General features: G+C 37.8%; 4 protein-coding genes, 1 non-coding gene and 1 pseudogene across 8 annotated transcripts; 2 read left to right on the top strand and 4 right to left on the bottom strand.

Moving 5' to 3' along the window:
• Positions 1 to 19,265: 19,265 nt before the first annotated feature.
• LOC149837614 (small nucleolar RNA R71) lies at positions 19,266 to 19,368 on the bottom strand. Its single transcript, XR_016432298.1, has one exon. It is a non-coding gene; the product is annotated as a small nucleolar RNA R71 (small nucleolar RNA).
• Positions 19,369 to 81,181: 61,813 nt separating this feature from the next.
• On the bottom strand, positions 81,182 to 212,655 carry LOC149837611 (uncharacterized). 3 transcript variants are annotated; one of them, XM_090006145.1, is made up of 12 exons: positions 212,437 to 212,655; positions 212,178 to 212,300; positions 211,840 to 211,922; positions 211,569 to 211,653; positions 211,373 to 211,459; positions 203,129 to 203,190; positions 202,780 to 202,973; positions 202,642 to 202,702; positions 202,360 to 202,537; positions 83,629 to 84,013; positions 82,009 to 82,127; positions 81,182 to 81,537 (listed from the first exon to the last, which is right to left on the bottom strand). In XM_090006145.1, exons 1-10 carry the CDS (start codon positions 212,506 to 212,508, stop codon positions 83,948 to 83,950), a joined length of 1,011 nt encoding a protein of 336 aa, XP_089862271.1. In that variant the 5' UTR covers positions 212,509 to 212,655; the 3' UTR covers positions 81,182 to 81,537; positions 82,009 to 82,127; positions 83,629 to 83,947. The 3 variants fall into 3 exon arrangements, with proteins under 3 accessions (XP_089862271.1, XP_089862272.1, XP_089862270.1); XM_090006146.1 differs by lacking the exons at positions 81,182 to 81,537; positions 82,009 to 82,127; positions 83,629 to 84,013 and adding an exon at positions 184,063 to 184,269; XM_090006144.1 differs by lacking the exons at positions 81,182 to 81,537; positions 82,009 to 82,127; positions 83,629 to 84,013 and having other exon boundaries at positions 202,150 to 202,537.
• LOC149837613 (pollen-specific protein C13-like) lies at positions 87,111 to 88,039 on the top strand. Its single transcript, XM_090007441.1, has 2 exons — positions 87,111 to 87,347; positions 87,440 to 88,039. Exons 1-2 carry the CDS (start codon positions 87,185 to 87,187, stop codon positions 87,769 to 87,771), a joined length of 495 nt encoding a protein of 164 aa, XP_089863567.1. The 5' UTR covers positions 87,111 to 87,184; the 3' UTR covers positions 87,772 to 88,039.
• On the bottom strand, positions 133,313 to 152,011 carry LOC149837612 (uncharacterized). The gene is made up of 5 exons (XM_090006147.1): positions 151,955 to 152,011; positions 149,858 to 149,929; positions 133,852 to 133,925; positions 133,703 to 133,771; positions 133,313 to 133,614 (listed from the first exon to the last, which is right to left on the bottom strand). The coding sequence occupies exons 1-5, from the start codon at positions 152,001 to 152,003 to the stop codon at positions 133,555 to 133,557; spliced, it is 324 nt and encodes a 107-aa protein (XP_089862273.1). The 5' UTR covers positions 152,004 to 152,011; the 3' UTR covers positions 133,313 to 133,554.
• Positions 212,656 to 230,162: 17,507 nt separating the features above from the next.
• Positions 230,163 to 233,855, top strand: LOC149837610 (uncharacterized). The gene is made up of 2 exons (XM_090007440.1): positions 230,163 to 230,796; positions 233,481 to 233,855. The coding sequence occupies exons 1-2, from the start codon at positions 230,284 to 230,286 to the stop codon at positions 233,571 to 233,573; spliced, it is 606 nt and encodes a 201-aa protein (XP_089863566.1). The 5' UTR covers positions 230,163 to 230,283; the 3' UTR covers positions 233,574 to 233,855.
• An 18,110-nt stretch (positions 233,856 to 251,965) lies between these two features.
• On the bottom strand, positions 251,966 to 254,018 carry LOC149837609 (putative xyloglucan 6-xylosyltransferase 5 pseudogene; annotated as a pseudogene). The gene is made up of 2 exons (XR_016431914.1): positions 253,816 to 254,018; positions 251,966 to 253,731 (listed from the first exon to the last, which is right to left on the bottom strand). The product of XR_016431914.1 is annotated as a putative xyloglucan 6-xylosyltransferase 5 pseudogene (transcript).
• Positions 254,019 to 288,358: the final 34,340 nt, after the last annotated feature.

Genomic DNA, 288,358 nt, shown 5'->3' with positions numbered 1-288,358 from the left:
GATACCAAATGAAAGTGCACTAGGATCGAGGCAACGAGCACTAGAGGCGGGGGGGGAATAGTGCTTTTAAAAATTGTCTGCGGAATATTGAAGGATTTTGCAAATCGAAAAGCAAACACACAAAGAACACAAGATTTTATCTTGGTTCGGTCTAACCCGACCTACATCCAGTCCCCAAGCAAAACCCGCTTGAGATTTTCAGTATCAACCTTGTTAACTACAAGATCACACAGACCAAAACTGATCTCACTTTCAGTAACAACCCTACTGAAAGCAAACAACTCCTTTACACCAAGGAGTCCTTCTTTTTACAGAAAATAAGTAACAACTTACAATACAACCTATGAGCCTTTCTTTTGAATGCAAATGAGATGCAATTGGCTTTTGAGGTTGTTGAAATACTCTACTCACGAATTCACTATCTCTCAAAGTGATTTGAGTGAAAAACTGAAGTGAAAATATCAAGTGAGTGAGAAAACAAATACTTGAATGAATAGGAGTGAAAAACAATAAGTAAATGATTCAAATCGATTGAATTCTTGTTGTTTTGAGTGTAAAATGCACTCATATTTATAGTTAAAGTTTTCCATATGTTGAGAGTATGAAAGGGTGTCAAAACTGTCCATTTTGAACGATCAAAACGCTTGAAAAATGAAAAGACACGCCTTTTTAAAGTTTCAGGAAAACGACAAAATTAGTCGACTGAAACATCAGTTGGTCGACTAATAGTTAGTTATTAGTAGACTGACAGTTATCGTCAGTCGACTGATCTGTTAATCGAGCCATTTGAAAATCTGAATTTTTGAAAACAAGTCGACTAGAGAAAAATTAGTCGACTGATAATATCATCAGTAGACTGAAAAACCTTTCAGTCGACTGCTGCTAAAATCTTCTGAAAAACAAACATTCTGTTCGGTCGACTGATAAAAGCATTAGTCGACTGCTGCTAATTTTTCAGAAAACACATGTTCTGTTCAGTCGACTGATAAAACCATTAGTCGACTGTTGCTAATTTTCCAGAAAACAGACATTCTGTCCAGTCGACTGATAAAACCTTCGGTCGACTAATTTGACAAAAATGACTTTTTAGAAAATATGGCGCGAAAGGATTAGTCGACTGGTAAGTCGATTGGTCGACTAATAAACATGAAAATTTAAGAAAAGAGTTTTCTAAAAAGATTTTAAAGAGTGTTTCTTTTAGAAAAGTTTTTCTAAAGACTTTTAAGGTGAAATGCAACCTAAATATGCACTCTAAGTAAGGCTCTTACAAGAATCTAAGACTTTTAATGAATTAAACATTTGCACACTAGTCTTCAAAGATTCTTCATTGAATTCTTCAATTTCTTCATAGCCTTAGCTGAAATGCAGTTGATTCCACTTGCTCATCATCAAAACCTTGTACTTGAAGTATCATGTATGGCTTCATTGAATTCTGCAAAGATGTATGCTTTTTTAGAAGAATAATGTAAATTTTTTGGATTTTTCCAAGTGATTGTAAAATAAATTTGAAAATATTTGAAGGAAAAATGATTTACAAAGTTGAAATCGATTTGGAAAAGTTAGATTTTGAATCTAACTTAAAACTTAAAATAGATTTGGTAAAAGAGACATGAAAATCTTGAGTTTTTGAAAATAATCAAAGGTTGAGATAGATCTTGTATTGAAAATAAAAATGAATCTAGAATTTGAAATTGAATTTTTAGACTTTAAAATAAAATTCAAAAACTGAACTTGGGAATAGAATTTGAATTTGGAAATGAATCTTGAATTCGAGATTGAATTTAAAATCTGAAATTGAATTTGAATTTCAAAGAAGGAATTGAAATCTGTGAAGAAAGTGGATTTTGGAAATAGAATTGAAATTGAAAATCCGAAATTCAAAATGGAATTGGTTTTTGTAAACACCCAAAATTTTCATTCACCTCTCCAACATTTCCACTAAGCATCAACATCCAGCCTCTGAAATCGCCGGAGGGCAAAATGGTCATTTTCTGAGCCTGGACCTTGCAAAAGTCTAAATTTCATCTGCAACTCTCAAAATTTCTCTATTTTTAGCTCAGATGTTCAAAATTTTATTCCTGACAGAAGACAAGAATCTCCAAGTCTTGGTTCAAGATTATATTGCATAAGACATAGCATTGCATATCATTGCATGAGCATCTCATATCACTGCACTGCACAACATGTCATTTCGAAGTCCAGAACTCTTGATTTCAAAATTTTCAATCCAGATTAAAATTTCAACTCTTTTCAAAATCGATTTTAATCAAAATTATCAATTCTTCCCATTCTACCCCCAGGACTCTGAATTTCAAAATATTTCCTCAGGAAAACGATCTGGATAGTTTTCAATATGGATTTCAACCACTTCACCTCATATTTTGCCCTTTTGTCAAACTATTTCAACTATCATTCTTTTACAAAACCGCCCTACAGGGGCCAACTCTTTTCAAAAATTTCTGTTTTACCAATTAGTCCAGATTTTGTGAAAATTCCAAAAAGAGGTTTTGTTGTCTTGTCCTTATTTCAATAAAGAAGCAATGTGGGACCCACACTAAGGTGGTGTCATATAGGCTTTTCTTTTGAAAAACCCAAAAATATAGGAGCCTTGTCCCCTGGATTGGCGCCACTTGTCTTTTCTCTCTCCTCCTATTTACCTACCATGTGTCAGCATAGGGTTCACCTAGAGGTGGCGCCACATGTCACCTTCTCTCTTCTGCCATCCTTTGACACGTGTCAGTGTGGGGCTACCTTAAGAAGCCACCACATGTCATTAGACATCCTCTTCATTTCATGCCACGTGTCAGTGCCCACCATCTTCACCCTGTGCCATGTGTCATTCCAAAGTCACCATGAGATGCCAAATGTCATATGTTGTCCTGTTCAGAAAAAGTAAAGTTTGTCTCCCCTGAGATGGCGCCATTTGAAGTGTGTCTTCTGCAGAGGACACATGTCAATCTCTCATTTCCTCAGAAAAAGCAAATGACACATGTCATTTCCTGCTCTCCTCAGAAAAAGCTAGAATTCAAACATTCAAATCCTTCCAGAGGTGGCGCGAATCCTGAACTTCACCTTTTCTATTTTGTCTGAGATGACACCACATGTACTTGGCCCTCCTTCTCTTCCCTCTGCCACGTGTCAATCTCTGCTTCTTTCAGAAAAAGCAGGATGACACATGTCTCCCTCTACTTTTCTCAGAAAAGTAGGTGACACATGTCATTTCCAGCTTCCTTCAGAAAAAGTAGAGGACACATGTCACTCTTGGCCTTCTTCAGAAAAAGCTATAATTTAAACAAGGTCTAGGTGGCACAAATCCTGAATTCTGCCTTTCCCATCTGGTCTATGAAGGCGCCACGTGTCCCTTTTCCTCCTCCCTCTTGCCACATGGCACTGTAGGAGCCACCCTGAGGTAGTGCCACATGTCCACCCTCCATTCCTCCAAAGCCAACCCCATTTGAATTTCAAATCTTCCTCTGAGGTGGCGCCATTTGAGAAGACTCCTCCAGCCAGCTGACACTTGTCAAAAACAGAATCATCCTGAACTGCCACATGTCCAGACCTCCCTGCATAAGAAAAAGTAGAAACAACTCCCCCCTGAGGTGGCACATTCTACTTCTTCCATTCCTGTTCTCTTGCCACATGGCAGTGTAAAGCCACCCTGAGGTGGCACCACATGTCAGCCTCTGCTCTCTTCAAAAAAAGCATAAATTTGAACATTTAAACTCCCCAGAGGTGGCGCCACATGGCATGCTCCTACTGATTCGAACTTTAAACCTCAAACTCCGTTTTGAGGTGGCGCCATTCCAGAACCCCACTTGGCTCCATTTTTTTTATTTTTTTTTATTTATTTTATAAAAGTAGCCCCCTGAGGTGGCGCCATAGGAGGACCTTCAGAAAAATAGAAGTTTGAATTTCAAACTCCAAGAGAGCACCCCCTGAGGTGGCGCAATTTGAGAGCCTCCTGCAGAGAAAATTAAGCCACCATTTTAAAAATTTTCAAACTCCCCTGCTGAGGTGTCTCACTCACAAAATTTGTATTTTGTTTATTTCAAAATTCCAAATGGCATGCCCTGAGATGACGCCACATGGAGGGCTCAGATTGAGCCTGTTTGAAATTCAAAGTTTTCAAAAGAAGGCTACAAGTACAAGGACTCACGCCCAGCTTAAGGGACTCCAATTTTGGATTTTGAACTTCAGCCTAGCTCCTCTTTAGAACTCAAGTGTGTTTCTCTGAATTCACGCCCCCCCCTCCTTTGGGCTCAGTGGAGAAGGTGCAGTGAAGCACCCACCTTGCTCGTGCCGTGGCCAATTTGATCTAAACGTGGGTCGATTTTCGTGAACCACCTGAAGCCCGGATCGAAGGACGAAAAGAGCCGTTGGTAGCCGTCCATTTTGAGAGTTTCAAAGCTGCATAAAAATGCAAGGTGCACCTCCCTTCCTCTTGATTTCATAATATCATGATTTGATGCGTGTTGTCGTTTGAAGAAAAAGCTCATCCGAGGGATGAATTGAGCTATTCTCATAAAACGACGTATATCAAAAAAATATAATTATGCTTCCTTGATGATTTCTAGCATTCATGCATTTAGTTAAATTTAATTTGTATTTTATTTCATTAATTTAGCATGTTTTATAAGTTAATTAGGTTTAATTCGGTATTTATTTCAATTCTGCTCAGTTTCAGTAACTCTTTGTTTTTGTCAGTCAGTCCACGCATCATTTCATGCATTTATGTTTCGTTAAAAATTCTAAAAAAATCATGGAATGCGCCCTTAAGTGTTCCTAAAAATATGCCAAAAATTAGGAAGGCTTTGAATTTGTTTACTGCGGTAAACATGCAAAATGGTAAGTCGAGTTTTGTTACCCGGGATGCGTTTTAAAAACTCATTTCCGACTTGTAAAATCGAGATCTCTCTTATATGAGGTCCGATTTTCGATCCGAAAAATGTTCTGAACTCAGAGTAATGTCTAGTTTTGAACATGAGTTTCTCAGATTTTTATAATTTTTTGTGATGTCTGACAAAAATCTGAGAGTTCGGGACACGTGTGAGAGCCTGATTTGGGCCTCTGAGATTTTGGATCGACTTAAGGAGATGAGTTATCTTTGGGTATTGCTCCAAATCCAAATCTATAAAAAGTGAATGTCATGTTCGGGATGTACTTTGTATGCATCTGAAAGCTTCTGATTTTTAGAACAGTTTTAAGATCTGTTTCAGATTTTTCTTGTCAGTCTTCTGTTTTGTCATATTTGTCTGTTCTGTTGCTTTAGGCATGAAAAGTTGTATTTTTATCTATGTTTCTGTTGATCAAATGCCAAAGTCATAAACATAAAAGTTGTTCCTGTATGTGTCTTGAGTAGCTCAGTTAAATATCAGAAATGTCCATAGTCAGTTTTTATTTTTTTAGCATTTTATATTAGATTAAGTCGATTTTACCTCCGACAGAACCAAATGCCCGTTACCGAACTCACCGTAGTTCAAATCCCGAGGCTGTAAAAACCAAAAGTGTTCAATTTTGAGCCCTTTAGCAGTCTGAAAAATATCAGAGGTTTTTATGGTGTAATTTTTTGCATTATCATATCAAGCATTGTATTTGGTTCGGGTCCGTAGGCGAAATTCGTCCATTTTAGGATTTTCTTTAAATTTTAGTATCTAAACCATGTCATTTCATGCGTTTTAGCATTCTAGGCTGTTTGTCAGGATAGGTAGATGCTCCATACCAAATTTGATAGCATTCGAAATTCATTTGAGGCTTGGTTTAGCCATAATATCAAAATAGGGCCCCGCGGGACCCGATCCAAGCGAAAATCAAACGAAATTCGTTATTTTTAACGAATGGTAAAATGTCAAATTCTAATTTTACAGTCTTAATGTGTTTAGCAGCATGTCATCATGCCTCATACTGCATTTCACCATCATTTGTTTCAATTCGAATTTCAAAATCTCAATTTTTTGCCAAAATTTCCTTTAAAAACCCTGATTTTAAAGGTATAACTTTAATATTAGGGGTATTTTGGTCATTTTGACCCCAATTTCGAATTTCAAACTATTTTCTACTGAATTTCTTGCATTTTCATCATTTCAAATATCAAGGAAGCATGAGAATAGAGTTTATATCCAATTAAGTCCAATAATTTTATAATATTATTGGAAAATCTTGGAAAAACTCACATATTTGAGTTAACCTTGTTTCAAGATTGGCAGGGACATTCAAAGGAAGGGGTTGAAGTCTGCGATTTTTTTTTATTTCATTTAATTAGTGATGTAATAATGTAAATTTTGGAATAAGAGATTGAATTTTCTGCTTAGACTAGGATGCATATCATATAGTTTAAATTCCTGCAATATCCTGTTTATGTGATTCATGCATTTTATTTCAAAAGCACTATGGATGTACACAAATGGCACATGCACCAACTCTTAGGGAGTTGATAAACTCGGTGGAGTCCATATTTACGGCCCTAGTCGGAATATGGACGAGACCCAGATCCATCATCTCTCTACTAGTCACATTGAGCCTACACTCTTAGGCTATCTTAAAATGCACATCATATTTCCATTTTTTTTTCTTCAAAATATTGTGAATTAACTCAAATAAATTCTGAACATATTCATGGCCACAGTCAGAATATGTGAAGGATTTATTTTGACTTAATACACATTTTCCAACAGATTTCTTAGAAAATCTTTCAAAGTGCATTCATTCACTCATATCATTTGCATCATGAAATCATTGGTTTTCCCATGATTTTCTTAAGAAAATTTCATTCTCAAGAAATCGATTTCTCAAGAAACTTTGAGAATTTTTCAAAATCGATTTTCCCAAGTCAAAATTTTCCACAGTTTTCCATGGAAAAGGTTATTTTCTCAAGATTTTTAAAAGAAGTCTCTCACCTTTCTCAAAGACCAAAATCAATTTCCAAGTGTTTCAAGGCTAAGATTCTCAGGATTTCAGTTTCCCGAGTTTCAATTTTCCTTCCCCAAAAAATTTTCCAATGAATTTCAATCATTTTCCAAAGAAAGCTTTCAAAACTTGAAGCTTTTCCTGACAAGTATTTTCCCTTCAAATGTTCGTCCTTTTCCTAAGAACTACTTACATTTTCTCAGGATTTTCAAACTATTCATGATTTTCCCATATCTTTATGAACTTTTTCGAGATTTTCAATCCTTTCCATCTGAGTTTTCCTGAGAAATTGATTTTCATCATTTGCCTTAGAACTATTTCCAACTCCAAAGCATTTTCCAAGCATACATCATATTTTCCAACTGGCATTTTCCAAAATCTCATAGCACATGCCTGAATTCTCTGTGCATTTAAGATAGAACACAATTTTGATAATTTCACTAAGTCAAGCACAATTTTGGTCCTTGGTTTGATTACCCCTGTTAAAGGCGGCAGGAACGGTCGAACCTCGTACCGACAGGTCGAGCCCCAATCCATGGATTTTCCAGCAATTTTCAAAACGGAGGTGAGTATTTCAAAACAATTTCCAAAATCCGGTCAAGTTTGAATCGCGAAAGCGTTTCCCTCTCTCTTCCGCAAAGAAGGGAAGACGAGAAAATTTTTGCGACGATAACAATTTTGAAGTCTGAAATTCAAGATAGAATTGGTTTTTGAAATCTGAAATTCAAGATGGAATTGGTTTTGAAATCTGAAATTCAAGATGAAATTGGTTTTTGAAAAATGAAATTCAAGATGGAATTGGTTTTTGAAATCTGAAATTCAAGATGGAATTGGATTTAGAATTGGATTTGAGAAATCCAGATGGAATTTGAAAATGGAATTGAACTTGGAATTTTGAGAAATAAAGAATAAAACTTGAATTCAGACTTGAATTTTTGAAATCGAAAGATAATTTGGAATTTTTGGATTGAATTTCAAACTTGATTTTGGATTCTAAAGAGAGTTTTGATTTAAAATTTGATTTGAAATTCAAGACTGGAAATGAATTTTGAAAATAAAGATGGAAATAAAGAATTTGAATGAAAAATTTAGAATTATGAATTTCAGAAATGAGAATTTAAGATAGAATTTGAAAGAAATGAATTTGAATTGAGAAATAAAAGTTGAAAAGGATTTGAAAAGGTATTTTGAAAATTTATCTCAAAATCACTTGGATTGTTGAAAATAACTTGAAATAATTTGAAAATGTGATGTAATTCTATCCCAAATGATGAATGAGTTAAAAAGAATTTGAAATTGGGTTTTGAAAAGCATATTTCATTCTTTAAGAGAATTGAAATAAGATTAAAGTTATAATACATTTACAACTATGGTCACAGATGTATTATAAAGTAATCTGTATTTAAATTCAGATAAAGAATAAAATATATTTTGGTACCTTTATAGGGTTTGAAATGAAATTAACTTTCAATATATCCTGATTATGGCCATGAATATATATTTTAAGTTAATTTACAAGTCAAACTCTGATAAAGGAAGAAAATTTCAAAAAATATGGTGATTTTTGAAAAGAGACCCAAGTGTGGATCCAATGTTATTCCATAAAAGATAAAAATCCTAAGTATTGTTCACATTTTGACTATGGCCATAAATGCAAATCATTTACTTAGGATTAATTACCTCTTATTAGAATGATGCACGTGTCATTCGTGTTTCACCATGGTGGATTTTTGAGGAATAAGATAAAAATGAGATGAAACTCATGATTTCTGGGATTTACATGCTCATACATTTTATTCTAGTATTGAAAAGTAGAGAATTCTCATTATCATCTAGCTATTACAAGTTTTTGGCTTGAATTGAAATTCAAATTCCTAAATTAAGAAGAAAAATAACCTTCTCTACCTAATTTCTGCAAAATTCAAGTTAGCACAAAGCAAATATGACATATGGAAGAAGAACTGAAAATGCTGTATCAAGGCTAAGGATATACATGGAAATGTCTATCCTAATGGAGGAATGAATATATCAAATGCAATGCTTAAACTAAATGGAACATACATATGGCATACCCTATGCTTAATGGAAAAAGTACATATGATGTGATAAAATGGAATAGAAAGGGTATATGAGATGCAAGAGATTTACAGAAATTATATTACACATGTGAAAAGGGTGACATGTAAATGGTTTGATGTGCTTAAGTGTAATATGGCTGAACAACCTATAGAATCCACTTATGTTATGTAAAGCAATATGCAGGTAAAGAGAGGAAGAGATGATGTAAGGGTATGCTGAAACCCAACAAGGTGAAGAGGCTACAATAGGAGGGGGGGGGGGGGGGGGGGGGGGGGTGCAGCAAGGGATGATGGAGGCTATGTGTACTAATGCAAGGTAAAACAGTGGTGAAACGTGAATATTAAGTGCAGTGGCTGGAGGTGCAGCGAGCCACAGTGGTTAAAGAAAAATGGGTATGCAGAGGGGGAAACTAGAATGTAAAGCAATGACAGTGGAGTGGGCAGGCCTGTATAAACCTGAAATTCAGGTGGATGGGATGGGATGGATGTGCAGAGTATGGCTGAAAGGTATATGGGAAGGATAGGCGACTACTGAGAATATGTAGAGAATGGTAATATGAATGGAGGAGCGACTGGTAATGCTACAGGGGATAGATGGATGTCTATATTGGTGGTGTGGCTATGCAAGTGGAGTGGTAATAGTAAGGTGCTGAAATGGGTATGGAGTTGTAGCTGCTGAAGCTGAAGGGATATGCTATGGAGGTGGATATACCGATGTAGGGGCTGTGAGGTTATAGCAGGTGGTGCTGAATGTGGTAGTGTGATGCTAAGGGGCAGTTGGTGAGGTAGTGTAGGTGGTGACATGGGTGAATAGTGTCATTTGCAGGTGGTGAAGTGTGTGAAGGCAGTGAGTGATGAGATGAAAATGGCAGGTAAGTGGGTGTTGTGGGTTATGCTAATATAAGTAGCTGGAGCTAGTTGCAGGTGCGGCAGTGTTGGAATGGAGTGGGTGCATTGGGTATAGCAGCAACCCTTTGCAGGTGGTGAAGTAGCTGTGAAAGTGTGACGACTATTGCTGTAGCTATATCAGGTGAAAGGAGGCATAAGGCATGAGGATGGTGCAGGAAATGTAAAAATGGAATGGCTGGGAATGTAATATAGATGAGGTGGTGGAGATGCAGGAAAAACCTTAACAACAAGCAAGTTGTTTAGTGGTGGTGTGCAGGTAGAAGTGCAGATATAGCATGGAATGAATGTAATAAAGAGGGCTAATATATAGATGCTGGGAATGAGAACTAAAATGAAGATTAAAATAAACCTATGAAAATGAAATGTGAAAATGGGAACTAAGATAAAGATGAAATGGTGTACAAATGCAGCATGCATAGAAAGTAAGAAGAGGTGTTGTCGTGCATGGGTGACATTGTGTAAGTGCAACAAATGCAGCAGTGATGAAGAAGATGATGGTGCTATACAATGAATGCAGGTGGCATGGATAATGAAGAGGTATAGAAGAGCTGGTTGTTGTTGGTGACAGGGTAGCGTAGGGTACGAAGGCAATGTGTGCAGAAATGCTGAAAGTGAAAGTGTAGTGGAGGCTTGTGAGGGATGTAACAGTGAAGGTGCTGGGCACTGTGAACTTACAGGGTGGTAAGATGGAAGTGGATAGTGATATTACAACAGTGAGGCGTTGTATCATGGAGATGGCAACAATAAAATAGTAGTGAATACAACAAGGTGGGTGAGTTGTTACATCATTAGCCGAAGCACTTTGCACAGAGTCAACAACATGCTTAGAGAGCTTTCTATGACAAGAATAGCACTTATCTGGGTCTGACCCATGCAATGGGTGACCAAAAGCTTTAAAGAGGTAATTCCTTACATTTCCCGGCATTGCAGCCAGAGTATGCCTCTCAATAGCAGAAATAGTGCATGGTCTAGAGATTCTAGACCCACTAGAATTAACCTGAATATCACATGGTTCCTTTGAATTGTCAGATGCTGTAGTCAGTGACACAGTAGCTAAGTTAGCATACCGATAGCTATTACCCTGTGGAAGACCAGAGGGTTGGGAATGTGTTTATTTCCACAAAATCCATGGGTTTGAATTTACAGCTTCCCCCATACCAATGCTAGAATGAATAGTGTCACTTCTGCTAGAAATCAAACCAGAAGAAACTTCAGGTGGAAGAGACAATCTGCTCTCATTAAATTTATGAAAAAGATTGAAAAGTCCAATAGAGACACCCTATCAAAAATTCTCTGAGATGCAATACCTGGGATAACCTGTTGCTCCCAAGGTATTTACACTGCTATATGATGTATCTGATCTCATGGAAGAGATTGAGCTTGCTGTTGGAGCTCCTCCTGCTCACATGGTCTCCAGTTGAACTCTGGGTGATAAGTTGAGGTTCACTGATGGGAGAGCTTCTTGCCAAAGCAAGTCCCCAAAAGCTTTTGTCTGGAGTTAATCTTCAAATATTGCTAACTGACTAGGCCTCCAAAACTGGGACTAAGAGTGTCATTTTTCTTCAGATGGATCTGACGTTTTACCCAACCTAAAATACAGAAAGAATTCTCCGACATTCTTACATCAATATACATCATTCTTCAACCTGTGGTTTTCCTTTTAATGGGGATACATGGCATATGGTATATGGAAGAAAATGAAGATGGGCTGACAATATGTATTAAGATAAAATGTGAAAGGCATCGAGATACATGAACAAATGTACGCAGAGGTAAATCCTCACCACTACCAAATAAAATCAGAGAATCAACATCAAAACACAATGTTAATGAAAGGGGATACCAAGTGATTCTAATAATGCATATCAGACAGAAAATAAAAAAAATGCAAAAGAAATATGATGGACCAATGTTGCAGAAACCAGACGGTGGTATGAAATGGAATCAATACATCAAAACAAAGAACAAACTATGCGATACGTTGTAGAGATTAGGTGATGCATTAAAATAAAGAAGAAAACATGGATCTAAATGCTATTGAAATAAATGTTGTGGGTAAAAAAAAGGAAAAGAAAAAGGGAAAATATTGAAGCAGAGGATAATCAGTGAACTAAGTATGGAAAATGAATATAATGAACAATCTAATATAATGAAATTCAAGGCAAGAATGAAATACAGTAGACTGGAATGAAAGAAATGCAATCCGATGTTAATAAAATGAGAAATCAAATGCGAAAGACAAAAAAAGAACAGGAGATTAGATGTTGGAATGGTTCATTCCTTTTGCTATTGCAGCACGTGGACCGATTCTGCTATATGCTGGTCGATCTCACCTGCGGTGCCTCTTGATGAAACGAAAATGAGAAAAATAGAATTAAAGCGATAAGATAGCTTCTGCAAAACAAAAATAAAAATAAAAGGGGAAAAGTAAAATAAACATAGATATAAAATTGAAATTTAAAACCTAGATGAATCAGCGATGTCATTGCGAGGCATCGTCGGTTATCAGTACGTAAGGAAAGGTATTAAACGAAAACCGAAAATCCACTGTGAATTTGAAACAGAAATAAACATGAGAAATTAAAATGCAGATGAAGAATTATATGTAAACAGATAATGAAGGCGGAAATAGAAGAAATCGAACTTTAAACATGCGTTAAAACTCTATGAAAATCAAAGAAACTCAGGGATAAATGATGAAAGGGAGGAGTTCTTACCTTGCTTGTAGGGATTTTGAAGGAGGGAGGAGGGCTTTCTTCAGTAGCTCAAAGGGGAAGAGATCCGAGGGAAAGGGGATGAGTTGATCGTGTTTGGCGCTAATGGATGGAGAGGTCGAAGATGGATGGAGAATTCAATCCCCTGCGGTTTTCTTTTATAAGAGAAAATCGTTGGGGATTTTACAAATCATGTCCAAAAGCTTTTTGAAAAATTTCAGAAGGGTGGCTCCTTTCAAAGGTTTTTTTTCTAAAAAGTGGTTCTCACTAAAAACAATTTTTAAAAAGGGCTTTTAAAACCATTTTTTCGCATTTTCTTTTCTATTTTAATTTTTTGTTCTTTTTCTTTATATTTTCTACATTTTTTTGAGTTTTTGAAATAAAAACTTTAAAACTATGGGAAAATGAGGGATTTTAAACTATTTTTATAAAAATTTAAAATATTCACAAAAGAAGGGTTTTCTGAGAATCCGGGGTTAATCTTCGAGAATTTCTTTAGAAAACGGGTTTGGATCCGGAGTTTTGAAAAAATGTTTGAGTTTTGGATCTCGAATTGAGAAATATAGAATAGTGGATCCAAATGGATACCGCATGGACTGTCTGAGCCATTCAAAAACTATTTTTGGTATTTTTATAATTTTGAATTGAAAATTAGATAACAGAGCTCAGGATGTTATTTTGATACTGGATCCGGATCTGAAATTGAGTCAGATATAAAAAATGGATTTTGATTCTAGTGAATCCAAGAAATAACTGGAATTTTGCTCAAAATTGACTCAATTATTCGGAAAATGGGGACCAGGGGCAAAAAGGAAATTTTTACAAAAATTTTGAAAATTTTGGTGTGTTCACATCTGTGAAACGACGTTTCCATCATATAAGAATGACACAACACACACGTATTGGATGGTGTGATTATCCTCTGCTTCGTGAATGAGGAACATACAAACTGACAGTTCCTTTATAAACCTCGTGTTTGTGAATCGAACATATAACCAACTTCATTGCGAATGAGGTATCAATATCGATAGAGACGAGGAAGGAGACGACAATAGTTACATGACCAACGATGGCGATTGATGATGCATGAAATGCACATCATGTAAACAAGTTTTTCATGCATTTTGTATCAAGTTTAAGGTTTTAAACCCATGTTTAGATGAGTTTTGATAGTAAGGGGCTATGGTTCGAATTTCAAAAAAATCAGAGTTAAAATGAGAGAGTTATGGCTATTTCAGTGTTTGGGCACGAATTTTGAGGTGGATCAGATCCATATCCGACCCAATTAGGTTAATTGGACCTTGGATCAACTCTTTAAAAGTCCAAAACCCAACCCACACGCCTATCCAGATCCATTTCAAAAAGTTTTTCTGAAAACCCCCCAGAAAGAGGCGCCTAGAAAATATATTTTTTATAACATTGTTTTTGCAAATTCCAAAAAGTATAAATATACTTTTTAGAGAATCCCTAGGCGTCTTTGGCTGTGTTTGGACGCCCCCTACAATGACTCTACAGCAGCAGCTCCTTCCTCTCCATCTTCCCCACGTGTTGGCCATTGAAGACCGATCTATGCTTGATTATCAAGCATATTTTCAAGCTTTCTTTGGTTTCTTTTCATTTCTTTCTTATTCCTTGCTGTCTTTTCACCATTTTTCTGTATTTTTGCAGGTGTAGCAGAAGTGGAGACCATTAACCTTGGGCGGGAGTGCGCAACACACCACCAAGGTGAGCCGGCTTTACCTCCATCCGGCTTTCTACACCCTCCGATTGCGAATCGGCTCACATTCCATCGTCGGTGGATCTCCAACGTGTAGCAGCTGCAATAGGTGCCGTTTTTGGTGAAGTACAGCATCCTCGAACTGTAGAGGACGTCCATCTCCAGCCACGGTCCGCTCTTCTTCATCCCCCCGGTCGTCGGATCTTCCAAAAGGTAGGTCTTCTTCTTTCTTCTCTTCTAGATAAAACCGATTTGTGTGTGGATTTTCTTTTATTATTTCTGTGTGTTTCCTGCATTTTTCTTATTTCAGCCCTAGTATAGAGTTGTGCACAGACCAGCACGAGAGATTAGGTTCGATTTCATTATTTTTTAGTTCGATTCGGGTTTTTCCATCGTTTTCATCTAAAAAGTACAAATCGGCAAGAGGTTCTTCTAGTCGATTTGAGCTTTTGCTCCCAACGTGTTTCATTGTGGAGATGTTACAGAAAATCCAATAAGAAGATTTCAATTTGAGTCATTTTAATTGTTTGATTATGTGTTATTTCTTTGTGTTCAATTATAAAAACAAAATCCAAAAATCGACTAGATTTATTCTAGCCGATTCTTGATTTTCAAAAAAAAAAAAATAATTTTCTGTTTTGATATTTTTGTTTTGTTCAGCATGTGTACTGTGTTGTGTTGCTGAAAATTTCATTAGGAAATTTCATTTTAGTTTATTCTAAGTCGTGGGTTGTGCTTGTGTTTCGTTTTGAATTCATTTTTGAAAAAGAAAAAAAAAATCGGCTAGAGATATTCTAGCCGATCTTTACATTTTTGTTAAAAGGGTGTTTAGAGTGGTAAGTCGTGTTGCTTGCTGTGTATTTAGTGTGTTAACATTAGCATAAAGCGGTGTTAGTCATTCCATTGTTTTAGGATTGATTTACTTAATTGTTTTAATCATTTTGCGTTTTTGTGTTTGAGTGTATTATTGAAAATTATAAAAATCAAGTTTTCTTTATTTTTTTTATGATTTTAATTCCAGCATAGTGATGTTATTGTTAGCCTTTGTGTAATTAGGAGTCATTTTTAGTATTTTCTAACTTAGTTTTATCAAAATAGTAGTTACTTAGTTTTATTGCTTTTCGTTAGTTTATAATTTTATTTTTTTATTTTCGTGTAGTTCTTCTTCTTCCCTAAGGTGGGGCGGCAGCCATTAGAGCTCTCCTTGAGCTCTTGGTCGATTTTTAGAAAGTCTTAATGGTCATTAGTTGAGTTAGGAAGGTGTCTAGGTTCAATGTATTAGGTCTTTCTTTTTTAGCCGTTTTTAGAGGTTAATTAAGTAGGTTTTGAGAATTAGGTTAGCATTAAACTCTTAGGAAATCGTTTTTCTCTTTAATTCCTTTTATTCCCTAGGTAGATTTACTACTTTTTAGAAAGTGTAGCCATTTTTAGAGTTGACGATTTTTGAGAGGAGAAGCAATTAATGCATTGAAATGTGGAAAGTTTTTGGAAAAAGATAAGTTTCAAAAATCGTGTGGACTATTTGAAGAAAGATTTAATTCTTGATTGCCTATTAATAGGGAGTTACAAATTGAGATTTGAAAAGCCAATTTGAAAATCAATTAAATTTCCAAAGTAGGTGTATGAATTCAAGAAAGAAGTAATTGCACCTAAATTCTTGGTTGGAAAGCTAAGATCGTGTGATTATCTAGGTTGGACGATTTGGCTTCTCAAAAAGGAATTAATTGCAATTAAAGGCTTTCCCTCACCTTGGTTTTGGAAATAGCATTACTCCTTGTTTCCCAAGGGGATTTAAAAGCTCTTTAAGGTTGTAACTCCCCATTAAAAAGGACGATTTTTGGACTTCTCCATTTCCAAAATTATCTTTGATTTTTTTATAGGGTGCCTATCCTTCTAACCGACCCCAGTCAACCTAGTCCAAGACCTAGACCTAACCCAAACCGAGCCTAGGTCGAGGCAAACCTAGTTCAACCTACTTGAGTCTAGTCAAGCCAACCTTAGTTTGAGTCAACCGACCCTACCTATTGAACCTAATCTAACCTAGTCAATTAGATTGACTTGGTTAGGTGCGCCTTGTGTCAAAGTCAACTTGAACCCTAACCCAAGTCAAATACAACTCGAACCTTAGTCAAGCTTAGTGAAGTCAACCCTAACCTAAGTTTAGGTTAACCTAGTCAAACCGAGCCTAGGTCGAGTCAACTCTAGTCTAGTCAAACCTAACCTAAGTTAAACCAAGTTGAGTCAACCTTAGCCAAGTCCAAGACCAACCCTAACCAAGTCTAGTCAAAGTCAAAACCTAACTTTAGTTCGAGTCCAAGACCTAGACCTAACCATAGCCAAATCAATCCAACCTTAGCTAAACCTAAACCGAGTCCACCTAAGTCAACCGAACCTAGTTGACTAAGGTAACTCAAACCCGAACCCATTTAGCTAAGTCAAATCTAGACCGAGTCCACCTAAGTCCAAGTCGAACCTAAACCCAACTTTAGCCTAGTCAAACCAAACCGAGCCCATCCAAGCCAACCCGAACCTAGCTAAGTTAAGATAGAGCCTAGTTGAGTCAACCATAGTCCTATTCCAAAGGCTGCACCCCATGGTTCTTTAGTGGTCTCTTCTCCTATAGATTTCAGTCATATTGTCTTTAGAACAGTTAGTTTAGTTATTTATGTAATCATTTTAGTTAGATTTTATCATTGGTTGATTGAATGTGTGATTGTTAATGTCTTTTTACTATTAATAGTTTAGTTAGCATAGTTATATCTAGTTTATGTGTATTGCATGTCTTATGCATATAGCTACTTGCATGCATTAGTACTTTAGGGACATTTACATCATTAGCTCATTCAGGGCAAAGTCATGAAATGCATATCATTTGTTATTTAGATCTCATTTAGTTTTATCATATTAAATATCAGCATATACTCTGTCATATAGGATTATTTAAGTCTGCATTATAGTTAGATTACGTTCATAATGTTTAAAATAGATTCATATAGTGAATAGTGCATTGAAAGAAAAACCAGATTTTTGCCCCATCGCATTGTCGTGATTTCATGTGCAAAAATTCCGAGTTTTTAGAAAATTCTTTTTTTATTCACTTTATCAACGTGTTAGATAACTGCAGACCAAATTTCAGCTCAATCCGAGTTGGTTTGGTCTGATTTTTAAGCGTTTTGTGAAAACCGCTTTTTCTGGTTTTTAAATTACAGGACCTTTGATATCCTGATTTTTCCCAGATTTGAAACGCTTATATCTGGAGTTCCAGATATTGTTTTTCAATTCTGTAAAAACTGTCAGATTGTTTAATCTGTCAGTTGCAGAACAGAACAAATTTCGGAAAAATCGGACTTCGTTTGCCCTGTCAAACAGTGGTTTTCCGATAACCTGTCAGAATGCTATTTTACACTAGTTAGGGGCAGTTTCGTAATTTTCGTAGTTTCGGTAATTTAGACTTGTTTTCCATAATTTCTGCATTTTAGGATTTGCATCATCATCATACAGCATTAGTAGAGTTAAATTGGTTAATTTTAGAATTAATTTAGTATTTTATTTAATTTTTGTTTGATAAATAACATTTGTTTTGTAATTCTCGTACAATTAGAAATAGTTTTAGTTATTATTTTAATTGTTAGAATAGAAAATAACTTTGTATTTTTCTACATTTTTAGGTTGAAAAGCATATTTAGTGTCCAGGGTTATTGACCAAGTGAGAAGCTTCTCTACGTGGCGAAAAGACGGAAATACCCTTGGCGTGGAGCAGAAGACTGATTGCTTGATTACTTTTCTTTTAGTGATTATTTATAGTTGTATTAACTTTATAATTGTAGGTTGACATTTGTCATTAATAAATTAAATTTTATAGAAATATTGTGTTTAATTCCTGTTCCCTGAGGATTCGACCCGTACTTACCACTTTGTGGAAAGTCGGTTTTTAAATTTTTGGTTGACGATTTTCCAAAGTTTTATTGAAAATAATTGTTTTAAAAAGAGCATTCCAAAATATCAATCAAATTTTGGCGCCGTTGCCGGGGAACGACGAATTAATTACTTTATTTCTTAGAGTTTGATTTATTAATTTGTTTAGTTAGCTAATTAGTTGTTTTATTTTTAGTTAGTACGATTAGTAAGTGAATATAGGATTAACATAGTTAGTAAATATAGGATTCACGTTCTGTCTTTCTAGGATTCATTGGAAATTCATTCTGCAAGGAGCGATTAGACAGGTGAGTTTTAGAAAAACTTAGTTTGTGATTTCCTGTATTTATCTTTTCAGTACTTTAGAGTAGTTTAATTTGTTATTTCATTTACTTAGTTAGATCATTCTAACATAATTAGTTTAGCATATTTGTTTAGTAGTTGTTTATTTTGTGTTATTTTTATTTAGTACCTGTGTTAGTTAATTTTTTTTAGATTTAGGTCGTTTTGCTTACATCTGGTCTTAGTACCAGTGTATGCAGGGTCGACGAGGTCTAGGAACCCCATTACACCCATTTGTTGACAACCCAGAGAGAATTTTACATTCTCATCGAAGTTCGGCAACAATGGCTGACATGGATCCTCCACCTCCACCCCCAGTTCTTTCACGCCCTCTGCGGGAATACTTTATTCCCACAGACTATGTTCAGGCATCCTGCATTCGGAGACCCGATGTAGGAGCGCCGCATTATGAGATTAAGGCCAGCATTATTCAGATGCTTCCATCCTTTTATGGTCTTAGTCATGAGGATCCCTACCGACACTTAGATGAGATCCTCGAAATCTGTTCTACTGTTAAGATACAGAATTTCGATGATGATGCTTTAAGGTTGACTCTATTCCCCTTTTCATTGAAGGACAAAGCCAAGTATTGGCTAAAGTCCTTAGATTCTGTAGAAATAGAGTCATGGGATCGATTGCAGCAGGAGTTTCTTCGGAAATATTTTCCCATTGGTCGTACGAACCAATATCGTAGAGCCATCACTAGCTTTTCAGAGCTAGATGGTGAGCGCTTTCATGAGACCTGGGAGAGAATGAAGGATCTCCTCAGAAAATGTCCCCATCATCAGGTGCCGAAATGGCAACTGGTGCAGAGCTTCTACGATGGATTGTCTGACAAGAATCGTCAGATGATCGACTCTTCATGTGGAGGGACATTCATGCTGAAGAGCGAGGATGAAGCATGGAGGTTATTTGATACATTGGTCGAGAATTCTCTCCACCATGCTTCGAGCTCTCATTATGATAGAGCCACACCTAGCATTCAGAAGAAAGCTGGTGTTCTTGAAGTTGGTCCATCTACTGCACTACAGTGCAAGGTAGACATGATTGCTCAGAAGCTGGACCAGCTTCTCTCAGGACCATCCACTACACAGCAGGTGTGTACTCTTTGTGCCAGTCCGGCACACGAGATCACTGAGTGCCCTTCGGCAGCTCAATACCCTGAATTTGTTCAAGAACAAGTTCAGGCAGCTCAGGGTTACGTCAGACCGCCGAATAACCCATTTTCATCAACATACAATCCGAGTTGGCGTAACCATCCCAATTTTTCATGGAAGAATCCACAACCTTCCATGCAGATGCCTACATCCTCTCAGCCAGTTCGGCAGCCATCTTTTACTCAGTCATTTCAAAGACCGAACTATGCTCAGTCTTCTTCTTCTTCTGTTACTCCCCCGATTCAGCAGGAGTCTGCCCTGCAGACATCTTTTGAGGAGAGACTTCTCCAGGCATTCCAAGAGGTGAAAACCTCTAATCAGAATGCCTTCGAGAAGTGTAGCCAGATTTTGAGCTCGCATACGCAGTCCATTGCGAAATTAGAGTCGCAAATGGGACAGTTAGCTGAGGCTATTAGTAGGAGACCCGAAGGTACATTGCCGAGTCAAGCTGTCATGAACCCGAAGGGCAAGGACCAGATGACTGGAGGCCTATTTCATACTGAGACACAGCAGCAGGCCAAATCGGTTATGGCCCTGAGGAGTGGACGTGAGTATCACGTCGAGAGCAGAGAGCGAGAGAGTAGAGAGAGGATAGAGGAGCCAGAGACCATTGTTTCACCTACGTCGACTCAATCATCATCCCCATCCCCATCATCACCTTCACCATCTTCATCCTCAGAGAAGAAGAAGAAGGATAGGAGTGAGCCTTCCCACAAAGAGGAGGAGCCAGCAGAGTATATTCCCCCACCACCCTATCCCAAAGCATTAGAGTCTCCTGGATATAGAGGAAAGCAAGGTGCGAAGATCCAGGACATGCTTGACATCTTCAAGCATGTGCAGATCAACCTACCTTTGCTCGATGCTATTCAGCAGGTGCCGGCATATGCCAAATTCCTGAAGAAACTATGTACGCAGAAGCGTAAATCTAGAGAGCGAGTTCCTAACAGGGTCCATCTGACTGAGCAGGTGAGTTCAGTACTTCAGCATCAGACACCACCAAAGCTCAAGGACCCTGGAGCCCCTATCATTGCTTGTACTATAGGGAACATCCGGATAGAACGCGCATTGCTCGATCTTGGAGCAAGTGTGAACATTCTGCCTGGGTATTTCTTTGATTCTTTCGGGCTAGGAGAGATGAGATCGACTCCGATTACGCTTCAACTGGCAGATCGTTCTGTCAAGGTACCGAGAGGTGTCTTGGAGGACGTGCTAGTTAAGGTGGATGACTTTTATTTTCCAGTCGATTTCATTATTCTTGATATGGAAGGAGTGGATAGCCAGCACCAGACTCCGATTATTTTAGGTAGACCATTCTTGGCAACTGCCAATGCGTGTATCAATTGCAGAACCGGAGCCATGGATCTCTCATTCGGCAATCGAAACGTCAAGCTGAATATTTTCAATGCCGCAATGGGGCCAGCAGGAGACATGGACTCCTTTCATGTAGACATTGCATAGGAGTTAGTGGAGGAGCAGCCCGAGTTGTACATTACTGAGGATTCTTTAGATTTGTACCATATAGAGAAGAATAGCGGTGTAGATAGTGTAGATGTGTCTAGAGTGTCGTCAGAGAGACCACCTTGGGGAGCGGTCAGGGAGCCTCTTCCACCACTTGCGGAGACCCCCGCCAAATCGTCGATCGAGTCACCTCCGAAACTTGAGTTGAAACCCTTACCGGATTCACTCAAGTATGCATACCTCAGAGATGATGAGACTCTGCCTGTGATCATCTCATCCTTGCTCACTGAGGAGCAGGAACAGAGATTGCTGACTCTTCTTCGAGAGCACAAGGCAGCGATTGGCTGGGGAGTTGCTGATCTAAAGGGGATTGATCCTTCATTCTGCATGCATAGAATCCATTGTAATGAGGAAGTCAAGCCATTTAGGGATATACAGAGAAGGCTAAATCCCAACATGAAGGAAGTGGTGAAGAAAGAGGTGGTGAAGTGGTTGGATGCCGGAATCATTTACCTTATTTCCGATAGCCAGTGGGTCAGTCCGATTCAGGTTGTGCCGAAGAAGTCAGGACTCACTGTGGTTGAGAACGAGAAGGGTGAGAGAATTCCGATAAAGACCACTACAGGATGGCGAGTCTGCATCGATTATAGGAAACTAAATATGGCAACTAGGAAAGATCATTTCCCATTGCCATTCATTGATCAGATCTTAGAGAGACTCGCAGAGCAGAGCTACTACTGCTTTCTAGATGGATATTCAGGATACAATCAGGTAGCTGTCCATCCTGACGACCAGGAGAAGACCACGTTTACATGTCCTTATGGCACCTTCGCGTTTAGACGTATGCCGTTCGGGCTCTGTAATGCCCCGGCTACTTTTCAGAGGTGCATGCTTGCTATCTTCTCGGACATGATTGATGATGTGATGGAAGTTTTTATGGATGACTTTTCAGTGTATGGCTCTTCTTTTGAAGATTGCCTCCAAAAACTTGCTCGAGTACTGAGTAGGTGTGTGGAGACCAATCTCGTCCTGAGTTGGGAAAAGAGCCATTTTATGTTCCAGGAGGGGATTGTGCTAGGACACATTGTGTCCAAGCGTGGTATTGAGGTTGACAGAGCGAAGGTGGAATCCATTTCCCGTTTGACTCCACCCACCTCTGTGAGGCAGATTCGATCATTTTTAGGGCATGCGGGTTTTTACAGGCGGTTCATCAAAGATTTCAGCAAAATCTCTCGACTGCTTTGCACGTTATTGGAGAAAGATCAGCCCTTTGTTTTCGGTGAGGATTGTATGAAGGCCTTTGAGATTCTCAAAGAGGCCTTGATTACTGCACCTATTTTGAGACCTCCAGATTGGACTCTCCCATTTGAGATTATGTGCGATGCATCTGATTATGCTATGGGGGCTATTTTAGGACAACGCGTTGATAGGAAGCCCTATGTGATCTACTATGCGAGTAGAACTCTGTCTGATGCCCAGATGAATTATACTACGACAGAGAAGGAACTACTTGCGGTAGTTTTCGCATTGGATAAATTTAGGTCCTATTTACTCGGTTCGAAGGTGGTTGTCTATTCTGACCATTCTGCATTGAAATATTTGTTGAATAAGAAAGACACCAAACCGAGATTGATTCGGTGGGTACTACTACTACAGGAGTTTGATCTCGAGATTCGAGATAAGAAGGGAAGTGAGAATGTAGTAGCAGACCATCTTTCCCGACTGATCGTGGAGACCACGCAGGATCAGAAGCCGATCAACGATTCTTTCCCCGACGAGCAGATCATGTCAGTTAGTACATCGCAGTTACCCTGGTTTGCAGATATTGTGAACTATCTGGTTTCGAGGCAGATACCTGAGCATTGGAACAAGAATGAGCGTGAGAGATTCCTATCTCAGGTGAGGCACTATTATTGGGATGAACCAGAGTTGTTCAAATACTGTGCAGATCAGATCATTAGGAGATGTGTTTCGGAGGAGGAGTACCAGTCCATTTTGAATTTTTCCCATTCGTTAGCTTGTGGAGGGCATTTTAGTAGTAGGAAGACAGCTGCAAAGGTTTTGCAGTCAGGATTTTATTGGCCACACTCCACAGGGACGCGCATGAGTTCTGTAGGCGATGCCTGCGATGTCAGCAGATTGGGAATATGTCCAAGAGGGACATGATGCCCTTGCTTCCGATTTTGATAGTTGAGATTTTTGATGTTTGGGGCATTGATTTCATGGGACCATTTCCGCCTTCATTCAGAAATTTATACATTCTGGTGGCGGTTGATTATGTGTCCAAGTGGGTCGAGGCTGTGGCAACCAAGACCAATGATCATAGAGTAGTGCTTAAGTTCATTAAGCACAACATTTTCAGTCATTTTGGGGTGCCATGTGCGATGATTAGCGATGGTGGCAAGCATTTTAGGAATATACAGATAGCTTCTCTGTTGAGAAGATATTCTGTCAATCATAGATTCACCACTCCATATCATCCGCAGACTAGTGGACAGGTTGAAGTGTCCAATAGGGAGATTAAGCGAATTTTAGAGAAGACAGTTCTTCCGGACCGCAAGGATTGGTCCCAGCGCTTAGATGATGCACTTTGGGCATATAGAACTGCATTTAAGACTCCCATTGGCATGTCCCCGTATCGCCTTGTATTCGGGAAAGCATGCCATCTTCCTGTCGAGCTAGAGCATAGAGCGTATTGGGCTATCAAGAAATTGAATTTTGACCTCACCTAGGCTGGCAAAGAGAGAGCACTGCAGCTCTCAGAATTAGAAGAACTCAGGAATGATGCATATGAGAATGCCAAATTATACAAAGCTCGCACAAAAGCATTTCATGATAAGCATATTGTCAGAAAAGTGTTTGAGCCAGATTAGAAAGTGTGGCTATACAATTCTCGTTTACATTTATTCCCAGGGAAGTTAAGATCGAGATGGACAGGTCCTTACATCGTGAAAGAAGTATTTCCCCATGGAGCAGTGACATTATTTGATCCTATGACCCAAGGTACATTCAAGGTAAATGGGCAAAGACTGAAGCCCTTCATTTCAGATGCCTTGCAGGATGGTGAGTGTGAGATAGTGCATCTCACGAAGGTATGAGGATTCGACCAGAGGGATGTATCATATGTACATTAATTTATTTTTCATTGTAGTGTTTTCTTTATTCAGTATTTCATTTCAAATATGCTAACTTGTGTTTTGATGTATGCAGGATGAATTTAACATTTAGTGTATCAATTACCAGGTACAGAGAAGAGCTTTCAAAGAATTCAAGGATCAGATGAAAATCAACTTCAGAAGCTCAGAACAAATCAGGTTGTATCTATCCTTTCTCTCATATTTTTGTTAGTGTCTCTTAGTGTGCATTTGCATTACATTTTGATTCATTGTGTATGCCACTAGGGACAGTGTCATTCAAGCATGGGGGGGGGGGGGGTGGTTTAGATGCATGCACACAAAAATTTCAAATTTTTTTGTATGACTGGTAATCAAAGTAGGCATTTGAGAACAAAGTGTAGCATATATGATTGTTTTTGGCATAATCTAACAGTTTATAAATTTTTAAGCCCCATAAAAATTTTATTTTCGGAACTGAGTCAAATAGAGTAGTTATTCATGAGAAAATTCAAAGAAAAGAGAGTATTTGATTGTTAGAAAATTTTGAATCACTTTAGTATAAGTATGCACAGTATGTTTTCTGAAAGAAATAAGCAATGGAAAGATGTGTTTGAAAAATGAGTTTAAAAGAATAGAGTTACGTTTAGTTGTTGATGTCTTCGTGAATCCTAGTAGTAGAACGCAGACACGAGATGAAGTGTTTGAGTATCTTAACGAAAAGGATAACGAAGGAGATCATCTTCTTGTCTAAGTCGATATCTGTGGCCTTTGTAGTTCAAGTAAGTAGAATCTGAAGGGTGTTTTACACCTGGTGCCCCAAAGCCAACTGGTTTGGGAGCCACTGGTTTGAAAGCTTGTTACATGGACTGCATAGAAAGCCTAAGAGATAGAGACATTGCACAGGACGAGAGGAAGACTATACGTAAAATATTAGAATAGAAGGTCTAGTGACTCGAGCAATTAAGTCCGAGGGATACTCTGTATCTAGTGCCCTAAGGTCGTCCGACTTGGGAGTCACTGACCCAAAGCTCGCTACACGGGTCACGAAAACTGACTATTCGAAATAGTGCTCATATGAGAAGAATGCGCAAGAGATCAAAAAAAAAAAAAGAGTGAAAATGAAAGAAAAGAATGTGCTGAAGGAGAAAATTTTCATTGCTTAGGCATATATGTGTATTACTGTGCAGAAAATATACAAGTGAGAATAAATGAGTAAAACATGAGAATACTTGACTTTCAGAGAAAAATCATGAACTAGCTACAATATTAGAAAAGTGAAGAAAAAGAATTTTTACTGTGGCGGCATGAGATTTTAAACTTGTTTTGAGAATGTCAATTACATGAAATATTTGTTCCAACTGCATTCTTAAGAGCCTCATATTTTTGAAAAATCATCATCGTATTTCATTGATGTTTGTGGGTAGCATCTCTGCAAACCCTCACGAGACCTTACTCGTCCACTAGTGTAAGCTAGGGGTTTAAAGGGCTTGTTGCATACGCTAAATGCAACCGTGATTCCTACGAAAGTGAGTAAGTATTATGCATTCATGCTTAGCAATTCTTGTCTTCAGTGCATATCATGATTAGGGTTTGTTAAGGGACTAACAAACATTCAAGCATGGGGGTATTTGATGATGCATGAAATGCACATCATGTAAACAAGTTTTTCATGCATTTTGTATCAATTTTAAGGTTTTAAACCCATGTTTAGATGAGTTTTGATAGTAAGGGGCTATGGTTCGAATTTCAGAAAAATCGGAGTTAAAATGAGAGAGTTATGGCTATTTCAGTGTTTGGGCACATATTTCGAGGTGGATCGGATCCATATCCGACCCAATTAGGTTAATTGGACCTTGGATCAACTCTTTAAAAGTCCAAAACCCAACCCACACGCCTATCCAGATCCATTTCAAAAAGTTTTTCTGAAAACCCCCCAGAAAGAGGCGCCTAGAAAATATATTTTTTATAACATTGTTTTTGCAAATTCCAAAAAGTATAAATATACTTTTTAGAGAAGCCCTAGGCGTCTTTGGCTGTGTTTGGACGCCCCCTACAGTGACTCTACAGCAGCAGCTCCTTCCTCTCCATCTTCCCCACGTGTTGGCCATTGAAGACCGATCTATGCTTGATTATCAAGCATATTTTCAAGCTTTCTTTGGTTTCTTTTCATTTCTTTCTTATTCCTTGCTGTCTTTTCACCATTTTTCTGTATTTTTGCAGGTGTAGCAGAGGTGGACACCATTAACCTTGGGCGGGAGTGCGCAACACACCACCAAGGTGAGCCGGCCCTACCTCCATCCGGCTTTCTACACCCTCCAATCGCGAATCGGCTCACATTCCATCGTCGGTGGATCTCCAACGTGTAGCAGCTGCAATAGGTGCCATTTTTGGTGAAGTACAGCATCCTCGAACTGTAGAGGACGTCCATCTCCAGCCACGGTCCGCTCTTCTTCATCCCCCCGGTCGTCGGATCTTCCAAAAGGTAGGTCTTCTTCTTTCTTCTCTTCTAGATAAAACCGATTTGTGTGTGGATTTTCTTTTATTATTTCTGTGTGTTTCCTGCATTTTTCTTATTTCAGCCCTAGTATAGAGTTGTGCACAGACAGCACGAGAGATTAGGTTCGATTTCATTATTTTTTAGTTCGATTCGGGTTTTTCCATCGTTTTCATATAAAAAGTACAAATCGGCAAGAGGTTCTTCTAGCCGATTTGAGCTTTTGCTCCCAACGTGTTTCATTGTGGAGATGTTACAGAAAATCCAATAAGAAGATTTCAATTTGAGTCATTTTAATTGTTTGATTATGTGTTATTTCTTTGTGTTCAATTATAAAAACAAAATCCAAAAATCGGCTAGATTTATTCTAGCCGATTCTTGATTTTCAAAAAAAAAAAATATAATTTTCTGTTTTGATATTTTTGTTTTGTTCAGCATGTGTACTGTGTTGTGTTGCTGAAAATTTCATTAGGAAATTTCATTTTAGTTTATTCTAAGTCGTGGGTTGTGCTTGTGTTTCGTTTTGAATTCATTTTTGAAAAAGAAAAAAAAATCGGCTAGAGATATTCTAGCCGATCTTTACATTTTTGTTAAAAGGGTGTTTAGAGTGGTAAGTCGTGTTGCTTGCTGTGTATTTAGTGTGTTAACATTAGCATAAAGCGGTGTTAGTCATTCCATTATTTTAGGATTGATTTACTTAATTGTTTTAATCATTTTGCGTTTTTGTGTTTGAGTGTATTATTGAAAATTATAAAAATCAAGTTTTCTTTATTTTTTTTATGATTTTAATTCCAGCATAGTGATGTTATTGTTAGCCTTTGTGTAATTAGGAGTCATTTTTAGTATTTTCTAACTTAGTTTTATCAAAATAGTAGTTACTTAGTTTTATTGCTTTTCGTTAGTTTATAATTTTATTTTTTTATTTTCGTGTAGTTCTTCTTCTTCCCTAAGGTGGGGCGGCAGCCATTAGAGCTCTCCTTGAGCTCTTGGTCGATTTTTAGAAAGTCTTAATGGTCATTAGTTGAGTTAGGAAGGTGTCTAGGTTCAATGTATTAGGTCTTTCTTTTCTAGCCGTTTTTAGAGGTTAATTAAGTAGGTTTTGAGAATTAGGTTAGCATTAAACTCTTAGGAAATCGTTTTTCTCTTTAATTCCTTTTATTCCCTAGGTAGATTTACTACTTTTTAGAAAGTGTAGCCATTTTTAGAGTTGACGATTTTTGAGAGGAGAAGCAATTAATGCATTGAAATGTGGAAAGTTTTTGGAAAAAGATAAGTTTCAAAAATCGTGTGGACTATTTGAAGAAAGATTTAATTCTTGATTGCCTATTAATAGGGAGTTACAAATTGAGATTTGAAAAGCCAATTTGAAAATCAATTAAATTTCCAAAGTAGGTGTATGAATTCAAGAAAGAAGTAATTGCACCTAAATTCTTGGTTGGAAAGCTAAGATCGTGTGATTATCTAGGTTGGACGATTTGGCTTCTCAAAAAGGAATTAATTGCAATTAAAGGCTTTCCCTCACCTTGGTTTTGGAAATAGCATTACTCCTTGTTTCCCAAGGGGATTTAAAAGCTCTTTAAGGTTATAACTCCCCATTAAAAAGGACGATTTTTGGACTTCTCCATTTCCAAAATTATCTTTGATTTTTTTATTGGGTGCCTATCCTTCTAACCGACCCCAGTCAACCTAGTCCAAGACCTAGACCTAACCCAAACCGAGCCTAGGTCGAGGCAAACCTAGTTCAACCTACTTGAGTCTAGTCAAGCCAACCTTAGTTTGAGTCAACCGACCCTACCTATTGAACCTAATCTAACCTAGTCAATTAGATTGACTTGGTTAGGTGCGCCTTGTGTCAAAGTCAACTTGAACCCTAACCCAAGTCAAATACAACTCGAACCTTAGTCAAGCTTAGTGAAGTCAACCCTAACCTAAGTTTAGGTTAACCTAGTCAAACCGAGCCTAGGTCGAGTCAACTCTAGTCTAGTCAAACCTAACCTAAGTTAAACCAAGTTGAGTCAACCTTAGCCAAGTCCAAGACCAACCCTAACCAAGTCTAGTCAAAGTCAAAACCTAACTTTAGTTCGAGTCCAAGACCTAGACCTAACCATAGCCAAATCAATCCAACCTTATTTAAACCTAAACCGAGTCCACCTAAGTCAACCGAACCTAGTTGACTAAGGTAACTCAAACCCGAACCCATTTAGCTAAGTCAAATCTAGACCGAGTCCACCTAAGTCCAAGTCGAACCTAAACCCAACTTTAGCCTAGTCAAACCAAACCGAGCCCATCCAAGCCAACCCGAACCTAGCTAAGTTAAGATAGAGCCTAGTTGAGTCAACCATAGTCCTATTCCAAAGGCTGCACCCCATGGTTCTTTAGTGGTCTCTTCTCCTATAGATTTCAGTCATATTGTTTTTAGAATAGTTAGTTTAGTTATTTATGTAATCATTTTAGTTAGATTTTATCATTGGTTGATTGAATGTGTGATTGTTAATGTCTTTTTACTATTAATAGTTTAGTTAGCATAGTTGTATCTAGTTTATGTGTATTGCATGTCTTATGCATATAGCTACTTGCATGCATTAGTACTTTAGGGACATTTACATCATTAGCTCATTCAGGGCAAAGTCATGAAATGCATATCATTTGTTATTTAGATCTCATTTAGTTTTATCATATTAAATATCAGCATATACTCTGTCATATAGGATTATTTAAGTCTGCATTATAGTTAGATTACGTTCATAATGTTTAAAATAGATTCATATAGTGAATAGTGCATTGAAAGAAAAACCAGATTTTTTCCCCATCGCATTGTCGTGATTTCATGTGCAAAAATTCCGAGTTTTTAGAAAATTCTTTTTCTATTCACTTTATCAAAGTGTTAGCTAACTGCAGACCAAATTTCAGCTCAATCCGAGTTGGTTTGGTCTGATTTTTAAGCGTTTTGTGAAAACCGCTTTTTCTGGTTTTTAAATTACAGGACCTTTGATATCCTGATTTTTTCCAGATTTGAAACGCTTATATCTGGAGTTCCAGATACTGTTTTTCAATTCTGTAAAAACTGTCAGATTGTTTAATCTGTCAGTTGCAGAACAGAACAAATTTCGAAAAAATCGGACTTTGTTTGCTCTGTCAAACAGTGGTTTTTGATAACCTGTCAGAATGCTATTTTACACTAGTTAGGGGCAGTTTCGTAATTTTCGTAGTTTCGGTAATTTAGACTTGTTTTCCATAATTTCTGCATTTTAGGATTTGCATCATCATCATACAGCATTAGTAGAGTTAAATTGGTTAATTTTAGAATTAATTTAGTATTTTATTTAATTTTTGTTTGATAAATAGCATTTGTTTTGTAATTCTCGTATAATTAGAAATAGTTTTAGTTATTGTTTTAATTGTTAGAATAGAAAATAAATTTGTATTTTTCTACATTTTTAGGTTGAAAAGCATATTTAGTGTCCAGGGTTATTGACCAAGTGAGAAGCTTCTCTATGTGGCGAAAAGACGGAAATACCCTTGGCGTGGAGCAGAAGACTGATTGCTTGATTACTTTTCTTTTAGTGATTATTTGTAGTTGTATTAACTTTATAATTGTAGGTTGACATTTGTCATTAATAAATTAAATTTTAATGAAATATTGTGTTTAATTCCTGTTCCCTGAGGATTCGACCCGTACTTACCACTTTGTGGAAAGTCGGTTTTTAAATTTTTGGTTGACGATTTTCCAAAGTTTTATTGAAAATAATTGTTTTAAAAAGAGCATTCCAAAATATCAATCAACGATTCAGGCGTATATTATCTAAACATCGTATCCATTTTCTTCAAAATTTGTCTCTTTTATACTGTTCATGCGATTTATGTTGTGTAATGTATAATGGAATTTCAATATCGTTCATCAAAAATTCTGCTAATGTCAGTGGAACATCCACCAAAGAAGTTGGGCAAAAACTCAGCAAATCACTACAAGACAACATCAATCGGCTGCAAGATGAATTCATAGAAGGGAACATGATCAGTAATTTTGTTCGTATGAAACAACTATCAGTTATCTATTTACATATGCCATGGGTATGTACGTTAACAAGTTCATATTTGTTACAAACAGACTATATCTGATTTCGTCAAGTATATTAGAAGCAACACCACAAGCAAAACTAGAAGCATCGTCATCCCTTATTTCATGGTATATCAGTTCTCTTTTATGTTTATTTTGGTTTTTGATTTACTCTTGTCGCTTCATGTTTTAATATTGCTATTATCACTGATTCGGTCAACAAAGTATCGTACGTCGATTGCCATACTCCATTGGATTTCAAGATGGACTACCATACTGGGTTAACGATGATCATTGTAGAGACCTTTGGTCAAGTGAAAAAGTAAGTGAACCAACCACTTGTGCAAGGTTACGACATAACAATCCTAACACCATTTGTACGATCGATTTGCAGATATTGATTCCTACACTCTGACAATCTGAAAAGAATTGGGTCTTATACGTGATGGATTTACATGAAAAACAACTATGGTGTTATAATTCGTTAGACTTACACAATGGTTTACAAATTGACATTTTGCATTTCGTAAGATTCTATCTATAAGGGTATCGTATCATGTACGGTGGTCAAGAATTTACTTTCTTCTGCATTAATCACATGTCGGTTTCGTCAAAGACATTTTGGGAGTCGACGTTAGCGAGTGGATCTATTGCTTTGCACACCATGCTCCTTTACAAAATAATGGCATTGATTGTGGCATATTTGTAATGAAGTATATCGAAGCGATATACAATGTTTGAGAACCTTATTTTGATGTTGTATGCTCTTTATTACCCTCTGTTATTGGGGACTCAATATATATATATATATATATATATATATATATATATATATATATATATATATATATATATATATATATATATATATATATATATATATATATATATATATATATATATATTGGTGCCACATTACATTTTTGTTGCAGGTTGATATGCCTGGATTCCGCACAGAACTATACGAAAAATTGATGGCATTTTTAATTGCGGAAGAGAAAATAACTCAGCCGACAATAAGAACTAAAAGGCAATGAATGACGGGACCACCCACGCATGAGTAATTTGATGTGCATCGACTTCTAGTAGATCTTATAGACTATACAACCAAGTTTTGTATAAACAATTCTTGTAGACTATGTATACAAATTATGTAAATATCACTAGGTTTAAATAAATAAAATTTCAATTTCACTAAATATGCCAATAATATGCATTGTTATATAGTAAAATCAAATTGTTATGTTCGCCCCTCGTAACTAAGAATAGTTCAAGCGAATCACGTTGTGTAAACTGGAAATGATCTTTTTTTTTTAACGTGATTTTATATAAGTGTACAAACATTATTTGCAAAAATATTAATAAACGGTGAAATTGATTTGCACAAGCAATCACAGTGCACCTTTACCACGATTTGTGCTCATGAACAGAGCGATAGCCATCCACTTGTGATCGACATAGATGTGAATCCGTAAATCGTTATACCATAGCGATTTACAAAATGACGTCTGTCTTTTAGACAACGAGCTTTGTCTAAGTGAATGATAAGTACCATCACAATTTACATAATGACCTATGAAGGCTACATGGTGTAGCGATTTGCTAGTACGAGCAATGTCTATGTCATCAATTTTTTCTAATCGCTTTTATAGACGATTGGGAAAGATGGTTTAAGGATTTTGGGTTTTGCTTCAGCGATAAAAAATGAGTTAGATTCTTGAATGCAAACGATTTCGTTCAGAAATAAAAAAAAAGACATCATTGTCATCGTAACTTCATAACTACAAATCCACATGAATTACATAATTTACTACCACTTTCGTATATAAAAAAGATTAGCAGTTGGTTACAATGTCTATGAGCAGCTGAGGATACATCCTCTCCAATGTAAAAAAGCTCAGTAGTAATGGCATCCCACTGTAACCTATTTCTCAGTAAACGAGCTTTGCTGTTTTGTTAAACTCGTAACAAATCCGACAATGTGGAAATTGGGTCATGCAAAGAGGCATGACAACTAACTTGATGGTAATACTTAAAAATAGTTCACACGCAATTCCTGTGTCCCATAGCTCGCTTTTGAATTGATCTGAGTCTGTCATGAAACATAAAATGTAAGACACTGCATTAAGTTTCATAAGAAATGCAAACCTCCTTCCAACATTGATTACATACCAAAAGACTTGTAAAACTAAAACTATCGTTCTGGGAAATCTGGTCAGAAGGATGGAAGGTTACAACATTGGAAATTACGTATGTAGGGTATTACTGCATGTTGGAAATTACATAAGTTAGATATTGATAAGCTTCACGTAATGCAATTTACATAGGAAGCAATATAATGTCTTACATACCTGTTCATGAGAAGGGCTTTGTTGCTTTTGATTAGAGGTTGGTTGTTTTTTAGACCTTTTCTTGCCAACCAATTCTAGTGTACCCTTTGCCCTCCGACGACTGCGATCAGAGGCAAGTTTTTTTTTTATACCCTTTGCTTGGTGATTATTTCCATCATAATCAATAATGTTCACTATTGACTTGTTGAAGATAATGTTACGCTTCAGCGCAACTTCTCAGGAGTATCAAGAGAAGCATGATTTTTACCTACGTTGTTCGATCCCATTATCTTGGAATGATATTCATGAGTTGCAACAGATTGAAGGTAAATTAACTGCATATTTTCAAGTAACTCCCTTAACACTTTTCTCATGCATACATAGTCTTCTTGACTTTTTGATGTCAAATCTGCAACATGCATAAATGACCTACACAGTTGTTGGTAACGGGAGGCTATGCGACACTTCTCATCAACACCAGATTGACTAACATTATCCATATCCAGCAGTTCAATCTTTGCTTGTCTCCTCCATCTTCGCATTAAATATGACTAAGGTATTTCTTGTATCTTCTTTTGATTAAGTGCCTTTAATACATGATGACATAAAATACCTTTGAATTCATACATTTTGCACATACATTCAACTTTTTTGTTGTCAACATTGTACGTGACATGTGCTTCTTGCCTTTTATGATGCTCTTCGCCCTCCCATAAAATATGGTATTTGTGCATATTCTAAGTTTGCACGAGTCCTTCTATGTTGTAATTCATGACATGTATAACCTCTTTCTTAATCCATTCAAATACAGTTAGTGTATATAGATCTGCAGGTCTCATCAATATTTTAATGCATAAAGTTGCAGAGCATGTATTGAAGCATTTCACATCTTGTTCAAGCTCATTCTGTCTAAGACCGTGTACAAATAATTTATATTGTTTCATGAAGCGAAACATTGTTAAACATGAATACAAGGTTTTCTTCAACGTGGCATGCATAGATTAAACTCTTTGTGTGCTTATCATACCTGCACAAAAGTATTGTCTTCCATATGCCAATGCCCACTTATCTTTTTCTGCATATAAATTTTGTAATAACAGACAATCTTTAAGGTCGTATATCTTAATCATTTCCTCCCAATCTGACATAAAGGTGACCTCGTCTACGCTCTCAAGTACACACCTTGTAAACTTTTTGTCAAACCCTGTCTTTTGATTAAATGTGTCCTATGTTCTTTGCTGCATTTTGAAAGATATGCCATAAATATAGGCGATGATGTGCATCTGGCCACACATGAAGCACTGCAGCCGCAATTGCGTGATCACCATCTGTAAGTACAACTTCATGTTGCTTCCTGTTCATTGCCTGTGTAAATACTCTGAACAACCACTTAAAGTTTTCCTTGGTCTGGTCATACAAAAAAAGCGCCATCTAATATACAACTCTATGAGTGATGGTTCACTCCGACAAACTGCGTAAATGACCACTGTTCAATATTAATCTTCACTGTCGTATAAAAAATAAGCACATCATTGAAGCATTCATAATCTACTCTTAACTTTGAATCTGCCCAAAACATATTCACAACATATCCATCTTTATTCAGTTGCATTGCACTAAAGAAACCAGGGTCAATACTTGATTTCTTCTGTAAGTAATCAACCAAAGAACATATTTCTCTATTCTTCATGTTATTTGTCCTTTTCCTTCTCAAGTGGTTTCTTAGATCCATTGGTGTGAATGGCATATTCTCACGACCACCGTCTATGTGGGCAAACAAATTGTATGTCTTGTTGCAATGCCGGCGCTATCAGCTATTTCAGCCATTGCAGCATGCGCTATAGTTACTTTACGATGTGACCTTAACATAAGAGTCATAAATGAAGCAGAGAAATAATAGTTATGATCACTGATTAAAGTACGAACCAAGGTTGTTAAATGGGCTGAGGCGAAGCGAGGCGTTAAGCATGTTACGAAGCGAGGCGTTGGAGCGTACACTTCATGATCAATCGGGTCTAATTGATCCCGATCCATTTTCACCCCCCGAGACCCGGACCCCTAGGGCATCCTCATCCGTCTCTCTCTCTCTCTCTCTCTCTCTCTCTCTCTCTCTCTCTCTCTCTCTCTCTCTCTCTCTCTCTCTCTCTCGGTCTCGAGGTCTTCGGCACCGTCCGCTCCCTCGCCCAGTTCTGCCTCACCGGCTCCCAGAAGGACCGCAACCGATTCTCCGGCCAAATACCCTAGGAGATCGGCTCGTTGCAGGGGCCATCTATCCTGGATCTGAGATTCTGAGCCACAACGAACTCAACGGCGGCATCCCCATGTCGCTCGCCTCCCTGTCGTCCCTAAACAGTCTGGACCTCGCGGGTGAGATACCGTCGGAGCTCGGCAGACTGAAGCCGACCTTCCGCAACTTCTCCGGCAATGCCCTCACCAAAAAGATCCCCAACGCCTTCGACACCACGACGTTCGACCAGAGCTTCCTCCAGAACCCCCAACTCTGCGCGTCCGACCCTTCCCTAACCTAAACACTCCGGCGGCGCAAGTGCAAGGGAGGTTTCCCCGGCGGTTCTCATCGCGATCCTTGTCATCGTGGGGATCCTTGCCCTCTTCGCCATCGGCTTCGCGGTGCCAACCTGCTCGTCAATGTCCTCGGCGACAGATTTTGGCAGAAAAGGGGCAGTTTGTAGGGACTACACAGATGCGTACGCTTTAGAAGCGAAGCGCGTTTCGACTTGAGGCGTGCGCTTCACATGAGTGAAGCGTGCATTTCAAGCCTGAAACGCCTCAATGCAACGCCTCAATACCTTGAGCGTGCGCTTCGCCTATGAGGCGTACGCTTCAGGTATTGAGGCGTACACCTCTCACAACACTGGTACGAACTACATATTTCCCATTCGGAAGTCTTCCTAATACAATTCTCGTTGGACATCCACATCTTGATTCTGGCATGCTCCTTGTTAGATTTTCAATTGATTTCTTTTAACCTTCCTTAGAACAAACATATGTCTTTCTCACGACGACACCCTATGCATTTTTTGACCAAGAATACCTTCTAACACTGAAGCCAAGTTTTAAGATATAATCATTGTAAAATTTATATGCAACTTTCTCATTATTAAACTGCATTCCTTCTGCGGGAACATAGTCAAGTGTACTATCGTGTATATTCCCAGTGTCTACACTTTTATTAAGTGTATTGTTATGAACGTCTACCTCATTATCGAATTGCATTTCTTCTACTGGAACATTCAAGTAAAAAGTGAATATAATGTTTGCACCATTCTTATCATGTGCATCATTAGTGCACATGTTCACTTCTTCAGGTGCATCATTAGTATACAAGTTTACTTCTTCATATCTTTCAAATGATTGAGATAGATCTTCATTAGAACTAGATGATAAGCTCACCATTGTTATAGATGATAAGCTCACCACTGTTATAAGCAAGATATCAATTTACGTTAGCAAGCACATACGTTTACTGTGATTTATTCATGATGCATATAACAATAGATACTGATAAGATTAAGCAAATCAAAGAAATGATTTAATAAATCACAGTATAAAAGCAACTGCGGTTTGTTATTTACTTATACTAAGCATTGAGTTGTTACTTACCATGCCAATAAAAGAAACGACATGTCGTACATGTGTGTTGATGATAACACTTTCATTATATCTACGAGGCTGTGGAGCAAGTTCAATAGAAATCGCCAAATGAGCAGCGATTTGAATACGAAAATCACCACCACAAACGCGTAATAATGTATTTCTACATGCACATGTTTTAAAAGTCTTTCTACAAATATCTTACAAATATATACTACAAAACACATAATATCTTACAAATCGATATACATATCACATAATATATTGCAAATCGATACAACAATTCAACATAATACCTTACAAATCGACACTACAAAACACATAATATCTTATAAATCGATAAATATATCGCAAAATATATTACAAATTGATACAAAAATTCAGCATAATAGCAAACGAATCGATAATTAAAAACAAAACAATATCTCACAAATCGGTAGTATGTTGCTAAAACTATGAGTTGAGATACAATGCATATACTAAGTGAATGGAGGATACCGGATGGGGTAGAAGCCCTTCCTCGCATTTCTAAACAAGCATTCTTGTCAACAGGTTCCAGCGTCTTACAAATATCGATAAGTTTCCAACCATCAAAAGGAAAAGAGCCACCTGCAATAACAAAACAATGCTTTAATGGCACTCAAGATGACATACGTTCTTCAACGATAGCATGATGACATGGAAAGCTACTCACGATGCCTTAATGACACTAGTTGGAATGTTTGTGTGTCATTTCTTTCTTCCATAATGTCTAACGACAACGAAAAAGAAGAGAAGACTGTAAAAAGAGATGGCCGAAAAATTCGCCTATGACGCCCACCAATGATCAAACCAGTCGATCGCGAACATGGGAATGTTTTGTAACACAAAGCAAAAATGAGAAGGCGACAATGTGTTATAAAATAGGCTAAAAAACAAGGCGGGAACCTCGACGGGAGACAATGGCAAAGTTTGCATTGTCAAATGGAGCTTCTGTTACAGCAGATGGCACAAAAGTTTACTACTTAGGGCAAAAACGGAACATTTGGACTTTGAAGAGTTAACATCATACTTTCTGGATGGACTTTTTTTGTCCTTTTTTCGAACCATCGTTTCCCTTCTTTTCAATGGAGGATATTTTTATAATTTTCTCGAATCGTCATTTCATGGCGAGCATAGCAAGAAAGGGTACATGTTTAATTTATCATATACCAAGTCAATAACACATACATGTATGAATTGAGTTAACAAACATATGCAAAATAATCACGAATTTGTTTGCATGAGAATATTCTGTAAAGCAGTTATCCAGTCACTGTAAACTTCGTAGCCAAACCGTCTTGAAAAAAATGGGCCTATAAAAAAATAAACTCATTATTAAATAAGTAATGTTATCGTGACATATCTTCAACGTTTTGATCAGAAATATTTGTAAACCCTATAAAATTTTACAACCTAAACTCCTTTGCATTCATATATATTTTTTCAAAAACCCAATGATAATTATCCTAGTTGACAGTAATCAATATTTGCAACATAAATCAAGTTTAAAGTCCTTGTTCAATTAAAAATTTATGTTATGTAAATGTAAATGTTAAGCATGCCTTGTCACATTCACAAAATGGGTGCAACAATTGGTCGGTCTCCAAGCAATTGTGAGCCCCTTCTCGATGTTTTTGTATTTAGTGTATTTGTTGTGAATGTCAATGTTTATCAATTATTTTCTATTAGATAGTAGAAAACAATAGAAACATTGCTTTCAAGAGTCACTGAAAATACAAAGTATAATAAATGGTCTTTGACAGTCTGTGTCAAGCTTGCATTTGCTCCATGTGGTACTTTTGGAGTCTCTTTATGAATATTTATAGGTATTGCATTATCAAAACATATGATACATGTATGTTGGATTTAAATGAGTCAACATACAAACATAACAACCAAACAACATGTGATTTACTCACTTCACTAACCAACAATGTTTCTTCTCCAAAAAGAAACACTTCACTATATTTTGATTGTTCCATACCTTCTTCATTCTCATCACCATGTTTTCATTACCAATTAAAATTGAATATCAACATGTACATGTAAGTATCATTGGTTGTATATTCACATAACTTGGGACGTTAATAATTATACCTTAGCTACTTCAATTGTGTCCTTCCTTGGGGTGGGTATTAGAATGGCGTTAGTCCAATGCCAGTGACATGAGATTGCAGGCCTTTTTTGTATCACATCTATATATAATACCTTTTGCGAGATACTTATGATATACACAACAAACACTGGAATAGTTCACTGAAAACACTATATAAATTACAAAGAGGCAATTCATTAAAAACCATTAGATAAATATTTTCCTAAAGTATGAGAAGTTGCAAGACAGGGAATGGTCAGCATGGTAAAAAATCCTAAAGAATGCGGCAATGAAAGGGAAAGTCATTACAAAAACAACTCAAATGGATGTCTATCATCGAGTATTAGAAGCCGTTAAAGGAAGGAATCTAAGGGGGAAGTTGTTTATATATTTGGTACACACTTTATGCAGTTTTAATAGGGTTAACATTATAGATAGACAATGTAAAGCTCACTTTTTGGTTAAAAACCTAGCATATTTAGTGAGAGGGGGAATAACCAAGATTTGTAAAGATCAACCCTCAATTTGTTACTCATTGACAGAAGGGTGATTTTTTTTTTATATAAATCACAACAAGTATTGGATAAATTAACATGTAGGGGTCTGCCTAAGCCCAACTTGAGTATTATATATATATATATATATATATATATATATATATATATATATATATATATATATATATATGCAAAAAAATCTTAAACATAATAAACCCTAAATGATAAATTGGTGTTATTAAATAAAATATAGGGTTACATAAATAAAACATCCACAATAAGGAAACATACATAATGCATCTACAACAACAACCAAACAAAAAAACTACAATGTTATCAAGTGCTCATATCTATAAAAAAAGGAAAAAGTTCAAAAACAACGATAATCACTGAAACGGAGGAAAAAAAGTAACCAAAAAATTCGACGAGCATTACAATAGAGCGAAAAAACTTTCACAGAATCGCCACAAGGGTACATGGAAAAGGGTTACCACTCTTTCCACATATAAATGGAAAAAGAAAAAAAAATAAATACAAATGCTTATGTATATAGGTAAATTCACACGTTAAAACAGAATATTGTATTGCTTAAAGTCGACAGCATGCGAAAGTCCATGAATACTGCAAACTTTTTATGAATTATGCCTCAAAAGTAGACTTTCACAACAACCAATGCAAAAATCTTGATGAAATTTACACTCTAATCACCTATATATACACATAAATTTGTATGCTAAAATAAAATTTTGCATCGCTATATGTCGACAACATGCAAAAGTACATGAATTCTCCAAACTTTTTATGAATTTCACATCAAAATTCTAACTTTCACAACCACCAATTAAATCTCTTGATGAAATTTGCAAGTAATCAATTTTTGCAAGCAATGTCGCAATATTCGTACTATTTATGCAAAATTCATGGTTTCTGCATAAATATCGTGCAAATTTTATTTTTAGTGAAATTTAGCAAGACAGAAGAGTCTTGTGACATAACGCACAAAATTGAGAGATATTTGCACGTGATAAGGGTAAAAAGGTCCTAAAAAATTAGAAACCTGCAAAATCAGACATCACACAAATTTTGAAATTTATGAGGCATTTAGGAAAAAGGTCAAATTTGTCATATAGTACATGTATTTTTTGCTTTTTGAATGAATATATGTATGAGCATGCTCATTTTTGAATGACTAAAATGAATGAATATATATATATATATATATATATATATATATATATATATATATATATATATATATATATATATATATGAGAAGGTTCATTTTTTAATAAATGAAATTAATATATGTATGACCACATTTAGTTTGAATGACAATGAAGTTGTATGAACATGTAATTTTCATGTGGATGTCGCAAGTTTTGAGAGATTTTAGTTTTAGAAAGTTCGCTAATTTGGTTGTGCAAACTTTACACTATATATGCGAAGTTTTGACCATAAAGGAAATCACAAATATTAAGCCGGCTTTGAATTATATATGTGATTTTAGTGTAGTACTTGTGAAGTTTCTACGGTTTCAGTTACTAGAAGTATGCATATTTGGTTAGTTTAACTTTGCAAATATTTTTATACGAACTTCGTGAGGTATATAAAGATTATTTTGGATATTTGCAAGGTTACGAATTTCAGTTTAACAGAAAGTTCACACATTTTTTATGTAAATTTTGTATTATATATGTGAACTTAGTCAAATATTTGTGAAGTTTTGAAGTTTGAGTTTAACAAGATGTTCACAAATATGATTATGCAAACTTCATGATGTCTGCAAAAAAAAAATGTGTGGACCTCCTTTTAAGTGGAAGTTTGTGATACCTGATGAGTTGAGCGAAATATCACACGGACTTGGTGTGTTTCACACATGCGAAAGGTAAAAAGATCTTAACGAGGTTGGCTATTTACGATTTTGTACATCGGGTGGATTTCAAAAATTGTAGGGCATTTCAAAAAACACATCATTTTTGTCATACGGTACGATCATTTCTGATATATATATATATATATATATATATATATATATATATATATATATACACACACACACACACATCGTGCAACCACAGAAAGGTGCAACATCTATGACCAATGATGATCAGATAGCTCACCTTCTTTGGTGTTTGAGCATTTCATCAATAAACCTTTATATATTTGCTTGTTACAATGTATTTAATAAGAAATATGCTTTACAAGAAGATTTTACAACATCTAGACATGTTTTTTGAAACATAAAAATTTGATGGTTTACAGCTGTACAATGCAAAGTATTGTCGGCCATCGATTTTTTACACTTTAAAAAATACATTTAAATATAAAAAACTCATAATTTAAAATATGTTGCTTAATAAATGATAAAAATACAATATGTATAGCCAGGTTGATAAAAAACTTGATCATTAAAAAAAATGCCATTGATCATCGTTGGTTATAGATGTTACAGAGTCATATACATAATATATATAATTCAATCTAAGTATATTTGAAACTTTATTTCAATAAAGTGTCTCTTGTTATATACAAAAATCAATATTCAATTCAAACACATTTCAAACTTGATTTTAATACAGTTATTTGTTACATATACAATTCAATCTTCATTTCAAACTTCAATTCAACAAAGTGTCACATGTTATATATACAATTCAATTTTCATTTCAAACACATGCATTTACAATTCAAACTAGTTAAACAATAATTTAATTATAATTTCATTTACAATAATACACATAACAAAGTTTAATATTGTTTTTATTTTACAAAACAAAAAATATGCAACCACTGCTCATATTGCTTAATGCACGACAATAACTCTTTGTTGACCTTATCCATGTTTTTGATAAGGCCAACTTGACTTTGTAGCATGACATTTTTTGCTTTAAGAAACTCTCTTAGCATGCCACCTTTTTCCCTTTAAAGGGCCACCTCTATATGCGCTTCGGTAGCACTTTTTCTTGCATGCTTCAGGCTCCTTGCCCCAACTTTCTCCTCCATTGATGAGTTGTCGATGTCTTCCCAACAATCGTACCAATCTTCAAGTTTGAATTTAAACAACATCAGGTAATCATTCTTCTGATATTTGAATGTGTTATGAATGGTTTTGCTTACTACACCAGGGTGACGAGATGGTTGTTGAACCAAACCAAATTGCCATACCACTTGGTTGGCTAGTTGGCACTCAACTTCATTCATGTTGTGCAACTAAATATCCCTCCTCGCGAGGCCCTTCACTACCACAACTACATCATATTTATCCTTATCAACTACGTCTATACAGGGGCATCACATTACTTACGATAACATTTCATTCATGGTTGGTCGTATATCACATTATAGCAAAAAAACTATTTCAAGAATACTTACATGTGTCGTGGTCATGTTGCACAATTTTGCAACACAAGCTTCCCTACTGATATGAGGACCCAACTATCTTCAATCATATCATTGTTCTGTGATTTTATCCACATTACAATACAAGAAAAATACGGACAAATGTCATGTCTTAGGGGCCTTCCATTGGATATGTGCTCCCATATCCAGACATGCAAGGATCAATACAAAGATTAATACAAATTAACACACAATATAGTACATAAATATTTTTTTACATAATGTTTGAGTATAAATCAAAAGTTGAGGAAAATAAATTGTTGCGGAAGAAATGAAGGCACCGAACCCTAGGTAGAGAGAGATAGAGGGAAAGAGAGAGAGAGAGAGACGAGAGAGAGAGAGAGAGACGGCTGCAAGTAATAGAACTTCTTAATCGTTATTAGGGCTTCTCTCTATATTAAATAGAGAGAGGCTGAAAAGAGTAGTTACATTTAAGCCTACTATAAAATAAAAAATTCAAATAGCCTCTAATATATAAAACGACTTAACTTAAAACCACCTTTTTACTTAAAACCACCTATTCTCAACACTCCCCCTCAAGCTGGAGCATAGATATCAATCATGCTCAGCTTGTCACAACATTTTGAGAAATTTGGTCTAGCAAGAGGTTTTGTAAACATATCTGCAACTTGGTCTCCAGACTTTAGGTATTTGGTAGTGATATGAACAGCTTGAACCATATCTCTTACATAGTGGCAATCAACCTCAATGTGCTTTGTTCTCTCATGAAATACAGGATTGTTCGCTATATATGTTGCCGCTTTATTATCACACATCATGTTCATGGGAGAAGAAACTTTCACCTGAAGATCATTAAGAATAGTACGAACCCATATCAATTCAGCAGCTGTTTGGGCCATAGCCCGATATTCAGATTCTGCACTTGACCTAGAAACAACATTTTGTTTCTTACTTTTCCAAGAGATCAAGTTGTCTCCCAGAAACACACAGAAACCTGTGGTAGATTTTCTATCCACTACAGATCCTGCATAGTCAGCATCAGAATAGGCCACTATCTCCAAATTTCCACTTTTTCTGAACAATAACCCCTTTCCAGGAGAAGATTTTAGGTATCTGAGAATCATAATAGCTGCATTCTAGTGTACCTCAGTTGGTTTGTCCATAAACTGACTAACTTTGCTTACAGCTAAAGCAATATCCGGCCTAGTCACAGTTACATACAGTAGCTTCCCTACTAGGGAACGATAGCTCTTGCTATCAACCAGTTTTGACCCTTCTTCAAACAACTGAACTTTATGGTCCATGGGAATATTTGCTGGTTTAGCTCCCAACATTCCCGTTTCCTTTAATAAGTCAAGAACATACTTCCGTTGAGACAAAACCATCCTTTCACGGCTCCTGGCAACTTCTATACCCAGAAAATAGCTGAGTGAACCAAGGTCTTTTGTAACAAAGTGTTTTTGAAGATGAGCCTTTGTGGCTTCAATAGCTTTCACATCATTTCCTGTAAGAATGATGTCATCCACATATACCACCATAACAACTATGCCAGAGCTAGTTTTCTTTATAAAAAGTGTATGATCTGCTGCTGATCTATTAAAGCCAAAACGTGACATCACTTCAAACAATTTTGAAACCATGCACGAGGACTTTGTTTCAGGCCATAAATCGCCTTTCTCAATCTACACACCTTCTGACACTCCCCCTCAACCTCGAATCCTGGAGGTTGTTGCATGTAAACGGTCTCAGATAGATCCCCATATAGAAATGCATTTTTCACATCTAATTGGTACAAGCTCCAACCATGCTGAACAGCTACTGAGAGAACAAGACGGATGGTACCCATCCGTGCAACAGGAGAAAAAGTTTCAAAGAAGTCAATTCCATATGTCTGAGTATACCCTTTCGCGACTAATCTGGCCTTGTACCTTTCAATAGAACCATCAACTTTGTACTTTATTGTATATACCCATTTACATCCAACAATGTCAGCACCTGCTGGGGAATCGACTAGATCCCAGGTATGCTGAGATACTAAAGCTGTCATTTCTTCTTGCATAGCCTGCTTCCAGCGAGTATCAAGTTCGGCCTGTTGATAGTTCAGAGGAATAGTTTCAGCAGATAAGGCTGAAATAAAAGACTTCATCTGATGTCCAATTCTGGCATGGGAGACAAAATGAGATATGGGATATAAGGTACATTGTCTTGTCCCCTTTCGTAGAGCAATAGGCATGTTATCATCATCCTGAAGATCACGATTGTCAGTAGAACTTACCTCAGAAGAAGCAGAAGATGAAGGCTCTTGCGGAAGTGGAGCTCTACGCACATATACCAATGGAGGATTATTAAATCTGGAGGAGGATAAAGTTTGGTTTGGTAATGAGGGCACAAATTCCAAAGGAAAAGGAGGTATAGGTAATGGAAAAGACTTAGTTGGATCAACCTGCAGCGGAGAACCAGAAATAGAGTAATATGGAGAGGATTCCAGGAAAGATACATCCACACTGACATACTCTCGGCGAGAAATGGGATCATAACATCGATAGCCCTTTTGATTTTTTGGATAACCGATAAATATACATTTTGTAGCTTGAGCGGCTAATTTATCATGGTCAGGGCCAAGTTTGTGTACAAAACAAACACATCCAAATATTTTTGGTGATAAAGAAAAAAGTGGAGCATTAGGATTTAGGATATGTAATGGAATGTGATCACCCACAGAAGACAAAGGCATGCGGTTGATCAGATAGCAAGCAGTGGTAATCGCATCACCCCAATATAACGCAAGAACATTGGATTGAATCATAATGGTCCTGGCAACATCAAGTAGGTGCCGATGTTTTCGCTCAGCCACCCCATTTTGTTGAGATGAATAGGCACAGGAAGTTTGGGGTTGGATGCCATGATCTTGGTAAAATTGTAACAGACCTTTTGATTTAAACTCGAGAGCATTATCAGTGCAAACAATCTTGACAATAGAGTCAAACTGAGTTCTTATTTCAAGAATTAGGGATTTAATAATACTTGGAACTTCAGATCGTTCTTTTATTAAAAATACCCATGACAACTTAGAGAGATCATCAACAATAACAAGATAATAACGACACTGAGTCCTAGTAGGAATCTTACTAGGACCCCATACATCTGCATGAAGAAGTTCAAAAACTTTATTACTAGACTGACTCTGACTCGAAGGGAAGGAACTTCGATGATGCTTGCCCAATTGACATGCTTCACACTGAAGCGATGTGGTGGAAGGAATCTGAGGAAAGACCAACTGAAGCTTTGACAATGAGGGATGACCAAGACGACGATGCCACTGAATAGGACTGAATGAATGTTCCACTGCAGCATGAACAATACCCATTGGATGATGTAGGTAGTAAATTCCATTTTCTTCATAGCCTCCACCAATCTTCTTCCCCGTCAGCAAATCCTGAAAATGGCAACCCATTGGATCAAATATTACTCTACAGTTTTTTTCTTTTATAAGGCAACTAACAGAGAGTAAACTTTGAGGAAATTTTGGAGCATGAAGAGCATTTTTCAACTGTAATGAGGAGGATATAGAAATATTTCCCTGACCAACAACCGGGGAGGAGCTCCCATCGGCTAAGGAGACTCCAAGTTGAGCCTTGATATCCTTTAGATCTGAAAAAACACATGAATTTCCACACAAATGTCTGGATGCACCAGAGTCAATAACCCACTTACTATTAGTCGGATGAAGATGATTTCCGGTTGAATATGCAACACCAGCTACAGGAGGAGTGGAACTCAAAGGTCGAAGAGCTATCAGCTCATCACATTCCGCATGACTAAGGGTGATACTACTTTCATTGTCAGCGATATTCTTTTGTACATTTGTTGTCTCGGTAGTAGTCACATTTGCTTTAGGAGAATATAACTTTGATGAAGAAGAGGTTGGCCGACCATGCTTATCCCAGCTGCGATCTTCTAAATGTCCAGATTTTCCACAGAATGTGCATTGAAGCTTTCCTCTGCCTCCCATACCACGTCCACGACCTCGCCCTCTGATATTCTGAATATTTTCACGCCCATAACCGGATGAGACAACAAGGGCAGATGACTGAGTCACAGGCTGAGATTATGGAAGAGAGATCGCTAGTCTACTCAGACGATTGTATGCATCAGCAAGAGTAGGAACATCTGATCCAGTCAACATTTGAACTTTTACAACAGAAAAATCTGAAGAGAGACCGGTAAGAAAACGAGCAACCATGGTTTGTTCTTGATGATCCTTCTGCTTCGAGCAACACAGAGGCCTGTGAGCATTAAGTCTTTCAAACACAGCTTTGACAGAGGCATAGTACTGAGCTAAGGTCTGATCTCCCTGCTGCAAGTTATATATCTCCTGTTCGACTTGTAGGACACGACTTACATTCGTTTCTTGTGAGTATGTATCACGAAGGTTGTCCCACATTAGTTTGGCTGTATTATAGTAAATCAATCCATCTGCAATATGGGGTTCAACACTATTCATGATCCATGACATAACTATGTCATTATCTTCATCCCAAGTAACATATTTTCCCAATTTTTCAGTGGGTCCATCTTCCAACAAAATATGTTTTTGACGATGGCCAGATACCGACATCATAAACGTTCTGGACCATCTGGCATAGTTGGTTTCATTCAATCTTATAGAAGACCCGTACAAAAAAGGATTGGAAAATGCTTTATATTCTCCAATATGTTCCAATTTGGAATCACATTTTGAAGTTTCAGCCATACCAAAAAAAATATACTTCTGTTCAGCAGGGACAAATTTCAATAACTTGTGTTCCACTCACACAACAACCCAGCAGCTGTTAAAAAAAAACAAGCCAACGACAACAAGGTACAGCAGGCCACAAGAAGAGTATTTTCCCAGTACAGCAGGGAGTCAAGCCTGCAATTTCTGCTACAGTAATGGACAGCAGCCCACACACATGAATATTGAAAACTGCACACACATATGAGTCAATCACGCATCAGCCAGAACCGACGACCAGCATCTATCCTCCACACAGACTCCCTCGACAACAACAAAACTGATACTTTTCATCACAGTAGATAAAACAAACTTGCTGTTTCCACTGATCACGACAGCAAAAAAAATAAAGATAGATGCTGTAGTCACGCCAACAGTGCAATCACGACAGTAAATAGATTAACGACAGCCTGAAGAATCACAACAATCACGACAACCATGACAATCACGACAGCATGCTATAAATCACGACTGCTAACAAACAGGAAGTTCATTTCTTCAAAGGACAAACAACCATACGAAGGTAATCAAATCACGACAGGGGCACGATAGCCATACGAAGGTAAACAATGTTATCAACTGCTAAATCCAAAAAAAAATTAGCAGATCTCGATCAAGAGAAGGGGGTTACGACTGCCAGACCTGAAGATCACTCCCACGTTGGTCATTAGATCTGATAACAGATCTGGTCTAGATCTGTCATCAGATCTAAAATAAATAAATCCACACCTGGTTTGAGATCGTTGCAGCAGATCACGCTCCTGATGTAGGTCACGCTCCTGGTGTAGATCACGCTCCTAGGATCGTAGGCTTTGATACCATGTTGCGGAAGAAATGAAGGCACCAAACCCTAGGTAGAGAGAGATAGAGGGAAAGAGAGAGAGAGAGAGAGAGAGAGAGAGAGAGAGAGAGAGAGAGAGAGAGAGAGAGAGAGACGACTGCAAGTAATAGAACTTCTTAATCGTTATTAGGGCTTCTCTCTATATTAAATAAAGAGAGGCTGAAAAGAGTAGTTACATTTAAGCCTAATATAAAATCAAAAATTCAAATAGCCTCTAATATATAAAATGACTTAACTTAAAACCACCTATTCTCAACATAAATGAATACCTCCAACAATACCAACATTTTGATGATGTTTTCTTGTCATTCCTACACTCATTCAAACTTGCATATAGATGTGCAAGTGTGACAACTCTTCATGCGTACTCATCAACATGATCCAGTGTACAATATTTCTAAGTATTATCCATGGATCATCTTTTCACTAGTATCGATGAATAAACATGTGCCAAAAAAGTAGAGTAAGAATGCTCTGACCTCCGTGTCCAGACTATAAATGACATTCTCTTCAAAACTGGGTAGCTTCGCACTCAAATTTTGAAAAACAGTAGGGTCATAGTGTCTCTTCAACCATCCTAACTTGAGTTTGTCACCTTTGAATGCACCCTCCCGCGCTTCTATGAACACTTGACCCAAGTGCTTGAAATCTCTCCACTGATGTCCAATTCGAGGCTCCCCATGGCATTTAAATATGATGATTTGTGTAACATCCTTCAAGGTAATGGTCATCTCAATGCTTATGAACTGAAATATTTTTGTTGACTGATTCCAGAACTGGACAACAAACTCTAGGAGACTGTGATCATTGTTCAACGTTATGATCTCAAAAACTTTTCAAAAATGCATCTGATCTAATCAATCCTTCACATTCTTTGTCAGTGCTTGGAACCACAAGTGTGCTCAAAACTAGTAGAATTGGTCCATGCAAGATGTCAAATCCTCTGAATCTTCTCTATGTGGATCTTGCGTACACAAACCAATAGAACATTTTAAATACTAAAATAAAAGATTCAATCTACTTCTCCATAACATAAAAGCATGCTTACACACACAAATAGAAGAAAGTATTTATAGATGAGCATCAAACATTGTTGGCCACTGGAACCTCTTCCTCGGTGCATGCACTATCTGCAATTCCTGGAGAGGAAGAACCACCTATGCACTCTCCAGCCCAACCTCACTTCCCTCCACTTCCTGCAGACCTTCCATAACTGCCTCAACTTTTTGGGCCCTCACTATCTTTACTTATGGTCCCTTACTCTCCTCTACTCTCCAACCCACCCTTGCATCCTCAACTTTACATGATGTTTCTCCTCTATTTTTCATCTTGCCACCACTACATGTAGAAGCATCTTGAGCTTTATCTAGTTGGGGATTAAGGTTAGCAATAACCTCAGGGTGAGCCAATGGCTCAAACTTCTTCACCAATGGGTCCCCCTCCTTCGATGATTCCAGGATGAGAACCAATATTTGACCGCAATCTCATTAGCCTTTTTTGCAACTTCAGTCACATCTTTAGGTCATTCTGAAACTGCTAGCTATTATTTTGTTGGAAGTGCTAGCAACTATTGAGTTGAGCAAATATTTTTACAGTATAGCTTGGCGAGGGTGTCTTTTTTATGCATTACATTTGACACCAAGATTTTTGGCCAAGGAGCAGTCTCCCTCTCTACCCAGTGGGCAAGCTTATTGTATGTTTTAATATAGAAAATATGACCCACTACAAAAGAATTATCAAGTACTTCAGGTTATGGGTTTGAAGTACTTTTACTTTTCTTTGGTAAGCATATTGTACGTTGTGTGCCTTTTCTCTTCTTTGGTGTCATATTGCAATACTCAGAATAAGAAATTCTTGCAATAATAAAAATGTAGAATAGTCTACTAAAAATGCATGACAAACAATATTCAAACTTTTGACAATGCAGAAAAAAACTTGACACTCACGTGCAAATGCAAGAAAGAAAGTGACAAATAAATGATGTTTTCAAGTATAACTAAATCGAGGGTAGAGGCATAGTGAAAAATGGACACTCACATGCAATGTGAGAAACAAATGAAAATAATAGATTGTAATGGATAACATACATGAAAAGATAACTTGAAATTGTACAAAGTAATTGACTCAAACCAATGTTTTATCATGTTTTTATGCGCTCTTTGTATCTCTCTCACACACTCCATACACATACACAATTTTAGCGATTGTGAATGAAACACTAAGTGGCACAACAATTCTTTAATAAAAAAATAAACAATTAGAAAAACAAATTTTTTCATCCATTCTTTAACCTATGTGTGGAAAATAACCTTACCAGAAGTTAAAAAAAATGATTCACCCATGGAAAGTGACCTTACTGAAAAAACTCGAAGGATTGGCTAAAATAGTAATTGATAAAGTGCCACCGATGTGTGCTTCACCAAAAATATTTGTCAAAAATAGTCACCAAAGATTTTTCTAGGGAGGAAGATGTTTGGGGACCATATGAACCCTAGGTTATGTGAAAAAAGCCCTAGGTTGCACATAAAAGGTTTTAAGAAACAAAACGTTGCTTTTAATGCTTGCGGATATCTCTCACTGAAAAGGAATTTTAAATCACCTCATGTGAAACTTTGCAATTTCTGCAAACCTTTCAGAAATTCTGCAAATATTTTTTTGCAACCACCAATGCGAAACTCTTGACGAAATTTGCACTATAAACGCCTATATATACAGGTAAATTCACAAGAAAAACAAAATCTTGCATCACTTAAAGTCGACATCATGCAAAAGTTTTTGAATACCATAAACTTTTTATGATTTCGCATTGAAAGTAGGCTTTCACAACAACCAACATGAAACTCTTGACAAAATTCGTACTTTAATCGCTTATATATACACGTAAATTCACACACTAAATTAGAATTTTGCATCGCTATAACTATAAGTTGACACCATGCGAAAGTTCATGATTTCTGCAAACTTTTTATGAATTCTGCATTGAAAGGAAGACTTTTGTAACCACCAACGCAAAACTCTTGATGAAATTTGCAAGTAACAAATTTTTGCAAGCAGCGTCGCAATATTCATACTATTTGTGCAGAATTCATGATTGCTGCGAAAATATCATGAAATTTTATTTTTTAGTGAGATTTAGCAAGACAAAAAAGCTTTGTGACATAACGTGAAAAAATTGAGACATTCACAATTGCTAAGGGTAAAAAGGTCTTAAAAAATTAGAAACTTGCAAAATTGAATATCTGGTGAATTTCAAAATTTATGGGGCATTTGGGAAAATGCATCAAATTTGTCCTATAGTACGACCATTTCTATTAAAAATGTACATGTTACAAACATTCATAATACATAACTCAACATTATAGGGATCTATATTTGACTTCTTAATGTCAGTTGGGTTATTGTTTTTGTTCTCAAACCCTCTCTTCTCTCGAGCAAATGATTGAGGCAAAACCACCTCCTCTACAATCTAATTCTTGAGCCTACAAATCATGCAATCTGACCCGTAGCATGCACTTGTTCCTCTAAGGGCTCATTTTCAATCAGACATAACTTCACATCGAAGGTTCGATCTTTGGCTTCTTAATGCCAGCTAGATTATTATTTTTGTCCGTAGACCCTCTTTTCTTTCGAGCAAATGATTGAGGTGAAACCACCTCCTCTGCACACTCTCCATAACCGGAAACTTCTTCTTTTGCTAAGGACCATCAACGTCATTCACCACCTCAGCATATCCACCTTCTATCATCTCGAAAATCTTCTTCACCTCAGCCATGGCATCCTTCCATTATTGTTCCAAAATCTTCTCCATTGTCGCTTTTTGAAGACAGAAACAAAGTCTAAAATATGAACCATCATTTTTTATACTATCAAAGCATCATTTTAAATATTGAGGCATCACAATTAATGCTAGTAGGGACATTCCCAAAAATATTGAGAGGTTCACATTTAATCCATTAGTAAATTTGTGAATCTCATGTACAATATTTATGAAGTTAAAATGACCAAGATTTTCAAGGATAAAGAAGTTTGCAAAAAGTTTTTGCTAAAAATGAATAAAAATGATTTTATATATGATTCAATAAAGCATGTGAATGTCGTGATGTTCACATATTTAAGAGGATATGTATGCAAATTTAGTCATGTATCTGCGAAGTTTTGAGGTTTGTGTTTAGCAGGATTTTTGCAAATATCATATGTGAACTTCATGATGTCCGCAAAAAAAAATATGAGGACCACATTTTAAGTGGGAGTTTGTGATGCCTGATAAGCAGAGTAATATCTCGTGCAAACTTCATGAAAAAGGTCCTAATAAAGTTTGCTATTTTTTTATTTTGGACATCCGATGAATTTAAAAAATTATAGAGAATTTTGGAAAATGTCATTTTTTCATACAGTACGGTCATTTATATATATATAGTTGCCTACCACTTTTCCAGCCTACTAGACTTTGGAAGGGTTTTTTCCATTTTTTTTTAAAATTTGACCTTACATGCTTAATTTTTATAGGAATTGACTCTTGGATCGTTCGATTTCGACACACATGTAGGTTTTTATAAGAATTAAAAATCAATGGTCTACAATTTTCAAAATATTCAATGCTTTAAAAATCATGTTTTATTAGAAAAACATGATTCAAATGTCATTTACAAACAAATCGACCATGCAGAACACATATGCAGGGTCAGATTTGGGAAAAACTCAGAATCACCTATTTATTGGTAGTAGGTTGGTGGTAGGTTGAAAAAGTGGTAGATGTTTACCACTTTTTTGACCTACGAACGATATCTAATTCTATAGATGTGTTTAACATGGTCAATTTGCTAGGAAACAACACTTAGATCATGTTTTTTAATAAAAACCATGATGTTTTAAGTTTTTAATATTTATAAAACATTTATAAAGTTGATTTTTTTAACCTTATAGAAACCTATTTGCGTGTTGGAATTGAATGATGCTAGAGATGATTCTTATAAAATCAAACATGTAGAACACATCTATATGGTTATATTTAATGAAAACATAAAAAGAAAACCTTTAAAAAACCGGTAGGCTGGTGGTAGGGAACTGCCATACTCTCTCTATTTATATATTGTGGACACTCAAGATGAGGATGGAGATCCTGATCCACTTCTAGGTTTTTGTTTTGGAAATTCTTTGAAAACATCAACTTGAACTTGCCTCTGTTTTGAAAAGTAATGGGATCCTGCACGTACGATCTGCGGACATTCCAACAAGACTTAGGCTTTTTGTATTGGATTTGGATCTTCCTTTTTATGTAACACGTACCTTGAACTTTGAACACCTAGGCAAGCCTCGATGTTGTAAATCACACCATCGTTGCTAAAAAATGATGAAACATAGAGGAATGCAAACAATTAGTTATCTAGAATTTGAAGAAGATCGAGTAAAGAAATGTTAAGAACACATTACTAAACAAGAAAGGAAAAAATTATTCAAGAACTTAAATAAACTTAGTGTCCTAAACAAGAATTTTAGAAAATCCTTTAGGGCATTTTGGGAGGATTTGAAGAAATGTTAAGAACACAAAAAATTTGGGATAGGCAAATCTTAAGAGGTCTTACGGCTTTTAAAGAAAAGAAAATGTTAGGAAATGGAGAGGGGTCCCTAAATTATAGTAGGGGAAAGTGAAAACTTTGAAAGATCCTAAATTAAAATTCAGAAAGTTGAAAATGCTAAGGGCCTGGAAAAAATGTGAGGTTATGATTTTAGAAATTTATAGACTTATAAAAGCCACATGAAAATCATGGGGAAAAGGAAGAAAGATTACAAAAAAAATCTAAAAACTAGTGCTTTTGGAAAATCCTAAGTCATGGTTTTATTTTTTTAGAAAAAGGGAGACTTTTGTGGAAATTCGGGAAGTTATGAAATTGACAAGAAGGTTAGGAACTTTATTAGAAATTAGAGGCAAAACCTAAAGAAGATCTAAAGTATTCTAAGATAGAACTTAGAAGAATCTACATAACAAAGAGAATATGCAGAAACTATCGATAAAAAAATTAAAGAAGAAGATGAAGGTAATAAGACTCACCATGGGGTTTTGGTAGCCCTGGGTTGGTATTGACAATGAGAACACTTCGAACCGGCAGAGCTCCAAGACTTTAAGCAACATCGAGATCCAAGGCAATAAAACTGGGGAACTTGCATGACCTTTTGGGATTTTAAAAGAGTTCAAGATCAAGGAACACAAGAAAACCTTCATATACAAGCTTCACTTTGCATTTGATACTAATATGACCATACTTGTTCTTGCGTACCAAGAGTGCTTGCTAAGGTATATTTGCAAAAGGTCCAGAAGAAGGAACCCTTACCCTCTAGAACCCATTGAAGTGGCTTCACATATATGTGGATCTCAAGGAGACCTAAAAAGCCTTGTTTTTGAAAATTGGATGTGTCTTGATTGCTCTTGTTTGTTTTTAGAACCCAAACCAAATTGCCATAGATTCTAAGAAGGATAGCCAATTGGATCCTTCTAAGAACTTTGGATTATCCAAAATGAATTCAGAATTTGCCAATATGGGTTTGAAATCCAAGCCTAAAACCAATATTTAGGGTTCGAATCGAACTACAACTGGGGGGTTTAAAAACATTTAGGGACAACATATCCCTCGAGTTGCAAGGCAATATGGAAAACCAAGGGTTGGAAATGTTCCAACTCAAAGTGGAAGATCCATAGAATCAGATGGGCAATCTTGAGATAGAGGGAGAGGAAGAAGATATTGAGATCCAGTTAATCCCTCATGTTCTAGATAAGGGAAAGAAAGTTTCACAAGTAACCACTATTATATCCCCAAAGGGGGTTGGCGTAGTGGGGGTGGGGCCTTGGTTGCTAGACGAGCAGTCAAAGTTCAATTCCCATAGATGTCGCTCCTCTGCGTAAGACAACACATAGAATTGGCCCTGGGACAGACATCCTAGCCTCAGAGTTTTACATTGTCGGCACAATGATTGTAAGTATGGCAGGTTGGGCCAACTCGATTACCAGGTGCATTTTTTTCCAGGTTAGAAATAAATAAATAACCACTATCATATCCACATATTAGGACCTAGAGAATCAAAATGCCGCCTTGAGAGTCATGATTTAGAAGATACTGTAATAACCATAATTTTTAATATGAATTTTTGGAATTAATTACTTAAGATTTGCGTAAGCTTGGATCTAGTAGTGATCCAAACCCACAAAATTCAGTCTAAACCTAGAGATAAAGTAATGCAAGCTCCAGAAAAATGATCTAAACTAAATTTGGATCTATAGGGACTCTAGAAGGTCTGTTTTAACTGAAAGTGGGACGGATACATAGTGAGTTTGGATAGAGATCTAGAAAACTCGAAGCTCAAAGGAGCAACTACGAGGAAATTTCCTGAAGGAGGGGCATTTTGGAAACTCTCCATGGAAGGGACCTCTCACTCTATGGGGAGTCGCCATGTGGCACCCCCTCTCTCCTCCCTTTCTTTCTCTCTTCTTCCTCTCTCTCCCTCTCCTCTTTTTTTTTTTTATTTCCCTATCCTCCACTTTCCTCTCTTTTTGCTTTCTCTCTTCTCACTCGACCCATATCTCTCTCTCTCCTCCCCACATTCTATGCATCTTCCTCCCCTCTCATTCTCTCTCCTCTCTTTCACCTCCCTACACTATACCCCCTCTCTCTTGTTGTGTTGCATGACCACCACCCTCGTTTGTCGACAACCTCCCCTATCATCTAGCCAGCCATCCCTTGCTGACCACACTTCCTCTCAATCGAGCCCATGTTCACCAAGGTTTCCTCCCCAACCGAGGCCACCCCCACTGTTTGTCGACCACCCCTGTTCGTTGGGGTTTCCTCCCAGTTGAGGATACCTGACGATCATTGGGGCCTCCTTCTAGCCAAGGCCACCCTCTGCCGGCCACCACTTCGCTGATCTCCTCCTATCGACTTCCGACCACCAACTGTTACTCTCTCTCTTTTCCTCCCTTCAGTTCAACCATGAAGGGGAAGAAAAGAAGAAGAAGAGAAGAAGAGGATGAAAGGAAGGAGAAGAAAAGGGAAGAGCAGATCGTATCCCAACTACTACCCTCCATGCGCAGCCACCATTGTCGCACCTTCAGAGCCACTATCATCATCTTGTTGGGCCACTCGTGCCACTATTGTGCCTTTCATGCTTGTTGTTGTGTACAACATTGCAAACACCGTGTTGCAGTTGTTACACATCCCACACATGGTCGATACTACACCAGAGTGCATGCCGAGTTTGAGAAGTTCATGAAGTCCTTGAATGAAGGACATACAATTTCTCGTGTTCTTACTGTGTCTTAGGATAATCACATATGAAGATAGAGCAAGTTCTGTCTTGTCTTTCAACGAGATATGTAGACTGTGAAAAAGCCTTTTTGGGGTTCATAAATGTTTAATTATTGCTTATGCACTAACCAAAGTTTGAATTGGCGGACGAGAGATTAAAATTGTAGAACCGGGTGATTCAAAATATTTGAAGTGTTTATTTTGCAAGATGATTATTAAATATTAAAAGATAAAAATTAGTATATAAAACTATATAATTGTACGCATATACGATTAAGGCATACACATAAACATATATAATGTGACATCTATGTATGCAATTACGACATACATACAGAAAATCTGTTGTTATTTGTGTGCATGTGTCGGAACGACATACAAATGAATGTTTACTTGTACACGTATGCAATGAAGGCATACACATGATCATATGTATTATGATGCATAGGTATGCAATTATAATATACATACAAGAATTATGTTATGTGCATGTACCCAGGTGTATATTTTTGTTGCACTTATTTTTAGGAGTCGAGTCCTTGTCTGGTCCATTCCCTTCACTAACTAGTTCTTAGTGGGCTAATATACATTCGCTCTTGTGCTCAGGCGGGTCCCCTAGTGCTTAGTTCAGTTGGAGCGTTGCCATTGATCATGCCTCGTATCGTTGGAAAAATAGAGTGGACAGTAATATTCAAGATGTACATGTTCTTGGGTGGTTTGTATAATACTAGATATCGATGTGTGATACATGTGTATGTAACTGATGCACATGTGTGAATGTTTGTGTTATTTATGTTCGTCATTGTGAAAAGATTGAACTGAAATTAGGTAACATTGACATGCTAATATGTCATGCGTTAATGATGAATGTTGACCTTGTGATACATCTATTCTAGCTTGGCATATCATTATTGGTTAGAGTTGTGCTATCAAGCAAACATGTGACCTTAGACTGTTTAGGAGCATGTTTGAAACATGACAGATTGAATGAGTGCATGCATTAGAATTTAACTGCATAGGGCAGATTACACACGTTAGAAGATATGTGATTATGATAGGAAATGTAGAGATGGGTGTATGTATACTTGTAAACACAATGTATTTGTTATGTTGTGAATTTATGGGCATTTACCACTAATAATCCCTACGAATGTGAGGTTTTACCATTCATGTCTGACATTTGCGAATGTGATAAATGATGGGTCATAAATATGATGTGTGTATCTTTGTACACTTTTGAATGTAGAAGTGATGGACAAGGACCTAAATGAGTTCTTGAATATGAGGTTTCACTATTCATATTTGATATTCTCAAGTTTAATAAATAGTCTGTGATATGAATAAGATACATGATTGGTTAATATGAAATGTATGAGTATTAACCTGAGTGTGATTGTTGATGTGATAATATCTGAGCGTGTGTATTCTTTGTGAAATAACATGCATAGAGGAAAAAGTTCTTATAAGATAAGATAAGTTGCACAAACTAGGTCAGGTTTTAATCGTGTGATACCTTAACATTGACTCGTACTATTGAGGTTGAGCAAGTAGGTCATATGTGAACCTGCACTATACTGACCCCGAAAGAATGAGTGAATGTAGACAAAAGTCGTTCCTGTCAGGTCAGATGTTAACCTTTCCCCTACCCCGGTGCTTTAAGGGGCTTTGTACTTCAATATGCTTGGCAAAGTTTGAGCTATAGTTATATACTTTTGCAGTATTATGAAGTTTCTAATCAAGGGTCGATGTAATGACGTATCCCAAACTCTAGTACAAGTTCTCTTGTGCTCCCTAGTGTTAAAATATGAAAAAATACATATATGTTGAATGAACACCTTTTGTGAGGCATGAATTCCCTACCAGAAGTGGTCATTCGAGAAGATAGGGTGGAATAAATGTGTATAATGGTATGCATAGGTTTCTAAGTGAGCAGGATTATTTACCAACATAACTTATACGTGTAATTGTATGCATCAGTTATTTGTGAGTCTAGTGATAAACTCAAGTGGAATGATTGATAAATGTATGCATGAATTGTATGAGAGTGTAAGTGTACACTCTAATGACTTGTATGCATAAGGAAATACGTTAGTAACAAGTATTTATATTTATATGTTTGAATTTTCTGTGTATAAAAGTATACACTACTTGTTTATTTAATTACACATAGAGGTATGCGTAAGTTGTTTGTTTTTGTGAACATAAAGGATGCATACGTTGTGTGATTATCCACACATATGAGTATGCATGATTCATATTTTTCTACATCAGCTAAGAATGATGTAAATGTTACATAGTTAATCGTAACCATTGTGTTGTAATTGTTTGAAAGACCTAGTAAGGGTCTAAGGTATCGTGTTGAAATGTGATGTTTCTCACACTTTGTACTTTATGTTTTTCAAATCCACGCATGTAGATGGATGGATGTTGAGGTACCCAAGGATTTCGAGTTTTTGGGATGGACTAGACTGAACTCTTCCACTATTTTTGCCTTTTTGGATTGTAAACGTTGAATTTCATTTATGAAATTATTTTGGTTTTAATTGAATTACAATGGTTTGATTCTAAATTGTGATGCGCTCAAGTTTTTGAGGTAGTTTCAAAAAGTCTTCTATTGTGTTAAAAAAAAAACCCCTAGGTTTAAAAGGCGAGATGTTACAAATACAACACAAAATGCTAGAGAATAAGATTCAAGCTAAGACTGCCTAGTATCAGGAACACAAGCTGAATAACTAGAAAACTAGAACATGTCTGCCAGACAAGGTCAATATAATTATCGACAAAAGGTTCTTGTTCCTCAGGTCAGAAACTACAGTCTTCCTCAAAATTATATGGAGGATTGGGTTCATGTGCTAAAAGAAGAATTAAGTAGCGCCAATCGTTAGACCAGAAATGTCAAGGGTGAGAAAAGACCCTATGAGATTCAAGATTCTCTCTTGAGTGAAGGTAATGAGATTGTGAGCATTTTCCTGTTGAAATTTGTTAAGTTTAGTGGGGTTGAGAACCTTGAAACCCATGTTTCCCTCTTCCTAAATGTCTGTGAGGATCATCAGAGCAACGATTGAATCCTGATTAGGTGGTTACCAAGAATTCTTAAAGAAGATGTTTTGGTTTGGTTCTCCACCCTCAATATCTACAAGAACAAGGAATTCAGACCCTAATGAATCTATTCATTGAGCGATTTTGATATAAGATTGACGCCTTGTCCACCATTAGTCAACTATATAACTTAAAGCAGAAGAAGTACGAGGATGTCCAAGACTTTATAAATTGATGGATTGCGATTTATCATAAAATGAAGGACCTGATACATGAATCTCACATGCTCACCACCATTCTGGACAACTTTAACCAACCATTGAAGGGTCTCCTGACAAACCATAAGTGTAAACCTTCATGAACCTAATTGATATAGCCTCTTGGATAGAAAGCAACCTTAAAAGAGGCACTTATTATTTATTTATGGTTAATACTGGGTTTGAAAAGGATACATTCAAAAAGGAAAAATTCATTCAGGAGACAGATCAATTTGGCTACTTCTCAAAAAGCAAAAGGCAAGTCTCCTAAGAGCAACTCTGAGTCTCCTTAACAAACCAAGGGCTTATATAATCTTATAAATGTCCTAGAAATAGAGTGTTCATCGAGATCCAACATACCTGATATCAAGTCTTGGATGTTCGGTTGCAGAGTTGTGACCACAACTTGCCTAAAGCCTCAAATATTCTTCATATGAAAAGCAATGATCAAACAAAGTATTGAAGAAATCACCAAGCATTAGATCATGACACCAAAGAGTGTATTCTCTTGAGGCACACAATTCAAGACTACATCGACAGAGGTAAACTGGTGGTGAAACATAAGGAAGCCTAAGATGCACAAAGTTGTATCCAAAGTGAGGTAGTCAACAAGATTAGCAAAGTTGGACCAATATTGACAAATTTTGTTATAATCCCAAAGGCTGATATTGGTTCTGATCATCAAGAGGAAGTCTCACAATTATCAAAATCACCGAAGTTGGCTCACACCTAGGTCCATCAATGTGAGCCTCAAATAAAAAATTCTGAAAGTTTTGCTAAAATTCTAGAAAAGAAAGTTCCTACAACACTTGAATCAACCACTGACACTCCCATCTTGAAAAAAAAGGAGGAAGGTCTTGCCCAGGTTATGGAAGAAGAGACTCTGACTAGCTCTCTCATTTTAAAGAAAGAGGAGTTTGAAATTTCTATTGAAATGGAAGATACTGAATATGTTGATGCAATGGAAAACTTTGGTTCATCCACTTTGCCTAAGGAAGAGAACCATGTTGATATAAATTGTCTAGATCATGTTATGGAGAATTCAAAAGATGAAATTCCTCGCAACTCTTTTGGGAAAAAAAAGTTCTCTTGGTAAAGGCTCATAGTTTGCCAAATAAAGATATATCCTTATCATTTTCAAGCACATGATTTTGGTAGTTGTCAACCTTCTAATCTCGGCTTGGACTTTGAGTAGAACCAATGAAAAGACCAAGTTCTTCACATACTCAAATCGAGCTTCTACTTCTTTTGTTCAATATGGTGAAGGAGTCCTTTGCAATTTGCATTATACAGAGCAAATTTATGCTGAGACAAGTGAACCAAAAGGCTATCAAAATCTCTCCATCATATGAGAAATCAACATCATCTGCCAATTCACAGAGCCACATCTAGGGCAACATCAAATAAAAGTCTAAATCTCAATCTCTTGAAAGACCGAATTTCAAATGGAGGAGGACAAATTTAAAATATGTGTTGTATTCTACCACAAGAGAAAAATGTCATAGACATATCCTCACGACATTTGAAGTCCATTGCTAGGGCATATTCAAAGCTCACCTTGTTTTCCACGTTGGGTCAGAAGGTCCTTTTAAGTGCAGAGAAGATCATAGGAGGTAAAACTCTACCAACTAGACCGAGTTTGCTTTCAACTTCTTGCAGTTCAAAGTTGTTTATTCATCATTCTCAAATATTTTGGGAATGTGAGTGATTTGTTTTGATCATCTTTTGTAAATAGTTATTTGAAAAATAAAAAAATCCAAAAAATTGTTTTTTTTTTAAATTGCCCTTTTGATTAAAAAATTTTTCATGTGAAGGGATTTTGCCAAGAATTCTTGCATTTATGAGAAGTTCACATGCACTTCATCTCTCTTTATATTATTACCAATAATCAGTTTCTTTTCATTGTTGTAAAAAGGAAGCTTAAAAGTAAAACTCTTTATGAGAAGGAAACGTAAAATAAACAAGTTTGTAGTGAAATAACATGATGAATCTCTTGATGAAGTCTGAAAATAGTAAATGATGAATCATACAAGGGTATGTCTGAGTCTCATGTTTTAGGGTTTAAGTCCATGATGATCTACTTAGATAAAAAACTCTTGAAACTGAAGGATGAAAAGACTATCTCATCTTCTCCTTTGGACGATCATGTGGATTTATCTATCCTATACAAAAATATCTTTTGCTCATAAGTCTTTGTTTTCAATATCCTTGGAAAGGACTAAGTTGATCATTCCATTGCATAAAACAAAACCTACCCATTATAGCCTTATCTTGGGGCACATTTTTTTGCCTTTTGAAGAAGAGTATCAAGAAAAAAAAGTTCTCATAAAAACACTACAAAAAAGATTTTTTTTTAAAAAAAGGTGCATGGTTAAAACAAGAGATAGCCCAACTAAGAAAAAGGGAAGTGAGAAATTGAAGCTCCAACAGTTTTAATGTTTCCTCTACAATTGAAGTCTCGAGCAAGATGTGCCCAGAATTCCTTCCTCTTTTGGTGTCGATTCGAGCCTCATGTTTAAGAATGTTGTATCCAACCTTAAAAAAAAGGAGCTATTTACCCATAAAAAAGAAAAAAATCCTTTGGCATTACTATCTCACCCACTATCATTACCATTTTATTCTCTTTATTTTTCAAGTCCAATGACCTATGTCCTATTGTTTCTTCAAAGTCTTTGGAAAATGATTGGCCTTTTAGAAATATTCAATATAGATAAGTTTGGTGCTAGCTTTATAGTGAAGAGGTTAAAGTGCATCAAAATGGAAAGTCCTATGCTTCTATGTGCTTGGAGGTCTCATTTTCGTGACTTTGATGGCCAAAAAGTCTTGCTTATTTGAAAGTTTATAGAGTTTGTGAGATTTGATGGGCAGCTACCGAAGCCCGAGTTTATACATGCGCTTTTATGACTAGTTGATTTGAAGTTTTAGGATCAAATAAAGGATTTATCCTACTAAAAAATGGCAAGCCTGTCTATTTTATGGAGACTTCAATTAGGGAGAAAAAATTGAAAAGTGAGTCGGATCAACATTGACAAAGAATAAGAGTGGCTAAGTAACGCGAGTTGTACACACTCATTTTGTACTCACACTTCTAATTTTCACAACATTTTCCAAGGCAAATATCTAGTTAGGTGATGAAAATTGTCATTCTCCAAATTCATTTCCAAAAATTAGCGAGGGTAGTTTCTTTTTTTTTAAAGGTCATTTGAAACATCATTTTTAGATTTGAATCATAGTTCACATTGCATTTCATAATACCCACTATGCCACTTAGCATTATGTTATGCATATTTATCATTTATAAATGTCATCTTTGTCTTGTTATGAATTTCTTTAGCATCAAGTTTTGATTATCTTTTCAATAGAATTTTTATTGCATTCAATCATACATGTTGTCTTATTCAACCCCATTAAGGTCTACAAGTTGATCCTGCAACATATTTATTTTGACAAAATTTATCCAAATTGAGTTTTTTACAATGCATGGATCAATGTCATAGGTTTTGCAAGAACTGTCATTTTTAGTTAAAATTTTAAATTGTGTTGTTGTCCTACTGCATTTTGTCATGTTTCTTTCGTCTTGAGACTGATGGTTGGTTGACGAAAAGACCTCCCATCTTAAACAACTGTTTATCAAGCTGAGGAAATCTTCATGTAACACAGGGTTCCTGGTTTGCCTTGAAACCGATGGTTGGTCATCGGTAAGACCCTCCCACCTTGAACGATTCATTATAGAGTCAGAGAGTGAGAAGTGTTTGGCAATGCATTTTGTCAACTGTCATTTTCTCATTAAAGATGTAAATATTGGCTTCAAGTAGGCTAAGATCAAGTATCTTCTACATTGTTTTCTCAAAAAATTGATCTTTCACGAGCTAAAAAAATTATCTTAAGAACTTGCTTCGTGATCACCTTGGTCAGAAGGGGTCAAATCAAAGCATTTCATCATGCGTTAACATGTCATGTCATATGCATTTTTTTGCATGTTATTAACGAGCTTTCTTTGCAGTTGACATAGTCTTATAAACCCAATTGTTCTATTAGGAAAAACCTACCCAATCCTATCTTAGGATCTTCTTAACTTAAATAGTTGGACATTACGTCTATAGGTTGTTTCACAGTTTGATGGAGCAGTCTGCTACCCAATCGACGAGCATAATCACTCATATAATCATTTCTCAAGTGAGTCTCACACCTCAGTCACTTTTAGTCAAAAGTTCAAACATTTTTTAAAGTTTCGCTCTGACACCATCTTTTTTAAAAGAAGTCTTTATCTTTCAAAATCTTGTCTACCATCTATCTGTATAATCTTATGCGATAAGACACTTATTTTATTTTTTCTTGACTTCGTTTGACAAAGACTTCTCACTTGTCTAAGGGAAAGCCCTCGTGTAAAGCAAGGTAATAACTTCGTCCTTAGCCTAGTCTCCTTAAGCTAAGACCTCTCTACTCATATGAAAGAGCATCATAAAGAGACACTCATGTGTGGCTATATACATGTCTTAAGCTATAGAGAGCATGCTTGTCATTATGTCTTGTCCTTTTAAAAGACTTTTTTGAAAAAACTTTATGTTAGTGTCAACCATTGTCTTTTGATATTGGTGTGTCTACTTCTTTGTCATTTCAAGTCTAAAACAGGATAAATTTAACTTGCAACATGATTTTGACCTAGAAGATGACATTGTTGACCTTTTACCAAAATGTTCAAATATTCTAGAATGTCTTACCTTTCAAATAAAATAAATTTATGTCAAAATTAATGATCTATGAGGGATTTATGGTCAAAACAGTTGTATGTACAAGGTTGACTTTGATTTTCAGTTGAGCCCCACTTAGAACACATTTTTAACCTATCAAATTACATTTTTGGGCTTTGAGATTAAAACAAAAGTTATAGATAAATGTTCTATCTATCAAATAAAATAAAAATCATATTAATACCAATTATATTTTAGAAGATATGATAACAACAAAAAGAGCAGTTCAAAACATGATATTTCAAACATATTTTGCCTAGGAAAATGTGTCCTAATCCAAACCAACTTACATAAATCATGAATTTTCAAGTTTAGGCTTTCCAAAAACTTAGAATAAGCCTAGTAATCTTACTAAAATCATTTTCCTTCTTATCTAAGCAAACTCCTTAGGATAAGCCATGCAGTCCCAACCAATCATGGTATGCCATCTCACTTTTTCACCCAATTAGAAACAAAGCAGTTGAATCTGGATATCTTGATCCAAAATCTTGTTTGTCTAAGTCTAAAATCCATTTAGAACTTTATAAATAGGTGTCTCTCTCCATATTCCAGTCATCTAGAACTAGAGTAAGGAGCCAATGTTGCACTATGAGCCCATCTCAGCCTATGTCAATCCTACTCTGTTGTAGGTCAACCTACTTAGCCCATTGGGTCAACTTTACCGGCGTTCCATAGTCTCAGCCTTGCAAAAGCTCTGCCTGATTCACCCCACGCTCGCCAAGTCGTCTAGGAGGGCTGCATAATCCCATGGTGAGCTCCCTCTTCCTTTATTTATTTTTCTCATTTAACTTGGTTATTGTTTTAAGTTTCGTTTTGTACTATGTGTTCTACTTCATTTGTATTTTTGTGTTTTTCATGAGCTTCAATGGTGTCTATTTTCAGAAAGTTGAAAAAAGGTACGAAACACCATATACACAAAGAACCAAACAACAAAGTAGAGGCCTCGTTGGAGCTGATCTCTGGTCACTTAAGGAGAAAAAATGATCAACTTGCAGGCTGAGCACCCATGTTTTTCAAAAGTTTGTTTTTTAAAACCTTGTTTAAAAAAAAAAATTGGTACGATATCCAACATATTCACACTTTCGCTTATTTTTTACTTGACAAAAATGTCATCGACATAAACTTCTATGCAGTCATAGATCCGATCATGAAAAATCAAACCATGGCTCTTTGGTAAGTTGTCTATGCCCCAAGGTATAGTGAATGTTGTTGTGGGCTGATCGGTTGTGGCTCTTTGGTAAGGTATAGTGAATGTTGTTGTGGGCTGATCGGTTATTGACCACGGGCAGTGAGAGCTGTCTTTTGTCAACCAGGTCCACTTGATGGCGATTGCAAACTATCCCGAGCTCATAGGGATCATACTCATTAGCCAGGAATATGTCCCACACATGCTTGATTAAGGGTTGGTAGGCTTAGGCCTTAGTTGCGCTGAATTTGACCCATGCAACTTTCTTATCGAGGCTCACAACATGCAACCGTGACAGTCAATTCATTAAGCAAAGCTGCCAACCCTTCATACTCTTTGTCAGAACCATCATCAGTCACCAATTTTTAAAGCACAAAAAGCAAGTGAAGTGTTGGAACTTAGTCCTCTTTAAAGAGCAAGGTGTATGCTTCGAAGCATAAAAAAAAAAGAGTATGCTTCACTAAAATTATTCAAAAAAATTAAAAATTTCTTTTAAAAAAAGAAAATTGTGACATTTGAATATATTGCCAATATTAAATAGCAAACAATCGCATCATCATAAAGATGAATAAAAAGAACACCACCAGTTTCATGCTTTCAATGAAAAAAGCAAAGGTTCAAAACTAGGGTCTAGAACGAAACCTTAGAGGGAAAAAGAACAAACAGCTGTATCCAATCTGAGCAGCTCATCCAGAATCTGCCTCCATCCGAAAAATTAGTAGGAAGACTCAAAAGGACATTCCTTATTATGTTGCCCTCAAAAGCCCAACCCACTTCACTGGAATCTGGCCTCCCTCTTCCGGTGGCTAGATGACAATGGAGTCCTCACTCCTCGTTCCATAATCTTGCATTATAGCAATGAAAGGTAAACAAAAAAGTAATCTACAACCCTACAAATTTGACAAAAAAAAAAGGGTTTTACATACAGTTCATGGCAATCACTGTTCACAGCACAAAAAATCTATGAAAATGGCCCAAAAAATGAAGCTATGCTGCCTCAATCCTGCATCAGACCAGCTCTTAGTTGAGTGCCAAAAACGTACCAGACAAAACTCCTAAATGCGATGTAAAAAACCCAACAACGAGGAATAAAAAAAATCTTTACTTGCAGTTTGTGGCTTGGTGCATTCACCCAGGTGTCAAGGGGTCGGGTTTGGTTGCGAAACCAGACTTGGACCATATTTTCGGGTATGGGATCCACTATAAGAAAAATCATACTTGGACCCGATAAGAACTATATGAACCAAACCCGGACCATACTCTATAAAATCATATTTTTTTTATCATTTTTACATTGAAAAATTACAGGTCTTAATTGAAACTTGGGTCGGGTCTGGGTCTGATATAAAATTTCAAAAACTCTACCCCGAGTCCATGTATTAATCGGACTTACTGGTCGGGACTCGAGTCTTCTTATTTATCACCATACCCGGACCGTATAGGGTTTGGTTCTGGTCGGGTCAGGGTAAACTCTTGGGTATAATGCTAGGGAGTATATTCATACCTCCTCCATTAACAAGGCAGTTTGGTAGTGTGAGGAAACACAAGTATGAAGGTATCTTCTTAAAAAAAAAATGATAAGACATTTGACTCTCACTTGTGAAAGTTCTAAGGTGAAGATGTTAGCCATCAATTTAGACAAGTGGGTTTTTATGTCATATTTGCCTTTATTATTTTCCCCAGGCTGCTTGTCTGATGGTTGTGTTGGGATCCCTGCTTTAGTCACTTGTGGTTTTCTGTGGGATGAGGTGGAGGGACTCCTTTGTAAAGGTTCTCAAGTTTGTGAGCACGGCCGGATTGTGTGATATTCCTACTCTTTAAGGGGGATGGGGTTAGAAGGGTTATATTGGTTTGGGGAAGTTTGGCTAATTTTTCCTGTAGTTTGGTTTAGCTAGTTGACATTTACCACTGACACCCTGGGAAGACTACTATTTGGGTTGATGGTTGAGATTTCGACACGTGGTTTGGCTTTGGGAATCAAACGGTATCACAATGACCTTGGATGGGGTATTTTCAGGCTGTGGGGAGACTCTTTTGACCAATTTTGTGTTTCTTCAACTGCTCCTACACTCTCATTTTGCAGGTGATCAGAAAAAGTGTTTTAATAGATCCCAAGGTCCTCGTTGCTTGTTGGCTCCCCCATTCTCTACAAGGACCAGCAAACCTTTTTTCAAGTTATCCTGGATGATATGCTTGAGGGCGATGCACTGCTCAGTGTCATGGCTCGCTGTCCTATGAAACTTGTAATATTTTGACGAGTCTTTTCCCTTAAGTTGAAGAGGATTAAGGACTGCTGGCAACTTTACAGTGCATGGTTGAAGGAGTGTGTCAAGGACTTCTGAAAGGGATTGCCGAATTTTGGTGAACTTCCTATCTTTTGTCCAATTGTGATTTCACTTCCCTTGTCCTTGGTTGTTTTACAGCGTTAGGCTTATCTGACATTTTCTGGACCGTGGGCTTTTGCTGGTTTTTCTGACTTCTGAGATTAACAATGTTGACTTGGGTTCTCATTTTGCTCAATCTTTTTTACACTACTCTCCTTTGCTGGATTGTTCTTGGTGATGATGCCCTCATAGAGCCCCCTCGTAATGCTCATTTCTATCCAAGTGGCCTTATTTATCAATTCAACGGTCCTCTCTCTCTCTCTCTCTCTCAAATTCATAAGCGACCCTATATGTATTTTCAAATTGTTGGGGTGCCTGGGCCCTACTTGCCACCCCTTGGTTCTGCCCATGCGTTTATGCAAATGACCTGGGATCTCATGATGCATGTTGCTTTGACACTATTTGATATTATAGAAGTGTTCAACATGGCCAATCTATTAGGAATCGACCCTTGGATAGGTTTTCTTGATGAAAATTTTCTTTTTAAATCAATGAATTATAAATATTTTATGCCCATCAATTTTTAGAGCGTTGGGAAAACCTATTCATTCATTGGACTTCAATGATCTAAATGTCGAGTGCATACGACACACCTTGTAGATCACATCGTGATCATATTCAGGGGCAGAACTAGAAAATTTATATTGGAGGGGCTATATATAAAATATGTGTGTGTGTGTGTGTGTTTAAGTTAACATTATTCATGCACCAACTATATTTTCAGGAATTCTAAGGGTGCTCGATGTGTAATTTCAATACCAAATGAAAACTTTTGAAATTTTTGTGCGGTTCTACTCCGTAATCTTTACATCACAGAACCATAAATAATGTATATGCATGATAAACCAGTCACTAATTAACTGAAGTCAAGAAACTTTTCAATAATGTGATACTAACATGAACTTTTCTAATTTTAGGACCAACAGACTGCAAATACCATCAATCTGAATCACTAAACACAGTATTAAATCTTTAGAGACATTAGACAGCAAATATCAAAATAGTCTGTTTGTAAGATGATATGTCATAATCATTGAACTGAATTCCAGTGCCTTGGGAACACTAATGTTGAATGTTACTGTAATAGCAAAAATCATAGTTTTAAATTGAAATTGTTAGTTTTATGGAAAAGGAAAAAATTGAAATGGTTAGAAAAATTAAACGAAATGGGACTCGCCTCTACTCTCCCCTGATCATATTTATCGAAAAAATGCTAATAATGTGTCCATATCTTGATCATATTTATTTAACAGTGAGACTACCCGCTGCTAAAGACTTTTAACAGCTGCTTCTCCCACTGCTAAATGTCGTTTTTATGCACTCCTGCTAGTACCGATCAGTTCTTACCTGTTTTTTTGTCACTTCTTAATTGCTTTCCTTTATGCTCCTTAAAATGCTTCACCCTTCACAAAGGCATTTCTTGGACACTCCTTTCTTTTAACTGCTAATCTTGTGCATTTTCTTTTACTTTTGGCAACTTCATTTCAAACCACGGATTTGATGATAGATGATTATAGAGTTAGATTTGAGGGAGCCGCTACCAATTTACGTTACAAGAGCACGCTATGTTGGGCGCGTGTCCTTGATGACATGAGGGGGTGTTTGATTCACGAACAGGCCTGGACAAGGATACTCTGTTATGCTTTATCCTGTCTGCGGGGAGCCCTGAACAAGGATGGTAAAATGTTTTTTTTTTTTTTAAAGTGTCTGTCCTGTCCTCTTCTGTTACAAAAAGGAGGGCGGAACACTCCCAAACACAAAAACATTCCAGGAGGCTTTTTCAACATTGCCCCGCCCATCTAACTGGGCCCCATTCATTGCGAGGACGGCAAACACCACCATCCTCGCAATCAAACGCCCTCGAGTGGTGACACTTGGATACACCAACATGGATACTGACACGTACAGATATTATTTTAATAAAAGTGCATTTTTATTATTAAATGAGGTCATTTTTATGCAGGGGCAGATCAGCTGCCGATAACCATCCCAGAAATGCGTTCGACCAACCCCTTGTTTCGGGTTGGTCGAACCACTCTCACGTGAACCATCCGATCTACCTGATGGACGATTCACGCCAACAGCTTTCAAACATTTGAACGTTGTTGGTTTTGGGTTAAAAAAAAACAAAACAAAGAGGTTCCTGCCCTTGGGACCTCCCCCTTTGGGCTCCCCCAGTACGAACCTCTCTCTCTCTCTCTCTCTCTCTCTCTCTCTCTCTCTCTTTTGATCAGTCTTCCTCTTTCCCCTTTCTTCCCTCTTTCTCCTGTCTAAGCTCGCTGGAGGCCTCTCTCTCCCTATTTTCCCTCACCGGACCCCCTCTCTTTTCCATTGTTTTAAAAACTTGAGCATATACATTATGGTTTTATTTTATGACCTCTCTCTTTCTCCCCCTTCTTTTTATTTTAATTGCCCTCCCATCTGGTAACAGGAAGAAGAAATTAAGACAAAGGTAGCAAAACTTGAGCAGGCTGAGCGTATGGTCATGAGTTCGAGTTCGCAGCTAAAGGTAGATTTAGATTATTGCAAATTATTTCATTTAATGTGTCTTCTACAAGCATAGATCATTTTTTTGACATTGTTACGGCTATGAGAATTGCAGATTGCTGAGTCAATATTGAAAAACAAAGATACAAAATATGCAGCACTGAAAATTCAAGTTGAGGAGCTAGGACAAATGCTTGATTCTACGAAGGCTACAACTCAGTCATACGAGAGAAGCAATAATACTAGAGCAAGAAAATATTCATTTGGAGGAAAAATACTTGACCGAGTTCAAAAAGGTTTGAGGAAACTGAGGACAGGTACAAATCTGCTGAGAAGGAGGCCAAACGAGCACTTGATTTGGCTGACAATGCCCAAAGTGAGGCAGCATCTGCACAGAAAGAAAAGAGTGAAGTCCATCGCCTGGCAATGGAAAGGCTAGCTCAGATTGAAAGAGCTGAGAGACAAATTGAAAGCCTCGAAAGACAAAAGTTAGATTTAATGGAGAGGTTGAACGACTCCGTGCCTCTGAAATGAATGATATTTCCAAGGCTTCATTGCTTGGAGCAAGAGTAGATGAGAGAGAGGAAGAAATTGAGGAACTAGTCAAATCTACAAATGAGCAGAGGATAACCACAGTTAAAGTACTTGAAAGCCTTTTGGCCACTGAAAGGGCAGCTCATGCTGAAGCATGCACTCGAGCGGAGGCTCCCTCCTTGCAGTTTCAAGCCACCCAAGGAACACTAGATTCAATTCAACAAGAGTTGGCGTCAGTGCGTCTGAATGAGGCTGCCTTAGACAACAAACTCAAGACTGTTTCACATGCTAAACGCTCACGCTTTGATGATTATGCTAGTATCGAATCGATTCAAGATATGGAAACAGATGCTGATGTGAGGGCAAACAAGAGATCCAAGAGCATGACTAGTCCCATAAACATTCATACAGATGAAGAGGGTGCTATTTTTAAACCCAATGATGATGACAGTCAACGTGATTCAGAAGATTACACAAAGTTCACTGTGCAAAAACTCAAGCAAGAGCTCATAAAGCTTGAGTTTGGTGAGCAGCTGCTGCAGCTGCGGAACCCAAACGAGAACATACTATCTTTGTAAGAAAAACATGTCCTCAAGAAGTCGCAGAACTATAAAAGAACTATAAAGTAACATGTTGGTTTTAGTCTAATGTTTATTGTAATGACCAACTGATCCTTGTAAAAATAGTAAATATTTAAAAAAAAAATTTTGTGGAAACAAAAACCAAGAATTCGGGGTTGCATAGATTTAATATATACCAAACCACAACACACGGTGCATTGAATCAAAGGAGAATAATCACTTGGATAATATAAGTAAAAATAATGAAATAGTGTGTCTTAAGGAGCCACTCTATCAAGAACCTAGAAAATGTCACGCAAAGCTCGCAGACTCCAGCTAGCAAGTTAAACCATCACTGAGCATCGGTCCTGAAAAACAGTTTTGAAAACGAGTAAGAACCAAAGTCCTTTGTACAAATTTCTTTAAACATCCAAACATAAGAAAATAATATAAACCAAATTCATGCATAATTTCAGAAGAATATCATAAAAAAATTCATAATTAACTTACCATTCAAGTATTTAAACAAGTATTATGCAATAACAATTATCATGTAAAACAGAATAAGCATGAATGTATAAACTAATGCAGAATAGCAAATATGCATGATACAATGCACATACATGATATTAAAATTGCTTTTGTATGCATGTCCCTATTAAATGCACACAATTTTAGTTTTTACTTTTTCTTAAACCTGTGAATACTCAAAACGGTCACAACATTTATTAACTCCAAGTTAGGTCATCAATTGTAGCTTAGCACACAATTTGTATTTTATTACTGGGGTTCATACTCATTTTTTGACCGATATCAGAAATCTTTACATTCCATCGAAACATTAATTTTTTTTTCTAATGACGGGGTATGAATGAAAATCATCAAGCATTGATGCCACTTTCTTGGTATACCAATAACTATAGTTGAGTCAACAACACCACCTCAAGGCAAAGTGGTTGAAATGTCCCTAAAATCATGGCCGAAAGGTGAACCACCACATCGGGTTCAGGGGCAATCGCACACAGTGTTTTAGTATCCTCACGATTTTCCCAAAATCGTTATCCAAAATTTCTACACTGTATAAGGAACATCAAGGAAGATATTAATTACTATTTTAAATAAATTTCAAGTTTTTTACATAAAAACTAATTTGCAAATCCACGTGCAAAACCAATTTCAGGCCCTAGCTCGCCACATTTTAACAATAAAATTAATTTTGAAAACCCAATAATTTTTAAAAATAAAATTTGCAATGTATAAATAAAGTCAACAACATTGGAGCAATACATGCTCCTGGCCCACATGACCTGCAGTGGTTTACATATGACCACAAAAGCATCTCAAATAATTTATGTATCTTTTTGCAAAAAAATTTAGTGAACATGTAACACATACTTTGTTTCAAAACATGTCCGCAATACACATTCAATCACAACGCATGAATGCAGATAAAGCCAATTTCATAAACATGCAAATAGATACTTGCAGAACACATATCATGATCAATTCTATGCATAAATAACCAAACATGTATATGATCACCTTTATGCAAACACCAAATAAATTTTAGCTTCATGCATATGATACACACTACTGTAAGTTAATCAAAACAAAATCATGTTTATGTATCATTTCAAAAAGAATGCATAATCAATATTAAATGTATACATTATCAATTCATGTACAAAATCAACTATACAGAAATTTCTTATCGAGCCAATAATTGGGGCTGATCCATGTACATGATCAAATCATGTACATGAGTCGACCAATGCTGAAAATACATATTTCTAGTATGCTGGCTGATTCATGTACATAATCACAATCATGTACATGGGTCGGCTAAACCCAAGATTATATTCATAACAACTTGTATCAGGTGCTGGTTGATCCATATACATGCTCAAGAGCATGTGCATGGGTCGACCAGACCATCGAGCATATTAGCCTGTACATCATGTTGGCTGCATATACACATCAATAAAACTTAAGCAATAATAAAATACAGATGCATGAAAAAGTAATTTAAACCATTGCATTTTAATGCATGAGCATGTAATTAAAAAATATGGTATTCTGATGCATGAACATAATACCCCAAGTTTGAATCAAGATAAAAAATAGTCAGTTGTATATGCATGTAACCAGACAAGTTTGAATCAAAAGTTGAAAGAACATTTACTCGGCAGATCTAGACAAAATTGTCGACATGTGCAAATCGGCAGATCTGTCAACATGTGAAAAAAATGTTAGATTAGCCCAGAACTACACGTGTTAATATTGTTCGGCAAAATCTGATCCAGAACAACATGTCTACATGTTGTTCGGTAGATCTTATCTGAAACAACATATGCATGTTGTTCGGCAAATCTAATCTAGAACACATGCCGAAAAATCCAAAATCATGATATTCAGGTACACAAAAATAAAATTCAACAAAGCTGAAATTAGAAAATATTTTTCAGATGCATGTATATGTGAAGCAAACAATCAAAGACAACAAAACATGATCAATTGTATGCAGGTAAACTCGATAACCCAAATCCATTAAATATAATTAGAGTTTTTAATACATATATAACTTGACAAATCTGTTTTGAAATAGGCATATTCAATTACATGAACATAAGACACAATACAAACAAAATATGAATATGCAACTCGTTAAAACTAAAACACACACATATATGTCTAGCTTTATAGAAATCAACTATCCTGAAATTTAGTTATATATACAAATATGTATATATATTCAGCCTGCGTGAGCAAGAAATCTTCACAAGCATGAATATATATATATATATATATATATATATATATATATATATATATATATATATATATACCCGATAAGCATAAGCAGAAAAAATAATCATTAACATGTATTATTTGCATTTTCAATCTCAATTCAAGAAAAATCAGCATCTATGGAATTGAAATTATATATATTTTCAAAATTTGATATTCTAGGAAAATCAAAAATCTCAAGAATTAAACATATATATGAAATATATATATATATATATAATCATCATTTTACATAAATATATATATTCTTTTAAGTCAGATTTCCCTTTTCCATCTAATATTTTACATGAACATGAATTAAATCCCTTTCTTCCCATATGAATCTAGAGAGGAACTCATACCTTAGTTAGGAAGTGGAAAAGACAAAAAAAAAATCATTGGATGATTGGCAAGAGATGGATTTCCTCCTCTCCTTCCACTTCTTCTTCTTCTTTCTTTCTTTCTTTTTTTCCCTTTTTCCTTTTATCTCTCTCTAGAAAACGAGATCTAGAGAGAGATGAGTTAGACCCTTATATAAATTTTTTTATTAGGGAGGAGGTGACGTCCCTTCTAGAGGCCTCTCATATGGGTAGAGTTCTACCATATTCTACCTTCTTTATCCATCTAGATCTTATCTCTTTTATTTTATTTAAATTAATATTTTTGAAGAATATTCTAAAGGGGTTCTCGAGGCCCATATGGGGTAGAGTTCTACCCAACTCTACCTTATCCTTATTCTATTTTAAAGTTATTTTTAAACTTTAAATTCAAAGTAGTTTTAAAATTGCCATAGATGGATTTCATATCTAAATTTGGATTTAAGATCCAAATCCACATGGATCCAACCTGGACCAGATCTTAGTCAATATGAATCCTAGACTAGGTCTAGATCCATATCTACTTGGATAAAATAGAGCGGATCTAGTCCAATCCAATCCAAAAAAAGGTAAAAATAGAGGCGAGTCATTTTTGAAAAATGTGATTTTCGGGTCAACCGTAACCCGATTTTTGAAAAACAAGGCACCAACATTTTCAGAATTATGAGACGCATCTAAAGGTATGCTTACCTAATTTTTTCTTTCAAATTTTGCCTGAATTTAACCTAAATTTCGCTCAACTTTTGCTTGATTTTAAAGATTAAAACAAAAAAAATCTCAAAAATTAATTATGTCATTTAGGTCTTGTCAATGGGCTCTGGCCACGCCCAGACCCAACTGATGCCACCTATATTTAAGGTTATTTACCATGATTTTTATGAATATCATTAAATATAATATTACACACAATATTTAATGTAATATCGTGTATTTTCACACTTAGTTAAATTTGAGATTTTAAAAATTTTGGCTAAGTATAGAAAAAATGGTAGATTCTCGATTTTAGACCATTGCTTTGAAATCTGGGCTTAGCCCAGGTCTCATTGTCAAGGCCTAAATGAGCCAATCAAAATGTGAGAAAACATTTTATTTTTTAATCTTTAAATTCAAGCGAAATTTGAGTTATTTTTGGATGAATTTAAAAAGTGAAATTTGAGTTATATATCGTTGGATGCGTCTCAAAATTTTGAGAGTAACAATATTTTATTTTTCTTGATTCGGGTTGTAGTTGGTCTGAAAATCATATTTTTTAAAAAATGAGTAGTTTGTCAGTTCAGATATGATGGATTTTATCCAAATTAATATGGATTTGAACTCTATCCAAGATCCATATTAATCTGGATTTGATCCAGCCCAAGACCCATTTGGATTTGGATCTTGGATTCATATCCAGATCCAAATCCATGCCCAACAAATTTTCTAACTTTAAATTCATTAGAAACCTTTAAATTGAAATTAATTAATGTTAAGAAGCCTCCCAAGTTAATTTGGATCTTGGAAGCTTCTGTAATTCTGAAAATTTAATTTGATATTTGTTTAAGACTCTTAGTAGAGTCCTTAAACACACCTAGAAGGATCTAAGAAGGTTTGGGAGACCTAGAGTTTATTTGAAATAAAATTTTGAAAAGTCAACTTAAGAGTCCAAAATTTTCGGAAAACCCAAGAGAGAAAGGAGTCCATAGAGGGAGAGAGTTCTCTCTCTCTCTCTCTCTCTAGCCCCTTCTAGATGGGCCAAAGAGGGGGGGGGGATCGTCACCCCCCTTGAAGCCTATATAAACCCTTAAAAAAAAAGAAAGAAAGAGAAGAAAAAAAGAGAGGAAAGGAGAGGAAAAAGAGAGGAAGAGAAAGAAGAAGGGAGATTTTTCTCCGATCATCCGTTGTTTTCACAATTATTTTTTTTTATTTTTCAATCCACGATAAAGGTACGGGTCTTTCCCTTGAATTGGGTGAGAAAAAGAGCATGAATTTGTATTCCATGCAATATTTTAGCAAAAATCCTTGTAATAAGAGTAAATCAGAATATTTACTCTAATATGGGTTTGATGTTTCTCGTTTTTGAAGCTTATTTTGGGAAAAAATATGTATATTGATGCTTGTATTTGCGGATCCCTAAATATGGACAAATTTGCCATGTTTAGAACAGTGGTCCAAGTTTAGTGCATGTAAAATTTTTTGGTAATGGGATGCAATAAGAAGTAGTTACATGTATTCTTGTAACTTGCCTTGTTGATAGATGCATGCCTAATCTGAAAATATATAAAATCGTATTTGCTTGTTGTGAATCATGCATAACGGAATAGATATATGCATATTCAAGCATACTTGATATATGAATCTGTGCAAGCATGCAAAACCGAGTGGAATCATATATTTATATGCATACTTGAGCATGCATATGCGTGCATCATTGAGTCTAAATATGTGTAATTTTGCATTATATACATTATGTTTATTTTCCTTTTCAAAAGAAAAAAATATGAAGAATAGGGGTGTGCATGTGATCTAGTCGACAAACCAGACCGGCTGGTAGGCCCGACCAGACTTGGCCCTATTTAGCTAGGCCTAGGCAAGCCTGATCGGTCTGCTGGACCCAACCGAGTGGGCTCGGCTGGGCGAGCCAAAACAATTAAAAAAAAATTATAAACATATGTATATATATATATATGTTAGGTTCTCTAGTGGGCTGGTTGTCAAGCCAGCAGAATCTGACCTGACATGCCAGGCTTTGCCAGACGTGGCTGGGGTTTGGTCAGGCTGGACCAGACCTAGCCTGGTGCTGGTTGGGCACCTGGCAGCCCAACTGAGTGGCTCGGCTGGGCATGTCGGGCCTTGTCAGGCCCAGCTCGACTGGATTGGTACAAGCCTGACAGCTTCTTACCAGCCCGTGCCAAGTCTATCTAGGTCAGACCCAGCTGAGTTGGTTCAGCTGGGCCTGAGCCGAACCCCAGCCGACTGGGTGCTAGACTATGTTTTATAAAAAAAAAGGAGAACTTGGGATTTCTACTGAATTAGAAATCTGATTTTTTTTTCATATGTAGTGACTGCAAATTTATGATTGTGAATGTTTTAAAAAAGTTTCAATATGGACCATGAATCAGACTAGGTGGATGTAATGTTCAGATTTGGGCATAGTTGATATGTTATATTAGGTTCTTGAAATTTTAACTAAGTGCACTAAACTTTCAGATTTCGCCTGTAATGATTTCTTTGGTTATGCTCCTGACAGAATTGAGTTTTGCATGCTTGTGAGGAAGTAGCTATGTATAACCATGTCTCTAATGTAATGATGTCTACTTGTACATCTTGCTCCCATGTGCAAAGGTTCTAAATTTTTTGTTGTTTTACTTATATACAATTGCATGTTCATTTGTATTTGGACATAAAAGGACTCATGAAAGATACTTGTATCTTGCATGAATATGTAAGCACATACATATGAAAGTGTTATCTATGCACATCATTGTTTAATATATGTGCGAATGTGCATTTGAAAGCATGTGAAGTGAATCCATAGTGGCATGTTATTCATGATTTTTGCATATGAATGCATAGATGATCAAAATGGATCATCAGGGGTTGTGCGAGCCTCGAGCATGTGTTATTCTTTGTTTGAGATGTTGTTATGCATTGTGATATTACTGTTCTTATTGTACTATTCTATGTTTCCATCGACTGTGGTCCCGTGAAGAGCTGTGCATGTTGATTTGCGAGCATGTGTTATTAATTTTGATGTTGAATTGCAAATTGAAGAAGATGAATTAATAACAAGATAAAATAAATTAAATAACAATGTAATATATTTTTCTCGATGTCCCTTCTATAGTATAAAAATCTTGGACATTGGGGTTTTGGAGAACCGTGAGGATACTAAAACTTCGTGTGCGTTGTTGTTGCCCCTAAACCCGATATTGAGGTTCTTCTCCTGACTATGGTTTTAAGAAGAATCTGTCACTTTGATTGGGGGTGGTGTGTAGACACATCTATTATTTTGGTATACCAAGAAAGTGACATTATGGTTGTTGATTTTTATAGTGTCCCGACATTGGTTGTTGATTTCCAATGTTTTGATAGATGGAGTTGATTTCTGATATCGGTCGAGGGCTAAGTTTGAAACTCAGTAATAAAATATAACTTGTGTGTTAAGTTAGCCTGAGAACCCTACTTGACATCGGCAATTCTTACCCGTTTGGAGTATCTGCGAATAACGACAATAAAAAGAGGAACTTAAATTGTGTGCATTTAATAGAAACATGCATATGAAAAGAAAACTCTGATAAAAGATAATAATTTATTCATGCATTGTACTGAAATCATGCATATTTCCGCTATGCATTAGATCATGCATATTTACTTGTTCTCTTAATTGTGATATATTAATGAATGCATGATGGTTGTTTCCGAATGCAGACAAAATATCTTTATTGCTTAAATTGTGGTATATGTTGTTTATTAATTTATTCTCTCATGCTTAATAATTGTTTCATATTACATGAATAGTTAATTGAGTTATGAATTTGTATTAATTGCATCCCTCAAAATTATTGTATGAATCTTATTTATGTTTTTTTTACTTATTTATTTCATTAGATGAATTCATATAACGAATTCTTTGAATTTTGACACCCCTACTTTTATGTTTTTCGCAGCCTCGGATGCCCAGTGAGGCGATCTACTTTGAGATGAGCTACGAGGGGACTACACGACTGTTTGACAGATATCTTTGGACAGCGTGACTTTTCTTTTTGTTTTATTTATATTTTATTTGCTTATATCTCAGATTCTATGCATTTTAATAAATAAAGTTTGGATTTAGTATGGTTTGAAAGATGAGTATAAGATCCCTTGTGGTGATGGTTGTATTTAACTGTAAGGGCTCTAGGTTTCTAGGAATGTTTCTGCACTTGTTTAAAAAAAAAATTATCACTTTTTCATGAGTACGAGTTGGAGTCGTTACATTTGAGGCAAAATTTTTAGAATTTTCAAAGTTATAAATCAAGAAAATACACACAATATTACATTTATCATGCCAAGCAGCAAGCTAACTTGACAGGCACTACATTGTTTAGGAGTATGCTGACATGACATGTTCGTGTTGTTATGAAGAACAGTTTCTATCATGTATTTTGGGCCTTAGGGACATAGGATTTGCTTGCCTTATGGACAACTATTCCCTAATGCTTTGTTTTCCTCCACCTTGTTCTTTGTAAATTACGGTGCTTGCAGGGTTTGATGGTGATGGTATGTATCTGTTTTTTAAGATTTTGCTGACGATGCATGTGCTATGTACTTCTGTGATTATTTTTTCCTGCTTTTTTTTCCTTAAAATTTGGATCTTTGATTAATGTATAACTGGATTAATATGTGCCCCTTACTGTTATTGAGGATATGGATTCTCATTATGGACGAATCGGCTCATTAAGTGGATTTGGTAAACTGTAGTTTGCAAGTCATAATCGATTCAACTTAAAGTGCTTTGCACATAAAAAGAAATTATAAAGGATACAACAGAATCAAAGCAAAAGTGCATGTAAACCAAGGTGATGCAATCTAATACATTTGCAACTCTGCAGCTAACTTCACCCTATGGGCCAACCAAACGTTCATGTCACAAATCCACTAAGCCAATACAGTTGGAAATAATCATAGGTTGGACATGCCACAAACTGTGGCTCATGTTCCCTTTTGATGGAAATAATGGCACTGCTCTGCTGTGAGTTGCAGCTTTTCCTTTCGGAATAGTATATAAGTGGATACGTTGCGAGAGCAATTTTGGTTAATATTCAGGTTTCTAGAAAATAAGTTTTCTACAAATAAGCTTAGTTGGAGTAATATGTGACTTCTAGACCATTTATCTCCCAGACCATCACGGATCCCTTTAGACATTTCGGACTCCTTTAGAAAACATACTTTCATGTGGGTTTTGTTTAATCTAAGCTCATAAATATGATACAGAGTTACCTATTATAAATAAGTTACATTAAAACTCTAAATGATTTATGCATTCCAAAACATCTCTCTTTAATATCTCTCACTCTTCCTCTCTTCATAAACGTCTCCCTCTCTTCATACATGAACACAAGGGTGGGATGCCACAACCTTCCCAGCAAGATATCATATCATTGAAAAATGGTGAAAACTTAAAAGGTTAGCCAAATCTAAAATAAGTTATTGAATTTAACAATACACATGACTTTGCTCTCAAAAAACAATATACATCAGTCTCTCAAAAAAACAATATACATCAGTCTTAAACATTCAAAGGTTTGTTGGCCTTCAAACAAAGCAACTACAATGCTAAATAAGAGATAATTTCTGTATGTCAAAATGAACCAAAAAAGCCCACTTGCACACCCTTCAGATAACTGTCTACTGGACACCACAAAAAAGCCACCAACACCCCACAATCACACATTCCATCATTTCTTCTAGCTTCATCGCATGCCAGATCAAGAACCATAGCAAAATTACAGGTTAACAGAATCTTGATTTCCCTATGACAAATAAAAAGCCATTCGAAATTAGAAAGTGAAATCAATGAATGAACAAAAAATTTACATTATGTGCATGCCACATCAATAATCATGCAAAGTATAGTTTCAATGCCATGGAGATTAAAAAACATTACTTGGTAAAAAAATAAAATAGAGCAACAATTTTAAGTACATCAGATTCTCAGTGCTATTCCAATATTCATGCACATTTTTTTCATTTGGGGATTCTCTTGCAACTAAACAAAACCACAGATATCCACACTTCTAGTGCACTATTTTGGTGGAATCAACATAACTTTCCGACAACACTAGTGCATTACTTAGTGAAGTTAAAGAGCAGGTTTTAAAGATGAATAAACTAGAGTTTGTGTAATATATCATAAAAATAATGATCTTTGAGAAAGGAAGAACTGAAAGTGATCACACTAATACAGCTTTCTGAAAGGCACTAGAATATCATGAACAAGGTACCATTAGTCAGTTCATAATCTTAAGCAAATTCCATTCACCATGACGACAAAAGAGCTCTTTTAAATGCATGTAGAGGTAACCAAAATTCCACCATTAGAGATTAAGCCTTTAAAGCAACCCTGAAATTGAAAAACGTACAAGAACATCAAATGACTAAGAAAAACCAAATATACATGAATTAAAAAATTTAAGTGCAAAATAATAAGACCATGCAAGTGACTGCCACTTAGTAATCCTAGATTTGGTGTTCATTGCTTGTTCCCTATAATCAATATGCATAGAACACGATACAATCCATTAGCATAGTAAATGAGTGCAAACAAAAATAATAGCAAAATTCAATAGTTATGCATAATGTAGTATCTATGTCACATGGGTGCGGGTGCGGGGATGCAGCACTTCCAAAAAACCCGGTGCGGGGGTGCGGCAAAAAATATATATATATATATATATATATATATATATAGAGAGAGAGAGAGAGAGAGAGAGAGGACTTATAACCAGTTTTTTTTTGCTGGTGTGTTTGTTTGAAGACTTGTTACCCACGTTCTGATTGTTGTGTACTTTGGTGCAACAGGACAAAATTGATGAGCTGAAAGGATTGGCAATCTGATCGACCCAGCCCGTTGTAATCTGCTGACTGTCATGATTCAATCATGTCTGAAACTCCCTGGTCTTCATGAAAAAGATATAAGTGAAAGGTTTGATGTGGTTTGTTGGAGAGAGAGTCTTCACGAGGCCTACGGCTCCACCGCCACTGGCTAGGGTTCTTCAAATTTCATTTTATATACAGTTGCACACAGATCTCCGGTCTGGACTCTGGATGACGGCTAAAAGAAATTTATTGGATTTGACATGTGGAAAAGAGAGGTCTACACCAGGCTACGGCTAGAGCACCCATCTCGTCAGGAGAAAAGTGAATACTAATAGCCACCAAGGCTACAACCACCATTATCATTTATTATGGAGAGAGAAAATCCTTGACGAAGAATGATCTGGATGGTTGAAGGATAAAGACTTCAAAAGGCTCTTCAATTTTGGTTTTAATTTTTGAGGAAGATGAATCATCATTTCCAAGTTAACACCAACGTTGCGAATTCATTGTTTGGAGGCAGGAATAGCATGGGATGCCAACAAAGCTCGTCAGATGTTGTGGACACAAGTGCCCCTTTATAAAACAAGAGCAGCAGCAGCAAGCAGGCATCCACGCTTCGGCTGTTCCGTCCTTTCATTCTCTCATCACTACCTGCAGGGATCCAGCAAGGGGTGAGGAGAGGTGAAGAATCTGGAAGTCCTCGTCAGGGAATAGGCAACTCTAAAGAGACAAAAGCTATCAAAATCAAAATCAAAATCAAAGTCAAAGTCAAAGTCAAAGTCCAGCAAGGGGCGGGTCCTGATGCGCGGTCAGCTGATTTTTTTTTTTAAATTCTGCAGCCCATTTCATAGGGCAAAATGTAAAAAACAAAAAAATAAAAAAATTGGACCAAAATGACCCTGAATGCGTTCAACGCACCCAGGGACGGGTTGACCACACCCGGTGCCACACCCACATCGACACGGGTGTGGCACCTGTCTGGCTGAATCCCTATCCCTATGACATAGTGTAGTATAGTATATTACCCATGCGTTTTATGTCAGGACAATTTCTTTTATCATGATTGGTACTCCTACAATGTTTGCATGCTCTTGGTGGTGCTTTCTAATGCTAAATCCAACACATCTGCTGTATGTGTGATAAAATTCATATGCATCTTCCTCACTATCAAAACTCATTCCAAGTTGAGGTTTTAACTCCAATGGAACTATTGGGCAAACGTTCCCTTGAGTCATTGGCAAATCACCATTGAGTTTCTCACTTATTTTCAGGTCATCATCATCATCATCACTTGCATCAGATACTTCAATCCTAATTGCATGATCTTCTGGTTCTCTACTCATGTCACCATATGTTCCCATTCCAAGAAATAAAAACATCGCCTTCCTCCATAAAAAATTTAATTGCAACCTAATATGAAACAATGAGGACAACAATCATAACCAAATTAAACAAACAAAAAGGCACCCCCTAAATTAAACAATCACAACCTAATATGAAACAAAAAAAGAATATGCAAGTTTATGATAAGCAACTAAATACACTGATCCCCTGGCATGGGAGAATACATTTTTAGGCTAATATCTCACGGTTACCGTATACAAAAAGTAACCGTTTTTATAAGAAAAGTAACAGTTTCACAACTAAAAAAGATCTGAAACGTCTTACATTTATATCCAAAAGTGATATGAGCACCACCATATACTTAACCATGGCACACATTTATAGCACATACTGAGAAGAGAACCCAGAACAACAGGGCCCTAAGTCAGAAAAAATAAAAACAGAAAGCATGATGAGTGCACAGGTAATAACTAAAGTAGATGATTTTGGGTAAATGATTTTGGACTGCCAGTATGAAAAATAATGTAGCAAACATTTATCACGATTCAGGGCTACATTAGCAGTCCCAACAACTGAAACTTCTTGATGAATTAAAAGCTACAACATAAAAAAATGTTACTGTGACGACGGTTTTATCTCAGTGTTAATGGAAAAAGAAAGAGCAGTAGTGGTGAAGTTACATAAACCTGGCTTAAGTTCGTCAGTTGGCGGAAGTAAACTAAACGAGAGAGAGATTACAGGAACATGCTAGAAATCTTCAAGAGACCATGTTTATTGATGTTTGATAAGCTCAAACAACATTCCTTCTATTTTCGGTAGTAAATCTGAAAAATGAGGCGTACCCAAAACAATTTTTTTGCACACCAATTAATATGAAACAAATTATTTTTCCATTGTCACCAAAACAGACCCCCTTTGTAATGTTCTTTGAATGTCCGTGACCATTTTGGTCAGATTTTTTTACTTCAAATGCACCCAAAACCTCCAAATCTTATTGCCCCCTTCTCTCTCGGATTCTAAAACATCCTTAAATTGGTGTTTGTCTTAGATTTGAGATTTAGGATTCTCAAACATGCAAGATGAGTTGAAGTGTATTAGACAAATCTCTAGAAAGGATATTTGGGATTTTATCGGGACCAAGACCCAACCACCAAATTGGAGACACCCATCTTTGGATATGATTTAAAAAAAAGAGTTATCTTTACCTAATATATATATATGATAAAAAAAGGATAGAAATAGGGAGCGTGCGAGCAAGAGGCTCTACCCATAAGGAGGGCTTCGGCACCACAGCGAAGATCAGAGACCCGTCGGGTGAAATGGCGGTGGTGTTGACATAGTCTGAGCTTACGGTTGGTCATATTCCAGGAGCTGGCGAGGTGGGCCCGATGAGCAGCGGCATCCAGCGAGCGAAAATAGGGAAGAGAAGGAGTCCTGTGAGGGGAAATAGGGAAGATAGGGAGTCCGCTGAGGGAAAATAGGGAGAGAGAGGCCTCCGGCGAGCTTCGGAAGGGGAAAGAGGGAAGAGAGGGGAAAGTGGAAGAACAATCAAGAGAGAGAGAGAGAGAGAGAGAGAGAGGTTCGTAGTTGGGGAGCACACAGGGGGAGGTCCCAAGGGCGGGAACCACTTTGTTTTTTTGTTTAAAAAAAAAATAACAAAACCAACAACGTTCAAATGTTTAAACACTGTTAGCGTGAACCGTCGATCAAGTAGATCGGACAGTTCACGTGAGAGTGGTTCTACCAACCCAAATAAGGGGTTAGGAGAACGCATTTCTCATATCGAGAATGATTTTTTATTGATTAAGAAAATAAAAAAACAAGGTCATTTTTACGCAGAGGCGCTGCAAACAGTACTGCTGACCATCCGTCTTTGGATTTCTGGAGATGGGCACCACATCCATCTGAACTTCGAGGAATGCCAAGATGATCGGCTGTCCAGCAGGTTGCTGCATATGACGTGAAATCTCAAAATAATTAGGAACTTGCAAATCTGAACTAAGGTCACGTGACCTCGTGTATAGACCTATCTTTTCTGATAGAGCTGGCAATAGTTAAGGTAATCACGGGATGTGCAATCAAAACAGAAATACCAAAGATCCGGTTGGTTTCTCTTTACCTTCTTGCCCAACCCAACACCCCCCTAGTAAAGACGTGAGGCGTTGGTTTCAGAGAGAGAGAGCAGGGACGTAAATGGTTTGGGACTTCGGATGCAACCTGATACCTGACCCTAATCCAAGTTTATTAAGTGAGTTTGGTAGCTCTGGAACAAATTTTGCGAGATTAAATAGCTTGAAAGTTTAAAACGGCAATTTCTTGTGAGATTTTCAAATCATGACAAATATCACGATATTTACAGTTTTAGCAGATATTTATCACGAGATTTTTATTTTTAAATGTATTTTAGTTATATTATATTATAAAATTTATTTTTTTATATTTTTGTATTTATTTTTTATTGCAGAGATTTTGCCAAAAAAATGCAAGATTTATGAAAATTTTCAAGATCTCCCGAGTTTTTGACTCCCAAGATTTTTGCAGTTTTTAACTTTTGTCACTATGTTTGGTAGTCAAATTTGGATCTGATTAATAATCGGATCCAAGTTTGGTATTAAGTTTTGCATTCAAATCTGAACCCCAATCTGACTAAAACCCGACCCGATTAGGTGTAAATACTGTGTTTTAAGTTGGTCTAATCTGAGTTTGAAACTTTGAATTGATCTTTTTTAATCTGAATCTGTTTGAAAACTAGTAGTAGCTGAGATGAGATGTGGCAGCTGCCAAATCCTTCCATGTTTTAGTGTAAATACAATGCCACTTCTCATCCCAAATGCATTAACTCCTATCCCATCTACCAGGTGCTTTGCAACTCCTATAACAGTTCTTAGATTCCACCGTTTAAATCCCTCAGAGCACGCCAGACTTCTTAAGTTGATCGGAAATTAATTAATACAAAAAATTGAAAATACGACCCCCCACATGCATTTATACTAGTAATAAAACCTACCCTGGTGAGGGAAGATTCGGAAGGACATATCCGTCATTATAAAAATAAAGGGCACCATTGCACGACTTAAAAATAAGGGACAGCTCAGACGCGCAAAGAGCTGGCAAACCTGTGCTTCTCATCAATAAAATAACCCATCGACAGACGACAGTCTGCCTTTCTTTCTCCTCCAGTCCAGTCCTCTTCTACTCCTTCCTCAGGATTCCCCCTCCCTCACTCTCTCGGCATCGATGGCTCGACCCATGGTGATGTTGGCTTACCTCTGTCTGCTCTCTGCAGTGGTGGGGATCGCCCACTGCTCCCAGCCCCAGAACAACTTCATCGTCCAAGGCCGCGTTTACTGCGACACCTGCCGCATCGGATTCGAGACCCCCGCCACCACCTACATCGCAGGCAGGCTAGATCTGCCTCCTCTATTTTCGGTTTTGCCTTTGGGGATTATTTTACCTTTTGATTTCCTTGTTTGTGATGATGGATTGGCACAGGTGCTAAGGTTAAGGTCCAGTGCAAGGACAGGACCAGTGGGTTCGTGACGTACAGCACCGAGGGAGTGACGGACGGGACCGGGACGTACCGCATCGCCGTGGCCAACGACCACCAGAAGGAGATCTGCGAGTCCGTCTTGGTCGGCAGCCCTCAGCGCGGCTGCACTCAGGTCCAGATCGGCCGCGAGCGCGCCGGGGTCACCCTCACCCACAACAACGGCATACCCTCCGCCACCAGATACGCCAACTCGTTGGGCTTCGTCGCCGACAGGCCCCTCCCCGTATGCGCAGAGTTGCTCAAGCAGTACGAGCTGGACGAGCTGGACGACTAAGATGATCGGTCGTCTTCCTTACGTGAAATAAGAAAAAAAAATGTTATGTTGGTAGCTTTTATTTTGTTTGATCTTGGCATCTCTAGTATGGTAGTAGTGTTGTTGGTATGGGGATGGTGTTTGGATCGGGCAAATGTATTGTTTGTTCTTTCAGTTTTCGGAATCGGGGCAAGTTGAAGTAGATGATGACCTTTTCGTGATCTGTCATGCGCGTTTGTTGGTTGCTTGAGGATTAATATATGAGTAAGAACTCTTTGTTTTTGCTGTCATCCTTCTAGTGGTGGAGTGATTCATGTTCATCTACCGCTCTTGGACACCAGCATTAATCACAAACAAATTCCACAAGATTAGCATAAAAGCTTTTCTGGCTTCAATGGGCAGGGGGGATTTCAGGGGCTTTACCCTTTACCAATTGGAGACCTGCCAATGCATTGTCAGTGACGAGGGGTTTTCACCAAAAAAACGGGAAAAAATGCATGGCAATTTCTATGGGCGATTGACTCCGTTCCTTAATCAGCCCATTGAAGAACTTGTAAATTTGAGATGAGATTAAGACTATGATGTGTTCACCAATTTGATTTTTTTTTTCTTCTGGCATGACAAGTTAACCGAACTGGTAGGTTTTCTATTTTTAAGGCTCTGTTTGGAAGCCCTGCGTAGGAATGGAAACACCATTTTCATGTGTTGCTAAAATAACGTTGTGCCAGAATGCGGTGTTGGGAATGGAGATGCCTTTTGTTTTTTTCAGTGAATGGTGTTGAAATGTGGCGTTCTGATCTCCACCTCCATCAGTTTGCCAGCACCGTGAGGCTCACGTAACAAAGTGTTGGGGAAACCGCGATGCGTTGCTCATAAAAAATCGAGGGTTCTGCATAAGCTCACCACCAATTCAAGGATCCCAAACAGAGCCTTGATCTGTTTCACAAATATCAACCTTGCTGTTCTTGCATGCATGAAGTCATTCGCCGTTGACACTACTTTCTTCGCAATCTTATCAAAGATATCAAAAACAAACTTTATAGTTCAATTTTTTAGCAAGTCTATTGATAAAGATCAATTGTTAATTCTCACGTATAGTTTTTTTCAAAGATTTAATATATCAAACCACAAAACCAGACAATATTTTGAATTAAAGAACAATAATTTAAACTTTATTAATTTAATAAAATATCAAATAGTCTAGGACACCAAAAATCTTCTATCTCAATATTGGTCCTCTGTCAAAAACCCAAACATGGGTTACAAGACAACCAAAGTTTTTTATACGAATTTTTCTAAAAAATCAAACAGTAAAAAAAATAAAATAAATCAAATTCATGCATAAATTTTAAAAGAATATCGTAATTAACAACTTATCATAATCAATTTATCATTAAGCATTTGGCAAAATATCATGCAATAACAATTATTATGCAAAACAAAATAAGCATGAATGCATGAACTAATGCCAAACAGTAAATATGCATTATTCAATGCAAAAACAACTTATTAAGTTATTTATCAGAGTTGCTTTTGTATGCATGTCTCTATTAAATGCATATAATTTTAGTTTTTATTTTTTCTTAAACCCGCGAATACTCAAAACATGTATAAATTTTTGAAGTTCAAGTTAAGTTTTTAGTTGTAACTTAACACACAAATTTATATTTTATTACAGGGTTACACACTTGTTTTTCGATCGATATCAGAAATCAACATCATTCATCGAAATATTAGAAATCAACATCTAATGCCGAGACATCAGAGAAATCAACATCCATTGACACCACTTTCTTGGTATATAAATAACTACAACTGAGTCAACAACAACACCCCAAGCAAAGTGGCTAAATTTCTCTAAAACCGTAGCCGATAGGTGAACCACCATATCGGGTTCAGGGGCACAATCGCACACAAACTTTTACTATCCTCATGGTTCTCGAAGACCTCCATCCAAGATTTCTATACTATGGAAGGGACATCAAGGATGAGATTAATTACATTTTTTGGTCTCTTTTACATGTTTAAATACTTTCAAGTTTTTTACACAAGAACCATTTTGCAAATCAACAGGCAAAACCAATTTTGAGCCTAGAACCGCACAATTAACAGTGTAATTAATTTAAAAAAATATTAATTTTAAAAAATAAATTTTTGTAATATATAAATAAAAGCAACAATAAGTAGAGCAACACTTGCTCCTGGCCTACACAACCTGCAGTGGTTCACATCTGGCCACCAACTCATCATAAAAGTGATTTATGCATTTTGTTGCAAAATTTCAGTGAACATGCATACACACATTGTTTCAAAACATATTCACAATACATATTCAAACACATAAATGAATGCACATAAAACCAAACACATATGCATGCCAATTGATGCTCGCATAACGCATTAACATGATCAATTTTTATGCAAAATATTCAAACATGCATATGATCATATTTATGCAAACATCAAATAAATTTCAGATTCATGCGTATGATATACACAATTGCAACATGACATTCGAATGCATAATCATGCATATCCAACTAAATATGTAATCAAATACATAAGCCTGCAGTCAAAATAAATGTTAACTACATGATAAATCTGTTCAGATTTACATACTATGAAACTCGGCAAATCTGGTCTGATTTACATACTATGAAACTCGACAAAAACCTGATCAGGTTGGCCTACTATAAAAGTTGACAAATCTGATCAGATTTGCATACAAGTAAAACTTGGCAAGTTTTATCTGATTTGCTTACTAATAAAAGTCGACAAATCAGATTAGATTTGCATATCATAACACTGGGCAGATCTGATCAGATTTGCATAACAATAAAAATCGATAAGTCTGATAAGATTGTGCATACACAGAAATCAACAAGTCTAGTCAGATTGCACACAAAAAAAATTAGCAAGTCCGATCAGATTGCAAATACACATAAATCAGCAAGTCTGATCAAATTGGCATACCAAAACAACTCGACAAATGTGATCAGATTTGCACATAGATAAAACTCTGCAAGTCTAATCAGATTTATACATGCCAAAACATTGCAAGCTTGATCAGGTTCACACCCACATAAGGGTTGGCAAGTCTGATCAGATTTGCACATACCAAAACATTGCAAGTCTGATTAGGTTCATACCCACATAACGGTCGACAAGTTTGATCAAATTTGCATGCGCACAAAACACCATAAGTCTGATCAAATTTGTACCCAATAAGGGTCGGTAAGTCTGATTAGATTTGCACCAAATAAAGATTGACAAGTTTGATCAGATTTGCTCTCAAGTGAAACACTACAAGTCTGATCATATTTGCACACAAATCAAATTTTGTAGATTCTGAAATAATAAAATATTTTCAGCAGCATGAATAAACAAACAAGTTTAACACACCAAAACATGTTCAACAGTATGATCAAAGGTCGACATATATATATATATATATTCAGCATGAAAAACCATTAAAAGAAAATCAACATTTATGTGAAAAATACATATGCCATTGTCTAAATAAAATCGACAAACTCAAGGAACAATATAAAATTGTTACTTTGTGAACATACATATTCTTTTTAAACCAGATTTTCCTTTTTCCCATCTAATACTTATACATAAATTAGTTTGTACGTATTTCTTTTCGTAAGAACTTAAAGAGAAATTTGCACCTTAATCGTAGCACAGAAAAAGACCAGAAAGAAACAATGGATGTATGAAAAACAGGGTTTTTTTTTCTTTTCCTCTCCTTTTCTTTTCGCTTTTTTTTTCTCTTTCTTTCTTTTCTCTTTTTTCCTTCTCTCTTGCCCCACATGAGTTTGGGGTTCTCATATCTTATTCCTCTCTCTCTCTCTCTCTCTCTCTCTCTCTCTCTCTCTCTCTCTCTCTCTCTCTCTCGAACACGATTTTCTAGAGAGAGGGAGAGACTAACCCCTTTTTATATTGGTTCCTTAATATTTTGATTTTATTATTTTTTTAATTTGACTAAATCTAGAAGGTGACATCCCTCTAAAGAAGCTTAAGTAAGTAGAATTCTACTTTATGTAGAACTCTACATTATCTTCTAGATAATATAGAATTTATTCTTTTCTTTTATTTATTATTTAATTATTAATTATTTTATAATATTTTAAAAATATTCCAGAGGGTGTCACCACCTTCTAGAAGACTCCATAGAGTAGAGTTCTACCCTAGGTAGAACTCTACCTTATCCGATTTAAAATTTAAATTAATTTTAAAGTTTTAAATCGGCCACGTATGAATTTTGGATTCAGATCTGAATCCAATATCCAAATCCATATGGATCCTACCTAGACTAGATCTTTGTCAATACAGATTCTGGACCGAATCCAGATCCATATTAACTTAAATCAAACAGAGTGGATTCAGTCCGATTCAATCTAGAAAAAGCCAAAATTAGAGGCAAGTCATTTTTGAAAAATATAATTCTTGAGCTAACTGTAATCCGAATTTGAAAAAATAGGCCGCCAATGTGCTCAGTATTCTGAGGCACACCAAACGGTGTACATACCTATTTTTTCTTGCATTTAAGCTGGATTTCACTCAATTTTTGCTTAAATTTAAAGGTTAAAAATGAAAAATTTCTCAAATTATAATTGGCTCATCTAGGTCTTGTCAGTGGGCTCTATGCCACACCCAGACCCAACTGACGTCACCTATAAATTAATACATTTTTTATGATTTTTATCAATTTAATTTAAAAATCATGGAAAAATACATGATATTATACTATGGATATGGTAAGGAATGAAAAAGATGTCTACTAATAGCAATAAATTACTTTTATTTGGTAAAATGTCCTTGCTCTTCCCTTCCTTTCCTTCAGTTGAGTAAGGAAATAGAATAAAAATGAATTACACGTTGATCTTCAATATTACAAACAAAGGGGATTGATTTCTTGAAAGATAGAGATCAATAAACGGAAAATATTGATATCTTGTAATGCCTAACCAGGTGGGCTCGAATATACCTGGTTCAGTCAGGAAATGGAGGGATGGGACCCTTCTCTCTCTCCCATTAAATGGGCAGTGAGGAGAGGAAGGGGCCCCACCTTCCCTCAGTTAATAGGGTAACCCCCTCTCTCCTACATATGGGTAGTGGGGAGAGAGGGATAATCCTCTCTTAACGAGAAAGGGGTTACGAAGGGGAAACTACCTTCACCCATGACTTATAAAAGTCATGGGTTTCCTCTCCCTCAATCTCATTTGAGGTGAGTAAGAGAGAGTGTGTAAAGTCATGCATTTTCATACTTAGTCAATTTAAAAATTTCTGGAAAATTAGGTTAAGTCTAGGAGAAAATCGATGAACATCCCATATTAGGAAAGGAATAGTGGAGTCTGGGCTTGGCCTAAACCCTATCAACAAGGTCAATATGAGCCAACAAAAAGGTACTAAGGAGTTTTATTGTCAACCTTTAAATTCAAGCGAATTTAAAGAAAAATTCAAGTTAAAATCAAGCAAAATTCAAAAACAGAATTCGAAATATATGTCGTTGGATGCGTCTCAAAATTTTGAGTCCAACAATATTTTATTTGTCCCAATCTGAGCTACGATTGGCCCGAAAAATCATTTTTTTAGAAAAGGACCGCCTCGACGGGCTGGGTTCTGATTTGGATTGGACTGGATCTAAGTCCATGTGATCTGAATTAATATGGATCTAGACTCAGTCCAAGACCCATGTTAATTAGAAATTGATCCATACCAGAATCCAAATAAAATTTGGATATGGATTTAGATCTCGGATTTGAATCCAAATCTAGATCCAATTTTAATATAGCTTTAAGTTCGAATTACAAGGTTAAAAATAAAGTAAATTTAAAGTTGAGAGACCCCCAGAGGGATAAGGCATCCACTGGAAGCTTCTGGATGCTTATTTAGCAAGAAATAAGTCATAAATAATTAATTTATTATTTAATAGATATCAATTCCGAATTTCAAAACTTACCTTTTAGCTAGAATCTACCCTGACCTTAAAGTAAGGAGAGAAAAATGTAAGCCATGGTAAAAAGAAGTAGGAAAAATATTTGAAGTTTGAAAATTTACCAAAAAATAAAGATGGTTAGAGTAAAAATAGGGAAAGTAGAAAAAGGTGGAGATAGAGTAGAACCCCTAAAGAGAGAAACCCTAGAGGGCCTCTCATATTTTGAAGAAAGAAAAAAGAAAGGAGAAAGAAAGAAAGAAAAGAGGGAGAGAGACAAGGGAAAAGAGGAAAAGAAGGTAAAGAGAAGGGAAGGAGGAGGGAGAAGCCATCGTCCTCTCTGAAGCTTCAAAACTCTCCGATCCTCTTTTTCAAGCATCAAAAAAAGAGGTACGGGTTCATCTCTTTCGATTCAAATAGGAAAAAAGAGCTTAAATATGATTTAAGCGATATTCTATAAAATGATCATGAATCTGGTTCGGTTTTTCATATTTTAAAATAAAGAAAACCAATATATACATGGTGATCTAGTTGTATTTTGGATTTAAGATGCGATATCCATATAATAACGTGCTTTGTTTCAGATTTATGTGCATATGCACGCATATATATATGAAGATACATATATATGTGCAACAAAGCTTGTGGTTATATATATATATATCATTCCAGAAATGATTTGACGGATCTGGACAGATCTGCCCCCTATCGGTTCAGAACAGAACAGGATAGATAGGACAGATCTATCCCAATGTTATTTCCGTCCATTATGGACAGATCTGTCCACTACCATGGAGGACAGATCTGAAAGGAAGCACTGTGAAAAAAAAATATACATTTTCAGTTAAAAATAAAATATATATATAGTTGGATTTTGTGCTTTTGGTATGGGACAGGACGGACAGTTGTCGAGTCCCAGCCTGGACAGTCGACTACGACAGGACAGTCTATTGTCCAGTCCCCGATGACTGTCCAGACAGTGGCTAAACCCTGTTTAACAAAAAGAAAAATTATATGTTTATATGTGTCTTTAAATATATAACATATAGGTATATATGTAACTTGAAAAAAAAATATATGTATATCCAGTGGGCTAGACCATGCCCAGCCGATTGGTCGGCTGGGTTCTGTCAGAGGGGGGTCTGAGACTGGGTCGACTGGGCTCAGATCCGAACCTATTAACGAAAATAAAATAAAATTAGGTACATATAAGAATATATAAATATGTATATATATATATATATATTTATATATGTCTATATATATTTATATATGTATATACAGGGTGTGATCCAGCCGAGACGGCTGGACTGAGTTGGGTTAGTTCGGCCCCAACCGCATGATCGGCTAAAACTGGTACACTGTAGAAAAAAAAAGAAATGTATGAATATGGGTTGAGCCCCTATCAGAGAACTAATGAAAAACTGGTGGGGCTCTGCATGTTTGGTGGAAGCTGTTAGTGCATGTTACAAACTTACTAGGTGTTGGGGTGTTGCAAGATCAGAACCAGTGTTTTGTTGTGTAACTGGCAGCATGCCTATCAATAAAACAATAAAGGATAGCATCTGGGCAGGTTCATGACCTGTTCAGGCCCAACCAAATTGCAGCTCGGCTGGGCAAATGCATATTTTGTCAGCCAGCCAGCTGCTCGGCTGGGCAGATTCATGAAAGAGAATATAATATATACATGTGTATGTAAATCTGTACCGAAGCGGGGCAGATAGGCAGTCTATCAGGCCCAGCCAAACTCGGCTCGACTAAGCAGAGAAAAAAAAAGTATATAGGTAAAAGAAAAAGAGTTCTAGACCGATTTACAAAGTCTAAGTTCGTACATGGTAAGTAAGTTGGTTTACGCAGTCTAAATTTCAGAATTTGTACTTGCAACATGTTCAGCCTTTGACATATTAAACACTTAGATATAAGTCCGTTGAATGTGCATCTTTACATATGTGTCTAGCTTTACATACATGTGCATATTTACATGTATATTCAGATTTACATTTTCAAGATGACTGCATATTGGATGCTCATGATTTTTGTCTAGATTCATATGTGTTGGAAAATCATGGTTGGGTGTCATTTTATATGCTAAAATGTGCATGTTTATTACCAGAATTACATGTGTTAATAGTACAGATTCTATATATGATAAATGGTAGATTGATACATGTGAATTATGCAGGTGTGTATGTCTATACATGGTTCAGATTTTTGGTACATTCATAGTGGACTGATATGCATGTTCACATATGAGTATTGGAACATACTCATGAATCTACCAATGTTGTCCCAGTGCGGGCAACATCGTTTGGACCCGGTGGGTGAGTTTTTCACCCCGAACTTACCGAAATGGCAAAAAGGAAATTTTAGGTCATGCATGAGTATGACTTTTAAAATGTTATTTACATACCTATGCATGAAATGAAAATGTAAATCCTGAAAATTTAAGTTTTTGTTGTTGCACTTGCATGATCACGTGAATGTTGCATATCGAGTATGAGATGAATCATGAAAAAAAAGTTATATTTTTGCAATCATGTGATCATATGCATGTGAAATTTGTTATTTATGTACATTCTTGGTTAGTGTGTGAATATTGAATGATTGTATGAGTGGCATGCTCATTATGGTTTTTGCATTAGATGCATCAGTGGTTAAAAGTGAATGTTGATCTATGCTTAGTTTATGCATAGCAAAAATCAACTTAATATTTTTAAACTGATTGCACTATTTAATGTGATAACGTGTCGTGGTTCCGTGATGAGTTTCACATATTGAATTGTGAAAAAAATATTTGGCTTGTACATGTTGAATTGCAAAACAAAGAATTGAAATAAATTATTATTTAAATGAAAAGATAAATGAGAAAACAATGTAATTAATGTTCTCTTGGATGTCCCTTCTTTAGTGTGAGAATTCTGGACTACGATTTTGGAGAATCGTTAGGATACTAAAACTATGTGTGCAATTGTACCCCTGAACCCAACTAGGTGGTTCACCTCCCGACCACGGTTTTAGAAAGATTCTGCCACTTTGCCTGGGGGTGGTGTGTAGATATAGTTGTGGTTATTGGTATACCAAGAAAGTGACATTAGTGGATGCTGAATTTCCTATTGTCCCGACATTAGATGCTGGGTTCTAATGTTCCGATGAATGATGCTGAATCCTGAAGTCGGTCGAGGGCCAAGTAAGAAACCCAGTATTAAAATATCAATTTGTGTGTTAAGCTACAACTAGGAATCCAACTTAAACTTGAGAATTGTTTACCCATTTTGAGTATCTGCGGGTTATGATAATAAAAAGAGAAACAAAAATGTGTGCATTAAATAAGGACATACATACAAAAAGAAAACTCTGATAATAACTTAAGAAGTTATTTATGCATGTGCATTGAATCAATGCATTTTATTGTTCTGCATTAGATCATGCAACTTTATTGTTTTCTGGAACATGATATCTCCTGTTACATAATTCTTACTCTTAGAATGCATAAATAATCAGTTGATGCATCAGATAGTTGTTGCATTTCCTCTAAAACTATGGCTTGAATCTAATTTATGTTCTTTCTACTTATTTGAATTGATAGAGGAATCTGTACACAGGATCTCACATTCTGGGACTGCTTGTGTTTTTTTCACAGTTGCCGAGACTAAGTGATGGGGTTTGCTATTCTAGGAAGCTACAAGAGTTACATGACTGCTAGACAATGTTCAGTTTAGACAAAGGGGGCTTCACTTTTGAGACTATTTATTTTTATTATTGTGATTGTTATTATTGCTCATGTTCATGTCTCTAAACATTTTATATTTTATTGAATAAAGTTAGCTCGCTTTCAGTAATGGTAATGTAAGATTCTTTGTGGTTGTGGATGCAGTTACGACTGTAAGTCCCCGGGTCTTTGGGATTGTTTTTCAAAAAAAAAAAATGTACCACTTTTTAACGCGTCGGAGTTGGGGTCATTACAGCTTTCGTATATGAGCACACCACAAAATCTTACACTTTACCATATTTTTATATTGAACTTTTTTTCCTTTTTGGTAAGTGGGCCCTATCCAAACTGTCTGTAAGTCAAGCCTTGTACTCCAGAGCAGTCTCCATCACTGGTAAGGTTATTTAGTATTGTTAAGAATGTTAAAGTTTTGTGATGACATCTTAGTATAGATAAAAGTAAATTTCTTTTGGTGTATAGTAGGAATAATAATATGTTATATTATTGTCTTTGTATTTGAGATCAATCCTAAGAGGGTAGGATCGATCAGGGTATGACCTTAAATAAAATTCTTCATGTTGTAGATGTATCAACGGACGAGAGCCTCGACTTCGGCCGCTGCCGCTTCTGCTGACTGACAGAAGCAGAGGGACTTCATGATGAATGCCCTCCACACTTTGACCGAGAGCATGGCTACTCACGTGCTGGCGCAGGCAGCGCCAACACCCACTTGCATGTATACTGCCGTGGTTGTTATGAACCTCGGCCATGTCACATATGAGAAATTCTTGAAGTTGGATCCACCGACTTTTTTGGGGAAGGTTGACCCAGAGGTCTTGGAGAGCTGGTTCGAAGAGACCGAGCGGGCGTTCGACATCCAGCCTATTCTCGAGGACCGAAAGACTGCGTTTGACACATACCGTCTGAAGGGCGATGCCAAGAAATGGTGGGACACCCTGCGAAGGGTGAAGTACAACAGAGAGGAGGTGATTCCCTGGGAGGTTTTCAGGGTAGAATTTTTGAATACTTATTTTCCTTCCTATGCACGGGAGCAGATGCAACAAAAGTTCCTCGAGCTTACACAAGGAAACTTGAATCTGGTGGACCACACCAAGTTCAGGAGCTTAGAGCGTTATTGCCCAAATCTGTTCACAGACGACAAGGCAAGGGCGACTAAATATGTTCATGGACTGAAGGACAGACTTCGAGTTCGTGTGATGATGAGCCGACCCACTACACTCGGCAACGCTATAGAATCTACGACAATCCTGAACGAGGAATGAGAGAGGTATAAAGACAGACCACAAAAGAAGGGCGACAATGAGGGCAACACTTCCGAAGGAGTGAGAAAGAACCCACCTGCGGGCGACAAGGTGCAAGGCGGCAAGAGGTAGAAGACCTAGCAATGGTGCCAACAGAGAGCCCAACAGGGTTGACCCCATCAAAGACTGCAGTAGGGAAAGGCTTCATTCATATGTTGAAGATGCAACAAGAGCCATCCACAGGGCTCTTGTCCATTGTTCAAAGGAGTTTGCTACCAATGCCAACAACCCAGGCATATCGCTGCTCACTGTCCGAACAAGCAAACAACTCAGGGAGGACAACAACAACTACAACAACAACAGAGGACTCAAGAGCAGGCACAACGGAAGACAAATGAGAGAGTATATACTTCCACAACTACCACACGAGGCGATCAGACTGACCTGATCGAAGGTATCTTCTTAGTTGCTGATTATTATACTCGTGTAATGTTTGATTCGAGTGCTACCCACATTTTCATATCCACTTTGTTTGCAAGTTTGCTTAACTTGGTCCCATCAAGTCTTGAGAAGACTCTTGATGTGATGTCACTGATGGGTACATCTTTTTTTTTGCGGGAAATACTTTCCTGCAGTTTGTGTGGTAATTGAGGGGCATGAGTTGGCGGTCAACCTGATCATCCTAGATATGACTTTTTATGACATCATTCTGGGTATGGACTGGTTGCCTAGACACAATGCCACTATCCAATGTCGGAGAAATAAAGTTCGATTAGAGTGCCCCAATTTGTCCGCTTTGGTGTTCCCGACGAGTAAATCGATGGGTGAGGTGAAGATAGTTTCGGCACTTAAGATCTCCAAGTACCACCAGCAGGGGTGTATGATGTTCTTGGCTAGTGTGTCTGCGAAGGACAGTCAGGAGACACCTTTGGAACATATTGATATTGTTCATGAGTTGTCGGATGTTTTTCTCGAGGACTTGTCAGGTCTACCACCTCACAGAGATATCGAGTTCTCGATCAAGCTAGTGCCTAGCACAACAGTTTCTTGAGTACCATACCGCATGGTACCTGCAGAGCTAGTGGAGCTGAAGAAGCAACTACAGAAGCTTCTTGACAAGGGCTTTATCAGACCAAGTGTATCCCCTTGGGGTGCACCAGTCCTTTTTGTCAAAAAGAATGATGATTCAATGCGGCTTTGTATTGATTACCGTATGTTGAACCAAGTCACGTTGAAGAATAAGTACCCCTTGCCTAGGATCAATGACTTGTTCGATCAGCTGAGGAAGGCAAAGGTATTCTAAAAAACTGACCTTCATTCTGGATACCATCAGTTGCAGATCAGGATGGAGGATATTTCGAAGACCGCATTCCATTCTAGATACGAGCATTACGAATTTCTGGTGATGTCTTTTGGACTCATCAATGCCCCGAAAACATTTATAGACCTTATTAATCGAGTCTTCAGTTTATGGCTGGACTCTTTTGCCATTGTATTCATTGATGACATTCTCATATACTCGAAAAGCGTGTAGGAGCATCGAGAGCATCTGAGAATCATATTGTAGACATTGAGAGAACATCAACTTTATGCTAAGTTCTCGAAGTACGAGTTTTGGCTCAATAGGGTAATGTTTCTCGGCCACATGATATCTGCAAAGGGCATTGAGGTCGATCCAGCCAAAGTAGAGGTCGTATTATCATGGGAGCAACCAAAGACTGTGAAAAACATCAGAAGTTTCTTGGGGTTGGTGGGTTACTATCGTTGATTCATCCAAGACTTCTCATGTATCGCTGCCCCAATGACTTGGCTATTGTAGAAAGGGATAAAGTTTGATTGGTCACCTCGATGTGAGGAAAGCTTTCAGGAGCTGAAGAGGAGGTTGACCACAACCCCAGTTTTGACATTGCCTTCTTGGATGGGTGGATTCGTAGTGTACAGTGATGCGTCAAGAACCAGGCTGGGTTGTATTCTTATGCAACATAGAAAGGTTATCGCGTACGCATCTCAGCAGCTGAAGGTGCACGAGAAGAATTACACCACACATGACTTAGAATTAGCTGCAGTGGTCTTCGCGCTGAAGATCTGGCATCATTACGTCTATGAGGAGCAGTTTGAAGTTCTCTCGAATCATAAGACCCTCAAGTACATATTCACCCAGCGTGATCTAAATTTGAGGCAACGTAGATGCTTGAAGTTCTTGAAGGACTACGACTTCTCTATCGCCTACCATCCTGGTAAGGCAAATGTGGTGGCAGATGCACTTAGTAGAAGGGCATTAGGTACGGTGGCCAACCTGATAGGACATAGTTGGGACTTAGTCAAGGAATTTGTCAGGTGGCAGCCATTTATAGATGATTCTGATCGCATCCTTTATGCTGGGATGCAGGCACGACCAGAAATCATAGACTGCATTGAGGAGCTTCAGCCGACTGATCCAAAGTTTTGAGAAATTATGTGTGAGTGCCTAGAAGCCAGATGCACAGTTTTGTCGTGAGGAGGACGAGACCATCATGTTCAGAGACATATGGTGGGTTCTAAAGGTACTACGGGAGAAGCTGAAGATTAAAGCCCATAAGTTTTGATATTTGGTTCACCCAAGTTCCACCAAAATGTTCAAGGATCTTCAAATGACTTATTGGTGGAATGAGATGAAGCGAAACATCGCTGAGTTCGTGTCCCGGTGTCTCATTTGTTAGCAGGTGAAAATCGAGCACCAGAAACCTGAAGGACTTCTGCAGACACTAGAAATCCCAGAATAAAAGTGAGATGTTATTTTGATGGATTTCATCATGGGATTGCCGATGACCCGATGACAACACAATGCTATCTGGGTGATAGTGGACAGACTGACCAAAAGTGCTCACTTCCTGCCAATCAGGATTAGTTAGAGCCTAGAGAGCTTAGCTCAACTTTACGTAGATGAGATAGTTAGACTTCATGGGGTGCCACGATCTATAGTGTCAGATCGAGACCCTCGCGTCATGTCTCGATTTTGGTGCCAGTTATAGAAATCCCTTGGTACTATGTTGAACTTTTGTACGGTGTTCCATCCACAAACTGACAGTCAGTCGGAGCGTACGATACAGACACTCAAGGACATGTTGAGAGTGTGCGCTTTGGATTAGGCAGGAGACTGGGATAAGCATGTGAAGCTGACAGAGTTCTCATACAACAATAGCTATCATGCCAGTATTGGCATGGCCCCATACGAAGCTCTGTATGACAGACCATGCAAATCCCCGATGTGCTGGGATGAGGTTGGAGTAAGAGCGATAGAGTCTCCAGAGGTCATCCAACACTACACTGATCAAGTGTGTTTGATCCGACAGAAGTTGGTTGCAACACAAAGCAGACAAAAGAATTATGCTGACCATCGATATAGAGACCTCAGCTTTGATGTTGGTGATCATGTATTCATACATATCTCACCTATGAAGAGCGTCTTTCAGTTTGGGAAGAAGGGGAAGCTGAGTCCTCGGTATATGGGACCCTTTGAGATTCTATAGCATGTTAAGGAGACCGTGTACCGAGTGACACTTCTTCCTCAGTTCTCACAGATCCACAATGTCTTTCACATCTCGATGTTAAGGAAGTACGCGCTGACCCCTCACATGTAATCCACTATGAGGCGATTGAGTTATGACCTGACTTAACGACAGAGGAGAGACCGATGGAGATTGTGGACCATCAGAAAAGGGCACTGCACAGTAGGATGATCTCGTTCATGAAAGTGCGTTGACAACATCATGAGCTGGACGAGTGTACCTAGCAGTCGGAGGTGGACATACGTCAACATTACACACACTTATTTGATACGTTCTAATTTCGGGGACGAAATTCTTTTAAGGGGGTAGGGATGTAAAGTCATGCATTTTCATACTTAGTCAATTTAAAAATTTCTGGAAAAATTAGGTTAAGTCTAGAAGAAAATCGATGGACATCCCATATTAGGAAAGGGATAGTGTAGTTTGGGCTTGGCCTAGATCCTATCAACAAGGTCGATATGAGCCAACAAAAAGGTACTAAGGACTTTTATTGTCGACCTTTAAATTCAAGTGAATTTCAAGCGATATTCGAGTTAAAATCAAGCAAAATTCAGAAATGGGATTCAAAGTATATGTCGTTGGATGCGCCTCAGAATCCTGAGTCTAACAATATTTTATTTGTCCCAATCCGAGATACAATTGGCTAAAAAAATATTTTTTTAGAAAAGGACCGCCTCGATGGGCCGGGTCCGAATTTGGATTGGATTGAATCTAAATCCATGTGATCCAAATTAATATGAATCTAGACTCAGTCCAAGACCCATGTTAATTAGAAATTGATCCAGACCAGAATCCAAATGAATTTTGGATATGAATTTAGATCTCGGATTCGAATCTGGATCCAAATCTAGATCCAATTTTAATATAGCTTTAAATTCGAATTACAAGGTTAAAAATAAAGTAAATTTAAAGTTGAAAGACCCCCAGAGGGATAAGGCAACCACTGGAAGCTTTTGAATGCTTATTTAGTAAGAAATAAGTCATAAATAATTAATTTATTATTTAATAGATATTAATTCTGAATTTCAAAACTTACCTATTGGCTAGAATCTACCGTGACCTTAAAGTAAGGAGAGAGAAAGGTAAGCCATGGTAAAAAAAGTAGGGAAAAGATTTGAGGTTTGAAAATTTACCAAATAAGAAAGAAGGTTAGAGTAAAAATAGGAAAAGTAGAAAAGGTGGAGATAGAGTAGAAAACTCTATCTCCATCCCCTAAAGAGAGAAACCCTAGAGGGCTCTCATATTTTGAAGAAAGAAAAAAAGGAGAAACAAAGAAAGAAAAGAGAGAGAAAGAAGGGAAAATAGGAAAAGAAGGTAAAGAGAAGGGAAGAAGGAGGAGGGAGAAGCCATCGTCCTCTTCGAAGCTTCGAAGCTCTCTGATCCTCTTTTTCCAGCGTCAAACAAAAGGTACAGATTCATCTCTTTCGATTCGAATAGGAAAAAAGAGCTTAAATATGATTTAAGCGATATTCTATAAAATGATTCTGAATCTGGTTCAGTTTTCTATATTTTAAAATAGGGAAAACCGACATATACATGGTGATCTAGTTGTATTTCGAATTTAAGATGCAATATCCATATAATAACGTGCTTTGTTTCAGATTTATGTGCATATGCGCGCATATATATATGAAGATACATATACATGTGCGACAAAGCTTGTGGTTATATATATATATATATATATATATATATATATTCCTGTAATGATTTGACGAATCTAGACAAATCTGCCTCCTATCAGTCCTGGATAGTATGGGACAGACATGAAATATCTGTCCTGATGTGATTTCTGTCCATTCTCGACAGATCTGTCCACTGTCATGGTGGACAAATCTGAAAGGGAGCACTGTGAAAAAAAATGTGCATTTTCAGTTAAAAACAAATATATATATATATATATATATATATATATATATATATAGTTGGATTTTGTGCTTTTGGTATGGGACAGGACGAACAACTGTGTAGTCCCAGCCTGGACAGTCTGCTGTCCAGTCCCAGATGACTGTCTAGACGTGGCTAGACCCTGTTTAACAAAATTTTTTTTTATGTTTATATGTGTTTTTAGATATATAACATATAGGTATATATGTAACTTGAAAAAAAAATATGTATATCCAGTGGGCCAGACCAGGCCCAACCGATTGGTCGGCTGGATTCTGTCAGAGGGGGGTCTGATCCCCAACCGACTGGGTCGGCTAGGCTAAGATCCGAACCTATTAACGAAAATAAAATAAATTTATGTACATATAAGAATATATATATATATATATATATATATATATATATATATATATATATATATTGGGTGTGATCCAGCTGACTCGATCGGCTGGACTGAGTTGGGTCAGTTCGGTTTGAGCCGCCTGATCGGCTGGAACTGGTACACTATAGAAAAAAAAGAAATGTATGAATTTGGGTTAAGCCCCTGTCAGAGAACTAATGAAAAACTGGTGGGGCTCTGCATGTTTGGTGGAAGCTCTTAGTGCACGTTACTAACTTACTAGGTGTTGGTGTGTTGCAAGATCAGAACCCAATGTTTTGTTGTGTAACTGACAGCATGTCTGTCAATAAAACAATAAAGGATAGCATTTGGGCAGGTTCATGACATGTTGAGGCCCAGCCAAACTGCAGCTCGGCTGGGCAGATGCAGATCCATATGCTATCGAGCCCAGCCAGCCTGTTGCTCGGCTAGGCAAATTAATGAAAGAGAATATAATATATACAGGTGTATGTAAATCTATACCGAAGCGGGGCAAATGGGCAGTCTATCAGTCTCAGTCGAACTCGGCTCGGCTGAGCAAAGAAAAAAAAGTATATAGGTAAAACAAAAAGAGTTCTGGACTGAATTACAAAGTCCAAGTTCGTACATGGTCAATAAGCTGGTTTACGCAGTCTAAATTTCAGAATTTGTACTTGCTACATGTTCAGCCTTTGACATATTAAACACTTAGATATATGTTCGTTGAATGTGCATCTTTACATATTTGTTCAGCTTTACATACATGTGCATATGCATATTTACCTGTACATTCATATTTACATTTTCAAGATGACTACATGTTGGATGCTCATGATTTTTTTCTAGATTCATATGTGTTGAAAAAACATAGTTGGGTGCCATTTTATATGCTAAAATGTGCACGTTTATTACTAGAATTACATGTGTTAATAGTACAGATTCTATATATGATAAATGGTAGATTGATACATGTGAATTGATACATGGTTCATATTTTTGGTACATTCATAGTGGACTGATATGCATGTTCACACATGAGTATTGGAACATACTCATGAATCTACTAATGTTGTCCCGGTGCGGGCAGCATCGCTTGGACCCAGTGGGTGAGTTTTGCACCCTGGGCTTACCGAAATGGCGAAAAGGAAATTTTAAGTCATGCATGAGTATGCCTTTTAAAATGTTATTTACATACCTATGCATGAAATGAAAATGTAAATCCTAAAATTTAAGTTTTTGTTGTTGCACTTGCATGATCACGTGAATGTTGCATATCGAGTATGAGATGAATCATGAAAAGAAAGTTGTAATTTTGCAATCATGTGATCATATGCATGTGAAATTTATTATTTATGTACATTCTTGGTTAGTGTGTGAATGTTGAATGATTTTATAAGTAGCATGCATTATGGTTTTTGCATTAGATGCATCGGTGGTCAAAAGTGAACCACTGTAGGCCGTGTGGGCCTCAAGCAGGTGTTGCTGCATGCTTAGTTTATGCATCACAAAAATCAACTTAATATTTTTAAACTGATTGCATTGTTTCATGTGATAACGTGTCGTGGTTCCGTGATGAGTTTCGCATGTTGAATTGCGAAACAAATGTTTGGCTTGTACATGCTGAATTGCAAAACAAAGAGTTGAAATAAATTATTATTTAAATGAAAAGATAAATGAGAAAACAATGTAATTAATGTTCTCCTGGATGTCTCTTCTTTAGTGTGAGAATTCTGGACTACGGTTTTGGGGAACCGTTAGGATACTAAAACTCTGTGTGCAATTGTGTCTCTGAATCCAACTAGGTGGTTCACCTCCCGACCACGATTTTAAGAAGATTCCGCCACTTTGCCTGGAGGTGGTGTGTAGATAAAACTGTAGTCATTGGTATACCAAGAAAGTGGCATTAGTGGATGCTGACTTTTCTAATATCCCGACATTAGATGCTAAATTCTAATGTTCCGATGAATGATGCTGAATCCTGAAGTTGGCTGAGGGCTAAGTAGGAAACCCAGTATTAAAATATCAATTTGTATGTTAAGCTACAACTGAAGATCCAACTTGAACTTAAGAATTGTTTACCCGTTTTGAGTATCCGCAGGTGATGGTAATAAAAAGAGAAATAAAGATGTGTGCATTAAATAGGGACATGCATACAAAAAGAAAACTCTAATAATAATTTAATAAGTTATTCATGCATGTGCATTGAATCCATGAATTTTACTATCCTGCATTAGATCTTCTGCATTACATCATGCAACTTTACTATTTTCTGGAATGTAATATCTCTTGTTACATAATTCTTACTCTTAGAATGCATGAATAATCAGTTGATGCATGAGATAGCATGAGATAGCTCTTGCATTTCATCTAAAAATATTGCTTGAATCTAATTTATGTTCTTTCTACTTATTTGAATTGATAGAGGAATCCGTACACAAGATCTCGCATTCTGACACTTGTATTTTTTTTTACAGTTGCCAAGACTCTGTGATGGGGTTTGCTTTTCTAGGAAGCTACGAGAGTTACATGACTGCTAGACAATGTTCAGTTTGGACATAGGGGGCTCCACTTTTGAGACTATTTATTTTTATTTTTGTGATTGTTATTATTGCTCATGTTCATGTCTCTAAGCATTTTATATTTTATTGAATAAAGTTAGCTCACTTTCAATAATGGTAATGTAAGACCCCTTGTGGTTGTGGATGTGGTTACGACTGTAAGGCTCCGGGTCTCTGAGATTGTTTTTGCAATTGTTTTTCAAAAAAAAAAATTGCCACTTTTTATTAGGTCAAAGTTGGGGTCGTTACAAAGAGGTCGAGTGAAGAGGTCGTCACCGCTGATGAAAGGTAAGCCACTTCTATCCTATTTAAAAAAAAACTTTCAGAGACAGAGGGGTGTCATCTATCTTTGTCAAGCAGAACCATCGACAACCTGGTGGTTGCCAGTGGTGGGCCATCAAGAAAAAAAGGGGTGGGGGATAAGGAGTCACCCATGTCTCTATCGCCCTCATAGAGAGGGAGGCAAGGGGGAGGACCCTGCCTCAGCCACCGACAACCACTGTCGATGAAAAAAAAACTGGCAACCTTAGTGGTTGCCAATGTAGGTGGTAAATAATAATAATAATAAAGAGGGAGGAGGTGGCGGGAGATAGAGGATGTTCCTGTGTCTCCGCCCGACTAAACCGATTGCCGGTAAGGCGGATCTGAATTGGATCCAAACTCATATCGAATATTATCTACATACGATAGATCCAAAACAAATTAGATCCAGTTGGGTTGAGTTCAAACCCAAGCTCATTTCATCATTGATACCATATTTGTAACAAACCCAATATTAACAAGGTTTGGATCGGTTATACCAGATCCAAGATCCAGTTGGATCTCTGTTAGAAAATTTAAAAGATCCACATCAGAATAAGATCGGTTCTGGATCCAAAACTCAATAAAAAAGATCCAGTTCAACTAAACCTGGACTAGAATGAGTGTGGGCTCGGTTTGGTGTAAAGGCAAGAAAGGACTCAACCTAGGATGAGTCTGGGTTAAGTTCTATGAGTCCAGGGATGGTAGAAAATTAAAAAGATCATTTTGCCCTTGTTATGCCCAATTAGTATATTAGGCATAACTTTTCACTCTGATATCGGATTCTAGTGATTTTTGGATCCTTGGATTTCTCTTTTCAAGAAAGATCCATTGGCAGAAGACATGATGACAAACTTTGAGAATATGAAGTCAGAGTTTAGCATAAAAATTTAAGGGTATTTTCATAATTTTATATAAGTCAAGACTCTAAATAATAATTTAGAATTTCTATCTAATTTATATCAGAATTTGCAAAAAGATTAAGGTTATTCCTTAGATTTGGAATTTAAGCATTTCAGGTAAGTGAACATTTGCAAACTCCTCCTTAATTAAATAAAATATTTGTTGGTTAATTTAGGAATCTTGCAGTATGATTTCATGCATTATAAGTATGCTAGTATTTTCTCGTTTTGAGTAGAATAACTGAGTATCATGCTTAGGAATGTATATTTTTTATGTTCATTATGATGCTTAAAAGTGTTGACACATATTACATGTTTCTTGACTTATGACATGATTTACATTATGATTGTACCCTATGTGGAGATAATCATAACTTAGATGCATGTAAAATATTGCAAAAAGTGAATGTTTGGCTTTGAGAAGTGAGAGTAGAGTTTTAGAGTTTTCAGAATAGGATTTATCCTGGGAATGTCACGCTTATGCCTTGGGAGGGGCATTGTAAGTGTTGTGACGTGATGAGCTGACTTTGTGGTGAGTTGTTATACTTAGAAATATGACATGTGTCTGTTATACATGTTAAGAGTAGTTAGTGAACATACATTGGTTATTGTATAATGCATTAACGCCAAGAAATGAAAGTTGAGAGAATAATGCACATAGGTTAACAATAGAGTATGATAAGAAACTCTACTAGGAGAGACATGGTCTAGGGCATTGTTTGAGGTATATGTACCTTGCTCGTATATTGGGATTTGCTTAGGAATTCTTATGCAACCCTTAGGGATTAAAAACATTGCCCAATAGACACATGTAGGATGTGGCATGAACCACAAACCTTGGGGGCAGGTATAGCTCCTCAAACACCTTAGGGACATGTATAGCTCTTCGTATACCTTGGAGGTAGATATAGCCTCTCAGGTTCTTCGACTAGCTATCGAGGAGTATTTTGAAGCTCCCGACTTGCAACCAATGAACAAAGCTACAACGATTGTAAGTCTATAGTCTAGGCCGGTTTGGACTATGTTGTTGTGAGTGGTTCATATGTCTAGCGAACACCATAGACTCTAGTGTTGTCTACATGGGTTGCTATGCCCAAGGAAGCTATTTCCAGAATAGCCGATTAGAATAAAATATAAATGTCTACTTTGAGAATGAAGATAGAGAATCAGTAAGCGAGATAAAATCCATAAATAACATGTGTGCTTAGTTAAAAAACTAAACTAAGATTAGGAGCTTAGAGCTTACTATAGTTGTAATAGTCGTGTCTTATTTATAAATGTGAACTTATTGAGTTGTAGAATGACCCTGCTTAGTTACAGCTGTAGGTTCACGGACTGCTACTGATCGAAGGATTTGACCTTGGACTCAAATTTAGCTATTATCGAACATCGAAGTACTTGAAGTATTCTATTTTACCTCTGCATTTTCTTTTTTTATTCAGAATATGTATTTTGAATACTTTTATTTGGGATGGTCATCATTGAAATTGATGGATGAATGTCCCTTATTGTTATAAAAAAAAATTCTGCATGATTTATGAGGTTGTTTTGGTAATTTCCCTCTGGAAACTAATGTCCACGAACCCGAGCTCGAGAGGGCCCTGTTTGGGTCGTTACAATTGGTATCAAAGTCAGGTTATTAAAAAGAAAATATTATGGATTGAAGATTATCAAGATTACAAGGTCCTTCAAGAAAGAGAATTTATACCAGCCAAGTTTGGATTAGTTGCATCGAGTCATAGGAAAGTCTACATAGTTGGTTAGATCCCAAGCTTATTAATTAATTCATGTTAGCAGGTATGGATGCTAACAACTGAAATGGGAATGATCATCAAAATGGTAGGGATGCAGAAAGACGAGAATATCCAGAATTCATTCATACTGATCAGATGGTTGTCGTTCTATTATTTTTTGTCACATACCTGATGGATGTGTTCAGGGCAATCAAAACTGACTCCTCCCTCGGCACCAGTCGTTGTGGTAATCAATGACAGTGGTTACGGTAGTCAAGGGTATGAAGATAATGTAGTATCACTAACCAACCACCTATTGGGGGAACACCAGCATCGCGGGGACATCCTATTCATAGTCATGTAGGAGAGGACCAATGATGAACTGTGGATGAAAGGGTGCAATAGCATGTAGTGCGGGTTGTAGTAGACCTCGCTACGGCCACTGCGGGGCAGAGCCAAGTATCGTTGCACCTGCCAATAGTAGTGGGAGGAGTCATGAACAACAAAGGGCACCTTGTCACGAAGATGCTAGGTGGACAAAGGTACAACAAGATAGAAGCACTGATGTGACAGAAGAAGGGCAAGCAAGCGGATTGGCACAGTCTCTTCAGAGCACGTCTCTACCTAGGAGAGATAGAGGACACATGAACATGCACTTATATCTTCGTACCTTTTGCAACACAGCAACGCCATCACCAAAAGAGTTCCTTAAGACTCTGAGGATGAGGAGGAACCTACATATACCCCAAATACCCCTTAGTGGGTTTATGGGTTTTATGACGTTTATAAAATAGGGTGTTTTGTTTATGTAAGTCATATAATAAAGGTCTGTTGTAGCATAGTTGTTATTAGTGATTCATGAGTTGTATTACAGAAGAACCTGTGAAAATACTTGATAACTTTGTAAAGATATCGCTTAATAAAATAATAGTTTATGTGTGATGGATGAGTCTGCTTACATATTATATTGAATGCTTAACATACATATGTATATTCTTTTAGTAGTTTACTCTACTCTTAATTGTAATATGAGGACTCACCAAGGTACATCTTATCAATCTAGGGGCTCCCAAGCAAGCGGGAGTTGAGATGCACCTTCTCGAGCAAGGCACGCCAATGAGGGTCCTGCAAGCCCCAATGTTTTCTTATCTCCATAAGCATCAAGGAGTCTACCTCTTCGTAGTGTGAGAGCAAAAGGTGGAGGAGCATCACCAGCTTCACACAGACAAGACCATGCTACTGTGGGGAGTGGTGTGCCTCCCTCTCAACTATACCACAGAAAGAATTTTGCATGAATTATTACAAAATTCACTATAACAGAGCTAGAACCAAGTTGCAGAAGTTCAAGAATATTCATGGGTGCCTACTTTTGATGGAACTCTTGGAAGAGAGGCATCAAAAAATGGATGATACAGACAAAAAAGGCGTTGGATGTTATACAGTGCCTAAAGTACCAGAAGGCTTGGGTGGCAGCATCGAACCTGGTGGGAGATGCAGAGTATTGGTAGCAGTCTATCAGAGATGTCCTTGGTAATAGAGAATTTGTTTTCTAAACCACTTTCATGAACAAGTTCTACCGACAATTTTTTTCCATGATCGAGAGAATGGAAAAAGAAGAAGAGTTCAGAAAATTGAAGCAAGGGAGCATGAGTGTGAAGACCTAGATGCCAAGTTTAACTCGTTGTCTAGATTCATGAAGGCTTTAGTCTCTACCGAGAAGTAAAAATGCAAACTTTATATGCGTGAACTAAAGCCGAAGATTTTGAGGATGGTGTGACCACTTCAAATTCAGAAGTTTGCCAGACTGGTGAAAATGACATCTCGTTATGAGTTTTGGGATGCCTAGACATCAAAGTCAAAGACAAAGGAGACATCAAAGCAAGTACAGTAGGGACAATCTAGTTTATCGTCCCAAGGTTTCTTAAAGAAGAGAAAAAACAACAAAAGATTTTCAAAGTCGCAAGAAGAAAGTAGTGAGAGAAGCAATAATAAACAGTAGGGAAAGAAGCCTGAACAAGAAGAAGCAAAGAAACCCCAACACCAAGGGCCACCTTCTAAGAACAACAATAATTGTAGAACTTGCGGCCTCAAGCATGAAGGCCGTTGTGATGAGAAAAATATCTAGTGCTATAATTGTAGACAGACGGGACACATCGATAGGAAGTGTCCCCAGCCTGTGCAAGGAGATAGAGCAAAACCCAAAGACAAACCAATTGTTCCAGGCCAAGTTTATACGATAACTTTGCAAGATGCTCTGGCTAGTCCAGACATTATGGAAGGTACACTACTTTTTTTTAGTGTTTGTACTCATGTTATTTTCGACTAGAGAGCAACACATAACTTTACTATCCCTATTTTTGTTGCACTATTACCTATTTCGCTTACACCTCTAGACATAAATTATAAAGTAGAAACACTAGTGGAGAAAACCGTTTATGTGGATAAGGTTATCAAAAAATGCATGGTGTAAATTAAAGAACGTCTATTGTCAGTAAGACCTACTGATATTGGAATTTAAGAAAGTTGACATTATCTTAGGCATGGATTGATTATCTAACTATCATGCAACTATCAACTGTCGGAAAAAAAATATCAGTTTTCAATAACCCGAGGCCTCGATATTCACCTTTCAGGGTGTTAGAAAAAGAGCGAAACCAGTAATTATTTCATGTCTTCATGCCTACCATTATCTACAAAAGGGTTGCCTTAGGTATTTAGATTATATGAAGACAAAAGTTAGTGATAACCTTACGATCGCAGAGGTAGATATTGTATGAGAATTCATGGATGTTTTTCCTGACGAACTACCAGGACTATAACTAGAAAGAGAAGTCGAGTTCTAGATCGACTTAGTTTCTAGCACTGCACCCATCTTCATTGCACCTTACAAGATGAGACCTGCAAAACTTAAGAAACTCAAGGATCAACTACAAGAATTGTTGGATGTTGGATTTATCCGACCATCGGTATTACCTTGGGACACACCGATTTTGTTTGTAAAAAAAGATGGGTCACTGCGGATGTGCATCGACTACAAGAAATTAAATACAGTGATAGTAAAGAACAAGTATCCACTGCCAAGGATAGACAATTTATTCGATTAACTCCAAGGGGCAGCATGTTTTTCTAAGTTGGATCTATGCTCTAGGTATTTAAAAATTCAAGAGGAGGACATGACCAAGACAACTTTTTACTCAAGGTATGGACATTATGAATTCCTGGTCATGTCATTCGGTCTGACGAATGCCCAGTTGCATTCATGGATTTAATGAATCGGGCGTTCAGACCATTTTTGGACAGATTTGTGGTGGTGTTCATGAATGATATTCTCATCTATTCAGCCAATACGGAACAACATGCAGAACACTTTAGAATAATTTTGCAAACACTTAGGGAACATAAGGTATATTCTAAGTTCTCTAAGAGTATGTTTGATGGCTTGTCCAGGGTTGGACAAAATAAACAAAAAAGACAGAACAGAACATTCGTTATGTTTGTTCCATAACAAGTGTTCCAAGTCCAACGTTTGTTTGGACTATACTCAGATGCCATGTTCCAAATGTCCGTTGTCTGATGACAATGCGCAAACAACTTAGACAATCATGGATAATGGGTCAAATTACTTTATTTTGGATCGTAAGACCTGATCCATCCACCATTTTACATGTTTTAAGAAGTTTATTATGGTTTTTTGCTTGGATATGGATACAATTATGAAATTATATCTAAAATCATAAATTTTTGCCTTGAATATAGATTTGGAATTGGATTTTTGCCCCAAATATGGATTTGGCATCAACATTTACTACCATCAAATAAAAATCTACAGTTGGCTTTCTTCTTTGCTCCCTTGCATGATACCCATTAGGTGACAATTTGAAACAATAACTTTCCAATCCTGTCACTTTTTCTCACAGCTCAAAGGAATTATCATCCAACTATGATTTTTTTTGCCACAACAAAAATGTATGATTATGCCAAGATCTGCTGTATTTATGAAAATGATGTTGAACCACTGATGCCAGGTTGTGGATATGTATTTCTGAAAATGATGTTGAAGTTCTGGATATGTATTTGTGAAAATGATTTTTGTATGATTATGCTAACATGTAATTATTGATTTGGATTTGGATTTGGATTTTATTTTAGGGCATTGAGAGGATTTTATGCATTGCACATTGCCGATTGGATGAGATACCATAAAACACTTTGGCTTTTGCTTGTTGGAAGTGCAGATGTCTTCCCAGAAGGACTACTCTATGGCAACTGCTGATGTTGATGCAGAGGTCAAAGAGCTGGTGGAGAAAGCATATGCAAGGACAAGGCATATCATCACCACCTATATAGACATTATTCACAAACTTGCACCACTTCTGATAGAAAAGGAGACGGTTGATGGGGAGGAATTCATGAGCCTCTTCATTGATGGCAAGCCTGAGTTATGTGTCACTTGATTTGATGTAGATTTTTCCACATGGTTGTATTATATGTTTAGCTGTATTGCACTACATAAATGAAAAATTCAATGCATTAAGGGAACAAACATCCTCGTCTATATATTCTTTCAGAAATTTAATTTCAAATGACAATATGGTGATTGTCTGATAATTGCAAATTGATGCAAGTTACAGTGGAGTGGATAGAGAAAAACAATGGTTATTGCTGCAAGCTATGTGAAATTCTACCTCTCTGTCTCTCTTCTAGGCCCAGCAGCTTCATTGAGCATATCTGAGGCATCCTTGTGCATGTTAAGCTTGGCAAGGGCAACTGCTTGCAATGGGCCACTCTTGGTACACACATTGTGCTTGCATTGCATCCTGCAGAGAAGCATCAACGTTTTGCTGCCAAGCTCAACGTTTTGGCAATGTGTAATCCCGCAAGTTGTTTGACAAGATCCAGTGAGTGGATGCCACTAGATGCTCGAAAACACATCACCGAAAGCCATGTGTGTTCTACTGCATCATGTGCTGCAAGAAGTGCCACTGTGTGCTGCCAAATATTTGGCCACAATTGAGAATGTCCCTGCTATAGTGATTGGAAGACTAAGGTAGGAAAACCAAAGCATGCTCAAAGTGTTCTGGTTGCATCACCAATCATTCAAGTGGCATACTATTCATTTCATTTGTAGGGATCTGGATTTTTTCTTGGAATCAAATTTCAGATGTCCACAGTAAATAGCACATGAACTATATTATACTATGCTCTTACTATAATTTTAAATAATGGAGCAATTACGCTTTCTTTTGAAAATAAATTTTACAACCTTATAGAGAAAAAAAATGCAACCTTAAGGCTCTATTGAGACCCCCCTGATAGGTAAGAAACCCTCCAAAGACCAGGTTTGCAAAAAATGTTTTGCACAAAGCATCAACGCACCAAAACAACCAATCAAAATTGGGAGTGTTCTTAGAAAATTTTTAACTGCTAATAAAAAATTTTGTTTGAACCATTAAAAAATGAAAAGAAAAATATTATTGATCACATAAACGACCACCAACAAAGCAAAATTGAAGCTTTACAAGTAAAAAAAAAAACATTTAAAAAATGATGAAGCTTAGACCTTAATCAGAGATGTCCTCAGAGATCTTAATCAGCGGCAAACCCTCCTCAGCAAAGAGATCCTCCTCCAGCTAGACATGGTCGATCATCTCGTCGAGCCTCCACCACCTGTAAACACCCCAAATTTTTCTCATCCATGCTCAGACAACCCTCCTCGTGCAGTGCCAACCCTGGTAGGTCAGTGTAGGAGTCAAACCCCGAGTCAGTTTCAGAAAATCACCACTTTACCCATTTTCACTAGGAAAATTACCATTTTGCCCCTAGGTCATCCTGGACCCCAGTTAGTCAGAGTCAACCAAGCTCATTGGTCAGTTCAGAACAGTTAAAATATTAGTCATTTCAAACTCATTTGAGCTCACAGTGAGAAGGCCATTTCATTTATGACAATTCCCGCCAAAATGAGATCATTTCTTTAGAAATGAGCTCATTTCTAACTCAAATCCAAGCCAATTGTCTCTTAGTCAGTCATTCCCAGTCAGTCATATTCCTCAAAGTCTAACTTGAGCTCACTAGAAGTTCAAGTGCTCCAATTTCAGTTCAAAACCATTTTCAAGTGTCCAGGATCCCATTTTAGCCCATTTCAGCTCATTCAGCTGAAATTGAGTTGAATTCAGTTGATTGAGCTAGTGTTCAAGCTTTGACTTTAGTTCATGTCAGTATTACTGATCTTTGTTCTAGCTCAAACCCAGCTCAGATTCGTAATTCACTTCACTCCAATGACCATTCCGCACCATTTCTCTAAAAATGGCAGCTTTTCTTAAAAATTTAGTCGGAAAGGTCAATTGAGTCAGTGTCTTGTCAGTTCATTTGAGTTCTGAAACTCTAAAATCCAGCTCAAGCCAGCTCATTTTAGTTCAATCTAGCTCAAACCCTAATTTTCAGTGTCACTCTAGCTCGATAGAGTTTGAAAACCACTTCTTGAATCATTTTGCAAATTTTATCAATTTTAACACTTTTTGAACTGATACAAGTACCAATCGGGGTCTAATATCTAAATTTCTTCATTCAGGGTTAACATTTCGCATATCATTTCATATCATTTCTCAGCATTTCATAACATTTCATCACATTTCATTCCATTTTCGAAGTCCAGAACTCCAGTTTTATAAATTTCAATATAGATTGAGTTTTAAAAGTTTTCATAAATCAATTTCAAACCCTGGTTTTTAAAATTGACATTTTTACCCCCAGGAGTCTAAATTTGGAAATATTTTCTCGAGAAAAATAATCTGAATTTATTTCAAACTCAAATTTTCAAATTCTACACTGGATTTGCTTCACAACGGGGTATTGAACTTCAAATTCTGAGCTCGTTTCAAAAACTGTCAAAAATAACTTGTTTCGTCCGAGAATTCTTCTAAAAAGACTATTCTACCCCTATGATTCTCAAAATGAATTTCAAATTTGGAAAGTGAGACCACTCTGAAAACTCCTTCATTTTCATTTTAAAATAAAAAAAATATCTTTCCTTTTCTTTTGCTTTCTTTCTTTATTTTTTTTTATTTTTTATGAAGAGAAGGTGGGACCCACAAGGGGGTCGACCAGCCCTCTCTCTCTTCCTCTCCATTTTCCTTTCTTTCTTCTTCTCCTTTCCTTTTTCTTCTTTCTTTCCTTTCCTTCCTTCTTTCTCCTTTTCCTTTCTTTCTTTCTTTTCTTCCTTTCTTTCTTTCTTTTCTTCCTTTTTTTTTCTTCCTTCCTTTCCCTTCTCCAGCCCATTCACGTGTGATCTCCTCCACCCCCTCCTTCTTCTTCTTTCCCTATTCTTTCTTCCTCTTTTCTTTCATTTTCCTTTCCCCTTCCTCTTTCCTTTCTCTCCTTCTCCTTTTCTTTCCTTCTTTCTTTCCCTCCTTATTTTCTTTCCCCTTTCCTTGGTCCAGCCACTTTAAAACCTCTCATTTCTTTCTATTCCCCCAAGCAATCAAGGAGAATTCACGCTAGCCCCATTAGTTCTCACTCCCATTAACTCCTATTCATTAAAAACTTAGGTTTTGGTTTTATTTTCTCTAAGTTATAAGAAAAGGGGAGACACGGCTGGGCTATTTTGGCTTTCACGCCTCTTTCATTATCTCTCTCCCTTGGTTCCCCCTTGGCTCCAGCAGCAGCCCTCCTCCACACCAGATTCAACTTCCTTGTTCCAGCCACTTGGTAGCAGCCACTACAGCTGCAACAACCTCCTTCAGGTCCAGGTTCAACATCAACCTTCTTTAGCCCCCTTTTGATAGCAGCCAACCGTTGGCTGTGGTCTGGATTTCAGCAACATCTCCCAGCAGCCACTTCAATCGTCACAGCAGCCACCATCCCTAGCAGCTTCTCCACCTCAAGGTATCCCCTCCAACCTCCAACTCCTTGGCTACCTTGGTACCGGCGCCACCCAAATCGCAGTCCATCTGTTGGTGCAGCACATCAGCTCCAATAAGCACGAGCCATCACTCCATCTGATGATCACTTGCTTCAGTCGGTGCAACAATAAGCATCAAGCTTATTCCAAAGGAGCCCACACCTCCATTGCTGCTATTTCTCCATTGTCCGCAGTCGAACTCCCAAGGAGACCCTCTTTGGTCTTTTGCTTCAACCGACCCAAGGTAAGACCCTCGTATCATTAGTGCTTGTTTGATGAAGTTTATGATTTTCTTTCTTCATTCTGTTATAAATGGTTGTTATCAAAAAATGCAATATAAAAATCAGTAAGACTAGGTTTATATTGCAAAATAAAAAAAAAAGACGAAGAAGAAAAGGTTTTCTATCTTTTATGTCAAGGCTATCTAGGTGAGAGGATCCATCTCACTTGTAGCCAATATCAAAATAAGCATCATACCCTCTAAATTTTTATTTCATTTTCTGTTTATTTTCATGTAGATTATACATTTGTAGGCATTACATTTATTTTATTTTACTGCTTTATGCGTTTTTCATCGGTTTTATTAATGAATGTCTAATAGTCTATAGGTTTGATTCTAGGCATGAAGTCCAACTATCATTTCATGTTTATTTTCTTGTTAATAAATTCTGAACAATTTATTACGATTATATTATCTTGTTTGTGGCTTTATGCTAAAATTTTGATTCTATTTGGGTTTCGAAACCCCTTCTAATAAATTAAAACCCTAAATCGGGTTTTCTGTCCTCTGGAATTTTCAATTTCTGTTTTATCAGACACAAACCTCCGAGATCTCCTAGATGGATGATTCGATTTTTCCTCAAAAAAATACCATGATTTTCTATTAGAGTCTGTTATTTCTCAGTAAAATTTAAACTTTTTCCATGTAGATTTGACCTTTGTTAAAAATTGATTTTTCCAGACCCTTGGGAAAACCTCAATTTTTCTTTGTCAGGGTATAGACCGACTTTAATGTGTTGTGTCCGCTCAACCTGTATCCTGAATGCAAAAACTTTCAACACGAAAGTTATTCATAACCTATTCCTCTGTCCTTTCCCAAAATTTGGGAATTTTTAAAATTGTTCAAGTATTTTTCCCGAATTTATCTTTTCTGTCTGACAGATTCACATATCCAAAAATTCCAGAGATCCAGGTCTCTGATAACAGTGTGCCCATTTCCAAACCGTAACCCAAATCCCAATGTTGTAAAAAGATGAAATTTGACTATGTTTGTCAGGGACATTTTCCCACAATTCCAGCCATTTCCCCATCTGTCTGCTATTTTTTCCACATTTTCTCCCGAAACTTGTCTGTTTGCTTTAAATCCTAGAGTCGCTGAATTCCGATCCAACTTGCCGGAACTGTCCAGCTTTGACCATAGGTCAAAACCAGAATATGTAAAAGGCAAAAATCCTTGCCTTACTGTCCTATATCACCCCATAAAATTTGGGAATTTTTTATAAAATTTTGATATCTGAAATCCAATTTAGAATCATCATTTTAGGCAAAATCTTGATTTTTTAGAATTTTTAGCTATTTTCCATATTAAGAAATTAACAAAAAAATAGATTTTTAAGATTCATTATGTTTTTAAGGTTAGTCTAGGTGTCCATACCAAATTTAGCTCAATTCCAAATTCATGTGCTTTATATGTTAGTTTATCTTTAAATTCAGTGGCGAAAATCGAGTCAAATTGGATATTTTATGATATTTTTGCTATTTTAGGGTTTTTATCATATAAATAAGCATATAGAATCATATTAGGGTTAATTTAAATCTCATTTTCATTTCAATTTCTCATTTTTGCAAAATTTATTTCAGAAAACCCTGGTTTCAAGGCCATAGTCTTGTTATCAGGGGCATTTTGGTCATTTTGACCACAATTTCGAAATTTCAAACTTTAATTTTTCAAATTTTCATGCATATAATCATATTTCATCATATTATGTTTGATTTATTTCATTTGATTTTCAAAATTCCAAATTTTATAAAAATTCTTTCAGAAAACCCTGATTTCAAGGTTATCAGGAGCATTTTGGTCATTTTTACCCTAATTTCGAATTTCCAAGTTTATTTTCGAAATTTATTCCTTATTTCTTATGTTTATATCAAAGGGGGTAGGATTTTGGGTTTATATCTAAATAATATCCGATAATTTTCAATATTTTCGGATAAATTCGGAAAAACCTACATTTCTGTGCTAACACTGTTTTCTAGTTTTGCAAGAACATCCAAAAAGAAGACTTAGCTTTTATTCTTTTATTTCAATTCAATGTAACATCAAGTTGTAATAATTTGGAATAAGAGTTACTTTTCTGCTTAGAATAGGATTGCATTGCATATAGTTTAATTTCTGAAAATTTCAATATCTGATATATAATGCATATGCATATTTTTCAAAATCACTATGGTTGACACGAATGACACGTGCACAAGATCTTATGGAGTTTATAAACTGGGTGGGATTCATATTTATGGACATAGTCAGAATACGAAGAAAACTTAGATTTATAATCTTCGTATTAGCCACATTCAGCCTACACTCTTAGGCTAACTTCAAAAATGCACTACATTTCTCAAAACTCAAAAGAATTTCCCAATTCCTCAATGAAATATCTCTCAAACTCATATTCATTCATTCAATTTACATTATTTCCAAACTCATTTCCCAATTCCATTTCAGGAAAAATCAGTTTTCTCAAGAATTTCTAAGTCTTTCTCAGGATTTGATTTTTTCAGAACTCTGAATTTTCAAATGAGATTCCAAAGTATTTCCCAAGTTCAAATCAAGATTTTTCAAGATTTTCACATTCTCAATTTCATTTCCAAACCTCAAAATCAATTTTCTCAGAATCCAAGATTTCCTGAGAATCCATTTTCCATTTCAAAAATCATTTTCCAATGAACTTCCTGATTTTCTTAGAATTCTCAAATCTATTTACTCAGAAAAGCAATCTAAATCTCAAAATCAATTTTTCAAAGTTCAAGTTTTCCTAAGTATTCATTTTCCAATGCAAATTTCTGATTTCTAATAAACTTCAATGATTTTCTCAGGAATTCCATTTTCAAGCACTTTTTCAGTCATTTTCCAAGTACATCTCAAATTTCCAAAGCAAACATCATATTTCTCAAACTTGCTGATTCTCTGTGCATCTTAGGAAAATAGAGCATGATTTAGATAATTTAACTTAGTCAAAGCGCACATTTGATCCTTGGTTCAATTACCCCTGGTAAAGGTGCCAGAAACGGTTGAACCTCGTACCGACAGGCGAATCCCATTCCACGAAATTTTTTCGCAAATTTTCAAAACGGAGGCAAGTAATTTTCAAAAACTATTTTCAAAACTTTGGTCGAGTTTGACTCGCAGAATCATTTCTCTCTCTTGCAGGGGAGGGGGAAAAAATTTTGCGATGATAACACCACCGCCTCACGAACTCCTCCTTTCTGCTCCACAGTTGTGCAGAGCCGACTATCCCGAACATGATGTACCTCAAAGAGAGCTCCTCCTCTGCCTCCCCGCCACCAGAGGAGGCAGTCTGCCGGAGTCCTCATCGGGATGCCAGAGGAAGAAGCGAGGGCTGCCCTCCCATTGCTTCAAATGGTGCCAGCAACATCGTTGGTTGCCACCGTCGAAGAAGATAAGGGAGAGCCAGGCACCAATGGTGAGGAGGGCAAGGGAGACAAAGATGGCGACAGTCCACTTGTTGCAAGGAAGGAGAGGGAGAGGGAAAGGGGGAAGAATTCAAAAATGAGGTCCTGGCTAGGTACAAAAGGGGGCGTCACAGGGAGAGATTGTGTCGGGCGAGAGAGGCATGCTCATCGAGGAAACTTTGTTCCCCTCATCCATGTTACTTTTGTAACAGGGGGGGGCATGGAACACAAATAACATAAGTTAATGGACGAGGCAGACATGCAGAATGTCGTCCGCCGCATCCAATGTTTGTTAAAAAACGTGTTTTTGACATTTTTTTGTCCCATGCGACGCATAGGATGAGCTATCAAACGTACCCTAAATGTGCATTTGGGCTAGATCAAGTCTCATTTTTAGGATATATCATTAGTAAAGAGGGTGTAATGGTGGGTCCAACAAAAGTTGAAGCGGTGACCAACTGGTCTAGGCCCAAGAATACCACTGAGATTCAGATTTTCTTGGGTTTAGCAGGATATTACAGGCATTTTGTTGAGGAATTTTCAATATTGGCAGCCCCACTGACCAAACTTACAAAGCAGGATGCAAAATTCGAGTGTAATGAGAAGTGTGAACAAAGTTTTCAAGAAATAAAGAAGCAATTAACCACTGCATCAATGTTAGTTCTATCTTCTGGCATGGGTAGTTTAACCATTTATAGTGATGCATCGCATAAAGGATTGAGTTGTGTCCTGAAGCATGCCAGGATTATCACATATGAATCTCGACAATTAAAAGTACACAAGATGAATTACCCAACTCATGACCTAGAGTTGGCGGTGGTAGTGTTTGCACTCAAGATTTGATGACACTACTCATACGTAGAACAATTTGAGGTGTATACTGACCACCAGAGTTTAAAATATCTATTCTCCTAGAAGGAATTGAATATGAGGCCTAGGCGATGGCTTGAGCTACTCAAGGATTATGATTTTGAGTTAAAGTATTATCCAAAGAAAGCTAACGTGGTGGCTGGTGCACTTAGTCGAAAAGCAAAAGCGGCCACAAAACTATTGGTATCAAACCTGTTTGCCAGCATTGTAGAGCAAAAAGTAGAAGTACAATGTCTACCAGGTTGGTTGATGTTTGTAAAAATGACCTTAGGGTCTGAAATTTAGGACAAGATCAAGAATTGGAAGGAATCAAATTAGCAGTATCTAAAGGCGAAGTTCCAAATTTCAAGGTGAATGACCAAGGAATTTTGAGGTTTTGAGATCGAGTGTGTATTCCTAAGGATGAGAAACTTAGGAAACAACTTCTAGATGAGGCTTATCATTCCAAGTACTACATTCACCCTAGTAGTATGAAGATGTATAGGGATTTGAGGGACAACGTGGAATGGAGTGAAGAAGGATGTTGCTGAGTTTGTCAGCAGATGTCTTGTATGCCAACAAGTGAAGATCGAACATCAGAAATCGGGTGAACTCTTGCAATCGCTATCCATCCCTTTGTGGAAGTGGGCGAACATCATGATAGATTTTGTCACAGGCTTTCCTAAGACCAATGAGGGATTGAATGCGACTTGGGTGATCGTCGACAGGTTGACGAAGTCTGCGCATTTTCTCATGTGCAAGCTAACATGTTCTTTCGAACAATTGGTTCATCTCTTTATTAGAAAGATAGTGAGATTACACAGAGTGACAGACTCTATTGTCTTCGACAGAGATTTAAAATTCACCTTCAAGTTTTAGCAAAACTTTCAAGAAGCAGTGGAGATAATTAAAAATGAGCATAAATTTTCATTCTCCGACAGATGGACAGTCAGAGAGGACCATCATGAATCTTAATACGAGATTCTGCCATTAATGAAATTTACATATAACAACACTTTTCAAGATAGCATTGGTATGACACCCTATGAAGCTTTATATGGGAGACATTGTAAAACACCTTTATACTAAGACCAACTAGGTGAGAGGAAGACATTAAGGCCAAAATTGGTTTGATAAATGAAAGATCAGATCAAATTCATCTGTGAAACACTCCTAACAACTTAGAATCGCCAAAAAAGTTGTGCATTCAAAAGGTGACACGAGTTGGAGTTTGAGCAATGTGACCATATTTTCTTAAAGATATTACCTTTCAAAGGGATAATAAGGTTTAAAAAGAAAGAAAAATTAAGTCCAAGATATATTGAACCCTTTGAAATCTTGAAAAAGATAGGTTCTGCAACCTATCGGTTGACATTACCCTATCATTGTCTAGGATGCACAATGTGTTTCATGTATCCATGTTAAGGAAGTACATGGCAGATCCTTCACGGATACAGTCGAATTAGTATTAGTGAAGAATCAATAGAGATTTTAGAGTTCAAAGAACACAAATTAAGAAAGAAAGCGTCACAACAAAAAATAAAGCTACGTGAAAGTGTGAGGCAGACATTCGCGCAAAATTTTTTAATTTATTTTCAGGTAAGATTCGAGACAAATCTTCTTTTAAAGGAGGTGAAATTATAACGCCTAACCAGGTGGGCTCGAACCCACCTGGTTCGGTCAGGAAATAGAAAGATGGGACCTCTCTCTCTCTCTCATTAAATGGGTAGTGGGGAGAGGAAGGGGCCCTACCTTCCTTCAATTAAGAGGGTAACCCCCTCTCTCCCACGTATGGGTAGTGGGCAGAGAGGGATAATCCTCTCTTAATGAGGAGGGGTTTACAAAGGAGAAACTGCCCATCCCTATAGCTTATAAAAGCCATGAGTTTCCTCTCCCTCAACCTCATTTGAGGTGAGGGAGAAAGGTCGAGTGAAGAGGGCGGAGAGGAGAAGAAGGAAGCTTCGATGAGGTTGTCATCGTCGGTGAAAGGTAAGCCACTTCTACTCTATTAAAAAAAAACTATCATAGACAGAGGGATGTCCTTTGTCTCCGTCAAGCAGAACAACCAACAACTTGGTGGTTGCCAGTGGTGGGCCGTCAAGAAAGAGAAGGGTGGGGGACAGGGAGCCGCCCCTGTCCCTGTGGCCCTCATAGAGAGGGAGACAGGGGGGACGACCCTGCCTCAGCCACTGCAAGTGGTGATGAAAAAAAAAACCCAACAACCACAGAGGTTGCCTACACAGGTAGTAAAAAAAATAATAATAAAGGGGGAGGTCGTGGCAGGAGACAAAGGATGTTCCGCTGTCTCCTCCCGGACCGAACTGTCGACAACTTGGCGGTTGCCGATGGCTGATGGCCAAGAGAAAAGGGGCAGAGGACAGGGGGTCATCCCTGTCCCTACCGCCCTCCTGCAAGGGAGTCACCTCCCTCTGCCCCTGCCATTGGCAACCACCATTGTCGGCGACACCATGAGGTAAGAGAGGAGGGAGGCAGGGGAGACGCTCTTGCCTCAGCCACCGACAGTGACTGCCAGTGGCAAGCAGCCAGAGACGAAGAGAGGGGCCTCAGAACCCTCTGTCGCACCTTTTTAAGAGCAACCTAAGATTGACTAGGTCTGGGAAATGAAACAGGCTGAGTCAGCCAGTTCGGTCTGGGTGAGACCCAGGCCGAGTCAGATCGGTCTTAACCAAGACCAACTCAGTCTGAGTTTGGATCCGAAATCGGATCTTGTCTACATACGGTAGATCTAAAACAAATTGGATCCGGTTGGGTTCAATTCAAACATAAGCTCATTTCATTGTTGATACCATATTTGTACCAAACCTATTATGAACAAGTTTTGGATCGATTGTACCATATCAAGTTGGATCTCTGTTTGAAAATTTAAAAGATCCACATGAGAATAATATTGGATCTGGATAAAAAACTCAATAAAAAGATCCAGTTGAACTAAACCTAGACCATAATGAGTGTGGGCTAGGTTTGGTGTAAAGGCAAGACTAGACTCAGCTTAGGATGAGTCTGGGTTAAGTTTCATGAGTCAAGAGATGGTCAAAAAGTAAAAAGACCATTTTGCCTTTGTTATACCCGATTAGTAGATCCGATATAACTTTTCACCCCGATATCAAATTCTGACAATTTTTAGATCCTTGGATTCCACTTTTCGAGAAAGATCCATTGGTAGAGAACATAATGACAAACTCTGAAAATATTAAGTTAAAGTTTGGCATGAAAGTTTAAGGGTATTTTTAAAATTTTACATAAGTGAGACTCTAAAAGATAATTTAGAATGTCTATCTATTTCATACCGGAATTTTCAAGATTAAGGTCATTCTTTAGATTTATAATGTAAGTGTTTCAGGTAAGTGAATATTTGCAAATTCTTAATTAAATAAAATACTTGCTGATTAATTTAAGCATTTTACAGTATGATTCCATGTATTATAAGTATACTAGTATTTTCTTGTTTTGAGTAGAATAACTAAATAGCAAGCTTAGAAATCTAAATTTTTTATGTTTATTATAATGCTTAAAAATGTTGACATATATTATATGTTCCTTGACTTATGACATGATTTTCATTATGAATGTACCCTGTGTGGAGATAATCATGACTTAGATGCATGCAAAATGTTGCAAAAAGTGAATGTTTTGCTTTGAAAAAATGAGTAGAGTTTCAGAATTTTTAGAATGGGATTTATCTTGAGAATGTCACACTTATGTCTTGAGAGGGACATTGTAAGTGTTGTTACATGATGAGTTGACTCTTTGATGGGTTGTTATCCTTAAAAATATGACATGGGTTTGTTATACATATTAAGAGTAGTTATTGAACATACATTGGTTATTGTATAATGCACTAACGTTAAGAAATGAAAGGTGAGAGAATAATGCACATAGGATAACAATATATAGTATGATAAGAAACTCTACTAGGAGAGACTTGATCTAGGACATTATTTGAGGTATGTGTACCTTATTCGTACATTGGGATTTGCTTAAAAATTCTCATGTAACCCTTAGGAGTTAAAACATTGCCCAATAGACACATGTAGAATGTAGCATGCAAACCTTGGAGGCAGGTATAGCTCTTCAGACACCTTGAGGGTAGGTATAGCCTCTCAAACTTTTCGGCTAGAAACCAATGAGCATTTTGAAGCTCTTGGCTTGCGACCGACAAGCAAAGTTGCAGTGATTGTGAGTACATAGTCTAGGTTGGTTTGAACTATGTTGTTGTGAGTGATTCATATATCTGGCCAACACCATAGACTCTAGAATTGTCTACATGAGTTGCTACACCCAAGGAGGCTATTTCTAGAATAGTCAATTAGAATAGAATATGAATGTCTACTTTTAGAATGGAGATAGAAAATCAATAAAGAAGATAAAATTCATAAATAACATATGTGCTTAGTTAGCAAACTAAATTAAAATTAAGAGCTTAAAACTCATTACAGTTGTAACAAGACATGTTTTATTTATAGATGTGAACTAAGTGAGTTATAGATTCACCCCTGCTTGGTTACAACTATTCGTTTAGGGGTGAATCTATAACACATAAATAACATGATAAAATCATTAACGCTAGAATCCATATCACATGATTACTAGTTATAGCAAAACACTATCTAGATTATAGTTACCCATCACAAACTGGCTTGATTCATTGACAAAGGCCTATGAGAAAAGATTTTTAGGAAAGAAACAACCCTCTCTATTATTATGATCTGAAATAAGATAGACAGAGAGGAGATTGCTTAAGAACTATCCAGGGTGCGACCAAGTAATGAACTACGAGTCACGTCAAGTCAAAGGTACCAATCCAAATTGAAGATTATTTCTTATTTAAGACTAAAAATTATTGTATATGTAACAACCCCAACTCATACCCCTTGAAAATGCAGTTTTTTTTAAAGAGTTGTGAAAATCTTCCCAGAGACCTGGGGTCCTTACAGTTCCAATTTCAGTTGGATAACCACACACTACAAACGAACTTACATTTATCATCCATAACCAAACAAACCAAACTCTTTATTAATGAATCAATAAGAGTCTCATACTCAAGTCAAGAGTCAAGTAACAACTGCAGAAAATAAAAAGAACTAAAAGAAACAAAAAGTAGAGTCGCTCTGTCTATAAGTGAAGCAAGTGTGACCCTCGTATACTCTCAGAAATTAGTTGACTTCACTGATCACCTGCGACTGCAAAAAACTATAATAATAGGGTGTCAGAATCCAAAGAATCCTACGTACATGTCCCTCTAGTGAATCAAATAAGAATAAAGGACATAAATAAGATTCATGTAATATTTTAGAGGAATACAGTTATAACCAATTCATAAGACAATTAACCATTCATGCAAAAAGAAAATAAACATTAAGCATGATGGAACATTAACTACACAACATGGATCACAATTTAAGCAATAAGGGCATTTAACATGCATTAGAGAACAACACTATGCATTCATCAACATATAACAACTAAGAAAACAAGCATGAACTAATGCATAACAGAAATATGCATGATTTATGTGCAATGCATAAACCTTTTATTATCTTTCATTTAGGTTTTCATTTTTCATATGCATGCCATATTAAATGCATACAATTTAAGTTCCTTTTTTTAATTATCGTTGCCTGCGGATACACCAAACGGGTAAAAATTCTCGAAGTTAAGTAGAATTCACAGGGTAACTTAGCATACAAATTTGTATTTTATTACTGGGTTCCAAACTTAGCCCTCAACCAATATCAGGAATCAACATCATCCATCAGAACATTAGAAAACATCATCCAATGTCGAGGACACCATGAAAAATAGCATCCACTGTCGCCACTTTCTTGGTATACAAAAACAACAACTTTGTCTACACACCACCCCCAGGCAAAGTGTCAGACTCTCCCTAAAATCGTGGCTAGGAGAAGAACCTCAATATCAGGTTCAGAGGCAACTCGCAGAAGAAGGGTAATAATGGAGGTAGTTCGGCTGGTGGTGCGAGGAAGAACCCACCTGCAGGTGGGAAAAAGCAGAGAGGCAAGAGGCAGCGGACCCAAGAGGGACGTCAACTGGGACAACCTCAGCATGGGCAGCAGCAGGGGAAGGCCCAATCAAGATGTCGCAGGTGTAACGAAAGCCATACTCAGGGTTTTTGTCTGATGTTCAAGGGGGTTTGCTAACGGTGCCAGCAGCCTGGGCACATCGCTCCCTACTGTCCTAACCAGCCAATGACCCAAGGAGAACAACAACAACAACAAGCACAACAGTCATAGCCGCAGAGGCCTCAACAACAACAAGGTCAGCGAAGGACCAATGGCAGAGTTTATGCCGTTATGACTACCAAGCAAGATGATCAGACTACTCTGATCGAAGGTATCATCTTAATTGTCGATTATTTGGCTCGTATGATATTTGATTTTGGTGTTACCCACACCTATGTAGTACGTCCTAATTTTGAGGGCAAAATTCTTTTAAGGGGGTAAGGATGTAATAACCATAATTTTTCTTGTTAAACACATGATTAATACTGATTTTTTTAGTTTGGGCCTAGAATTCTAGTTCCGGATCTATGATCCATAAAGGGGTCCATATATATGTATAATATAAAAATAATAATAATAATAAACATAACAATATAATAATTGAATATGAAATACTTATATATATATATAAAAGTTAATGAATGGATCCATCTGGATCCAACCTGCGGATCCATATATCGAGCAGGTTGTGGATATGCACCACAGGTGAGACTCGGATCCAACTCATGGTTGGATCCTGGGTCTTGGACCCGGACCTAAGCCCCACCCAACTTACGTAAAAAAAAAACAAAAAAAAATAAATGAAAGCCCGTTAAAACCCACTAGGGTTCTTTCATAACCCTAGCGGGAGTCGATAGCAATGCAGGGAGGGGGGTGTGCGTGCGCAGCCGCCGGGAGGAGACCCCCCCTTTTCGGGCATCCTCCTACAAGAGGGGGTCCCTGAATCCCTTCCTCCCACTCTCCTCTCCTGCCTGTCTCTGTCTTCTTGCTCTCTACCTCTCTGTTTTCCCAAATTCCTTATGGGTTCCTTCTCTCTCGCGCGCGATGTGGAGGGGTGACGCTAGGGACGCGACCTCTTGCTCGGCAACAGAGTCACCGGAACTGGCGGGATCAACCCCTCATGGCAGCAGCCCCCAAACACCAGTTCGAAGGTATGGGTTCTTCTTTTGTTTTGAATGAGAACAAAGGCATGAATTTGTATTCCATGCCAGGGTTTGGTAAAATACATGGGAAAAAGAATAAATCAAGAGATTTACCCTAGTAAGAGTTTGATCTTCATCTTTTTTTTTTTAAGTTTACTTATGAGAAAATGTATATTTATGTATTCGTAACTGTAGATCCCCAAAACTGGACAGATTTGCTATGTTTAGGACATGCGCAAATCTGATCCAGGTTTAATACATGAATATTCTCTATAAAGGGGGTGCGAGAATGAGTAGTTCTTGTACTTTTGTAAGTTAATTGGTTGAACGTCTCATAGATGGACAATGTTGTAAAATGGTGTTCTTCAGTCTTCTTTTATTGGGTTATGTTAAACTCACGTAACCAGGATGACGTGATTTGCTGATTAAATAAAGATCTTTTCATGCTTAAGCGTAGCAGTCATTATTTTTCTTGCATTATAGGTGGTAGCAAGTAAATTAATTAATAAGATATGAATAGTTTGGGATCACAAAATCTGATCTAACCAGACTTAGTGTTATTGCATTTGGATTTGGGGTTAGATTAGACAAGGGAAAATAAGGGGATTGGATGAGGTTACTATTGAATCTACATGTCGAGATTTTATGTATTTTCAGAATCATTAGAGAGCGACCTTGCAAGATTCAGATCCAATTAGCCTTACACTATAATTGGTTCTATTTTAAGTTAGATGGTTAGTGTAAGATATTTGAAAATGCTAGGGTCACTGTTGTATAGTATCCAATCTCTACACCGACACTATATGCATTTGTTCTGTTATATAGTGTTCAGTCTCCGATGTAATATGCCATTGTTCATTTTCTGTGCCATATTCTAGTTAAATGTGTACTCTATATAAAACTAAAATAGGAAGTAAAGAAAAAAAATCTTAAGAATGTACACGCCTTAGTCGTTCGTTACAGAAGATGACAGTGCCAGGATTACTTCAATCCAACACTAAAGATGAATTAAAGTATAGGGGTAACACCTTGAGTCTCTTTCATCCTTAAGGTATAAAGATATAAACTTGGTGGTGATAGATACAAAGTGTTCTCATACTATGATATATAATTACATTTACATCAACATTGTAGACAAATGAAAATTTGATGCATGGTGAAAATACATCATTGTGGTTGGTTCAATTTGTAGGTTCATGTATGTTGGTCAAGGTTTATGTTGTTGATTGGATTGTGCATGTGATGTTGGTTATACTGATGATAAGCTGAATACTTCTATAGATGGTGTAAAAATGGTAGGCTGCTTAGAGAAAGTTGCACCACTCCTTCATACTTATATTTACTATATTCAAAAAGAAAATTTAGGGAGGAATGTGGCTGGCACCAGCAGCCAGCCAAGCTCGGCTGATTGCCAGCCCCTGACAAACACTTGCACAGGCAAGTGTGCAGGCCCTGTTCACAGGGTGACCCTGCCCCTCTGTCTTTCAAAAAAATAACAAATAAATAAATAAATATATATATATATATATATAGAGAGAGAGAGAGAGAGAGAGAAAATATATATGTTCGTTTATCTATCTAAAATTTTCAAATCTGACTAAATGTATGTATTTTGAGTCGAATACACAATGAGAATGGATGTCCTTATTCTTACGTTTAGCTTGACATGACATGCTTGAGTATTATGTTATTTCACATCGGTTTTCAATGCATGTGCACACCTAGAATGAATGAGTTTGATTATGTCATAAGATTTTTCGATTATGTTATAAGCATGCACTTTGATCCTAATATGTATTGAGAACATAATTTTCCACTTGCCTCGAAGAGATATGACATGATTTTAGTAGAATGCCAATATAAAGCTTGTTTTCAATTCATGAGCATACCTGAAATCTATGTGGGCTTGCATGTGTACAATTGTGTGAATGTTCGCATGTGGAAAAATGCCTTTGATATGAATACATGCATTGAATAAAAGCATCCACTTAACATGAATGTATGAACTTATTATTGTTACTTACACATCTTTTGGTTGGCATAAATGACTATGCATTGAGAAGCATGTAAGATGAATGCATATTGACATGTTACTAATAAGTTATTGCATATGAAAGCACAAATGATCAAAATGGATCATCATGGACTGTATGAGCCTTGAGCATGTGTTGCTCTTTGTTTTAGTTGTTCTATGCATTGCAAAAATCAAATGTGATGATGTTCTAATTTCATTGTTCTATGTTGCCATAGATTGTGGTCCCATGAAAAGCTGCGCATGTTGATTTGCAAGCTTATGTTATTAATTCTGCATGTTGAATTGTAAAATTTAAACGAAGATGAATTAATAACAAGATAAAAGAAATTTAAAAACAATGTAACATACGTTTCCTTGATGTCCCTTTTTTAGTGTAAAAATCTTGGATATTGCGATTTTGGAGAACCGTGAGTATACTAAAACTATGTGTGCATTGTTGTTGCCCCTGAACCCGATATTGAGATTCTTCTCCTAACCACGATTTTAAGAAAAGTTCGTCACTTTGCCTAGGGGTAGTGTGTAGACATAACTGTTGTTTTGGTATACCAAGAAAGTGGCGCCAGTGAATGTTGTTTTTCATGATGTCTCCGACATTGGATGTTGTTTTTCAATGTTCCAATGGATGATGTTGATTTCTGATATCGGTCGAGGGCTAAGTTTGGAACCTAGTAATAAAATATAAATTTGTGTGCTAAGTTACCCTTAGAACCCTACTTAACCTCGAAAATTTTTACTCGTTTGGTGTATCCACGAACAACGGTAATTAAAAAGAGAAACCTAAATTGTATACATTTAATAGAGCATGCATATGAAAAAAAAAACCTAAATGAAAGATAATAAAGGGTTTATGCATTGCACATAAATCATGCATATTCCTGTTATGCATTAAATCATGCATGCTTACTTGTTTTCTTAGTTGTTATATGTTGATAAATGCATAATGTTGTTCCCTAATGCATGTTAAATGCCCTTATTGCTTAAATTATGATTCATGTTGCGTAGTTAATGTTCCATCATGTTTAATGTTTATTTCTTTTTTGCATGAATGGTTAATTGTCTTATGAATTGGTTATAACTGTATCCCTCTAAAATATTACATGAATCTTATTTATGTCCTTTATTCTTATTTGATTCACTAGAGAGACCAGTACGTAAGATTTTTTTAATTCTGACACCCTATTGTTATGGTTTTTCGCAGCTGCAGGTGATCAGTGAAGTCGACTAATTTCTGAGAGGATACGAGGGTCACACTTGCTTCAGACTACTTCACTTATGGACAGAGTGACTCTACTTTTTTTTTAGTTCTTTTTATTTTCTGCAGTTGTTACTTCACTTTTGACTTGAGTATGAGACTCTTATTGATTCATTAATAAAGAGTTTGATTTGTTTGGTTATGCATGATAAATGTAAGTTCGTTTGTGGTGTGTGGTTATCCAACTGAAATTGGAACTGTAAGGACCCCAGGTCTCTCAAAAGATTTTCGCAACTCTTTAAAAAAAAAATCTGCATTTTCAAAGTGTATGAGTTGGGGTCGTTACATTATAATGAGAAACTTTGAAGATTTCATTTGTTATATATTCATATATAAGAAACATAAAAATGAAAAAATGTGATCATTCATTCTCTCTATAAAGAAACCTACGTTAAGGTTTGGTTCAACATGCACCAAGACAACATTCACCTGTCTTTAAAGTGCTTAAACCAATTCTTGTTAATGTTATTTACTATTATTTTCACTATTTTATTCTTCAATTTACCTTGTTAACTAGCAGGGCACCACCTCCTGCAGGCACACACTAACACACAAAGATCAACATTCTCGTAATGTTTATCAACAGGATTTTATATGATATATTGTTCAACAGGAGGATAACAAGCATAGCTGCTTTGTTTGCGAGGATTTAAAGCAATAAACGGATGAGTTGTTAGGTTTGTGGATATACATTTTTCCCTCACTGGACACGACAACTTAGTTCCTCCGATCTCATATATATTAGTGCACGTGATATCCTCTGCACAACAATACCAGAGTTATTTTCTTGTTAGAACTAATTGAGTTTCAAACAAGAAAGAATCAAAACACAGTAAACAAGGATGTACCTCACGTGTATCTCTTAAGCGCAGAAGATCCAGTCTCTCTGAAGGTCTCAAGTTCAACAGATTAACAAGCTACCCACACAAAAATTGGAGGGAAACGATCAGTACAGGAACAAACCTGCTGAACATATAGCAAGGATGAAAATGCCTACCCAGAAACTAAAACGCTCAGGGTCCTCCTGTCGAGGTATTGATTCAGCTTGCATAAGCGAAGCTCTCTGACCATCTGCAAGGCAACAGTTCCTTGATGAACTGAATGAGACAACTAAATGCAAAGAAGGCCATTTGGCAGCAAGTCACAAAAGAAGTTCAAGAAGGGATGACAAGGAAATTACACATCTAATATTCATGTGCATTCATTAGTTTTCTTACAGGTATTATGACTCCAAACTTGCACTTTGCATCCACATCCACACGTGCATGCACACATTAATCTCCAGAATGAGATCTTAACATGTGAATGAAATCTTGTCCCCCAAGTATTTTTTTAATGCCTGTCAGAATCTTATGTTACAATATTATACTTTTGGATAGAGAGAGAGCATATGTGATTCAACTTCCCCTGCTGCCAATTTGACATTTTCCAATCCAAGAAATTTCTAGCCTTGACCATGACACTAAAGCATACAACTAGAACATTGAACCAAGCTTTGAATAGGCAGATGAAATGGCAGATTCCAGTGATATAGCACTGCCATAAATTTCATATTCCTCCAAAACCAACATGACATGAGAGCCACCAGGCTCAAAAGCTCCATGTTCTCATTACACAATGTAGCCAACTTGTGTTCCCCGTAAGCCAATCCATATAGAGGCAATTAGCTTCCTCGAGCCATGGCAGTAGCCCAAAAGAGCAAGTCCAGGAGAGGTGCATGGATGTCTTAAGGACATCTTCATGAGGTGAACCGTAAACATATGGTAGAAACATAGTGACAAATATCGCGAGATTTATGAAAATCTCACGAAAATATTGCAAGAAATTACCTGAAAGTTAAAAATGGTAATTTCTCGCAATATTTTCAATTTCTCACGAGTTTTTCGTCAAAAACATGAATATCGTGTTTTAAACATGATATTTAAGTTTTTATCGGCTAGTGTGCTTTTTATTTTTAAATATTTTTTATTTATTTTTCCTTGTAAAAATTATTTTTAATTGCCAAGATTTTGCCAAAAAAACCAAGATTTAAAAAAAAAAATCCATTTCTCACAAGTTTTTGGTTGCCGATATTTTACCATTTTTAACTTTTGTCACTATGGGTAGAAAACTGGGACCTCTCCTTTGCAAACTGCCATGAGCAAGAGGTCGTGAACCAGTCATGCAAGTTTTAAGGGTCGGTCAATCTCCCTAACTTGGATCCTTTTGAATGGGGAAGGTTGAAAAAAGTAGGAAACATAGCACACTTCAGATTCACCAAAATCATGCAAATACATTCCCATGACCATCTCTCACAAGTATGAAAAAGGGGGAGATTAGGACGATCTGCAGGCAGAATAGGTCATCCGTGATAACACCAATTTTGCATATTGCATATCCAATAGCATTGTGATTTCTCATGTAATGATGATGAACCCAATAGATAACACCAAGCCATTTCATCACCTCTGTTTATGGCAGGAAGCCTCCTCCCAGTGGGGCATGCAGCCCTTTGATGTTGCAAAGTGGAATTTTAAAAGATTTGAGTGCTCAATGTAATAGTAGGTGAAGTTTACAAGCAGTCAGCAACCAAATACAAAACCCTGTCTGGTTAGTTCAAGTCTAATAGATCATCCTTGGTCTCATTGATAAGGATATTTTATATACTTTGTAAAGGAAATTTTGAAAGAAGAATTTGACTAGGGTTATATATGTGTATGGAAAATATATGGTGGTTCTGTACCACGATACCTTATGATGGTACACACTCTTGTTTGTATAGATCTAGCCACCAAATGGTAGATCTAACCATACAGATGTGCCTAGCATGATTTATTACTATATCATAAGGTTTTATCATGTCTAATACATCATAAAAATCTTATTTTTAATACAATGAAAATCAATGGCTCACAATTCATGAAAATAAGGGTGCTCTAGAAATGGTATAAAACATCATATTTCAGTCAACTTTAAAACATGAAAATAGTAAATAGAACATGTTAAACATGATCCAAAGGCTAGATTTTGCATTTGGAGCTTAGGTCTATGTAAATTAAGCATGTATGGTACCACCATAGAAGCACCAATATATATATATATATATATATATATATATAATTCATCCTATCTAGCACGTACAACAAGCAAGTTTAGGAAGTCATAGTCTTCATCAAGCATGTAGAGAATTTCATTTGAAGTTTCATGGTGGGTGATTGAACTAGGGGTAATGAAAAGCACATATGATAATTGACGACTGCAGACAAAAGATGGTTAATGAAGTAATTGATTATATCTTAGTGTCCTAGACCCCATATTCAAGATATTCTTTGTAATAAACCGTAAAAAAAAGTTTGGATTCGGGTCGGATCCGGACCCGGACCCGAATGGAGGCACCGCCTCCCGTGTTTTTAACATAGGGAGGCAGGGGTTTCAAAGAGAACCCCCGCCCCCCTCTTCCTCTCACGTTCTCTCTCCTCGATTCTCCCTCGTCTTCGGTTTTGCCGAAGAGGACTGTCAGGCCATCGCCGGCGACAACCCCCCTCTGCGACCACGCCGACGCTGCCGCCACCTGCGACCTGCCACCGACGCCGCCGCTGCCGCCGTCGATGACCACTAGGTACGCCCTCTTTCGTTCGCCACTCTCTCTCTCCTCTCTACCTCTCCCGTCTCTCTCTCCCTCACCTCTCTCTGTGGCCATGGGAGGGGTCAAATCCCCTCCCTGTGCCCCCTTTTTAGCAGGGGAGGGGCACGACACTCCTCTCTGCCTCTTGTTACGGCAGAGGAGGGGTTCGGCCCCCTCCTCTCGACTGCTCTCTGTTATGGCAGGGGAGGGGCCGAGCCCCTCCTCCCTGCCTCCTGTCACGACAGAGGAGGGGCTCGGCCCCCTCCTCTTTGTGCCCTCTGTCAAGGCAGGGGAGGGGCTGAGCCCTTCCTCCCTGCCTCCTGTTACGGCAGAGGAGGGGCTCGGCCCCCTCCTCTCTGTCCCCTCTGTCACGGCAGGGGAGGGGTCGAGCCCCTCCTCTCTGCTCCCTTTTAGGAAGGGGAGGGGCTGAGCCCCCTCCGTGCTCTTTGTTTTGACGGGGGAGGGGGTTGAGCCCCTCCCTGCTCTTTATTACGGCAAGGGAGGGGGCCGAGCCCTCCTTGTGCCTCTATTCTCGTTAGGCAGGGGCATCGCCACTGCCTTCGCTGTTTTTCGGCAGGCCGGGGCAAGCCCCCTCGCCTCGCTTTTCATTGGCATCGGGCGGGCCTCCGTTCGTTGTTGAAAGGCAAGGTGCGGCCTCCTGCTTCCCCCTTAGTGGTTCGCAGGGAAGGGCCTCGCTTCCTTGCACTCTTGGCTGGCAGGGCGAAGCCTGCCTCGTTGTCTTCTTCGGGCAAGGGTGCGACCCCTGCCTCCCCGTTGTTCGCTGACAGCATGTCAGCAGGGGCTCGTGGCCCTGCCCCTGCTTCTTGCACTTATAGCAGGTGCGCACGTGCACAATGCCCCTGCCTTTGCTTCCCTTACGTCAGGACGGCGATAGTGCCTCTGACTTTCTATTTTGGTATTAGCTTGCTAAGATCGTTACTTTTGCAGCTCGTACGACGGATCCCGCTCACGCTCCGCGACCCGAGCCGCCAATCGCGTACATCCGCGGACGACAGCAAGCTTGCAACTCTCAAAGGTAGGAGAAGATTGCACAGAAGACTTGGACAATTGAATTGAGTTCAATTAACTAAAAAGGACAATTAAATAAATATATATGCATATATATATCATATATATTTATATGAGTACGCATTTAACTCAAGGACGCGGTTTCGCGATCCTTGTCCTTTACTTTGTCGTTGCGCATCGCGCACAGGTTTTGTGTTGCACTCCTGTTTACAATTCCTTTACTTTGCCGTTGTGCATCGTGCAAAGGTTCTGCGTTGCACTCCTGCTTACAGTTTTTACTTGCCCTCGCGCGTTGTGCGAGGGTTTGCGTTGCACTTCTGCTTACCGCCTTTACTTTGCCGTTGCGCATCGTGCAAAGGTTCTGCGTTGCACTCCTGCTTACAGTTTTTACTTGCCGTCGCGCGTTGTGCGAGGGTTTGCGTTGCACTTCTGCTTACCGCCTTTACTTTGTCGTTGCGCCTAGGCTCTTGCTTTTGCATATGTGTTGGTATTGCCTTGCTTTTGCAGATGACGTGCAGGTTCTTGCTCTTTGCGTATGCCTTAAAGGAATCCTCGTGGAGGATGCAAGAGACATCTATCACTCACTCTTGCGACAAGAGTTCAGTTGGGAGCTGGCGATACACCTCCGTTTAAGGAGAGGGATACCTCACAAGGATCCTGGCTTTTCGTGTGTGCAGTCCTGCAGAGTCGACTTGAGATTTCAGGGAGCTGCGCAAAAGCATCAAAGACTGCTCCAAATCGAAGCATTTGGAAGGATGTGACTGACTGGTTCTGCTCGCCTTTTTGGCATATCTCGGGTGATCCCGAATTGGGGGTTCGAGCGAACTTCTTAGCGGTTGTTCTGTTGAGAAACCTGTATCCCGTCTATCGAGGCCGGTATCGAGTCATGCGAGACATGTAGATACCCCGATAGCGGATGTGATTCGAGATAATCACATGCATAATGTTGGCACAAGGTACTGCTGTTTCAAAAGATAGAGTAAAGTTGACAAACTTTACATCTTTGTGAAATACTCCTGTTGGGGCTTCTATTGAGGAGCTATACCCCCTTCATCCTAGAGTACTTGTAGTCGTGCACGACACGTCTAGTACTGCGATGATCGGATGAGACGGTCGTGCGACCTCGAACAACGCTAAATGCAAAATGTTGTAATCACATAAATGGCCTCACATTCGCCTTCACAGGCAAGATGCTCGAGTGGTTTAAATACCACAGCATAGAATGAGTCGTTAGTTAAGCAACCCCTAACGCACCCGTTCGCTTCTGGTTGTCTGTCAAGGGAGAGGACAGATCGGTACAAAAACTCCAATGGACAGGTTGTTAACAACCACCCCACGGGCAAAGATCCGGCCTCCCCGGTCATTGGAGTTAGGGGATAGGGGCTACACAAGTTAGCTCAACACTTATGCAGAAGTTGGATGCATCCGTGGCACTGCTTTTCAGCCTCTGGGGAATCCTCTCTCGGCTAATGCCGTCCCCTTTGGAGCGGACTCAACTAGCTATTCGGGTTATCGAAAATACATAGAATAACAGACGCCCGAACTAGTCTCAGTTGTTTCTATGTTGTGCCTGCGCGTACCCGCAGGCCAGTAATTATCAAAACATAAGGTCTGTTCACACTGGTCATGGGTCGTGAGATTCACTTGCACTACGGATTCGCTTGCACTACTGATTCACTTGCACTACTGATTCGCTTGCACTACTGATTCGCTTGCACTACTAATTCGCTTGCACTACTAATTCGCTTGCTTGCTCGATAGTTCAGTATGCTACTCGTTGAACTGTGCACGCCTGTCAAGGTGTTACTCTAGTTGGTTAAACTGCTTACGCAGTTCTTTGCGGAGTAATAAGGAGTTTCTAATGCTAGTTAAATGCTTATAATAATAGCATTATACTAGTTGCTACATATTAGCATGTGACTTGCTTTATCTCTTGGTTGAACTGTTTGGTGCTTATTGTAGCGTAACACTTGTTGGTTTGCATCTATTATGATTAATGTAATTGCATACAGCTCGTAATCTATGTCACATGGGTGCGGGTGCGGGTGCGGGGATTCAGCACTTCCAAAAAACCCGGGTGCGGGGGTGCGGCAGGGGCAAAAATGTAATAAGTAATATATATATATATATATATATAAAGGGGGTTGGGGAATAGGCGGGTTTTTTTTTTTAAACTTTGCAGTTGTCAGGCAGCTGCTGCAGCTGTCAGCAGCTGTGCTGACAGCTGCTGTCAGCAGCTGTGCGTGAAAAACTTACTTTATGCTAGTCTGTCAGCAGCTGACAGACTAGCATAAAGTTTTTTAAAAAAAAATTCGAAGCCCATTTGGGCAAAATTTTTTTTTTTTAAATGGACATTAATGATCCTGGGTGCGGTCAACGCACCCAGGATCGAGTTGACCGCACCCGGTGCGGCACCCGCACCCGCGTCGAGTCGCGTCGACGCGGGTGCGGCACCCTCTTAGCCGAATCCCTGTGACATAGCTCGTAATCTACGAACTGGTGGCAACTAGGATTGATGTGGTCGCTTGTCTTATAAGCTGCTTACATATTGTGATATAATTGTTGCCGTATGATTGCTTATGAATGACTTGTGATGTAATGGTTTATGCCTTACGATTAATTTAATTACTTGTTCATGGACTGAGCCATTTTATGGTAATTATATGTTTTACGAGCATTGTTATGAGTGCTTGTCTTATTCAGTTGTTTTGTTTGGCTGACGGGTAGAGTTAGTTACCCTTCGCCCATAGAGTCAACTGAATTGCCATATCTGCCTGTTCTCATTTGTCGTTTACACATGCTTTGAGGGCCTATTTGAAGATTGCAATATTCCTCGTGGCAATCATACGATGCGTAGGATTATATGCTTCTGCGCGGAGTGATACAATGCATATTGCTGATATACATGCTTGTGCCCATATTGTGGCTACTGACCTCGAGAGCAGTCAACTGTTCGGAGCAGTCGATTGTATAGATGCGTGTATCACCGAGTAGGGTGTCTGACGAGCACCTGATCTCCAAAGGATTATCTGCGAGGGCGTGTATGATCAAGACCAGGTACCCGGCTAAAGTGGTAGATTCTCTGTGAGGATGTACACTGTCCACGAACGGGTAGCCGCAAGGACGGTGAACTCCTGTGAGGAAGTGTATGGTCCAAGATCAGGTATACCATCTAGGGCGGAATTCCTTGTGAGGTTATACATTTCTCAGACCAGGTGATCCGACGTTGATCTTGTTGTATGTATTAGTAGCTATCGAACCCAAGAGCGGTCTTTTGTGTTGATGCGTGTATCGCAATGATTTTCATTGGATATGGCATATGTTGGGGATTGGTTTCCCAAAGGTTTCGCTGTGAGGTTATATTTTTCCCAGATCGGGTGACCCGACTAGAGTGGGAGATCTCTGTGAGAATGTACACTGTCCACGAACGGGTAGCTGCAAAGACGGTGAACTCCTGTGAGGAAGTGTAGGGTCCAAGATCAGGTATACCCTTTAATGCGGTAATTCCTTGTCCGGTCGTATATCTCTCGGACCGAACGATCCGACGTGGATCTTGTGTTTTCGCTTACCATAAAAAGTTATGGTGAGCTGTGACGATCTTCTGAAATTGTTTGTGATAGCCAACTATGAATTCATAGTTTCGGCTTTCTGTTTTAGCATGATTACGTGCATGACTCAGATGTGAGAATCAGATCGTTAGTGATTTGAGTTAGTGATCATGTTTTGGACCTTCTACGGAAGGGTGAGATTCTCTGAGAAAGTATGACGCCTTAGTGCGTCATAACCGGTGACGGTTAGCCGCGTAAGACTTTGAGAGATGAGGATAGATTAAGGTTGTTCAAGACAATGCGTTTGTTAGAAGTAGTGAGCGACAAACGATGTCCTGATGGTGATTAGATGCAGAGACCTCGTTCTAGGAACGAGGACAAGCTTGTTGCGCAGTAGTTCTCAACTTACGATCAAATGGATCGTATGCTGCATTGGTCAGTTGCACTGCTTAATTGCTTTGAACTGCTTACTTGCATTGAACAACTTACTGTTTGCACTACTTACGCATTTGCACTGCTTACTCGCTTGCACTACTTACTCGCTCGCACGCCTTATTCGCTTGTACAGCTTACGTGTTTGCACTATTCACCTGCTTGCATTGCTTACCTGTTTAACTGCATATCTGCTTTAAACTGCGTAGCCTACTGAATTAAATGTACTTAACTCAGTTCCTTGTAGTCTCTCTTGTGCACCTACTAGTTTTTCGCGAAACTAACCCATTTTATGGGTACAGGTGATGATTAGGTACACTACGGGCGATGGCGCGATTGCGAGATGGCTTCAAGGCTTCTTCTTCCTGCTCTTAGCTCACGTCCTGGACGCTTGGGTTTGTATCGGATTTCCCTTAGGATATCCGAATCTTGTGAGTTTTGGTTCTTTTAGCTAACGTGCCCAAAGTTGTCAGCTTGCCTTATGATTTATCAAAGAAAAATCTTCCGCTGATTTTATAAACAAACTCTGAAGGAAAGAAATATTTCTAGTCTCTTGCCTGTTTTTCTGAAAAGGTTCGCAAGTTTGAAATTTGGGGCGTTACAACTTGGTATCAGAGCTAAGGGAAGTAAGGATTCTTGACCATTGAGCATCCGCATCGCGCTGTAAGTATACCATTTTTCTTATTTTATAGATGTTTTTAGCGTTGGTAAGCTAAATGGCTTGACATGCTATGCTTATGTACCAGCACTGCTGGGTTTTTTGTGAACTACTCATGTTACGCATAAGTAGTACAGATGTTTTTGGCTTCCTTTCGAGCTTCCTGAGATTTTGATCTTGGGTATTCCTTATTTACTCCAATGATGGCAAGGAACTCGAACAAAGATTCAGCTTACGAATGGTCAAACATTGGGGAAAATTACCCTGACTTGTATTTTTACTAATGTAGGTCAAGGTAATTTCGCGGACAAAATTCTTTTAAGGGGGATAGGATGTAATAAACCGTAAAAAAAAAGTTTGGATTTGGGTCGGATCCGGACCCGGACCCGACCCAGACCCGAATGGAGGCACCGCCTCCCCTGTTTTTAACACAGAGAGGCAGGGGTTTCAAAGAGAACCCCCGCCCCCTTCTTCCTCTCACGTTCTCTCTCCCCGATTCTCCCTCGTCTTCGGTTTTGCCGAAGAGGACTGTCAGGCCGTCGCCGGCGACAACCCCCCTCTGCGACCACGCCGACGCTGCCGCCACCTGCGACCTGCCACCGACGTCGCCGCTGCCGCCGTCGGTGACCACTAGGTACGCCCTCTTTCGTTCGCCACTCTCTCTCTCCTCTATACCTCTCCCGTCTCTCTCTCCCTCACCTCTCTCTGTGGCCACGGGAGGGGTCAAATCCCCTCCCTGTGCCCCCTTTTTAGCAGAGGAGGGGCACGACACTCCTCCCTGCCTCTTGTTACGGCAGGGGAGGGGCCGAGCCCCTCCTCCCAGCCTCCTGTCACGACAGAGGAGGGGCTCAACCCCCTCCTCTCTGTGCCCTCTGTCAAGGCAGGGGAGGGGCTGAGCCCTTCCTCCCTGCCTCCTGTTACGGCAGAGGAGGGGCTCGGCCCCTCCTCTCTGTCCCCTCTGTCACGGCAGGGGAGGGGCCGAGCCCCTCCTCTCTGCTCCCTTTTAGGAAGGGGAGGGGCTGAGCCCCCTCCCTGCCCTTTTGTTTGGCAGGGGAGGGGCTGAGCCCCCTCCCTGCTCTTTGTTTTGACGGGGGAGGGGGTTGAACCCCTCCCTGCTCTTTATTACGGCAAGGGAGGGGGCCGAGCCCTCCCTGTGCCTCTTTTCTAGTTAGGCAGGGGCATCGCCACTGCCTTCGCTGTTTTTTGGCAGGCCGGGGCAAGCCCCCTCGCCTCACTTTTCATTGGCATCGGGCGGGCCTCCGTTCGTTGTTGAAAGGCAAGGTGCGGCCTCCTGCTTCCCCCTTAGTGGTTCGCAGGGAAGGGCCTCACTTCCTTGCTCTCTTGGCTGGCAGGGCGAAGCCTCCCTCGTTGTCTTCTTCGGGCAAGGGTGCGACCCCTGCCTCCCCGTTGTTCGCTGACAGCATGTCAGCAGGGGCTCGTGGCCCTGCCCCTGCTTCTTGCGCTTATAGCAGGTGCGCATGTGCACAATGCCCCTGCCTTTGCTTCCCTTACGTCAGGACGGCGATAGTACCTCTGACTTTCTATTTTGGTATTAGCTTGCTAAGATCGTTACTTTTGCAGCTCGTACGACGGATCCCGCTCACGCTCCGCGACCCGAGCCGCCAATCGCGTACATCCGCGGACGACAGCAAGCTTGCAACTCTCAAAGGTAGGGGAAGATTGCACAGAAGACTTGGACAATTGAATTGAGTTCAATTAACTAAAAAGGACAATTAAATAAATATATATGCATATATATCATATATATTTATATGAGTACGCATTTAACTCAAGGACGCGGTTTCGCGATCCTTGTCCTTTACTTTGTCGTTGCGCATCGCGCACAGGTTTTGTGTTGCACTCCTGTTTACAGTTCCTTTACTTTGCCGTTGCGCATCGTGCAAAGGTTCTGCGTTGCACTCCTGCTTACAGTTTTTACATGCCGTCGCGCGTTGTGCGAGGGTTTGCGTTGCACTTCTGCTTACCGCCTTTACTTTGTCGTTGCGCATCGTGCAAAGGTTCTGCGTTGCACTCCTGCTTACAGTTTTTACTTGCCGTCGCGCGTTGTGCGAGGGTTTGCGTTGCACTTCTGCTTACCGCCTTTACTTTGTCGTTGCGCCTAGGCTCTTGCTTTTGCATATGTGTTGGTATTGCCTTGCTTTTGCAGATGACGTGCAGGTTCTTGCTCTTTGCGTATGCCTTAAAGGAATCCTCGTGGAGGATGCAAGAGACATCTATCACTCACTCTTGCGACAAGAGTTCAGTTGGGAGCTGGCGATACACCTCCGTTTAAGGAGAGGGATACCTCACAAGGATCCTGGCTTTTCGTGTGTGCAGTCCTGCAGAGTCGACTTGAGATTTCAGGGAGCTGCGCAAAAGCATCAAAGACTGCTCCAAATCGAAGCATTTGGAAGGATGTGACTGACTGGTTCTGCTCGCCTTTTTGGCATATCTCGGGTGATCCCGAATTGGGGGTTCGAGCGAACTTCTTAGCGGTTGTTCTGTTGAGAAACCTGTATCCCGTCTATCGAGGCCGGTATCGAGTCATGCGAGACATGTAGATACCCCGATAGCGGATGTGATTCGAGATAATCACATGCATAATGTTGGCACAAGGTACTGCTGTTTCAAAAGATAGAGTAAAGTTGACAAACTTTACATCTTTGTGAAATACTCCTGTTGGGGCTTCTATTGAGGAGCTATACCCCCTTCATCCTAGAGTACTTGTAGTCGTGCACGACACGTCTAGTACTGCGATGATCGGATGAGACGGTCGTGCGACCTCGAACAACGCTAAATGCAAAATGTTGTAATCACATAAATGGCCTCACATTCGCCTTCACAGGCAAGATGCTCGAGTGGTTTAAATACCACAGCATAGAATGAGTCGTTAGTTAAGCAACCCCTAACGCACCCGTTCGCTTCTGGTTGTCTGTCAAGGGAGAGGACAGATCGGTACAAAAACTCCAATGGACAGGTTGTTAACAACCACCCCATGGGCAAAGATCCGGCCTCCCCAGTCATTGGAGTTAGGGGATAGGGGCTACACAAGTTAGCTCAACACTTCTGCAGAAGTTGGATGCATTCGTGGCACTGCTTTTCAGCCTCTGGGGAATCCTCTCTCGGCTAATGCCGTCCCCTTTGGAGCGGACTCAACTAGCTATTCGGGTTATCGAAAATACATAGAATAACAGATGCCCGAACTAGTCTCAGTTGTTTCTATGTTTTGCCTGTGCGTACCCGCAGGCCAATAATTATCAAAACATAAGGTTTGTTCACACTGGTCATGGGTCGTGAGATTCACTTGCACTACGGATTCGCTTGGACTACTGATTCACTTGCACTACTGATTCGCTTGCACTACTGATTCACTTGCACTACTTGTAACGCCCCAAAATTTTGAACCTTATAAATTCCTTGAAATAGTTGGAAAATACCTTTTCTTTACAGAGTTTATTTCTAAATCAGCGGAAACGATTTCTTTTAAAAGAAAAAGGACGGGTTTGACAACCTTGGGCACGTTAGCGAGAAAAACGAAGATTTACCATGGACGATCTGCAATAATACTTAGGAAACCATTCCTTCTATTTGGAGAGAGTATCAAGTTTGTACAAAATTTGGGTTTCGTCAAGGGAAAACCGTATCAAAAACCAAAAATGTCAAGGAGAAGCACTACGAGCAGAAATAGTGGATCCTTAAATCATCTCGCAGTCGCGCCATCGCCTGATGCACCTAATCGTCACCTGTGCCCATGAAATGGGTTAGTTTTGCGAAAAACTAGCAGGAGAGTACAAAGACAGAAAGAACTAAATTAGGCATAGATAATTTATGCAGCAGGTAGTAACGAGCGAACTAAGCAAATAGACTGGAGGAATAAGCTAAGTACAACAAACTGAAAAGGTGTGCATGCTCAATTTAGTTATTACTTGATAACCGACCATGCGGGTACATACATGGCACGTGAGTCGAAACAGTCGAGTCCAAGCCGAGTGTTCATTATGTTAAGTATTTTAATATACCTCGGTTGTCTGACTGAATCCTATTCCTATGAGACGACCGATGGTCGAGAGAGTAAGTCCCCAAGGCCTGATAGGGATGCATCCAACTTCTGCAGAAGTGTTAGGCTAACTTATGTAGCCCCTATCCCTCCCCTTAACCTCCGATGACTGGGGAAAAACGGGTCTTTTGCCCTTTTTTGAAAGCCATAAATGGACTGTCAATCGGAGTTGGTACCCTTCGTCCTCTCTCTTGACGAAGCAAGGTTGAAGTAAGCGCGACGGGGTTTCTTAGCCGTTGCCTCATTCTTCATGCTCTGGTCCATTAGACCGAAACGAGCATCTTGCCTATGAAGGCGATCCCACTTTTATATGTGTTTTAAACAACCTGCACTAAGCATTAATCGAGGTCATAAGACTCTCTCATCCAATCGTCGTAGTACTAACATGTCTCGCATGTTTTAGAAGTACGCTTACGAGAAAAGGGATACAGGTCCTTAATAGGAGCCTCGGGAGTGTGTTTCGCAAAGATATAATGTTTTTTTTTTAAATCTATTTTAACATATCAAACCTTTCGAAACCACACACAATCTTGCCAACATAAGGCATGTGATTTTCTCGAATCTGACATCCGATGACGCAGTGTCTGGGTGCTATGTAAGTCACGACACTGGTTTTGGTAAATGGGTTTCACAAAAGAACCTATCACCCAACAACTTGGTCTTGCTCCAGATCAAGGGTTTTCCCAAAACGTATCGGGTGAAAAGAGGAATAGGTATTCCTCTCGAATACTCTGAGTCTATGGCAAGGAAAAGAAACAAAAGATAATAATGCGAAAAGGAAGTGCCTGGGCGCGAAGCGCGACGGCAAATAGGAACTGCAAAAGCAAGGGACAAGGATCGCGAAACCGCGTCCTTGAATTAAAAGACAGTAAATAGTAACTATGAAAGCAAAAGCCTGAGCGCAAAGCGCGACGGCAACAGAAACAGAAAGTGCGTAAGCAAAGGACAAGGACCGCGAAACCGCGTCCTTGAATTAAAAGACAATAAGCAGTAAATACGAAAGTAAAAAGCCTGGGCGCAAAGCGCGACGGCAAACTGAAATGTGAAAGCAAAGGACAAGGATCGCGAAACCGCGTCCTTGATTTAAAAGTGTACTTATATACATATAAGTATATAAATATCATTAAGTCCTTTCGATTATCAATTATTTAAGCTTGATTTAATTATTTAAGTCCTTGTGCAACTTCTCCTACCTTGGAGTATTCTGAGAATGAAGCCGTCTACGAACGTAAGTGATCGTCGGTTTAGTTCGCGGGGCGCGAACGGGCTCCGTTGCGTAACACTGCAAAAGTACGTAGTTTAGCATGTATAAAATGAAGATAGGTAGGGAGAAAGCTCGGTTTCTCCGCAACTCAATGTAGGGGTCATCGGCCCCTACCGTTACGAAAGAGAACCGGGTAGGGTCCAATGACCCATGCCACTAAAAGGAGATGGGTGCAGGGGCCATCGGGGCCCTTGCTGGGTTTTTAAAAGGAGGGGCAGGAGCCTTCTTAAAAGAAAGGGGCAGGGGCCGATGGCCCCTGCCAAAGGAATGAGTAGGGAGGAGGGAGCACAGGGGCCAAAGGCCCCCCTGCGGCTCAAAAGGAGAGGAGGTAGGGTAGATTCTTTGTGAGGATGTACACTGTCCACGAACGGGTAGCCGCAAGGACGGTGAACTCCTGTGAGGAAGTGTATGGTCCAAGATCAGGTATACCATCTAGGGCGAAATTCCTTGTGAGGTTATACATTTCTCAGACTAGGTGATCCGGCGTTGATCTTGTTGTATGTATTAGTAGCTATCGAACCCAAGAGCGGTCTTTTGTGTTGATGCGTGTATCGCAATGATTTTCATTGGATATGGCATATGTTGGGGATCGGTTTCCCAAAGGTTTCGCTGTGAGGTTATATTTTTCCCAGATCGGGTGACCCGGCTAGAGTGGGAGATCTCTGTGAGAATATACACTGTCCACGAACGGGTAGCTGCAAAGACGGTGAACTCCTGTGAGGAAGTATAGGGTCCAAGATCAGGTATACCCTCTAGGGCGGTAATTCCTTGTCCGGTCGTATATCTCTCGGACCGAACGATCCGACGTGGATCTTGTGTTTTCGCTTACCATAAAAAGTTATGGTGAGCTGTGACGATCTTCTGAGATTGTTTGTGATAGCCAACTATGAATTCATAGTTTCGGCTTTCTGTTTTAGCATGATTACGTGCATGACTCAGATGTGAGAATCAGATCGTTAGTGATTTGAGTTAGTGATCATGTTTTGGACCTTCTATGAAAGGGTGAGATTCTCTGAGAAAGTATGACGCCTTAGTGCGTCATAACCGGTGACGGTTAGCCGCGTAAGACTTTGAGAGATGAGGATAGATTAAGGTTGTTCAAGACAATGCGTTTGTTAGAAGTAGTGAGCGACAAACGATGTCCTGATGGTGATTAGATGCAGAGACCTCGTTCTAGGAACGAGGACAAGCTTGTTGCGCAGTAGTTCTCAACTTACGATCAAATGGATCGTATGCTGCGTTGGTCAGTTGCACTGCTTACTTGCTTTGAACTGCTTACTTGCGTTGAACTGCTTACTGTTTGCACTACTTACGCATTTGCACTGTTTACTCGCTTGCACTACTTACTCGCTCGCACGCCTTATTCGCTTGTACTGCTTACGTGTTTGCACTATTCACCTGCTTGCATTGCTTACCTGTTTAACTGCATATCTGCTTTAAACTGCGTAGCCTACTGAATTAAATGTACTTAATTCAGTTTCTTGTAGTCTCTCTTGTGCACCTACTAGTTTTTCGCGAAACTAACCCATTCTATGGGTACAGGTGATGATTAGGTACACTACGGGCGATGGCGCGATTGTGAGATGGCTTCAAGGCTTCTTCTTCCTGCTCTTAGCTCGCGTCCTGGACGCTTGGATTTGTATCGGATTTCCCTTAGGATATCCGAATCTTGTGAGTTTTGGTTCTTTTAGCTAACGTGCCCAAAGTTGTCAGCTTGCCTTATGATTTCATAAACAAACTCTGAAGGAAAGAGATATTTCTAGTCTCTTGCCTGTTTTTCTGAAATGGTTCGCAAGTTTGAAATTTGGGGCGTTACATTCTTAGATCAAACTACATGTATCGGATTAGTGAAATAGTGAATTGCTTGCATTCTATGTTTTAACATGAAATGCTTTGGTAAGGAAGCATAATTATTCAGGAGACTTTGTAAGGTATATCGCAGTTTGGAAGCATCAATAGAAGCAACAGAAGACAATGTGGACCCATACAGTCTGAAAAAACAAATTTCACGAAACAAAGAGAAAAAAAAAAGGAGGCCAATTCTTTTCTTTCTTGCCATGTCCTAAGAAATCTAAGAAACAAAATTATTTCTCCTCACATGAGTTCTACAACAATCTTATCTGTGTACTTTGCTTTATATCCAAAACATGCAAGGTCATATGAATATCAATAATTTCTTTTGGACACATCCACTTAAAGAGATAAGTATCAGAATCAAGAGAAAAACGAAAGAAACATGCATAGCTGGAAAAAAAGAAAAACATAAAAAACATCAAGGCAACTTAGTGGGCACTCATACAAAAGGAAAGTACCATCTCTTAGATTTGTACCTAAAGAAGAAGAAAAATCCATAAATGCAAGTGATTAATAAAATATTAAAGTCCAACTGATTAATCAGCTTGATTCTGTACCTGAATGTGCAGCTTGCCTTGCCTCAGCAATCCAATTCCGAACTAACTCTGATGCTTTATTAACAAGATGATCTAGCTAAATATTAGAGGAAATAATCATTGTGAATCTCTGAAGAGCAGGCTTCATGGCAGAAATGTGTTAAGATAAAACTAATAGAGCCATCAACTGGTCAAATAAAAGCCATTCAGAACCTTTTGCACATTTATGAACATTATACAGAACGAAACAAAAATCTCTGAACCACATTTAAAGCACCATTCCATCAGGAAATACCCAAGAACATCTAACACCAAGTATATATATATATATATATATAGAGAGAGAGAGAGAGAGAGTATGGGTAGCTTCCTACTCTGATCAGCCAGCCTACCAGGCTTCTGAAGGTTATTTTTTCATGTTTTTCTCAAATCTTGCCATACACTTGTTCTACATGCTTGATTTTATAGGAATGTACTCTAGGATCATCCAATTCAGACACATGGGTAGGTTCTTATAAGTTTAAAAATCCACGCTCTACTTCATAGATATTCAAGCTGAAAAATTAAAGTTTTTTCATTAAGAAAACACTATCCAAGTGTTGTTTTTTAGCACATCTGCATGGTCATATTTGTGAAAACCCCCGTTTGCTCGCAATAGACTCCTAACTTTGGTAAGCACCTACTTGTTAAAATGTACCCATCAATTGTTGTAATTAGACATATTTTATATATATAAAAGATGATACATATACATATATATATATGGTATATATGTATATGTATCCTCCTATTTATATATATAAAATATATATTTTCCTTTTGTTTAGCCGTAGGGGTATTTTAGTCTTTTCCTCTGTTTTACGCACATTCACTTTATGAATGTGATTGTAATTTATTTTATTTTTCTTTTTCTTTTATTTTTTATTTCTTTTTTCTCAAGTACCAAAAGGTACCTTGGGGGGCCCACTCAAATAGACGTTAGGCCCCTTCCAACGGTCACATTTGTGACCGTTGGAGGGGCTCCAACGTCTATGAGTGGAGCCCCTCCAAGGCTCCTTTTTGTTGTTATAAATAGGGGCTCTCCCCTTTGTATTTCTTACTTCTTGAGGGAGCTTATGCTCCATTGTAATGGGGTTTTTACCCCTTCTCCATTATTCTTCAATGATATGCAACTTATGACTTTATGTCATATTTTTCCCTTTTTATGGGTTTTATGTGTTAGCACATTATGTGCTTATGTTGTTTCCCTTTAATGGGTATATTTGCACTTCACGTGCATAGATATGGGTTCATTATTGAACCCAATGTATTTCAAGTCACTTTCTAACACTACTCCCCCCGCTCTCTACCCTCTATATATAAAACAATCGTTTGTACCTACAATCTAGTTGGAAGTTTTGACTCAATCTAAACTTGAAAACGTGTTCAGCATGGTCAATTTAGTAGGAATCGACCCTTAGATCATTATTTTTCAACAAAAAAACATGCTTTTGAGTTAGGAAAAATCAATGCATTTATAGCCATTGAATTTTGGATCGCCGGAAAAACTTGCATGTGGGTTGGCTTCCGGCAATACAAAAGCCAGAAAAACTTTGGACATTGAGATTTTTTTGAGAAAATGGATATATATATATAGTAGCTGCCTACACCGATCTGTGCTTATTGCTGCCTACAGGGCTTTTAAAGGGTTCATTTCCATGTTTTTCTTGAATCTGGCAGTACAGATGTGTTCTACTTATTTGATTTTATAGGAATGGACTCTTGCACCATTCGATTCCGACACACAGGTAGGTTTTTATAACGTTTGAAAATTGGTGGTGTAAAATTTTTATAAATATCATAAATATTCAAGGCTTAAAAAATTGTGTTTTTTATCAAAAAAACATGATCCAAGTGTCATTTCCTAGAAAATCAACCATGCCGAACACATCTGCGTGGTCAGATTTGGGAAAAAACTCGGAACCCCCCTTTCGGTCACGGTAGGCTGCCGTAGGCAGGTACTCTCTCTCTCTCTCTCTCTCTCTCTATATATATATATATATATATATATATAGAGAGAGAGAGAGAGAGAGAATAGAATCTTTGGGGAAGAAAAAAAAAACATCTATGCATACTTACATCTTCTCTTTCTTTTGTCATTTCTGATGGATAAATATCTTGAATCCATTCAACTTCTGCAACTCGGTACCTACACAAAAAGGCAAAAACACCATCTTCAAGTTATTAATTATGAGAATAGACTAGGAAGAACCAAGGATTAACAGACTAGGAGGAACAGAGGATTAATGACAGATCGTACCAAGGTTGCTAGACTAAAAAGCAGAAGCAATATAAGAATTGAATGAGAATCGAAATGGAACTTAAACAAAAACTACAATAAAAGTGATTATTCTTAAATTTCAGGATTTTCTAGTGTAAGAATTAGATTTTTAACAAAATCTAAAAATGATGATTGCCAATTTAGAGAAAGCACATGGAAGTGAGTGAGAAGTGTCAGAGAAAACACAAAAACATTAAAAGTAGAATGAAAAAACATATAAGAAGAATAAATGAAGCGTGTGAAAGCATACGAGAAGCATGGGAGAATCAAGATTCCCATCAAGTTTCGAAAGTGAGGAGTATCACGCTTCCAAAGAGAGTTTCCGGGAAATGGGCTTCCCACCTATCTAAGAAGCTTCTGGTAACTCTGGTTCGTAAAGGATTAGGTTCAAGTTGTAGTGATACTTCCCCTCAAAGCCTCATGCAAAAATATACTCTTCGAGGACCTGACCATGTTATAAACTCCAACCCTTTTCAAAACTTGGATGTGAACAGACACAAGAATATCTGAGTGTAGCTGATGTATGTGAAACTTATATACGAGATATAGCAAACTGGCATTTAAGGATCTTGTTTCATCACTTAGTTGGTACAAAATTTTTGTGTGCCCATCATAATTGTATCAATAATTTTCATAGGTTTCTTATGTGAATAGAAGACATCCAAATAATGTTTTCTCAGCATAGCATCACAACTAGCTTCTTACGCTAGATCACAAGTTCTATTTGTTTCTATATGATTCCAGGTCAGTCTTCTTCTTACCTTGACAGAGTATGGAACAACCTAAAAGACACCTTAATCATATGCTTTGGCTGCATTAATAATACCATATGACTTCATTCTAAGCATGTTTATACTCTCTACACCAGATATAACCCATTTTTGAAATGTTTATAGACTCCACAACACATATGAATCATCTAAAGTTTAAAGTATTTGATATCTTGATGGTCAATGTTTTCAAAATAAATCCAAATTTAGCACATTAATATCAATTAAACTATTTACATGATACGGTTACAGGGGCATACTCTGCAACAAGCATATTAAAAAAGAAGGGTATGAAGGTACATCTGTATGCATGTGAGCATGCACCTGTGTATGTGTACGCAGCACCAAGCAACGTAATTAGCACCTAGTGTAATATCGTGTATTTTAATACTTGGTCATTTTCAGATTTTTCAAAAATTTGGCTAAGTCTGGGAGAAAAATCGTTTGAACCTCGATATTAGACTGATGCTTTTGAGTCTGGGCTTGGCCCAGGTCTCATCAACTAAGTCTAAACGAGCCACTTAAAATGTGAGAAAAATTTTAATTTTTGACTTTTAAATTTGAGCGAAATTCGAGTTATTTTCGGGCGAAATTAAGAATTTATATTCAAGCTATATATCGTTGGATGCGTCTCGAAATTGTGAGTGCAACAACATTTTTCGTTTATGAATTTGAATTTTGGTTGGCCCGAAAATCGTATTTTTTCAAAAAAAAAAAACAGTTTGTCGAACTGGATCCGGAGTTGGATCAGATTGGATCCAATGCTTATAATCCAAATTAATATGGATTTGGAATTTATCCAAGACCCATATTAATCTGGATTTGATCCAGATCATAATCCAATTTTGTTTTGGATATGGATTTAGATTTTGGATCCAGATCCAAATCCATGTCCAATGAATATCTAGCTTTAAATTCAGTTTAAAGCTTTAAATTGAAGTTAGCCAGAGTTAAGAAGACTCCTAAAGTAATTAAACTAACTTTAGAATTTTGAAAATATTTAATTAATTATTAAATAATTAATAATTAATTAATTTTTAGCAATTCCAAATTTTTATTATAGGAGTGATTTTGGACTTCTTAAAAGAGTCCTCGTACATACCTAATGGCTAAAGAGATTTTAGAAAGACTCTTAAAAATAAAAATTTGGAAACTTTAAAAAGGTCAAAAATAAGAGTTTTGGAAATTTTGGAAAAAAAGGAAGGTGAGAGAGAGAGTCCTCTTAGGAGGAAACTCTCCCTCTCCTGCCCATCTAAATAGGGCTGAAGAAGGGGGGGGGGGGGGGGGTCACCCCGCTCTTGGCTATTTAAAGTCAAAAAAAAAGAGAGAAAGAAAGAGAGAAGGAAAGGAAAAGAGAGGAAGAAGAGGAGGAAGAGGTCTGCTCCAGCCCTCCACCCACGTTTTTCAAGCTCCACCCTTATTTTTTCTTCATTGTTTATTCAAGGTATGGGTTTCTTCTCTTGAATCAAGTGAGAAATTGATATAGATTGGATTTCCATGCAATAATTTGATGAAAATTCATGAAAAAAGTGTCTATATCTATGTTTTCGCAAAAATACATGGAGGAAGATGCATGGATCTTCCTCCATGGTTGTATTCTTGATTATTTTCATTTTTTTATGAAATAAAATTCTGTACATACTAAAACAGAATTTTTATTGGTAGTAGATGAGCTTATTTAGAGGTCCCTTTTGGTGGATATCGATTTCCATGGATGTACTTGTGATCCTTTCAATCTTCCCTCTTTTTGTACATGTTTTTCTTTGTTGAAACAGATTTTTATTCATGATCTAAAGAGCACATGGGGTGCTTGTTTATGATAGGTTAATATCCATATAGAATCGTGGAATGCATGCAATGTGTTTTTGTTTTCAGCATGTATTTTTCTTAAAAAGTTGCATGATCATGGTATGAATCTGCATATGCATCTTATACATCTGAAAAGAGTTGGTTATTCATTCTTCTCCAATGAAAAAATCGGTATATGCATAAGTATACAGATTTCATCTATTGAAATCCGTATATGCATGCCTATATTGTAGGTTAGATTGGTTTTCATATGCTCACCTAATTGGAAACATGAATCTGAACCACTGTAAGTAAATGCTTGTATGATGCTTGAGCCCTGAAAATAAAAGAGGGGTTTATATGTGTTCCGGACCGCCATGTTTTTCTCCTTTTTGCTCTGATGTATATACCTCTTTGGCACTCTAGAGTGCCCAACAAGGCCTTACGGCCTAAGAACCCCGTGTATTCGGACCCTCTCTTCCCCTCTTGATGTACTTTGCTTTCAAGTATCTATAAAGAAGCTTTTTGCATCTCTCTCTCTCTCTTATACTTGCGCATACGCGTACTCTTGCTTCCGCTCGTGCGCGTGTGTTGTGTGTTGCTTGTGCGCTTAAAAGGCCTGCCTTCGGTGTGTGATTGCCCGAAGCTACGTCACGGGGGCCTTTGCTTCCCAGCCCGTGACAAGTTGGTACTAGAGCCTTGTCGACATTGGGAGTGACAATGGCGCCGAAGAAGATTGCCATGACTCCTTCAAGCAGTGTGGTTCCTGCTGAAGAGGACTTCATGGCCGATGATCGGGTGTCAGCCATCTCGCGCGATGTGGCGGAGCTGACTGGGTCAGTGACCAAAATGGAGAAGTTGGTTAATGGAACTTGTGTTGCTTTCAGAGATCTCAATGCAGAGATCAAGACAGCAGTAGAGGGAGTAGAAGATTCGATGGAAAGTCTTGCCACTAAACTTAACTACTCGGTGGAGGACTTTTCCACCAGATTTGATGATTTGTTGGGTCGGTTCAACATCATGGCTGCTGAATTGGATGTTGTTCGACGAAAGAATGAACAGTTAGAGCGGCAGTTGAGAACTGCCCCGGCTGGCTGTGTTGCGACATATGTGGAGAGACCACGTTACAGGCTACCTGAGCCCGCAAAGTATAAAGGAACGCGGGACTCAAAGGATCTTGAGAATTTTATCTACGAGATGGACCAATTTCTAGAAGCAGCGAGGATAGAAGAGGACACAGATAGGCTGCGCACCGCAACAATGTACTTTGCGGATGAAGCGACCCTTTGGTGGAGACGTCGCTTAGGTGATGTTCAACGGGGATTGACTGCTATAACCTCATGGGAAGATCTCCAGAAGGAAATGTGAGACTACTTTCTACCTAAAAATCAAGAGAAAATGTCCCGCAAAAGGTTATTGGCATTGAAACAGACAAGGTCAGTACATGACTATGTCAAGGCATTCTCTTCGATAATGTTGGAAGTGGAGAGAATGGATGATGAGGATCGGTTGTTTTACTTTGGCAACGGGTTGCAAGGATGGGCAAACCAAGAACTTATCCGGCATGACCCCGCAACACTAGCTGAGGCGCTTGCGGTTGTAGAGAAACTTGCCGAGCTGGATAGGAATGACCCTGCATTTCAAGGCAGACAGCAGGGAAATGATCGCAACAATCGAAGGGACAATCGAAGGAACGACCAAGGACAAAATGCTGGTCGGGGAAACCAGCAGAATCATGGCCGGCAAGATGGCCAAAATAATAATCAGAATTGGAATAACTTCCAAGGTGGTAATTATCGTCGCCGCGACTGTCGCATCTGCCATGGGGATCATTGGCAGGATACATGTCCCAATAGAAACCGCGGTCAAGGGAATGGAGATAACCGCGCACCCCGAGTTGCGAATGCTGTTCAGGGTGAGGAAGAGGATCAACTTGCAGAAGCGCCAACAGTTAGCGCAATGCAGATGATGAATGCGGTAAAGGTCGCAACCAGTGTGGAACCAATGGTATGCAAAGAATTGATGTATTTGAAACTTTTGCTCAACGGAAGACTTACCAAGGCATTGGTAGACACGGGTGCCACGCACAATTTCATCTCGCGTGAAGAAGCAGAACGGTTGGGATTACAGTGGGAACAAAAAGAAAGCCGCATGAAAGCGGTTAATTCAGAAGCTAAAGCCATCTATGGTGTTGCTCGGGATGTACCAGTGCGGATCCACAAGCATATCCTCTAGAAAAGGGTGTCACCTCCTAATGAGGAAGCCTTCCTCAATATAAAAATAAAAAAAGGATATATATATATATATATAGGTAGAGTTCTACTTTGGATAGAACTCTACCCCCAACCAACTCCATCTAGAAGGGGGCATCACCCTAATGAGAGAGTCTCTCACTATAAGAAGAGAGAAGTTAAATCTCTCTCAAAAAAGTTAGTTGCAGAGAGAGAGAGAGAGAGAGAGAGAGGACAAAGGTGTAAAACCCGAGATTTTTCCTTGATAGTTAAAAAGATAATTGTGGTAAGTTATTGCTTTTGATTTCCTCTGAAATTTATGGATGAATTAATTTATGTTATTTCCTTTACTGTTTGGATTTTTAGAGGATTTCGGTTCTTACCCGTTTTCTTAAAATTGTTTTAAAGGCACAAATGTTTAGTGATGTCTTAGATTGGCTAGTTGGACGATACGAGGCTTGTGATTGGTGTTTGAGTTCTGACAAGAGCACAAGATTTTGATATTGACTTTTTGATTTATTATTTATTAAATGAAGTTTGGTTTATTATTTCTACTTAATTCAATACATAGAATGGTTTGTGGTTTGGTTATATTAAATTTGTAATGCGCCCCGGGTCCTTGGGAGGTTTTTCGCAAATGCTTTAAAAAAAATCACTATTTTCAAGGGTCAGTTGGGGTCATCACAGAGTCGGTATCAGAGCCATGTATAGAACCACTTGAGAATTGTCAGATTTGTCAGAACCATCACCATAAAAGTCATAAACTCGTACTCCAGAAGCTTTCTCTACATCATTGGTAAGAGTTGTCTTGTAAAATTTTATTTCCCTTACTGTATAGAAATTTGCAAGTTTCAAATTTCTATATTTTTACTATAGGGATAAATATATTTAAATCAATGTGTTGTGATTTGAATTTTGTGCTGGATATAATTGTGTGTTGTTCTGAATCAATCCTAAGGGAGTAGGCTTGATCAGAGGTACGAAATTTACTAATAAATTATGTTGAATTTGTTTCTATAATGTCACGTATTTTCACACTTAGTTAAATTTGAGATTCTCGAAAATTTGGCTAAGTCTAGGAGAAAAATCGTTTGAGCCTCGATTTTTTATCGATGCTTTTGAGTCTGGGCATGGCCCAGGTCTCATCAACTAGGTCTAAACGAGCCACTTAAAACGTGAGAATAAGTTTTATTTTTTACCTTCAAATTCAAGCAAAAATCGAGTTATTTTCAGGTGAAATTCAGAATTTGATATTCGTGTAATATGTTGTTGGATGCATCTCAAAATGGTGAGCTCAAAGATATTTTATTTTCCTTTATTTGAGCTACGGTTGAGCCAAAATTCACATTTTTCTGAAAATTGAGCAGTTTGTCGGGTTGGATCCGGATTTGGATCAGACCGGATCTGACAGATTTGATCCAAAGTAATATGGATTTGGACCCTATCCAAAACCCATATTAATCTGGATTTGATCCAGTTTAGAACTCATTTGGATTTCGGAGATGGATTTGGATCTTGGATTCAGATCCAAGTCCAGATCCAAATTCATGGGCAACAATTTTTCTAACTTTAAATTCATCAAAAACCTTTAAATTGGGGTTTAATTATGTTAAGAAGCCTCCCACATTAATTTGGTAATTTTTGGAAACTTCTGAAAAATTATTTATAATTTAATATTAAATAATTAATTAATTAATTAATTAATTTAATGCAATTCCGAAAATTTATTTTGAGGTTTGTTTAGGACTCTTGAAAGATCCCCTAAACACCTATGGAAGAGTTCAATAGGATTTGAGAGTCTAAGAGTTCTTTTTTTACAAACTTTTGAAAAGTCAAACTTAAAGAGTTTTAAAATTTTGAAAAGTCATATAAAAGAGTTTTATTTTTATGAGAGTTCTCTCTCTCCAGCCCTTTTAGATGGGATGGAGAAGGAGAGGGGGGGGGCACCCCCCTCTCACCCTCTTTATATATAACAAAACAAAAAAAAAATAAGAGAGAAATAGGGGAAAAGAGAGGAAGAAGAAGAAGGGGAGATTTGATAGTCTCCAGCCATCCATCCACCTTCTACCATCGTTTTCTTCGTTTTAGATTCATGGTACGGGTTCCTCTCTTGTTTCGATCGAGAAAAAAGGAACATGGATTTGTGTTCCATGTAATGTTTAGTGAAACCCATGATTTGGGGGAGTAAATCTAAATATTTATTCCAATACTCATGGCTGAAATTTATGTTTTTTTTTTCATTCAAAATTTAATTCGGAATATATATGGATACGTACACAAGCATAAGGGCATATTTTTGTGTGCAGCCGATTCCTACAGTTGGACCAATCTGCTATGTTTGCCACATATGTGAGAAAACACGTGAGAGAGAGAGAGAGAACTCTTCTTGAGAAATCGGAAGCCCTAAACTTTCTTAGTTGCTGCACTAGTGCTTCATTAGTCTTAATAGGGTTACAATGATCTTTTACAAGGACAAAAGTGCCCCTTATAAGTAACACATGTTACAATATAATACAACTAAAGCAAAACTCGTGAATGGATATGGATCCTTTATCGGATCCATATCCATACCATATTCCACATTCTAATACCCTCCCTCAAGTTGTGCATGGGGTTGAACCATGTGCAACTTGTTCTTCAGATACCAGAAGCGGTGACTTGTAAGACCTTTTGTAAACATATCGGCAACTTGGTATTCTGAAGGCACATAAACTGGTTCAATCTCTTTGTCGGCTATCTTTTGTCCGATGAAATGTTGATAAATTTCAATATGTTTAGTCCGACTGTGATGAACAGGATTGAATGCAATTTGTATAGCACTTCTATTATCACACATAAGTGTCGAATTTGAGATATCCTCTCCCATCTCTGTAAGAAGATGCCTAATCCAGGTCACTTCTGATGTGGTAGCTGTCATAGATCTATACTCTGCCTCTGTGCTATATCTTGCCACAGCCTTCTGTTTTCTGCTACTCCATGAGACAAGATTTCTCCCAATGAAAACACAGTATCCTGAAACAGACCTCCTCTCATCTGGATCCCCTGCCCAGTCTGCATCTGTAACGCCCCAAAAATCCAGGACTTGTAACTTTTAGAATAGTTTAGAAAGCCTTGAAATCATACAATAATCAGAGTTTATATAATACTTCAGCGGAAAATGATATTTTTGAAAACCACAAGTCAATGGACCTTGAGCGCATTACAGCGTAAACTTTCCTTTGTCAAATCCCGCACAACCATTGAAATCAAATGGTTTAGAAATGGAGTTTCAATAATTGAGAATTCGCTTGTTGAAACCAAGAAGAAGCTTACCAAAACAGTTTTATTAATTCACGGTTTAATAAAAGAGAAATTTTGAAACACACTTTATACCAAATTTACCAACATGTCCTCAGGAGCGAAACGTCAGGGAAAGAGCTCTATCTTGACCTCATCACGTCATCGTGCCATCGCAGACTGTATTACCTATCCATTACCTGCCCATAAAATGGGTCAGTTTCGCTAAAAACTGGTAGGTGCACAGACATGACAATATTGAACATAATTAAGTAGAATAATTTAATATGTCAAGTTAACAGACAATTATATAGCAATTTAATTTCAACAGATTCACAGAGCAACTATTATGGACACAATGTTACTGGCACAAGCAGGCTAACTATTACAAGCAAAGCACTGCACAAGAAAGTTAACTAGCAAAATACAATGCTTCATCAACCACACACACAATTCCATAAGTATTGAACCTGTTGTACCCTATAACTTTCATACGTGCATAACTGAACACATTGCGATCAGATTTAACTTATGTTTCGATATTAACTGGCCAAGCGGGTACGCACAAGGCACGACTCTAGAAACAGCCTAGACTGATCCGGGGGTTTATTATGCTATTTATTTTATGATAACTCGGATAGCTGACTGAGTCCGCACCTAAGGGGACGGTCGGTGACCAAGAGAGAAATCCCCAAAGCAGCATAAACAATGGATGCATCCCAAACATGGAGAGCTATCACCTAGGATAATTATGGTAGTCTCATTCCCCTAACTCCAATGAATGGGGAAGTCAAGTCTTTTGCTCGTAACTGCCATTAATGGCCTGTCCATCGAAGTTTTGTACCTTCCTGTCCTCTCTCCTGACAGGAGTCAGCGATTTGAATGATTACATCAGGGGTAGTTAACTGAAGACCCATTCTACATACTCTGGTCTTTCGACCAACTCGAGTATCTTGTCGGTGAAGGCGAAAACATCACTTATTTAGATGATCACAACATTTTGTTATTTGCACTCATCGAGGTTGCCACAACCTACTTATCCAATCATCGCAACGTAAGAAGACGTACTTGTCAAAAAGTACGGTCGCACTTGTCAAAAGTACGACTACGATGAAAGGGAAATGGTTCCACAAAAGAAACCCCAACAGATCTTATCTGCAAAAGAATTAATACAACACATCCTGGCAAGATAAGTCTTGAATTCAATTCAACAACATTTTTCATATTTCATGATGCAAGGTCATCTTGGATCTCTCGTCCGATCAACAAAGTACTTAACATGTTGTGCATGTCTAAAAGTACGCTACACCAAAAAGGGGGGGTGCGTAGGCTTCTCAAAAGGAACACCCAACACAACTTCATAACGATCGAACGAAAATAGGAGTGTTTATTTGGCACGATTCATCCTTAAAAGCCACAATTCACCCAAGGCACATCACTATCAATCTTGCATCCAAAATTTATATTAATATCGACATGATTCGCACGACACGCGACACTAAGTTTAATAAATGAAGAATGGGTCCTTCAACAGAACCTCACTCGATCCCAGGCTCCTGCCCCCAATCGGGGTTATTTAAATTGAGCCGCAACTTGAATCAAGGTTATAAAACATTTTTCCCAAGTGTGTGGACTTGGGAGGGCCCAAATGTGACTTCGCAATCCTGCGAGACTTAAAACTTAACTTTGCAAAAGCTGTGCAATTTGAAGAGCACTGGGTTGGCAGAAGGAAACTCGTTTTTAAAGAACTTCAATGCACAAGCACAACTTCTAGTGTTTTGAAAACAAGTGATATCAGGATAGGCATAAGACTACATTTATGTAAGTACATATTTACCATGAATGTGAGCATATGCAGGTTATAACATGACAACAAGAAACTCTCGACTTGTGATGCCGCACATCGAGGGGAAAGCACATAAGTAATACACGAGGTACCAAAATCATACCTTGGCCACTTAGATAGGCAAACACATAAGGTCATAAGTAATACACGAGACACGAAGTCGTACCTCACTCAAAGGAAATGTGCAAGCAAACAAGGGCGTATGTATTTTAAGAAATACGAAACCACACCTGAAATTCATAAACTACACAAAATAATAATCGAAGAATGAAATTGAACCTCAACCCATGAGCATGCAAAACAAGAAAATACGCATTTCAGAAGCCATATACTCTAAGCATGTCTAGCACGGGCATCTTAATTATTTCAACTTAAATAGGTTCATTTATTGCCCTTTGTGCGACTTTACCCTACCTTGGGATGTCGTGCAGCTGCGTATGCCTACGCGAGAGGATAATACGAGGTTGAGCCGTGGAGCACGATCGGGACCTATTGCATAAATATGCAAGAGTGTTAAATATTCAATTTTGCTAATATAATTAATGGTGCGACGAGGACATGGGTAGGTTTAGGCGACAGGGGCGAGCCACTGCCGAAAACAGCAAGGTGGCAGAGAAAGAGCCATTGCCAAACATAGCGAGGCGGCAGGGGGCGAGCCCCTGCAGACAGCACTGAAGCGGCAAAGGTCGCACCCCTGCCGACAGCAACGAATCGGCAGGGGGCTAGCCCCTACCGACAACACTAAAGCGGCAGGGGTCGCACCCTTGCCGACGGCAGCGAAGCGGCAGGGGGCTAGCCCCTGCCGACAGCAACGAATCGGCAGGGGTCGCTCCCCTGCCAACAACACTGAAACGGCAGGGGGTCGCACCCCTGCCGACGACAACGAATCGGCAGGGGGCTAGCCCCTGCCGACAGCAACGAACCGGCAGGGGTCGCTCCCCTGCCAACAACACTGAAACGGCAGGGGGTCGCACCCCTGCCGACAACAGCGAATCGGCAGGGGGCTAGCCCCTGCTGACAACAACGAATCGGCAGGGGTTGCTCCCCTACCGACAACACTGAAACGGCAGAGGGTCGCACCCTTGCCGACGACAGCGAATCGGTAGGGGGCTAGCCCCTGCCGACAGAAACGAATCGGCAGGGGTCGCTCCCCTGCCGACAACACTGAAACGGCAGCGGGTCGCACCCCTGCCGACAACACTGAAACGGCAGCGGGTCGCACCCCTGCCGACGACAGCGAATCGGCAGGGGGCTAGCCCCTGTCGACAGAAATGAATCGGCAGGGGTCGCTCCCTTGCCGACAACACTGAAACGGCAGGGGGTCGCACCCCTGCCGACGACAGCGAATCGGCAGGGGTCGAGCCCCTGCCGTCCGGCGAAAGGACGATGGCAGGGGGACAAACCCCTGCCGAAGAGAGAGAGAGAGAGAGAGATTGGGGCGAGGGGGTGTCGCAGGGGCCATTGGCCCCCTGCCGGCACTCTGGCGAACCCCCAAAAGAGAGAAGGGGACGACAGGGGCCCTGTAGGCCCCCTGTCAGGTCTCCAATGGGCAAGGAGGGAGGTGGGAGGGCGCGGCAGAGGCCGTGTGCCGCCTGCCGGCGTCTTGGAGAGGTGACAGAGAGATTTTATCAGATAAATAAACTTAGATTTTAAGTCATTAAGGTGATACAAGAATATTTTATTGTTTTAATTATTTATTCGTAATTGGATCTTGGATAACCTATTTGGATCTTCAATGTTGGATCCCAAATATCCTGTTTTAGAACTCCGATATTCCATTCGGATCTTAGATATCGGACCACGAACCTTAAATTGAATATTTAATAATGGATTTTGGTCAAATGGATTGGATTTCTGGTAATGGATCCTCATTATCGGGATCAAATTTGATATTGGATCCAGGATGAATGAAGCGGATCAACGAAGTTTAAATCAAAATTTTAATGGTAAAATTTCTATATTGGGTCTACAACACTTTAGTGGGATTGGTATAGCCTAGGTGATGTTCGGATCCATAACATTTCATTTGGATCTTCATCGGAACTTCAATATTAATCTGAATCCTTGTATGGAAACCGTAAGGATCAATGTATATTTAGTTGGATCCATAAGAATTCATTTGGATCCATAGTTCCAAATCATATAATTAAAACTCTAGATTTCTGGATCCAAATTTATTAAAAAGATTTACGAAGCACAATGGATCCTGGATCCATATTAAGTTATGTCAATTTTTGATTAACGTAAACGGATCCATATCAATTGGGGGGGTACATATATATAATATCATACATACGTATTAGAAAATAAAATAAAATAATAAATAATAAAATATATTTGGATCCACAGTTAGATCCATATGGATCCAACCTGCAGACCCAAACGATGGTTGGGTCACGGATCCAAATCGCTACCGGATCCAGCGTCGCAGGTCACGGTTCGGACCCGGACCCGGCCCACACCCTGCAAAAAGAAAAAAAAAATTAAGGGTTAAAAGGGCAACCCGATATGGGTTGCCCGATAAAAACATATGGGAAGGGGGAAAACCCCCCTCTCCCGATAAATCGTGTTAGGGTTCAATTGAACCCTAACACATCAAGAGATGGAGAGGGAGGGGGAAACACAGCGCAGCCGCTGGTAATTGGTGGGGTTTCCTTCCTTTTCGGGAGGCCACCCTCCTACAAAGGGGGACCCCCGAACCCCTCTTCCATCCCTCTCTCGCTATCTCTTTTCCCTCTCTCTATCGATGTCGTCGCCAACAACCTCCCAACAACCAAGCCGTGGTCCCCTGCAACTTTTCCCCTTTCTCCGGCAGCACCACCCAACGACGACCTCCTCTCGTTCCCTTCCATTCTCACACTCGTCGGTGAACATGAGTTCGGCTGCACCCATATTCACGACAGAAAGAGGGGAAATCATCAAACAAGGTAGGAATTGTTGTGTGTTCCTTGTTTGGTATATCATAGTTCGAGCATGCTGTGTGGGTGGCCAAAATCCCTAACAGGAAAAAGAGGATTTCAGGTTTATGGTACCGAAAATCCCAAATCGATTGAGTTGGGGATTTCGGATATCAGAAAGAGGGGTTCAATCGGGCTAATGCCTTCCATGTTGAGATTTTATGTGTAAGTCAATAATATGATAGATGTCACCATGTATTAAATCATTGCTAGGTTTAGATTAATCATGTATTTTGGTATGTGGTAATCTGTGTTGAAACCCCAGTCCTTTGAATTTGATTGGGTATAATTGCATTGTACGTTTGATATCATTTTTTCTGTTTAAATGTTGTTACCTGTGAGCATGACCAGTTTGTGTCACTATATGCCTTGTAGATTCAACCTTTACATGCTCTAGTTTTGGATGCAGGTTAGCTCTACCATTTACTAATATGTGTGCTTAACAGGGAAATTCGGGCATGGTATTGTCTCAGATCTAATAGGGTAGGGGAGAGTGTTGCTATTAATATTAGGGGTTGAACTGGCATCGTTCTATACATAGTAAATTATACAGATTGCTCCTGACAGAAAAATCATTGGTTATTATATTATACTTTATGCTGTGAAAAGAAGAAGAAGAAGGGATTAGTCATTTGCATAGCTTGTCTGCGATATTCAAATATAGATATATATATTTATATATACCTCTGCATACTGAATTCTGCTAATAAAAAGGGAATTTACTTTGGAAGGATTACCAGTGGGACATATTGTGGTTATTCGTTGCTAATTAGTTCGATGTATAATTTGCTGCAATTCCGATGAACCATAGTGGTGCAATATTTCTATTTAAATGTCATTATAGCTCAGAATGTTGTTGCCTTTTTGTGTAATTAGACAACAATAGGTTCTTTGATATATGTGTGCTAAGTGTGGCTCTGAAAATGTAGACTTCTTTTAATTGTTGATTCCTGTAAAATGGTCATACTAGCTAAACTATCATTGGATCTCAAAGGAGGATCAATGTTAATCTATGTTGTTGTTTCATCATAGGATTCTGAAAAATTTAGTTTGACTAGCCCTGTATGTGATATCAGTGATCTCTGTTAAATGAAATCTATAGGTTCACAACATCATGTGATAGGATTAGGAATCAACATGCTTATTTTATGGGATCGTTAAAATTGTTTGGAAACGGATTGAAACAATTGCTATTTCTGAATATACATACCTGGTAATCTGTTGTGGGAGAAATCTTGGAAGCAAGTATACATGAGAATCTAGTTGGATTCATGTTAAGTTGAATTTAAGTTAACATTTACATGCATATTCAATTGATATGCAAATTCCTATTTAGATGCTTATAGGTGGATGCTCGGGTCCATATGAAGCTGCATATTAGTTAGATGCCTATGTAACTGCATAGTAAGTGTATGTTCAATTTCGTACAAAGTTGCATATCCAGTTGATATTCAATGCAAACTTAACTGCATATTAGGTTGTTATTCACTGTTACATGAAGTTGTATATTAAACTAATGCTCAAATGCTTATTGAGTTGCATGGTAAAATGATATTCAATTTTATATACTAAGCTGCATAATTTAGCATGTTAAACTGCATATTTCTTAAAATAGGCAAAATGCCATTAAGTGTATATCATCTAGAAGGTTCAATTAACCATGAAGATGTTTATTTTCCAATGTTCATATGCTTGTTAAACTGTATGTTTTTCTGAAATACTATTGCCTAACACTACATATTTGCTGAAAGTATCAAATGCCAACTAAGCTGTATATCTTGTGGAATGTTCAAATGAGAAGGTGTTTGGAAAAATGTATATAGTTGTATTACCAAATTTCTAAGATTACCCTGCATGCTCAATAAGGGACACCAATAGTGTTTTTGCTTGTTGGCAGAGCTATTAATGCATGCCACTTTTTTTTATATACATGGAGGCGTTGTGGCAATTTTCTATTAAAGAATAAATAAATAATAATGATGATGAATGATGATTTGATAACCGAACCTATGGGTCGGTTTGTTGTGAACATATGAATGTCGAGCCAGTGTGTTGAGGGTCATGCATAGACCATCGAAGTTATGATGTGAATCTACATGAAAATGGAAATATAATATGGTTGCCCGACTGGTTTAAAGGCACCGGGGCATTCGTGCTTGACTGGTTCAAAGGCACCGGAGCACTTTGGGTGGGTTATGCAATCAATATGACAAGGGATTGGGACTGGTTTATACACCTTGGTAAAATGACTAAGGTTGGGAATTCTACTGCTATGATAGTAGAAGGAAGTTGGGGAAATGCCCCATACTTCGGGAACATAACTAAATTAAAAAGATTAACCCACTCAGATTCGGGCTTACCTTGGAGAGGGTAGGTGGTACAAAACTCCGGATGCATGTGTTTTACTGTTTCGAGCTAAAGTGACTCGATGGTCCCCAGTCCTTTGAGTTGAGGGGACCCAGACTACCAATATGTCCTAGGTGGTAGCTCTTTGTTCTTTTGCAGAAGTTAGGGATGCATCCTGTTTTGGTTTTGGCCTTTGGGAGGTTCTCTCGGTCACTGGCCGCTCTCTTGGGATTTCAGTCACAGTTAGAATGTTTGGGTTAATAAAACAACTCGGAATAATATACCCCCGAACGTTCTCTTCTGTGATGGTTGCCTTGGCCCGTGTGTACCCACGGGATAAGATAAGATAAGATAAAATAATCCTTTTTTTTAGAACAGTTAGGTATCACAGTGAGTGGAATCATTAAAGAGACATTTGCATATTTTTTTTTAGCATGCTTTATATTGTGAAATTGTAATGATCTGAAATCCTAAAATGGGTAAATACGAGGTGATTGAACTATTACGTGAAAGTTATGCATGTTATTGTTATTGCTGTTGCATCGCCTACCTCACTTGCTTATTAATGTTGCATACTATGCCTTACCTGCTCAGTTATTGTTATTGCGTAATTGTTTACCTGCTCAGTTTGTATATGATTGTTGATTTCTGTTGTTGCTTACTTGCTTATATATATGTTGAAAATCACCATGACACCCACATCTCATACTGGACTCATGATATACCTGCATTAAGAGTGACAGTTTTCCTACTTAGACGTGGTAGTCTAATTCCAATCAATTTACTATTTTTCAGGTAAAGAATAGGGTTTATAAGCGGCTGCGGGATGAGGCATCGGATCGAGATTTTTGGATTTATTGTTCCAGAGATCGCTTTGGTTCCTTTTATGATTTGAACTCTGATTATTTTCATTGATATTGAAATAAAATAAATGTGTTGGGTTTTCTCTCCACCGTAGTGCCTCGAAATACTTAACCCTATATTCTTTCTTGTATCTGCTGTAAAAAAAAAAATCCTCTTAAATTTGGGTAAAAATTTCGGGGCGTTACAAATGGTATCAGAGCTTGGGAACAATAAATCAAAGATCACGGTCGTGCCACACCCTGCAAACGCTCTGTGAGTATGAGTTATTTTGTTTTGTTATTTATCATAATACCTGTCCTTTTATTGTGATTCTCATATTAGTATATAGGTGAATTCACGCCTACAATTGATTAATTTTGACTTATTAGGGAATGATACACCACGTCTACAAATGATTAACTTTTAGTTTGTTGACTTATCAGCAAATAAGGTTGAGCAACAAGGTGGGATAAACCGATTGAACCTTGAGTGATTGCGAAAGGTTTCCAAGAGGATAGGTCTTTGACCAACCTCCATTCAGCAAATAAGGCATAAATCGAAACTTCCGGTGCTTTGCGGCTGAGGGCGTCAGCCACGACGTTCGCCTTTCCTGGGTGGTAGGAGAGGGTGAAGTCGTAATCCTTGAGGAATTCTAGCCAACGCAGGTGTAATAACCCGTAAACAAAAAAAAAGTTAGGATTCGGGTCGGATCCGGACCCAGACCCGATCCGGCCCCAATTGAGGCACCGCCTCCCTCGTGCCTTCTTTAGAAAATAAGGCAGGGGGTTTCAAATACGAAACCCCCCCTCGCTGTCTCTCTCCCTCACCGCCTCCCGACTCTCCCACGCTCGTCTGCTGCCGCCACTGCGACCTCTCTTCGACGCCGCCGCCGACCACCAAGTACGTTCTTCCTCCTCTTCTTCTCCCTCTTTCCGTCTCTCTCTCTCTCTCCCATCCTTCCCCCGCGTTTCTTCGTTACACAGGGAGGGGAGGGCTGAGCCTCCTCCCTGCTTTCGTACGACAGGCGAGGGGCGGAGCCCCCTCCCTACTTCCGTACGGCAGGGGAGGGGCAGGGCCCCTCTTCCCTGCTCTCTGCTACGGTCTTTTGATTTATACAAGAAGGTTTTTTGAAATGAGAGTAGCCAATACCATTCTTGTAAAAAGAGACCTTCTGAGAGGATAAGAGTTTATCCAAGTTCTCTTTACCTTTAGTAAACTTGAAAACCGTTTTCATGAGGTTCTCAGTTTTACTTTTTAGCTCTGAAATCTCTACTTGCATATTTTTAGTTTTGGAGCTAGTAGAAGAAATTTCAGACATAAGCAAAAGATTTTTCTTTTTCAACTCAGAATTTTCACTGCTGAGTTTTTCATTCTCTTGAGAAAGCTTTAAATTTTCAGATTTTAAAACTTTATTTTTGAAACTCAATTTTCTAGATTCTTCAAATAGATCTTGAAAAGCATCTAGAAGTTCTTCAAAGGAAAAATCAGAGATTTCACTTACCGAACTTTCGTTTGCCATGAAGCACATATTTGCAGTTTTGGCTTCATCATCACTTGACTCTTCACTAGTGGATGGTTCTGAATCATCCCATTGAGCATGTAGAGCCTTTTTCTTGAAGAACCTCTTCTTTGGTTCCTCAGTTTTGGACTTTCTTTTGAGAAGTGGACAGTCACGTTTTAAGTGGCCTGGCTTATTACACTGAAAGCACATGAGATCTTCTTTAAGATCTTTTCTTTCCTTGTGCCTGTTTGGAAGCCGGTTCCTTCTCATGAAGCGCTGGAATTTTCTGGTAAGTAGCGCAATTTCTGATTCTTTATCTGAGTCTTCATTCTCAGATAGGGCTGGGAAAGCTAGAGGTTTCTTTACTGGTTGCTCTTCTTCCCTTCTTTCTTTCATGTGGACTTCATAGGCCATAAGATTGCCTATTAAGTCGTCCAATGTAAGTTTAGATAAATCTTGAGCTTCTTCAATAGCAGTAGTCTTTTTCTCCCAATCAGTTGTGAGAGATCTCAAGATTTTCTTCACCTTTTCAGTCTGGGAGTATGTTACACCCAGAGATTTCAGATCATTGGTGATGTTGGTGAATCTGGTAAACATCTCTGTGATGGGTTCATCTTTGTTCATCTTGAACAACTCATATTTTCTAACAAGAGATGATATTTTGGCTTCTTTTACTTTGTTGGTTCCTTCATGAATAACCTCCAAGGAATGCCAAATGTCATATGCAGATTCACATATAGATATTCTGTTGAATTCATTCTGATCAATGGCACAATATAAGGCATTCATAGCCTTTGCATTTAGGTTTGCCATTTTCTTTTCTTCATCAGACCATAAGTTATAGTCTGCGGATGGAGATGTGTATGGGTGCTCAACAATTTTCCATACAGCAAAGTCTATGGATTTGAGAAAGATAGTCATTCTGCACTTCCAATATCCATAGTTGGAGCCATTGAAGAAAGGAGGACGAGATGCGTGTTGACCTTCAATATCACGAGCATAAGAGGTAGATGTCATTTGTGCTGGAAGACTTGTTACGTCGAAACCAGCAAACCTGCTCTGATACCAAATGAAATTCCACTAGAGGGGGGGTGAATAGTGAAATATGATTATGATCGATAAAATAAAATAACTAAGCAATAAGGCACAACACATAAAACACAGAAGTTATACTGGTTCGGTCAATATCTAGACCTACATCCAGTCCCCAAGCAAACCACTTGAGAATTCCACTATAACATCCGAGTCACCGGATAAATAGTACAACACCCTCTTCCCAAGAGGTCTTCTTCTCTCAACAGAGAAGGGGCACACCCTCTTCCCAAGAGGTCTTCTTCTCTCAACAGAGAAGGGGCACACCCTCTTCCCAAGAGGTCTTCTTCTCTCAACAGAGAAGGGCAACACCCTCTTTCACAAAGGTCTACTTCTTTAAACAAAGAAGGAATACAGTGAATAAACAGATTTACAATACTTCCTATAGAACCTTCAGAATGATATGAATGCACGAATGAAGGATTCTAAGAATGTTCTGTTTGTCACTCAGAGGATACTCTTTGTCAAAGAGCTGGACTTGACTTTTTCTCTTTTCTTTCTTTTTCTTTTTCTCTTTCTTTTTCAAGTCTCTCTTTTCAGATCACGAATAGAAAATTTTTCTCTTTGTAAGCTCACACGTCTATTTCATTCCTCTTGTCTGAATAGTTTATGTGAGTGTGTTTATATAGCTTATAAAAAGTAGTCGTTACATTTTGGAATTGTAACTTTTTGAAATGTGAAGTGTTAGATCATTTCAAAAATATCTTTTAGAGAAGTTCGAGAATGCCTTTTTCCATAAAGGTGAAATAGAGGGTACACTAGTCGTTGTAATATTTTCAGGTAATACATATTTTATGTAAAAAGTCTATTTCTTACAATAGTACATTTGAACGTTGGGTTGTAGTTTTGTCTTTATTCTAATTAATGATTTGAGGTACATTAGTACTTCTTTACTTTAAATGAGTGTAAGTACTATGAGTGCTTTGAGATATGTATTTGTACATAGTCATGTCAAGTGTATTCTTTATGTAGTGTATTTCAAAGTCTCCAGAGAGAATGAGGACCAAAAAGAAGGTCGACATTCTTTGGGAAGGATATTTAGAAAGGATTTGTTAGAGAAGGCATTTAATGCTTTGTAGAGAGAATGATGACTTCAAGTAAGTCAACATTCTATGGTTATGAAAAAAGGTAACTAGAGTCCTTTTAAAACCATATTTTATTTGTTTTTCTTATGTGTAGCCGATTTATGTTTTTGTCTTCTTCTTGTATTTAAGAAACATTTCATTAGAGAAGATAACTAAGGTCTTTTCAAAAACATATTTTATTTGTTTTTCTTATGTAGTCGATTTTATGTTTTTGTCTTCTTCTTATATTAAAAAACATTTCACTAAAGAAGATAACTAAAGTCTTTTTAAAAACATATTTTATTTGTTTTCTCCATGTAGTCGATGTTATGTTTTTGTCTTTTTCCTACATTCCTTTTTTCATGTTGTCTTGTATATAGTGTAAGGTACAATGATTATATGACAAAAAGTCTTTTTCATAAAAGGTTGTAAGAAGGTACACTTATTATATGACAAAAAGTCTTTTTCATAAAAGGTTGTAAGAAGGTACACTTATTGGTTTTAAAAAAAGAAGCTTTTTGAAACTATCGTATACTTTTATGATATAGTATGTATGAATGAGTATGTAATATGCAAAATGCAAGTTCCTGAAGGTTCTGTTACATATGACTCTAAAGAAGAAAAAAATCTTCATCTTGAGGTAGCCGATTTCTTCATTAGGAAAGCATGGCTCATCAAGCTTTTTCTTCAAGGAGTATGATTGCACCATAGTTGTACTTGAATAGGAAGTCTTCATCCTTATTGGGTGAGATATCCTTGCATCAAATACTCGTTAGATTTAAGGCAAAACATATTCAGTCATAATATAACATTATTTCAAGAGAACATATTATCATATCATATAAAATCAAATAAGACAGTGTATCATATTATGTGACATCAAAACCGAGTTTCTCAACAGTAAGGTGCATTGCCTTTTACCTTTCCTGATATCGATTTCAAAATTATCATCCACAATAGAAGCTTCAGTCATGGTTGAAGGACTTACTTCTGAGGAAGAAGGTAGTGTAGGTTCTGATTCCAGAGGAGATCTACGAGCATATACCAGAGGAGGATCATGATACCGTGACTGAGTGTGAGAGGTAGGAAAGCTTATAGGAATTGACTCCAAAGGAAGAAGGGGTATAGGTAATGGCATAGCATCACCCTGATCACATAGTAATCTGGAGGCAGTACTTGAAAAAAAAGGAATGGACTGAAAGAAAGATACATTTGCACTGACATACTCTCTACGAGCGACGGGATCATAACGCCGATACCATTTTTTATTTTTTGGATAACCCACAAAAATACACTTTATGGATTGAGCTGATAGTTTCTCTCGATGAGGCCCTAGTTTATGAACAAAACAAACACACCCAAACGCCTTGGGAGAGATCGAGAAAAGAGGTGCATTGGGATATAGGATTTTCACAGGAATTTGTTCTCCCAACGAGGATGACGGCATGCGATTGATAAGGTAGCAAGTTGTAAGAATGACATCTCCCCAATATGAAGGAGGCATATATGATTGTAACATAAGACTGCGAGCAACATCTAGAAGGTGTCTATGCTTCCTTTCAGCTACCCCATTTTGTTGGGAGGTATGGGCACAAGTCGTTTGAAGTCGAATGCCACAATTCTTATAAAACAGTAGTAACTCATTGGTTTTAAACTCGAGAGCATTGTCAGTGCGAATGATCTTGACAAGAGAATCAAACTGAGTGTTTATTTCAATAATGAGAGGCATAAGAATAGAAGGAACTTTTGATCTGTCTTTTACTAAAAATACCCATGATAAAGTGGAAAAATCATCGACAATGACTAAATAATAACGACACTGAGACCTACCGGGAACTCTACTAGGTCCCCACACATCAACGTGAAGAAGCTCAAATAATCTTTGACTGGATGGATTCTGACTTGAAGAAAATAAACTCCTGTGGTGTTTACCCAGCTGACAGGCTTCACATTGGAACGAGGCAGAAGGTCAAATTTGAGGAAGAATTCTACGAAGTTTTGGCAACGGCACATGACCAAGACGAAGGTGTCATTGATAAGAACTGGTGAATGACTCAGACATGATATGTGCGACTCTCAGTGCTTGATGAAGATAGTAGACACCTCCTTCTTCATAGCCTCCACCAATCCTCTTCCCCGTCAGCAAATCCTGAAACATACAACACAAAGGATCAAAAATCACTCTACAATTGTGCTCTTTTGCAATACGACTAACTGACAATAAATTTTGAGGAAAGGAAAGAGCATGAAGCACATCTGTCAGTTGAAGTGACGGAGAGATTGAAACATTTCCTTGTCCCACAATGGGAGATGAACTCCCATCGGCAAGGACAACCTTGTGATGATCACACATGAGGTCTAGCTTAGAAAAATTTTGTGAAGACCCATATAGGTGTCTAGAGGCACCTGAATCAATAATCCATCTACTACCTTGGTGATTCAATCCTTTACCTGCTAAGTAAGCAACATTAGCAATGGGAGTAACTACGTTCGAACTAGGACGGTGAGACATCAATTCTTCATAATCTGCACGATTAAGAGTGACCGAGTCATTGGAGAAGCCAATGGGAATCTCCATGTCAAGCTTCGCAATTTCAGCCTTGGACACATGTGGTGCCTGAGAAGAAGGGGGTCTACCATTTTTATCCCAACACCTGTCCTCAAGATGTCCCAATTTGCCACAATAGGTACACTGAAATCTACCTCTACCTCCTGTACCTCTGCCATGACCTCTGCGACGCAAATTTAAGAAATTTCCTCTTCCCCGACCAGGGGTGACTACAAGCACCGATGTTTGTGAATCAAAATGAGTTTGCGGAAGAGTGATAGCCAATCTACTCAGGCGGTTGTAGGCTTTGGCAAGAGTCGGGACATCCGATCCAGTCAACATCTGAACCTTGGCAACCGCAAATTCAGATGATAGTCCTATCAGAAATCTTGCAACCATGGTTTGCTCCTGATGGGACTTTTGCGTGGTACAACATAGGGGCCTGTGTGTATTCAGTCTTTCAAATGCAGATTTGACAGAAGCATAATATTGGGCCAGCGTCTGATCTCCTTGTTGCAGTTGATAAATCTCCTGCTCGACTTGTAAGATGTGGCTTACATTAGTCTCGTGAGAGTATGTATCTCGAAAGTTGTTCCACATCTTGTAACACCCCAAAAATTTTAACCTTAATTATAGTTCAAATATTAAAATTTTGAGACTAATTTTGTTTTATAAGTATAAGTAAATCAAATCTTATAATGCGAAAAAGATTTTTAAAAACGGTTAAGACTTTGGTCGTGGTTACACTAAAGATAACAATCAAATCAAAATGTACGGGATATACACATTTCAAACCACGTACAATATAAGACTGAAATATGAAGAGTTTTAATTTCATTTCAAATCAGAGTAGGAAAACAATACTTCAGTCTCTACATGATCAAGTACTTAAAACTGTTGAGACTAAGATGTTTTTAGTAAAATGTTTTTAGTAAAATGTTTTTAGTAAAATGTTTTTAGTAAATAAGTTTTTCTAAACTAGAGGTTATTTGAATCTTATTCTTTAATGAGGGACCTGGGTGTAATTTTGTTCCTTGGACTATCTCTATTTAATATAGAGATTAGCCCTAATTGAATAAGAAGTTCTATTACTTGTTGTCGTCTCTCTCTCTCTCTCTCTCTCTCTCTCTCTCTCTCTCTCTCTCTCTCGTCTCTCTCTCTCTCTCTCTCTCTCTCGTCTCTCTCTCTCTTCCCCTCTATCTCTCTCTACCTAGGGTTCAGTGCCTTCATTTCTTCCACAACATGGTATCAGAGCCTACGATCCTAGGAGCATAATCTACACCAGGAGCGTGACCTACATCAGGAGCGTGATCTGCTACAACGATCTCGAACCAGGTGTGGATTTATTTTTTTTAGATCTGATGACAGATCTGGCCCAGATCTGTTATCAGATCTAATGACCAACGTGGGAGTGATCTTCAGGTCTGGCAGCAGTAACCCCCTTCTCTTGATCGAGATCTGCTGATTTTTTTTTGGTTTAGCAGCTGATAACATTGATTACCTTCGTATGGTTGGTTGTCCTTTGAAGAAATGAACTTCCTGTTTGTTAGCAGTCGTGATTTACAGCATGGGTGTCGTGATTGTTGTGATTCTTCAGGCTGTCGTTAATCTATTTACTGTCGTGATTGCACTGCTGGCGTGACTACAGCATCTATCTTTATTTTTTTTCTGTCGTGAGGAAGGTGGTCTGTATTACCTTCACCAACCAGAGGTTTCGGCCCACTCTGCTGTTACATCATCCTCAAGTCCTCTATTGTGGCATCATCGTTTGGGTCACCTTCCAGTGACAAAACTTTGTCGTGTCATTCCTCATATACCTCCCTCAGTTTCTTTTCAGTATGAAACATGTCAATTGGGAAAACATTGTCGAAACTCTTTTCCCTCCAGTCAGAGTCCATCAAGTCAAGGATTGTTTAATCTTCTTCATGTAGATGTGTGGGGTCCGAGTAGGATTCTGAATAGGTCTCAATGTCGTTATTATCTAGTTATTGTTGATGACTTCTCGAGACTATCGTGGGTGTTCCTGTTAAAAGATCGATCTCAAGGTCCTGTCATTCTTAAATCTTTAATTGCAGAGATAAAAACTCAATTTGACATATGTGTTAAAATTGTTCGCACCGATAATGCTCTTGAGTTCAAATCCAAAGACTTACTTCAATTCTATTCTGGTAATGGGATTCAACCTCAATTTACATGTCCCCATACCTCCCAGCAAAATGGGGTGGCTGAGAGGAAACATAGACAAATCCTTAATGTTGCTCGGTGCCTTATGATTCAATCCAATATGCCTGCTACATACTGGGGCGATGCGGTTTTGACAGCCGGGTTTCTTATAAATAGCATGCCGTCCAGTTCTGTAGAAGACCAGATCCCAATTCAAATTCTCCATCCAGAGGCTCCTCTCTTTCCTATCCCCCCTAAAGTTTTTGGATGTGTGTGTTTTGTGCATAAGCTGGGTCCTGATCGAGATAAACTTGCTGCGCAGTCTATTAAATGTGTTTTCCTTGGGTATCCTAAAAACCAAAAAGGATATCGTTGCTATGACCCTATATCTCATAAAGAGTATGTCAGTGCGGACGTTACCTTCTTTGAGTCTATTCCTTATTTTTCGAGTACTACTCCAAGGTTACAAGAGAGTCAGGATGATGTTTTTCCTCTGCCAATTCTCTCTTTTCCTTTAGAGTCGTTCACTCCAAAGCCTGTGGCTCCATCCTCTGGGGAGTCTCGATACAGAAACCCTCCTATAGTGTATACTCACAGGTTACCACCTACCTCCATGCCCCCATTATCTTCTTCTCCTGAGGCAAGTATCACTGAGCATACTGAAGTTTCTGCTATTGATGAGGATCTTCCTATTACTCTGCGAAAAGGGAAAAGATAGTGCACCCTTCATCCCATTTCTCAGTTTGTTTCTGAAGTTAATCTTGGGGCTTCTATGAAGAAGTTTATCTCGGCTTTGTCTGCCTCCTCTGTTCCGCTTCATCACAGTTAGGCTCTATTCGACCCCAAATGGATGCAGGCTATGAAGGATGAGATGGATGCTCTATGTTCCAGGGGCACTTGGGATTTGGTGGATCCTCGAACTGATGCAGATATTGTTGGCTGCAAATGGGTATATACCATTAAATATAACTCAGATGGGTCAATTGAACGGTACAAAGCACGGTTGGTTGCAAAAGGGTATACTCAGACTTATGGTGTTGACTTTTTTGAAACTTTCTCCCCAGTTGCTCGACTTGGCACGATTCGTCTTGTTCTTTCTGTTGTTGTGCACCATGGATGGTGTAATAACCTAAATTTTTAGGCCTTTATTTAAAAATATTATGGTATATATTTCATAACAAAGTGATTTGGGCCCGGGATCCAAGTCGCGGATCCGGGACCCATAAAGGGGTCTTTATATATGTATTTATCTCGTAAAACATATATGTACTTACATAAGTGCAAAAATTTTAATTAGGCAATTTATTCAAGAGATAACTACGTGTATAATGTATATATGGGCTTGGGATCCACATTTCGGATCCAATACCCAGATAGGATCCATATGGATATAGGTAAAATACCCTATATATTCGTATACATGATTAAATATATATAAAAATATATATTATATGAGCATTTTTAGGGGATCCACGATTGGATCCATTTGGATCCAATCCATGGATCCATACCTAGTGGGAGGCAAGGGTCCGGTCGGGTTTGGATCCTGAGCTGCAGGTCGCAGACCCGGACCCGGCCCTCTTGTAAAAAAAATATATATATATAAAATTTAATTTAAAAGCAAAAGGCTCTTGGACCCGGGTCAGACCCGACCCGGATCCGTAACCCGATAGGGTTTTTAAAACCCTATATCGGGCTGCAGTAGTTTTAAAAGAGGGATTCTGTGTTAAGGGGCATATGAAGGCCCGATAAAATGAAGGGGTTAGGGTAACCCTAACCCCTGCATAGGGATATCGCAAAGGGGGAAGAGGGCTGGAGCACGCCGCTGAGAGGGCAGTGTGCTCCTGCCTCTTCAAATGGGGGTCTCGCCCCTCTTCCTCCCCACCTCGGCTCTCTTCTGTCTTTCTCTTCCTCTCTCTCGTCTCCCTCTGCGCAAGCCATTGACGCTGCCCTGGAGTTCGCTGGAGCCTCTCTCACCGGCACCCTCGCTACGTGTGACTGGATCGATGCCGCCGCCCCAGCCGAGCCCTTCTCTCCCTCTTGATCTTCACCTCTCCTTCGTTGTAGCAGCAACCACGTCGCCGGAAAAAGGTAGGGGTTACTGTTTCTTTCCTCGTTTTGGTGTGTCCGGTGTCCAAGCATTGATGGGGTTACGGTGAGGCTCCAAATCGATTGAAAGAAAAAGGGTTTTTTTGAATAATGACAGGGGGATTTGGGGTTTATTAAATCTAAATGGGTTTGGGTTTCAGTTAGAGGTTTTATCTTTTTCATATACTGTATATATGCATCTTGTACAAAGCTTTCCTTTCCTCATATGCTATCAACTGACTATATGAAGCATACTTTGTTGTAAGAGACTCATAATTTGATTCCTTGTCATTTCTTTTCCAATATACATATGAACTTAGGTTTGTTTAAGATCTCAATTTCATTACTAAGGGAAAGAAATCTAGTGGGCATGAAGGGACCTTCCACACTGGCTGCATACTCCAGGCTTATGGATGCCAATATTCGTAGTAGGAGTCCTAACAAAGTTCATGTCTGTGATGGTGTTTCCACTAGATTCACTGGGCCTTATTTTCTTAATTTATAACCTAGATGGCTAGAGCTGTATTTTTGAGTATTTGTAAGTAGAAGAGTGTCTAGGTGCTGGCCCAATACCTAAAGGCTAGGTAGGTTCCTAGGATGGGCAGTTAAAATGAAATATTTGTAACTACTTATATAAGGTTTATCTAACACGGAATACTTTACATTAATGTTAGCAACCTTTAATTAATTGAAGACATGTCACACAGGTAAGGAGTCATGTCCTGTGTGTAGTGTACAGCATGGGAATCTATAAGAATATGGGCATACGATTATGACTATAAATGTGTATGTATGTATATTCAAACACCATTCAGTAGTGGAGCAGAACAACCTTTCATGCACCCTAAAATGGATGAAGACAAGTAATGGGTATGAGCTGGATTGTTTAGTAGAGAAAAACATGGAGATAAGTAACCACACCAAGATACATGTTTTGCATGTAGGTTGAATTAAAATTCTTTCACAGGTTTCCTTAATTTATATGGGTAAAATTTTCTCCTGTGTAGGTGTGTAACTGTTTCTTAATTGTGAAATGTTTTAGCTGCATACTTGCTCAATAATCATGCTTCCTATCAGATATATGACCGTGTAATTGTTCTTATATATATATATATATATAGGCGGGTAACTGTCCAGCCTCGACAGCACACACAGGCTGGGCTGGGCCAGTGCAGGTGCTGTCAGGCCCCAGCCAATGGGGTTGGCTGGGCTGGCTTAGTTATCCAGGCTGTTTGCCAGACCCGACCCAGCTGACTGGTGCCGACTGAGCCTGGTTGGTACCTCAGTCGACTGGGTCGGCTGGAGGTGAACCTCTTGATGAAAAGAGAGACCTTCGTACTCTAAATATAATTGTAAATATATATAAATATAGGTGCTAAGAATCGGTATTTGCGTGATGGTTGTACTTGACCAAATTATGCAGAAGATAGGCATGCACGTAATGAAATTTTGAAGTTGACAATTAGGTGGAGCCTGATAGAAACTTGGGTTGATGGGCATATGACATTTCCAAACCGAGCCAGGGCCTTGATAATTACACACATTTGAAAGAATATGTGCATTTGACGTTTATTTCAATGAAAAACATGCATTTACAAGTACGTGTGCACATGATGGGAATATGCACTGATATGCTTACGCAATTGTTGTTAAGATCATGGAATCGACGTGTGCTGGGTTGCTTTTCATATATGTTTAATTGCATCACCTAAACTACACAGGTTAATACTCAGATCACAGTGTATGTTGAGAAACTTTGGGTTTTTGGCACAGGGTAATGTCTAAGCATGTACAGGGCATACATAAATTATTCAATGTTAACAAATTTGTGCTGATAACTTTATTTGTTATTATGTACGTAAAGTTGAGTTTTTAAAGTAAAGTTGAGTTCTGAATATTTAATGACACTTGTTAGCATGCTTTGTAACATGTGAGATATTTGATTTCCGCAAAGTTGGCTTGGTACGAGTGCGTACATAACATCGATGATATTGGCGTGTACAATCTTGCATAAATGTCTTCATGTGTTTATGAAATCTGGGACGAATGCATGTGTTAGGTGATTTCATGAAATCCCTTGCACATGGATGGTGAACACATGCATATGATTATGGTAGCTCATGCACATTGTTAAATTAGTATGAATGAATGTGCATTTGGAAACCCTTGTCGTGGAGATTTATGCTTTCACTTGACTGTTATGACTATGGTACGCATGAGTGTGAGCATGATTCAATTATTGGTAAGTCTTCTTGAACATGTACACTTGATTTATATGTGAAATGGTACATGTACACTCACACACTTAAAGAAACCATGGATTGGTTAAGACTCATATGTGATGTAGGTAACACACACATATTGAAAATGCATATGAACGAATTATGACATGCATATGTTTGGGTTTATATTTGCATGAATATATATGTTGTTTGACATTTTGGCTTAGTGTTATGAATGAAACACTACTTGGTTTTATTATGTGATGCACCGATGGCCTAATTGGACCATCACTGGCCTGGAGAGCCGTGGGTTTGGTTTTCTTTTACATATGTTTTTAAAAGCATTACTTAAACCACATAAGATGGTTTGGCACATTACAACACTGTTCTAATGGTTTATACGGGCTGGAGTCCCGAATGGGTCCCTGCAAGGGAGGATGCGGGGTTTTCACTTTACTTTTGCATATTGTGTTGCAAACTTAAAGAATGGAATTAAATAAAAATATAATGAATAAGAACAGTGTAATATACCTTCTGGGATATCTCATCTGGAGTATGAGAATCTTAGTTATCCGGTCTTGGGGAGACTGTGAGGATACAAAAACTCCGTGTGCGTTGTTGCCCCTGAACCCGATATTGAGGTTCTTCTCCTGGCCACAGTTTTAGGGAGAACCCGCCACTTTACCCGGGAGTGGTGTGTTAGTCACAGCTGTGAGTTTATGGTACCAAGGAAGTGGCACTTGTGGGCGTGGGGTGTCCCTTGTGTCCCCGACATTAGATGTGGAGGTCTAATGTTCCGATGGATGGTGTTGTTTCCTGATATCGGTCGAGGGCTAAGTGGGAACCCAGTAATAAAATACAAATTGTGTGTTAAGCTACCCTGAGAACCTACTTGACCTCGGGGTTTGTACCCGTTTGGTGTATCCGCGGGCCACGGTAATTAAAAAGAAGAACTTAAAGATGTATGCATTTAATAGGGCATGCATATGAAAGAGAAATTTAAGGAAAGATAATAAGAGGATTCATGCATTTCGCATAAGTCATGCATTTTCTTACTATGCATTAGAACATGCATATGTTATCTGTTTCCTTAATTGTTATGGGTTTGGTGGATGCATGATGTTTAACTTTCAATGTATGTTAAATGTCTTGTTGCACTAAAATTATGCATCATAGTATGATTTAATGTTTCTTTATGCATAATGGATGTACCTTGTGGCATGCATGCGTTCCTGAATTATGAACTGTCATAATTACATTTCTTTGAATCATTGTATGAATTCGTATATGTGGTTATGGGATATTTAAATGATTGCTTTTGATGATACTTGTCAGATTGCTTCTCATAAATTGTTGACTGTTGTAGTGTAGTTCTTTACTTATTCTTGTATGAGTTGAAAATCACATTTGGCACCCACACCATATACTTGACACATGATATACCTGCAAGAACAATTACAGTAATTCCTACTTAGACAGTTGTAGTCTAATTCCTATAAAATCTCAGGTGAAGAGTTGGATCCAGGAGCGACTGCGGGATGAGGTTTCAATCAAGATTTTTGGATTTACTGTTCCAAGGATAGTGTGAGAACTCTGATCTTAATTTTCATTGATATTGGAATGAAAATAATGTTTTGGTCTTGCTCCATCTGTAATGTTCTGGAATGCTTAGCCCTACAGTATGACTTGTTTCCGCTGTATTGAAAAAAGAAAAAAAAATCCTCAAAATTTGGGTTAAGATTTCGGGGCGTTACAGATGTCCCTTGTTTCAATTGGATGTCAAGAATGCCTTCTTGTATGGGGATTTGCATGAAACTGTCTACATGAAACAACCCCCAGGCTTCGAAGTTCAGGGGGAGTGTAAGAAGGTGTGCAAGTTGAAGAAGGCTATTTATGGCCTGAAGCAGAGTCCAAGGGCATGGTTTCACAAATTATTTGAGGTAATGTCTAGTTTTGGCTTTGTCAGGTCAGCTTCAGATCACTCATTATTCATCAAGAAAACCAGTGTTGGAATTGTTGTTATGGTGGTATATGTCGATGACATCATATTAACAGGGAGCAGTGCCCAAGATATTTCTGCCACAAAAGATCATCTTCAGAAACACTTTGTTACTAAAGATCTTGGTCACCTTCGATATTTTCTGGGTATCGAAGTTGCAAGAAACAAAGAGGGCTTAGTGTTGTCTCAAAGAAAGTATGTGTTGGACTTATTAAAAGAGACTGGAATGCTAGGAGCCAAGCCAACTAATATTCCAATGGATCCCAAAACTCACATGTTCGATGAAAAGTCTGAGTATGTAGACAGTGCCAGCTTTAGATCCTTGGTGGGTAAGTTACTATATGTGACTGTTACTAGACCTGACATTTCATTAGCTGTGAGTAAAATCAGTCAGTTTATGGACAAAACTACAAAAGTTCACTGGGATGCAGCTATGATGGTTATTCGGTACTTAAAGGCATCTCCTGGTAAAGGTCTGTTGTTTAAACGAAATCCATCTTTGGACGTTGTTGCTTACACTGACGCGGATTATGCAGGATTTGTTGAAGATAGGAAGTCAACATCTGAATTTTGTGTGTTTGTGGGAGAAAATCTTGTTACCTGGAGGAGTAAGAAACAAACCGTTGTAGACAGGTCGAGTGCTGAATCTGAATACCGAGCAATGGCCCAGACTGCAGCTGAGATTATGTGGGTAAAGTCAGTCTTGACCGAGCTTCAGGAGAAAGTATCCCTACCTATATTGATGATGTGTGACAATAGGGCTGCTACATATATTGCCAACAATCCAGTGTTTCATGAAAGGACTAAACATATTGAAGTTGACTGTCACTATGTTCGCGACTTGGTTCAGGCTGGGTATATCTGCACCGATCATGTATCTTCCGAAGATCAAGTAGCTGATGTTTTTACCAAAGCCCTGGAGAGACCAAATTTCTCAAAGTGTTGTGACAAGCTGAGCATGATTGATATTTATGCTCCAGCTTGAGGGGGAGTGTTGAGACTAAGATGTTTTTAGTAAAATGTTTTTAGTAAATAAGTTTTTCTAAACTAGAGGTTATTTGAATCTTATTCTTTAACGAGGGACCTGGGTGTAATTTTGTTTCTTGGACTATCTCTATTTAATATATTGATTAGCCCTAATTGAATAAGAAGTTCTATTACTTGCTGCCGTCTCTCTCTCTCTCTCTCTCTCTCTCTCTCTATCTCTATCTCTATCTATCTATCTATCTATCTCTACCTAGGGTTCGGTGCCTTCATTTCTTCCGCAACAAAAACGAAAAGATCATGAATACCAAGATCACAAGGTAAGAGTGGACCCTCAAGGATGCAGCTCGACCAGCCCTTCGCTCCAACTACTCATCATACTTTACCTACATCACCTGTCCCCCATAAAACGGGATCAGACTCGTTAAAGTCTAGTAAAGAAACTTAAACTCAAACTTAAAGAAAACATATCAAGCATTTAAAGGTAAAGATATATTATTCATCCATCGTCAAGTGATAGACAAGGAAACAACGTCCTATGAGTCATTCATTTTAAGCATTCAAACATAAAGCATTTAAAAGCATTTCATCACTTAATATTCTATTCAACCTTAACTCACGTAATGAAGCATAATCTATATACATTCAAGTCATACAAGTCATCACATAAATATATATATATAAGACATTCAGATCATTGCATTATTTTCATATGCATTCATAATTCTTATAAACAATAAGTCAAATCACATTTGACTGTTCCAGCGTGAAACACACGCACATACCTTATAAGTAATTTAGTTAGATATTCATGAGACACATCAATCATGATACATAGGTGTGATATATTTACTCAGATAATCATAATGCAATCATTTGCAATGAAACTATGTAGGCATGATGTATCATTCACCTAATAAGTCAAAACTAATCATTTGTAGGTGTGATGTGTCATTCACCTATACGCTAACATAAACGTCACAATCATAACCTCGTATCAAGATCTAAAATCAATAAGGATTTGATTATCATATTTGAGTTCAATATATAATTATGCTATAATAGGAAAGCCAAATCTATAGATTCATAACTGGCTATCTCATTCAACTCAAAAGATCATCGCAATTTATCATAATATTTCATTTATTCATAATAAAGATTTACAAAATCCATGTTGGATCACCTGGTCTGGGAAATGTACAACCTCATAAGGAGTTACCGCCCTAAACGGATGGTATGTCTGGTCTTAAACAATGCACAGGAATATACCGTCTTCGCGGGCTACCCGCTCTTGGGCAATGCACTTTCTCACATAGACTTACCGCTCTAGCCGGATTACCTGATCTGGTCATGCATACTCTCACAGAGAATCCTTTGGGAGCAGTTCCTCAACGGGTACCATATCCAGTGAAAACTATTGTGATACATGCATAAATATAATTAACCACTCTGAGAGTCGATAGCCATCAACACGAGCATAAGCATGTATACAATCAAAGCATCACATCATACATCACTTCTTATGGCATTAAAATTATAAAATCACATATTTAACCAATAAGGCTTCATGAACCAAAGTTCACTATTGAACTTAAACAATTATCGCATGTATTCATAATTTCATTTCACGTGGCATTTAAATCATATCATATATAAGCATATTATCCTACGCATCATATCATCATCACAAAGAACATTGCACTTCGTAAATTGAACCTCGAAGCATGCATAAACAAAACATGAGTTCTATGCATGCATACATGAACATGCACATTCCATAATACGAAGCAACTAAATCTCAACATACATAACTCCTACGTAGTTCGAGATTTGCACACACGATAAAAGTCATATGCATTTTTCACCTCATGAATCGATATATCACCTTAGATATAATTGTGTAAGGGTTGGTCAAAATATCATTAACTATCATACCGTACATCATACGCATATATTTATTAAGCAAACAAGACATACAAGTTCAAAACAATTTATAACATTCGCATGCTTTCTTCTATACAAGAATAAATGAGTCCATCATATGACAAGACAATATATATAACATCCACAGTATGCATCAAACACAACTTATACATATCCATAATAGTTATATGTGCATCATATATCAAATTCGTACAAACACACAAAACAACATAGTATGCACAAACCAAAGTATGATGACACACATTGCGTACATATTAAACATTCATAAGTGCACATGCATTCAAACTCACACACAGGTGTACCCGCAACAAACACACTCCATATTCCGTTAACTACAATCATGACAAGCATGATCTCTGAATTACAATCACAAGAGTCCTAGATATTCATAACTAAGTGAAGTGTGTGAGCATAACTTATATTTGCAATTCATTTAAATATTCAGTGCAACGACATCATGTTTACACAATTAGTGCCTAAACATGCTCTCTATAAGTTCATTTAAGGTATCTTACCTTAATAATATGAAAAACAATGAATCAAAACTCAAAAGACTGAGGAGTTTTGAAGTCCGTAAAGACTGCTACCCAAGCAATACAACGAACCCTTAATGTGCGATCGCAAATGCCAAAAACTCAAAAAATGCTAATTATAACAAGATTAGCCAAAAATAGCAAATTACCCTATAAATCATTACCAAGAGCCAAATAACACACAAATACACTAATAATTTACAAACTCCATAAAAAATATATTTAAATATAATATATATATATAAATAGTGATCTATAACCCAAAATAGTTCTATAAATGCAAATTAAACCCTGATTGGCTTGAACGAACAAATGAATATGTAATAAATAAATAAATAAAATTCAAAAGCTAGAAACACATTTCTAATTTGGAGATAAAAAAATGAGTTCTTTATTTATTAATAATCCTTAAAAATTACGGGTTTTACGCATCTCTTTAGCAGTGGTGTAGTAAATAAGACCATCAGTGATATGAGTCAATACGTTGTTCATCATCCACGACATAACGATGTCGTTATCTTCATCCCATGTGTTGTATTTCCCAGATTTATCAGGTGGTTCCAGTTCTAAAAGAATATGTTTTTTTCGATGACCAGAAACGGACATCATAAAAGTCCAAAACCACCTCGCATAGTTTGAGTCATCTAGCTTGACAGAGGACCCACACGAGAAGGGATTCGCAAAGGCTTTATATTCACCACTCAGCTCCCCTTTTTTATCACTATCTTTAGACATCTTGACTTAGTCTCAAACAACCACCCGACTTGACCTAGATCTGATCAGACCAGATCTAATTTGCGACAAAAAAAAACACGCTAAATCACTTTCAGGACTCGTCGGGTCTGATATTGGCCAGGCCCCCACCACGATAGTTCCACCACCAGATCTGACGTTAGATCTGATTCTAGATCAGTGTCTGACACACAACATTGATTCCACGACTTCTCTGCACCAGATCCCCACTCGATCTGGTCTTCTCCATGATCTACACTCCACAAGCTTCACGACTGCATCATGCTGGAGGCTGCAGACCTACTCCAACAATTACAACTTCAGCCATATTCAGACCCGGCTACATCACCTGTCGACCTGCTGCATTCAGGCCTCGACGATGATCTCGACACAGATCAGAAACTCAAATTTGTCTTCCACACGATGGTTCAGTCACAGCAGACGCAACAGCGACCCCAGCGATAGCAGTGGCAGAAACGACCCCAGAAGCACTGCCCCGTGTAGCAGACGCAACAACAGTTTCGTCAGCATCACGCAACAGCAGCGACGACTGTCGCGGCAACGTCGACACCTGTAGACAGAGGAGGCTGCTGCAGAGACGTCTTTGCGCAGCAATGTCGATAGGTGGAGGCTGCAGCAGCGTCGTCGACGATGTTAGTCACCCAGGATGGGTGGCTCTGATACCATGTTGACGTCGGCTGGGTTCCTGACAAAACAGTAACACACACAGAGAGAGAAAGAGAGAGTAATTGTGATTAATCATTAAACCCTAATCCCTTCTTAAAGGAATTAGTTAATAATAAGTTACAAAAGTACTCCATCTATTTTTCACTAATTACGTGCTACTACCCAAACTGAAAAGATATGCCCTTTTTCCTTTTTAACAGCAAGTTATTGCTTGTGATTTCCTCTGAAATTTATGCATGAATTAATTTATATTATTTTCTTTACTGTTTGGATCAGTGTTGTGAAAAGCGTTGAGGCGTAGCGAGGCGCTCCACCAAAATCTGAGGCGAGGCGTAAGCCTCGAGGCGCAAAGCGTAAGCCTCAAAAAAAATTTAACTTAAAAAAAAACTATAAAAATTATCTAAAATTATAAATAAATAAGAAATGCTTTATTGATAAAGCGCCAACCAACACGAAATAAAAAATCTCAAATAAATACAAAAAAAATATGAGATTAACATGTAAAAGTAACATTAATGCAACAACTTGATCTATATAAGTATCTAATTGCATAAAAACGGAACTACCAAATGAACAACAGTAAGCACTCTCAAAGTCTTCAAGTGCTAAGAAGAAAAAACGCATTATTGTTTCACCATCATCGGACCATTCACAGACACAGAAAACAAAGGGATAAGTACCAAAGACTTCCCTTGTTCAAATTCCCATAAGCAGAAAACACAACAAAGGAGAAAATTAACAAGAAACCATAACTCCAAATGGAATATCACCACAACACCCACCTATCATAACATCATTACCACCATAGCAACAAGAACTAAATCCAAGCAAACCTCTCAAAAACCACCAAACACGGGAAAATTTCAATATGTGGGCGCCATAAAAAGCAAAATCAGGGAACACCCACTTTCCCAAACCATTGATTCAGCAATTGGGTATTGCATAAAATCACAGAAAAAGGAAGAATAATCAAATGGGCATATGGTCCAATGGCTTCAATGACAAAAAAGAAGTGAAAAAACAACCTATAGTTTCCTTCGTTGCAGGATTGATGACGGGAAGACGCTTCCCATTGAATGGCTTTTCAAACCACCAGATCAACTCTTGAATCACAAACGAGATAAATCACTATTGCAGCCAAATCTATCCAAAATAAACCTCCAAATCTTCTTTAACTGGATAGAAAATAAAAACATGTTGATTGGACTCCTCATGACAACCACAAAGTAGACACTGGTTAGCCAGTTGAATGTCATAATGTTGCAATTTGTCAAACGTTGGAAGCCTGCTCTTACAAGCTAGGTAAACTGTCCATAAGGCCCTAGGTACAACATGCTTATACCAGAGATATTTGCACCATGCCTCTGCAGGAAAACTCATGTGCAAAGTCCTTCCAAATCACACCACGAGGAACTGAATAAAAAATCGTGTTTCCCCACATGAGTTTATTTGGGCCCCAACTAAGCGAGATGGAGTGCAAGAGTGAGGAAGACACTAGCACATGAGAACGAGAACCTTCGCGCTCTCTAATGAAGTCAGCAGTCGATAAATGAAGATCTTTACGCACTAGATCATAGTCTTCAGCCACAACAGTGTTTAGTAGAATCTGAGATGACCAGGGCTTAGTCCAAACTCTGCATGTCTCAACTCTCTCGAGCTATTAAACCAAGCATCTTGGGATCCATTCGTAAGTTTGACAAAGAAGTAGAAGTGACACGAATGTCTAGCAAAAAAATGGAACTACCAAATGAACAACAGTAAGCACTCTCAGTGAGGGGTCAACCAAGAGAGAAATAGGGAATCTGAATGGGAGTTAATAGGGAATCTGAATGGGAGTTAATACCCACCAAAGGCGACGACAGGGGCTCCGCCCCCTGTCGGTCGACCAAGAGAGGCAAGAGAGAAAAGCAGATTGGGGGCGGCAGGGGGGGTCTGCCCCCCTGTCGGTCGACCCATCACTGAGAAGAAGAAGCAAAGAATGGACTGCGTTTACCTGTCACAGGAAAACGCAGAGGTCTCCGGAATGGACGGCGGTGGCTGTGAGTCGCTGGCGCGGTGGGTCGCCGATGCCTTCTCAGCAGAGGAAAGAAGAAGCGATGATCGGCGACGGGTGGTGGCCGGCGACGAGTGGTGGTCGGCGACAGCAGTGCCTGGGAACGAGAGGGGACGGAGTGGAGAGAGAAGGGGCGAGGGCTTTCCCTCGCCCCGAAGCGCCTGTGTCTTTTTTAAAGACATAGGTTCTCGATCTTTCGAGAATACGGGCCCGGATCCAGGTCGAACTCGGGTCCGGGCCATCCGATTTTTAATGCGCGCCTCACTTTGAGGCGCGCCTCGCCTCAAGGCGCATGAGGCGTACGCTTTAATGACGTTGCGCCTTTTAAGTGCGCCTCAAGGCGAAAAGGGCCTCGCCTCGAGGCGAGGCGCGCTTTTTGTGCCTTGAGGCGCGTTTTTAACAACACTGGTTTGGATTTTTAGAGAAATTGGTACGAGGACTTCGGTTCTTACCTATTTTCTTAAAATTGTTTTACAGGCACAGATGCTCAGTGATGTCTTGGACTGGCTAACTGAAAGGTACGAGGCTTGTAGTTGGTGTTTGAGTTCTGACAAGTGCATATAATTTTGATATAGAGAAATTTGATATTCTTAGACTTTTTGACTTATTATTTATTAAATGAATTTTGGTTTATTACTACTACTTGATTCAATGCATTGAATGGTTTGTTGTTTGGTTATATTAAATCTATGATGTACCCTGGGTCCTTGAGAGGTTTTCCGCAAATGCTTTAAAAAAAGAATTTAACTATTTTCGAAGGTCAGTTGGGGTCATTACACTAAGTGGCTGAATTCAATGAAAAGTAACCAAGTCCATGGCAAGTTGACAAAGTAGGAGCTAAGAAATCAAGCCAAAATCAGTTGCATACTCCAAAGTGAGAAAGGAACATCTTACTCCAGCCCAGTCGGATTCCAATCTGTTTGACAATCAAAATTGTCATTGAAGCCCTTTGTCTGAATTATTTCGAAGGGCAACCTTATCAATGTGCTACAACTTATCAAATACGTGATACCAAACATTCTTGCCTGCTCGTCTTTTGAGAACCATGATTTGTATCTCACAGTACCTAGTTCATAAAAATGCAATCTTCTGACGATGTGTTTCCAAAACCTCTGATGTGGAATCGAAGCTATTTTTCTAGGTTTGGTAACAATAATGAAAGTGTTTTCTTATATCCAACAATGGGTTGGTCTGGACTATTAATCGTATCCCAGTAGATGATTTTCTCAGTCAAATGCAGTTACAGCCTCCGCTTCCATATACAATGTCAACCATACTTTGCATTAGCTAGTTGTGCCTTCAAGACTGCAATTTGAAAACCTGATATCTAACATGGTGATGGATAACCAGTAGCTGACAAGCTAGTGTCATGTTTGCATTGCTCCATTTGCAAGTTTGAGTTGGATTATGACTTGTCATGATTATCATCATCAAGCCTTGACTTATCTACATTGGTTCAACTCTCTGAATCCTAGTTCTTCATTCATTCTTGTTTAAAACTAAAACATGAGTCAGTCCACAATTTCCTATGTCACCATTTAGTATAGTCCTCCATGACTTTACTGGCCCGATCTGTTAGGACTATCACCAAAGACCTTCCTCTTTTTCTTTTTGTTAATATATATATATATATATATATATATATATATATATATATTGTAATGAACCAAAAGTGCACAAATATAATGCCAATAAGGAGCTTATACAAACAAAAGAACCGTGGTCTCTAATGGACCGATTACAATCTCATAAAAGAGATAAGCAAAATGACTATAAAATAGCAAAAAGGCACAAAAGCCTATAGGCACAAAGATATCTTTTATAAACCCACATAAAATGCTACTAAGAGCATGCCATACAATAATAGAGTAAGGCTCTATTTATAGAGCCTCACTTGAAGCGGTTGGACTGCCTCCCAACGGTCATATTTATGATCGTTGGGAGGCCGTCAGTCACATTGTGACAAAAGAAAAACAATAAAAATAAAAGGTAAAAAGTACATTTCAATCCCTAGTGGACTATACTAAATAAAGGTTTACAAAAAGACTAAAATGCCCTTGGCAGAATACCCTTGACAGGTATTCGTATACACCTAATTTTAACATTCTCCCTCAAACTTACGGTGAAATTACCGAAAGTTTGCTAAGAAGATACTAAAATCTGGGAAGAGGAAGATCTTTGGCGAAGAAGTCCGCAAGTTGAAACTTGAATTGAACATATGGCAAAGTAATAGTTCCCTTCAATTATTCTTCGCGAATATAGTTCGCTCATGAAATGTATGATTGCTAGCTATATATATAGCATTTTTGTTATCGCAACACAATTTTGAAGGTTCTAAGGCATTAACACCCATATCGGAAAGCAACACTCTCATCCATACGATCTCGGTGGTTGTTGTAGCCATAGCCCTGTACTCAGCTTCCGTAGAAGATAAAGACACTTTCTGTTATTTTTTGCATCGCCAAAAGATGAGAAATTCACCTAAAAACAAAGGCCTGTAGTTAAGTGACGGTTATTGGGATCTCCTCCTTAGTCAGAATCATTATAAGCAATAAGATTTAAAGATGGTGAAGAAGATAAGAATAGCCCTTTAGATATGGTTTTCTTGATGTATCAAACTATTCTTAATATTGCACTTATGTGAACATCATGGGCGCATGTTTTTGACTTGCAGTGTGTACGGCATGCGCAATGTCTGGCCTTGTAATGGATAAGTACATCAATGATCCAATAAGTTGTTTATAAGGAGTTGGATCATCTAATAAGACTCTGTCTTCAGCTCTCATTTTTGTATTTATCACTGTAGAAGATGAACCGAGCCCTAGAGAGAGAAGAGAAGAGAGAGAGAGAGAGAGAGAGACGGCTGCACAAGAAACAGAGAACTCAATCTGTTATTAGGGCCTCTCTATGTTAAATAGAGAGAGGCTTAAAAGCATAATTACAATAAAGCCCCATTATAAAAGCAAAAATACAAATAGCATCTTAATATAAAATGACTTTACTTAAAACCACCTATTCTCAACACTCCCCCTCAAGCTGGAGCATAGATATCAATCATGCTCAGCTTGTCACAACATTTTGAGAAATTTGGTCTGGCAAGAGGTTTTGTGAACATATCTGCAACTTGGTCTTCCGACTTTAGATATTTGGTAGTGATATGACCAGCTTGAACCATATCTCTTACATAGTGGCAATCAACCTCAATGTGCTTTGTTCTCTCATGAAATACAGGATTGTTCGCTATATATGTTGCAGCTTTGTTATCGCACATCATGGTCATGGGAGAGGAAACCTTCACCTGAAGATCAAGAAGAACAATACGAACCCACATCAATTCAGCAGTTGTTTGGGCCATAGCCCGATATTCTGATTCTGCACTCGACCTAGAAACCACATTTTGTTTCTTACTTCTCCAAGAGATCAAGTTGTCTCTCAGGAACACACAAAATCCTGTGGTAGATTTTCTATCCACTACAGATCCTGCATAGTCAGCATCAGAATAGGCCATTATCTCCAGAGTTCCACCTTTCCTGAACAATAACCCCTTTCCAGAAGATTTTAGATATCTGAGAATCATAATAGCTGCATTCCAGTGTACCTCAGTTGGTTTGTCCATAAACTGACTAACTTTACTTACTGCTAAAGCAATATCCGGCCTGGTCACAGTTACATACAGTAGTTTCCCTACTAGGGAGCGATAGCTTTTGCTATCAACCAGTTTTGACCTTTCTTCAAACAACTGAACTTTATGGTCCATGGGAATATTTGTTGGTTTAGCTCCCAACATTCCTGTTTCCTTTAATAAGTTAAGAACATACTTCCGTTGAGACAAAACCATTCCTTCACGGCTCCTGGCAACTTCTATACCCAGAAAATACCTGAGTGAACCAAGGTCTTTTGTAACAAAGTGTTTTTGAAGATGAGCCTTTGTGGCTTCAATAGCTTTCACATCATCGCCTGTAAGAATGATGTCATCCACATATACCACCATAACAACTATGTCAGAGCTAGTTTTCTTTATAAATAGTGTATGATATGCTGCTGACCTATTAAAGCCAAAACATGACATCACTTCAAACAACTTTTGAAACTATGCACGAGGACTTTGTTTCAAGCCATAAATCGCCTTTTTCAATCTACACACCTTCTGACACTCCCCCTCAACCTCGAATCCTGGAGGTTGTTGCATGTAAACAGTCTCAGATAAGTCCCCATATAGAAATGCATTTTTCACATCTAATTGGTACAAGCTCCAACCATGCTGAACAGCTACTGAGAGAACAAGACGAATGGTACCCATCCGTGCAACAGGAGAAAAAGTTTCAAAGAAATCAATACCATATGTCTGAGTATACCCTTTGGCTACTAATCTGGCCTTGTACCTTTCAATTGAACCATCAGATTTGTACTTTATAGTATATACCCATTTACATCCAACAATGTCAGCATCTGCTGGGGAATCAACTAGATCCCATGTATGCTGAGATATTAAGGCATCCATTTCTTCTTGCATAGTCAGCTTTCAGTGAGTATCAAGCTCTGCCTGCTGATAGTTCAGAGGAATAGTTTCAGCAGATAAAGCTGAAATAAAAGATTTCATCTGATTTCCAATTCTGGCTTCGGAGACAAAATGAGATATGGGATATAAGGTACATTGTCGTGTCCCCTTTCGTAGAGCAATCGGCCTGTTATCATCATCATGAAGATCACTATTGTCAGTAGAACTTACCTCAAGGGAAAAAGAAGATGAAGGCACTTGCGGAGGTGGATCTCTACGCACATATACCAATGGAGGATTATGAAATCTAGAAGAGGATGAAGTGTGGTTCGGGAATGAGGGCACGGATTCCAAAGGAAAAGGAGGTATAGGTAATGGACAAGACTCAGTTGGATCAACCTGCAGCGGAGAACCGGTACTAGAGTAATATGGAGTGGATTCCAAGAAAGATACATCCGCACTGACATACTCTCGGCGAGAAGTAGGATCATAACATCGATATCCCTTTTGATTTTTGGGATAACCTATAAATATGCATTTTGTAGCTTGAGCAGCTAATTTATCACGGTCAGAGCCAAGTTTGTGTACAAAACAAACACATCCAAATACTTTGGGCGAGAGGGAGAAGAGGGGGGTATTGGGTTTTAGGATATGAATTGGAATTTGATCACCCACATAAGAGGAAGGCATGCGGTTGATCAGATAGCAAGCAGTTGTAATTGCATCTCCCCAGTATAACGCAGGAACATTGGATTGAATCATAATGGTCCTGGCAACATCAAGTAGGTGACGATGTTTTCGCTCAGCCACCCCATTTTGTTGAGATGAATAGGCACAAGAAGTTTGGGGTTGGATGCCATTATCTTGGTAAAACTGTAACCGACTTTTTGATTTTCCGTCAGCAAATCCTGAAAATGACAACCCATTGGATCAAATATTACTCTATATTTTTGTTCTTTTACAAGGCAACTAACAGAAAGTAAACTTTGAGAAAATTTTGGAGCATGAAGAGCATTTTTCAACTGTAACGAGGAGGATATAGAAATATTTCCCTGACCAACAACCGGGGAGGTGCTCCCATCGGCTAATGAGACTCCAAGCTGAGCCTTAATATCCTTTAGATCTAAAAAAACAAGTGAATTTCCACACAAATGTCTGGATGCACCAGAATCAATAATCCACTTACTGTCAGTCGGATGAAGAAGATTTTCGGTTGAATAGGCAACACCAGCTACAGGAGAGGTAGAACTCAAAGGACGAAGAGCTATCAGCTCATCATATTCAGCACGATTGAGGGTGATACTACTGTCACTTGCAGAGATATTTTCCTGTGCCTTTGTTGCCTCGAGAGTAGTAACATTTGCTTTGAGAGCATATGACTTTGATGAAGAGGAGGTTGGTCGGCCATGCTTATCCCAGCAACGATCTTCTAAATGTCCAGATTTTCCACAGAATGTACATTGAAGCTTTCCTCTGCCTCCCACACCTCGTCCGCGACCTCGTCCTCTGATGTTCTGAAGATTTCCACGTCCATAACCAGATGAGAAAACTAAGGCAGATGACTGAGTCACAGGCTGAGAATGTGGAAGAGATATCGCAAGTCTGCTCAGACGATTATATGCCTCAACAAGAGTAGATACATCCGAACCAGTCAACATTTGGACTTTTGCAACAGAGAATTCTGAAGATAAACCTGTAAGAAACCTAGCAACCATAGTTTGTTCTTGATGATCCTTTTGTTTCGAACAACAGAGGGGTCTGTGAGCATTAAGTCTTTCAAACACAGCTTTTACGGAGGCATAGTACTGAGCCAAGGTTTGATCTCCCTGCTGTAAATTATATATTTTCTGTTCGACTTGTAGGATACGACTCACATTAGTCTCTTGTGAGTATGTATCTCGAAGATTGTCCCACATCTGTTTGGCTGTATTATAGTAAATTAAATCATCTGCAATATGGGGTTCGACAATTCATAATCCATGACATAACTATGTCATTATCTTTATCCCAGGTAACATATTTTCCCACCTTTTCAGTGGGTTCGTCTTCCAACAAGATATGTTTTCTACGATGTCCAGATACCGACATCATAAATGTTCTGGACCACCTGGCATAGTTAGTTTCATTCAACCTTACAAACGAGCCGTACGAAAATGGATTGGCAAATGCCTTATATTCTCCAATATTTTCCAATTTTGAATCACATTTCGAAGTTTCAGCCATACTTCTGGTTAAAAAAAAACTGGACAGCCTCCAATCAAAACAGGGAAAACCGTGTGTTACACTCACACACCAACTGATATTACAATCAGCAGTTGTTCACACACGAACAGAAAAAAAAAAAAACACGACAGTAGTGAGCAGCCTCCCACAAACAAAAAAAATTCAGCACGTCAGTGAATCACGACTAACATAACTTCTGCATACGCAGAACCTGTTTCATAACAGAGGCAGCTCCCCAGACATATACAGCTCGACAATGAGTCATTTTTCACTCACGAGCAACACCACTACGTGTTGGATTGCTGTTTCCAAAAAAACAGGAAGTCACAACATGAAATCACGATAAAAATAACTCAGGGCCCAAAAATCAGGGTATCACGGCTGAAATAGAAGCACTGGTCTCTTTCAAACATTCACTGCAGATTAGAAAGCAAAGATAGCAACCCACAGAAACTAACGTGGTTCAGTGCAAACTGTACCGATGTCCACGATATCAAGATCTCACAAAAAAAAAAACAGGGCCCCAACCGTATGCAGAATCACCAACAGCAATCAAACTCCCAACAACAATCAAACTCCCAGCGTAGGTAGTCACGAGAATCACGGCAGGAACTACCATCGAGGCAGTGGGTAGTCACGAGAAAAAAAAACGAGGAGCTACGAAACCCACAGCAAGCATCCACGACCAGCAGCATGCCTAGATCTGTCATCAGATCTTAAAAAAAAAATTAAATCGCTGACCTGATTAGAAAAAAATTACTCATTGGATCGAAGTTTGATCACGATCAAGAAAGCCTCCACGATCGACTGTGCTTTGATCACACTCGATCACGCTCCCACGTCACAGTCAATCACGCTCCCACGATCGGCTAGGCTTTGATACCATGTAGAAGATGAACCGAGCCCTAGAGAGAGAGAAAGAGAGAGACGTCTGCACAAGAAACAGAGAACTCAATCTGTTATTAGGGCCTCTCTCTATGTTAAATAGAGAGAGGCTTAAAAGCATAATTACAATAAAGCCCCATTATAAAAGCAAAAATACAAATAGCATCTTAATATAAAATGACTTTACTTAAAACCACCTATTCTCAACAATCACTTCAGGAGTATCGACATATTTTGTGTCAGTGATTCCCGAACGCGCAACAATATCAGCTACAAACTTGAATTGAGATAATATGTACCATCTTGGCGAATAGGCTACTTCGATCCCTAAAATATATCTCAAAAAACGAATGTCAGTCGCAGCAAAAGATTTTTTAAGCAGAATTTTAATATCTTCAATTTTCTTTTGATCATTCTCAATTATGATCATATCATCAACGTATAGAAGGAGATAAATGAGGTACCTGTAGATCTAACAAAAAAGAGCAGTGTCAGTGTAACAAGATTTAAATCAAAGTTTTAATACAGTACCACTAAATCGATTATACCATGCTTTAGGAGCTTGTTTAAGCACATATAGTGTCTTTTGAAGACGGAGAACCATGTCATTTTCAATAATTAAACTAGGGGGTGGATTCATGTATACTTCTTGATTTAAGTTTCTATTTAAGAATGCATTATTAACATCTAACTGATATATAGGCTATTTTCTTATGGAAGCTACTACAGCTAGAGCCCTAACTGTAGTCATACGAGCTATTGGGGCAAAAGTTTCCTCGTAATCTACTCCATATTCATGAGAATATCCTTTTGCAACTAGTTTTGCTTTATATCTTTCCAGGGACCCATCACTTTTTATATTGATTTTAAAAACTCATCTACACACTATTGTCTTCTTTCCTATTGAAAGGGGTTGAATTGTCCAAGTGTGAGCTTTGTGTAATGCATCTAATTCTATTTTCATGGCTTCAACCCATTATTTTATGTTTTTAACTTCCTTGTAGTTAGATGGTTCGTGATATGAATGAATGGCTAGAAGGCAAGCCCTATAGTTTGGATAAAAGGATTTGTATGAAACAAACCTATTTAGAGGCCTATGTGTTTGTTTTGATCTTCTAACACTTGTTTCTTCAACATTTGTTAGTTGATTATATCTTTCAAAGGCACATGGATGCTCTCTATTATCCCGTCTAGAGTATTGAAGGAGATTATGAGATGGTTCTCTTTCTTCACTTGAATCATTAATAGTTTCAACATTATCACCAGCAATTTCATTATTTGATTTGGATAGTAAATCAAACAAAAAAGCATACTCGGATTCTTCCTTAGGTTTTTCAAAATCAAATCCATTATCATTTTACAAAAATCTAACATTTCTAGAGACAAAGCTTATCATTTGTTTGATCATAACATCGATAGCCTTTTTTATTTTCGGCATATCCAAGAAATACATATTTTATAGCTTTAGGAGAGATTTGTTATATTTTTCAAGAATCACAAAGCATTTATAACCAAAAACTCTTAGCCTTTTCAAATCAAGAAGAATTTTAAAGAGTTTATCAATAAGAGATTTGTTTTTCAATGTTTGAGAAGGCATTCTATTTATTAGATATACTGCGGTTAGAGCGGCTTCAGTCCAAATTGTTTGGGAATTTCTTATGAAATAAGTAAAGTTCTAGTAGTTTCAATAATGTGACGGTGTTTTCTTTCAGAAATGTCATTTTGTTGAGGAGTCCTAGGCCACAATTTTTAATGAACAATTCCATGATTTTTTAGATATAGTTGAAATTCATTTGAAAGAAACTTTTTCCCAGAGTCGAAGCAAAAGACTTTAATATTTGTTTTAAATTGATTTTTAACAAAATTATGAAAGTTTTTAAAACATGAAAAAACTTCAGATTTGAGTTTTAGGAAGTAAATCCAAGTATGCCTACTAAAATCATCTATGAATATAACATAATACGAATAACCACATTTTGACGTAACGGGAGTGGGACCCCACACATCTGAATGCACTAATTCAAAATTTTTATGTGACATAAAGGTTCTAGGTCCAAAAGGTGTCATTTGCATTTTTCCAAATATACAATCTTCACATACAAAATTTTTATCTTTACAAAAAAAATTCAAAAATAGAAAATGAAATAATTTGGATATACTTGGGTGTCCTAATCTTTTATGCCAAAGATCTAAGTTAATGTCTTTGACATGATTACAAAATGAGTTTTTTGGTAAACATAGAAAATCCATGTGGTAAAGGTCTCCTCTTCTATGGCCTTGCCCAATCAGCTTCTCTTGCTGGTGATCCTGCACCCAACAAGCCTTAGATGAGAAAAATACTTTACATCCGTAGTCAGAAATTTGAGAAACTGAAAAAATGTTGAAATCCAATTTATGAATGACTCACTTTTGGAACAAAAAAAAATATTGAACTATTGTCAAGATTTTCTATGTTTTTGACTTTTAAAGAAGTACCATCGGCAATTGACACACATGAAAAATATGATTTAGTGCAGTCGGACAAAAGAGACTCGTTGTGAGTCATGTGAAAAGAGGCACCCTAATCTAAACTCCAAGAGGATTTACCTGAAGGAGAAGAGGAGATGACGACGCAGGATGTAGGAGTGGCTTTAAGAATTTGTGAGATGGCCTTTGCTATTTGAGCAATGTTCAATTGATTGAAGTTGCTCCCTTTTCTTGATTCTTGAGGTTCTTTCTTACAATGATGACAAATAATTTTACCTCTGTATCCTCCTCCATTATGTGTTTTCCCATTGAATTTCTTTTCAAAGTGAGGTGGTTTATATGTTTTCACAAAATTTTCGGGTCTTGCCATGGCAAGGACCTCATCATTAAACTTGTGCATTCCAAGTCTTGTTTCCTCTTGGCAAATTTGAGCAGAAGCCTCACTTATAGAGGGAGTTATGGTCCTATGAAGTAAGAAAGACCTAACTTGCTCAAATTCCAGCCGGGGGCCATAAAGGAAGGAGAAAATATTTTCTCTTTTTATTTGGGATATTCTCATTTCAATGGCAGAACCTTCCCATTTTGGTTCCAACACGGCTAATTCATCCCAAATAGAAGATAAAATATCGTAAAATCTCTTACACTTTTATCTTCTTATTTAGAATTAAGTACCTTGTCTTGAAGATAATATAGTTTAGCCATATCTTTTTTGATAAAGGTACTCTTTAGAAAGCTCCATGCATCACATGCCTTATTGAATTTGATGATGTTGGTGGTGATTTTAAACTCTATGGTGTTCATAAACCATGAGAGTATTTGTGCATTGCTTGCTTCTCAATCTTCCATCCTATTTTGATATTCTTGCAAGGCTTTTTTTTCCTCTTCGGATAAGGCCTTGACTTGATCTCCTTCTCTTCTAGTCAATTTGAGTTGTGGTTCATTAGTAGAACCACTAACAAAATCCCACAATTTCTTGCCCTTGATGTGATTCTCCGTTGCAGTTGCCCACATCAAGTAATTATTTTCATTGAGCTTGTAGGCAATGACGGCGGCGAATTCTCTTTCTCCCATAACGATTACAAGGATTTAGAGTAGAAGAGTTAGAAGAAGACCAAGGATTGAAGAGCGCTTCCTCGTGTGGAGTAGTCACGTGATTCACCTTCTTCAAGAGCCAAGCTCTAATACCATGTAATGAACCAAAAGTGCGCAAATATAATGCTAATAAGGAGCTTATACAAACACAAGAACTGTGGTCTCTAATGGACCAATTACAATCTCATAAAAGAGATAAGCAAAATGACTATAAAATAGTAAAAAGGCACAAAAGCCTGTAGACACAAAGATATCTTTTATAAACCCACATAAAATGCTACTAAGAGCATGCCATACAATAATAGAGTGAGGCTCTATTTATAGAGCGATGAAAGAAAAACAATAAAAATAAAAGGTAAAAAGTACATTTCAGTTCCTAGTGGAATGTACTAAATAAAGGTTTACAAAAAGACTAAAACAGGTATTCGTATACACCTAATTTTAACATATATATATATATATACCTGAGGAAGCAGTTACGGGGAGTAAAACACAAATGTGCTCATCCAAACCAGGCATACTATATAAAATTGTTATTGATAAATAGCAACGTCACTAAATTTCGATAAAAGACCTACACCCAAGTTCCATAGCACTGCATCTGCTTTCCCTATCATGATTTTTCTATCCTCAGAGGCCTATCTCTTTTGAGGCATATATATATACATATATATATATATAGAGAGAGAGAGAAGAGTAGGTGCCTACCAAAGTTAGGAAGAGCCTGCCTCGAGCAGACAGGGTTTTTTAGAGTGTTTTTCGCATATCTGACCCTGCAGATGCATTCGGCATGGTCGATTTGCTAGAAAATGACACTTGGACTGTGTTTTTTTATGAAAAACATGAATGTTTCAGCTTGAATATTTGTGAAAATTATAGATCATTGATTTTCAAACCATATAAAAACCTACCCATGGGACAGAATCGAACGATCCAAGAGTCCATTCCTATAAAATCAAGCATGTAGAACACATCTGTACAGTCATATTTGAGAAAAACATGAAAAAAAATCCTTCAAAAGCCTGGTAGGCTGGCAGTAGGCACAGATCAGAGTAGGCAGCTCTCTCTCTCTCTCTCTCTCTCTCTCTCTCTCTCTCTCTCTATATATATATATATATATATATATATATATATATATATATATATGAAGGTCTCATGTTACATCTTGAACAAAGTATGTTCTGAAAGTGTTTTATCTTTGCGCATCTAATCATCGAATGCAAAAAGGAGAATAAATGCCACGGTAACTTTCTCAACTCTATGGAAATGCAAGAATCAGTTGAACAAAACTCAATTTACAAGAACTGTCAAAGCAGTATGACAGAACATACTGAAAATTTTGATAAGGGCAAAAAATATGGACATATATTACCATAAGTCTGTAACGAGGTTCAAATATATTCAATGATAGCTTTTGTCCAGGAAGCACCACGTCCATGACAAAGAGAGGCATCAGATCACCACCCATGTTTGTCAAACCGTCAAGCTCAGATTTCCTCTCAGCATACTCATCAGCAAAGTTCTTCTGTATTATGTTCTTCAGAGTCACACTATACAAGTGAAATGGAGTATAAAACAACAGGAAACAAAATACACTGAGAAAAAAGGAGCAGGCAGGAGAATAAAGTCTATGAATATCTGGAGTCTGGACTACCTGACAGGGTATGCTTTAGGACTGATAAATAGAACAGTGCGGCACATGGGGCACTTATTGCCTGTCATAATGGATATAAGGATCAACAAATGTTTATTTAGATTTATCTGGAGCAACAAAAAAGTTGATCAAGCTGACCGTGATCCATCGTCTGTAGAAGACAGGGACGGCAAAATGAATGCCCACATGGCGTAGTCACAGGCTCATATAGCAGCTTGAAACATAATGTGCAATCAAAATCATCAGTTCGCTGTAATTTGGCACCTCTCGTCCTTCCCTCAGAACCAGATGTAATCTTTTCCAAATTCGGAATTGATCTCTGAAGAGGAATGCTAGATGCCCAGACGTCCAAAATTCAAGACAAACACAATTTTGGGACACAGAAATGGAATCAACAATCTTATAGCATTTTTCTGGCAATAACCAATCATCAAGACATGACAAATAAGGACCATATCTATACTAATAAGCTGATGCAAATTGTTACCAAAGGGGGTCAACTTGCAGGCCCAAGAGAAGGGTTTCCCTTGCTTCATCATATCGTTCTAGCTGTCAATTTGTCATCAAAATTAGAAAGATTAGTTGAATATAGCTTAAAATTATACAAAGAGAAGACAAGCATAAAAATTTAACATGACAGTGTAAGATGATAGAAATCGCATAAAAAGAGCAGCTATTCCTCAATAATCAATATCAACAGCAGAACCATCACGTCTGCAGATAAATTGAGTGGATATAATTATAAAATTTAAGAATGAGCATCATACTAATGAAGGGTCCAGCCCGTTTGCAATGCCAGTTATTTGAATCATGACAAATTTATTTTTCTAACTTACAGGCCCTATGTCTGAATAATGGATTAGCTCAAGCCTCTGGGGAATGAGCCAAGTAAGCAATCAAGTTTCACAGGAATTTATGACATGAATTTGAGCAGATTGCAGCCTACATTCACCAACTTCTTTTGCAGACCATCAATGATGACATAGTACCATTGGTGGGGGAGACTCAAATGACGCTACTAGAATGCTAAAGAAGAAAACTGATTTCTTTGTGATAACACATCCTTTCTCCTCAGCCCTTCATGCTCCCCACTGCAGGTGAACTAACTAACAAGTAGTTATTTTCTGCCACATGATGAACCCAATTTTAACTTTTGTCCCAAGAAGAAGCCACCAGATTTCTCATCTGGAACCTATCTGTCATCTAAGAACAATATAGGAACCATTTTTCTTCAACATGATCATATCTTGAAACCAATATGATTACCCTGCATGACAACCATAAGGGTATTTCTGTCATTTCAGTTATATCAGTTCTAATATAAAAGGATGTCCAACTTAAAAGAGCACTGAACGTCCTCTTGACTGCTTTACATCTTCCAGCTTTCCTTGTGTTTTCTTACTCTTTGTGTAAAGCATGGACTCTAAGGCAGATTTCACATGGTATCAAAGCAGGACGATTGTAAGTCCAATTAAATCGAAGTTATCAATTTTTTTTCTTAATCTCTTGTCTTGATTCTTAAGCTCTCTTTTTGCACCTCAATCTCTCGTTTTCTTCTTTAATCTTTCCTTTTATCGTTTTTCCTTCGTATTCTCCTTATATCATTGTCTTTTAGAATTGTTATTCTTTTCTTCCATCTCTTCAGTGTAACTATAACATATTCTTCTCTTTAGTCATCCTCCCTCTAAAAATAGAAATGCAATGGAAGGGGAATTTTAATATAAGAAACAAGGTTTGTCATTTGTCAAGACTCAAGAGTTGTGTATAATATGTGTATTACTATTACTGTGCTACACCTCTTTATGTATTTTTCTGTACATTGTATATTTTTAGGGGTATTCTTGCCTATATAAAAGTAGCACAAAGTCAACTGATTTTGTCTTGTAGCACAGTAGAAAGGATAACTCCCTTATATGGGTGCAAACTTCTTTTCATCTTAATGAAGTTTCTCTTGAAACCTATGTCACATGGGTGTGTTAAATTGTCTACGAAGAGACAATACACATACGAGCACAAATACTTTATAAAAGAAGTGCACGATGGCACTCTCACAACACTTGAACAAAATATGCAAAAAGCATATAAATAATAAACATGCAATAATGCATGTTAGAAAGTGACTTGGAATGCATTGGATTCAATAATGAACCCATACCTATGCACGTGAAGTGCAAACATACCCATTAAAGGGAACAACATAAGCACATAATGTGCTAATACATAAAACCCAAAAAAGGGAAAAATATGACATAAAGTCATAAGTTACATATCATTGAAGAATAAATGGAAAAGGGGTAAAAACCCCATTACAATGGAGCATAAGCTCCCTCAAGAAGTAGAGAATTCAAAGGGGAAGAGCCCCTATTTATAACCCTTTGAGGAGCCACATTGGGGGCTCCCAAAGGAGTCGTTGGGAGCCCCCAACGGTCACATTTGTGACCGTTGGGGGCTCCCCAACGACTCTTTTGGGGAGTCCTCCAATGTGGCGCAAACCACAAAAATCATATTTTAAAAAATAAAAACAAAAAGATAAAAGAAAGAATTACAATCATATTCCGAAATAGAATATGCGTAAAATGACTAAATTACCCCTATTGCCTAAAATAGAGAAATATATATTTTATATATATAATTAGGATAATACATATGCATATATACCATATATGAATATGTATTATACTTTATATATATAAAATATATATAATATTACAAATGTTGGATGATACATTTTAATAGGGTGCGGGTGCGGGCGCGGGTGCGGGTGCGGGGATTCGGCACTTCCAAAAAACCCGGGTGCGGGGGTGCGGCAGGGGCAAAAATGTAATATATATATATATATATAAAAGGGGGTCAGTCTGTCAGCTGACGGCTGCTGTCAGCTGCTGCAGCAGCTGTCTGCAACAGCAGCTGACAGACAGCTGCTCTGTCAGCAGCTGTCTGCAGCAGCAGCTGACAGACAGCTGCTCTGTCAGCTGTCAGCATTACTTTTTTTTTTTAAAATCTCGCAGCCCATTTGGGCAATTTTTTTTTTTTAAAAAAAATCCAAAACAAGAATGGACTTAAATGATCCTGGGTGCGGTCAACGCACCCAGGATAGGGTTGACCGCACCCGCGTCGAGTCGCGTCGACGCGGGTGCGGCACCCTGCTAGCCGAATCCCTGTGACATAGCTTGAAACCCTCTGTCTTCTCTCTCTCTTGTGTGGCTCCTCTCTTTGGTTTGATAACATTCTTAATCAACATTGATTTAACGCTAGATCTTAAAAGAAAATGTAGAGAGAAGCTAATGCCATCTGCTGGTGTCAGCATCTAAACTCAAAATCTGGACCCTTATGTCATCATTTTAGGATCAGTTTCCCAGTCAAAGTGGCCCCTAAACGTTGCTGAGTTTTGATTAGTTAGGATAGATTCATCCACTTCTTGCTCTTTTCCTATCAATTCTTTGAACCTCAATCAGTTGGTAACTAAGTAGATGCCTCTAGTTTCATGACCTACAAACACAAATCATACTTTCTATCAGCAATCCTGATTTAATGGGGCACTTAATAGGTTATGATCATGTCCACATGGAGTTTATCTTTGTTGATCAAGGGGAAATCAAGGATGGTGATGCCAATCAGAGCATCAGATAAAGGACCCCAATTTCATTACCTGACATTAAAAAGCAGAAAACCGCTACATACATCACTACAACCATATCACAAGTTCTTGACATATATAAGCATGTCCACATAAAGTTCATAAACCAATGATTGGTGATACCAGTCAAAGGGTTAAGAAAAAGAACTTTGATTTTGTTACTTGGCATTGAATGACTAGACAATCGTGCGCCTATCACTGTAGAAGTTTTTTTTTTTTGCACATTTCTACTGATTATTTGCACAAAAATTATGAAAACTTTTGCATCATTAGCTCAAGTAGATCTCAAACCCAAGGTTTACCATCTCAAAATTGAGTTTGGGGATATCAAACAAGGTAACTCAAAATGCGTTGATGTTGAGAGCCGGAATAGACTGAACTAAATGTATTGGGGGCATTTTAGCAATTCTTTGCCGCTTCTTTTGTAGTCATGTTACTTCTTTCTTCCCGGGGTATTTTCATCTTTTATGACATACCCTAATGTACTCTCAATACTTCTCTCATTCTTCTTCTTCTCCTTCTCCTTCTACTTCTCTTTTCTTCATCTTATTTCATCACTCTTCCTTTGCAATATAAGTATCTAACACTTCTAACATCTTTAAAATGTAGACAGCCTTGAAATATCAGAGCTCGGATAATGATCTGGTGTGAGGACCTGAGGCATAATATTTTCACCGACTAATGTTAGCCATCAACCAGAACTAGACTAAGGTACGATCCTTGAGGTATGGGTGATTGTGCATCCACTAGCTTGTGAATGTAGACAGCTTTTCAGACCATAATTGGGTCATTTGGTATAGTATTAAGGGAGGCATGATTTTTTAAGCCTTTTTCCTGCTAGCAGGCTTCATTACAGGCTTCTTAGTTTTTTGTGGTTGGGGACCCTAAAAGGGGGATGAGGGGTTTACAGGTTGGTTTTAGTTGGAATAGAGTGCAGAAGGTGACGAAATCCAGTAGAAGTGTTTCTTTGAAAAAGGGAAGAAAATATGAAGTTTCTTGTGGTGTTTAATGCTGGCAACAAGATGGAAAAGGAGGAGTCAACCCATATAGAGATAGTTTCTTCAAGTGAGTGTGAAAAATGGAAACCTACAATAGGGTATTGGTGACAAAGCAAGAAGAAAATAGTATACACTATTCATAAGTGACATGAGTAAGGAACCGTGCATGAGAGAAGAGAAGGAAGGGGGGTGTTATAGGAATAACCCCAACATTGCAATCGTGGAAGGCTTCCAAATCACAAACCTAATATTGGATGGAAGGAACTAATCTATCAAGCTGGTCATTCTTGCCCATGAGAAATAGGAATTTATCTCCAATGAAATGCAACCCGGATGAAAAAGATCAACAATATGGAAATTGGAGAAAGGCAAATGCATTGGTTACATCATGGTTGTTACAGTCAATGCTTTCAAGTATTAGAATGAGCTGTTATGTCCTTCTATTCTTTTATTTTGACCCAGGTGCCTTGTATTATATTATTTATTTTTGTATTCTTCAGTAATGTGAAGACATTTTTATCTTTTTTGCCCCCTTCTATTTAATGGTGTTTGATAAAATGCAAGTTTTGGAATTTGAATGGAATAAACTCAAACCAAATATGCTATGACATGATTAAAAATATGAAATTAGGGTTAGGGATTTCGAAATTTAGGTCAAATGACCAAATTGCCCCCGATAGCAAGACTATGGCCTTGAAATCAGGGTTTTTAGAAATAGATTTTTGGTAAAAACTTAGGTTTTATGCACTAAATGAAATCAAATGAGCATCAAATTAAACCTAAAGCATCCTAATATGATTATAAACATGATTAAACCCTAAAAATATATGCTTATGCACGAAAATCCAATAATATCACAAAAACTGTGATTTTAGCAATGTTTTTGGATCTTTCAGGAACCCGATTTTGCAATTTGCTTAATTCAGCCATCAAATGGATTCCAAAATCCATAAAAATTGGTACCTGCACTTGTTATAACCCTAATGTCGAATTGGAATTATAAAAATAATTTTTTTGACATTGAATTAATCCGAAAATTGCATTAAACCCTAAAAATATGTTATTTTTGACCTAATTCACCAACCAGTTTCTATCCAAGACCTGAATCAGGGGTCAAATCTCCATGGAAATTTATGAACTTTTACATAGACTAACTAAGAATAAAAATAGAGATTTCCCAATTTACAGATCGGAAAAATCATCTTCGGTTAGGGAGAAACCCTTCCGGCAATCTGAGCTAAAATATATCACTCTTAACAGGGATTAAAACAGCTATTCCAGATTGAAAATACAAACATAAATAGCAAACCTAAACAAAAATCTCTGAAATTTTAGTGGTGAATAGTAGACAGAAAAATAACAATACTCACTTTTTACAGATCTAAAATCGGATCTGTGGTTTGGGATTTATGACTAACACAAGTCTGATTAGGGTTTTGGTAAACCCTAACGAGTTTTAAATTTAAAAACAGACCTTATTTGATAGAAGACATGATCCTTGGGAAAGATAGCATCGGGAGATTCTGATGCCATCGTAATGATACTGAGGCAAGAGAGGAAAAGAGTCAGATAGAATGCAGGACTTACGGATAGACTTTTGATGAGAAGAGGGATATACATAATTTCCTGGAAATTTTGTAAAAAAAGATCAAGGGATTTTGAAGAAAGAATTTCCAGGGTTTTTAAAGAAAGATTGACACAAAAGAGAAAAGAACGTAGGTAAAGGAGAAATATACACCCGGGGTTTTTGAAAATAGAGGAAGTTTTGAACAGTACACCCAGGGTTTTTGAAAAAGGTTCGATATATAGGAGAACACAAGGAAAACATCGCATAATCATAGCTGCAAAAACAAGGATGCGCACACAACACTCCCTAAAGGCTGACTCTAAATGCAATATTTGAAATGGCTTATAGGACCTTAATCCTAACTCTATAGTTCAGATCATCTGATTCCAATCAAGGTATGCCAATATACTCAAGCCGAAGCTCGAAGTATGTGGCATAAAAGATAATTCTCTGGTTCTAAGGTAAGGGCTTCCCAACATCCTTGAGCACCTACCGATATACCTCGGACTATGGCCCTTAGGTACGTGGTAGGGGGGCGCGAACCCAGATAAGTGGTCCAGTTGTGAGGCTCTCTCCCGAACTATGGTTCAGTGAGATAGCTCAGCAACGTGAAGACCGGGACAATATAGGTAGGGATGTTTTCAAAATACGATCAACTTGCAATAAAATCAGAAGGCTCTAATGCAAGTTCTAAAGGGATAGATTTAAATAAAGAGAAGCATACACTTGCATACATTGTTTTGCATTCAATCTTTAAAATTGAGGAGAGTTGTGTTTAAGACCTAAGTCTAATGTGAACATGGAATAATCTCCTCAATATGGTCCTACCAAACCATACTTAGATCCTATATGCCAAGATGTCAGCTTAGGACAGAGTCTAGGCTCCTAAGGTTTGCATGAAAATGAAGCTGACATATGTTAGAATAAAGACTTAGATTATATAAAAGCAAAGCAAAGGCATAGACTCAACCGGACGAAGACGGGTCTCTTCTTCTTCCTCATGCTTTGCTTTTAAAAAAAATGGATGTTATTAAAGCCAAGGATTAAAGATTGGATCTATACAAGTATGTTTAGAGATATCTAACTTCTTTTCTTCTCTTCTAGTTTTTTCAAAACCTACTTCTTCACAGATTCTTTTATTGAATTTCAAAAACCTTTTTTTCATCTTCTTCTCCATGTTCTATCTTACTATCTTATTTGGTCTTCATAATTCTGTATATTACTTATTCCAAATCCAATATTTCTCTCTTATCTCTATATAAATCTGAGAGATTCCTTTGATATATATATATATAGAGAGAGAGAGAGAGTGTGTGTGTGTGTGTGTGTGATGGAAACATGCTAAATGGGTTTTTCGGGATTTTTTCATTTTGCTTTTAAATTCTGATCATAGAGATGTGATCTATGTACTTGATTTTATAGGGATCAGCTCTTGGAGCATTTGATTCCGACACATGGGTGGGTTTTTATAAGGTTCAAAAAATCAACGGTCCAAAATATTTGTAAATTTTAGAGGCTCCAAAATTCCAAATATCATTTTTCTCATCGAAAACACATGATCTAGGTGTGGATTCCTAATAAATTGACCATGCCAAACACATCTATGGGGTTGGAACCGCAAAAAAAACACTGGAAAAGCAAAAAAGCTCATTTAACATGTTCCCATATATCTATATATATATATATATATATATATATTTATTTATTTATTTATATTTATATTTATATATTTATTTATATCTGATGTACCCCTTTCTTTCTTTTCATGTTAAATACAAAAAGGATTTTGGATCACCCGACATAGGTGCGAAAATCTTAGATCTAATCTAATCATGCTTACTGATGCCATGATCTGCCAAAAGGGAATAAAAAAAGTTCATACACAGTATAAGTGTCGTGGGCCTCGCGGCCCTTTCTTTGATTTTCATTTTTCTCATATGATATGTCTATGATTACATACAGAGTCAATTTGGAACCATAGAAAAATGTCTTTGTATTGATAGCATAGAGATTATGGAGAATATCGAAGTGGCCATTTCTGGATTGTCTTTAACTTCAGTCCCCATGACTTCTAGGGTGAAGCTGATGCCAACCATGGTCTTGCTTAGATATAATCCTTTTGAGCATCTTTACTTTCTTGACCTCTTGTAATGTTATATGTAGGTTTGATGTGTTTCTTTCAAATGTGAAGGACGAATTCTCCATGGCCAGTTAAATATCTTCTTCTTGGTATCCTTAGTATCAAAACAGAAGGGATATAGATGCTAAAACCCTCAGTGTTAGAAACTTTGTGTCTTGATATGCTAAGTTCGTATCATGTTGTACTCTTATTTCATTCATTATACTTGATGAACAGTTACTCTTCTTTCATGTCTTGTTTCAATATGTGCACACGTTACAGTAGCAGGCTTTTTTCCTCTTGTCAAGGTTATCTAACGGAATATCGTCAATGATGTTATGTTCACAGACTAGGGCTGATATCTAATATGCCACATATAGTTGAAACACTGCCAGAGGAAGCAATCTCACCAAAATTAGAGCCTTGGCTTTCAGATAGTGCACTTTGGTTGAGTTTGGCCGAACATTCATCACTTTCTCGGCGTCCTTCAAAGCGAGCTGAAATAGTGATCCGAAAAGTTTTAAGGATGGATCTAGTATATATCCAAAAAAGAGATAAAATAATAATAAAAAAGAAAACATAAAACATATGAAATCAAAGTCATACCTCAGCATAAGTTGTGGGATCCAGGCCATCCAATGGCTGATGCTCCGACAACGATGCAGCTCGATTCCGCAATTGCTCACTAAACCTAAGGCACAGTACTCGAGTCTAAAACAAATCTACGAACTCAAACCGCCATCTATGGCTTGAAGACCAAAACAGGGTGATAGAACTTGAGATTAAAAACTCCAACACGAATTGCTTCTTCTTCTGCTTATTCCAATCATAAACACGACATAGAGTTAAAATGCAGATTCGAATAAAACAAGCTCACCTAGAAAAGGCAGCGCTTCGATTGCTGAGGACGATCAGTTCACAATCTTTCAAGAGCCGGGCCTTGGAGTAAAGAGTGATAGCCTAAGACACAGAGTTGCAAGAAAAAGAAGAAGAAAAGAACGTCTCGATCATGTGCATCCGAACTGGTATCACGCAGGCATGGACACAAACAGACATCTATCTATAATCATTACCCAAAAAAGAGAGTGGAAAGAAAAAAAGAAAAAATAAGATAGTTTAAACGTGGGAATCCGAATTTCGCGCCGAAAAATCAAGAGAAGAGCAATCAGGAGGGAAAGATACAGAAGGAAAGCAAGAATGCTCGGGTTACAGTACCTCTCGAAGCCTACGCTCTCGAAAAGCTCGGTTTCCCTGCTGCACCAGATCAAAGACTTGGCGGAGCTGCTCACGAGACGTGTTGAGTTCCGGATGATCGCCCTGACCGAACGATGCCAATTTCTATGCGTATGTATATATGGGAAGAAGAGGAAAAACGAAAAAGACTGTTTCTGAGAATTGAATGTCCATTGATGATGCCAAGTGAGAGAAAGGCAGCAGAGAGCAACGATTGAGCAAGTAGGAAAGGTAGAAATACCAGTCGCAATTCTTCCACGTCATCAAACTCTTGCAGGTCCCCAAACGCAGCGTCAGAGCTTGGGTCCGCCATAAACTCGTCTCTACAGGAATCCGTCCCTCGCTCTCCCCCTGAGCAAAAATCAAACAACCTGATGATGATGGTCAAGACTCACCACACTGCTCTCTTTTTCTTCTCTTTGCTTGCGCGATTCCCATGCCAGGAGGAACTCGCGGCTGTGGTGCGAATACGTGGCTGCTTGGCTTGCATAATCAGGTGTGGGAACCGGAGTCGAGAGACATCGGACGAACGAATCCGGGTCCCGACTCGTAGGCGCATCGCCCCCAAGGACTATCGCGGGGAGGAGCGGAGGACTTCCCTCCAAGCCATTTGAGTGCACACTCAAATCGGACGGCACATCACATTGCAAACTTTGAACGTGCCACTGTACCTGGCTGACCTCCATCTCCTGTTGAGCACACACACACAACTGACAGGATGTCAGCCAAAGATGAAGGCAACCAGGGTACACTCGATTGCACCTGATCATTCCTCCTCAAATCAAGGGCGGCAGCATCATGCAATCCCAGAAGGGTTTCGCACACCTGGCTAGTTGGATCGACTTAAGGCTTTCAAGTTGGAGGTCGAAATTACGATACTCGAGATTCGTGTCTTTTACTGTAATGCTTAAGCCAAATAGGAAACTATTCTGCTTGTGTCAGAGAAATTTAAGAATATGACATTTGGTCATGTGTTTTTTATAAAAAATATATAGTTTTTTAAGCATTGAATATTTTTAAAAATTATATACCATCGATTCTTAAATCTTATAAAATCTTACTTTTGTCAAAATCAAGCTATCCAAGAGTCGATTACTGTAAAACACATCTTAGGTTCTTAATAAACCCTCTCACTCTCTCTCCTTCGTTTCCCTTCTGTTCTTCTTTCTCTCCTCTTCTTCTCGCCCCTTCTCTGTTTGCTGTTTCTTCCTTTTTCTCTTTCTCCTCCCTCCACTCCCCACCATGTGTCACTCGCTACAGGGGAAAAAAGTACCTACAGAGATCACCCAAAAACATGTCCTGCCACTGCTGAAGAATAAGATTTTCCCAAAGCCTCATGCTGAAGAAGCCCCACCACTTCTTGCTTCTCTTCCTGTGCAGTTGGTGTCGACAAGACTGAAGGGCTGGGCATCATCGTTTGCTCCATCGACTGTCAAAGGCTCCTCTCTAAGTGAAGGAAGTCGGGCTGCTTAGCCACGTCGAGCAGGCCATGGTCTTCTCACCCTCCAACCTTACCACCATATACAATGGAAATTCATGGGTGCGACCAATGTTGCCAGTATTGGTGCGTATCGGCCGATACGTATCGTAGTGCCAGAAAATCGATACGATATTGACCTAAATCGACTATTTTTTAATAATATAAAAAACAGCTTAAAATAAAATTTTAATATTATTTTAATGATTTTACACGTGACACATTTCGATTGACACGTAATATTTTTTAATTGTTTTTTTGCCGATTCAAAATGACACACTTGAGTGTTATGGCCAATACACCTGAATCGTTGGCCAAACGATACAGGTCAGATACGGATACTGACAACATCGGGTGCGACCATGATGTTGATGCCAAGATGTGTTGGGACTTGTATATGATAGTGTGAGCAATTATCTGCTTGATGGTTTGTTTGCAGGAATCACACTCCGGCTTGAGCAGATTTGATGCAAACACATGATTATTTCAATTGTGCGTTGCTGATTTTTGAACAATCCAAAGAAATATTCTTCATTAAATTCACTCCCCTTTTTTATTTTTTTGGTGGAGAGGACTTACAGACTGGTAGAAAAAAGCAGAATATGCACTTCTTTTGTATCTTCCCCTGCAAATATTGTGGATAGTTGAATTTATAGTTCATGTCACCTGTTTTAAGTTTTTTTTTTTCAGTTCATGGTAAACTTTCTCTATTTTGAGTGATAAAACTCATTTTTCCATTCTAAACTTTTACGTTGTCCTTGGGTGCTTTCATCTCATTTTATTATTTTTAAACTTTCAGGCCATCCCTTTTTGTGATTTCTAGATTCAAATAACCTTCTAGTATTATGATATTGAGATGTTATTTTCCAATTAAACTCTAGTAAAACCACTCCTTTTCATGTTTAATTATTAGTGTGTAGGAATATGAATTTTTCCTTCTTCATCACCGTCCATTATTCCCCATAAGATCATAAGAGTAGCAATAGGAGTATAAGGCGTGATTTTGCATATTACCACCAAACATCATTATGAAATTGAAAAAATTAACAATGATGCATTTTTGGGGGGCATTTTAATTTGGACATTTCATATGATGCAGACTGGCAAACATACATGTGCCTATCTTGATGACTGTCATTTAGGCTATGTTCGGAAACCAGTGTTGGAGGCATCTGCAAGGAGTCCGAAGAAATAAAAGAAATTGGAGTTCAAGAAAAATGAATTTTAAAGGAGTTTTGGATGTAACATTTTCAAGGATTCATGTTTTCAACTCCTCCTGGTTCCTCACCATGTTTGACTGTAGGTGAACGTAGTTGTAACTTGGTGGGCAATGAGTCGGGCAGCTCGACCTAATTCGTCATGTGTTATGGACTGTCTTTGATCCGATCCCGAGAAGCTGTTATGGATCCTAATCCAACCAAGAGACCCAGTTTGACAGGGACTAGGGACTAGAGGATATTTTTTCTTATTTGGATTATTATTTTTGGTATTTTATTTGTTTTAGGACTCTTTGGTAGACTCTACAAAACAAATAAGGGTGCATAGTGGGCTCAAAACCCATGGGCATCTAAAGCTGAAGTGTGGCGACTCCCTGGGGGCAAGGGGTAAGCCCACAAAGTTTTTTACTGCTAGAATAGTGATCATAAGTGTGGCAAGCAAAGCCAGTGCGGTTAGGTCTCTGATCTTGGGGGTGGTTTCTCCATGTAAATATCAAAAAAAGGAGCATAAATCACGACATGAATATTTTATATGGTTCACCCACAAAATACTATATCCAAGGGCAATGCCAACAACTAATAATCTATTGTCAACAATGAGATTACAAAGAATTATAAGACTAAAAATCAAAAAGTTTCTCTCCAATCTAGTGACACCTTTAAAACCAGAACCCAACAATAAGAAAATTCTATATCTTGTTTTCACCTTCACATATACGACATGGACTTGTATATAGAGAAGCACCGCGATGACAAATGTGTCATGGACACCTTTGTTTCCAAATCTTGAATGTGAGAAGGTTCACAAGAGAAAACACTCATTTTCTCTCTATTACAATGAAAAAAACTAATCCTTATACATGAGGATAACACAATTTTTTCCAGAAATGATCATACTCTACGAATAATTTGACTTGATTCTCTAAAAACTTTATAATTTCTTATATTTTTCTCGATATCCAAAATCGCAAATATCTGACAATGTTAGGACCCTTTTACCCTTCACAACTGCGATTTAGGTCATTTTGTGATAAAATTGTACTGCCATAAGCTATGTCCAATACCCACTTAAATCTAGAATCGCAGGGTTTTTTTTATGCGAAAACTAAGACCTCATAAACTTTTATAAATTTATTTGCGGATTTTTTATGAAACTGAAACCACCAAAATCATAAATATCCTACTCTTTCGCATATATTTCAACATTTCTCATAAAAATGTGTATAAAACTTCACTTAAACTAAAACCACTAAAATCCTACTTTTTCGCATAAATCATACTTTTTGTATATAATTCATAATTATATATAAATATATTAGTGAAAATTCTACTATTTTTTAAAAGTTTTTTTGTTCCGCAAATGAATTGGTTATTTACAAATTTAGTTGTTTCAGCAGTTATGTGAAACAATAGGATTGTTGTGAAATTGTCAGATTTGTGAGAATCAAATATTTTTGGCGAATTTATGAATTAATATGCAAAAAAGTTTGATATATGCAATTCTAGTGGTTTCAGTTTAAGTGGACATATGTTTAAGCGAATTTATATAGTTTTTGTGATTTTAGTGGTTTCAATTTTTTAAGTGGATTTTGGCATATAACAACTCAAATAATAGTTAATGTAAGCAAATAGACATTCAGATCATTTAAATATTCAAATGATTTGAAAATATATAAACAATGATGTTATATATAAATTAGTCAATAGTACTTTCAGTAAACATTCAACAATGCTTTCAGTTGAAACATTCAAATAATTTAGACATTCAACTGTGGTTTTAGTTTTACATTCAAATCATTTAAACATTCAACATTGGTTTTAGTTTTATATTCAAATCATTTAAACATTCAATCAATGACATTATATATAAATAAATGACAAACAAATGACTTTATATAAAAATTTATTCATAGAAACATTCAAATGACATTATATACAAATCAATAAGTTATAATGTTGATCTTTGAATATATACAAAAAAATCAAATCAAATCAAATGATTTTCTACAGTTGAGAATGTTGTGATTGCCACAATCGTAGCTCCTTGATGTCCTTATTTGCATTATCCAGAAAGTTTGCTTGAGTACTATCATATCCTCTTAAGTACGTATCATATTCTTTAACATGTGAATTTCTTCAAGTGCAATTGCCTCTGGTCCACTTACAATCTTTTTGTGTTTCTCTCTAACTTTTTTCTTCCTCTGAAAGGCTCTCTTTGTCATTGAAGAACATGCAACCTACTTAGTGGCTACAAAATCGTCATTGGTGGCATGTTTCATGAATGACAAGTTGATGTCTTTGCTTTCCTTCTGTCAGTCTTAAAGTTTGGAGAGGAATACTATAGGGTAATCCTTCATCTGATCCTTCATGTCATGTGATAAAAATTTGCTAACTTCACGAGGATGACTAGTTGGTTGCTAAACAAATTCAAATTGCTTAACGACTCAATTGGTCGTTTGACACTTAAATTCATTCATGTTGTGCATCCAAATGTCCTTCCTGGCGATGTCCTTCATCCCCACAACCACATCGGCATGATTGATTGGTTGCTGAACAAATTCAAATTGTTGAACGACTCGGCTGGCCATTTGACACTCAACTTCATTAATGTTGTGCATCCAAATGTCCTTCGCCCCCACAACCACATTGGCATTTTTTTCTCCTCCAACGTGCCTTCATAGGGTATCAATTTACCTATATTTTCATTATGGTTAGGCCTACAAACATGCATTTATTAAAAATAAATGAAATATCAACAACAATACTTACGTGCTGCATAAGCACATAGATCATGGTACCTACATCGACTATGGCTAAAACCATGGCTATTTCACATGGCTAGATGTATGCATTTTCATACATACATTCGAAGGATGCGCAACTAATGTGTGCTACAGGGCACCAAACACATGCATAGAGATACAACGCCTCTTACCTCTTTCCGACGAGTCGCTTCACCAAACCACTTTTGAGATATAGCTGAATCAAGGTTTCGTATACCTTCCTTTGATCGTTCCTTCATCCAGCACCTCAACTACAAGTGGTTGCACGACAAAGACATACAATAAAAAGAAGAGGAAAAGAGAAGAGAACTCAAGAGAAATGAGAGAGAGAAGAGAGAGAGAGCAATGAGAAAGAGGCGTGTAATAGGATTTCTTTGATGTCAAATAGAAACCCATAAAAAAATTGTTTCATTGAATTCTTTGAAACTTTACTATATCTCTTAAATCTTAGATCAGATTTTAAATCAAAACTTGGTATTCACTCTGAAAATCAATTTTTCCCAAGTTCCATCCTCCTTTCCAATTTCAAAAATAAATTTAGGATTTCTCAGATCCAATTCCAAGTCCCATCTGGATTTCTGAAATCCAACTCTATTTTGAAGTTCCATATTGGATTCCAGATTTAAGATCAAATTCTATTTTCTATTTTTCCATATGGATTTCTCAAATCCAATTCCATTTCCAAAAGCTTACCTTGATTTTCAATTTCAAATTCAAACTCCAACTCTATTTTTGAAATTCACTTTTCAAATCTATTTCCCAAGTCTAAATTCAACTTCCAAATTCAATTCCTTTTTCAGGTTTTGAATTTAAGCTCAAGATCAAAGATCCCTTTTCAAAATCGATTTTTGAGAATCAGATTCAAAGTTTATTTTGACTTTGAAATTTTATTTTTAGTTCAAAGTCTATCTCAGTTCCAATTCTCCTTTTTCTCTTCATTCTTCAAATCAAGATATGTTCTCAAATCTCTGATTATTCAAAGACTTACAACTTCAAGTCTCTTCTTCTAAATCTATTTCAAGTTCTAAGTTAGAGTCAAAATCTAACTTTCCTAAATCAATTTTCAAAGACCATTTCTTTACAATATTCTCAAAATTTATTTCAAAATTACTTGGAAAATCCTAAAATTTCTGAATTATTCTTCTCAAAAGGCACTAGGAACGGTCGAACCTCGTACCGGGCACTAGAAACGGTCGAACTTCGTACCGATGAGCGAACCTCATATCTCCATTTTTCCACAAATTTTCAAAAATAAAGGTGAGTAATTTTGAAATATTTTCAAAATTAAGGTCAAGTGAGACCTTTGCAAAAGAGTTCCTCTCTCTTTTTCCTTTTCTTTTCTCGCTTCTTTTCTATCTTTTATTCCCCTTTAAAAAGGGAATAGAGGCTAGAAAAAGAAAAGAGAGGGAAAGGAGGAACCAAGAGGAAAAAATTTGCAATGATCACACCATCCTAGTGTTCGATAGGCACCAACAAAAATTCTCAGAATGAAGACTCAAATTCGAGCCAAGCACTTGTACTTGCATTATTTTAAATTTTATTTCTAAACTAGGGCGTATGTATCGCACCCCACTGATCATGCAACTACATGGCATGTCTCAAGTGCGACATTTCGTAAGTGCTCATATGGCACTACAAAGGTTTGTAAAACTGCAAGCTCAGTTTAGAATTTTGCATAATCATGACCTTGTAATTTTCATTATTATGCAAAACTTTATAAGAATATGCATTTTCTATCAGACGATTCATACAGAAGACACGTTATAACATTCACATGCAAATCATATACAAATTTCATAAGTGCCCATATGGCACCACAAAGGTTCTGCGAAACCGCAAGCCCATTTTTGAACTTTTGCATAATTCATGACCCACCAACATCCATGAAATTTATCCAACACATACATTAAATAATATGCATTCTATAACTAGGACTATGGTCATGACATTCACATGTAAAAGACACATGATCTCATACGTTCGATGTGAAAGAGTCCGTGAATCCGATCATGCTTGATAGATTTCCAAAGTAAATAGGATTGAACTAACGTTATAATTCTTATATTATGTGTTCCAAAAAAAACTATTCAAGGAAATGATTCATTCACTAGAGTATAAAATAGTAAATGACCCAACTTTGTGAACGTACTCTCGCATTTATTATTTCGCATTAAATGACGGCAAAAAACTATCATTTTCCCACATTTTTTTATGTCATTGTCAAAAACAAGCAATTTTGATATGTATCTAGTGGAATTTAAGTTTATTTAATCACTAAACATGTATATTAGACAAATTAAAAATCATAGTTTATATTAATTTGGAACTCGCTGTTTAAAACCTATATATATATAATTCATTTTGAATATCTATATATACATTCTATATTCTATATTTAATTTTCATAATTTTCTTTTGAAAAGCAAATTGAGTTTACGCAGACGCTTACCTGTTATATGTTGATATCATCATGATTGAAACTTGCAATGTCCCAACGCAAGGTGGTGTGCACTAACTGCTGCTACAGGCAACCCTGCTCGGCACAGCCAGCCATAATGGCTATGCTCAGCAGGGTGCCACATCTGCTGTGCAACAAGGGAGAGGCAACCTACTGAGGGTTTGCAGATTCCAGCTAGTTTGCATCCTGTTTGCCGGTTTGCATCCTGTTTTCACACATATATTTATTTATTTATTTTTTTACACTTTACTTGGGTGGTTCAATATGAATTCACCTAGCAGCCTTTGTCCATCCTGATCAATACAACAGGCCGAACTGCTGTGTGCACAGGGGAAAAACTTCAGTTATAGATCGGGGATTATGCAAGCCCCCAGCTTGTCAACATGCTGCAGTGCACAACAATTGCACCCAGCTGGTTGCGGCAAACCCCAACTAATTGTCCAAAATAGGCCCAACTAACCAATTGTATGAATTATTCTCTATTTTTTTTATCTATACCCCCATGACCAATATCGCATAACCGAGATAATATGTTCAACCAGTTAAACCTACTCGGGCATGATACTCAACCACGATTTTCAGATCATACTTTCACTATTTACTAAGATATGTTAATAACTTGTATAACAGAAAATGATTTACTATCGTAACAATCATGTTGTGTCTTTCAAACCAAAATTTAATATGTAGTCTCAAGAAGGTATTATATGCTTATAGCAAACAAACCAATATGATGTCACCATACTTTGTCATAGTATATATCTAAGGAATCAAAATGATGATTATAAAATAACTAGAATTTTATCGTAACCGTTTGACCACTTTCAATATGCTCAACTCAAACTAAATATATTATTTTCTTAACTATATGTGATAGATAACAGATTGGTCATATATGTGTGGAATCTGATTTGATTCATACAGTGAAATTACTTCATGTACCGATTATGAAATGAATAATCATATGATCAACATGCACACACACACACACACACACACACACACACACACACACACACACACATATATATATATATATATATTCTGCAGTTGTATGCACTAAATTCAGAATAGTCATATGCGTGAAATATGGTCTATTCCATTAAAAGAAGCACGACAAAATTTACTACATGAGCCGATTATGTAAGAATGCTCGTAGGATCAAACAAGACTATTTTTTTTTCAGTTGCATTAATAAATACCGGATTGCCATATGCGTGAATTATGATATTTACTTATTTTTCATAAACAGAACCAATTGAAATTAGCTATTTGGAATAAATACAGTACCACATCATGCATGAAATCTGATATTTTTTTTATGAACAAAAACAAATGAACTTAGCTATGAAATAAATACATGACTATACTATGCGTGAAATCCAGCTTCATGGATTTAATCATCACTAAAACGTATATATATAGTTTCATGAAATGAACCACACCAACGTGAATCTGGTTGGTGTCTCTTTATATTGGAGTTGGACAAACATGCATCCAATCTCGATCATCATTGGTTACCAAGTATACGTATCGAATGTTTATAGTTATACACCGATTGATGTCCGAGAACACATAACATGCTGTATAAGCACATAGATCATGGTATCAACATCGACTTTGGCTAAAACCATGGCTATTTCACACGGCTAGATGTATGCATTTTCATACCTACATTCGAAAGATGTGCAACATATGTGTGCTACAGGGCACCAAACACATGCATAGAGATACAATGCCTCTTACCTCTTTCCGACGAGTCGCTTCACCAAACCACTTTCGAGATATAGCCGAATCAAGGTTTCATATACCTTCCTTTGATCGTTCCTTCATCCAGCACCTCCACTACAAGTGGTTGCACGACAAAGATGTATAATGAAAAGAAGAGGGAAAGAGAGGAGAACTCAAGAGAAATGAGAGAAAGATGAGAGAGAGAGAGAGAGAGAGGCGTGTAATAGGGTTTCTTTGATGTCAAATAGAAACCCATAAAAAAGTTGTTTCATTGAATTCTTTGAAACTTCACTATATCTTTGGTTGCCAGATTTTTTTTTGAAAACCGCACCCCCCCCCCCCCCCAAATTTGTGTGTGAGAGGCTGGTCTCTCATGCTCAATATTTCCTCTTATTGTCTTTCATAAAAGTTTGACTTAGAGTCAATCAAAGAAAAGAAAACGTGTGGGGCTATTGATAGAATATCATATTGCCTAAATTAAACTTTTGATTCTCCTATTCTTTTCTCTTATTTTTTTTAAGTATAGTCATCTCAAACAAAATATAAAACATGTAGGTTATTTCAAGCTTACCATATATTTTCTTTTGAATCAAAGTAAGAAAAATGTACGGACATAGGGGTGAGTCAACCTACCTTAATGAGAATTAGATACTCTCATTTATTCTTTCTTTACTTGAATTAAATCCATCTCCAAAAATGTGTAGAGCTCCTTCAATCCTTTTCAAGAAAATCGTGAATTTGGAAGGAGGCTTTTTTTTCTAAATAGCATTTTGGCCTTTCATTCTCTTTTCAAATTCCAACTTAACTCTTATAGTAAAAATGTGTGCTAATTAGGGGAGTTTTATAAAATATTTGAATTTCAAAAGCCTTAATTGAGTTTCTTATTTTAGAAATTTCGACTAGCATTTATTTGTCATAAATAAAATATGTACTCTTGCCATTAAATTCCAGATTTTTGTCAAAAATAAATCATAGTGCGAAAAAATAAAAACCCATGTGCATGGGAAGATTTGAACTCGGGTCACTCTCTAAAGAGGCAACAAACCTCTCCACTGCACTATTATTCATTTTATCAAAAATGAAGTCTCCATTAATTTATTTGTATCCATATAGGAGTTATAACGTTATAGTAGTTTTTTTGTCAAAAAAGAAATGTAATGCCTTCTTATTAAAACCATGTGTGTGTGGTGGGATTTCAACTTGGGTTGCCTCTTTGAGGGGCAACACACCACACCACAATGTCACTTTGCATCTTGTTGCAATTATGTCTTCATAAATTTGCTTATATACTTACGGTTTTTTCTAACAGATCTCGGATTCGGGTTGGATCTTCATAATAATTTGGATCTTCTAAAACTTCTCAGTTGTATTATGGATCTTGATTGGGTCACATGATATTTTAGATCCATTAAGAATCCAATCAAACTCTAACTGAGTTTTGGATCCATTTGGGATTTAAGTCCACTTGCTATATCCAAATCCACGTATTGGATTCAATATGCCTCTATTCGGATCCAAGATCCATTTGAATCCAACATATTTAATATAATATTATATTATCCTATCTATTCTGAAGAAAAAATCCTTTTTATTTATTTTTAATTTTTTTGTTTTTACACTTGGTCAGGTACCTTCTCCGCCCTCTTACCATCGCCACTACAGGTGGCTGTATCTCCAACTTCATTTATTCAAGCGTAGGCGTTGAGGTTAGCAACAACCTCATAGCTATACAATGGGTCACCCTCCCCCTCCTTAGATGCATTTGGGATGGGAGACAAGATTGCACCTACAAACTACTTAACTTTACGAGCAATGTAACATTAAAATATTATGACAACATACAATTATTTGGAAGCAGTAAGCATGCCATAGAGTTCATGAAACATATGAAATAACATTTACATCATGGTCATTAATCATTTTGAATAAATAAGACATATCTTCAGTATTGAATCTGTAAGAGTAAAGAGAACTTTGTTTCACTTATTAGTATCCACCAAAGCATGTGGGGGAAATCCGACGCTGCAGTCCAGAGCATTCCGAGGGTATATTATTCAATAAATATATTTTTACCGCATGACTAAGTAAAGATGACCCAAAGCAGGCAGGCAATGTCCGAAAGAAAACCCTGCTAAGGCGTACATAAAAAGTAGGATGCATCTAAGACTAACTGCAGTAGTTGGGATCTATCACTTAGAACATATTTGATAGTTTCGGCCTTCTAACTTACGAGTGATTGGAGACCGAGGGATACCATTGCTCTCGAAAAGTAACAATAGTGGTCACTCGAGGTTGTACCCCTTACCCTCTCTAAGGTAAGTAAATTACTGAATGGGTTATCGGGTTTTTGTTAAGTTAAAGTTTGTTCATTACTTCACTGATGCCTACCATACCTAGGCATCTCAGAGCTCATTAGCCCAAGTACCACTCCGGAGTACGAACAAGTCACAAGTTTTTATAACTCATTTATTATGCTCGGTTGTCGAAACCGAACAAGCATCTTGTTTGTGAAGGCGATCTTAATATTAATTATGTGTATGCACATTCTTATTTCATGAATGAGAGTGCCTTACATCTCCAACTGGGTTCTCTGCGACTGCTTGCACCTTCGGAGCGGTATTTGTACATGCATGCCAGTACACAACTTATAGTACTCAAAACACACATTCCAATAAATAATACATAGCCGATTTCTTGAATCAGAGTCACAAGCATTTCATTCATATTATTCATCTTTTTAGAAGGTCCCATCATTCATCATTTCATGCATGTAAACCCATAAGTAAGCACATGTTTACGATCATGCTGATACATTTTTCAAGTACTATTATCCATATGAGCTATTTTACATATATCATAGCTAGTAACGCATGCAAACCATTTTACGTAGAGACAACATGTATAAACATTGTGTGCAAATTATCACATAGGAAACTAGCATTTAAACTAACATACAAACTAGTTGTTATATATGAAAATATCATAATAAATGCACAAAAGCAAACATATATACTCATTTAAAACATGAAAAGTACTCATAAGTATATTTTAATATTAGAATCCTACATAGAGAGGTGTAATAATTTTCTACCTTAAAATCCATGCAGTTATGAGAATCCACACATAACTTGGAAAAGATACGGGCACTGCCTAGCTAATCGAACAAGTCTGTTATCAATGGCAATGGGTACTTGTTCTTCACCGTGACCTTATTCAAAGCACAATAATCCACAAATAACTATTTGGAGCCATCATGTTTCATCTGAAAAAGAACCAGGGTGCCAAATGGGGCTTTCGATGGAGGAACAATGCCTGCGTTCAACATCTCGTCTAACTGCCTGCGCAATTTCTTCAACTCAACTGACCCCATACGGTATGGAACCATTGCGGGAGGCTTCGCTCCTAGGGTCAACTCAATCTTATGGTCGACCTCACGTCTTGGTGGAAGACGCTTTGGCAATTTCGTAGGCATCACCTCTCGAAACTCCTCCAATAGTGGGGCTTGGGTCGACGACATTATTGCTTCTACCTTTTCTTCTTCTGTACGCACAACAACTAAGATTGTCTGCTCTCTATGCTTGACACCCTTTTTTAGCTGCATTACCGATAACACTGAAGACTTGCCTTTTTGCGTAAGGCACTGCACTGTGTGGGACAAGTTTGGCTCTATAATCATCAACGTATTAAACTTTGACAACATCATAACATTCTGACTTCACAGAAACTTCATACCTAGAATCATCTTGAAATCGTCTAGGGGCACCATAGAAAAGTTGGCTTTGCCGGCCCAACTCCCCACTTGGATAGCCACATCTCTTGTTTCACCAAGGATGGGCTTGGCCTTAGAGTTTACCATTTTGATGGTCCTCTGCTTTGGCCCAGGCTTCAAGCCTAACCGCTCTACCTCTTCCCGCGCGACAAAGTTGTGTGTGGCCCCGGAGTCTACCATAGTTGAAGTACACTTTTCATTCATAATGACTTCGAAATACATCAATTCTTTGCTAACCTGTCTGTTCTCAACCGCACAACTTCTAACTGCGTTGATCGACCGCATGGCTCTCATCCGCGGTTGCATGGTCTCAGTGTCACTGCATTTTTTTTGCGTTGCATTGGCTTGCCCGTCGTCCTTTACGCGGCGCTTGGGGCACTGTCTGACGATATGCTTATCGCCACAGAACCAACATGTCACAACTGTACCCTTGTTGTTGTTGTTATGTTTTATGTAGTTCTGTTTCTTGTCGGATTGATGGTGTGTCGACACCTCACCTTTGTTGTCGTACCACTCATTCTTCTTTCCTCCGTGGTCAGGCTTTTTCTCGACTTTGGTTGATGGGGTGAAAGGCTTGCGCTGAGTGTCAACTAAGCGCTCGGCCGCCATATATGCATCTTTCAAAATACGGAGGTTGCTCCTTTCTACTTCAGACTGTGCCCATGGCTGAAGTCCCACAATGAACCAATTGAGCTTATCCTTTTAAGGCATGTTAGGCAACTCCAACATAAGGTTCTGGAACGTTTTGACATAGTCTTGTAATGAACCAGTATGTTTAAGCTCACGAACCATCTGGTACGCCTGTCTCTGCGCATTCTTCGACATAAAGTAGTTGCACAGCTTTATTTTGAAGTCGTCAAAGGTGTATATCACGCATTGACCCCTCTCCATGTCGCTGCGCTTCCGCCTCTACCAAGCGATAGCATCCTCATCCAATAATGCTGCTGCAACCTTAATTCGGAGATCTTCAAGCGTTACATTTTGAATATCCAAGTAGTCTTCTACTTGAAACAAAAAGTTCTCAATGACCTTGCTGTCTCGAGAATCATTGAACTTTGCGGGTCTTGGCACATCAATCCTTGATGGCCTCTCACCATTTCCGCCATTTAGGGTCACTGACCGCTGCAATGTGCGGTTTTTCAACTGAAGCTCCCCCACTTCAATCTGCAAGTCAACCACTGTTGTCGTCAACGAAGTGATCTGCCCCATCTGTAAGTTTACCTGCTCTTGCAGGCTCGCCACCATATCATTCAGTCCACCGAATGATTCAAATGCACGTGAAATCGCTTCCTCGTGCGAAGTCACATCTTCCACCAACTTGTTGACAGTTGCAGCCATTTCTTCTTGGCCCCGAGGTGAACCCATCTCCTCAGCTTCGACAACTGCCTTGCCTGTGGTGTTGCACAGATTTTGATAAGGCACCACGATGTCTTGCTCACAAATCGCAGCCTGTCGGCATGTCTGTCGACACTGACTCTGAAGTCCCTTTCTCAACATGAAAATGAGCTCTGATACCACTTATCACGGGCCTATTTTCTTCAATGGGCCAGCGAGGCACGACGGTCCTTCCTTACCACCACAAGCTTACTTGTCAGCTCGCTTGCCAGTCGCGAAAGCTTGTAATCAGAGTGCAAGAGAGTAGAGGGAGAAGAATTGCAATCACAACGAGGGTGAACAAAAGAAAGCTCAACGCATTTATTTCATTCACAATTTTGTCTGAGGGTTATTACAGTTCAAGCATATGGGTTGCCCCTTCGAGGTATTGATTCACCTATGCCGGACAACTTACATCAGACTCAACAAAAGCAAAACAGACTCTAAGCACAACTTTACAATGTAAGTCGCAAGGGAACAATAACACTATCATTGATTAAAGTTTTGACATCCAACTTGATCATTTCCATATATTAGAATGTGCACGAGATGATATACATTTGATCTCTAACGTAAAAAAAGAGTCAATTACTAAAATACTCCTTAACAGTGAGAAGACTCATTAACCCTAAGCAACAAAAGACGGTGATTTTATATCACCTAACCCAATACCGTGAAATTAACGTTAATTACTATTGTTTCAAAAAGATGGGCTATGAAGTATCATTTACAAATGCACGGGTCAACATAAGGCAAACATGTGTCTTTATTTGTAAACTTTCCATTCAACATGATAAGAGAATTGTGGCAGTTATTGCTATCAACAAGATACCGTTGTAAGGATTACTTTTAAATACCATAAGCTTCTCAAGGATCTCAAGAATAACTTGTTATAGGATTTTATAAATAAGCTCACGAAGGCTCCACTCTTCTAGGAGCACCTCTTGAATGTCATTAGTGGGATGGAAGCTAGGTTCAAATCCCATGGGCATTACCCCTGCTTAAGCCGAACCTTGGCGACTCCCTGGGGTTGAGGGGTAAGCCCTCAGAGTTTTATGCTAACAAGCTGAGCCAATGCGGCTAGGTCTCTAGGCCTGGGGCGGTTTCTCTGAGTAAGAAAAAACTCTTTTATGTCATTAGGCTAATGAGATGTCATGAGTTCAAACCCCGCAGGTGTGCATGCTTGTTGTAAGGCTGAACTTGAGTGTACTCTTTGGTGGGGCAGGGAAGACTTGAGGCTTAACACCAATGAATTTGGTGTGGCATTTTCCCCCTAGTTATCTAAAAAAAAACGGAAAAAGATGTTCAATTAGGATCATTCCACCTACAGAATTTAATGGTTGGTGCTATGTTCACTCGTCATAAGTTACTCAAAATGTTACACACGACTCTAGGAAATGCATAGTAAAAAGTGTCAGATAAAGCTGAACAAGTGAACAACCATCCAAGGAGTTTCATAGCTGATTAATTTTAAGAAATCCTGATTTACTTAAAAATAATTGAACACTAGCAACTTACTTGTGCAAGGAATCGTTAAATTGTGATAGATATGTTTTAACAGACATGAACTATTTTATGTCTTTATAACATATAATGATGTCTGAACATCAAAATACTTAAAATCATGTTTTACTCTTCGAAATCTTCAAAATGGTTGCTAAGATTTTCAAAACATCTAATCCATTTTTTTTTAAACTTATCTCAATCTGAATCTTAAACATTAGAAAAGCAGAAGCAAGGGTAATATGTGTAAAAACTTAGTTGGTTTATAGCTTTTTCTTAATCCATATTCTTGCATGTTTTTCTAGAATGCCATTATAAATTTGTTTGGTCACTTGTGTATAATTTTTCAAAAAATAAAAGTGTCACATGGCATTTTATAATTTTTCAAAACTTAAAAGTTGCCATTTGTAATGAAAACCTCTTTCTTCTCTTCATTATCACTTTCCATATCCAAAACATCTCTCTCTCTCTCTCTCTCAACGTAACGTCTACCTTTACAAATGGTATATTCATTTTCTTACCCTTTTTTAAATTGGTAACTAACATTTCTTTTTCTCGTTAGAGAGACACGTAAACAAGATAAGAACAATTTTTTTCTACAATGCTATTTATTTGAGTTTTTTTTAGTTGCATGTTTGAAATTAAAAATATAGTAAGCCGTATAAAAATGACATTTTGTATATTTTAAATTAAGATATAATATAGTGTGTTTAAACACATACATGTTCATATGATTTTATTCATTTTATTGAAATAAAAATATTAACATAAACATGAATTTTCTAGTCCCAGCCATATGTTAATAAAAATATTAACATAAAAGGCTGCACCCCTTTACAATTTAACTTTGCTACCTTATGTAAAATACCAACCCCTTACCACAAAAAAATTGATTGCCTCGCCCCACTTTTTCAAATTACTTCAACCAAAAGCTCAAAGCCAAGTGGAGGATGACAAGAGGTTGGTTTATCTTGATAAATTAAAAATGCAAAGTTTTTTTTTTTTTGATTGAGAAAACTGGGGTTAGGCAGACCCATACCAGTTATACAACCATACCATTGGGATTGAAACTTGCAACGTCCCAACACAAGGTGATAAGGGGAGCCCCAATAAGTTAAAAATACAAAGTTTTTTTTTTTTGATAAGCAAGCTGGGGTTAGGCAGATTCCTACCAGATATCTCTTAAGCCCCATGTGGTAGAGGGATTCCAACCTGGGCCTTCAGCTTGGCACAGATTAAAAATGCAAAGTTTATCAAAACCTTTTCTTGATGTTTTTATTATACTCTTTCTATGAGCGTCTTGCCTCTCTATCCTCCTTGATACGTCGGTTTCATCAAAATAAACTCTCTCTCTTTCATTTAACATCTATATTCTTGAAATTGATTGAAGGTATAGCTATGTTTAGCAAACAAGATATTCACACGTCAAGGCTTTTCTCTCTCTCTCTCTCTATGCTTACAAACCCAATTTTGAGATTCTTGTGTGAAAAGCACACCCACCTCGTTATTTTCTTGAAAAAATAGGTTTGGCCATTTTATCTCCCTCAAAAATCCTTCCTCATAAAACTGAAAAAAATATCTCACGAGCAAGCGATTGTCCATTCTCAGTATGTAACCTGCTGCTAAAATATCTCTTTCATAATCTCTTCGTCCTCGTGCGGCCTGATGATAAACTGGCGGAGCGTAGAAAAACCGGAGAGCGCCTACTCATGACATGATTTATATGAACACGGTGGAATCAATAAGTTTTGCTATCAGTTACTGACCCTTGAACGAATGGAGGCAATCGGACTCAACGATTGGGAAGAGGTCTCACGAACGCCATTATTCCCCTCCTCTTCAGTTTCGTTTCCTCAGCCGCAGAGGCCGGCACCACCATACGACGACGACGGCTGCTCCATCTTCCCCCCCAGCGACCACGAAGGCCTTCCCATAATTGTCCTGCATCCGCACCACCAGCCACAGACGGAGTCTCGGGACGCGGGAGAGGATGGTTCAGACGATCCTCAATCTCCCCTCCAACGAGCGAGAGGGGGACTCAGCTGGGCCAGGAAGGTGTTGGCGATGGCGTTGCGTGGGATGTGGTGTAAGATTGATAAGGGATTCTATTCGATTTCACCTTGGTGGCGAAGCTATCCTGTTCCCATGATGCCTTCCATCGTCGTCACCGGTTCGACCTTAACGATGCTGGGATTGCTGCTGCTTATCGTCCTTCGACATCGTCGTCAATCGCGGAACGCATGGCAACGCAACGCCATCCTCCTCTTTCGGATTAAGGAAAAAGACCAGGTTCGTCTGTTCTATCGTGTCTATTGCTCTTGGCCTCTATGATTCTTGTAACTGAGATTTTGATGATTGCAGAACTTACTGAATTGATGACGGACTCCCCCAACTCACATTTCACTTAGATAGGTCTCCGATTTTACTTCATAAAATAACTTGGTAATCAACAATCCTTGGTTCTTCTATTAGGATATCATCAACTCATTGTCCACATCATTGATTCTTCAAGCTCAAGAGCTCATCAGCATTATATGCCAATTTCGATGGGGCAAAACTTGTTCCATCATTTGGACGATATACGCCTCAGAAAAAGGAAGAATGGTGGCGAGAGTGGCCAACGAGAAACAAGAAAAGAAGAAAAATGAGTGAGTTCAAAAGCCATCTCACTTCTCCTAGAAGACCTGGGCCAGGATAGCTCGTTTCCTATAGTGTCAGCTTGAATTTTCACGTGAAATTCGTGCTTAAAGTGGACCTTTTTAGAGGGTTTTCAATTCAGTAAGATGGGGTTTCCCATCTCCAATTGAATGGTTTTTAAAGGGCTGGACGAGAAGTGGATGGTTGGTACTGGGCGTCTTCTCCTCAGAATTGGATCTAACAATGTCACTTTCCCAATGGAGAGAAGTCTGAAATCAAGACGCCCCCTTATCAGCTCTCTTATTCAATACTATGCTTGCAAGGCTTTCAGCTAAAAAATGAAGAAGGTGGTGGAGGATAGACTTCATTAAAAGTGTCATATTACCAGATATGCCTCCCTGGCTTAATCCATCTGCTTTTCTAGATGATATGTTGATATTCAGGAAAACTGGGTTTTGATCAAAGAGAGAGAATGTAGCTGATCCTCAATTTCTTTGCACTAGCTTTTGGCCTGAAAATAAGTGAAAACAAATGTGAATTGGTAGTTTTTAGATGTATAAATAGTACCGAATGCATGGGCTGCTGTTATCTTTTGATGCAGCCTGGGATCTCTGTCCATGAAGTACCTAAGTATGAAACCTTCCATATGGGGTTCAACTAGAGAGCCACTATAAGTATCGGCGGGAGATGAGAGTTAGCAAGAAGCTATAGTAATAGTCGTGGAATTGCAGATCTCTGTCCGCAGTAGATGGAACCATCCCCATAAAGCATGTTCTAATTAGCATCCTATCTTATCCACTTTTTCCTTTATCCTATCAAAATAGGCTAAGAAAAGATGAATAAGATCTTTTCCACATTTCTCTAGAAAGACATGGATAATGGAAAGAAAATACATCTGGTTGATTGGCATAAGGCAACAGTACTTACTGAGTTGGATGTTCTAGGTATGAGAAGACTCTGGATTTTGAACAAAGATCTGACGATTAAGTGGGGTTGTATGTCATTGAAAAGAAATGATTGGAGTTGATGTTAAAAGATAAATGTGGGATTAATAGGTAATCCGTGGCCGAGTGCAAGTTCACTCAATCTAGTAAGAAACCAAGGGATCTCAGTTACGAATAGCTGGCTGGTTATGTGGGACATTAGCCTAAGAAGATGCCTTATAGAGGAAGAGTTTGAGGATCAAGTCGTGCTAAACCTAGAACTTATGGGCCAAATAATCAGTGATTGTGAGTATTTTATTCTATGGAGGTGATTACAATCAAGCTCATTCTCAATCAAGTCCCATAATCAATCTTTATTAGAGCTAGCCTTTGGCTGTGCCCTTCCCCCCAAAAAGATGAATTGGGGCCCCAATCCCAACACTAGAGCAGCAGTTTTTACTTGGATGTATCATAGATCCCACCAAAGGAGGACTTAAAGAGGAAGAAAACTACTGCAGCCAAAGGAGGATCTTAAAGAGAAGAAAACTACTGCAGCCAAGGGAGATCATCCTTAGAGAGATATGATGTATCACCTATATATGAAGTATATATAAATAGTTCAACACTTCATAAGAAAGATGATAGAAGATATTGACAGCCAAACTAGGTTGCAGAAATAGTTGCAAAAGGAAGCATAAAGTCATGATTTTAGATCTTAAAAGGCAAGTTATCCATGATCAGAAAACATGCAGAGCTTTAGAGAAGCTGTTAGAAATTCACATTCAGAAGCAAAATTCTAATTTAATATTTAATTTCCTTGTCTGTGTAAAAAGGGCATTCTGGTCATCTTAGCCGAACCCTAATATGTAAAAGGATGAAGCTGTTAGAAATTCACATTCAGAAGCAAAATTCTAATTTAATATTTATTTTCCTTGTCTGTGTAAAAAGGGCATTCTGGTCATCTTAGCAGAACCCTAATATGTAAAAGGATATTAATAAAGGTCATGCTCCATCTTTCTGACAGTGGGTTTTGTTTTTTAATTCTCCATAAGTACCTTGTCTCCATCTTTTTTTTCATCAATGTTTGAGCAATGACATTATTTGTTGATTCGGTTGAAGGTTATCACCATATATAATTCCCTTTATTCTTTCCAAAAAAATCTTTGGTAACTGATTGTCTTTTTTTCAGTAACCCACATTGATGCATAACAATCTCTTCTAGCTCATGCATTGCTCCTCCTAGATGGAATTTGTAGATGTAAAGTAACTGAACAGGGTCCAAAACTATCTAGGGTCTGTCATCTACTGCCTTGGGTGTTATGTGCAAACCTAGTCTCAGACTCATTGAAGGTCATATGTTGTTTCTTATTTCCTACTCACTTTTTGGATTCTAAAGACTAAACCATTTCGCAGGAAATTAGTCGTCTACGACTTCAGCTTTCCCAAGTCAAGGAAGAAATTGCTACTCGTCACCGGGTACCTGTATTAGGGAATTGCAGATATTGAGTATGGGGATTTCACCATGATATGTCCAATGGCATCAACTGATTCTCTGTGGAGGATAATAAATATATAATCTACTTGTCATGGGTGCATGTGCACTCAAGACTCAAGAGACCTGTGCTGCGGGCGCTTCTCAGCCTAGTGCAATTCTTTCTCGAGGGGTTCTGGTGTAATGGTTGTTGGATTGTTGTCTCTGTATTGGCAGGTCTTTGTCAACATGTTCAACCTTAAATTTTCAATCGTACGTTAGTCTCTTATATCATAATAATATTGGTTATGGGAAGCAATGATTAGGACGAGAATGATGATCAAATGCAGGCGTCGGTTGTGGAATGAATTTAGATTGATCAACAAGCTGTTGCAATTCCTAATCACTTGTTTGAGAAGGTGTTTGCATATGGCAATAGTATTTGCATCTGGTAGAATATTTTATATGATCAGGAAGCTTATGAACGTATGATTGCGGCCTCTCTCTCAAACGTGGGTTCATGGGATATGAATCTAAGGTTCAACCTCAGGCCTACAAAAAACCCACTAGCAGAATAATCAATGTAAATTAAATTGAATTTTCATCTAGTTCGTTACTTCTATCGTTTGGCCTGGTGATTTGCATTTGACTTGGTACCGGTGATGCAGTTAAGTAGGTATAGGAAACGAGATGAACCGCTAATGACTCGGGCTTGTGTTCAGCTCATAAAGAGTTCGTTCGAACTTGTGAAATTAGGTTGGCAAGCTGAACATGAACAATGGGTGTTTGGCTCAGCTTTAGCTCGTTAGGTGATGCTTCCTTCAGCCAGGAACGCCACTGCAAGTTAGATGTTGCTACAGAGATTTCTTGATCTACATGATGAAGCCTTCCCAGGATTGTGTGGTACTGCACTCTCAAGAAAGCATGATCAGCTGACTGCGCACATGAGGATTATTTCAACATTACTATTTCTTTTTAGCTTAATACACTTCTCCAAAAACAATCTTACATAAAATCAGAAGGCGACATGTATATTTCTCCATTAAAGTAGGGAAACACAATTTTAACATGGTGGTGAAGAATGTATTTTGTAAAGAAGTCAGCAGGCTGAAAATTAATTGACATCTACGGCAATGAAACATACCTCTACAGAAACTACTACTAGAACAAATGAAAATCTATCTAGGCATGCTTGGCGTCCACACGCATATATGCAGTCAATACGCTGAATATTGATATAAATATATGGCAATGAGGGACCCCTAAGAAATCACTTAAAACAAATAAAACGGAAAATGATCCTCCTGTCCATAAAAATGCCACATTTTAAAGAATGCCTACTAATTTGCCGAAATCCTCTCCATGTCCAAAATTGCCGATTCCTGACCTCTTTAGAATATGTGTACCTTTTGCACAAGTGAACCTGTTGATGTTCGCACGATTGATATGTATGTTGTCCAAAGGTCACAACATCTCAATAACTATTAGATTGGTGCACCTGACAACATTCCTATAAAAAATTTATAAATATGACTATCTTGAATCCCAACATAGAAGATTCACATATGAAATGCATGAATCTTTTGATATTCACAAGCTTGTTGCGAACCTTTTAAAATTTAAAAGTTTGAGTTCGGAAAATTCATGTCCTGACCTTTGCATGACAACATGTGGACCTTCTTTTAACTAAAAACTCACATAAAGTTAGGATATCTGTAAATGTATGTTGTGAATGTCGTTACCTTGACAAGTTAGCGTCATATATTTGTGGACGTCCTGACCTTCACGTAGATACCATGCAAACCTTCTTTAACTAAAAAATGCATAAAGTCAGGATATCCACAAATGTATGGCGTAACTTTCGCAAATACCTGTTAATGCAATAACAATTTATTTTGACATGCAAATGTCATAATTTTAACTTGTGAATGTCCTTACATGCTTTTTGATTCAAGTCATTATGTTTTGGTGGTTATTTTTTTGTTTTTTGTTTCTCTTTAGAACCTTAAAATTTTTTCCCTCTCTCATTGCGGTGATTCTTGGGCATTTCATCTTTCAGCATTCCAACGAGATTGCAATAACTTTTTTGTCAATCTTTCTCGTTTTTTGGCTCCTAAAACTTAGGATGAAAAGTAAGTTTCATATGTTATCCTGCATTCTTAAGGTTTTACAATATATATATATATATATATATATATAATTTTTTGGCCTTGTAGTATTTGAATTTGGTTGTTGCAGTGATTTATGTTTGTTTGCTTATATTTTATTAAGTATTTAACACCAAATTGTACGTTTATAGTTTATTTGTTTTGGGGTAATGAGGTTAGGGTTGATTATGCACAAGCATTCAATTGAAGTAATGAGGTTAGGTTGAACTGATTAGTTTTCAGTGTGATACAACAACCATGGTTGATATTGACAGTTGTGTTGATTGAATGCATGAAGGCTATATGGATGAACTTTTGTTACATGTTATTTTCTTTTGATGCATGATATGTTGTGTGGTTGGTGTAGACAGTTCATGATGACCTCAAAAAGGATTAAAGTATACTATCATCTCTTTGATGGCCCTCATTGAAGATCTATAATGATGTCCAAAGATAGTAGCTTTAAGGAATTTATGTCCTTAATGTCTCATAAAACCGGATAAACCAAATAGTATTTGAGCTTTTGGTATAGTTATTTTAAAGACATAGAAAGCTAGAAAAGATTAATATTCATTTTGGATGATTATGTAGATTCTATGCTATGTAGTGATGATGTTTACTTAATTGTTTTCATCGTACTATATGACAAAGTTAGTCAAGAAGTAGTTGGAAGTGATTTTCAAGAAACAATTGATGAATGAAGTAGTCACAGAAGAAGCAATGCTGCAAACAATGATGTGATTCGTGCGAAGAATGTGCATTTATCTTTAGGCAATTTGCAATGTATTTGTTGATGCCAATCATGCGACGAACATCCAACTCTCTTAAACAATTGACAATATGAATGTTCATAACATGCATATAGGGGGCATGTAGTTGTCCCAAATAATTAAGGATATAGATGTCATATGTGCAAACAATGTTCAACTTGTACAAACAATTAATGTTGTACATGATCAGAGGATGTGTGCATAGAATGTGCGTCAGCAAACCAATGCTATTGATGTTCAGTGCAATCATGCAGATAACATCTAGCCTTTGAAGGCAATCAAGAATTTAGCTATGGATTCATGGATAACGAGGTACAATTTGTTGGACCGTAGAATCTATCTTTGAGATGTAAGTGTTGTTTTTATAGTTAATGCTGAAATTTAAAAATGCATGAATTATGCATCCATGAAAGCAAATGAAAAGATAAGTATGATGCTTTGTGATTTAGTTTATGCATCCGAGCAACCAATTAGTGGTAGCAACAATTCTTTAGACAACAGAGAGCATGATGATGACTATTGTGTATCGAATAAAGGTGACTTTCAAACGATAGGAGAAGACCAAAGCACAAATGTCATAAGACAATTAATGACAGATACAAATAATGTAAGAATGACAATTGAAAAGTAGAACCTTTGGTATGTTGTGTAAGCTATATGAACATTTATAGGGCATTACAATTGATTTTTTCTACTAATGGAATGTGGTTGAATAAGTTCTCATTTGGTCGATTCTCATACAATGAGAGTAATTGAAAATCATTAAAGCGAAGACATCTAAAATGATTGATAAGTTACAAAACGAAAAACTTAATAACCGAGAATCTTTTTAGTAGCTAACAACATACTCAAATGATATTGTTGTCAGAAAAATGTTTAATGATCTAAAACATTGTCATGAGTTTTTAAAAGATCATTTAATCATGCATAACTATAAAACAAAATTTTTGAAAAACTTCAGCAATAGAATGATTGTTGTATACACGAGAAAGAATCTTCGAACTATGGGTGATTGTCCCTAAAAGATCCATTGCACAAAGGTGCATAGAGCAATATTCTTTAAAATAAAAACATACGAAAGAAATCATATATGTGATGGTTCATTGGGAAACCTTTGAGTGAAAAAGTGTCTTTCGTGTGGATTTCAGGTGTTATTTACAATCATTTGCATGATTACTCAAAGATGACTCCAAGAAAAAACATTAATAACATCATTCATGAGAAATGTGTGGACATTAGTTAAAAAAATATAGTGTGAACAAAAACACACAAAGTGTTATATGGTATATTTGAAAAGTTCTTCAAGATGCTTCCTGCCTATTTAGATCATTTGACGAAGACAAACCCAAAAACTCTAGACGCCATTAAGACTGATAAGAAAAATTGATTTAAGTATATTTTCTTATCCTTTCATCCATGCATTGATGGCTTTTTAAAAGGGTGTCTTCTAGTTTCTTACGGTAGATGGTATATTCTTAAAACAAAAATATTTTATTATATTATTGTCAACACATAGTACTGATCATTCTAATGAGATATTTTTTGTAGTGTTTGTAATTGTAGATAAAGAGTCTCAAAAGTCATTGACATAAAGCAAAAACTCAGACACTACAATGAGCTTATAGAAAAGACAATTGACAGTTATCTTAAATAAACACCAAGGACTCTTATATGATGCCCCCCCACACATGACATAATTATCATATTGGTTATTGCATGAAGCACTTGACAAACTCATTGCACTTTGGTGGAGTGCAACAAGAGCAATTATAACATAACAATGCAAATATTTTCTTTAAAAACTCAAAGAAAACTCAAGCCGCATATGATTATGTCACTGATGTGGAACCAAAGTTTTAGGTTATATTTCATTTTCTAAGAAAAAATATAGGTGTTTGGATGCGTGTTTAGCATCTAATATAGCAAAGAGATTCAATTTATGGATTCTTTTCATACGTGACAAGCCCCTAGTGTCTCTTCTTGAGAGACTTTGTATCATGTTGATAAGACTACTTGAGAAAATAAAGAATATCGAGCAGAAAATGTCAGGCATTGTTGTGCTCGAGGTAAAAAAAGATAGACACTAAAAGAAAAGACAACTACTATGTGTGGTTGTCATACGTTGCCATCGATGTCGGTACGAGGACCGTGATTGATGTCACGGTTGCAACATTAATCTTGAGAAAAGTGAAGACTTTTGTAAAGAATGATAGGTGAATGAGATTTTATGCGAACATGCAATTGCATGCATTTTGTATGAGGGCAAACTACTAGAAGATTACTACAACAAATACTTCAAAGTTGATTCATATAAAGTTATATATCATACATTCTCATTATTTTCAATGACAAATAATATTTCACACAACCCTCCATTGACTCTTATTTCAGTCTATCCACTAAAGGTGATGCATAGATCAAAGCGACCTAAAGTGAAGAGACTAAAAACAATACCAAAGGATGGTGTCATACAAGTGCAATATATGTGGCAAAATTGGTCACAGTAGGTGAAAGCACATATAGTAGTATGTTTGAGTACTTCTTAATGAAAATTGTATGTGTGTATTTGTTAAGAATTGTTAAATGAATTGTTTCTATGTATTTATTGAGATTTTTAATGAAATGCTTCAATATTTTTATTGAAAGTTGATGAATTTACTGCTCTTATGTCTTTTATGTATATCTTAGATATTTCACGATGATGGAACATTGAGTAAACAAGATATAAATAAAGCATATAGATGAAAATATTACAGAAAAAAGGTTGTAGACAAACAACCACTTGTAAGCATGCAACCAATTTTGGTAAAGATGTATAAGGAAACAAGTTGTGTGTTTGTATATTTATTTGTAGTACATGTAGCATGTTTATATTCAATTGCAAATTTTCATGAAAATAAGTGCATGAGAACTAGCCAGCGCAACAGTCAGAACAATCGAAGCACAAGTTTACATGTGGCATAGAGACAATATTGACAATTGATGTAAGTGTTAGGTTGAAATGTTTTTTTCTATACATTTATTTAAATCTAAGATAAATATATCACAAATGTTGTTTATATAGCATCTATAAAGGTTCATAAACAAAATTGAATGCATACATGAACAAAAGCGGTTAGTAGAAAAGGAGTTACCAAACACCATTTGCCTTAACATGTGGTTTTCAGTGAATCTCAAAAGTAAGTCATATTTTTCTCTTGACTCACATAAACTAACTGCTTAATGTTATTATTAACAACAAATGACTAACAAACCCAATGGACGAAGTTGGGCTCGTGCTTTCTTGAAGAGTTGTAACTTGTCATATTCTTTTATGGAAAGTGACGAGTTATTTGTCATAGTGTATTGAGTATTTGTCATAGTGCATGCATACATTTACATTTACACTACATATGATGCATGATTATGTCTTCAACCTGATTTATGTTGCAAATTTTAATTTCTTTCAATTGGGGCAATCAACATTGGGTTCCTTGAGAGATGAACATGCATGCAAAAGAGATCAAGTTGTACAACTTCACTACAACCACAATGAATGCATATAAGTACAACACGGATCTAGTACAAACTGTTAGTTGGGTTTCAAGTATATTATTTTACAGAGCAGTTTAGCTATGATGCTTATACTAAATAACAAATCTGGCTCGTAAAATGAATTCCTCAACAAGATAATGAGTAATTACTTTCATACATGATTGTTAATTCAATATGTACATGTACATATTTTTGACAATGAAATTGTTACATATATGATTGTGATATATTTGTGCTAATGTATATAAAATACTTTAGCAAAGGAAAAAAATTCAAATTCACGCAAGTACACTATCATGTATAATTTTGTTGGGTATTTAGAATATAAGCTAATTAGTTATTTGTTAATAACCTTTTAAGTCAAACATAATATATATAAGGATGTTGATGATCAAATGCTATGAGGATCTGGATAAGAAGAATGTGAAGGAAGAAGAAGCCAACAAATATGCAAATAGAATCATGTCAGTGACAGAGACAACTAGTGAGGTGTAGCCGGAGGTGTACGATAAAGAAACTGCTCTTGAAGAAATGTGGAAAGACATTTTATATGAATTATTGTATACTTTAACACATGTATGATGATCTTTAACCCCATGTAGGGTTATATCTCGTGTTGTTTACATTTTCTTTCGAGTTAGTAATTAGTTTTTAACTTGAGATCACGTGTTTGAATATGTGAACAAATATTATAAGTACATCTTGAATAATTGTATCAACAAAAAAAATCTATAGTGATTTTGGCTTAATATATGAGCATGAACATAATAGGTTTGCATATTTAAAGTGTGTGAACCTCAGAACATTCACACATTTTAATAGTCAATTTTATAAGGTTCGCAACTCATTACTTGAGAGGTTAAGTAATTGTGCGAATGTTCAGATGTCCCGACACTCTAACATGCAAACCTCATCAATTGAGAGATTAACTTTAATAATGTGAACATCATTATTTGAGAGGTTAAGTAATTGTGTGAATGTTCGGATGTCCCGACACTCTAACATGCAAACCTCATTAATTGAGAGATTAACTTTAATAATGTGAACGTCATTATTTGAGAGGTTAAGTAGTTGTGTCATTGTCCTGATGTCTACACACTCTAACACCTGAACTTCATTAGTTGAGAGGTTAATTCTAATATGCAAACATCATCAACTGGGAGGTTAAGTAACAATGTAAACGTTTTACTCTCCGCGTATCATATTCATGCCCATACATTCATTCAAATTTAATTTTTGCAACATTAAATAATTATCATAGTATAAAAAATATGTTATTTACATAGCATTTCATACTTTTGTAAAAAATCATATCTCTACCAATACATTCATTCAAATTCAAAATTTTCAACATTAAAAAACTACAATAGTTATCACAATATAAAAGGTATGTTATTTACATAACATTTCATGGTTATATAAAAATTAAGGATCACATGTCAACCGAGAAATCTATGAGTTGTTACTCTTGTAGATGTTGTTGAGCTTGCACATGTGATCTAAGATCATGGATCTCCTTATCCTTCATAATGAAGGACTCTTCTTAGGTATGTAGAAGCTTGTTATTTGTCACAAGTAATTAATTCAAGGCTGTCAGAGTTGCATACAATTAAGAGATTTCAGACTTAACACTGCTAATTATGTTTTTACATCTAACTGATTAGTTACAACTCTCACTTCACTTGAAGTCCTTCTATACTTTGGATTATAGCCCCGATTTATTCGACTCCCTTGTATTTGTAAACAAAGTATATAAATTTTATAAACAAATTATGATTATCATAAGCCATGGCAGTGTGTACGGGGTAGGCAAGGTATATCATTTGCATTACCATCTCACTGTCACTCTTGATGCTGGAATTACTAGGCAATTATTCCTTATAAGCATCTACATACCCTTAGGTGACACCTATATCAGAGTAGTATGCAATATTATTTTCATTGTTGCACCAGTTTTGCAGTTCTTTGAGGAACATGGAGGGGTAATCATTTTGTTGATGCTTGAAACAACATAAAATGATTTTGCTCATAGAGGATGATTGGGCGGTAACTGACCATAGCCATGTTGCTGCACTATTCAGCTTGTCATTTGTCATTCAACTTCATTCATGTTGTGTATCCATTAGGATGGGTATCGGCCAGACCCGGCCTAGGCCTGTTTAGAGCTCAGTCTGTCGAGCTTTAAGTGTGGCCTGACCCAGAGATGACTCAGCTCATTTACTAACGGGTCGGGCTTTCGCCCGATTCTTAACGGGCTTGGTTTTGAAGAACATCCCATGACCCGACCCATTGGCTGTATAGGCCAATGTGGCCCGACCCAAATCCAACTAATTAGGTAAATAATAAATAATTAACAAGTTTTCATGTACCCAACTAATTATCTTTCTACTTTTCATAAAATTAATGTAACTAATTAGGTAAATAATAATAGTTACCAAGTCACTATATAATTAAATGATTTTTATATTTTTATATTATTAAAATTTAATAAATAGCTCTAGCCCGTCAAGTCGGGCCGATAGACCGCGGGTCGACACGAACCCAGCCCATGTATATGACGGGCCAGGTTTTGGCCCGATAGCTAACAGGCATGCGCCTAAAACCTTGACCCATACCCATCCCATGGTGGGCTGGGTCGGCTTGGCCCATCGGGCCGCCCGGCCCGTCACCCACCCCTAGCATTCATATGTTCTTTTTGGCAAGCTTTATCGCATGGAGAACCACATCCACTTCATTATGTTCATATTTTTCGTAGGGAAATCACGTTACCTACATAATGAATTTTCAAACATTAATAAGTATATTGCATTATTTATAAAATCAAGAACTCATTGCTTCACGTACTCACTTGAGCTTCGATTAGCCTGCGCAACTTCACATACCAAAAGACCCTTCCTACAATATGATCTTTCTCTCTTCCATCATTTCCCTTCTCTTTTTATAGTTGCGCATAAGATGCATAGATGGTCTTTCCACCAATGTCGATGAATGCACATATGCCAAGGAAATACAACAAGAATGCCATCAACTCATTGTCTTGTCTGTGACTACCTTTCCCTCCCATGCAAGGTATCTTCTCCTTCAATCTCTTCAATTTGTTGTTGTCATATGTCTTCCTTAATCATAACAACTTGAGTTTTTCACTTTTAAATACATTGGTGATTGCTTTTAACATAACTTGACATTCATACTTGAAGTTTGCAAACCTTGGTTCATTTACTGGCTCTCCATGACACTTTAATCATGTGATGTGTGTCATGTCTTCTGAAGTGTTGGTGAGCTCAAATTCAGAGAACTAAAAAGTGTTGGTAGCGAGATTTCAAAATTGCACGATGGCATCTACAAGACTATGACCACTAGTTCATGGTACATCTAAGAATCATTAGAAATGCATTTGATTCAGTCAGTCATTTTGGTCTTCCGACAACATTACAAACCACTCATGTGCTTGAAACCAATAGAACCAATGTGACACTATTTATGTTTACGGATCCTGTAATGACACTATAATTTGTATGACATCAGTCACATCATAAATTAATCATTGAATCAATATTAAAATTAATTTATTCAAGTATACTAGTTACAATTACACACGTCAACAAATAATTATAACTATTATACACCTAAATTATTGAATAAATTATTATAAATTATAATATATAACTAGTTCTCTTACAAACATGCTTCATACACATTCACATATCACAAATTAATTATTGAATCAACATTATACTAGTTATAACTATACACATCAATAAACAAATAATTATCACAACTATTGCCCACCTAAATCATTGAATACATGATTATGAATTACAATATATAACTAGCTCTCTTACATACATGTTTCATATATGCTAGCATATCATAATTTAATCATTGAATCGACATTAAAATTGATTTATTATAGTATACCAATTATAACTACACATCAACAAATAACTAATCCATTATTACACACACATCAACAAATTTAGAAAGTACCTACCCACGAGACTCAGTCTGCGCACTGGACCTTCTAACATGTTGTGACCCTTTCATGGGAGAATGCATTTCCTCCTACATTTGGCCATTCTCCCTCTCTACCCTCTCCTTCACATATGCCTTAGCCTCTTCCCTTTGCTAAGGTTCTTCCTCTACCCTCTCACCACCCACACTCTAACGACTATCCACCTAAGCATTGACCTCTTTATTTGCTTGAGCTAGATCTTCTTCATTCTCCACCCTCTCCTCCACCTCAGCATTAACCCCTTCTCTTTGCTGATGTTCTTCATTCACCCTCTCACCACCCACACTCTGACGACTCTCTACCTTAGCATTACACTCTTTATTTGCTTGAGGCGGATATTTTTTCTTCTACACCTTCTCTTCTACCTCAACCTTAGTCTTCTCCTTTTGTGGAGGTTCCTCCTCTACCCTCTCACCATCCACACTTTAACGACTCTTCACATCAACATTGACCTCTTTATTTTCTAAAGGCAGATCATCTCCCTTCTCTACCCTCTCTTCCACCTCAGCCTTGGCCTCCTCCTTTTACTGATGTTCTTTCTCCGCCCTCTCACCACTCAAACTTTGTCGACTCTCTACCTCAACATTGGCTTCTTTATTTGTTTGAGACAGATCGTCTCCATTCTCTACCTTTTCCTCCACTTCAGCATTAGCCTCTTCCCTTTGTTGAGGTTCCTCTTCCTTTGCCCTCTCTACCCTCTCCCTTTCCATCCCATCATTGTCATTGCAAAGGGCTCTATCTCTTGCTTTCTCTTATCAACCCTTCAAGTTAGCAATGATCATAGAATAAAAAGTCACATACTTCTTAAACTTCTTACCCTCACTAACACTCATTTCTTTAGATGCATCATGGATGAGAGACATGATACTGGACACAAACTCAAAAACCTTTTTTTTGCAAGTAATTCTCTTACAAATGACTCAAATGTCACTGCTTTCTGAGGAAGCGTATTTGTTCGCAAGAATTTCAGCCTCCTCATCCTAATGCTGCATTTTTTGTGCATTTTCTCAAAAACTCATGCTTTTAGCTATGGAGTAAATTCCTTAATAAAAAAATCAATCTTCTGGCTTACTTACAGGAATTTAAGAATCATTAGCCAATGGGTATTTTCTAGTAGATGTTGGTGCCTTTATAACACTTTTTCCTTGCCATTTTTAGAATAAACAATTTTCTACACAACAAAATTCAAAACAAGCAAAGAGACTCACATGAAATTGAATTAAAAAAAATGAAAAGGCTATTGAATATGCAAAAATAATTGTCCATCATGTCATTGATTCACAAAATAATTGATTCAACCAAGGAAACTTGTGCTTACCAAAAATCCTGTCCTTGATGATGTGCTGAATCCTAAAAAAAGGCCGATGATGTGCCAAACACCAATGGTGTGTGACAATGCTTAGGCAAGAACAATCCTTCATCGCTGAAAAAAAACACTGAAAATTGATTGCAGGTGCCAAAAAACAAGTTGGGAATCACAAAACCCTCATGCAGAAACCCTAACGCAATGCAAAAATGATTATCAAATGAGAAACAACTTTTATACATACGCTAGGTCGTATTTAATGCGTGTACAAAACTTCAAACACATAACGCACAAGGGTCAAGTGTTTCGCAAAAAGGTAACAAGGTTTGCATGTTAAAATAGATTCACATTTCATCAACATGAAGTTCGTATATGATATTTGTGGATATCCAGACTTTATACGCTTTTCAATTAAAGGAAGTTAGCATGGTATCTTTGAAAAAAATTAAGACATCTAAAAAATGTATTACGCAAACTTGCTGAGCTTGAATAAAAAAATATGTGAAGATAAAAACATTCACAACATACATTTGCAAAGGTCACAACATACATTTGCGAACATCTCGACTTTATGTGATCTTTTAGTTAAAGAAGGTTCATATGTCGTATGTGTGAAGGTCTAACGTCCGTAAATGTATGACGTAAATTTGCCGAGCTCAAACTTTTAAATTCTAAAAAATTCGCATCAGGGTTGTAAATATCAAAAGATCCACGTATTTCATATGTAAATCTCCTATGTTGAGATTTAAGATAACCATGTTTGCAAATTTTTTACGTGAATGTTGTCATATTTGCAAAATAGTTATGCAAATCTAATAGCTATTGAGATATTGAAAACTTCAGACAACATATCTATCACGCGAAAATCAGTAGGTTCGATTGTGCAAAAGGTAAAAATGTTCTAAAAAAATTGACAATCGACAATTTTGGGCAATGAGAGGATTTTGGCAAATTAGTAAGCATTCTGAAAACACACCATTTTAGAAGGACAATACAGTCATTTTCTGCAAATAAAATCTCTATAGATATATTTGGTGTCTCCATGAGAATTCTTATGAGTTTTGACTATAGCAAGATTAGAAGTGATGGAAGCGATTGGATTTTATCTTCATGAAAAACATGATAGCAACCACTTGTTTGTTGCAATAACTAGTATTCTATGACAGACAGAAACACAATATCATACTCAGACACATACACATGCATGCACATGTCCGTGCGAAAGTCCATGCTAGCACAGACATGGAGCATGCTGAAACTAACAATATAAACATATAAGATATTTAGATGAGCGAAAACTGTTATAGTCTGTCACATAGGTGCAAGTGCGGGTGCGGCAATTCGGCAATTTATAAAAACTTGGGTGCAGAAGGGTATATATATACGAAATCTCGATCAGACTTAGTTCTGTATACCTAAACTGATTCAAACCTAGGTTTACTTTGACCCAGGTCTGAATCCAACTGAGTCAAAGTAAACCCATCAGACACAGGTCCAGATACGGTAGAAAAAAAAAGCAAAAGGTGTAAATTTCAACAAAAAAACACTTTTTCCCCACTCTTCACAGCAAAAATATTAAAAAAGGAAAATCTGAGGTGCCAGTTACTGATTTAAAATTCTAAAAGAAAAAAACATTAAAGGCAGGCAAGCTATAGTTGGTTGAGGATGACAAGTATCACTTGATGCTACAATACAAGAGCAACGTATCTTCCTTTGACAATTTTTTTTTTGAGATAACTCCCTCATTCTCTCTCTTTATTCCCGCGAGACGAAGAAGAAAGAAGATGACGACCCCAGCCTCTCTCTCTCTCTCTCTCTCTCTCTCTTGTGACGTGTTTGCTGCACCGGGTGCAGCACCCGCATCGGCATCGCATCGACGTGGGTGCGAAGGCCCTTTTGCCAAGTCCCTGTGACATAGGTTATAATGCTCCAAAGTACAGAATGAGACATGAAAGTGACTCATTGGCAGAATGTGTTACAAGACTTCAGATGTATAACTATAAACGATTTTGTCATGAAAATATTTCACACAGAAAGTAGAAAATCTAAGACTGCCCATTTGTTATAATAGATATGCCCGGTGAATATGCAATAATGGTCTTTCGAGACCAAATGAACCAAAGAGGTGTCATCTCAAACACTATGAAGTTTCATCATAATCAATCTCACCCTCTTCATCAATTTCAGTGAAAATATCTGTATACAACAGAATTGCCACAATGTTGGACTATGATGATCTAACAAAGAAAGCTTTGTCAAAGATGTATAGCCTGAAGGCCCTGAACCACTGAGGTGCTCAACCTCTCACACCAAAATTTCTTTTGCATGATTAAGCTAGATAAGGTCTTAAAAACAAAGAAGTAAAATGACTTAGGTGCAGTGGCAAAAGAGGGCTCTAGATGAACTTTCTCTTTCTCTATGCCACTCAAGTGAGAGTGCCAACAAGGCAGCAGAGGCCATTTGTAGAGTCAATCTGATAAGTATGTGCTCAGTGAACACTAAGAAGCCATATGGGTTTATACCACTCAACATTACAGTTAGCTATTTATAAGAAAATGGCTCAAAGTGAACATCTAAACAGGAAGAATGTCAAATAGAAAATATCAGAGACTAAGCAAACATGAGAATAGAAGGAAAACATAATTGGCACTTGAAGATCAAAGGGATAGTGTGTGCAGGCGTGAGCGCAAGAGAGAGAGAGAGAGAGAGAGAGAGAGAGAGAGAGAGAGAGAATGCAAATGCACTTCCCTATTATCTGCATCCAAGACACGTCTAGCAAACTGTTTTTAATTTTATAGAACAAGTCTAGCCATCTTGCCAGTAAATTCATTCTTGGATTTGAGAAGGGCATCAAGATTGGGTTCATAAAAATCATGTCATCAATCCAAGAGTTTTTTGAAGAGAAATTTATAAAAGGTGCACGTGACGTCCTAATTATAAAGCAAAAAGCTATAAGCATAATTTTTACCAAAGATTACCTTCAAAAGAACATATTAAGGAGAACGTTAGACCACATTTTTCAGCAACAACATTTTGTTGGTAAATGAAAGAAAATAAGCTTTGATGGACAGCTCCGTATTAGAAAAATGTGCCAATAATTCAACAGATGCTCCCACAGGTCAGAAAATATGCAACCACAAATAAACAGCCTATGTCACAGGGATTCGGCTAACCAGGTGCAGCACCCGTCGACACGATGCGACGCGGGTGTGGCACCTGGTGCGGTCAACCCGACCCTGGGTGTGTGACCGCACCCAGGGTCATTTATGTAAAAAAAATTGAAAACACGTCGAGGGAGGCTCGCCTGAAGAAGAAGAAGACAACGAGGAAAGAGAGAGGCGAGAGGGAGCTCACCTGAAAGGGGGCCGGAGGGCGCATCGCTCGCACAGGAAGGACCAGTGTCGGGTGGTCGGAAAACCAAGGCTCTTCGGACATGGGGCTTGCCGGCATCAAGTGGCCGAAAAATGAACGGGAGAGAGGGAGCCTACGGCGGGGGGAGAAGGCAAGCGAGGAGAGAGAGTGAGCAGCGTGGGGGAGACAAGAGAGGTCTGAGAGGGAGGAGAGAGAGGCGGGAGACGCAAGGGGAAGAAGGTTGGGGGGTTCTCCGACGAGGGTCGCCAACGAGTGCACAGGGGAGAGGGGTCTGCTGGGAGTCGTCGGCGCACACAGGGAGGAGAGGTTTGAGCGGGGAGGGGGAGCGAGCGAAGGAGGGAGAAGGATGCAGGAGGGGGAGGGTTTGAGAAACCCTACCCTGCAAGCTTTAAATAAGAACGGGTTTGGATCCGAGTCGGATCCGAATCCGACCCGAGTCTGATTTTTTTTTTTTGCCGCACCCCCGCACCCATGTATTTTTAAAGTGTGGCATCCCCGCACCCGCACCCATGTGACATGGTAAACATCATTGGCTCTTAACAAAATTATGAGGGAATAAGATATGAAGGGTTGAACAAGTATTTGTCATTATAAAGACACATATCAAGTGAAATTCATTAAACAAAAATTATATGTTAAGACGTCCAACATTTGGACAAAATAGGAGAGAAGCCTTAGAAATAGTTTATACAAAATAACAGTCTCAATCAGCAAGGTGAAACGCAACTCCCCTGTTTTAGGATCAGCAAATGCAAATTCCCTCAAATTGTCATTTTAAATACGAAAAGCTAAGAGTTCAAAATATTTCATTGTTCAAAATATTTCAATGTGGATTAACGAAGAATGGCCAATCTAGAGTGAACCAACAAAAACAAATGTCTTGTACAAAAAGGTGCAAGAATCTTATGGAAGAGAACTCTAATTCTATGCCCGATCATAATCTACCTCATAGATGGATGATCTAGAACCAAATATGTAATTCCAAGAAAACATAAAATCACAGTAATGATGGACAGTTGAGAATCTGAGCGGCATCTACGAATATGAAAGGCTCTAGAATATCAGACACAACAGAACATGAATTTTAGGAGCAATGCATCCTAAAGGTGAACTGTCAGAAAGAAACAAAGGATGGACAAGCTAAGGAAGATATATGATACTCCAAAAGTTCAAAAGCCAATAAATCCCACCTAGGAGAACAATATAGCAAGACGAAAACATGCGCACCTTAGGCACTCCATGGAAGCATCTGAACTTTATGGTGATGAAAAAAAGTTCTCATAAACCAAACCAGGAGAACCACCAGCTGATGATGAAAAAATAGAAGCACCTTAGGTGCGGACACCCAAAACTGAGTCTAATGTGAAGCAAAATGAGGATCAAATGGGAAGAGAAGAGGAAATCAAATGAGCAATTAAGAATCAAACTAGAAGTAAAATAAGAAAGAAACTGGATGCAAAAATAAAAATCAAACGAGAAACAAATATGTACTATGTTTCTTTAACTTATTAAAAGATATGATCCATGTTATTTTTGTGATATAAAATAAAAAAAGTTATTTTAAAAGTTAAAACTAAATAAAGTATACAACTATAATACTATATAACAATACACTTTGACTTTTAAATGCCAAATAGCTATTTGGTATCTCATCTTTCTCTTGATGAGTGCATTGTCATCACTAAAATAATCAATCATCATACCAAGTTAGACCATTAGCATTTATGAAGTTGATAGAGCATATTAGACAATGGAATCAGAAATAATTGGATGCCCAGAGTTCAATTAAGACTACTATTTACCTTTTTTCCAAATATATACTACTTGGTTCAAAAAATAAAACAAAAGGATTATTCTTAAATATCATAATTTTTTATTGTAAGAATTAAATTTTTCACAAAATCTAAAAATGACGGTTACCAAATTTAGAGGAAGCACATGGGAAGTGAGTGAAAAGCATGAGAGGACCACATGAAAAACACGAGAAGCATGAGAAGCACATGAGAAGGATATAGAGAAGCATGTATAGAAGCGTGGAAGAAGTGAGATTCCCATCAAGTTCTGAAAGTGAGAGTACCACACTTATAAAACAAGCTTTTGGGGCAGCATGCTTCCCACCTATCTAAGTAGGTTTCAATAACTCTGTGCTAACCAATCAAAAGGGTATATCTCAAACAGGTCCATATAAGCTACTAGTTTTAATGGTTTCCTTCTAGATGACAGGTTGACTCCAATGCATATAGTATTTTTGAGAGAACAATGCATATACCAAATTGTGTATGTCAAGAGGCCCACATAAGCTACTCATCACCATAATCTACTTACTTTTAATGGCTTCCTTCCTTCTGGATGAGTGGTCGACTCTGATACAAGGCAGAACTGTGAGCCAGAAGCTAGTGGTTTTTAGGCCCATGCGAAGTGAAAAGCAAGAAGAAAATTGTGAAACTCCTAAAAAGCAGAAAAGTTTTTTTTTTTTTTTCAAATGCTAAAATGGCTCAAAAGAACAACAAAATAACACTACAATGATTCTGCTCATATCAAACCATACTACTAAACTCTTACATGAATAGCAATAGTACAATTATAAATCTTAAGAATCAAGACTTCTTAACAAGTTTCTTACTAAAGTTCCCTTATAAATGTTTTGTAGAACAATTCATCAATTAATAAAAATTAAGTATGGATTGTACCATTTTATTATTACAATTTTCACAAAGATAAAAGCTTCTTATCCAAATATTTTGACATGCTTCCCATTCTAATGGGGTGCATGCTTCCAATGCACCTCCCATCATTAGGATCAACAATTCCTGAGTTGCATGTAGCACTTCGAATAACCCTGGTCCAACATTTATCGATCATTGCTTTGTATAAAATTATCAAAATGTGTAATACTGACAGCAACAAATGATATTGAAAAAGGGCGAAAAAAGGGCAGACTCAAAGCATATGGTAGCTCTTCACTCTGTACAAACAACAGTTAAACACAAGACTAAATGATTCAGTACCTACAGTTGGAGAAATTGATTGGGTTCTTTGAGGCATTTTGGTCACTGCACATGCTGTATGCATTTCATGAACAGGTTTGAATCATGTTGAAGATTATTAGAACTGTTTTTCAGACGCACAGAAGAGAGAGGTGATTAGGTAGGCAAACTAGAAGAATGTGTCATGTAACGGTGGGACAAGAATCAAGATGGTAATAGTCTGAGCATTCTGAAGAAGGAGATGGTACAATCCAAGGCAGATGATTCTCTTGCTCAACACCATATAAAACACAAAAAAGTAGCTCAATAACAGCATTTTATTGTGTAGAGCATGGTTAAGCATCATCAAACCAGAAAACCATAATCACCAATTCAAAAATATAAGGGGACAAGAGTAACATAATAATACAACATAATTTAGCAACCAATCGTTGTTCAAATGTACTGTGGTGTGAAAATGAGCTACCAAAAGTTGCGTACCTTGAAATTGATTGATTACGCACTGGACACTAAATATAATAGAATCTAGGAATAAATAACTTGAAAAAACAAACTAAAAAGAAGTTTTGAGGATGATAAGGGATTCTTCTGTACCCTGGTAAAACAGGGTCAAGAATGGGTTAACTCATTGGTTCTGCGATCCCGAAAGGAAGGCGGGATGCCGAAGGTTAAGCTTGTCCTCTTGTTCCAAAGGCAAAGAGGTCTCGTTTCTGATCCTCTTGATCTTGGGAGTCTTGAGACTTTTATGAGTGAAACCATAAATCTGAAGGATCTGGTTGTCGGCAAAGTTGAAGGCCCTCTCCATGCTACTCAAGCACCTCTCCACCGGATAATCACCATAGCTACCGCAGGGCTTGCAGCCAACGAAATGGGTGACGAAAGGCCACCTCTCATCGCCCAGGCCAGGGTGGTACTTCTCCAGCATCTCTTCGTACCGATCCACCAAACCGGCCCAGTACCCGTGGAGATAGTAAGAGTTCTCGATGAAGACCTTGTCCATCCACCGGTCCTTCTGGGTTATGAGCATGTAGATGAGTGCCGACTGGTCGTCGGCCTCGAACGCCGGCCTCCCCTTGAGGTTGGCCGTGAGTATCCTCCCCGCCTCGTCTCGAATCGAGCCCTTCGGTCCCATGGGAGCCCAGGCATCCAGCAGGTCCAGAGACCACTGACAATTCCTGAAGAGGAAGCTGCCCGTGTTCAGCGCGATCCACGAATTCTGGTTGAAGAGGAGGTCCTCGTAGCCATGAAGGACGAAATTGTAGTCCTTGTACTTGTGCATAGGGATCTCGAAGACCATGTCGGTGAAGAGGGCGTCGCTGTCCATCCACCAGATCCACTCGACCTCCGGGTGGGACAGCATGAGCCTCCTGATCAGGGGAAGCTTGGCCCAGTAGCCCGCCAGCTCCTTGTCCAAATGAGCCATGTTGTAGACGATCTCGATCCGGTGCAGGCGGCAGTAATCGATCTTGTTCTTGATGGCCTTGAGCAGGTAGTGGTCGCCGATGGGGTTGTCGCAAGGGTTCGGCTGGGATCCAGTGACGAGGAGGATCCTTGGCTTGCCATCTATGTAATTGGGGAAATCCGGGTTCTGGGAAAGCCAGAGGCTCCTCTGCCGATCCCAATCGGAGATCGTCGGGCCGAGGGTGTAGGTGACATTGGGGCTTATCTCCACCTCCGAAGCTTCTCCCTGCTGCTTGCCGCTGACACCGCCCGCTGCGTTACCAGCGGCATCACCACCGCTGCCGCCACCGCCGCCGCCGCCCACGGGGACGGCGTCGTCCTCCGGATCGTGATCAGATCTGATCTCCGCCAAAATCCTATTGGTCTCCTCGATGAGTTGCTGGTTGTTCTCAGATTCCCCACCACCGCCGAGGTTGCCGACGCCTATGGTACCCCTGAGAACGAGGATGGTGACGAAGCCGCAGAGGATGGTGATTTTTATGTTGTTGAAGGTCTTCTGGATCTGTCTGCCCCTGGGGATGCCCGCAGCTCTAGAGGACAACCTCATTCTCTCGAACCGCGCTTCTCTCTCTCTCTCTCTCTCTCTTATGGATTGCCTCTTCTTCTATGATTCAAAACCCAGAAATTTACCAAGAGAGACAAATTTGAGAAAGAAAAAAACAAACAGAAAAGCAAGACAAACACTCACACTGCCTCACCGACACCGTAAGTAAGACAAGAAGGAAATATTTAAAAGAAATAGGCAGATGTAGGCAGAGCGGCTATAGCGATGGAATCAATTTATCAAACGAGAGAGCCAGGGATCTTGGGAGGAAAAGAAAGCCCAGTGAGAAGGAGCCGTATGACCTGTTGGAAAGAAAAGGAGGAGAGAGAGAGAGTGACGTGACAGAGAAGAGTAGCCAAAGAGTGAAGAGGAAGATTTTTATAGGCATCGAATGAAATGAACAAAACACGCCCCCAATATCCTTTGCCATTCTCGCTCCTCCCCCACCAGCCTACACGTAATAAACCTTTTGACAACAAATGGTAAAAACGAAAACAAAGTGCGGCGGTGGTGGATGCCAATCCGGTTTCACTCATCCACACATCATCCCTTCCTATCACAGATCTCATTGATAGGCGGAAAGGAATCGATTTTTGGTTATGAAAACTATAATTCTTAAATAACAAGATTCTTTGTGCTGTTTTCATACATTTAATTTTTAAATCGCCAAAAAAGGTCAGTTTCTGACTATTGAAATGCTGATCTTCACAAAATGAAATCATATTTTTTTTTAAAGGCAAACTGAGGTCAGCCCGACCTACCAGTTACTAATAAGGGTGTCAACCGGCCTGACTTATGGGGATTCGACCAAACTCTATAGGGTCCAGGTATGGTGATAAATAAGAAGACCCCATTAAGACTCAGGTTCAGATCCGAAGGTCTGATTAATACATGGATCCAAGTATAATTTTTGAAATTTTATATGAGAGACCTGATTAAGACTTGCAATTTTTCAATGTAAAAATAATAAAAAATATGGTTTTCTGGGTTTGGTTCATGTAGCTCTTATCGGGTCTGGGTATGTTTTTTCTTATGATGGATCCGATAAAACACGAGTCTGGACTCGATATCATACCCAAAAATCTAGTTCAAATCTGGTTCTACTTGAGCCCAACCCATTGATACCCCTAGTTATTATTCAGCTCCTACCAACCACAAGAAGGCAAAGCAGGTTATATGTCCCCCCCCCAACAGGGCAGGTAGCTTCATCTCATGTTCGGAGGGTCCCAAAGAAAACCACATATGTAAGCATGTGCAGCTCGTATCCCCATGTGTGTCTGCATCACTTAGTATCAAAATTTGTTGTCGTTGCAAAGACTTAAGTACCCTTTACCGCCATTCTCTTCCTAGAATGGACAAAAATGCCCTCCATCTAGAAAACTGAATCGTCGATTCGTGAAAAGGACAAAACAGCCCTCCATCTAGAAAAGTGAAACGACGCATCTTGAAGGCACCAAAATTTTCAACAAAGTTTGCATAGGTAGGAAGGTTTATCTCTAGGATTTAAAAAGTTCAAACAATTCATTTTCGCCCTAAGAAGAAAAGTCTACCGGAGCATCTTTTGCCTTCATCTGTTGTCGCCGGAGCATCCTTTGCCTTCTTCTGTTTCCGCCGAAGCATCCTTTACCTTCTTTTGTTGTCGCCGGAGCATCCTTTGCCTTCTTCTGTTGTCACCGTAGCATCCTTTTCTGTCTTATGCGCAGTGGCAACATCGTTGCCACCATCTGTTTCGTCTACCTTCTGGGTGTTTCTTACTTCACTGTTGGATTACCCAAACTCCTATTGTTTCGGTGAGTTTCATGTAAGGTTTCGTTATGCAATCGAAACGATTTGTAAATCTGAATGCTAAATCTTACAACTGGTGGCCGTCTCCATACTAAATAACACCTAGTAACATATAAAAAGAAATCGATTTGTACATATCCACCTTGTGGGCATCGAAAAACTGTTTGCACGATTGGTTCTTACGAAGGCCAAACCTTTCAACGATATGTACTTATGAAGGTTGTGATTTATACAATGATTTGTAAGTTTGAATATGCAACGATTTATACATTCAAAGCAATAGCGATGTGTATTTATGAAGATACCTTGATTTATACTTAAGTTTGCTAAATCTTACAACAATGTTTACTTATGAAGCCAAATAATGCGACGATTTGTAATGATGGTAATCGTTTAACAAATGAGATCATTTGTATTATGATATACTTGGGGAGGCGGTTATAACGTATAATGATGCAGTTAAATTAATGTGTTGTGTAGGTTAGCAATGTTTGCAGCTCATCAGAGAAGAAATACCCCAGCGTTCTATGGGTTGTGTATTAGAGAAGTTATCCGCCAGTCTCATTTATCTGAGCATTTTGAAAGGTACCAAAATATATTGAAGATTGAGAATGATAAAGACAGAGAGAAAGCGTTGGAATTGTATTATGCATAAGATTATCCATCAGATATTGAGGCTGAAGACCAAAGGAAGAATGAGCAAAAACTAAAGTTGAAGAAGAAGAAGGATGATGAAGAGAAGGAAAAACAAAGAAATAAGGGGGAGAATGAAAAGCAAAGGCAAAGGAAGAAGGCATAGGAGAGGGAAAGGCAAAAAAAGAATGAGGACAGGGAAAGGCAATTGAACAATATAAAGGAGAGGCTAGGAGGGAAATGCCAAAGATATTCATGGAGCATAAAGCTATGCGAATGAGGGTAAAGCAAATAAAGGAGGTGGAGGAGAGTGAAAGGCAAAAAAAGAATAAGGACGTAGAGAAGGAGAAGCAAAGGCAATTGAAAAGGTATGAGGAAGAGAAAGAAAGGAAGAAGCTTCAGGATGAGAAAGAAAAGGAAAGGCGAAGGAGGGAGAAGGAGTTTGAGGAAGATAAGGAAAAGCAAAGGAAGAAGAAGGAGGATGAGGAAAAGAAAGAAAGAAAGAAAGGAGAAGGAGGACAATGAAGGAAAGGAAAGAGAAATGAAGAAGCAGGAGGCGGAAGAGGAGCAAAGGCGACGAAAGGAGGAAGAGGCTGAGGAAGAGAAGGAAAAGCAAAGAAAGGAGGAGTACGAGGAAGAGAAGGAAAGAGAAAGGAAGAAGCAGGAGGAAAGGAGAAGGAAAAAGTACGAGGAAGAGAAGGAAAGGCGACGAAAGGAGGAGGAGGTTGAGGAAGAGAAGGAAAAGCAAAGAAAGGAGAAGGAGTACGAGGAAGAGAAGGAAAGAAAAAGGAAGAAGCAGAAGGAAGAAGAGGAGGAAAGGAGAAGGAAAAAGTATGAGGAAGAGAAGGAAAGACGACAGAAGGAGGAGGAGGCTGAGGAAGAGAAGGAAAATCAAAGGAAGGAGAAGGAGTACGAGGAAGAGAAGGAAAGAAAAAGGAAGAAGCGGGAGGAGGAAGAGGAGGAAAGGGAAAGGAAAAAGTATGAGAAAGAGAAGAAAAGGGAAAGGAAGGAACAAATTGAAAAGCAGATGACAGAGGTGATGGAGCTAGGGACGGTAGTAGTAGAAAAGCAGTGTGAGGCAGTGGACCAACAAGAAAGGCCTAGGTTGGATAGATGGATTGAAGAGGAGAAAAGTGCGACCAAGGTACATAAATTCGTTCTATCTGTCAAGATTTAATGTGTTAGCGATTACTATGTGTAGCGATTTTTATATAGCGATTACTATGATAGGTATTACTATGTATAATGATTACTGTGATAGTGTGTGTGCAACTAATATTATTTATAGCGATTAGTAGAATATTATTTATAAGTATAAATGTGACTAATTTACAATTGGTACGAATAATATGCTATGTTGTGTTACAGAGAGGTCAGAAGAGAAGTAGAGCAGCAGGTGAAAAGCTCGGAGGGCGATGTCAATGGCCTGTAGTTATGTCGTGGTATGGTTAGCTGAATGCATATCAAAAAGATCGATTATGAAATATGCACTTCGGTGGCCTTCTGGACTAGCATTATTTTGAAACGTGCTGAAACACCATGACCCACCTGGTAAATAAGTGGAATGATAAGACGAGCACATTCGAGTTTGATTCTTTTGAGATCACCATGACCCTAAAAGATGTGGCGAGGATCACTGGCCTTAAGTGCAATGGCAGTGTTGTCCTATTACAGGATTCAAACTATAATGCTAGGGAAAAATGCATGGCCCTTCTAGGAATGTCAATGAATGACTGAAGTCAATGTATTTTTGGTGGAAGCAATTCCACATCAATGAAAGTCTCTTTTTTCCGTAATAAATGGGAAGGCCGGTCCGCTACATGTACATCTGAAAGAGCTGACCAAGAGTTGCATGGTTTCTTTCTTTATTTTTTTGGTCTTACTTTATTTTCCGATTGTTCTGGTTCAAGAATAAGTTACATGTGGCTGCAATACCTAGAAGACTTAGACGTAGTCGACAACTATGCATGGGGTGCCGCTATGCTCGCACACTTGTACAATCAACTTTATTGTGCGAGTAAGGGTACGAAAACTGTTAGAGGGTTTTGGCTATTTATTCAGGTATTTGTTTATTACATATTTAGTACTTGTAGACTAAGCTCATTGAAGGTTGTAGTGTTACTAATATATTATTTTTGTAGGCTTGGGCGTGGGAACATATTATCACATTGTGTCCTCAGTGTGACCCTGCGATTTGTGGTTTTCTAAAGATCGGTCGTTGGGCTAGAATAAATGTCACAGTGCGTAATGCTAAGTTCATTTTGGATGGGCTGCAACAAAATGAGGTAAATGGTCTAAAATTATTTATAATTGATTCAGTATTATAAATCGTTGAAATGTTTAGCATTCTTAAGTAATCATCGCTGCAGGATTTTGTCTTCCTGTAAATATTAATAATCTTAAGCATTCTTAGTAACAATCATTGTAATATATTTAGCACTCTTTATTAAAAAGAATTACCAATGTACAAGTTGTGTGGAGACCGTATGAAGATGGGGAGGATGAGGACCAAGAGGTTGTTGTCAGGGCTGCGAGATTGTCTAACTGCGATATGTGGTTGTTTTACAATTATGAAGTCGAGTTGCAGCATGATAGTCGAGTTCTCCTATAATCTGGCTTGAGACAGTCTATCCCAAAGAAGCCTTTGGAAGTGAGAAGGAAGATGAATAGTGGTGGGGGTAAGAACGTGAATTGGCATGAACACTCTAGGGATGAAATATTTATTTGGAACAAGAGGCGTCGGTGTCATAGCGTATGATTATAAAGGACAATAATTTGATCCTTTCTATTTCCAAAGATATTGGGAACCTATGCAGCAAAAATATGGAGATTGTGAAAATTGGGAACCCATGCCTCTCAACTGCCCCCCTTCATGTCGCATCCCAGCATCTACAACCTATTCGTCGTCTCCCTTCGGCTACAACAACGATTCTCTCAATAACAGTACACGATGAAGAGCGAACACAGCTCACAAAAGTGAACGTTGTCTCCCGCGCAAGGTTCGAGCTATTAGAGAGGAAGAATAAAGACTTACGAAAGGAGGTGAGCAATTTAGGGAGACAAATACAATCACTGTAGAGATGATGACCAGTGTTTATAATAAGATCGAGGGAACCAAGAGGCCACCGAGGATAGACAGTCCACCAAGAAAAAGAAAGAGACGAGTTGTTTATCATATTTCATCTAAGTCGTCAAGTGCCACTGAATAAACCATAGCTATTCTTTTTATCCCGATAATTATTTGTTGTAATACTGTAAGTATTTATCGTAACGTAACATTCTTTAATTGTTTAATTCTTTTTTAGTACTTCTAACAGACATGTTTCGTTGAACAGATTATTGTAACACGAGATCCATAGATTACAAGGAAACGAACGACACGATCCATCCAGGATTAATATGATGTACATAGATTTTTAACAGATTTTGTAGAGTGTATATACCAATTTTTGTATGCAAATTTTCTAAAACTATACAAAAGATTAAAAGTTTGTAAATCTTGAAAATTGTAGTCAAGCGTAACCTATGTAAATTTAAATCGCATAATGGATTAGCGATGTTTGCGGTGAACAAATGCATGTAATGTTCGCCCTTCGTAAATAAAAACAATTTAAGCGATAAAAGATGTTTGTTGCTTAACCTCCGTGATTCAAAATCACAAAATTAGATTTGCGATGTATGCGGTCAACAAAGGCTTGTAATGTTCAAAATGATAAAAGTCAATAGCGATAAGAAATGTTTTTTGTTCCGCTATTGCTGTATTGCTCACCCTCAGTGAATGAAAATCATAAAACAAATTTGCAATGTCTATGGTCAACGAAGGCTGGTCCTGTTTGATGTAATGATAAAAGTCAACACTGATAAAAAATATATGCTTTTCAACGATAAAAAATGTTTGTTGTTCGGAAGTCGCTCTTTTACTGAGCCCCTGTAAATGCAAATCGCAAAATAGGTTTGTGATTCATGCGGTCAACAATGGCTTGTAATACTCAGCCTTCGTAAACAATAAAAGTCAATATCGAGTCGAAAATTTTGATGTTCGCAAATCGTTGTATTGCTCAACCTCCGTGAATGAAAACCGCAAAACAGATTTATGATGTATCCGGTCAACAATGGCTGGTTAAGTTTGCCCGTCTTAAATGATAATAGTCACCAGCGCTAAGGAATGTTTGTTGTTCCGAAATCGCAATACTCCTCATCGTCATTGAATGAAAATTGCAAAACGCATACGCGATTTATGTGGTCAACAAAGGCATGTAATCGACGTTCGGAAATGATAAAAGTCAGCATCGATAAGAAATGTTTGATGTTTAGAAATCGTTGTACTGCTCTCCCTCCTTGAATGCAAATCGCAAAATAGGTTTGGGATGTATGCAGTCAAAAGCATGGTAATGTTCGCCCATCTTAAAGATAAAAGTCAACAACGATAAGAAATCTTTCTACTCAGAAATCGCTCTTTTGCTGATCTACCGTAAATGCAAATCGCCGCATAGGTTTGCAATTCATGCGATCAACAAAGGCTTCTAATATTCAGATTTCGTAAATGATAAAAGTCATCATCGATAAGAAAATTTTGATGTTCATAAATCGCCGTATTGCTTAACCTCCGTGGATGAAAATCGCAAAAGAAATTTGCGATGTATGCGGTTAACAAAGGTTGGCCAAGTTCCCCCATCTTAAATGATAATAGTCAATATCAATAAGGCAATTTTGTTGTTCATAAATCACAAATTTTCTCGTCGTCATTGAATGCAAATCGCAAAACCCATATGCGATATATGTGGTCAACAAAGACATGTAATCGATGCTCAGAAATGATAAAAGTCAACATCGATAAGAAATATTTGATGTTCAAAAATCACTGTATTACTCACCCTCCTTGAATGAACATCACAATAAGTGATTTGCGATTCTTTCGGTCGATAAGGGCTTTTAGTGTTCGCCCTTCGTAAATTATAATAGTCCACAGCGATAAGAGGTGTTTTTATTTGCGAACAAAATCGATTTATTTTGACGCGATTCATATGACAAATATCGTAATTATTGACTCTAGCAAACACAATATATATTTACAACGATTCATACTTCAAATATTGTGCATCGATTTTATTAGAAATCGCTAACAAAGCAACGATTTAAATACACAAATCGATGTACATATCACATAATGTACTATATATTGATACGACAAACACTAAACCCAAACCCGAACCCTAAATATATTACCCAAAATCCAAACTCTAAATATATTACCCTAAACCTAAACCCTAAATCCTAAACCCAAACCCTAAATATATTACCCTAAACCTAAACCCAAAACCCAAACCCTAAATATATTACCCTAAACCTAAACCCTAAACCCTAAACACTAAACCCCGAACCTTATATTCACAAACCCTAACCCCTAAACACTAAACACCAAACCTTAAATCATAGACTGTCAACACCAATCCCTATAACATAAACTCTAAAGCCTAGAGTCTAAATGTTAAACCCTAAATGCTAAACCCTCAACCTTTAATATATTACTAAACCATAAACTTTAAACCTTAAACCCTAAACCCTAAACCCTACACCATAAACCCCAAATCGTAAATTCATAATCCCGAAACCAACCCCAAATTGTTGCGACCATACCGGAGCAAGCGCAAATATTCTGCATGGGGTGATGTTGATGTTCATCTATTTGATCTATTCATACATTTTTCGTATTCGCTGGATAGCGATAATTGGAAGTCCTCTTAGCTAAATGACGATTCAGCTAATCAGAGTTTGAGGATCAGCGATTTGTCGACAATAATTTATGGTTAGCGATTGAAGTTGCATAAGTAGAATCTCGTAATCCCTGGATAGCGATTTAAAGTATCGCTGGATCGCGATTTGTGGCATTTGTGGGTATCGCTGGTTAGTGATTTGTGCTATCATCTGGACAACGATTTGGGACTTCAGCTAAATAATGTTTTCTGGTATTGTTGGAAAGTGATTTTTGGCTCCAGCTGAGTGTCGATCTGTAATATCGCTGTAATAGCGAATTTTTATATGGCGCTGTAGGCCCTTCCTAAGTTGCGCAAGACGTTTAGTCTTTTTGCATTTATTGCAGGTCTCGTCTTCTATTTAAGAGTTGGATGAGTGAAAAAAAATCATGCAGAACTATCAATGCTGACTGTCTATCTATCGTCGTCTTTTGTGACGCCATCCCTGGACGTATTGCTCTCAACATCTACTACGTAGATATCGTTGTCCCCTTTGCGATGAAGCAATATTCTTTTTGTAGACATGTTGTTCTAAAGGAAAGCTAACGGACAACCTGTTGAACTGCTTCGACCTGTCAGTAAAATATAAAGGAAATGTCGCTTCACATACCACCCTGTTTCAAAAACTGCACACAAATTAATTGATTGTGCTGTAAATAAATAAAAAAGCGTCGTTTCAACTGCCTATTATAATACTAGTTAGGTGGGAGATTGACCCGACATGACCCGTTGTCCAGGTCTAAATCTCTAATCTATTTAACATCTCTTCCTCTTTGTTTTCTGTGATAAAGCTACTTGTTCTTCTTTTTCCTCTTACGACCTCGTCTTCTTCTTGTTCTTTTCCTTACTTATTCTTCCATGTTTTTTTCTTTAGTCTGTGTTCTTCTGTGTTTCTTTTATATTTGCTTTATTGATGGTGTTTGATCATGATTTTGTATTTGATTCATGTTGTGCTGAAAGATCTGTATAGTCTTTGATGATGATTATAGTGGTTATCTTCTGTGGATACATCGATATATTCATGACCCATACAACTGTGGTGTATTTGTCGTGAAGTATATCAAAGTTTAGGCAATATATAATCCTCAATTTTTGTCGCCATACCGAAAAAAGCAAAGATGTTCTGCATGATAGACAGGTGGTGCTGATGACCTTCTGTTTGATCTATTCTTACTGTCGGACTCTCATTCGTTCGCATACCATGCTTTTCAGGAACAAAAATATCTGCCTAATCTTCGATGTACTTCATGACAAATAGTATTGCTCTTGCTGTTTGCAGCTTCTCTGCCGTTTGGGATCCATACTTTTATCTGCTGCCAATATTCATCGTGTAAAAAAAAATTCCAAACAGATAAAGACCTCCATTGATAGAATGATTTTTCTTCTATCGTTCCCAGTGACTAGCAAAGGCCACTGAGTAAACTGAAATGACTGCTACTGCTGATGATGATAATGTTGATGATGTCTGTTTCGAAGCACATCACTATATGTATCAATGATAACCCTTCTCACCTCTCTATCCTTGATTTACGGAATGGTACAAGCTACTCACAAGTCGCTACACGGTGGTAGTTCATAAATCGCTACTCACTTCATGGTGGTAGTTCATAAATCGCTATAATATGGATGTGGGTTGATGTTGTTGATGATGTCTGTTTTCTTCGTTGATGATGATGGTAATGTATTGTATCTAAGTCAAACCATTGGTCATTGTGTATTGTAACTAAATACTCCTGTAAATGAATGATGTTGTAATGTATCGCGATAGAGCAGTCTCTATGAAAAACAAAATGTTGTCTCTTATATAAAATTGACTACAATAAAATCATGATCTCTTATAAAAAAAGCCTTTGTTGGTTGCATACATCGCAAATCTTGTTTGCGATTTTCATTCACGGAGGTTGAGCAGTGCAACTATTTATGAACAACAAAGTTTTCTTATCGATGTTGACTTTCATCGTTTATGAAGACAGAATATTACAAGTCATTGATGACTGCATGAATCACAAATTTATTTTGCGATTTGCAGTCACGGTGTATCGGCAAAAAAGCGACTTCTGAGCAGCAAACGTTTCTTATCGCTGTTGACTTTTATCATTTAAGATGGTCGAACATTACCATGCTTTATTCACCGCATACATCGCAAATCTCTTTTGCGATTTGCATTCAAGGAGGCAGAGCAATGCAACAATTTACGAGAAGCAAACATCTTTTATCGCTTAAAATATTTTTATTTACGAAGGGCGAACATTACACGCATTTGTTCACCGCAAACATCGCTAATCCATACTGCGATTTAAATTTACATAGGTTACGCATTACCCTAGTTTTCAAGATTTACAAGATTTAAATCTTTTGTATAGTCTTATTTTTGTTAATGTTCGCCTTTCATAAATGGAAATAGTCCACAATGATAAGAGATGTTTGTTGTTCAGAAAACGTGATCGTTCTCACCCTCCGTGAAGAAAAATCGCAATAATAGATTTGCGATTTATGCGCTCAACAAGCCTTATAATGTTCATCCTTTAAAAAAAATCCATAGTGATAAGAGATGTTTGTTGTTCAGGAATCGTGGTATTGCTCACCCTCGGTGAATGAACATCGCAATAAGTGATTTGCGATTTGTCCGATCGATAAGGGCTTTTATTGTTCGACATGAGGTGACCATTTTCATGTTCAAATCGTTTCTACTTTATCATTGATTATTATGGAAATAGCTTACACAAGCGTGCGTACGTGTAATTTAATAGTTGTCACGTGAATTGCTATAATCAATAATTCTAAATTGCTATTACATCAAACGTATAAATCGTTCCTTAATTAAATGTATAAATTGCTTCAACAATAAAGCTATTGGTAACGTTATATATAATATATTGTTACTGCGCTAAATGTATAAATCGTTGTTGTTTTAAGTGTATAAATCATAACTCTTAAATCAAAAATCATAAATGCTATTACGAAAAATATGTCTCATTCATTTAAAGAAGAAACATCATTTCATATCCATGTCTTTGTCAACAATCGATATGCCATGTGAGACCTGTATTCTGGTTGACGATTTATGAGATTTGTGAGATCTACATATAAAACCCCACCCTACCACCATGAATCGAGCAATGATTTATGAACTACCACCTTGTAGCGATTTGAAGACAGGAAGCAAACACTCTCGCTCTCTTTTTTTTCTATTGAATCATCCAGGGATATAGTATTTATAATATACACCATATGACTAAATTGGAAAGATCAGTACGATATACAGTTTCCATAACCAACTTGATACGCAGAGATATTTCCTGTAACTGTTTGGATGAGATAAGATCTCGTAAATCAAGAAGAGAGAGGTGAGAAGGGTTATCGACAACAGTCCACATCGATAAGAGATGTTTGCTGCTGACAAATCGTTGTTTTGTATTTACATAATTTGTATACATAAACTTACAAATTTTTTATACATAATTGTGTTGGAGATTAGATAAAATCTGAAATAAGTCAAGATGGATACCACAATTGCGGCGAAGCCGGTTATACTATCGATTCATGATCTCGTCGTTTATGAAGGAATCCTCGATTTATCGGCTCCTTATTCACGAAGCAAAGTGAAACACACCATCTATAACATGTGTGATGTATCATTCATATATAAAGGAAATGTCCTATCACCCTACTTCAGTTTTCAAATAATTACGCCAGTTTTCAAAAAGAGCGATCAAATAAAATGCACTCCACATTAATGAAATTAATAAACATCATTTCATATAGCTGTATACAAAACTAATCAAAGCGATAGGACATAGGTGTTCAAATCACGATAGCACATCTCGTGTGGATTTGATTATAGAACTCTTTTAGGCTTTTTATATGTCATTCTTTAAATCGGAATAGGAAAATCCCTAACTTTGTCCAGGCTCGTCCCAACAAATGGCGTTAGGTCTAGATTACGGAGTTACACCTCGACAACGGGTCGGGTCACTCTCCCAACTAAACCCATCACACAAAATGAGACATTGTTCAAACTAAACTTGCTTCGATAATTACAATTTTAATTCATGGAGGTTGAGCAATACAACGATTTCTTAGCAGCAAACATCTCTTATCGCTCTACATTATTTTCATTGACGACGGGTGAACATTACATTGCCTTGTCGACAGCATAAATCAGAAATTTAATTTTGCGATTTTCATTCACGGAGGTTCAACAATACAACATTTTCTGAGGAACAAACATTTCTTATCGATGATTACTTGTCATTTCGTAAGGGCGAACATTACAAGCCTTTGTTAACTGCATACATCGCAAATCTATTTTTGCGATTTTCATTCACGAAGTATGAGTTATACAACGATTTCAGAACAACAAACAACTCTTATAGTTGTGCAGTATATTTATTTACGAAAGAGGAACATTACTAGCCTTGGTTCACCACATACATCACATACAGTCTCCAAAAACTGCCTACGGAAATTGGTGTAGACAGTCTCCAAAATCTCTTTGAAATCTATTTACATCATATTAATTCTGGTTGGATCGTGCCGTTTGTTTCTTTGTAAGTAGTCTTGTTGGATGATTATTTCTGTCGTCTAAACATTTTTTAAACTCAGACAAATTTCAGAACAGTTCGTTGCAGAATCCCGGTATATCTTCCTGCAACAAAAAATGTAATGTGAAACCAATATATAAATGAAGTCCCCAATAACAGAGGATACAAAGATCATACAGTGTCGAAACAAAGTTCACATCCATTGTATACTGCTTCAATATACTTCATTACGAATACGCCACAATCGACCCCATTACTTTGTAAAGGAGCATGGTCAGCATAGAGCAACATCCACTCGCCAATGTCGACACCTAAAACATCGTTTAGGAATCCCGCCTGTGGTTAATGAAGAATATAGTAAAATTCGGGTCACCGCAAAAGATATGATGCACCTATGGACAGAAGCTTACCAAATGCATAGTGTCACGTTGTACACCAATGTGAAAGTCCAATGATTTGTAGCACCATAGTTGTTTTTCCCTTAATTTCATCATGTATAAGACTCAATACTCAGGAGTTTGCCAGAGTGTAGGAAGAAAAATATGTGAATGGATACAATATTTAATAAATTGATAGACAAATTATGATAGAAATGTTAGGCCTAAACCTTGAACAAGAGGTTTGTTCACTTACCTTTTCACTCGTCCAAAAGTTTCCGCAGTGATCATCGTTATTCCAATATGGCAGTGCATCTTCAAATCCAATGGTGTATGGCTTTCGACGTGCGTACGTCTGTTGAACGAAATAGTGATAATAGTAAGGTTTAACCACCAAGAAACATGAGTAAATCATAAAAGCAACTAAAACATTAACAGAACAGATATACCATGAAATAAGGGGTGACGATACGTATAGTATTGTTTGTTGCATTTCTTTGAATATAATTGACGAAATCAGATATTGTCTGGTTGCAAAAATTTATGAACTTGTTAACATACAAACCGATGACAAAGAAACTGATAGTGGTTACATACATACAAAATTACTGATAGTCTTCTATTCTGCAAATTCATCTTGCATTCGATTGATGTTCTCTTCCAACTCTTTAGAGCGTTGTCGTCCACCCTTTTTTGTGGATGTGCCACTTACACAAGCAAAGTATTCAGTATTTGACATTGTATTTTTTTTCTATAGTACACAACACAAATCAAATATATGACATAAAAAGGCAAATGTTGCCTAAACCGGTCACGACGTTCAGAAAATATATGCCTAAATCGCTATTGCTGGTCCTGTAGCTCTGGTGGTCCTCTTCTTCATCAACATTGACTGTTTATCTATTATTGTCTTCTTCGGCGCCATCCCTGGACGTATTGCTCTCATCGTCTACTACGTAGATATTGATGTCTCCTTTGCGATGAAGCAATGTTCTTTTCACGGACACGTCGTTCTAAAGGAAAGCTAACGGGCAGACTGCCAAACTGCTTCGACGTGTCAGTCATATATAAAGAAAACATCATTTCACATACTGCCCTTTTTCAAAAACCACACGCAGATTAATTGGTTGCGCTGTAAATAAATAAAAAAATGTTGTTTTGACTGCCTATTATAACACTAGTTAGGTGAGAGATTAACCTGACCCGTTGTCCAGGTCTAAATCCCTAATATATTTAACATCTCTTCCTCTTTGTTTTTTGCGATAGAGTAACTCTTTTGTGATTTTCATTCGAGGAGGGAGAGCCATACATCGATTTTTGAACATCAAACATTTTTTTTATCGATGATGACTTTTATCATTTTTGAACATCCATTACATGCCTTTGTTGGCCGCATAAATCGCATATGCGTGTTGCGATGTTCATTTAATGACAACGAGGAGTACTGCGATTTATGAACAACAAAATTGCCTTATCATTGTTGACCATTATCATTTAAGACGGGCAAACATTACAATGCGTTGTTGACCGCATACATCCCAAACCTCTTTTGCGATTTGCATTCAAGGAGGGAAAGCAGTACAACAATTTCTGAACATCAAACATTTCTTATCGATGTTAACTTTTATCATTTCCGAACGACGATTACATGCCTTTGTTGAGCGCATATATCGCTTATGGGTTTTGTGATTTGCAGTCAATGACGACATGGCATATTGCGATTTCAGAACAACAAACATTCTCCATGTTGTTGACTATTATCATTTAAGATGGACAAACATTTCTTATTGCATAAAAACATTTCTTATCGTTGTGGACTATTATAATTTATGAAAGGCGAACATTAAAACCCCTTACACAGGTACATCGCAAATCTCTTTTGCGATTTTCATTCACGGAGGTTATGCAATGCAGCGATTTACAAACACAAAATTTTCCTATCGATGTTGACTTTCATCATTTACGAAGACTGAATATTACAAGCCATTGTTGACTGCATGAATCACATATTTATTTTGCGATTTACATTTACGGTGGATCGTTGAAAGAGTGATTTCTGAGCAGCAAACGTTTCTTACCGCAAAGTGCATTTTATTTGCTCGCTCTTTTTGAAAACTGGCATAATTATTTGAAAACTGGCGTAGGGTGATAGTCTGTTGCCTTTATATATGAATGACACACCACACATGTTATAGATGTTGTGTTTCACTTTGCTTCATGAATAAGGAACCGACAAACCGACGATTCCTTCATAAATGATGTGATCGTGAATGGATCGTATAACCGACTTTGTCGCAATTGTGGTATCCGTCCTGACATATTTCAGATTTTATCTAATCTCCAACACAATTATGTATAAAAAAATTGTAAGTCTAAGTATACAAATTATGTAAATACAAAACAATGATTTGTCAGCAGCAAACATCTCTTATCGATGTGGACTGTTGGCGATAACCCTTCTCACCTCTCTCTCCTTGATTTATGGGATCTTATCTTATCCAAACAGTTACAAGAAATATCTCTGTGTATCAAGTTGGTTATGGAAACTGTATATTGTACTGATCTTTCCAATTTAGTCATATGTTGTGTATTATAAATATTGTATCCATGGATGATTCAATACAAAAAAAAGAGAGCGAGAGTGTTCGCTTCCTGTCTTCAAATCGCTACATGGTGGTAGTTCACAAATCGCCTCGCTTCATAGTGGTAGTTCATAAATCGCTACTCGCTTCATGGTGGTAGATCATATATCGCTACTCGCTTCATGGCGGTAGTTCATAAATCGCTACATAGACTATTATCATTTACGAAGGGCGAACATTGCAACCCTCTGTTGATCTCAAACATCGCAAAACTATTTTGTGATTTTTATTCACAGAGGTTGAGCAACACAATGATTTCTGAACAACAAACAAATCTTATAGATGTGGACCATAATCATTTACGAATGGCAAACATTGCAAGCATCTGTTGACCGCGTACATCGCAAAACTATTTTGCAAATTTAATTCACGGAGGTTAAGCAATACAATGATTTATGAACAACAAACATTCTTACCGATATCGACTTCTATCATTTAAGACAAGTGACCAATACAAACTGTATTGTTTTGAATGGTGCAGTGGGCTGCCATTACGAATATGCTCGTTTGGTTGCAAAGGCTATGTGGGATCTGACCCCTGATACATATTTTTTGTCAGAACTTCTGCAGAAGAATAAGGAGCTACCACCTTTAGATAATGCTTTTGCATATGCTGTTGTTGATTTAATATCTGAAAGACCCTCCGCTGCACGACAAATGGTGGTCCGATAACAGACGACAGTAAAAGGTGGTCCTGCAACATACAACAGTAAAAAGTGGTCCGGCAACAGACAACCACAAAGGGTGCTCCTGCAGCAGTAGACAACCACATTCATTTACAAAATGTATGAGTGCTACACATTCTTTTCTTCTCATTCAAAGATCCGTAGTGTTGGGGAAACAAAATGCAGGCTTGCGGCCTAGGGTTTAGGGTTTAACATTTAGGCTCTAGGGTTTAGGGTTTATGTTGTAGGGATTGGTGTTCACGGTCTATGATTTAAGGTTTGGTGTTTAGGGTTTATGTTGTAGGGATTGGGGTTTAGGGTTTATGTTGTAGGGAGTGGGGTTTAGGGTAATATATTTAGGGTTTGGGTTTTGGGTAATATATTTAGGGTTCGTGTTTGGGTTTAGTGTTTGTCGTATCGATATGTAGTACAATATGTGATATGTACATCGATTTATGTATTTAAATAGTTGCTTTGTTAGCTATTTCTAATAAAATCGATGCACAATATTTGAAGTATGAATCGTTGTAAATATATATTATGTGTTTGCTAGAGTCAATAATTATGATATTTGTCGTATGAATCGCGTCAAAATAAATCGATTTTGTTTGCAAATAAAAACATCTCTTATCGTTGTGGACTATTATAATTTACGAAGGGCGAACACTAAAAGCCCTTATCGACCGGAAGAATCGCAAATCACTTATTGTGTTGTTCATTCAAGGAGGGTGAGCAATACAACAATTTTTGAACATCAAATATTTCTTATTGATGTTGACTTTTATCATTTCCGAGCATCGGTTACATGTCTTTGTTGACCGCATATATCGTATATGGGTTTTGCGATTTGCATTCAATGACAACGAGGAAAATTGTGATTTATGAACAACAAACATTCATTATCGATGTTGATTATTATCATTTAAGACAGGCGAACTTGGCCAGCCATTGTTGACCGCGTACATCACAAATCTCTTTTGCGGGTTTCATTCATGGGGGTTGAGCAATGCAGCGATTTATGAAAAGCAAAATTTTCTTATTGATGTTGACTTTTATCGTTTACGAAGGCCAAATATTACAAGCCATTGTTGACAGCATGAATCACAAACCTATTTTGTGATTTGCATTTACGGTGGATCGGCATAAGAACGATTTATGAGCAGCAAAGGTTTCTTATCGATGTTGACTTTTATCATTTAAGACGGGCGAACATTACCATGCTTTGTTGAGCTCATGCATCTCAAATCTTTGTGTTTTACTACCATGATTTATGAGCTTTATGTTTTAGGTTTAGGGATTTTTGGTGGAGGAAACTGGCGGTATAATATACAATACAAATATTATCTTACAAATCGATATACATATCGAATAATATATTGCCAATCAATCTTGATGCTATGATTTGTTTGATCGCGATATCTTTTGATGAGCTTCATTTATTTAATGATTTTCCTATCGAGATTTATACAATCACCATCAAAAGACCCAAAAGATGATGAAAAACATATCCAAACGAGCCTTGTAATAGTGATTTGACTGATTCGCCTTAACTCTTTGATGAGTTTTTTAAAAGGAAGATGAAATGACATTTTTTAAACTTCATGACTGTGAAATGCAATTTATTCGCGCTCGTATATAAAAACTGGTGTTATTTGTTTGAATATCGGTGGCCTGTTAAACGACATTGTCCTCATATAAGATTGACACGTTGCACAAGTACTGGATGGTATGATTATCATATGCTTTGTGAACGAGCAACAGACAAACTGACGGTTCCTTTATAAACCCCAAGTTCATCATTCGAACATATAACCAGCTTCATCGCGAATGGGGTATCATTGAGTGAGACGAAGACAACTACACGATCAACGATGGTGAATCAGGCATATATTGTCTAAACATCCTTTCCATTTTTATCAAAATTCATCTCTTTTATGCAGTTTATGTGATTTGTGTTGTGTACTGTATAATATAATTTCAATATCGTTCATTGAAAATTCTGCTAATGTCAGTGAAACATCCACCAAAGAAGTTGGGCAAAAACTCAGCCAATCACTCTGAGACAACAACAAATGGATGCACGATGATTTCGCACAAGGCAACATGATCAGTAATTTTGGTTGTATGAAACCAGTAGTAGTTATCTATTTACCTAAGCCATGTGTATGTATGTTAACAAGTTCATATTTGTTGCAAACAGACTATGTCCGATTTCGTCAGTTATACTAAATGCAACACAACAAACAAAACTATAAGCATTGCCAGCCCTTATTTCATGGTATATCGGTTCTATTTTATGTTTATTTTAGTTATTGATTTACTCCTGTTGATTCGTGTTTTAACATTGTTGTTAACAATGTTTCGGTCTACAAACTATCGTACGTCGATTGCCATACTCTAGTGGATTTCAAGACGACCGACCATACTGGGTTAACGATAATCATTGCAGAGACCTTTTGTCTAGTGAAAAAGTAAGTAAACAAACCTCTAGTGCAAGGTTACAATATAACAATCCTAACATCATTTGAGTTAACGATTTGCATATATTGATTCCTACACTCTGGCAATCTGAAAAGCATTGGGTCTTATACGTGATGGATTTACATGAGAAACAACTATGGTGTTACAATTCGTTGGACGTAGACGGTGGTTTACGGCTTGACATTTCGCATCTTGTAAGATTCGATCTATAAGAGTATTGTATCATGTGCGGGGGTTATGAATTTACTTTCGTCTGCATCAATCTCAGATCGGTTTCATTAAATACATTTTGGGAGTTGACGTTAGCGAGTGGATCTTTCGCATGGCAGACCATGCTCCTTTACAAAATAATAGCGTCGATTGTGGCTTATTTGTAATGAAGTATATTGAAGCGATATACAACGGTGGAAAACCTTATTTCGACGTTGTATGTCATTTATTGCCCTCTGTTATTGGGATTCAATGTATATATATTGGTGCCACATTACATTTTTTTGCAGGTTGATATGCCTGGATTTTGCAAAGAACTATGCAAAAAAATTGACGGCGTTTCTAATTGCGAAAGAGAAAATAACTCAGCCGGCAAGAAGACCTAAAAGGCAACGAACGACGGGACCCACAACTTGATGTTCATCTATTTCAAGTAGATTTTATAGACGGTACCACCAACTTTTGTATAATCATTTATTGTTGACAACCTAGTTCTTAAGTTTTTTGGCTGTCATGCTGAATATGAACCTGAGTCAATCGATGAGTTGCCTCTAAATTTATTCGACTCTGGGTTCTTAGTGCACTTGAAGTTGAGTCGTCGTATTTTTTGTTGTTCAGTGGGTGGTGAGGCCCTCCTCTGATCTCTCAAGACTCTTAGCTTGGGCAATCTTTCTTTTGATGTAGATGAGTTATCTGAAATGCTTTGCTCTTGCCCACAGCTTGAAAGCTTGTGCCTATACAATTATTCGACCCAAACAGATAATACGCACATCTCTGCGCGACAACTCTCGACCTTATGGATCATAGATTCTGAGTTTACCAACATGGAGATTAGTGCACCCTGCCTGCAGTCCTTCGAGTTCAACTGTCAATCTAAGCAGGCTGAGAAGGGTTGTTCAAGTAAGCTTTTTTGGGGCATTGATCGAGTAAAGACTCTCAAGGATTGCACCTGCGTTTTTCAGGTAGGTGGTTGCACAATGTTGGACTTGTGAAATGACAATAAAAAGAAATCATTTTATGATTTGAGTTTTTTGTTTGATTTAAACAATTCTTTATTTATTGAATTGCGATTTACATCCAATAAATAGAGACGAGAAAGAATTCGATTGTTATACAGTAAAAGCAAATCGTTGATATGTTCGCCCCTTGCAACTAATAATCGTTCAAGCCCTTGTCGACCGAAAAATCGCTGGGTATACATGATAAATCACCTTAAAGTATAAACATCTTGTAAAATACATTATTGTTTTCTTTTTCATCATTTACGAATAATTCATTGTGTAAATCGCAAATAAAAACATCTCTTATCGTTGTGGACTATTATAATTTACTAAGGGCGAACATTAAAAGCCCTTATCGATCGACAAAATTGCAAATAACTTATTGCGATGTTCATTCACGGAGGGTGAGCAATACCATGATTCCTGAACATCAAAAATTTCTTATCGTTGTGGATTATTTTTTATAAAGGGCGATGTGATCATCGCAAAATTTTTCCTCTCGTAATATTCTCTCTCTTCCTTCTCTTTTCCTTTCCAACCTCTATTTCCTCCTTTTTGAAGGGAGAAGATAAAAGACGGAAAGAAAGAGAGAAGAGAAAAGAAAAGAAAAGGAGGAGAAGAGGAACTCTTTTGCGGGTCTCACTTGACCTTAATTTGAAAAAAATTGAAATAACTCGCCTCCATTTTTTAAATGTTTGCGGGAAAACTGGGAGACAGGATCCGCTCGTCGGTACGAGGTTTGACCGTTCCTGGCACCTTTACCAAGGGTAATCAAACCAAGGGTCGAATTTATGCCTTTTGCTTTGCTAAGAAATTATCTAAGAAATTATTCCAAGTCTAAATGCACAAAGAATCATGCTTGTGCAAATGCAAAGATGTATGCTCTTTTTGAAAGTGTTTTGAAGAATTCCCAAGTGTTTCTGAAATAAATCTGATGATAGAGTGAAGAAATGGTTTTTAACTCAGAACTTAAGATTTAAAGTTCTAAGTTTTTAGAATAATCAAAGCTTGGGAAATAAATCTGAACTTTGAAAGAGATGATTTCTGAAGTTGAGATAAAAGGAGAAGAAAGGAAATTTCAAAGTCATAAATGGATTTTGACTCAGAATAGAGATGAAATGGAATTGAATTCTAACTTTGAAGTTTGAAATCAGAATAAAATGTGGGAAATCTGAAGGAATTGAGAAATGGGATTGATTTGAAAAGTTGGAATTCAAGATGGAATTTGAACCCAAAGTTTGAATCCTAAATAAAGTTCAAAATCGAATTCTGATTTTAGAACCTGAAAATAGAAATTGGATTTGAAATCTGAAATGAAAATGGAATTGGATTTTAAGAATAGAAATCAAGATAGGATTTGGATCTGAGATTTTGAATGGAATTGGATTTAAGAATCAGAATCCAAGATGAATTTTGGATCTGAATTCTAAGATCCAAAGTAGAATTGGGTTCTAGATCCTAAAATGGATTTTGGATCTGAAGTCTGAGATCCAAAGTAGAATTGGATTCTGGATCCTAAATGGTTTTTGGATCTGAAGTCTGAGATCAAAAGTAGAATTGGATTCTGGATCCTAAATGGTTTTTGGATCTGAAGTCTGAGATCCAAGATATAGAATTGGACCGTGGACTCTAGGAAGGAATTGGATCTGAAGTCTGAGATCCGATATGAATGTTTGAATCCTGGAACCTAAAATGGATTTTGAATCTGAAATCTAAGATCCAAAGTAGAATTGGGTTCTGGATCCTAGAATGGATTTGATCCAAGATTTGGAATCCAAGATGAAATGTGGATCTGAGGTATAAGATCCAAAGGGGAAGTTGGATTCATACTTGGAAATCTGGATCCAAGCTGGGATTAGAATCTAACCTTGGATTTGGATTTCTGAAAACCCAAATGGGGCTTTTGAAGATGGATATGGGTTTTGGAAACCCGGATAGAATTTTAAAACTTTAGGAAGATTTAGATTTTGAGATTCAAAAAATCAATCTCAAACTGTGATTGAAGATATAAAGATAAACTTGGTTTTGATTTTGAGAATGAATCAGAAATTTCAAAGTTTAATCTGAACTTTGAAATTGGATCTTAAATTTTGGGTTGGAATTTTTGGAGTTTTCAATATGAAATGATTTTGAAATTCCAAAGTCAAGTTGGACTTTGAAATTGAGATAGATTTGGAATTTGAAATAGAAATTTGAAGAAGGGATATTCATAATGACTTGGGTTTTTGAAAGGGAGTTTTTGAAAATATGATGCAATTCTACCCTAAATGACGAATGAATTTGAATAAGTTTGAAATTGGATTTGAAAAAAATCATATTTCATTCTTCAAATGAATTTAATTAAGATTAATGATATAATACACTCCTGACTATGGTCATTGAATGTATTATATAATAGTCATATCTAAATTCAAATGAAGGATAAAATACCTTTTTGGTGCTTTTATAGAATTTAAAATGAAATTAATTCTCAATATACCCTGACTATGGACATTGGTATATATATTGAATTAATTCTAAGTTAAACTCTGATAAAAGGTGAAATATTTGAAGAATATGATGATTTTTGAAAAGGATCCAGTGTGGATCCAGTATTATTTCATAAAAGATAAAAATACTAAGTCTTGTTTACACCCCGACTATGACCGTTGATGTAAATCATCAACTTAGAATTAATTTACCTCTTACGAAATGGTGCACGTGCCATTCGTGTTTCACCATTGTGAGAATTTGAGAAATAAAAAAAAAACGCATAAAAACAAGCCATTCATGATGTTCATAATGCTCATCCATTCTACCTAAAACTGGAAATGTAAAGAATTCTCACTAATAGCTAGCTTATTACAATGAGACATGACAGAATCCTAATCTAAGAGAGAAATCAACATTCTCCAGAGATTCCTACAAAAACACTTGGTTAGTATGAAAGTAGAAGTATCACCTTGATTTCAAAGATGCAAAACAAGATGCTCATATGCCATGATTTTTATGATTCAAGATGTGAGAAATGATATATACATACTTACATACATATATATATACATGCATACCTATATATACATATATATATATACACATATATACATTACATATGATATACAAGCAACATAGGTGGATGAGAGTGATGTTGATGAAGTGGATAAGTATACAAGTGAAATATGTTGAATATGGATGGAACAAATCAACATACAAGCAATGTTTTCACACTGCTTGCTTATGACCAAAATTCAAAATGCAGCAGATCAAACCCTAATGTTCAGTAGATCATGAGAAATTTGGTATTTCAGCTAATGTTTCGGGGTGATTCTAATGGATGTGGATAAACTTCCAATAATGCACAATAGTCCCAAAGGACTAAACCTTTCAGTGGCATCCACCAAGTGAAAACTTATACTAATCAAATGTTGTTGAGGCAAGTGGGATGGTTAACATCGGAGACTCTGATGTAAAACAGAAAACCTACTGAAATGTTCCAATATGTATACTGTTTTACCTATGGAATTCAGTTGTTACAAATGTACAACAGTGAATATGTGTGCAGTGATGTGCGCATGCTGAAAGGGAAGTGCAGTGGGTGTGTATATGGCTGAAAGTATCCTAAGATGATGAATGGTAGCATGAAGATGAAAAACATGGGTCCAAAAGATCAGTGAACAGTGCCATTTGCAGATGATGACTGCAAATGGCTGTAATGAATCATCTTCCTACAATATCAATGAAGGGAATCTGGCGATACCCACCGTTTTCATAACATCAAGTCACTCAAACTCTAGATTAACTCCCTTCTTTGTGATAGCATATGAATGTCTGAGGGATGGGTAAAGAAAGAAAAAAAGAGAAAAAAAAAACTGTAAGACATTGGGATTTCAAGAAATTTATCTCAATTTGCAAAGAATGGTCATGAAATAGAACAAGGTATGATGAACATGTCTGCTAAAATATTCACAAACAACAATGAAAGTAAAAAAAAAATTAATGAAAGTTAAGAAAGAGACATATATGATGATTTGATATCATAGGGGAGATCGATGTACAGGGGATGTATATTGATATATAACAGATGATAAGGGTGGCCCGGCAACACTGTGGAAAATGTCATGTGTTGTTATACAAGTAGAATGTTGTGAGGGATGATTTACAACAAAGTTGAGATTCTGCACATAGGTTAATCACCTTGGGCTGTAAACTTAATTTATTTTTTTTTACAAGACAGAACACGCATATGATGAAATTTGGAAACAGTGAAATGATGACTTTCAAATCCATCCATCCTTGACACAGAGGTAGAATGACATGCATATTTAGGGAGACATCCAATCGGCCAGAAACAAAGGACCCTCTAAGCGCCTCCAGGGTGATTTAGACTCGATCACTGGAATCTTGACATATGACAGCAGTCAAAGAGGTGGTTACCTGTCATATTAACCTTTCCTTAATTGAATGCAGGCCAGGAATCACTTATGTAGCTACAGCTCTTACAGAGCTTCAGATTCAGTTATGGTGGTCATACCAATTATCTCATTTGCAGAAGGAAAGACAAGATTTATTACATTTACAATGTTCTATGATTGGTTTTCAAAACACTCAGCACTTTTATTTCCTACTTTGCTGTTGGCATTAAGTAATTGCTCATCAATAAGATGAAGCTAACTTTTACCATGAGATTTTGGGTGTCTCCAGATTTGAGATTCAATTTATTCCTATGTGAGAGGACTTTACAGGTAGCGAGCAGGGGGTGTAATAATGTCTGTGAACTCAGTAGATGTCTATACAAACAGATTCTATTCAAGGAGTGTTTGAGAGAGAACATAATGAATATGTGACTACTACTTCTACTTGCACGAATTTATGCAAACATGTATACATGAATGGTAATTACACCTGAATGGGACATGATAGGCCAAGTATGCAGAGAATAACAGAATATTGGTTGGATTATACAGTAAGTTTGCAAAGCATAAAACGATTCTGCAAATGGCAGTACAAAATCAAAAGGAAACACTAACGTAAAACAAATCTGCAAAGAAATGTTTTAGAATGATGTGAGACACATAGAGCGATACAGAGTAACAGAAAGTAAATATGTCCCAAACAGATTAGGATGACTGAAAGAGGGAGCTGCAATAGGATTTGAAATGAACTCAAAAGGGAAACTATTATCATCAATATTCTGAATGGATTACGTGGGAATATATAGGATCTAGAGATGTGTTAGTATATTTACAACTACAGATGATAAGGTTTTAAACTCCCATTTTATGGTTCAGAAATAAGTTGCAGACAATGATGTTACTGCTCAATGATGGAGCAAAATGAAATTAACGGATGTTGCAAACAAATGAGATGGTAAGACAGCATAATGCAATGGTTGTTTGTAATACACCAAGTGAGTGAAGAACCTCCCATCAGACATGACATCTGGTCTATTGTGAAGATCATGTGCAATGTTGATGAGAATTTCTCAATGAATCAAATAGGAATTCTAACAGCAATCCGGATGCAGTAAATCAGAAAAACACGCCAGATCAGAGTAAACATTCAGATCTATGACATATCAGAAGCTAGATGCTGAAGACAAAGAATTATCGGATCTAAAACAGCATAAAGAGATATTTATACCTACGTAATTTAAAGAAATTCAACAAGATAAATGACGAAAAACAGGAAGCAAGCCACACGAAGGTGGGAAAAGGGATTACACGCTATATAGAACACAGGGAAATATTAAGGAAATTCAGAGATGAACTATGGAAAAGTTGTTGGAATGCATGGATATTCCGTTGATATCGCACACATACAGATCGAAATTGTCATGAGCAATTCGATACTGCAAGAGGTGCTTTCTTAAGAAATAAGAAAAATGGAATCTAAACAATGAGAAGCAGGGGGTTCTTACCAGATTGCTGGGTTTTAACCGAGAAAAAGGAGCGATACTCTTTGGTGGAGCTGGTATCCCTTTGATGGAATCAGATAGGCTACATGTTGTCTCCTCTTGTTTACGGGGACTTCAGGGCTTGAAGAGGGAGATCGGGTAGTATTTTCTCCAAATTCGTCACTGCAGGGGCTCAACGAAACTATGCGAGAGAGGACTCTTTCTTCTGGCCTTTGTAACAGAATCAATGCAGGGTTTGCAGTGGCGGATGATCTTTTCTTTGGAGATTGGGTGATGCGCGATTGTGGATGCGAGAAAATAGAGAATGGATAGATCGATGGAGGGAATTGATGGAGGATGGAGACTTGATCCTGCTTCAAAGGGATAGGTAAGATGGGAAGAGTGAATCCTCAGAAGAAAAGTCGATGAAAAGCTGAATGAAGTTCATGGATTGTAAGAGATGGATCTGAAGGCTAAGGAAAATCGATCTCAAGGAAGATAATGGATGATCGAGAAGAAGATTGGAGGCCTCTTCTTAAAGGGGAAATGGAAGCCTCGAGAGGGGAAAATCCGTTGAGGATTGAGGGTGGAGATGAAGGTAGGCTATTGCAGATCAGACGACGGAGAGGAGGAGTGAGCCTGCAGCCGTTGCAAATTTTCTCTATTTCAAAAAGGATGTCCCCTTAAAAAAGAATTTTTTATAAAATGGTTTTCCAAAACGAGGTTTTCAGCAAAACCAACTTTAAGAAGCTTAAAGTCATTCATTTTTCGCGTAGCTTTTCTCAATCTCTTGGTTTTTTATGTTATTTTTCCATTTTTTTGTATTTTTAGAATAAAATTCTAGAGTTTTACGAGAAATCAAAGGTTAAAACTAATTTTTTTTGGTGTTTTTGTAAAATATTTACAAAAGGGGGTTTTTCTCAGAATTAAAAGCTATTTTGGGGGAAATTTCTTCAGAAAGTGGATTTATGTCTGAATTTTTGAGAAATATTCGAGGTTTACAACCTCGAACTGAGAAATATAGGGTCGAGGATCCAACAGAGTGCCGGATGAGCCGCCCGAGTCTTTCAAAATCATTTTTTTTTGTATTTTTGTGATCTTATTTTGTAAATCGGACAACGGGGCTCAGATTTGGATTTAAAACACTGGGTTCAGACTCGAAGTTGAATTTGAATATATCAATGTGGAATTTAATCCAGAAATCTGAAGAAAGACTGAAATTTAGTTTTGAAATCGCTTTGATTTTCTCAGAAGACGGGGTTTAGGGGCAAAAGGGTCATTTTGTAAATCTTTGAAAAAATTAAGGTGTTCACAGATGCCCCTCTTTGCTACTGAGCCGGTTGAAAGCCGAGCTTAGTGGCAAAGACAACACTCCAAATTTTGAACATGCCCCAGTCAGCAGGTCTGAACTGGGTGTGGAAGAATTATTTTGAAAATATCGCTTTTCAGGCTTTGAAACCTTATCCTGAATGGTTTTGAGGAGACAAAATCCTCGAAGATGGTGTGATCAAATGATAGAAATGAGGAAATTGTGGAGGAAATTGTGATGGGACTTTGGGTGAAAATCCCGAAATGGTGGGAAATGAGAATTTTGATCAGGTCTCATGGATGAGACAAGATACTCTTTTTGGAATGATTCAGGTTTAGCCCTTAACCTGGATGGGACGAAGATATATCAAAAGTGTATTTGAATGAGGAAAGGAATACATGAGAACCTTGATGGGACATTTTTGGAGAATGCCTCGTGAAATGAAGCTCAAATAGGATCCTATCCTGGATGGATATACAAAACACGGGCTCCTCGATGGGAAGAGCCATGATGGGACTGGAAGAAAATATCTCATCCAAACGAGGAATCTTGTTGGAACGAGACTCAGATTTAACCCAAACCTGCAAGGAAGATACCTCGTGAAGCGAGGTTTCGAGTTAACTTTTAATTGGAAATAGGAAATCTACCATATAGGTTTCTCAAATGGAGAAACCATAATGGGACCTTCGGAATTTGGACAAACAAATCCGAAAAGGGGTTTTTGCGAAAGGAGAAATATAGGGTTCCCTAAAGCTTTGAAAATGGGAAGAAATTGGGTGTCTCTTTGCTGAGACTGAAATAGCTTTTGAAATCAAATGATCTTTCGCAGAAGGTTCAGGTTTGACCCTTATCCTGAGTGGGAACACCATACAGAATCCTTGACTGAAGAAACCGCGATGGGACAGGAAGAGATACTTCAACTAGATGAGGCAACTCTTCTGAAAGATATAAACAACGCCAGGTTGCATCAAAAATGGATATTGAATGTTTATTTCATTCTTGAAATAGCTAGAAAATTTTGCCAATGAGATAAAATTGTAGCTGATTCAAATGCTTGGAAATATGCATGTATGTGCGAAGATATTTCCTCTTTTACCTAGAGTATTTCCTCCAAATGAGGTGAACTCCTCGGTTTTAAGAGTCAAATTCAAAATTTTAGCGCTGAAGATTTTCTTCAAGGAAGCTATCAATTTCCCTGATATGAGAAGAGAAGAAATATTCTCAATTTCATAAAAGCAAGTAATGAAAAGATATTGATAGAAGAATTTCGCATGAGAAAAGATGACTTCCGGCAACTTTGGCAGTTTGATATCTGGGTGTTTTCCCATGATGATCCTCTTGCACTCTTTTTGAGTCATTGAATTTTCTCAGGTTTTTTTTACGTCATCCTTCATTTGGATGTATTCTGACTTTTCTCTCTTTTTCAGGGAAGGGTACGTCACAAACTCCTTCATCTTGAAGATGTTCCGATCCTTGTTTTATCTTAGGGATTACATATGATATTGGCTCAAAAGGTCTTTAGATGATAGCAGAAATCAAATATCTTTTAGGGTTTGTCGGTAGACCCGTCACATCCGCCTTCATCTCGACGGTGATCCGAACTTTCCCTGGAAGGATCCATCACAAACTCCGTCATCTTGGAGATGTTTCAAATCTTCTTTGGCCCTGGGGGTCTACTCGCTTAATTCGCCTTCATCTTGACGACAATTGAGAGATCCCTTTTGCGGATATTTGATTGTAACTTTTAAACGAAATGAGAAGATATGGGTTGAGTGGATTCTTTTGATAGCTCAAGATATTTTCACTGCCTGATTGCCAGAAAGTCATTTTTAAACATGCGCCATAGCCAAGATCAATATCAATTCGCTTCTGGCTTTTCAACATCATTGAAGATTTCTTTCACTGATCATATCAAGGACATTTCTTACATCCTTTTGGTTGATCAATCAGGAAAAGATTTGAATTTTACCTCTTTTTCGCAAAAAGTTTCACCTTTTTTGGAAAGAAACACTCGAGGTAATCTGAGGAAATTCTTTTTGTGTAGTAAGAATATTTAGAATCAACAAATGCTTTTAGCAAATTGGCAAAGTTTTCACGAATTCTTTGTGAAATAATCACTCAATATAGATTTTGACGAGACCTTGAGTTGCAATTCTCTATTTTGGAAATACATGACCAGCAAAAGCTGGAACCTTTGAAATACATGACCAGCGAAAGCTGGAACCTTTGAAATACATGACCAGCAGGAGCTGGAACCTTTTTGAAATACATTACTAGCGAAAACTGGAGCCTTTGAAATACCTGACCAATAGATGTTTGAAATCTTTTGAAATACCTGTCCAGCGAAAGCTGGAACCTTTGAAATACGTGACCAGCAAGAAGCTGAAACCTTTTGAAATACTTGACCAGTAAAACTGGAACGTTTAAAATACATGACCAGCAATAATGCTGGAACATTTTGGAAATACATGACCAACGAGTGTTGGGTCTTTTGGGAAATACACGAATGGTTATGAAAAACTGGGTTTTAATAAAAAGGGTCTCAAGGTTTTGAGGATAATCGAAATTGGGTGATTATAACCCGAGGGTTGAGAAAATGGTGAAAATTTGAAAATATTGCACCCAGAGGTTTGGAGAATTAATAGAATTGAGAGATTTAGAGATATAAAGGTTTTGGAAATGATAGATTTTGAGAGATTGAAACCCGAAGGTTTGGTAATGAGAGAATGGAGAAATCGCAACCTGAAGGTTTGATTTATGGAATAGGTTGATTTTGGGAGCTCGACAATTGTGAGCTGGGACTTTTTGAAATACATGACCAGCGAGAGCTGGGTCTTTTAGAAATACACGACCAAAAGCTGAGTCCTTTTTGAGAATGCATGACCAGCAAAGCTGGAACGTTTGAAATGTGTGACCAGCGAAAAGCTGGAACGTTTGAAATACATGACCAACGAGTGTTGGATCTTTTTTTTTTTATGGAAATACCTGACCAACAAAAGCTGGAATGTTTGAAATACATGACCAGCGAAATGCTGGAACGTTTGAAATACATGCCCAACGAGTGTTGGATCTTTTGAAATACCTGACCAACAAAAGTTGGGACGTTTGAAATACCTAACCAGCGAGAAGCTGGAACGTTTGAAATACATAACCAACGAGTGTTGGATCTGACCAGCAAAAAACTGGATTGTTCAAAATATATGACCAGCAAATAGCTGGAATGTTTGAAATACATGCCCAACGAGTATTTGATCTTTTGAAATACCTGACCAACAAAAGCTGGGACGTTTGAAATACCTGACCAGCGGGAAGCTGGGACGTTTGGAATATATAACCAACAAGTGTTGGATCTGACCAGCACAAAGCTGGAACGTTTGAAATACATGCCCAACGAGTGTTGGATCTTTTGAAATACCTGACCAGCAAAAGCTGGGACGTTTGAAATACCTGACCAGCGAGAAGCTGGAACGTTTGAAATATATGACCAATGAGTGTTGGATCTTTTCGGAAATACCTGACCAGTAAAAAGCTGGAACGTTTGAAGTACCAGATCAGTAAAAACTGGGACGTTTGAAATATCTGACCAGTAAAAACTGGGACGTTTGAAATACCTGACCAGTAAAAACTGGGATGTTTGAAATACATCAGCTTTTGGGAGATTTTAAATGAGAACTTGAATTTTGTAGAAGAAAGGATTTTGATCAAAAGATTTAATGTAGAAAATTATTGGTGCGAGGGTCGGATCCTCCAAATGAGCTTAATGTATGTTTGAAGATTTTGGGAAATACCCTAGTGCGAGGACTGGGTTGTAAAGATGAGCTAAACAAAGTGAATTTTTTAGAGAATAAAGATTCTTTGGTAAAAATTAATGGACCATCATAGTTTAATTGCATGTGGTCGACTTTCAGGATTTTGTCCCCTTGTCCTGAACGGGGGGAATAACAAAGAGAATACCTCATTGACAGGAGGCATCAGGTTTATCCCTTAACCTGAAAGGGTAATTTTAAAGATAAAGGTAGATGAAATTTTAATAAGATTGAAAAATTTGTTAAAACTTGACAAAGATGAGCAATAGCTTGATGAAAATTCGGTCAAACAAAAAAGTGAACCAAATGAAATGAAAAGACCACAAGATCAATTGAGAATTAACAAAATTTGAGGAAAAGAGCTTTTGTCTAATCCTGCCTGCATATGATGAAAGAAGATGATTATAGATCAAAATAAAATGCCCCAGTATCATGGAGAAGAATGTAAGAATTGATAGAAGATCATTATTTTATTGAAATGGCTCTTTTGAAGAGTACAAAGACTTTAGAATGAATATTTCAGGTGTAAAACTTCTTCAAATACAGAGCATTGATGGGATCTGACATTTCCACTCCATCTACGTTAATTAGACGATACGAATTGCGAGGAAGTGCTTCCTTAACCACATAAGGGCCTTCCCAATTGGGTGACCACTTGCCCCGTGGTCGATGCTTGAGATGAGTCGTTGATCTGAGTACCAAATCGTTAACTCAAAATTTTCTCTCAATGACAGACTTGGCATAATGTCGAGCTATCCTCTACCGATAAGCTTGAGCGTGCTCTGCTGCTTTGAGCCTCTTTTTATCCAGTAAATCTAGCTGCACCAATCTCTGTTGCTGATACTGATCAAGTGGCAATTCTATAAGAGAAGCAAATTTGAGAGCGGGCTTTTGGATATGGAGAGGTAACACCACTTCAGTTTCGTAAACAAATTCCGAAGGAGTGGCATTAGTCGAAGTCCAAATGGTGGTCCGGTATGCCCAAAGTGCGTCATGAATTTTCTCATATCAGTCTCGACCTGTCTTCACAGTCCTTTCCAAAATGCGGATCAGAATCTTATTGGTAGCCTCTGCTTGGCCGTTCCCTTGAGGATAATAGGGAGCTGAGAAATGATGGCAAATTCTGAATTTTAGAACAAAATGTTTTCATCCTCTCATTTTTAAAGTGGGTTACATTATCTGAGACAATATCATGTGGAATGCCAAAGCGGCAAAGAATGTTCTTGTGAATGAAAGAAACCACGTGGCGGCCTTCTACTGTGCGTAGAGTAACAGCTTCGACCCATTTCATGAAATACTCTGTCGCAGCCAGGAAGTATTTATGGTCGTTGGAAGCAGAAGGAGTAATCGGGCCGACGACGTCAAAAGCCCACATAGAAAAATGGCCAAGGAGAAACAACTGATTGTAGATATGCGGTCGGAGCATGAATGTAAGGCGCGTGCAATTGACACTTGACGCACCTCTTTACAAATCTATGACAGTCCTGCTGCATGGTATTCCAATAGTACCCTGCTCGAACGATCTGTTTGACGAGAGTTTGATAGCCGACATGGCCACCACAAATCCCTTCATGTGCCTCTTGGATAACTTCCATAGCTTTTTCTTTGTCTAAGCACCTTGAATACTCAGAACTGAACCCACGGCGGTAGAGGACATTGGCAAGAATGAAATATCGGGTAGACATGCGCTGAATTGCACGCTGCTCCCCTTTCGGCATTTTTGGTGGAAATTCACCAGTCTCAATGAAATTTTTGATGTTTTGATACCAGAGCTTCTCCTTCTGATTGACCTGGTTTACTTGCATAGCTGAAGCGAAAGCAGGTTGCTCAAGTCTGCCGAGTTCAAAAGAACGACATGATTCACTGCCTTTGAAGGATAAAATGGAGCCCAAGCTAGCTAAACCATCGGCTATCTGATTATGCTCTCTTTTGATATGGCTGAGCTGAAATTCTTCGAAGTTGTCCACAAGAGCTAGGACGATCTTCTGATATGGGATCAATTTGGAATCTTTCACTTGCCATTCAGTGTTAACTTGACTGACAACAAGTAGTGAATCGCCAAAGGCATGCACTCTCTTGACATTGAAATTTTGTAGAATTTTGAGGCCTTGTATTAAAGCTTCATACTCGGCCATATTATGAGTGCATTGGAAACCAAGCTTGAGGGAATAAGGGATCATTTCTTTTTCTGGAGTAATTAACAAGACTCCAATCCCGATGCCAGACATATTTTTAGAGCCATCGAAAAACAGATTCCAAACCGGGGGCTGTTGGATATTACAGATGTGTTCATCAGGAAAATCATCCTCTGCTTTAATCTCTTCTGTCAAAGGGAAATCTGCCAACTGATCCGCGATCGCTTGGCCTTTAATAGACTTTTGAGAAACATACTCTAAGTCATATTGCATCAGAAGGACCTGCCACTTTGCGATCCGTCCAGTGAGAAATGGTTGTTCTAAAATATATCTGAGAGGATTAAGTTTCGATAGGAACTTGATTTCAGAAGCCAATAAGTAATGTCTCAATTTCTGGCACATCCAGACCAGAGCTAGACAAGTTTTCTTCATTTGAGAATATTTCTTTTCATAATCAATGAATGTTTTGCTCACGTAGTAGATAGCGTGCTCTATCAGACTGCCTTCTTCATACTGCGCGAGGAATCCACCACAGGCATTCTGATTGACAGAAATATACAGTAAGAGAGGCTTTCCCAGCTTAGGCGGCTTCAAAACTGGTGGATTAAGGAGATACTGCTTGATGTGCTCAAACGAGAGCTGACATTCTGATCCTCATTCAAATTTAACTCATTTTCTTAGCAAATGATTGAAAGGTTCATATCTCATAGCCAAATTAGAGATGAATCTGCGAATAGACTGAATACGCCCTTGAAGGCTTCGCAGTTCCCTGAGATTAGTTGGAGGCGGCATATCAATAATGGCTTTTGCCTTGGCCGGATCCACCTTGATTCCTTTCTTGCTGATAATGAAGCCGAGCAATTTGTCGGACTCCACTCCAAAAACACATTTCTGAGGATTAAGTCTTAATCTGTAAAGAATAAGTCTTTCAAAAACTTGACTAAGAGCATCGAGATGATCCTCTTCTTCTTTAAACTTAACCAAAATGTCATCCACGTATGCATCCATATTCTTGTGCATTTGATTGTGGAAAATAACGGCCATTGCCCTTTGATAGGTTGCTCCGGCATTTTTGAGCCCAAATGGCATGATTGTATAGCAGAAGGTTCCCCGTGGGGTAGTAAATGAAGTTTTTGACTGATCACAAACGACCAACTTGATCTGATTATAACCTGAATATCCATCCATGAAAAAAAACATGGCATGACCTGTTGTGCTATTGATCAACAGGTCAATATTGGGCAGTGGATAATCATCTTTCGGGGTAGCCTTATTGAGATCCCTGAATTCAATGCAGATCCAAACTTTTCCATTCTTTTTAGGGACTGCTACGATATTTGCCAACCAATCTGGATAATCAATGGCCCGGATGAAGCCTGTTTTTAATAAATCTTCAAGTCCTTCCTTGACTTGTTGCTCAATTCGAGGGTCTAATTTCCTCAATTTCTGTTTGATTGGTTTGGCTTCTGGTTTC

This window comes from Nuphar pumila, chromosome 5, assembly GCF_984573655.1.
Source record: "Nuphar pumila chromosome 5, dmNupPumi1.hap1.1, whole genome shotgun sequence".
NCBI lineage: Eukaryota > Viridiplantae > Streptophyta > Magnoliopsida > Nymphaeales > Nymphaeaceae > Nuphar > Nuphar pumila.
Note: the sequence above shows the minus strand (reverse complement) of the source record. Positions and strands in the feature narration are given on the sequence as shown.

Coding starts and splice junctions, on each gene's coding strand:
- LOC149837613 (XM_090007441.1), top strand. CDS start 87,185: ATGGCTCGACCCATGGTGATGTTGGCTTACCTCTGTCTGCTCTCTGCA. Junction 87,348..87,439: donor CGCCACCACCTACATCGCAG/GCAGGCTAGATC, acceptor GGATTGGCACAG/GTGCTAAGGTTAAGGTCCAG.
- LOC149837611 (XM_090006144.1), bottom strand. CDS start 212,508: ATGGCGGACCCAAGCTCTGACGCTGCGTTTGGGGACCTGCAAGAGTTT. Junction 211,460..211,568: donor ATCCCACAACTTATGCTGAG/GTATGACTTTGA, acceptor TCACTATTTCAG/CTCGCTTTGAAGGACGCCGA. Junction 202,703..202,779: donor TCTACAGACGATGGATCACG/GTCAGCTTGATC, acceptor CCATTATGACAG/GCAATAAGTGCCCCATGTGC.
- LOC149837612 (XM_090006147.1), bottom strand. CDS start 152,003: ATGGATTCAAGATATTTATCCATCAGAAATGACAAAAGAAAGAGAAGA. Junction 149,930..151,954: donor TGACAAAAGAAAGAGAAGAT/GTAAGTATGCAT, acceptor ATATTTAGCTAG/ATCATCTTGTTAATAAAGCA. Junction 133,772..133,851: donor CTGAGCGTTTTAGTTTCTGG/GTAGGCATTTTC, acceptor TTGTGTGGGTAG/CTTGTTAATCTGTTGAACTT.
- LOC149837610 (XM_090007440.1), top strand. CDS start 230,284: ATGGAGGCAATCGGACTCAACGATTGGGAAGAGGTCTCACGAACGCCA. Junction 230,797..233,480: donor GGATTAAGGAAAAAGACCAG/GTTCGTCTGTTC, acceptor ACCATTTCGCAG/GAAATTAGTCGTCTACGACT.